This window comes from Onychomys torridus, chromosome 2, assembly GCF_903995425.1.
Source record: "Onychomys torridus chromosome 2, mOncTor1.1, whole genome shotgun sequence".
In the NCBI taxonomy this organism is placed as follows: domain Eukaryota; kingdom Metazoa; phylum Chordata; class Mammalia; order Rodentia; family Cricetidae; genus Onychomys; species Onychomys torridus.
In genome coordinates, this window is record NC_050444.1 from 108,279,226 (window position 1) to 108,567,583 (window position 288,358).

The window sequence follows — 288,358 nt, forward strand, 5'->3', positions numbered from 1 at the left end:
AACAACAAAGCGCATTTGTAGTGTATGAGTTTTCCAAGTCTATTACATCTGTAGAAGACTCAGGTCTGATCAGAAGACAGCCAACAAAATTGTCTCTCCAAAGCTCATGGGAAATTGGCATGAGTTTTCCTCATACAGGCTCTACTGATTCCTCTGATGGCAAAATAGATGTACAGTGTGACCTCTGTGAAATCTCAAACAAATTCAGCTAAGAAAGAAGACAGCAATTAAAATACCTCTGCTTTTTTTCCTAATACACACACACACACACACACACACACACGCACGCACGCACGCACGCACGCACGCACGCACGCACGCACGCACGCACGCGCACACACACACACACACACACCCTTAAGAGTCCCAGAATCTTAAAGAACTATCCTTGCAAAGAGACATTTATGTACATTTCCATCCATGAACTAATTGTTGATGGGTAAACAATCTTATGAAAATAGTTACAAATACACTTAACAAATGATACTAATTTGTGAGACTTTGTGCATATTCTGTGGGAAGCAAAGGAATTGGACCTTCATTCCTCTTCCCTGGTGAAATCCCCCTTTTTAGCTAACTGTACTTTTATCAGTATCAGAACATACTTCCTGCTAAGGTTTACCGTTTGCAAATTTTTTATAGGTACTGATTTAATGGCACTGACATTAAGGTTTCTATCCACTGGGTCATATAAAAGCCAACTGAAATAGGCTACAAAAGAAAAAGACTTGAATACAAGGAGTAGGGGCGGTAGAGAGAGGCCTGACAATGGGCTCCCCCACCCTGTACTGACAGGATAGCTTCTGCTGGCTCTAATGATTAGCTCAGCGTGCAGGAGGTCTGCTGAGAGTTTCCACTCGGCTTCCTCCTGATGGGAAAAGCTTAGGGAGAAGGAGATGCCAGCAGTCTATATTCTTTGATCTCAGACTCTGAACCAAGTATTACAATTTTAGTAGACACGAGAGAGAAACAAACCAATCCCCTACCTTGGTTCACTGAGTTTTTCCCATGATTGTCCCATCAATTTGGTTACCCTGATGGTAGTTGGGAATTTCTATGAAATAAATACAGAATCAAAGGAAATCAGCACTTTGAGGGAAGAGAGGGAAGGTGTGAGCTGATGACCAAGTGCTTTATTTTTTCTCTGTCTACTCTGAAGCAGGAAACACCTCAGCCCTAAGGGAGCCAGATAAGCATTTGAGGGAAAGCAAGGTGGATATCTCTAAAGAATAATGAGATAGAATTTCCAGACCCCATAAAGGGCAGCTCAACTCGAGTCCAGAGTTTTACCATAATGGCGTGCAGGTCTAGAGTGGCCAGATATGTCAAGTGAAACACAAATATAAAATTTAATGTGAAGGGAGCTGTAGCTCAGCAGTTGAGAGTGCTTGCTATTCTTGCAGACAAGCTGAGTTCAGTTCCCAGCACTCATATTAGGTGGCTTACAACTGCCTATAACTCTCACTCCAGAAAATTCAACACCCTCTTTGGTCTCTGCAATACCTGCACTCATGTGCACATACCCATACACGTGTGCGCGCATGCACACGTAATTAAAAATTAAGTGAATCTGCAAGCATACTAAAGTGAGGGACACATACACACACACACACACACACACACACACACACACACACACACACGTAATTAAAAATAAAGTAAATCTACAAACATACTAATGTGAGGGCTGGGGATGTAGGGCATTATATAGAGTGTTTGTTCAACTATGCCAAAGCCCTTGGTTTGATTCCTAGTTCCTATAAACTAAATATGGTGATAGATAAATGCCCATAATTCTAGCACTCAGGAGGTGGATGCAGAGGATCAAAAGTTCAAGGTTATAATCTATTACATCACAAGACTGAAGCCCGTCTAAGCTATAACACACACACACACACACACACACACACACACACACACACACAACACTCCTCCAAATTTGAGATATTTACAATAATATAATACTCACCCAGGTCACACAAGATACATCAGATAGCAAATACAGCTGACAGACCAGCAGTTTGTACCATCTGCTCAGAACATTAAGGCAAGAGTTTAGAGATCATTTCAGTATCCTAAGTATAAAATAGAAGTCCTTCTGAAGTTACTATGTGAATTGTGATGCTCTTTAACCTGGGGAGATTTTATGTGCATGTCCCTGTTAGCTTTAGGGGTAAGTATTTCATGTTTCCCCTCTTTCACTCAAAGAAATCTTTATTATGTTCAAGATTTCAGTTGTCATATGAGAGGAAAGAGAGATGAATTAATGATTGATATGATAGAATAATGGAGCTGCTTTTAAAAAAAATGCCTTTGGTTACAGAGAACATTTCTTGGACAATAGAAAAAGGCATATCCATGGTCCCAGCAATGTATTCACATAACATTTCACCATAGAGAAAAAAAAAATATAGAATGTTGCAGTACAGCCAAACTGGGTAAAGCATGTGTTCTCAAGGTGCTTAGGCTTCCTGTATCTGAGACTGCTTGCCTGTGCAGGACACATGGGCACCCAGTGCCACTGAGCAGTGCAGAGAGCTTGAAGCTGACTTAGCATCTGCGTTGCTGCCAGCACCGCGCCAACCTCCAGTCACTCAGCTACTTCTTCCCATCTTCCTCAGGATGATGGTGTAGCGTCTGTCAAATGCATGTGTGTTTCAAGAGCCACTTTGCACAGCATACTATATTGAGCAAGGGCTCAAGGAAGCCAGGAGCTCTTTCAGAACCAAGGGGAACTCAGTTAATACTTCTTTCCAACCCCCACATTAATGGTTAGACTTTATACATGAAAAAATAATTAGCAACTCTCTAAATCACTGATAAATTACATAATTTTTAGCAATGATAATATGTATTATTTTAAATTAGTGTTTATTAATTATACAAAAATACAAAGCTTCATTGTGGAGTTTTCATATATGCACATATTGTATTTTGAACATAACCATCTTCATCATCCTCATTAACCCTCCCTACTCACACATCTTTCTGGTCCACCTTCTATCTCAAAGTGGACTGGTGGATGGTATAATTTCTTTCAAACACTTTTTCATGATCTAAGTAAATACTTTCTGTTTCAATTAAAAATATGAAAAAAACTACATTGTTCAATGGTGGTGTTTTTTTCCCCTTCTTTGAAATGGTTTTGTGAGAATGGAAGTTGACTTTGATTTATATAGGCTGATGACTGCCAAAAAGTTGAATAAATTTTCCAATTCAAAAATAATAACTCCTGTGAAATGATAAAAATGTTCCAGATATACATTTGATGAATAAATTTGAACACTAGTTGAAGAATTACTGCCAACTTTTTCAAAGGTTGTTGAAAATGAGTCCCTGTGGCAATGAGACGAAAGAAAAGTAGCGCAATGGATTTCCAATTCAATCCACAAACCGAGTCCACAGCTGCTTACTTACAGTTGACCAAATATGGATTAATATTTTTGCTACTCACCCTTAAAAAGAGAGTGTACACTGTGTCTCTCTAAAAAAAATGGCTCTAGGTAACATTTATGAGAAGTAATAAAAAATAAACAACCATTAACTTATGAAGAACAATGTGTAGATGTCCTGCACAGCCTATAGCCAGTTTATTACCAGCTTTATTCCAGCCCTTTCAAATTAGTGTATTGAATCAGAGGCTGAATAAATCACAATGCATTACAAAAATTAATGTTTCTTTCTAGACTTAACTATCTGAGGAAAAACCAGGCCAATTAATTTCTGTGTAGAAGCACAGGTGGACAGAAACAAGACTACCATGCCTTTGACTTAAATAACGAACCAGCATTGCCAAATCAGTTTTCACTCTCCAGTATAGAAATGACAGGTCAACATTGCTCTCAAGTAATGAGTCCTGCCCTTAAATACATTCAGGAAACTGTTGAGTTCTATTCAAATGTACAGGTCCATGTAAACCTAATCTCATTGATCACAGTATTTGATGATGAAACTTACTCCTTATCCCAATTCTTGTTGTCCCATTCCTTAGACACTTTTTATATCCACAGCTCTTTTCTTCTGTGTGCACATGTGCAGGTACATAATCACACACTATATAGTGTTTTGGCCAATAACAAAGTATAAGCAGTAGCTGTTTGAGATGACAACAGAGCTAAAGAATTCCTATCATTATGTGACATCGCAGTCTTCTTTACATTATAGCCCAAGGAACTTCATGCCAATTTGTGATAATGCTGATGTAAACACACCTACTGTACCATCAGTCACAGAAGTGGGTCACTCAGTGGCAGAGTGCTTGCCCAATGTGTGCCAGGTCTGCTTTCAATCTATAATACCATACAGTGATATAGCACACTTAATTGTGTATGGTATATATTACCTAATAACAATAATAAATATATCCCATTACTGGTTACATGTTCACTATATAGTTTCTTTTATTTTAGTATGGACATCTACTTATTTTAAAAAGTTATGGGAAGGGCAATGGAGAGATAGCTCAGCAATTCAGAGTGCACACTGCACTTGCAGAGGTCCCAAGTTGGGTTCTTAGTATTCACATGGTTAACTCACAACTAGTTGTTACAGCAGCTCCAGGGTATCTGATACCTTCTTCTGGCTTCTGGTACACACACACACACACACACACACACACACACACACACACACTCACACACACACATCCAAATAATTTAAAAAATAAAAATAATTTTTTTGTGTGTATGCATGGTTTTTCAAGACAGGGTTTCTCTGTGTTGCTCTGACTGTCTTGGAACACTGTAGACCAGGCTGGCCAAGACCTCAGAGATCTACTTGCCTCTACCCCTGCTGGGATTAAAGGTGTGCACACCAATGCCTGGCAAATAAAATCTTTTTAAAAGTGCACTGTGAAACATTATACTGTGCTTCAACAGCAGTTGTCTTGTGTAACTTCTGTTCACTGTGTCCCTTCAATGCATTATTTTGCCTTGAGCTTAGTTTAATCTCATCTTGTTTTGCTTGTGATGGACCCTAAAGCATATACAATCCACTGGCCGCGTTACCCATGAGAGGTGTGTTGAACCACTGATGTGGGGACCAAATTTACAATGATTAAGACTATAGAGGTGGAGTTAATGACAGTATCGCTCAGCAATCAGGCATATCTGCTAGAGCTGTGATCCTGAAGGACAACGTAGTAGGAGCTGTTAAATGCAATAAGACTAATGGAGCCTTTAGAAGGGCTGTCCCTGATGTGGGAGATCTCTAATGACAAAGTGGTTTAAAGACCATGCACAGAAATCACCCTTCTCCTCACCAGGATCATGACTAACAGAAAAGCGGTTTTGAGAGAAAGGGCTGGACCTGACTATGGTGTTGAACTCACCATCACTTCTGATGGTTTCAACAACTCAAGCATCATTAGTTACTCCAGAGTGTGAGACTGAATGCTTAGTCTGTAACAGCTGGTATGAAGGCATCTGGAGAGGGGTTTGTTTGTTGGTTGGTTGGCTTTGCTTTTGCTTTTGAAACTTGAAACAATCTGAATGTGGTGGAAAATTATTTACCAGAGCAAGTCTTCCATACGGATAATACTGCACCGTTTGGTGAATGATGCTTGAAGGGAACTTTACCTGTAAGAACACAATGTCAATATCTAGTTTCAGGGCTGTCAAGGATAGAATAACTTGCTTTGAGGGCAAATATGGAGACTATAAACTGAAACAGGTTACAAAGACATGGCATAGTGAGTTCCTCAGAACCTCAAACAAATCATCAGTAAGCACACACTGTCCATGCAGTGATTCTGCTCTTCCAAACTACTAAGCCCACAAAATTGAGAAGTTTGGAAGATATCACACCTTTCAAGATTGTGTTTCTCTATATTTGTTTTTGTACACTATAACATTCACACAATGATCACATCACTTCATAATGCATTTCTCAAAATATATCTCCACTGCCAAATAGACTGTAGGATCCATGAGAGCAGAAATCTTTACTGGGTTTGATGATGTGCTGAAATATTTAGAACAGGACCCAGAATACAGTAGTCTTGCCTGCCTTCCTTCCTTCCTTCCTTCCTTCCTTCCTTCCTTCCTTCCTTCTTTCCTACCTTCCTTCCTTTTTTCTTGTTTTTTGAGACAAGGTTTCTTGGTGTAGTTCTGGCTGTCTTGGAAATCTCTCTACATATAGACCAGGCAGGCCTTGAACTCTCAGAGATCTGCCTGTCTCCAAGTTCCAAGTGTTGGAAATAGAGTCATGTGCCACCATATCCTACTCACAGTAGTTTTTTTAATAAACACTTGTTTGAATAAACTTATATGTAAAACAATAGTACGGTTTGAACTTTTTCTTTTCTTATTTCGGTAAATAATTTTTTCCTCTATTTAAAATATATAGTCACATTTACTTGTAATTTATAAGGTCATATCTTCCTCTACCAGGTGCTTTTCAAACAAGGAAGAAGGAAAGTAAAAGGTTGAAAATCATGAGGTCTATAGATAGAGGAGGAAAGGGTTCAGAGACATGTATCTCACACTCTCATCACTAGTGATCTCAGCAACAACTCTAGGTGTGTCCTTTAGAATGCCATGGTGCTGTCACAGACGTGCAAGCCTGGTCTCAAAGCCATGCCATCACAACAGCAATAGAAGGAACTGGCTTGTTATGGGTACCAGCCTCTCACCACAAAGAATTCACTTAGACAGCCACAATGTCATCTATCTTTATGGTCACCTCATTTTTCTCCTTAAAGGTAAAATATTAAAACACTTAATTGAACACTTTCAAGTATTAATATAATTCTAGTGTACAAAGTTCTCCTCCAGATGAATATCAAAGGGCTTCTTCTCTCTAGTTTGAAACCAATCGATCTATCAACTAATTTCCTAGTGTTCCTAAAAAGAAAAGAGAAGTAAAATCATACATAATAAACAAGTCCCTCTAATCTGAGCCTCATAATTTACCAGCTGCATGTCTTGGGGCATGTTTATATTTTAGGGTTCAATTTGCTTATCTTTCAGATTTAATGGTATGCACAAGTGCAAGGTGTAGATGTGCTGGATGCAAAGTCCCAATCTGGGATCCTAATAAACCTACTGAGGCAAAGATTTAAGCCTTATTTCCAGCTGTAAGAAATAAAATCCTGAGTAACATTTTTCTGTTACAATAATACATCCCCATCTTTGTGAACAGCATTCTTGGGCCTTACTGGGAACTAACTGGGACACCAGACAGTATAGGAAGACAGTAGGATTAAGGCCCCCTTACTCTGATCCAGGTTTGGGATGGAAGAGGAGAGATGGTTTTATTTGGGAGTTGGAAGAGTCAGCCTTCCTTCAGTGAGATTTTCTCAAGTAAGACTTCATGGTACCTTCACAGGGCGATCCAATTCCTGCAGTTTACAGCCATGACAAGTGTTTTCTGTGACTAACTTGCCTTCAAATGAACCACACTGACTTAAATAATAACTTGTCAATGACAACCAATACTGCCATGAACCAAAGACATTTCCCAGAATGTCCAAACTGTGTAAGGTCTCTGAGCCTCGTGTAAATCTCCATAAAGATGGTGCTGTGGTCTGAATGTAAAGTATTCCCATAGGCCTGTATATTTGAGCATGTGGTACTTCTGTTTCAGAAGGTTGGAGAACCTTTAGGATGCTGAAGGAAGCATCACTAAGGGGTGGGTCTTAGGTTTTCATAGCCAGGCCCCACTTCTTGCCTGCTTTCTGCTTCCTGCAGAAGGATGTGACAAAAGCAAGTCCTTGCTCCTGTCACCCATGAGTCACCTGCCACCATGTCTTCCTTTACCTCCTTGATGTGCTGCATGCCCTCAACCAAAGCCAAAATAAATCCTTCCTCCCTTAAATTGCTTCTTGTCAAGTATTTATCATGCCAACCAGGGAAGTTCACTAATAAGGACAGCACAGCATGTCCCTCTGCTGTGTCAAGGGAGGTCTTTGATTAAGATTTGAGCTGTGAATAGTGGGAGAGTGTAACATTATACCAAAACATTGTCAACTCATGCTCATCATTCCAATGGAGGATCTGCACTGACTCACTGGAGAACTTTTCTCCTTGGGTGTGGGAGATGGAAGTGCCCTCCTTTCTTTGAAGAAATCATGGTGTCTTCTGCTTTGTGTCTCACCCTCTAGGTCCTGGCAAAAACAACTTAGTGTCATTCTAAGTCATTATAGATAGCTTTGCTTTGTACTGAAAATTAACTTTAGAAAGGTAAGTCACCCATTTTCAGTCAACAATTTTCCCATAGGTAGAAATGGAGGGAATAGTTTTGTATGCTTCAATACTGAAAGTATGGGCTATAAACCATGTTTTGGTGTCTTTCATACACAAAAAAATATTTCAATAATGGCAGCTGCAGATGTCAAAAGTCAGTCTCCCAGATGACTACAGACGTATAAAAATTGTCCCCATCATTTTTACCATCACCATCATCCCACCATCATGGAAATGGAAAGACTTAGGCTGGGAAGATACCTCAGTGGATAAAGTGCTGGCTATGCCAAATACCCTAACAGTCGTGCTGGAACTCTCATCCAATAACTGATGGAAGTGGATACAGAGATCCTCCTCGGCCAGGCCCCAGGTGGAGCAGGAGTCCAATTGTGGAGAAAGAGGAGGGACTGTAAGAGCATGAATTGTTGAGACCAAGATTGGAAAAGCACAGGGACAAATAGCCAATCGAATGGAAGCACATGAATTATGAACCAAAGGCTGTGGAGCCCCCAGCTGGGTCAGGCCTTCTGGATAAGTGAGACAATTGAATAGCTTGAACCGTTAGGGAGGCACCCAGGCTGTGAGACCATGACCTGTCCTTAGTGCATGAGCTGGCTGTTTGGAACCTTGGGCTTACACAAGAACACTTTGCTTAGCCTGGAAGGAGGGCACTGTACCTGCCTATACTGAATCCACCAGGTTTAAATGAATCCCCAGGGGAGTCTTGGCCCTGGAGGAGATGGGAATGGAGGGGAGGGGGAACCCATGGCTGATGTGTAAAATTAAAACACAAATAATAATAAAAATAAATAAATAAAGAGTAATATCCACAAAAAAAAAAAGAGTTGATACACCAACATAGATGGGGAAAATCTCACAGGGCTCCACCCCAGATAAAGAGCTACAGGCAACTTTAACAACAGCTGAGAGAGGGGGAATTAGGCTTCCCTAGGTAGGAGTCTCCTGATGGTTTATCCAATACCAAGTGGTCAGCCTTAAAAACTTAAATGCAGCCATTACCGAACAGATTATCCATTCATATGCATATGTAATAACAATGACTAGAAGAGGAGGCTCCATGAATTTAGGAGGGAGTGCAGGAGTGGGTCATATGGGAGGAGTAGAAGGAGACAGAGAAGAAATTGATGTAATTATATTTTAATTAAATTTAAAAATTGAAAAAAAGTAGATGCTCCTTGCAATGTTGACCTCTGACTGCGCAGACATGGATACACACATATATGCATGCACAAGGCAGAAAAATGTGAAAATCTTAACCAAGAGTGCATTCCTGTGATGATCACCACAAGTACTTGTAAGCATCACCTCATCGAGTCATAACTGAAAACCACTGATGTATGGTACATTCCCAGGTAAAGAAACTCAATTTTATAGAAGTTTAATAAGCTGTTGAAGAAACAGTGAATGGCTGAGTGGTGACTCCAGAACCCAAGTTCTTTGCCTAAGGCATCCTTCCCCAGCATCCTTGCTATGATGTCTCTGGGCTCCTACTCCTATTAGGTCTATTACATTTGAATTATCTGTGAGTTCATTCTGTCCTTCAATCTTAATCATTTTGCTAATTATGTTGTGATTACTATCCTATACCAGTCCTGATCTTGGGAGGAAATCAGAAATCACATCAAATTCTTACAGGAGAGAAGTTGATATAAGAATGGAACCTTGGGCTTACACAGGGACACTTTGCTCAGCCTGGAAGGAGGGGACTGGACCTGCCTGTACTGAATCCACCAGTTTTAAATGAATCCCCAGGGGAGTCTTGGCCCTGGAGGAGATGGAAATGGAGGGGAGGGGCTGGGGGGAAGGTGGGGGCGGGGATGGGAGGGAGGGGGGACAGGGGAACCCATGGCTGATGTGTAAAATTAAAACACAAATACAATAAATAACAAAAAAAAGAAATTAAATAGGTGTTGTTGAATTGAGAAGTTACTAGAAAACACAGATAACACACGCACATACACACACACATACACACACACACACACACAACACACACACACACACAACACACACACACACACACACACACACACGAGAGAGAGAGAGAGAGAGAGAGAGAGAGAGAGAGAGAGAGAGAGAGAGAAGAAAATAACAGTAGCCTGTAGTGAACATAGAAAGACATTGTAGTAACTAGAATAAAGAAATATAGAGAAGGAACCAGATTTCTGAAGAGGAGATGTTGTCTAGGTGATGGTGATGTTCTGCAACAAGAAAAAAGGAGAGCAAAACTAACCAACAGATGGAGTTAGAACAGGAACAGAAAGAGACAAACACTTTGACATTCTAACAATCTTCCAGCTCTGCTCTAGTGCCTACAGAGGTGTAATCTCACTATGAAGCCAGCTCAGGAATTCCCAGCTCCAACCCAGAGTCCAGCAGAGACCTTGTCAGAAAGCTGGAGACAAATGTAAATGCTACCTGGCACTCATGGCATGTGGGCACAGTGGAAAATGGAGTGACAGAGCAGATTCAGCTCTCCATTGATCACCTGTCCCTGTGTCCTGCTGGGGGATGTCTTTCTGTATGTTGTGAATATATGTTGTTCCCATCGGGTAGTAAATAAGCTTCTTTGGCCTATGGCAAGGCAGCTTAGAGGCATGTGGGAAATCCAAAGAGAGAGACAGGAAGGAGAAAGGAGGAGTCTAGAGAGACGCCAACACCACCAGGAGAGGCAAGATGTGAAAGTAACGATAAGCTTTGGCCGCGTGGCAAATTATAGATAAACAGAAATGGGTTAAATTGTAACAGTTAGCGATCAAGAAGCTTGTCATAGGCCATACATTTGGAAATTAATATCAGCCTCTAAAGGATTATTTTATAAGCGGCCACAGGACCGTAGGGCCAGGCGTGAGAAACCTTCCAGCTACAGTGTCCAATGGGAAGTAGGACCCATTATAACACAAACTGAAAACAAAAACCATTCCCCTCTAATCTAGTCCCCTACTGAGTGGCTGTGTTGACACCTAGAGTGTGTAAATCTTGTCCAAAGAATTTGATCATACATCTCTTAACATTTAACCTTTAATTAACAGCAGTTTTGTTATCATGAAACACAAGTGTCCTAAACATCACCATACTCTGCAAAAGCCCCAGGACCATGAGAAGATTTCGGCTAGGGGAAGGGCACTCCCGGGTTATTTTCAGAAGAATGAGGAGTAACAGCAGCACGATGTCACACATATGACACGATTAAAAAATACATAACAGCTTCAGTAAACATACGTGGAAACCACCTTGAAGAACACCTGCCTTTGCTTGTGGAAGCAGATGAGAGATGAGCTGAAACCTTTGAGTCATTTATTATAAATCAGGAAAGATGGCCAGTCATCTGAAATTGGAGGGACAGCTGAAATACTATGTTCCCTTGTAAATTAATCAGATTAGAACTAGTTAATGATTTCAAAATATGGTTAAAAACTCATTATAGCCTCTTGCCAGGAAACATCACTACTTTTATGCACAAGAAAAATAACTCAGAAAAATAATGCATCTTGTTCCAATTTGTTTAAAAAAAAAAAAAAAAAAAAAGAGCCTCACTCCCTCCCTTGGGGCCAGCAATGTATCTTCTCATTTAAGGTACATCATTTGACAGTATGAGGTCAAAGCGGAACCTGAGGGCAGTTTTCTGCACAGCTTTACCAATGACCTTTTCCAGGTGAGTGTAAGTGCTCTGGGATGAGATGACTGTTGATCTCAATCTTGTTCAGGTCAGTGTTTAGGGCTAAGATGCTGAACAAAGGAATTCATGACTGTTCTGTGCTTTCTCATGAATGAACTCATAGGCCTGAGTCACAGTAATCCTCAAAAGATGCTTGATAACACTTGAAAGCCATAGAAACAAATGTCCCAACCTCTCCAGTCCAGAATAAAATATACCATAAAATTCAGGTTCATTTGTCTGTGACCTGCCACAGTGATCTTTCTAAAATGCAGAAGTTGATAATTTCATTCCTTCACTTATTATCCATATGGTTTCCTAGTTCCTGAAAGACAGTGTTAGACTCCTCAGAATGAAGGAGGGGCCCTGCTTACACATCCCATTGCACCTCCAGCTGAGCCCCTATTCAGTGCTGTGGTCAGGTGACCCATTAGTTTCTCATACATGTAGGCAAATGAGAATAGTGTAGAATTGTTCACTCTCATCCTTTACCTGAAATGCATGTGGCCTCTAAATTGCATCATTGGCTCACAAAGGTATTTCTAGGAGTAAGTTCCTTTTGATTCTTTCTATAGGCAGGATGAATCACTGCTTTAGGGGTCCACTGAACGAAAATGGCTCCCATAGGTTCATAGGGCATGGCATTATTAGGAGATATAGCCGGGTTGGAGTAGCTGTGGCCTTGCTGGAGGAAGTGTGTCACTAGGGGTGAGCTTTGAGGTTTCAAATGATCAAGCTAGGCCCAGTGTTGCTCTCTCTTCCTGCTGCCTGCTGATATAGATGTAGAATGTTCAACTCCTTCTCCAGCACCATTTCTGCCTGCACATTGCCATGCTTCCTAACACAGTGACAATGGAGTAAACCTCTGAAACTGTAAGCCAGCCCCAGTTAAATGTTTTCCTTATTAAGAGCTGCCATGATCATGGTGTCCCTTTACAGCAACAGAAACTAACTGAGACACCCATATTAACTACTACCACATCATGTAGCTAACTGGCTGTGCACAATTACATGAATGTAAACTCCTCCCCTGATTTTTTTCTAAGCCACAAGCAACCCGAGGGTACTGGACACACTGCCAAAATCTATTCAGCCTTGGCACTGAGCTCATGGCACAGTAAACTAAATGTGTCATGAATATGTAAGGAATAAATGACTGGAATATTAATCACAACAAGAAAAGAATACAGTAATATGGACCAATCTGCACCTCTTCTTTCTTCTATGTGAAATCTAAAGAAAATCTTGAGTTCCACTAACTGCATTTGCAGAGCAAAACCTACTGCTTGGTAAAGGCTACTTGACTACACACATATCAAATGATTTGTTAAGATGAAAATGGCCTAGTTTCACCAGGATGGAAGATTCTTGAGGACAGAAAATTCACAAATGCTTTGCCCCAAAGGCAATACTCACTTCAATATACACAGCGAGGAAGCAAACATTAGACTACAAGACATGCTCCCTCTGGTTGGATTATTAAGTGAAGCATCTGCATGCAAAACTATAAAGGAAGACTGCTGTGGATAATAAACACTTCCTTACATAACTAGAGGGCCGTAGGAATCTCTCCTATAAAGTGTAAGGTTGATGAAGTCTCTTAAAGAAATAACAGCCAGTTATCCTGCTCCACATGAGGCCAATTTAAACAGAGTATAAAAAGTGTGTAGCCACCAGATCTATGATGATACACAGACTGCTCATTGACTTGCTTGCCTGCAAGCATTCTGGATCCTTGTTCTTCCAGAGTACTCCTGAACTCATGGGTGGCTCATTCTCCCCAGGCAGAGGTGCCCCCAAGTGATTAAGTATGAAATGGTTTCAGTAGCAAGGTTTCCTAGGCATGCTTTTCTTGACAAACGCACACACTAAAACTACATCTGACAGAGCCCATTCCTGAGCCACTCCAAGACTGAGTATTTATCAGCATGAAATGAAGAGAAGGTAAATCTGCAAAATCATCTTCTGCAGCTCAGTGCCTAAAATGGAGACAGGAAAATTTAAACATGGGGTATCCTGTCCTCCTTGGGGAAAATGGCCTTGCTGACTCTCTAAATTTGTTCCTTCAGATGTCAGAGGAAGATTTTTCTGGTGTATTTCACAGTGGTTCAAAGTGCTAAAGCCCAGAATACCTTTCAATGAGCTGTTGCCTTATAGCATCATTTCCTACAAGTTTGTGATGGTTCACTTAGTCTCACTGATTAAAAATTCTCAAATCAGCAAGGTGGTAGTGGCACACACCTTTTCTGTGTGTGTGTGGTTTACTTTTTTCTTTTTTTCGAGACAGGGTTTCCCTGTAGCTTTTTTTGGAGGCTGTCCTGGAATTCGCTTTGTAGACCAGGCTGGCCTCGAACTCACAGAGATCCACCTGCCTCTGCCTCCAGAGTGCTGGGATTACAGGCGTGTGCTACCACTGCCCAGTGGCACATACCTTTAATCCTAGCATTTGGCAAAGGCAGGCAGATCTTTGTAAGTTCAAGGCCAGTCTGGTCTACAAAGTGAGTTCCAGGACAGCCAGGGCTACACAGAGAGACTCTGTCTCAAAAAGATAATAATAATAATAAATAAAATAAATAAATAAAATAAAAAACCAAACCAAAAATCCCTCTCAAATCACTTTCTACTCCTCTTCATCTGCTCCCTCACCAATCATATCATGTCTTCCCTTCAAATATTAGAAATTTCCTTGCTCTGGAATCAGAGCATATTGTAGATTTGGCCAGCCACTCTCCAGAAGTCACACCACATTTCTAGAGCATAGCCTTGTTCCCAGAAAGCAGTGTGCCAGTGACAGCTCTGGTCCACAGAACATAAGGGACTTGTGCTCCAGCTAGGACCAGCACATGGAAATCTCCCTGACAAAGCCCTCTTCTGTTTTTCCTTTTCTGCTATAGCCATTAAAGTTGGGCAGTTAAATGACAGCACTATATGATGGAAGAATCCTGGATCCTGCAATACAGTGACAAGCTGGAGTTCTTAGCCTTGAACAGAACGTCTATATCACCCCCTCCAAGGCTCAAGGAATACTGCAGAAAACATGTTCAAAGGAATATAAGAGCCATAGGTTTAGGAGGGGTGCAGTTAGTCTCTGGGCATGACAAGATCACTGTACCCATGAATCTGCTGCAGATGTGGTTACATGAACAATATGTGCACAAGGCTGGGCATTTCACCATTTCATCATGCATGGGTGATGGGGTTTATGAAGTCCTACCCTTCCCTGAGAGACAGTTATGGACAGTTAATGGATGCTGAAATGGGTGGTGTCACTTTCTTCCATGTTGTAGCCACTGATAAGTTGCTTGTGTTCCTCTAAGTAACCTCCAACTGATGCTCGTGTAAGCGAAGCAAATTATAGTGGGACAAACAAAACAAAGTAGAACAAACAAAAGAAGTCATCAAAGTAGGAGGAGCTGGATGCGAAGGGTTTCAGCAGAAAGTGGTGGGGGAGAGGGTAATGGATGGAAACTCAGAACATATATCCATGAAATTGACAAAGAATTATAAAAAGTACAAAAGGTTAAGAAAACCAAATATTTAAATTAAAAACAGATAAGGAAAATCCTTTATCATACTACAATATTTAAATACAGGAATTTGCTTTTTTTTTTATAATGCAAAAGCAAGAAGTCTAGAAATGTTGAAAGTCATAATTAAATCAGTCTCTATGTGTATGGTTGTAAGGTCTGTGGACTTCCCCTTGAACATATAAATCAAACTTAATACATGTATGATAACTACTTTTTAACAGGGATTACTGTTTCCTGTGTTTTTCTGCTGTAAATGTTCTGCAAGACAGGTATTACAATCATGCTTCCATTTAGGAATAAGAATGCCTGTGGCACAGTAAACATACAGGCTCTACCTTTCCCATGTGCCATTGTCATGGAAGAGTTTCCTCCTAGACTGACACTTCAATCCTGTAGGAAGCTACTTAACCAGGAAAGCAAACAACTCAAAACTGCTTCAGGAAGTGCCTGAAACTGAACAGATTCAGTAGTCCCCTTCCTTGTCAGAGTAAGCAATAAAAGCTGAGAGGCAAAGATGACAGACAAGATGAGCTGCAAATAAGACTCTTGGAGGAGAAATGCTGCAAAGACAACTGAGAGCCAGACGAGATGCCAGGAAGATGTTTAGACCAACTGAGGCACCTGGAAAGGACACTCTCCAACCTGTTGGTGCCTGCAGGCTGTTCCATGTGCTTTAGGTTCACAGCTTTGTGAGCTGTCACCCAAGCTGAGATGGGCTTTGGTGATGCGGCTGTCTTTGAGTTATTTCTGCTCCTGGAAGTAAATACTCACCTGTAAGTTTCTATAAGTAACCCCAGTAAAACTCACTAGTTTACCAAATTGGAATTTGGTGGTAATCGTACTTTGGTCTGTTATGGATTCCCTCTCTGGGATGAGTAGATGTGTGTTGCTGTGTTATGTCTCCAGGGAAAAGTTTTGTCATACTACCGCTATTCTGCCTTCCTTAGGGGAAATAAGCAGGTAGGTGAAGAGTGGTCTTACAATGACTCTTACTCTCCTATGTGAAACTCTGTATTTTACAACTAGGCAACTTCTTTTAGTTACCACTCACAGATTGTTCAATAACTAGTTCCAGGTTCCCTGGCGGGGCAGCTGCTCAACCAACCAACATGCTTTTCTTGTGCTCATGTCTATTTTCTCCATACTCCAAATCGTTTACCCCAGATGTCCCTCCAGAGGTGCCACTAATGCTACCTCTCCTCACCATCCTTTAAACATCACTTAGTCTAATCATCTATTACAGATCAGTGTCAGGCTTAGTTTTCTCAGCAAGAACTTTCCCCAAGAACATGGCCCAAAGAAGAAAGGGTTAAAATGAACCATCCTTTAAACTTGAATTTTCTTCATTTCTTCAAGAAAATTGAGTGACTATGTCTTTTATCTTGAGAGACATATTAGATTCCCACATAAATCTATCATAAATTTTAAAAGTTACTGATCTCTATATGAATGTCCTTATTATGAAGGACAGCTTTCCAGGATATCCATCAGCTGCTCTTTCTATTCAGTGCCATGTCTTTGACCAATGGTGCCTGACAAAGCATGTCCCAGCAGACACCATGAGAGCCAATTTGTAAAACTGGGTAACCAGAGAAGGAAAAGGTCTCCTGTCAGAGGCCACCAACTCCTAACCACCCCAAGAGGCCCCGCACAGGTATTTTTTGTGCTAACCTTGGCATAAAACATAACTTGCTGAGTTAAAATGAAGACAAAGACAAATTAGGCACTTCCAAGAAAGCACTGATTTTTTTCTATTGCTATGGCAACAGTACTCCATTTTAGAAGGGGTAGGCCTTAGAAATAAGCTATAAAATTTGTCAATGATGACTCCAAAAGGACTCTAAAGATAATCCTTTTAATATTTTCACTAGTAGCCACTTATCCAACAAAAGTGCCTGATAAGTGAGCAATTATATATGAGATGCTATGTGAACACTGTACACAAGGTCAAACTGAAACCACCTGAAGTCTTGACATTGACTAAATTTTGGCATAGTCACACCGTGGGAGAAACTGTTTACTCATTTCCCTGTTCACATGGAATGTTCAATGTGTGTCATTAAGCCAACACCAGACTACAAGACAGAACAGTTTCCTTATAAAAATTTTCTGAGAAAACTATCTGAGATACATCAAAATGTTAATATCAGCAATTATTTCTAGTGAAAGAAATTTTGAAGTGATTGGCAATGTTGCCCTGTGCTTTTTTAGTATTTTCTGTGTTTTTTTTTCATTATTTGTATAATGAAAAGAGAAAAATGCAAATGTGGCTGATTGTATTATTTATTCTAAAAATATCTGCTGTCTATTCCTAGGAGTCTCCTTTTATGGGAAGGATATTATTCTTGTCCTGATAGATACCAGGGTTAACCAAGAAACATGCTTTGATTGATAAAAAAACAAAATGTGCACAGAAGGGACATGTGTGACTCTCAACAAGAAGACTGAGAGCTAATGCTGTGCTTTTATAAATTCCCATTTTTCTTCCCTGAGAGGCATGTGCTAGGAGCTGCTTCTCTACCCTAGACATCAACAAGGAGATGACACAGAGCTCATCCTGGCTGACTACTTCTCTGCCTTTGTCTCTTTCAGACCCTGCTGACCTCCTCTCTACTCCAGGCTAGTTCATTGCATGTCTGCCTTTGGTAACCATGTACAATGACACTACGCTCAATCTTCATTCTAAATTTTGACAGATAATTGTGCATATATGTCTAGCATGTACATGATAATATGGGGTGTCATATGATGTTTCAATGTGCTAAACATACACTGTAGACATGAAGCAATAAATTTGTCACTTCACATATGGTTTTGTCTGTTGAAAACCTGCTCTTGGAACAGCAAAGATGGTTCATTGGTTAGGAGTGCATACTGCTTATCCAGAAGTCCAGAGTTCAGTTCCCAGCACTCATATTTAATGGCTTATAGTCATCTGTAACTCCATTTCCAGGAAGGATCCAATGCCTCCACCTCCTTGAGCAACTGCTCTCACATACACATACTCTCACATAGGCACACACATATACACAAAATTAAAAATCATTTTTAGAAAAATCTACTCTTCAGCACTTTTTTAAAATGGGCCCTTTATTTGAAACAACAACAACAACAACAAAAATAACCAAGAATTGAACCAGAATAGGTGAATGGCATAGCTATACTGTGGAATACTACTCAGCAACAAAAATAAAATAAAGAAAAAAGAAAAAAGGAAGACATTGATTTGAACCTAAACAAATCTTGAGACAAAAAACACAAAGCAAAACAAATACTCAAGTCTTGGCTATAGACTATATCATTCCATTTTACTTTATTAACATATTATGGCATCTGCATACAGGAGTACGGCTTGATCCCATACCCTCCACTACTCTATCTCGGTAAACTCCGGGTGTGCAGTGAGTTCTTGGTCACTAGTCACCAGTCAGTTCTCCCTGTGAAGCATTGCACGTGTCATCTTGCTTAAACACAACTCCCACCCATCACCACTGGTTCAAGACTTGCTCGTCCTTTAGTTTAGAATTTGGAGTGTTGCTTAATTCTTCAAGGTCATTATTCTCCAGCCAGACTGCCTCATTCATTCCATCTTCTGCATACCTTCCATCTTCCCAAGGGAGGTCATTCTAGTCATGAGATGAGGTGAATTAAGTGTTGACTCTGATAGACTGCAGGACAGGTAACGCTGCATTAAGACACAGATGACAAAGTGAAAAGACACGTTAATAAACTCCACATAGTCACGAACAATCCTTCCCATCTCTGAACACACAGGACCCATCTGGGCTGGCTTGAGGATCAGCTGAGACTAATAACTAGGTGGTAGAAACAGTGTTCTGAGACTTGCAAGAGCTTAAGTAGTCCAGGGAAATCTACAGGATAAAGGGTCACAGGTAGAGGGGCCTGGGGGGTTGGTGAGTGGCTCTTTGGGACTCATCTGCCATAGCTAATGGTTTGAGCTGCATTAGCCACTGGAGTAACCCCAGCTAGTAGTGCAGTTGGTTTACTTGTTGTTCTTTGGGGGGCCCGCCACCCAGCTCCCAAATAAAATAAATACATAAGATTTATTCTTACTTATGAATGCCTGACCTGAGCTTGGTTTATTTCTAGTCAGCTTTTCTTAAATTATTCTGTCTACCTTTTGCCTCTGGGCTTTTCTCTCTCTCTCTCTCTCTCTCTCTCTCTCTCTCTCTCTCTCTCTCTCTCTCTCTCTCTTCCTCCCTCCCTCCCTCCCTCCTCCCTCCCTCCCTCCCTCCCTCCCTCCCTCCCTCTCTTTTGGTTTTTGGTTTTTTTGAGACAGGGTTTCTCTGTGTAGCTTTGGTGCTTTTCCTGGAACTTGCTCTGTAGCCCAGGATGGCCTCAAACTCATGGAGATCTGCGTGCTTCGGCCTCCTGAGTGCTGGCATTAAAGGCATGCGCCACCTCCACCTGGCTACCTTTCCTCTCTTCTATATACCCCTCTTTCTTTCTTACTCCATAGCTGGCTGTGTGGCTCTGTGGCTGGCCCCTGGTGTCCTCCTCTCCTCCTTTTTTTCCTCTTTCTCCTCCTCATTCTTCTTCTTTATTTATTCTCTCTGCCTGGCAGACCCACCTATCCCTCTCTCCTGCCTCACTAGTGACCATTCAGCTTTCTATTAGACCAATCAGGTATTTTAGACAGGCAAAGTAACACAGCTTACAGAGCTAAACAAATGCAACATAAAAGAATGCCTCATTAAACAATTGTTCTACAGCACAAAGGGATGTAACACATCTTAAAATAATATTCCAAAGCAAGTAGCATGTGGGGCCGAACAATTGGGCAGATGAATCAAATCAACAAAGACTGAAAAGAGCAAACTGCATTTTTATGAAACAATTTGTTCCACAGCAACAGGTAAGAAACAACAGTGTTCTTACTACTGCCCTGAGTAGTTTAAACATTACCCTCTAGCTCTGTAGGGGAACCAGAGGGATAGGATTCCTGGCACAGCAGGGGCAATAGGGTATCCTTAGGTGACCAAGTAGGTAGTGAATTTAAGTCTTGGGAAAAGGGTGTAGAAGAGCAAGGCAAAAGATGGCAAATACCATTTGGTTAGCTGGTTATCCTCTGGGATGAAAGGACTAGAAAACTTAGAGGAAAATCCCTGTTGAAGATGTCAAAATTATTTCTGTGACTCTGTTCCTATGAGCTAATAAAAATTATGTGTCAGGTGGCATCAATCACTACAATATCTATTTCCACCCAACAATGCTTTGCACCAGACTCTGACTCAATCACGGAAGCACAAACTTGCATTTGAGCCCCATTTGGCATAGGGCATTAGCTGACCACCAAACTCAGATCCTGTACCTGGGCACAATGACAGTGCAGCGTCCTTTATACTCAGGTGTGCTAGTGTGGCTGACTTATAAACCTGGCCACTGCAAACCTCCATGGGCTATCCCTCTCACAGAAGTCTTGGCTAGCAATGGGAAATCCTCCAGTTCAGATCCTGGGTCTCTGTCTCATGCAGGAGAGACACCACTCGAAACAGAACATCCACTGTGGTGACTGAAACAGTACTGTACTTTTGAGACTCAGGCATTATCTTTCTCCTGAGATATGGCCAGTATATGTCGTCCAAATATATTGTAGTAACTTATCTGGCAGCATTAAGCATCTATATATGGAATTGTCCTTTGGTGCAAATTTATCAAAGAAGGGGTCTCCAAGATGCTTTGAAAAACCATAATCAAATAATAAAAGACTTTAACTGTTTTCCATATTCAAAATTTCAATATTCAGAAAGGGGCCTGTCCACTTTTATAGGCTAATTAAAACATCAAATATCTCTCCATCTTTGACTTAGATGTGTCACCTTAGCACAGAAATACTGACAAGGGCAAGATAAGCCAGAGCTTGGAGCTACAGTTATGGCAACATAAATATTAATTTTATATTAGTCAATGTCATCTTTTCTTGGATAAAATAATAGAAGACACAACTGCTAGTACTAAGATTTGGAACCATATACAAATGTACACAATTGTTTCAGGGATTGTTTTTCTTAAGAAATTGAGATAATCAGTCCCAAAGTCACCAAGATGCGAAAGAACATTACTTGATCAATTTGAAAGCACCAAGAATGAATCTAGACCACCTTATTAACCAGCTGGTGAAACCTTTATCTCCTTAGCTTCAAATGGGGGCCTCTCCACTCACTTGCAGTAGATCTGGAGCTTGAAGGTATTGGGCATCAGGAGGAGATAGCAGCTGGTCAAGCAGATCTCTGCCTGGTACCACCTGGAGACCTGCATTCATCCGTTAGGTCTCAGGTGGAGCCCCAACTCTGCATTTCTCACAGATGCTGACAGTAAACGGATCCTACTGAAAACAGAACTAAACGAGCAAAGAGAGAGCAGAGCAGAGGAGAGAAGAGGGCATGAGGTTGAACTTTATGAATTTTTAGGCACTTGCTTCCAGAAGAGTGGGCCCATCAAGTCTCAAGTGTACAGAGCAGTCCAGCAAGCTGGGCATTTCAGCAGCAGTCAATGCTCCAGACTTCAGTCTGAGGATAGCCCCAGACAGAATGCTCCTCTCCCCTCCTCTTCTGGAGAGCTTGGTCTGTTAGTACCGTCAGCAGAGGAAATGAGACCTCAGACTATAGATAAGGATCTACTTCCCAGTCCTCCTCCACAGTAACATCTAAACCAGCCATTACATAAACATATGAGCATCACAGTTCAGCAATACTGACACCCAGATCATCATAGAGGGTGGTGCCAAAGTGCTCGGTCCTCTGAGAGATACTGTCCTGACAGACTGTGAAAACAAATTAGCTAAGAGAAATAAAATCACCTAGTAACAATGGGCTTTCAGTTTAAGTGACTCGCTCTCCTCTCACTCTGTGGTGTGTGTGTGTGTGTGTGTGTGTGTGTGTGTGTGTGTGTGTGTGTGAGAGAGAGAGAGAGAGAGAGAGAGAGAGAGAGAGAGAGAGAGAGAGAGAGAGAGAGAGAGATTGATTCCTAGACAGCAACTCCCTATTGTATAATCCAAGCTGGCTTTATATTTGCAATACTTTTGTCTTAGTGTTGGAATTACAGGTGTGGGCCACTAGACCCAGCTACCTTTTAAGTTTCAATCAATCAGATAAAACATTTTGGGGGGCATCTTAGTATTTCAGGGATAAATACCATGTACAGAAAATATAAGCTCTCATACCATCCATTAAGTGTAAGTATCAAGTGTTTACGGTCCTAAATATGGCCCCAAGAGCACCATTCTCAAAAGGATGACAATTCTGAAGCATATTAGCATGGTTTGCTATCCATCCCTAAGTTCCTTCATGGAAATCTTCATGGGTATAAATTCAGAATACTAAATTTCAAAGAGAATGTGTACATTCTGGCCGGGCATTTAATAATCACCTTACACAAACATGATGAAACTTTTGTATGTTGAAATGTAAGATGACGGTATAAATGAAATGGTAATTATTCTCTTTGAAAAGAGAGCTGCTTCCTCCTAGGATCACATTCTTGCTTCTTTGACACATCTTCAAAATCTGCATTTCACAGCAGTTAGGGAAGAGCAGAATTTGGTTCTGATTTAATCGGATGAGAACTAATTCAGCTTCAGGCCAAAATGACACTCGGTGGGAGAGGTTGGGAGGATTTCACACTACATTTTAAAAACCACAAATCTTTTTCACTTTTTTCTTGAACTTTCTCTCTGCTCAATACTATTATTTGATTTCAATTCCCAATTCGCTCAAGGGAGAGGGAAACTACTGAATGTATGAGGATGTGAGACATCTGGAAGAGGCCTTTGATAACACCAGCGTCAGAGGAACTGCTTCTCAGCTATGGGCTTGGGCAGGTGACATCAGTTTTGAAGTGCAGATGGGGATACATGTCTTTTTGACCAAGAAAAGTCTTAAAATACCCCAAACATTTGGAAGTTCCTGAGCCATATTTATTAATACTATCTTCCACAAACTATGTTTTACAGAGTTTCTCGTAATAGGCATTAAGGGAGAAAAATCATTCTGGGTTTGACAAACTCCTTAGTCTAGAAAAATCTGCCACTTTAAAGTGATAATATGCACTGTTACCTTTAAAAAATATGCATGGGGCCAGTGAGATGCCCAGAGGGTAAAAGTGCTTGCCTTGTAAGTCGGATAACCTAAGTTCAAATCCACAAAGATGCGATTCCTGAAAGCTGGAGTCTGACAACATGGTGTCTGTGGTATGCAAGCACACACACACACACACACACACACACACACACACACACACACACACGCATGCGCACATTAATACATAAAGATTAAAACAACAACACATGCAGGAGAGAATGAGTGTTAAGTAGTCCATTAAGTCCTGAAAGTCACTGTTCAGGAATGACTTTAATTTCACTGAGAAATATCTCAGGTTCTTTCTACTAAACATGATAGGAAGTGGCTTACAGAGGACTCAGGAAGAGTGGATGCTAACAAGTGACGGAACTCCTTCCAAGTCAATGCTAATATGTACCAGGCTCTTTTTATACCTAATCAAATTCAGATCAAATCTTAACTGAGGAAGAAAACAGACTCCAAGCTTTAATGATGGCTCTGATTCTTCTATTTGTAGTTTGCTCTACAATAGAAATGATGTTCCAAGTCCACTGGACAAACGGTGTAAACAACTGCTCCACACTCTAGGGGGGAAGCTAATGCCACATGGGTAAAAGAGCCAATCAGCAATAGTCATCGTTTCTATGTGGCCAAGCATATGAGACGGTTTTACTCAGACTGTTCCAAGATTCTTATGCCTTAAAACACACACACACACACACACACACACACACACACACACACACACACACACACTTCTTTCTTTCATTGAAAATAGTGGTTTTTTTTTTTTTTTAATTTTCTCATCTTTACACCCTAACAAAGCTTCCTCTCCCTCCCTCCCTTCTTCCCAGGCCCCCTCCCTTCCACCTCCCATCCATTTCTCCTCCACTGTTTCTCTTCAGATACAGGTGATCATCCCATGGATCTCAGCCAGTAAGAGAGGCACATTTTTTTCTAATCACAAAATAAATAGAAATTAGTTTAAAAGGTAGTCTGATGTATTCCCCCCCCCCCCAGGAGAACTTTTATTATGTGAAAATACTTACAAGGTTGTTTCCATTTTTATTACCAGGTCAGAATTCAGAAACAGAAAGTCTAGGCCAGAAAGTCAAAGTCACACATCACACTGACCAAGTGCTAAACTGCCTTGGTTTCCTCTGCTCACGTTACTTGAGCTACTTCATGAGTAAAGAAGCATGGACTGGACAAGGAAGGACAAGGCTGCACCCCTACCGAGGAGGAGCTATTATGGGCTGACAGCTGCCAGAGGAGGGACAGCTCCCTTTCTCTGTGGGTGTTCCACTGGTAGGGCTGGGCATGCACCAGGTCCCACACTCATTCCCATGTGTACACAGAAACACTAGTGGACTCAGTGGTGGTGGTGGGGGGGTTGTTTTGTTTTGTGTTTTTTTGAGAAAGGGTCTCTCTGTGTAGCTTTGCCCCGTTCCTGGAACTCACTCTGTAGCTCAGGCTGGCCTTGAACTCAGAGATCCGCCACCTGCCTCTGCCTCCCAAGTGCTGGGATTAAAGGCGTGTGCCACCACCACCTGGCCTCTTTTTTAAAAAAAAGAGGACATGACAATGGGAGGGGACTTGGTATGCAGTGGGAAACAGCATGAAATTCTCCAAGAATACATATTTTGGAAATATAATAATAATAATTGAACATTCACTTTTAGTCAAGCATGGAGTATACCTGTAGTCTCAGGGTTGGGGAGGCAGATACAGGAGGATCTCCAGAGCTTGCTGACCAACTAGTCCACATCAATCAGCAAGCACTAGGTTCAAGGAGATAAACTGTTTCCAGAAATAAGGTGGAATTGATCCCAGCACTCAGCAGGCACAGGAAGGTAGATCTCTATGAGTTCAAGGCCATCCTGGTACACCTATACAGAGAGAGAGAGAGAGAGAGAGAGAGAGAGAGAGAGAGAGAGAGAGAGAGAGAGAGAGAGGTGCTGACCCTAATCTCTGGAGTTTGTAAATGTTACTTTGCTTGGTACAAAGAGATTTTTGTACATGTGATTAAGGATCTTGAAATGGAAAGATTATTTACAGTTATATAGTTATTCAGGTGTACCCTAAATGTAATCCTACAAAATGTGACGAAGAGGTAGAAAGATGTATGACTACAAACAGCAGGAAAGATGGCTTTTGGCCACAGAGTAAAAGACTAGAGAGATATGGTGATACTCCAAAGACAGATGAGAGCCTTGAGATATGAAAGAGACAGGAGGTGACTTCTCCCTTAGTAATTCCAGAGGGGAGGACAGCTCTGTGGACGCTTTGATTCTAGCACACTGACACTAATTTTAAACTCTGTCTTTCAGAACTAGGATGGCATAAATTTCATTTGCTTTTCAGTCACAAATGTGGTGGTGATTTATGAAGGCAAGGAAAATTCACCCAATCTTCTAAGTTATGAGAGTGGGTCTCATATGCCAGGCCACTGGCTACAGCCTCCAAATGCAACACCTCCAAGCTGCACAGCTGAAGAGTTAGATCTACATGGGGACTATGAGCATATGAAAATGATCTGGAATAAAATCCATTTAGTATTAGTTGCTAATTTTCTGAGATTGTTAGTTTATGTAAAACAATCACCTTTTTGGTCAGGTAATTATTTTAACATGCACCTGACATGATTATATACACACAGTTCTTATGTCAGTCAGATGTGGATATCAGAGGACATTTTAAGTAGGGCAGATGGGAGAAGGAGACAGATCACTTACTTTAGTTATTGATTACACACACACACTCTTAAAGAACAGAAGATACAATGTGGAAAACATCAGCAGCTGAGGAAAAAATTGCAGTACTTGTAAATCAAATCCATTCTACTTAACAGCTCCATTATCTCCTGGTAATACCAGATTTGAAAAGAGGTTATTGCTTTTAAAGGTTTAATTTAAATTTAGGCCTTTCAGAGGCATGCTTGGTGATTTATTATACTGACTTGAATTCTAATTCTCTTACTATGTGAAATTCCAAAAACCCATTCCCTTTAAACACAAGTAAGACTGAGACATATGCTACACATGTAGGGATACCTTAATTCTCTAAGAAGGCACACAATGTACACATCACATAATTGCATGAAGTGAGGGAATGTTGCTGTGACGTGGCAGTACAAACACGGGTACCATCAAGCACAGTATTGGGGACGGAGTAGTCTTCTGCAAAATCTGCCTTTGTAAAATGACAAAGTACGGATAGACTAACATGCCAAAATATAGAAAGAATCCTATGTAAGTACTATAATATAGCTTCTAAACAACTCACTTTCCACCAGGGATTTGCCCTTTCCACCACTGCTTTCTATAGCATCCTCTGCATGAAAGCAGCTTGGTATCTCAAGGGAAAGTAATGTGAACTCAAATCTGAATATAAATTAGTTCCACAGGAAGGCAACAGCGGAAAACTTAATAGATGATGCATAAACTAATGTATCTTCTTCACAGATGCAAAGCTGGACTCGAGGTCTTGAAGCATCATCTACAGTTAAGAGTTGAACATACAGCTAGGGCCACATGTGCAAGTATATTGATGCACACTGCTTCCCATAGGCCCATGACTCCCAAGGAAATACCCTTCCATATTTCTACCCGTCCAGGGCCAGCCTTAGAATCCTCATGCTACAAAAGGCCAGCGAGGCTACAGAATGGAAGGAGCCTGGAGGAATAAAAAGAAACTATTGACATGTATTTATTACAGCAGTTAACATGAGCTTTACTAACTCAGTGGTTCCACTTGACTCATCTACTTATGTTCATTCAATTCAAGCAACAATGCATTGGTACTCAACAAGATCCAGAAAAAAGGAAACAAGTGAAATCCTAGAAAGCTGTTCAGATCCAAGAAGCAAATCGAGTGACAAAGATTAAACAATAGACAGTCCTAAGTCCTATAGGTGAAAAGGGGAGTTCTGGAAGCTTCTATGCCAATAGTAATTCAAAGTACCACTTGGGAACATAACACCCAAGCTGATTACTAAGGCACAGGGACAGTAGAAGAGGTTCCAAACACACATTCCAAAAAAAATGTGTCCAAGGGGTTGGGGATTTGGCTCAGTGGTAGAGCACTTGCCTAGCAAGCACAAGGCCCTGGGATCGGTCCTCAGCTCCAGAGGAAAAGAAAAAAGAAAAAAGAAAAAAAGATTTCTTTGGGGCCGGGCAGTGGTGGCCCACGCCTTCAATCCCAGCACTCGGGAGGCAGAGGCAGAGGCAGGCGGATCTCTGAGTTCGAGGCCAGTCTGGTCTCCAAAGCAAGTTCCAGGAAAGGCGCAAAGCTACATAGAGAAACCCTGTCTTGAAAAACAAAACAAAACAAAACAAAAAGTGTGCAAAAGCTGCTGGACCCCAGGGACTGTGTGCCCCTTTGAGCTGCGGCTTTGTGTACAGGCAGGAAGGTGGCCACCACAGTCCTGCATGCTCAGCAGTGATCTTCACATTTGACTCACTGTCTGGTATTACTGGTGCTGCTTCCAAGGAGGCTGTGCTTCATCTTGAAGGTGAGGAGAGTCCCTGACAGTTTTGAAGTCACACACAGAATTGAACTATGAACTGGAAAAGCATCCCCACAGTAGAGGACAGGCTTTTGGCTTTCAGACTTTGGAGGAGGCAAGGAAGCCAAGGACTGAGCCATAGGTAGATTGACAAGCCACCTGAGTACTTGCATTACAAATCAAAGGGTCTATACCTGACCTTTAATCTACTTTTAACCTATACCTGGCCCAGTTACTGTCTTCCAAAAGGTACATCTACTGAGGCAAATCACTCCTTTAGAAATCTAACAGCTGTTTTACATTTTCTTTATTTGGATGATTATATATTTATAAGGGATTTCCCAGATCTTTCTAGTATCACACTAACAGAGAGGAGGGAGGGAGAGAGGAAGAACTAGAGGTGGTGGGAGGGGAGGGGCAGATGGAGAAAGGAGAGGGAAGAGGAAAAAGGAAAGAGGATAGAGAATAAATACATAGTAACATAACATCTCTTCAGAGCTCAGCTGTCAAGCAATCATACCCATGAGAGCCATCAAAAAGTAAAAAGGCCTCTGAGAAGCAGAGAGAGATGTCACAATGATGACAGTGAGACATGGTACATTTCCCATAGGGAAGAACCTCAAAATATTATTTCCGCAGTTCAAGTTGTATGGAAGCAAAATTACACAGAAAGGCAGCATATGAAACTTTTTTCAAAATTAGTAGACTTTTCCTTTTGGAGAATAAAAAGATTAAACCAAAATCTTGAGACTGGATAGAACGTGCAGAGCTCTCTCGGCAGCTGCCTGCACATACAGCCCTCCTCCTATTATTCTAACATCAATGTGATATATTCATTAGATTAATGGACAACATGAATACATTATTGTTAATCCTGGCAAAGCCCATGGTTTGCATTAGGAGTTAATCTGAGTTGTGCACACTGTGGGTTTTGACAAATACACAAGGCCAAGTGTTTGCCTTTATACCATCGCATGGAATGTCACAGCCCAAATCACCTCTCTCCCACTAGTTCATTCTCTATTCCTCTATTATTTTGGACAGCTGCTGATGAACACTGCTCTTTCTACTGTTTCCATAGTTGGCCTCTTCCAGAATGGTACATCAAATGCTCAGCCTTCAGACATGCTTCCTTCACTTAGAAATATGTCTTTAAGGTTCCCTGTGTCTTTTCGTGGCTAGATATCACATTTTTCCTGATCACTGAATAATACCCCATTGTATGTATTTACCGGTTTGTTTACCCATTCAACTGTTGAAGAGCATCTTGATTGCTTCCAATTTTTTTGCCAATTATGAATAAAGCTGTTATAAACATGAGCAGTTTTCCTGGGTGGATGTTTTAAGTTCTCAGCTCATTTGGGCAAATAACTAGAAGAGTGATTGCTGGACTTCACGGTTTGATAGTGTTTAGCATTGTAAAACCTGCCAATCTGTCTCCCAAAGTGCTCACACCACAGGAATTCCCACCAGTGAGATCCCTTTTCTCCTGCTCTATGTTCTCACTAGTATAGTGTGAGCAGGCCTTTAGCTTTCAGCCATTGGAACAGCTGTGAACCAGTGTCTCCTTTTTCAATTTCTGAATGACTGTGGATGTTTGACCATCTTTTCATATGCCCAATTTTCATGTGTACGTGTTCCTTGTGAAGTTAGCTTTTTAGCTTTCTTGTCTTCTTTTTAATCAACTAGTCTTCAAACTATTGAATTTAAAGTTTGTATTGTGCTTCATTCTCAGAACTGTAAAACTAGCTTTCACATTCAATATTCACATTTTAAGACATCAGACAACCGAGTAGACTCCAAACAAGGGTGTGCTGTCCAATTCCAGCTGCCGTGGTAAACACACTGTCCATGGAACACAGCTGGGCCATGTGTTCACATGTTCCCTGTGTCACCTTCAGCACTACAAAAGAGCTGAAGGGTTGCAATGGAGAACACAGTTTATAATGGCTTAAGCATTGGCCTGGTTCTTTACACAAGAGAATGTTTGCTGACCCTGACACAGACCATGGAGTCGGTCATCCAACGAATGCTTTTGTTGTGAGGAAAGCCATGCTTTAAAACACAATTCTATGGCCTTCGGTTCAAAGGCCCTATCTATTGGCTAACGTCCCTATATAAGAGGAGTGAGACACGAAGAGTTAATGACACCTGTTCAGAAGAGAGGCCTCTGTCGATTTGAGAAAGCACGAGTGCACTCTAGTCTGTCTATACTGACTATTTTATTCAGAGTAAATGCTAAACTCCATTTCTCTCTGTGTTAGGATTCACGTATATCCATTTTTGAACTTGTTAATTAAAAGATGGTTGGTTCTATGAACCAAATATATGTAAACTATAAATTTATTAGGGTTCATTTTCATTTGATTCAACAACTATAATGGTAAAGAATCATAAAATTATTAATTATTGAAAGGGTGTTTATCAGAAAAAATAGAAACCATCTAAATATCCAGTTCCTCAATAAAAGAGAATGACTTATACACACAATGAATGCCATGTTTTCATTAATGTGCCAAATTAGGTGTGTATGTATTTATACATATATTTACAGGGTAATATGTTAATAATATATACATGTCTTCACAGAGAAATATGATATGAAAAGCTAAACACAGAACTATAAACCTCAAAAATCTGTTTCTGTTTTAAAAATATATTTATGTGCACATAGAGGAATTGAGAACACTGAAAGAATGTAAAAATGTTAAAATGTATGCATTATAAAAAGGAGTATGTTTTTCCCTTTTGCTTTTCTCTACTTTTAAATTTTTGAACAGTGAACATGGGTTCCTTTTCATTATTGAAAAGAAGGAAATATTTAAAAGATTATAAAGTAGAAGTGGGACATAGGGGAAGCTTTAGGGATGCTGGTCATGCTGTGTTCTTGATGTTAGCATGACCACGGGAATGTCCAAAGCGTGAAAATTCATCGAGCTAGACTCAGTACACTTTTCTGGGACTATATATATTATACTTCAACAAAACTTTTAAAAAGAAGGATCATATGCTCAAAAGTAAAAAGAAGGCATTTAACCACATTCCTTGTAGAATTTCATTCAGATGGCATTTATCAACTACCTCCTGCAGATGAGACTACCTGCTAAGTATTAAAACACAGCATTAAAATGAAGACACTCAGAAGGCACTTCTGTGGAGCTTGGCAGAACACAAAGACAGCAAGTACAAAAGCACACAAATAAGAACTACATGAATGTAAGCTGCAGGATTTAATTACAAGACATAAATATGCTACTAAAATAGCTTAGGCAAAAGGACAACTCTGGCTCAGGAATTCCAAAGGGCTGAAGCATACTCTTAAGGGCAGTGCATAGAGATGAGTTTAGAACCTCAGAAAATGGCAGGTGACATCTGAAGACAGAGCCAGGGATGGGATGGTGTTTGACACTTTATAATGACTACAACAACCCCAGACAACAGTGAATAATTTGGTTCCCAAAGTCAATACATCTAAGGTTTATATTCCAGCCCTGCCTGTGTTACTAACAGAGTGGTCTGATGATTGACAGCTTTTAACAGCTCCTAAAAGTAGGTCAGAAGTTTAGAATGTTGAGCCACTCTTGTATATAAATCAGAGCTGCACAAGACCCAGGCACCTCTTACACACACAAGAGTATCGCCAGCAACCACAGTGAGGCAATGTCTCTGCCAGGCATGTTTCTCCTTCACGCCATCACTCCTTGTACTGAAGACTAGCTTCTGTCTTATGCAGGCAACCTGGCTACTATGGGTTCCTAAGGCTCATGTGTTTTCCTAGTCCCTGTACAGGAGAGACAAGGATTCTCCTCCTTGGATGATAGAAGGCCTCATAGCCACAAAGCAAATGGGAGTACCTCAAGAAAGTTACATGGATTTGGGAATCATGGAAGTCCACAGTGAAATTTTCAGCTGATTTCTGAAAACACTTAGCAAAGACAAACGAAAACATCTGCCAAACACTGGGTTCGACATAACTACCTTTGAGCTGGGAATGTGTTAAAGCAGAGTCCTCCTTTTGCCCTGCTGGAGCTTGTTTTGTACAGAGCAGAAGCACACACACACACACATGCAGATGACTCAACTGCAGGGCTCTCACAGGGGAGGGGAGGCAGGGATAGAGAGGTTGGAAAAGAAAGGACCATGTGTTAGAATGCCCAGGGCATAGGGTGTTGTTTGGGAAAGAATTCTCCAAATGAGGTGCAGATCTGAACTGAGACCTGAAGGATAAGCAGTCAGCAAAGTACCATGCAGTATGAACAGCAGTGAAAAGATGCTGCTAAGGAGGAGCAGAGCTTCCTGGGTTCCAGCATCAGAACAGCACTTCGGGGAAGAAGAGACTCAGACAGGGATCACAGAATGGGCTGGGCCACAGTAAAAGGAAGAAAGTGGACTGTACAGACTGAGGCAGAGATCGGTGACTGCTTATATAAAATTTAAGAATGACCTTCAGGCAGGAGACTGGAGTCACATGACCTAGGGGTTAGAGGTGGGAGTGGGCTCAGGACACTGGCCACCTCAGTTTGGACCTGGGACCCATTGTTCATTAGAAGAGTGATGTGCACACAGAGTTGCAAAGATTGTAATACAGGAGCTGATAATATCCAGTCTATTGACCATTTTGAGTTAACATTTTCTTTTTTTCACTTTCTTAAATGCTCACATGTTAAGGGGTTATGTGTTCTCTACCTGACCCTTGATTTTACCTCATTTTGTGAAACTTAAAACTATGAACCACGTAAGATGTGCAAGTTTCTCATAGAAGCACATGGCCCATACCCAGGTGCTCAAAGGTGAGCACCAACATTGCCATCTACCCTCACCAGGAACTTGAAGCTCTGTAGGAATCTCCACAAGAACGCTCCTAATTTATAGCTGCAACCTAGACAAGGAATTTTCTGGGAGCATATAGCTTAACCAATTCTGCAATCAAAACCAAGGACTCCATGCCTCCTAAGCCCAAGATCTCCTATTCTATCATGCAAACTCCACATAAGCACAACCTCTATTAACATGTTCTCCAAGTTAGCTGTTTGTCCCCTGCATATCTGACATGGAGAGAGGAGATGGAATTGAATGGTTCTGGATAATACTGCTTATTCTATGATCCAAACGGCAAGGAGTGGAGGAGGGTGAAGAGAAGAAGAGGTTTTATGAGGGTAATGCTTAAACCAATGGATTGTTCTTCTTTTTCTTTCTCATTTTCTAGTCTTCTACAACGAATATGTTATTTTTTTTTTCCAAACGGGGAAAATACTTATTTTGTATAAAGAAAGCAAGCAGAAATAATCAGCCTCGCCCAGAGTGTCTATGTACTTTTTAAAGCTGGTGCTATTTTGACAGCCAAAAAAGACACTTTGGAATACAGCATTACAAATTCAAGATCATGTCTATGAACTTGGCTTGAAAAAAAAAAAAAGCCCTCCATAAAAATACAACCTACCATCTGTACAATGTATTCAAAAATGATTAGCATAGTATGAAAAAATAATGCTGGAGCAGCAGATTTTCTTTTTCTTTATGGTTAAAGAACACTTCCTGCTCAGGATTCTTTTCAGATTTTCTAGGAAGCAAAAACCAATTGTGAAAGGAAACATTAGGTCAGGGAGATGGAAATAGTAGGTAAACAAAGGAACATCAAATGTTCTTCATTGGAGCTATGCTGCTACTCTAGAAAGCCCACTGAGGCTCGAGAGCCTGGCCCCGGAATGCTCTGTTCAGGCTCTACATATAAAATCTGGGTCCTCCTTACACCAGCTCAGCCATCCAATCTACCAGCCAGCCTTGTGGCACTGGACTCTTGCCTTCGGGACACTCAAGGTGAACCAACAGAGGTGGAGGTACATGAAGCTACGAAGACACAAGTGGGTGGCTGGGGGCAGTAGAGCTCCTAGCAGCTGTCCATGGCCTGGGAGAGGAGCCTTTTGTTTTGGATTCCACTTCCTTACCAAGTAGGACTCTGTCTTTCGAAAAGTCCTCAGTCTGCCTGGATCCTGGAGTAAATTTCTAACTGAAAAGTTGTTCTAGCTTTTTATGATCTAGATCATGAAATATTTGACACATTTGTGTAAACATAATCTAGCCACATAGATTCCAAGAAAATTATGACCCAATCAAAAACATTCAGGTGTTTCTCCCAATGGAAAAAACGTCCCAGGTGTCAAACTCATATTTACTGGAGAATATTTACCACACCCACTTGAACTATGTCTCAGGAGACTCCGAAATGCTCCTCTGCCTCTGTGAAGCAGGCTGGATTTGCTTTGTTCTTATCCCTGGCTAATGGGCTTCTGTCTGAACAAAAACTTGGCTATGCCAAGTATTTGAGAAAATGATCTCCAGACCTGCATGGAGAGCAAAAGCTTGATGCCTGACACAGAATGTTACCTGTGTGAAATTTTAGGGCCAAAAGAGCTGACTCAACCCAGGAGACAACCTCAGGAGAAGACAGGTTTAAAAACAATTAGGTCTGAGCTGTAGTCTGTATTCAGCACACACTTCCGCCCCCTCTTCTGCCAGCATGCTATTCCACTTGCTTGGAGCTAAAGCCACCCAGTCTATTTCCCCTTCAGTGCTGCCCCATTGGCCCCGACGATTAATTTGCCAAAACCACATCATGTGCAACTCAGATTAAGCCCCAATGCAAACCATGGACTTTGTCAGTATTAAGAGAAAACATGCAATAAATAAATTAATTAATTAAAAAAACCCAAGCAGAACAAATGGCTTTACTCATCTCTGATGTCACCTCCAAGATCTCACTGGTTTCAGAAGGTGCTTAGTTGGCTGTGAGGACAGGTTGAGGTTCCAAGGCTGGTGAATAAAATGCTCCTTTAATGCTAACTAACTTTAGTCCACAAATGGAAAGGAGAAAATTTATACTTCACAAGTGTTGCTGCCAATAGGGACTGAGATGTAGGTGACCTGGGCATTTCAACAGCAACACACTTTTCCAAAGACAGAAGCCAGTGGTCTATTCTGTAAAGGGGCAGACAATCAATATTTTAGGTTCTATGGGTCATGAGGCATTCTTTTTTAAATGTTCTTCTAACTATTGAAAAAAGAAGATGTTTTGTTTTATTCTCCCCTACCCCTACCACCTCACTCCCTGAGACAGGGTTTCTCTGTGTAGACCTAGCTGTCCTGGAACTCACTCTCTAGACCAGTCTGGGCTCAGACTCACACGGACCTGCCTGCCTGCCTGCCTCCTACTGCTGGGATTAAAGGTGCCCAGCACCAGTGCCTGGCCAAAAAAAAGAAATGCTGTTTAGATCATAAGCCACATGAACAAACAGGATAGAGTTTGTTGATTGCTGGCTGAGTCCACTGTCTGGTTTTGCATCCTATCACAGAGATGCAAAGAAAAAAGCCTTTCTATAAAGCTTGGTTCATACTTGATTTACCCTATCTTCTCCCAAGCCTACCCTAGCCCTCTAAAAGATCGCTCTAGTTCCCCTGATTCCATCTCCCCATCTCGGCTTCTGCTACCACTCCAACAGCTTCTGCCTCTTCTTTTACAACTCCATCCGCAAAGAGTAATTGCTTTTAATCTAGGGGTGTGTGTGTGTGTGTGTGTGTGTGTGTGTGTGTGTGTGTGCAGAGTAGAGGACAACTTGCAGGACACGGGTCTTTTATTCTACCATGTGGGTCTCAGAGATTGAACTCAAGTCATCAGACTTGATAGCAAGTGTGTTTATCTGCTAAACCATCTCACTGGGCCCCAAGAGCTACGAATTTTAAAATAGGTGGGATCAAGCTGCTTCTCACTTAAGCTCCTTCAAAGCCCTCAGCGAGACACTTAGAATAAACTCCAAATCCCTGACCACTGCAAGGCTCTATCTCTGCTGATTTCATGAGCTCTTCTCCTTTCCATTGCTCACCTATGACGATTTTATGTGGCAACTTCACTGGGCTACGAGAGATGCCCAGATTTCTAACCACAGGTTATTCTAGGTCCCTAGAAGCATCAAGGGATGCTTCTGGAGGAGATTAACAATTGAATGGGAGACTGAGTAAAAGAGTTCATCTCATAGTTAGGATTCCCAAGATAAATGGACCTATATTGTAGAGAAACATTTCTGTCTACAATGAGACTTATTCTAAGGAAATGCTCACATGATTACAGGCCGAGATACTCTGTGCTTTGCCCTCTGAAAGCCCAGAGATCCAGGAGGGCTGGTGGTGTTACAATATGACAGTGAAGTTCTGAGAACCTTTCAAGGATGGCGGTGTTTAAGGCACAATGCAATGCAAAAAGAGACTATTCCAGCTCAGGCAGGTAGGCAGAGGTATGGTAAGTGTGGAAATGTGCTATTCTCTTTTGTTCCAGGCATTGATGGGTCAGGTGATGCCCTTCCACACTGGAAGGGCAGTTTCCTTCCTTAGTCCATTATTTAAAATACCAACACAGACACACTTGGTGACAAAGCTGAATCAAGTATCTAAGTAGATGCACAGCCAGTGAAGTTGACACATACATCCCACCACTACACCCTCCCCCAGCATGCCTGTGTCTCATTCAGCTGGAGCGCTGTACAGAACATGAAAGCTCACCCTCTACTGAGTAGAAAGTCTTCCCTCTTACCTAACTCTTCTGAAGCAGGATATCAGGGTCTTACACCTGCCAGCCACTGTCTAAGAACACAGGAGATCCTCCTGTGCTTCTTAAGCATTTGGGTTCAGTTTGTACTACATGGTTGGTTCTCAAGACTGCTGACTCATCTTCAGTTTGGGGATGTGACCATCTTCCACAATGTATACATGGATCCTTTCAAGACATCTTTATGCACACACTCATAAACATTCACCTGACTGGTTACTTTTCTCAAGAGAATCTTGATTTGTAAAGCTGTGAACTGTCATACTTGTACAACCTGAAATCCTCTCTCCACATTTGGTATTTCCCTTTTCATGAGTTTATCTTCTCAACAATTAGCAGCTAGAATTTCTACTACCTCAGTATCCTTCTTTTAAAACTGGCCTCCTCTCATTCTCCACCAGGAACTCTCTGCCTTAGCCTTTTGGTTTTATCCCCTTTAAAGCATTGGTTAGATCTAGAATTACTTTGAGTATTTACTTATTTGTGCCTATTTCCCTCAACTAGAAGAAAAGCTTTGGTAGGCTACACACATGTGTAATGCCTGAGCTCAAGCCTAAGGCAGTGTCTTTTACTGCACATTTTGCTAGTCAGTGATGTAGGAGAGGTAGTATGGCCCTGCTTGCTTCTCTCCTTTCTTCCTCCCATTCACTTTACTACAAACTGATGTTTGCAGAAGTAAGATGGTGCCCATGAAGTTCTCTGGTCTCTTCATGTTGTTCTTGTTCCCTGGGTTCATTACTGAAGCTGGGACTTACTCTCACAAACAACATCTTCTTACTTAACTGTGTTCACATTGGTGATTTGGATTAACAGGTTAGGGGTTGCTCTCCAGTAAGGCTGCCACACAGCTGGGGGTAACTCTAGTTCCTAGGGGAATGATTCTGTGGTTAAGGGTTTGCCAGATTAATCTGATTATCTACTCTAATGACTCATTTATTCCGTGGTTTATCCTAGGTCAACAATCCCAAGTAACAATGGAGGCTCAGTGTTGGAGATACAGGAAATCAACTTTAACAAGAAGTGTCTTTACTTAGACTAGTGGAATCTGGGAGCTTACCGGCTTAATGTCCATTTCCCATATAAAAATGAATTTTTCATTATGACGGAAGTCTCTCTTTGTAAGAGTACACAGAGTGATGACTTCCTTTCTGTGCCGGTGAGGAGAGGCTCATACTTGCATACAGTACAGGAAGCGAAGTGAAAGTAGGGCAGGGTTCATTCACTGGTTTGGCCGGCTCAGTGTGGGAGGCTGCCTGGCTCCTCACTGTGCAGTTCCACTCTTGCTGAGCCTCTCCCCTGCTTCACAGACCGACCGCAATATGAGGAAGAACATCTTTAATTCAGGTAGAACAATCTGATCTTGGTGCAACTCGCTACAACTTAATTGAAGATAAAATAACCTGTCAGCACTAGTTACAAGAGTTTGCCTTCCTATACCTCAGAGTCCCCAAATGAGGCCAGGCACAGTTATCTGAAACCTGCCAGCAAATCGAGAAACCCAGTCCTGGGAACTCATCTGTGCCTGGAATGGCTCCATCTCGGGGAAAATCAGTTTCTAAAAGACCTTTGGGCTACATGTGGCTAGGCCAGGATTCTCTTAGTTCTTAATTGCATGGGCTATGACTGGTTATAGAATGTACTTTTCCACACAACCATTTCTCTTAAGCATGGAAGAAAAGTGCTTACACCTGTCCTACTGGGTGGTCCAATTCTGTCACCTCTCCCCTGTGGATTTGCTGTTATAAGGAGCTAACTTTTTTTTTGGGGGGGGGGACACAGTGTTTATTTTTATTCTGACGCAGCTTTCTGTTCACATAGGCAAGCAGCATAATCAGTGCTGAGGTCTCATGAAGATGTTGTGAAGATGGTCCTTGATTCAAGTCTACATCTGTGTACTTTCCCTTTTAATATATTGCTCTTCACAAAGTGGTACCTTGAGGTGTGACCTTTAAAATAGCAGCCTGGGTCAAACTGCAGCCATTAGTCTTTGGAACATCACACACCACTCTACAGGCTGTTTAATTTTTCAGCAATCAGACAGAAAGTTGGGGTGGTGTGTCTGTCATAAGGCAGTACAAAAAAAAAAAAAAACCAAAAAACCCAACCACAAGGGTTACGTTCTAAAGTGACCAATTGTTGGCTGGGGAAGTCAACAGTTTTCTTGATTTATTATGGATACATTCCATGGCCCTGAGCTTTTAGAAGGCAATGAGGCTCAGTATGTATCACAGTTTTGTTTTGTTTTTTTAATAAAGACTTCATCATTGGACTCAAAGTCCGTATTTGTGAGTTATCGCTAAAAGTCACAGAGGGAGGACAACAAGCATCCATCAGGCATTTCTTCACGCTTTGTTTCCATAACACATGGCAAGTGCTAGAACTCAGGAACCATCTTAAAGTGCCTGTAAACCTCAGACACAACTTTCTAACAAGGCAAAAAGTCTGGGTTGACTTTTTTATCTTCAGAACTTCTCTGAGCCTTCAACATTCTGATATGTATTGTGGATCTTTTGAAGCTTTTTCACTGAATCCTTTTTATCAAAAGGTGTTTAACATCTGGTAGGGCAAGCATTCCACAGAATGAACTCTTGGAACCACAGGAGGCGGCTTTCAAATTCCATCTTCCTAATACAAAGATATGTTTGCATAATGCAATGTAAAGCACATCATTATGTCACAGGGAAGATACAGGGCACTCAACATGCTCCCAGATGTTCTCTGGCATCATCACTCATGTTTCCTATCTGGCTGCTCTCTTGAGTAGCTCTGGTAAGGGTCTTTCCTCCAAAGCACAGAGTGATTTGTTGAAAGCATGAATGAATAAAAACTGAGGGGCTAGAGAGAAGTGTGACTGCCACATCTGTTAGCGGTGCATTTGGTAAGCCTTCCCTTGTCACTATATATATTCAGAAATAATGACAAAGAAATGTAGTTCCTCCAGGCAAATGAAATGGAGGTGCAAATTAGAATCACACCTCCAGTCTCATTTTGGTATCACTTCTTGTCTGGATAAACAACACTTACTCTCACTCTCCTTCTCATGGCAAGTAGCCACTGTTAACACTTGCATTAGGGATCAGTCACAACAAATTACAGTTAAGTTTCACAGGGCACTGCAGGAGGCAGCCAGCCCCAGGGGAGCAGCGAGTTAAGCTGGGCTGCATTACCAATTTTGAAATAACTAGCACTGGGCTGAAAGGGCCCCTGTGCCTCAGCCACATGAAGTGGTTAAAATTCTAATTCTCTAAGTGGTATCTTAATACTTCTGTGGATGGTAGTTTATTATTCTCTGTGGAGAGGAGCAGTGGGTAGCTGCTTGCAAAAGGGGTGATTTTAATCACCAATCATTTTCAAGAACACAAGAGATCAGTGGTACTCAATTGTGAAAGCTTTACTGTAATGAGAAACTGCCTGTGTGGATTAAAAACAAACAGATTTCACTTTGAAATAATTGTATTTGATGCTAACCTTCCAGGATGTGGAACATATCTATAGGCCATAATTGCCCCCTCCCAAAAAAGAATTCCACAGGGAAGATGAGAAAAAGGACTCAGGTCACCACGACTCAGGGATCAGCCCCATCTAATAGATGGGTTCTGTAACCTAGATTCTAGGACATTTATTGGTTGTTCACCTGGAGCAGAATCCACCTCTTTCAGGGAAATGTACAGGAGAAATTTAGGAGGAAGGCCTATGGAAAGTATGTAAATAATCTCTTTGTAAAAACAAAACAAAACAAAAAAAAACCCAAACAAACACAAAACAAAACAAAACCCCACAAATATACGAAACAGCCATTATAGATATGTGTGAGTGTAAGAAAGAAGTAGTGATAAGCTGTGTCTACACAAAACAATCACAGATGAACCCCCACTGCCTTCACAATTGCTGCTTTGCACGTGCATTCCTTTGGCAACACCTTGGGTGGCCCTGGAATTTCAAGATGGGGATGGAAGACCTGAGGCTCTCTATGATACAGAACCAGGTGACTCCTGAGATTTGCAGACAAGATGCAGTCTACAGTTTGAGGGGCGGGTAAGAAAGACACAATCATTTCTGATATGTCTGAATACTAAGTCAAACATAGGTGTGTCTTTGGTTCTCTTTTCCCACAAGGCGTCCTGTTAAACTTTACATATCTACTAGCTCTTACAAGAGGAGAAAATGTGTAAGAACCCATCATCTGAACACCTCTCCATTACATGCTATACACCATCCACTAGTGGAGTTGTCCTTTCTTACAAGCAATCACTATGTGAAGCTCACTATTTAGTATTCGTATGGCTCTTATTAGGTCTTACAGATCCATGTGCTATGTACCACATCAAGTTCTGGTCACATGTGCCTTATCTGACTAACCCCTCATGAAAAATCTGTAAGGTAGCTTTTATAATGCCAACTAGAAGGCTCAAGAACATTAAACTATGCTGTTGTGGGTATGGAAGCTAATTAGATGGCCAACCCAGCCTAGATTTCAGCCTGTTTGACTCCAACAAGTACATGTCCATTTTTACAGAGTAATTACTAGAGATAATGGAGGGAAAGAGACACAGACAAAGCCAGACCAAGTGCAAGTGAGTTTTCAGCTGAGGGCAGCCAGATGTACGAGCCACCTGCAGCAGTGCAGGCCCTCGAGCAGACTACATCTTAGTCCGGACGTTCATGGAGAAGATATTGGAAGTAAAATTCAGGATCAGCCAAAACCTACCTTTCCAAATTAAAATTCTAGTCCCTTCTCCAGGCTTATCAAAGTTTGATAGACAGGAAGGGCAAAACAAAGGGGGAATGGGGAGTAAAACACAAAGCACAGCTTACCGGAGGGTTGATGGAACTGCCAGCAGTCCAGGTGTTCTGAGACACAAGCATGTTAAAGGAAAATGGAGACCACAAAGGTGACCCAGTCAACCATACAAGAGAACTCCTTTGGGATTAAGAGTCTTCCCCGGCACTGCCAAGTTCCAACACTGTTGAGCTGGGCATTTTCTTGCACACATTTCCATCCTGTTTCCACAGGGAATTTCTCCTGTTTGCACTCAGTGTATTGCAGTCACTCAGTCGTCTTCCTCTCTTGAGTTCAAGTCCAGGTCACACTGGCAGCATTCCTCATCTGTAAACTTAGCCTTAGCCAGAACCTTCACTGATCTCCACCACTTGACCCCAGCCTCAGTTCTTGTTCTAGGTATATTATACCCTAAGTAAGTTCAGTTTGGTCCTTGTCCAAAATAGCTAAAGGGGCCTTGATAAGAAACTACTTGCTTACTGTCTTTCAGGGTCCCACAGCTTGACAACTGAGTAGCTTATATGGCAAAACCAAATCAGTAACCCTACCATCTCCATTCACTCCACACTCCACATCACTTGCAATTTTGAGAAGATTCCTAATTGAACAGACTTTTAGAAATGGATACCATTGTGGGCTGGAGAGATGGCTCAGAGGTTAAGAGCACTGGCTGCTCTTCTAGAGGACCCAGGTTCAATTACCAGAACCCACATGGCAGCTCACAATGGTCTTTGGCTCCAGTTCCAGGGGATCTGACACCCTCACACCAATGCACATAAAATAAAATTAAATAAATTACTTAAAGAAAAAAGAAATGGAACCCATCATTTTCTATTTACCTATGGCAACCATTCCACTGATTTTCTTGTCACCAATCTATCTTAACTTTCTTACAACCTATCCCCCAAGATTTCCCCAAATGATCAACTTTAGTCATATCCTCCCCTATTTTCAATTCTTCAAGCATCCTATGGTGGTGGCAGGGGGTCATCTTTTTAACATGCTGTTAGCTGACAGTCAATCTAGTTAATAATCTTTATTGGGTGGGTTGGTTGGAGAAAGACTTGCCTGTGTCTGTGAGGGGAAGATCCATTTTCCCTAGATAGAATAAGGAGGGTGGGGAGAAGAAAGCCTCCAACAGACATTCAGTCTTTTTGCTTCTTGGCCACCATAAATTAGTTGTCACACACCCCGTGCTATGATGGATCGAAACCTCAGAAACAGGAGTCAAAAACAAATCTTCTCTTCCTTCACTTGCTTATCTCAGGTATTTGTCACACTGATAGCAGTCTGACTGGCACAGTACACAAGGCCTTCCAGTGACAATCCGACTGACAGAGTAAAGGGCCCATCAGTGTCTGGTCCTTGTTCAGATCCAGTGAATCCTACCTTATACTATTCCAACCCTCCTCCCTACACTGTGGTTAAAATCAACTATTGGAACATTTCTGAACTTCCATATATTCTTCCTTCACTCCTGATGTCTGCAAATATTTTCAAAACCTTTCTAGGCCTTGCTTGCTGATGTGTCCTACTATGTCCCCTCCATCAGAGTCTCAATTTACTCTTTCTGCTAGGAGAGCTGGTCTCTCCCATCATGTCTAAGTTAGGAGATTCCTTTCATCCTCTACAGCACCCTGACAGACGAGCCCTCATCAGTTCATGTGGACAGTTCCTTCCTGATTGTCTTTCTTGTCATCCTAAGAGGCTAGTGAGGAACGTATTGAATCTTACAAAAGAATTTTCATGCCAAGGAATTATGAAAAGATGACTATTTTGTGTAAGCAGAAAACATCACTGCATTTACATAGCTGTAAATAAATTTACTAATTTTTATTTTATATATACATTTTTTCTTAACTCTGCAATTCTGAAGAAAACTATAGTAGAAAGAATCTTCAAATTCTGAAGTCTAAAGAAAAAAAAACCTATTCAAATAACATTTCTACTTTCTTCCTCTGTGCTTTGGATAGAGGTCCTGACTGCTGGTCCTTTGTAAGACTTCACACATCTGTCAATATGAAATATGGTATGTGAATAAATATAATACAGCCTGACAGTATCAGAGATAATTACTCCAATTACTATTTTTCATGAGACGTCTACATAATTCCCATTAATTATCAATTGCTGCCTGGAGGCTTAGAGGAGACTGGTTGGACAGAGGTAGGATGGAAAAGTCAGCATTCACCTGCACCCCTCCATAGTTCTCTATGCTTCCTTCATTCTTCTCTTAGCTGCCTGGCAGTAGTTTCTAGCAAGAACAAATTCTCTGGTGCATAAAGGCACTGTTGGCATTTGATGTGTCCAACTCTGAAATGTTTAAGTGGAGTAGTGATAATTGCTGAATCTTTTGACTCACTGACTCAAGGAAATGATGTAGAGATGTGAATTAACATTGTTTTTCAATCATATATATATGAAGAACAACAACAAAAAAAGGCATCTCTTCTCTTCCCATATTCCTGATGGGGAAGGGGCAAAAGTGGACTTAACAAAACATTGTCCAGTGAAAGCAGAACTGTCAGATAGGCACAGTTACTACCCACCCCTCATAGAGAATGGAAAGGGAGGAACTGAAACAAAATAATGTAGAGCATTTGACTAATAGTCACGTTCTAACTTGTAAACAATTTTTAATTCACTCACCGAGATAGTTAACCATCAGTCTGGAGATAAAGAATTTAAGCCCAACTGAGAAACAGGAAGCATTGGTACTGTCATAGTGTGTTTATTTTGGTGGCTTCACATCTGCATCTATTCCCTCTCAATGTATCCTTTCAGAGCCCAAATGGGGAAGAGAACAAAGGTACTGGGCCTAAATCCATCCCTGCGCCTGTGATATGATGAGCCACCCACAGCATCTCGGGAAGGAAGTTGTTAGTTTCACGCTGAACAACTAACTCCAACCCACATATGGGCAAAGCCTAGAAAGAGAGAACAGTCTATTCAGCACTATTAACTCCTTCTTCACTCAGCACACTCAGTGATGTCCCAAGACTGAGTTAGTCAAACCTGGTTTTAGGTATCACATCCAAATGGATGTGTTCCAATTGACATTCAAAGGTATCTGCTGGACATCACCTTGAGCTCTTCTCAATGTTACTTGGTGTTGATTTAAAAAAAAAAAAAATCAAATAAGCTGGCTGGAGAATAAACAGAGAGCACTGTGGTAAAGGAGGGCAACCACTCAGACAGAATCTAAAAATAAGGGATGGGATGGGGAGGCATCCAAGCAGGTAAAGATGCTTGCTTGCCACTAAATGTGATGATCTGAGTTTCATCCCTGAGATTCATGTGGTGGAAAGACACAACTGACTACAGAAAGTTGTCTTCTGACCTCCACACTTACCATGTACAGTTGCAAGCGCGTGCATATGTGCGTGTGCACACACACATACACACACACACACACACACACACACACACAATACATGTTTTTAAAAAATTAAGGGATTGCCGATGTGTCATTATATTGTATGAATAATAACTTTTAGATGAAAAAAATCTCACATGTACACTGAATACTTGTGGTCACAAGCATCTACAAACCATGGCCTGCAGACCAAATCCTGTTGATCATCATCATCATGTAAAATAAAGTTTTACTGGAATACAGCCAGATCACTTATTTATACATAATCAGAGAGATGTGTCTGTGTAACAGCAGAAGAGCTGAGTACTTGTGGCAGAAATCGTATTTCCACAAAGTCTAAAATACTATCTCCTTATAGAAAATACTTTATCTTTTGCTCTAGAGTAGCGGATCATGTGCTTTGTCCTATAAAACCAGGTCCTTAAAAAACAATGTGTGTGTAGTGTATGTGTGTATATATTCATGTATATGTTGGGGTGTGAGGAGGTTTTATATGCATGCACATTTGGATGATGCCTGGCATCATATTTTTTAGACAAGGACTTTCACTGGACCTGGATCTCACCAATTTCATTGGAGTGGCTGGCCAGAAACTGTCAATCATCACCCTCACCCCTTCTCCCTCCTTGTCAACACCACTGGGATTACAAGTGTACACCACCACAGGGCTCAGAAATTAGACCCTCACATTTGCATACCAAGTGATTTACCCACTGAAACGCCTTTGTAGCCCTCTCACACCCAGATTGTTTTGTCTTGATTATCCAATTCCTACCTGAAGACCCCAGTAATTTGAAATTTGGGGGTTGGTCCAAAGATAACCAAGTCATCTACTTAGAAGCACTATAGGAACATGTCCAGGTGCCAACCCCCCAAATCTGAACAGATGCCTATTTTTTCTTGTGCCCCTGAGACAGATGGTCCTCAGAGAGGGGGAGAAGAATGAGTCCACAAGAGAGAATTCTCTGTGCAGCACTAATTTTGGAAATGCGTCCCTGATCCATCTGGCCAATGAGGATTCCTCAGGAGTACCATTGCTTAACATTCAGGAAGGGAATCCTGGGACCCAGTGCCCAAACTTTGGGTATTTACTATGAAAACATCAATATAGCTTTCCACCTTGGTCATGGAGGCAGGAGCCTCACACAGTTATAAGGGCAGAAGATACTATAAGGATAAAGTCAGCCCCTCACTTGGGGACCCTGTTTCACAGAACTCCCCCAATTTCCTGACAGTGACTATTTCCCGGGGTGTAGGAAACAACCCTGATAGTCCTCCATGTATACAATAGGAGCAATCCCTTCCTGTCTGGCCTGCTGAACAGCAGTGTTCCTCCACTTGGGGCAGCAGGGCTCCTATCCTTAACTATCCTAGCTCATCTTTGGTATCCTGACCTTGTCATGCCAAAGGGGGTTTCTCCCTGAACAACAGACCATAAGTTTACAGCGTTAATTAGAACTCTGATCTGAGGTTTTCTTCTATTCCATTCCTAATACTTCACAGCATGGAATGTTGGCACATAAATAGGAAAGAGATAAAACTGAGATTATACATAGGGGGAAAGTTAGAGAACCAGAAGCAGACACATTAAGGGAAGCAACTGCTGACACATTCTTTTCATTCAGTCTCAAGCAATAGTCCTCTGAAGTCTGATGGACTTGGTGTGAAACCCACATTTTACTAGTGACTATGTGGGTAATCTCAGGAGTCTTTGTCTATAAAACTAAATAACCGAGCTCCTTATAGCATCTCTGTGGGGATAGGGTGAAAATGTGTATGTCATTTAACCATTTTTTATAGTGGTCTATGGTGACTCCTTAATGTGAACTTACTAATCAATACTGAGTAAAGTGTCTAAGAAAACAGTAACTGTTAGAAGCAGACAAAGGTGTGCTAGAGCAGACATCATAAGAAGTCTCTCTCTCAACTTTCTTTTGGAGACAAAGACAATTTTAGTGTAGAAAGATTACATTCTACATCTACTGTTCTTATCATTAGGGACACTAAAATTCCTATTTGGGGCATTAAACCTTGTATGGGGTCTGCTGTAAACAAAAGGAATAGCATCCAGAATCCAGGAACCAAGAGAGCTCACCCATCTGGATCTCAGGTCTTCAGGGGTCCTCTCTCGGCTCTGCTTTGTAGGCGTGACAGTTACCGAAGCCTCAAAGGGGGTGGTACTTCCAGGTCAAAGCTGGAATGGCTACCCACTACATCTCCCCCTTTTGTCTAAATAAGAAGGTTCTAACCTAATACAAGACTATATATAATAGGAATGATTATCAAATATTGTCTAAGAGGAATGAGGGATAATGACCTAGATAAAATGGAACTACAACCAACACGACAATATCAAACAAGAGACACACACTGAAATCCAGAGAAGTCTGGAGCACAGGTAAATGGTGTGTTACGAAGATCATTCCAAAAGGAGTCCTATCCTAAAGAACCTAAATCTAATACTTAATATGTTCTATCTAAGATTTAGCACAGCCTCTTCCAACTCCTACATCACCACCTCAGTTAACAGGAGGCCTCTGCAGATGATGCTGTATCACATCAATCCACTAGGAACCAGTTATACAACCACCATCAGTCAGTAGTTTGTAAACAGTCCCTGCTACAAAGAGTCAGTTGCTATAACATTAGGAACTCAGTATCATATAACTGAAGACTCACAACTAACAAATGCTATTTGCTTACATAATCTTGTTTCTGTATTTTCCTAAAATGGTAGTAATCTTCCATATAAGAATTCTAATCACACATAAGGCATAAGGACTTTATTCATTGCTTTCCTCACTGCCATGATGGGAGACTCAAAAGAAAGCAACTGTAGGGAGGAAAGACATCCCACCACAGCAGGGAAGGCATGGCCAAAGGAGGAGACTGCTTTCTCACATGAGGTGGATCAGGAAGTGGAAAGAGATGCAAGCTTCACTCAACTCAGCAGGGCCTCCTTCTTTCCCTCCTTTATTCAGATTGGGACCTCTGCCCAAGGACAGTGCCACCCATATTCAGGACATACCTTTTCCCTTTAGTTAAGAAATGCCCAAAGGTGTGCTTAATGATGTCTCGGGCATATCTTAAGTTGACAATCTAAACTAACAATCACAAGGACAATGAACAAACACACTATACAGTAAGAACCAGGCTGGGGACAAAAGGACAAAAGGCTTTATGAATGCAAACTAATACTTGGTTGTATTTTTCCTGGAAGCAAATGGGTGGCCAGGGCAGAATCCAGAAGCCAGCTGCAATCACTTCTCACTGCTGTTAATCTCATGAAGTTTACCTCTGGGGCCACTCCCCTGAAAGCAGAGCAAAACTGCCCTGCCTTCTTTGCCAGATGTTGCTTTTTCCAGGCTCCCTGGGTTTAGATTACACTGAGCTCACTTTCACCCATGTTGTGAGCTAATTACAAAGAATCCAGAAATGCAGAATCGAACTGGGAATACCGCAGGCTGCTTTAACAAACCCCGGCACCATCTGCTGAAATATCAAGATGCTTGTTTAAGAAGTTGCCTGTCAGAGGAAGCCGCAGCAGGGATGGTGGGGGAGTTCTCTTAATAATTACTTTTTACTTCTCTTCTCTGAAAAGGAACGGCAAGGCACTGAGCATGGTGAACAGTCCAGAGATGAAAGACTATCTCTGTTTACCTTCTCCTGGTTCTAGTGTTGGTAGGGGAGAACCCAAAGGGCTTTTGCCATCAAAGTAGGAAAGATAAGGTCAAAAGATTATGACATGCAGCTGGGTGCAGTGGCTCAGGCCCAAAATCTCCACACTTGGGAGGCCAAGGCAGAAAGATCACCTAATGTTGAAAGCTAGCCTGGGCTATATAGCTTGATTAAGATCAGCTTGAGGTTCTGTGTGAGATCAGAGTGAGACTGTGGCATGCACAGTGTTTTTGGTTCTTACCAACAGTCTTTCAGAAAATTCTTTTCTATTTATAATTAGTTGGTAACAGATAGTTAAAAAGTATACTACTTAGGGAAATTATCAGACACATGTGATCTTATCCTGGTATAACAACTCTCCAGTAACTAGAGACTTGTAGGTGTGGAACCCCTTTTGTAGACTGGATTCTTCACTCCCAAACAGGCATAGCTGTGGACAGCCTCAGGTTTGTAGATAATGACTAGTTCCCCAGCAAAGCTCCAAGCAAAAGAAAGCCTTACATCTTGCAATGAAAGTGTTTAATAGACTCCAACACAACCTCTAGTGGTCAGGAGCAAGCCAATGATAGTCATAGCACTACCATTTTATGTTACTCCTTCAGCAAAGACATGTATTCATTTTCTTCTTTGTGTGGTAAGAGAAACAACAGTAATAAGAGAAACAGCAGCAGCTAGCATCTTTTTTAATCTTTAAAAATATTTACGTATGTTGCTGTTTTGCTTGCATGCTAATCTATGAACCACATCTATACCTAGTGCCTGAGGAGACCAGAAGAGGGCACTGGATACTCTAGAACTTGAGTTAAGAGATGGTAGTGAGCATGTGGGTGCTGGGACTCAAACCCATGTCTTCTGGAAGAGCAGCCAGACTCAACTACTAACATCTTTTGAGTATGTACCCACCCAGTACCAGGAATTAGGCTAACAGTCTCATCAACACTTTGAAGTAGGTATCATTCTTATAGGAGAAAAAAAGTAGATGCCTACAGAAATTACTGACCTGAATCAAATAATACATAGGTTAGGCAAGATGAGTGGAGCAGAGATGGAATCCAAGATACTATACCCCAGGTCAACTGCCTTTGTGACCACAGAGTACAAATGGACTGACTCACCTTAGCCCAAATGAAGGAAGAAGTGTCCCCTTAAGGATGGGCATAATGGAGAAGATGGGAACTTATAAGAGCCCCCAAATCAAGCTTAATGGAGACAGCATATGGAGCTAAACAGAAAGACTCCAGGCACCATAGTCACAGTGAACTTCACTGCTACAGAGCTACCCTCTGCTTTGCTAACATGCTTCCCCTCTGCATAACTGGCTCACACAATTCACTGGATAACCTAGAGACTGAATGATACTAACTATAGCCAGACAGAAGAGTCTGGAGGCAAGGACTGACAAGCACAACTTTGGTAAGTAATGGGGGAGGCAGGCAAGCCTGGAGAGGGCTGTGTGGACAGTGAGCTTTAAGATGCTCATGGACCACAGAAGGCAATTCTGCATCCTTCTGGGATCCAGCCATGCATCCCTGGCATTTACAGATATTACTTATACCCCAAAGAACACATGACTACTTCCTAGGCTCAACAGTCTAACGTTCCCCTGGGTGAGCACACATGAAGAAGACCTTTAAGGCAGACTATTAACTTAGAAAAGGACTTCTTCCTTCACTCTGGGTTGATTTCAAAGTCATTTACCAGAATTCAAAGTTGCCTAGGTCCTGATTTCCATTTACCAGGAGGCTGGTCATTTTTCATCATTACATAGAGGGGTGGCTCTGAGCTTAGCCTGGCCATCTGTCGTCCCTCACAAGCCTGAGGGATTCACAGCAGGGCAGGAGAGTTTGCCAACTCTCTCCAGCAGGCTCTCAGGGCAGGGTTGACAAATCACTTCCCAAGACTGGGTAGAACAGACAGGAAGAACAGTCCCCCACAGAACCAGACAGAACCAGAAATTCAGGAACAACAGGTCACCACAAAAGCAATGTCACCCCCCAGAAAGAAAAGAACATGCCTGCAGCAATCAGGCCATGGAATTCACACCTGACTCAACCTTAAGATTCCAAAGGTCTCCAGAGCAAAAAGTCTAGAAACCCCTCAGTGGTGACTGAAATCTCCTGCTTCATGCAATCAAAAGTTAATGCTCCAAACGTGAAGCTGCAACATGAGCCAACAGATCTTTATAATGAGCACAACCTATCCATCCATCTCCTGGGAAGAATATTTAACTTTTGAACAGGCAGGGCATTAAAATATTTATAGCCTTAACAATATCATTAGAGTCCAACTATTCGTAGGTGGTCCTCAGTCACCACATAGCTTCCTGCTGTCCACTTCCAAACGATGAGTGGGTAACGAAGCAGAAGGAAAGTGAATGCTGTATTTGCTACCCTTTTCCATGGAACATGACGAAGTCCTGAAGTAAGCTAATTTACCTCCTTTCAGCTTCCTCCAAACACACTTTAGACAAACGGTTTGGTCAGGCATGAGAAAGCCCACTATGCTGCAAGGGAACAAGAGTCAACAGCAGCAGATGTGACCACCCTGTGCCCCGCCACTCACTAGCTTTGTCCATCTAGCAAGCCCTTCAACTTAAGCTTCAGCTTGCTCAGCTCCATCTCACCTAAAAGTAAGCTGTTAGTAACCTGAACTAGCTATTTCATGTGGCATTCATAGATTGCATTCTTTCATGGCCTCCCTTCCCCAGTGGCTTTTCTCTCTATAGCTCAAGTTTGCCTCAACTCACGATTTTCTCCTGCCTTAGTCTCCCAGGTGCTAGCTTTATAGGCATGTACCACTGTGCCCAGCCTTGGGATTTTCACATTGGGAATGGTTTGGGCTGCCTATGTTTATGTCTCAAATTTCAATCACAGTTCTGCAAATAAGTATTTGGAATTGACCCTCTTGTTTGCTAAGCTATAGAGAGTGAAATACTATACCTTGTTCTGTAGAAATACAGGGCTAAGATAAAAGAAGCCCTTTAGCAGCTGACCACACACCCAAGAACAAATAGACAATACAAACTGGACTCAACTGACTTTTTTAAAAACAAAGATAAAAAGTTGAGTGGACATGGGAGTGGGGGTAGATCTGAGAGGAGATGGGGAAAATATGGTCAAAATAAAATTATAAAAATTTCAAAGAATTAATACTTTTTTTTTTTTTTGAAAAGAAGATCCTCAGTGAAGAATTGGCTTTATTTCAGTCTGCAGGTCCTTCAAACTAGCATCTCTAGAATTATCTAGTGGCCTTTTGACAAAGATCTCATCCTATAGTATCTGCACATACATACACATTCATGTAGACACACACACACACACACACACACACACACACACACACACACACACCCCTCCCTACCTATGAACAACAACAACAAAAATCAAAGAATTCCTAGGACATGCTTTCTAGAAAATATTCTTATAACTTTAACTTGACTATTGTTCTCAAAAACACATTTATATAAACTGAAATATATTTATCTGGAATAAAAAATAAAAATAAAAAAACATACCCTTCATCTCCTAGCAAATACTTTGCATATCTATGAATGAGTTATTTTTATCTTAAGTTCCTAGCTGAAAATTAAAGGCAAAATGAACAGGTTATATATGCCAGCTTCTTCAAAGAGCAGTGGTTGTTAATACTGTGCCCACTACAAGTAGTGAAGAGATTTTTTTTCCCATTAAACATACCATGTATGCAATGCCAACCAACACAAAAGAGAAATAATGGTTTCAAAGTTATCAGGGAAAAGATTCTTGGCAAAGTAATAATAATAATAATAATAATAATAATAATAATAATAATAAAAAAATAATAATAATAATTTTCCTGTGTTACTGTTAAATTTTTGCAATACAAACAAAAATATATAGTTTCAACCCAAAGAGTTTTCATGTTGACAAGAACACATGTCAATCTCCATTAAACACCCACCCAGAATCCCACCCCCCCCCCCCCCCCCATAGCCTTACGAGGGGAAAGGAGCGAGGGTCCGGGAGCCTGTACTTCCTAACCATGTTGATCAGCAGACTTTTCAAGAGCCTCAAAGGTAGCTATGCTCTCAATGGGTGGACACACAAAAACGCCTAAAGGCAAAGCGGTAGGCAGCCAAGCCAGCTGCCAAGAACGGCTCTAAATCAACTTAAAAAGGGAAAGCAGGATGGCTGTGTCAGCTGCTGAGTTTTGGTCTGTGTTTGCTGTTCAATATTTGGCAGGGGATGGATGAGAAGTTATATGAGTTCCTTCTTCGAAGGAAGTGGAATGTTAGAAAAGCTGAGATGTGCATTTTTTTTTCTTTTTGATAGATGAAAAGGACAAAGACTCTGGTCAACCCATTAAAGTTTGCTGGAAACAGTTCAGACATGACTACTATTTATCTCCTTATAGATCAGCATTTCCTCTAGTGACTATAGACACTCTGCACCACCCTAGTCTTTTGCAAGCTTCCCAAGCTCTATACTTAACCCTTGGTGAAAAGAACTATATCTGGCCATTAAGGTCTTAACCTCACTGAACTCAACTGCCCAAACCATAGCTGGAATACCCTGGCTCTGGAGACCATCCAACCAATCCTACAAAAGGTCCAGAGGAAGAACAGCTCCCAGCGTGTGTGTGTCCCTCCTGAGCCCCAAAGCCAATCTCTGAGTTGAGGGGTTTTGGTTTTAACAAGGTCTAGGTCATCCCTTAAGCATATTCCAGCTTGAGAATCACTTACACTGTCCTTGAGTATTCCTCAAAATTTTGTGGAACACAGAATCACCTAAAAACCCAGGAAGTACAAATCACCATACACAGATGTGGAACTGTCAAAGTATGTACTTTTCAATAAGTTCTTATGTGGCTTAAAAGCTGCTGATCCACAGATAATACTTAGCGTAACAGCCGTAGAGAACAGAAAGCAGTGTTCTTTTATTCTGTGTACTATTATACTTCATTAGCGATTGGATTGGGGAACTAAGTTCACATGATATTGAAGCCCCTGTGGCAGTGTGGTAGGTATGTAATCAGAATGCTGCCTCAAATACTGTGTAGTTCATTGAAGAAAAAGCTTTAGCCCTGCACAGGTGTGCACTTCAATTTAGATAGTGAGCACTACTGGGAAATGTGTTTGAGTACTCCCAGATGTCATTTCACATGTTACTGCTCAGTTTCAAAAATCACAGCAGCCTGGTACCTGGAGGTCTGCAGTTCTAATCACACCGAAGTGATCACTTCCTCTCTGAGTTTCTTAGATACTAAGTGAAGGTGTTTATACTATACTAACAAGTCCACAGATATGTGTACTCCTACTGGACACCATGCATGTCCACAGGAAGCAGCAAGCCCAGCAGGAGTCACAAATGCACCTGATGTCAGGCCGATGTACATACAGAAAGCTACAAGATAACAGCTTATCTAGTCACCTAAAGAACAAAGACTTCTCAATAAAATAGAATTTAATCTGAGTTCTCTTAGCAAAGCCTGCAAGTTTCCTGACCTCCAAAGTACAAACATCATAAGACAAAAATGGAATTACCTAGGTTTTAGCTTCAAATTTAATTCCCTAGCCATAATTTAGTGACAAATATAACACTTATCAATCCTTGTACCTACCCTGAAACAATCTTTTCCAGTTTATTTAATAAGTTATAATATTTATAATCCACCAGAAATTGCTTTGCTGTTCTAAACTCCAAGTTTTTCTCTATGCAAAGTAGATATATTCATCTCTTTTAGAATTATAAAAATTAGCCCTGCCTAGTGACTTAGTTATGGTCAACTCAGCAGAAGAAAACTGTTATAGCTTCTAAGAGAGATTGGAGATCCCTGCCGCAATGTCCACTAATCTCTAAAGGGCATTCATCACCCTGACACTCCCCTACTCCTCCTCAGATCTCATTTTGTCAAGAAAAGGTGTATACCAGGCTATGAATTCTAAGCAGAGGCTAGTACTCTACAGTTGGAGTAATAGCAAAGCAGATGGATTCCTTGTGTCTCTCACACAGTGTTTTCACTAAACAGGAAAGAGCTGAGGAGTCTTTCATTTATAACTGCATTGTTCACTTGAGCACTGGGAGAAACAGTACCAAAGATATTCAACACCACATCTCAGTCCCAGTCTTACATCATCATAAATGCAATCATAAATGCACACAAGGTCCCCATCCTATGTGTGTGCGCACAGCGTGCACACATGCACACATACACACACAAACACACACATACCATAGAATAGGTTTATATGATGTGCAATAGATAATCCATTACAACTAACTCTTCATATCCCCAATTTTAGGTGGGAAGTGGAAAAGAAACAAGAAGAATATAGACAGATGTGTGTAAAATGCAGGAGGCATGTGGACTCACAGTTTCTCCTGGAACATATGTATTCCCTTTCCATATAGTTCCTAGAATTGCTATTTTATAATTTGTAATTGTTTTCAATCTTAATCCACCCCTAAAGCAAGCAAACAAAACTGAAATGTTGAATACAGAGCTACTATTTGGACATGGTGTTGAAATGTAATCCTTACTGTGAGGGAGTAAAAGTGGCAGAAACCAGTGAATGTGGTGCTCAGGGGTACCAGGCACATCTAAGTTCAGAACCCTCAGAAGGTGCCTAGCTAGGGTTAGTGGAAATCACTTAGAAAGCTTCATCGCAGGGGTCTTCTAAGAAGAGGGACAGATATCACACATACTTGCATATGCATTCCATCACTTAATGCCCTGAGCTACTTTGGGGCTCCATTAGAAACAGGGCAAATGCCAGATGTGGCTCCTTAATCTTGGATAAAAACTTTGAGATAAAATATTCCTCTTTTCTTTGTAACTTGTGCAAATCATAATATTATGCTATATCAACAGAAAATGGATCACTTCATAGGTATCTGATCAGATCTTATGATAGAGAAAATAAAGTTTAGGATGAGTCTGAAATTTGAGTAAATGCCAGCTCCCAGATTTCACTGTTTTATAAAAATTCAAACAATATCCTCTGGGTAATCATGACATACAAGTCCCTGTGAAAGAGAAAGAAACAGGAAGCTATCTAGAAGGGACCTTCCAGGATGGAAAGCTGAAACGTGAACAGGCATGCTCCTATGTTATGATTTGGACAGAAAATTATGTCACCCAGCTCATGTGTTAAATATTTGGTTCTCCAGTTGGTGGTGCTATGTATGTACATAGGGATCTTGGAAATTTTAGTACCTTGGGGTCCTTTTTTCCTGTGTAGACCAGGTACTGGATTACCTGTCACTTAGCACAGTGCCTAACCTACATCATGCTGTCGTATGCAAGCTTTCTCTGTGGTAAGTGGGGTAGGAGGAGGCAGAAGGGCTCCCTGGATCTGAAGGGAACACCAGAGGGTATGAACAACCTCAGCTTTCCTACACTCTTGTTGGCTGGTTCCAGACACTAACCCAGAGGGGCTCCATCATAGAGCTATCTGGAATTCACTGTAGAGCCAGAGGATCAGAACAAAGAAGAGGGGAGTCTAAAGAATCACAGTTAGTAATTTCTAACGTCAGTACCACATCAACCCAAGCAGAGAGCCATTGTGAATGTAGCCATGCCTTGTTTTGCCTTAGATGTGATTCAAGTGAGGGTCTATGCTCCATTTAGGGACACACACCGCAGTGATCTACAGCTCTGCTTTCTGCAAATTCAATACCTGTTAAGCCAGGCAGTGGTGGCGCATGCCTTTAATCCCAGCACTTGGGAGGTAGAGCCAGGCAGATCTCTGTGAGTTTGAGGCCAGCCTGGGCTACCAAATGAGTTCCAGGAAAGGTGCAAAGCTACACAGAGAAACTCTGTCTCAAAAAACCGAAAGAAAAAAAATTCAATACCTGTGATAGGCAAGTTACTAATAGACAAGAAAGGCAAGTGCAATGTATTTTGAGAGAGCCCATATTAATATAACCTTTTTTTCTTTTACCTTCCAAATTGTTGTTTTATTACTATTTGTTATTAATCTCTTCCTGTGTCTAATTGACAAATTAAACTGTCACAGTTATGTATATGTAAGAAAAAGATAGCTTTTAAAAAACTTTATAAAATGGTGTAGCAATAATAACATTTGATGGCAACTGTAGTTTGAATTTTGACCGTTTCCAGTGTAGCAATATGAAGTATGATACTGCCTCATACACTGCAGTGGCAGACAGTACCAACTCCAGTCAGTCACAATATCATGAGGGTGAGTAGCAGTACTACAGTGGGCCTTGCTGCTAAGCTGAGGCTTGGTAGGCCAGGCGTATTGAATGCATTTCAGTCTATGAAGTGCCCAACTTGCAATGAGGTTACCAGGATATAACCCGATTACAGGTAAGGAATGTCTTTACATTGAGAGTACTGTATTAGCTGTGGTTTCAGCCATTTACTCAGGTCCTTAGAAATTATCCAGTGATGAGAGGCGTTTATTAAATAGCTATCCAGTCTCTAAAACCTCAGTTCCACTATTCTAAACTCCATTCAGAAGTCTTTATAGCCCAGTTCCTCCCTGTTCATCAGTATCACTTGTCTGTCTTCATCCTGTAGGAAGAGGGGCAAGAAGAAGATGTTCTGGTGCCCTCTGGTTCAGATATCTGGCCCTTTCCCTCTATCCTTAGGCATGGTTCCCTCTTCTTTCTCATTTGCTTATCTGCATCTCTTCTGGGCCCTTGACTAATTTATTCAATGTTATCACCAATATTTCACTATTTCTCATATTTACTATTTCTCATTCTCACTAAATTTCTCCTTACTATTTCTCATCACACTAAATCTCAATATTTAAAATGACTATCTAATACTCATTCTTCAAGTCTAACATATTTTGATGCTGAAGCATATTTTTTAGTTTCCAAGAAATTTTTAGAGCCTGAAGAAACAAGAAATCCACCAAGGGGCTTGGTGGATAAAGTGCATGCCATATTAAGTACCCGTATAAAAGCTGCATGGGCAAGCTCTCAGATCAGCAAGAGACCCTGCCTCAGAAAACAAAGTGGAGAGTGACAGAGGAAATCATCCCCAATCAACCTCTGGGCTCCAGATGCATGCACACACACATGTATGTACACACTTGCAAACATGTATATACACACCCATGTGCATAAATACAGGCCACCCAATCCATAATTCATATCACTATACTTATTAATACTCAGGAGGAGCTGGGTGGTGGTGGTGCACACCTTTAATCCCAGCACTTGGGAGGTAGAGGCAGGTGGATCTCTGTGAGTTCGAGGCCAGTCTGGTCTATAAAGCGAGTTCCAGGACAGCTAGGACTGTTACACAGAGAAACGCTGTGTTGGAAAACAACAAAACAAAACTCAGAAGGGATAAGGGAAGAAAATACTACATATGATAGAACTTTTATGTGGGTAATTTTAAATATGAATACTGTAGGAGACTATGATATAATTTAAGTATAAGTCACCTAAAAAGAAACAATTTACTGGAAAGAAAACCTCATTAAAAAAAACAGATGAAACTTCCATTCACCAGTGTTCATACCTCCCCAATTATATGAAAGGTATTACTGGAAAGGGTGTGATTAAAGAACTACTCCACCTGACTCTGTAATGGACCCAAACTGGCTGATCAAAAGGATTGTCAATTGCCATTTGAAAGGCTATCTAAAAATACTTTCATTTAAGTGTCTAAAATCTTATAAAAATCTAATGACTTTGAATTGATTTAGGCTAGCTAAATTTAGGAAACAAGGTTTCAATATTCATCTAAGAATTCTCACTTGCAACACAATCAGCAAAACCTTTCAAAATTTTCCCAATACTATAACCCCACCAAAGGCAACCTACCTCGATTTTCTTCTATCTATACACTACTAAACTAATTTTGAACCTGAAAGCAGTTTGTACCAGCCTATAATATAAAGTTGAGTCCATCAAGACACTTAGTTAGCAGTAAGGTACACTGTATAAGCATATCAAATGGCAACAGTACAGAAAAAAAGCAGGCGCCTGGCCATCCATCAGCACTAAATTTGTCTACCCTTCAGTAAAGAGAGGGTTATAAAGAACCCTCCGCTTCCCAGGTGACCGTTAGAGCCAAAGGAGAATATGTACATTAAAAGCAGAGTGTGAATCCTAAAGCATTATGATTCGGAAGCAGGTAGCCATTCCTTCTTCCAAATGATATCCAAAGGCAAATATACAGACACTATAAAAATAGAAAACAATCCCTTCACTTGAGCTGCTGTTTCTAAAGTGTCAGGTATTAAACTGCAGCCAAGATTATATAGTAAGCTACTTGAAAAAAAAGACAAATTAGTGGGCACCAGACTGTATGAAAATTCTTCCCATGATTGCACATGCAGGCTATCCCCATGAAAGCCCTGACAAGTCAGGAAGTAAACGCAGAAGGAAACATTCCCTTAAAAGACAGCATAATGTTTTCATGGATCACACCCAGGTTTGCATGAAGAGGATGCAGACAGGACCGACCGAGACACACAGCAGCCCCAGCCATCTTGGCTTCCACACACCAGCAAGGTGTTGACGTGACTCTGATCAACACAGCTGATGATCCCATTGCACACTCAATTTGGCTCAGGATCACCCAATCGAATTTGCTAACACAGTCAACTCCAGAAGAATCGCCCATTAAAAACAATCCAAATACAGACTCTAAATGGGCATAAGGCCTTTGTGCTCTCCACTGGAGCTTATAGTATCTAACAGCTGCAACTGTGACTATTCTAGCTAATTGCTCTCAGCAACAAAAATAAACAATCGCTCCAGGAAGAAGATTGTGCCCGCCAAATATTAATGAATTTTTTAACAGTCGGAAATTTCAACTCTTGGTTTAGAAGTTTTGCCATTGGTAAGTCTCAAATCAAGCAACAAGAACAGAATTGAGGAGGTGTCCCCGCCCCCACAGTACATATCTTGTATTTCATCCTCCCCTCTACCCAGTCCAGCCCCCTCAAAATGAAAAAGGAATGTGCCTTGCATTTGGAGGAATTTAAGCAATCTGAGATATTTTAACTCAAGTATAACTTTTTAACATATGGGGGAAAAGAGTCACACTGATTGAAGCTATTTTTAACGTGCAGCTCTATCGTAAAAATAGACATTTACTCATAAGGATGCTTGAATAGAGAACAGGCCCAATCTACGTCTCATTGTTAAGAAAGAGGTGAAAAAAGGCTGCCATGCTTTCCACAGAGCCGCTGACTGTCCGCCTGTGATGTCATGGCAGGATCCAGGTGCACTCTAACGAGTGTCTTTTAAGCTCATCAATCCTTTGAAAACTGCTCTTCTCCATCAGCTACTTGTCTGAGCATATGCAATAAGGAGCCAGTATTTACCCAGACCCTTGCAAGAGGAAAGATCACTGCAATCAGAGACCTAGGGAAGGAGGAGGAAGAAATTACTCACCCATTGGTTTCCCAGATGACCTTTTCCTGGCCCCCATCAGGGAAGAAAGCATTTTCTTTTGCTAAGGAAATAAAGGATAGACATTGAACTTCCTGGTACTAGGATATCTATCCATTCTCTATAGCTTCAGTCTTTCTCTTCTCATCCAGGGCCCTGCCACACAGAACACTGCAATCAAACTGCCAACTGAACACTGAGGCAAGCATTTAGACATTGCCTCTCTAAGCTCTACTTAGGATAGAGAAGCCTAGCTTGGGGCTTTCAATTTGTCTTCAGCCCAGTCACACAAATCTAGGGCAATACACCAATGGGAAACCATGCAGCATTCTTGATTTTCATTACTTTCTGAAATAATGTAAGCAGCAATCAACACAATTAAAAAAACCCACACAACAGCTTTCATTAGATCTGCCTTAAACCAATCAACACGTATTATTTTATGTTTCCATATGCTAAAGCATATGGTTCTCAACCCATGGGTGATGACCCCTCTGGGGTTGAAGGACTCTTTCACAGGGATCACATATCAAGTATCCTTTATATCAGATATTTACATTATGATTCACAACAGTAGTAAAATTACAGTTATGAAGTAGCAATGAAAATAACGCTTGGGGTTCTTGGGGGTCACCACAACACAAAGAACTGTATTAAAGTGCCCCAGCATTAGAAAGTGTGAGAACCACTGTGCTAAAGAATGGCAATTTGAAAAGCAAAAACATTCAGCCAAAGGGAAAACAAAAAACAAAAATATGAACGTTTGAGAATGTACATGGAAAATATTATACACACAATCGCAACTTAAAAAAAGGGAGGCAAAATCTATTATGATTTTGAAGTCAAATGCATTAACTAAGTATGTACACACACTCACCTCTGTTCTACTTCTAGATGCCATATCTATATCAAGATGTCAAAACTGTGATTCTGCAAAAGCACATCAGCAGAAACCAATTCTGCTTCATGTTAGTGCCTCAACAATAATGAAGGGTAGGGTTACAGAAGCTAGAAGAGCTGGGGCCAAGGACCAAGTCTCGAGTGATCCCATATCTGTGAAATAAGATACTTAAAGGAGTTCACTCAAGTGTCTTCAGGCTCAGAACAAGAGGGAAAAACATAAATTAAATCTTCAGCCTAGAAACAGCCTATGAGTGGTGCAGAGTGGCCTCTTGATGTACATTTATTGAAAAAAAAAGTGGCAATTAAATATAAAGCATACATTTTGAAGGTTTCCCACCCTGTGCCACAGTATACAGCCGACTATGGACAGGGTATTGGTGTACTAAAATATGGTTCCCTTCTGGACAGTGGCCAACAGAATGAAAAAAAAATTAGGGAAACAACTTTAAAAACACACAACAAATAAAGCAAAAAGAAAAAACAAATTCCCTAAGGCTCAGGATAAACGTCTCAGAAAGTTTTCCATGTGTTTGTTTTTAGGAAAGAAAGGCTATTCTTTGCCTTACGATCTACTACTCAAGCCATATAATCTTAAAATAAACACAGAAACTGCAATGTACCTGAAGAGGCTTCCTATTTTTCATACAGTATCTGGGAATAAAAAGGGTATTTCTTGAGGAACAACTTGAAAAACAGAATGTTAACATTCAGTTCACTGTGTTGGGGGAAAACACAAAGCAACAATCATTCTTGAGGTGGAATTTTATTAAAGAATATTTATCACAGGAAAATTAATTTCTGGCTCAACTTCAAGACAACAGTTATGTATCATTTTTGATAGCAACTTGGATTTTTGCAATATGAACATCTGCATTATTCATTATTACAATCTATGCTTGTAAAACCTACCCTTTGAGAGCGCAGAGCATCTATAACATACATGTAAAGTGTGGGGTAATCTTCTGATACAGTACCCTCAGCACTTCCTGATATTCTGGCAACCAAAGCTCTCCATCTACTGGATGCCTAGGTGACCTTCTCACCATTTCTCATAGCTAGTAGCTACACCTTTACCAGCCCCCTGCAACACAAAATCTACACAGCTACTTTGCCTACCACATTTCATACTAAAGGGTAAGTTACTTGCAGGTAGCAGCTGGTGGCATCACAGTTTCCAGGAGGTCCCACAGATAGGCAAGATGCTTCTGAAACACACATTTAGCCATATAGAAAAGAATGAGAGGAAAACATCACAAAATTAAGTGGCAGGAATTGAATGTGGCTACTAACCATTGGTAGATCCAAGAGAGCTACAAGAGAAACAAAACTGCAAGACTCGGTAAGGGAAGGGCTTTGTAACTGACCTTTCACGTAGCTCCTTTTTGAGAGGGAAGGCATAATTACTGAATGAACACCTGAAAAGGTATAGGTGCTAAGAGAGAATCACACTGTCCAGTGAGAGATGCACAGTTGGATGGTAGATCAGCACAGCATTCTATGTCCAGGGAAATGTTGGTTGTGTTTAGTGCCTCTGCAGACACTGCAAATGCACATGTCATAAAGGAGGCGAAGCCTCAGTAGTGTGACTTCCATGTACTCTCCAAATTCATATAATCTACCACATCAGATACTGTCAAGGTCACAGTGGAAATGGACACGAGAAAAAAGGGGCCAAGTTTCAATGTTTAGGTACTTTTATTTTATCATTGCTTCAAATGTCAAAGTTTCAATATTTAAGGACTTCCTATTTCATCATGCTCTCAAATACCAGGCTAATCTGAAATTTAACTGGTCTATGAAAATAAATAGGTCCCTCAGTTTACAAATGAAGATATGAATGCTCCAAGAACATGACTTACCTGTTCATGTGGTTTTCTTCTTGAATTCTATCTCCCAGAACAGCTTTTGAATCCCATCTACTTTCAATGACCTGCTCAACAGCTACCACTTCTGTGTGGCCAAGTGTTCTTATCCTGGTATTCCTGAGGCCCATACACATTGAAAACTAAATGTCCTCTTTATTGTAACTATGGATTTTGTGCATGAAATTCTGCCCTTTCCTTTTATCATATATTTGTGATGTGTAGTCCTTCTGAACTACAAATGGCAACCTCCGGACAGCAGTGAGGTATGTCTTCTACTCATGTCAACACAAACATAAGCTTGTATTTATGTCTGGAATGTGGCTGGCTATAAGAGATTTTTTGAAAAACTAACACCCATGAGTGTTTCTTAAGGTCATATCAGTTTAATCCTAACCTACATCTTTGACTATTTAAACTAAATATAACATTAATATCAAATTTCAGGCCCAAGATTGTATTTTGTCCTACTTCAAAGTTGAATAAAAATAGCAAAACATCTTTTTAATATTCAGGCTATTTTATCATCACTAGTCTTCCCAAACTGTCACTCTATATGACACATTTATAGAAAAAACATCCACTCAAATTTCTCAGTCAACTCAACTATGAGGTTATGTAGTGGCTTATAACTTTCATTTTGCTTCACAAAGGACTTGAGCAACCGAAAGAGTTTGGGCTTCAGAAGGCTCACTGAATGAAAGGCATGTGCTGGCAACTGCAGAGATGGAGCACAGGATGGGTTCACAGGTTTGGAGCTCTGTGTTTGTATAAGCCACAGCACATTAGCTCAGTGACTGCGTCTGATGGCACTACAGTCCTGACCTGGCAGCTTACCTGTGCCCCCTTCTAGGTGATGGCTTCTTGAAAGAGAAGCACCTGCTCATCCTCAGTGCATAATGCACTCATTCATTCTTTCTCTCACCTGCTACTTATATGAAATGGAATTTGGAACAGGTAACTTCATCAACTTCCATCTGGCACCTACCAGCTGACTGAATTAGTGGGGTATGTTCTTTAATTTCCCACTCTGAAGGAGAATGAATCTGTGAATTTGAGGTAAAAAAAATGTTATATATATATATATATATATATATATATATATATATATATGACTCTTCATTATAATGACAGACTATAAATGGTCGTTATTCAAATTGCTATGGCTTTACCTGCATTTCTGTTTGTTTCTACTGTTCAGTGTTCTAATATGGTAACAGAGATTTGAGTATCAAAACCCGTGTCTGTCTTTTTTTCTTATTCTGCTTATGGATACTGTACTAGGAAATACATTAAGAAACCCGGGGATTACAATTTCTACACACTTAATGTTAAGACATTTGCATTTTTTGTTTTGTTTTTGTAGGTAACACTATGAAAGAGTAGCTGTAAATTTACACTAAAATTTTAATACCTTGTAAAGACTAGAATCTTGTAATTCATTTTTGTTTTTAAAGGGGAAGATTAAATTGCCAACATTTCTCTTTAAATCAGATTAATTTGAAATGATGTTAACAGTTATTGTCATTCACTGTAACTATGAATCGTACAATTTCAAGCATACATGGCAAAGGAATCTGAAGTGGAAAAGTAATTTCTCCACAAATATAAGAGTGCCTTCACAACCTTCCCTCTTACAGGTTTCTTTTTGCCCACTATCTGCTCAAATGTAAAGGAACTCCTGACATGCAAACCAATCAAAATACCGTTCAAGTGAGAGGAGGGAGGGCAGGAAGGGTGTCCAGACACAACACAAGTGGAAGGATGAAATCATGTGACACGAAGAGTGGAGAGTTCAGTTTCATTGTAAGCTGGAGGGAAAGGCTGTGCCTTGCCACTCACACCCTCTTGGCTACTAGAGGTTGTGAATTCAGAAGAAATACTTTTAACATGGCTTTTACCAAAAGTAAAATGCAAACAACCAATCAGTGCAATAAAAAAAGTCATTCAATATACTTAAAAAAAATTAATACTCAGTTTTCTGAAGTTTCAGGGAAGTAGAATTCTCGCAGAAAAGAATATCAAGAAGCCAGGCATACTGGTGTTCAACTTTAATCCCAACATTCAGGAGACTGACAGATCTCTGTGAGTTCCAGGCCAGCCAGGACTACATAGTGAGATCCTGTCTCAGACAGACAGACAGGAAGACAGGCAGCCAAAAGGAACAGCAAGAAACTTTTTTCCATCCATTCATCTGCTAGGGACATGTTGCAATGAAATGCATAAATGAATCATGGACAGAGCTGGCACACTTCACCATTTGCACATGTGTGCTGTACACATGTTAACCTAACAGAAGGTGAATTTTCTGTTTCAGAAAAACTCCCTTAATGAGATAGCAACTGTGCAACAAAAGTATCATACACCAACACCTATGCGGACTTCACTCTTCCGACAGAAGAGAATAAATTTGCCTTCCTCAAGTGCTCCTGAACTAGCTAAACTGTGAAACTCCTGCTATATAAGTAGTTGAAGGTTAAATTAGTGACACAGTAATAGCAACTGAGTCCTCAAATTTTACAACTGGCTGATGAAAGTACATGTGCCAGCAAGAGTCACCTAGGAATGCATCTGACACTAACTAACCAGAGTATCATTCAGTCACGTTTTTGCTTTTGCTTTTAGGGGTTTTGTTTGGTTGGTTTTTTTTGGTTGTTTTTTGTTTTTGTTTTTCCACATTCTCCCTTCAGTTAACTTGTCTTCTGGATTCTTTCAGGCAGCACAGCTTTCAGCTAGAGTTCTAAGAACATCCCTGTTTTATTTAAAGATATTATTTTACTAGACTGAGTAGAGGTGCCCCATAACCCCATGTTAAAAATACACCACAGTTCTTTCCCTTCAACTTTGTTTATTGATGTACCGAACATGAAAAAGCACAAAGAATTCAAACACAAAAGAAAACATGTACAGCCTCTTAAATACTCAACAGAATATATTTTCTATTCCAACAGATGTGAATTAAGTCATACTGTACAACTTCAAATAAATACCAGCCTTACATTTTATTAAGTGCTCTGATAAACACTGTAAAGTGAAGCACAATTTGCATGCCCTCTCATCAATGCCTTGGTTTGCTACAGTAGTACAGGAAAGAAGCGTGTAGCTGCTGTTTTCCCACAAGGGAAACCTTATTTTTTTTTTTTAAGTATATACATGTATTTTTTTTTTTTTTATTTTTTTAACGCAGGTTAACTCTGACAATCTAAATGCACCTAAGGATATGAGAAAGTGCTAAGCCAATTGAGTTCTGAATAGCATTGAGTGGGTCAGCATGAAAACTCGCTTACTCACTTTAGCACGCGCCTCACAGTATATGTACTGTACTATACTGAAAAATTTTATAACTACAATTTTAAATAATAAAAAATAAAACTCAAAGCAACTGCAAAGATAATGTACAACTATGTTATGCATAGCACATTGCCTGTTCTAAGGGGAAGCATATGAGCATCTCAGTTTATACAAAACGCAGGACGTAACTATATAGTTCTCAGTGCATCCTGATGAAGGCAACGGTTGCCTTCAGCTTTTTTGAAAATTTATTATAAGCTAGATGCTAATCAGAAAATATTTTGTATTTTTTAAAATTTCTTTCATACATGGTAAAGACTTATTTTATTATTTCCCCAAATAGTGGTTTAAGCATCATACAAAGTTAAATTTCAATAGCATACAGATATTTATGATTTTTGTATGAAAAATGTAAGGAAATTTGTTCAAAACCTATGGTTATACTCATTTTTCTTTTTTTTTTTTACCACAAACATATTTATAAACGAAAATGTAGCATCACCATAAACAGCTGAAGCTAGACTATCTACAGACAGAATTAGCAACGAATCTGATGCACTGTAAATTCAAGTCCTCAGGACAACAGAAGTGAATAAGCAAGACCTCAAGTAACAATGTTAATGCCATTTACAAAGGAAAAAACTGATACAAAACATTCAAAACCTGAACATCACTTGATATGTAAGGGAAAAAAAATAAAATTAGCTGAAAGGTTCATAAACACAAGGTCTTATTTACATCACACAAAGCTCAGGTGTTAGCCTTAAACGTAACTCTCAAAATACCTTCAAATATATCCAACTCAGATCGCCTTTGCTGACTTGCTGCAGTACAAATCATGTGCAACATCTTATTTTCCTTAAGACAAAACAATTCTTCAAACGATACTGCAAGTACATCACTAAACACCATGAGCTCTATCTGAAGGGATTTCTTTAGGAAGAACAGATTTTCCCCCATCTCTTGGTAATTTAAATTTCTTGCCTGCTCTTATATATTCTTTTGTAAATTTTTTTTATTTGTTTCAAAATCACAAATCAATGTGAGCCATCTATCACATAGCAACCAGGATGATCAGACACCCCACTGGTGATTACGAAAATGAAACCAGCAGTGTTCCCTCACTGACTCAATTCCTCTCATACAAAGATCTCAAAAGTATTTTTCTACGTCATAAATCTTTCTAAATTTTCCAACTGTTGCAAATTTCCTGGTAAATTTTAAAAGCTCACTAGGTGTCATATGAAGAGATTTCTCAAAGTATTCAAGTCAAAATATTTGTTCCAGGACCAGTAAAAAGTTTCTCCAAATTTTCTTTTTTATAAAAATAGATGCTTTTTTTAAACCCACATCAAAGAGGCTCTTATCTCTTTGGCAAGGTACTGCTTTACGAAAAGTTCTCCAGTATTCTTACAATAAGCGTTTATAATGTCACCCCCCCTGCCCCAGCCCAAATCAGAATTACAAAATAAATACTGTTTGTAACTTCATAAATAAAAATGTAAACTTCAAAATACTTTTCTGAGACATAACGGCAATGCTTTAAATGTAAACCAAACACAAAGCTAATTAGAGAACAAAAAGAAAAAAAAGAAAAAGAAAAGAAAAAGTAAGAAAAGAAAAGGAGGTGGGGAAAGACACAACCAACTGAAGAGTTACAACACAAAGCCTCAGTATTTACTCACAGGTTCAAGGCAGTTATGTAAAAAGAAAAGCAATGTCTTCCCTTAGCTGAAACACTTTAAAAGGTCCACCTTCTTCAAAGAAGGCAATAGAATGCAATGTGACAGGTAAAAACCCTGTACCTCTTGTCCATATTCAAACATAAAAGATATTTAAGAAGTTTTAATTCAAATACTAGCAATAAAAAATCTCACATAGTTCTTAGGATGCTAAGTAGTCATTTTATCCCCATCTCAACACTGACTTACAAAGACATTTACTAATGTATAAAGTTTCTCTTAACTTGCTTTTGTTGTATAGTTTTCATATAGAAATGGACTGAGGACAAGAGCTCATTAGGCTTTGTGCGTTTTGTTTGTCTTAAAGGAGACCTGCAGTACTCTGTCTCCTAGACGGTATCCATTGAGGCTAGCTATCGCCATGGCAGCCTCATCATAGTTTGTCATAGTCACAAATCCAAAACCTTTGCATTTATTGGTGTTAAAGTCACGGATAACTTTCACGTTGGTGACAGCTCCAAAAGGCCCAAACATTTGCCACAGGATACTTTCATCTGCATCAGGAGCCAGGTTGTACACAAATATGCACCAGCCTGTTCCAGGGTGCCCAGGAATATTAATTCCAGCCAGACTGGTCATCCCATCAATCGTCATTGGTGAAAACCTACTAAACAAAATAGGAAACAGACATACACACACACAAAAGGGACATAGATTGGTTATAGCAATGGGTTTAAGTTCCTTTCCCTTCTCCATTTCCCCAAATTTAGCAATTCCCCTCTCCCAACAGATGTACACAGCTACTTGATGTGTCAACCGAGGCTCTATTTGTGGCTTGCAGGGACAGACAAACAATTCAGGTATTGACAGGTTATGAAATGACCATTATCTGCTGCACTGAGTAACAATTTACACAATAGCAAAGAAATCTAAAAACTGCCTTCATGAGTTGAACAAGATGGGAAGGGGGGAAAAACCAACACATAACATAAACATGCTATAATGTCGCAATGCAATCTGAAACAAATAATGACTTTTTAAAAGACTAAGTGGCTTACAGTGGTATACAAATATTCCATGAGTCAAATGTGCTTCAAAAGCAGCTTTACAATAGGCTATACATGCAAAAGAAAACCCAACATAAATTTATGAGGGTGGAAATATTGCTCCCCAAATCAAAGAACTTAATCAATTGTGGGAAGGGATTATGAGTATCATGAACCTGTGTCATTACCTCTTCACTCCATAAGCCATATTGAGCAGATTGTCCAACCTGCAAAACATACATTTAGCAAACTTCAGTGTTTAATTTTCCCCCTTAAAGTTCATGAAAGCTAGGCTCATTACTGCCACCTTCCAAGGGGATAATTGTGCATAAAATATATGTGATGTCTCAAAACACTGGGTCTTTTACCATTCATGAGAGAATGGGTACCCACTGTGGTAGAACACTGGCTATCTCTACAGGACCAGTGCAGCAAAGAAAAAAAGCAGTGGTCATCTGAGGAAACAGTCAGAAACAAAATGTGAAGGCGCTAGAACAGTTAACAGGTGACTTCCCACCAGGCAAGTTCTAAGAGTGTCACTGGAGCTGATCAGCACTTTAATAAACTCCCACACTTCTATTTGCCACAATTCCATTGGTTCATGAGGATACTGAAGCACACCAAGATTAGCCAGCTAGCCTAAGTTCACAAGGCTAGTAACTTCAGACAAGTTTGATCTTTAAAAATCAAAGATGCAGAATTGTAAGTGCATTGAATTTTATGGACAAACATGGCTTTATAGAATCTGTGCCATCCTGCTTTATCATGTCAAGACTATCGAGAGTTCCTCTAGTTTCTAGATTTTACAAATAAATTACACATGAAGAGCAGGCATGTCTAATGCATAGCCATACAGCCACCCAACTGTGAGAATGCTCCCCACTCTCCAAAGACTACCCTAAGTCAGAGGGGAAGCTCAATTATGTTGTCTTTTAACACCTGTGAAAGGCTAAGTGGGGTGGGTAACAGCTTTTGATGTCCAACCCAAGCACACAGCAGAGCACATTAGAAAAGCAACTCTTCTCACTTTTATAAAAGCCAATGTATTCCTTCTGGTCTTTGAGATATGAAAGAATGTTGTCCTTGCACATCCTAATCTCAGTCTCCACTGGGCATTTGTGTATTTTGAAAAAAAAATGAAAAGGAAGAAGTGTTGCGTTGCTGTAATGCAAAGTGTAAGACAAGAGTGGCACGAGATCTTTCTTCATTTATTTGGGCCTGCCATGTGTCATGACCCTCTCAAATGTACCATTTAGCACAGACCACTAGTCTGGGCATTGCATGTTTTATCACATACCTGATGATTATGTATAAAAGTAAGGGTTACCAAAATTATCATCCACCACTTAATATAGGATGGAAACTACCCAGAAGGCAGACTGGGCAAGAATATTTGCACACAGAAAGCATAGAGCAGGTGTGAAGAGTACAGAATGCCAGAGGACTTTGTGTTCTGCAGAGTGAAGATGAGTAAAGATGTCATGCCTTTATATATATACAGATCTATTAAAAAAAAAAACAATAAAAACAACCAAGGTTACAAACACTAATCACAAAGCAATCTGATACAGAAAAGTTCATCAACTTCCTGGGATGATAGATATGAAATGCATTTGACAAATGGCACCTGTGGGACAGATGAACATATTGAAGTCCCTGTTCAACGCGACTAAAGGATGAAATCTAGAAGCTCCATTTTCCCTCTACCCACTTAGAAGACAGTAATCAAACTCCCAACATAGAATTTCCTTTAAATGTGTCTGTTTTTAAATAAGATGGAAACCAAACCTGCCATGGGAGTGAGTTACAATCACTGAGAGAAAGACATCTCAGTTCCCATCTCGATCTCATTCCACAATCTCTAGGACATCTAGGACTTTTGCAACTAGGCCTCTGCAGACCCTCAATGGGCCTCATAGCTGCCCAACCTGTGGAGTCTTATATGGTTCTCTGACCTTCATTCATTTCCCAATTTTAGGGGAAATTCAGTCCTAGAGTATTTGAACCTCAACACTAGCTCTTCTCCTCCATCAGCAGGGGTGTGAAATACTGCTCCTAAACAGCCCAGGCACAGCAGCTGGCTGACTACATACATGCAGCTGAAACCCATGTCCCTTGTTCTCACTGCCATACATCTGTATGTCCCATTTGAATCTAGAGAAGGCAGTGGGCACTTCATATGGACATCAAGCAGCCTTTGTGCAGCACATTATAAACTGTGCAGCTACAGGAGAAAATGTCATAGTACCCCTGGCATAGCTGTCATACCTTCATCCTATGTCCTACAGCTCAAGGACAACTTTCATACACGATCTCCTGAAAAGGAAGGTAGAGCCCAGTCTAGTGGCCTCTGCAGTAACTGGGGGACACATACAGACAAGGTGTTCCACCATAGGAGTAAATGCAAGGAGTCAATTGCATGTATATTTTGCTATTTAAAACCAGAATGTTCTTAAATTATATTTAACATATGGACTGCACCAACATCTGCACCTACTCTCCAGGGTATCAGATGCTTCCCAAGGAAGTCAGCCTTTCTGAGATGGTGACCAATGTCACTCCCACCCAATCATTAGCTGGGATATAATCCACTTTACAAATAACACATTATTTGGAAGACTAGATAGAAAAACATAGCTTCACTTAAGATATCCTTTAGTTAAAGAAAGATTCCCAAGAGAAGGGAAACTGGGTTAAAGATGACTCAGAGAAGAAAATTCATGGAGAAAAAAAAAAAAAAAAAAGAACCAGTTATTTCCTTTACTTCCTATAGAAACTGCATCAGATGGCTAGACACAAGTCAATTCAACATCTCTTACATGCAGTCATAAAATTCAAAGTGATAAATATCAACACTAGAAATCTCACTTAAAGCAAGATCTCATTTACTAAGATACTTAGGTAAATATATTAGTATAACAATTATCAGTACATTACTATATTTGGTAGAGAATATATTTCATCTTTAGTCTATCTTTGTATGTTTGATTAGAATTCAGAGTTTAAAGTTCACTGACTATAGATGCACAAGCCATGTGTACATACAAGTGCACAGCAAAGATATTTGGTAACATTTCCTATCACTAGCATAATGTAATTCAGATTTTACTAGGCAATATTTTTAATAGAATCTTCTATCAGCTAGAGCATTTTCATTTCAAAGCTGGGTATTTACAAATACAGCATAAAACTAAGATATCTGCCTAATTTTCAAGTTATTCAAGGTTGGGGATTTAGCTCAGTGGTAGAGCGCTTGTCTTGCAAGCACAAGGCCCTGGGTTCGATCCTCAGCTCAAAAAATAAAATAAAATAAAATAAAATAAAAATCAAGTTATTCAGCTGGTAGTTTAAGAAAAGACCATATTGAAAGGGGAATTTTAAAAAATCAACTAAAGTCAGATATAATATGTGAAAAAGACAGTAAGTAAGTAAAAGACAATTCTGGACACGGAAAGAATTATCAAACCTCTCCAAAGCATAAAGCAATAGTTGGCCTAAAGTTAACCAACACAAGCTCATCAATATGTTCCCTTATCCAATCACATGGCATCATGTATTCTAAGAATGAGGAATATAATTCGTGAGACTTGATGTATGTGTCTTTCAACATGAGATCAAGCTAATGCAACCAGCAACATGCCTGAAGCTCAACCCAACAGCTGATTCCAGGGGCTCTTCAAAAACGCAAAAAGACACACAGAAGAAGCCACTGCCCAGATCACAGTCAAGACAGTTAAATCTACCTCACAAGAATGAATGAGAAAACTTTGTATACAGTTTAATTTGGATACTCTGCACTAAGAATATTCTTAATGGACTGCATGCATTTAAATAAATAGCATGTCTTATTTTGAAAACTATAAACACATCAATGAGCCCATCAGATTATCAGTGTTCATGTTTAAATAATTCTGATTATCAATACAGATTGAGCCATAAACCTCATAAGTCCACTTTTAAAGTTAGTCCTTATTACATGGAATTTTACATTTGTATCTTCATGAGTACTAAAAGTCCTTTCACTGTTAATATAACTTGTATTCTCCAGTTTCTCTCAGCTGCTAAGGTACCAGGGTAACATCAAAATACACAATGAGTTTTCTAAAACTCATGCTGGGAAGTGGCAAACTCAAAGCAAAAGCACTGTAACAACTAGTACTATGAAGAAATAACTGTAAGGAATTAGACCTCCACTACAGAAAAGAGCAAGGTACCAACCAAATTTCAAGTCCTTAATTCAAGTGTCTCAAAAAGTCAAAGAAGATCAACTTTTAGTCAATAAAACAATGTGAGGAAATTTAAGTTTATGACAGCCAAATTAAAGAAACCTTTGAAAAACACTGGTCACACATCACAATACATTTGGATGGTAGAAATTAAGACTCTGCTTCTACCAATACATAGTCTAGATCAAACACATTCTCTAGTACACGGGTAGTTCATATTTTACCACTTAGAGGTGCTGGGGTAAGGATGAGCAGTGAGATGAGGGAGAGAGAAGGAATCTAAGGAAGGAAAAGTCTACCCTAATTCCTGATTGCTCTCCATTTGGCCCTCACTGGGTAACCTGGTGGTAGCTACTCCTTCAGGCCTGCCAATTGACGATGAACTTAGATCGATAAGTAGAGCACTGCACAATCCAGTCCATAACTCCTAGTGATCTTCCTGCCTCAGCCTCCAGAGTAGCTGGGACTCCAAGCTCAAACCCCCATTTCCTGTAATCGTGCTCCCTTACTATTACCAGGTTTTCCTTTCAACTAATGCCCCTTATTCCTTTCTTCTACAATGTCTTTCTATAAGGGCCAAAGAATCTGAAAAGTAATGACAATATATACTCTTAAAGGTTTTAAATTTAATCATGAGGACAACCTTGGAAAACTTTACCCCATCAAAAATAAAAGGCCTGGGGCACCTACAAAAGGACAGGAAGATTCAGTGAGGATGTTGTGGTGCCAGTGTCCTGCACATGCTGCCCACGTAAGTGCTAGCCAGTGATTAGGACTCTCAATGCTATCTATGGTCCTCTGGCCTGGTCTTAAGAGTCTAAGAGTGCTCCTCAGCAACCAAACAAAACTACAGCTTTCATTGAAAACATAAAAGAGCCTAGGGCAGTGCAGCTTTCTTCTAAAAGCAAACTAAAATGACGACTGGAAAACACTGCTAAGATGAATTGGATCTTAACTGTACTATATTTTAAAATACCAACAAGAGAATAGTCAAGAAAGATGACAGTGAGAGGGCATAATCTGGCACTGAAAAGGGGTGCTGTGAGATTTCTTTCTGCAGAAGGAAATAGTCAAATAGCCTTTCCTCTCCTTCAATTGTCAATACTTGTCACCAAGGTCAAAGGTGACACACATTTTGTTTTTCCCAATGCTTTTTCTCTCAAAATTACAGCAGCTGAACTCACTGAACCAGGAAGCTGGTCATCTTCGTCAACACAGCCCTTCCTAATGCTATCATTCTCCCAGAGAGAACGCTAATCTAGGTAGGTATTCAACCTGGCACTTACAGAGCATTCCTTTTCACACCTAACTAACATACTTAAGTGTTTTTAGAAGGAGATATTTTAAGTTGATTTTTTTCTTCTCTTTTCAACACTCCAATACACAAATGGGGAAAAATATATGTGACTGGGGCTAGAAAACATGCAAGGTAAGTCCTCTAGCATACAATGTTTGTGATTATGTGTTTTGATAATTAACTATTTTGTTTCATGAAGGAAAGAATTACATGTACTTATTATAAAACATTAGCTTAGGAGTTAGATACAATATGGCCATACCATACCATGTGACCAAATGGTATTTACAACATCCTGAGAAATAAAAACTGGGTGACTTGTTCATAAAAATCAGATGTCACTGTTTCTAACCGAACCTCAAGTCACTCCTTTTTTCACATGCAGAAGATATGCCCCAAATGACTCCTGGTCTGATTGTTTATTCAAGGACTAGCTAATTTGAGAACTTTGGGGTATTTATGCCCATCAGTAACTAGGTGCCTTCTTTGAGTTAATGAATCAGTGAATAACCACACAGAGGCAGAATCCAGACTGCCACTAATTTCTGTATGGCACAGCAAATGACTTTTAGATATTTAAAGAGCGGAAAATAAAGGAAGAAAATGAGAGAGAGAGAGAGAGAGAGAGAGAGAGAGAGAGAGAGAGAGAGAGAGAGAGGAGATAAGGAGAAAGGAAAGGAGGAAGCATAGGTGCAAAAAACATGACTCTGAAAATTTAATGAACCATTACCGCTAAAGTTTACCAATCTCTAAACTGTAACAAAAGGAGATAGCGGCCCACTTTTAGAAGCTTAGGGCATTCACATAGGTCACATATCTTAAACAATGTCTATATTATGAAACAAAGCAAACTGAAAGAGCTCAACTTAACAGCTCGAACACAAAAATTCTTCTCAAGAAAACAGTAACAAAAGGAAAACTGCCCATCAGACTTCACAGTCTGTAGGTCAGGTTTTCTCAGGCTGTGCTTTGGGCCCAGGCACCTGTGGCTACTGGGTATTCTGTGTGCTGCAGGATACTCAGCAGCATCCCTGGACTCTACCCACTAGATGTGAGTCACATTTCCACCCAAATTATGCCATCACAAATGAGTCTACACTTTGCCAAATGTCTCTTGGAGGCAAAATCACTCCTGGAGGAGAACTGCTCTTACAGTTAATTGCCCTCACCTTCAAAAGTTGCTATTTCCCCAAGTATGTTTTCTCTGTGCCCATTAAAGCAAAAGAAAGAAAGAAAACAACAATAATGACAAACTCAGAGCAGAGATCTTGTTGATACAATTACTTGACAGTAAACCTACACATCCTCCTCCATTTTAGTAGCTGGGCACGAGAACTGGACCAGACTTACCTAAAACGCTGTGCCTGCTGAGCTAGCGGTCCTGGGTACCTTCTGTTTGGAGACTGGTACAGCTGGGAAAGGATGGCCTGATTGGTTTTTTGGCTTGGATTATTAGCAAACTTTACAGTGATTGGCTCTGTGGCACCAGGAGGTTTCTGGCCATTTAGGCCTTTGATAGCTTCTTCTGCCTCAATCCGCTTGTCAAATCGAATAAACCCTACACCCCTTGATATGCCTAAGGTAGATTTAAGTAAAGATTTGGGAAAGAGGGAGCAGGAGAGGGAAGAAGAGAAGAAAGGATAAATTAATTTTTCCTTCTCATGAACATCTTTTCACCCACATATAACATTTGCCACAAAAATCACATCAGGAAGAAAATTTTACCTTAGCAGTTCAACTTAGAATCTCAGTTTTCCACCCTTTTTAAATGCACAAAATGACCTATACAATGTGAGTTCTCACTATCTATCACGTGCTTTTCAAGAAGCTAAGAAAGCACAAAGCACATAAACCCACACTTTCTTCCCCTGCATTCCCTCCTGCCTCCTGTGCTCTTTTAGTAGTTACACCAACTGTGTGCCCGAGTTCCACTTTTCACAGCATGCTATCAGACAGGCAGCCCCTTCCCTTGAAATGAGAACAAAATCAAGCATTTGCTAAAACACTCTAGAGCAGATAAGCTCAACTAAAATTCTAAGTAATACATTCATCTTAATCACATCACATAGCATATGAAGGTCTCTCAAGAAAACAAAATCTAGACAGGCGGTGGTGGCACACACCTTTAATTCTAGCACCTGGGAGGCAGAGGCAAGGCTGATCTCTGTTTGAGGCCAGCCTGGACTACAAAGCAAATTCCAGGACAGTCAAAGGCACACAGAGAAACTCTCTCTTAAAAAAAAAAAAAGAAAGAAAGAAAGAAAGAAAAAAGAAAGAAAGAAAGAAAGAAAAAGAAAAATGAAAAAAAAATCTGAAGAGGGTCTTTACGTTCTCTGAGCTCCCCTATGCTTCACTTTAGCTTTACGTAACAGAAGTAATGTTGCATGGAGTAAAAGGGAAAAAAGGACCTAGATTTTCCAAGTTAAATCAGGAGACCTGCACCTGGCACCTCCAGCATCCCTCTTAAGCATGGAAGGCCATTCTCTGACAACAATGGCAAAGCAGGGCATGAACAAAGCTTTTCCGGTTTACACGAAACAGCAGCGTGACTCTCAGCTCATCCCATTTAATTTTCACAGGCAGGTGAGCAGATAATCACAGCTAGTCAACACAAGGTAAGCAGCTGCACAGAAATGCCTTCTTGGCAACCAACCATATTCTCACAGTACCAGGTTTTGGACTAGTAGGTAGGAAAGTATAGATAATTCAAAATGGGCCAATAAAGAAAGGAAGGGCTACTGAGAAAACCTAGACCATCGTGACTTAGAGCAACCTGAAAAAGACAGAGTCTGTTTGCCTTACAACCAAGCCTGGACAAGGCTCAGAATTTCCTAAGGTAAATAAGGCATTTTCTCCATGTATGCTTCTTCTGCTATCCTCTGTCACTTCGCCCTTTTTATACAAACAACATGCATTGTACAGGGTAAGCTGGTGGCTGAGTGCCAGAACGTCTGAGTTTCATTTCTCTTCCCCTGCCCCCAACCCCATTTTAGGGAAAGTGTATGTTTTTCTTGATAGTTGTAAGGATGAAGAAGAAATAATTATAAATATATCCTTTCATTTATCCACTGGCTCCTATTAAGAACCAACATCTCAGCTAGCATATTTCCAGCTCTCATCAGGCTGAGGCAGGTGGTTTGCTACAAGTGTGAGATGCCAGCTTGGTCACAAGGTGAGATCTTGAATTTCAAAAACAGGAAAATGAAAAGAAGGAAAGAAAGAAAGGGTTTGAAAAAAAGAAAACACACATAGAAAAAAGAAGAAAATACTAAAATTTTGGCTGCTCCATTAGGAAAGTATAGATTAAAAAAATGGCATCCTCACAGATGGGGCTACTTAGAGTCAGTTTGTGTGTGTGTGTGTGTGTGTGTGTGTGTGTGTGTGTGTGTGTGTGCGCGCGCGCGCGCGTGTGCGTGCGCGTGTGCGTGTGTGGCGGGGCAGGGGGTTGCATATCCTCAGGATTGAGTACATTTGGTGGAGGACCCCAGAATTTCTAGTTCTAGCAAAGATCTAGCAGGCTGCTGATGCCAGAGGTATGGGCCACACTCAGGAAACAGTAAGTCCACTTGTCATGCTTCATACTCAGGAAGGGCCATCACAAAAGGAAGAGGCATATTTCCATGTCACAGATGAAGCCTACTTTCAATCCACCAATTTCTCATTAAGTACAAAATTCTCTTAAAAAAAAATGCCATGAACAAAAAGGTATTTCTGTTGTTCAGAATAAATCTTGTTTGTTATACTTGGATTTCTATTTTCCCCCTTAACAGTGTGTGTAATACACCAGTGTGACAGAGTGAATCAGGAGAAGGGACTGGCTACGGCAGCTAATGCCCTGTCTTGTGCACTCTCAGACTTTCTCATGGCAGCACAATCTATAGGCCATTCTCCCAGGCAAGTGTACACACTGTTGATTCTCTACCTAAAAGCCTATGAGCAGTACTTCCTGTGAAGCCAATTAACAACACAGAATGGAAAAGCAGACACTCTGGCCAAGTTTACAACAAATGGGTGATCTCTACTTGAAGATGAAAACTGTGGCCTGATCTTATTCTGGGGTTAATGTGCTCCATTCTTACAATAAAAACTCACACGTTATAATATATGCTATCACAAGATGGCTGGCATGGAAGTAAGGCATTCCAGGTGACTTTCCGCCCCCTCCTTTTCATATTTCTCTATATTTAAAACGTTTCGAAAAGGACAAGTATTGCTTTTATAGTAGGAAACTGTATTTGTACCTTGTTTTAAAAATCTGTAACCCAATCCATATTGCCAGCTTTCCATTAGCTAACAGTGTTGGCACAAGTGCTGCTTGTGTATAAATTTCTAATGAACATCTTAGTCTCATTTCATTTGGTCAAAAGTTGTGTTAGGCATAAAACAAATTGCTACCACTCCAAAGCTCATCCTCTTACGACTGCCTGCCTCTACGGTACAGCAGACCCTGGAAAACTGCCTCCATGGCAATTACCAGAGCGGAGTCAGCCTCATCCTTGCTCAGAGGACCAGCTGCATACTGCTGCAGTAAATTTTGCTTTTCACAAAAATAAGATTGTTTATAAGGAGGAGAGGGGCTTTTTCACACAGAGGCTTGAAAATGAAGATTACAGCATCTATAAATTTATTACAAGCCATGAAACAGGCTTCAAACCTGCACCTTCAGGGTGGAAATGACTCAAGCTCACTCACTCCACTCCACAATCTATTTCTGTCCATGCATATTTATGAACAATTCCAGTAGAAAATTGCATTTTCTGGCCCACATATACCTTTGATGTGTTCTAGAGGCACGACTGCTATGTGAGAAGACAGAATATTTCACAATCTGCCCGTCAGGGAGCATAAGACTGTCCAGAACCACTGCCCACTTACCAGTGACCTGGTCGACAAGAATTCGAGAAGTAATGATGCGGCCGTACTGCGAAAACAGCTGCTCCAGCTCCTTCTGGGTCATTGTTTTTGGAAGCCCACTAACATATAAGTTGGCATCTCTGATAGAAGCTGAACTTGGGCGAGCATAGGAAACCTGAAAAAAGGAATAAGGTTAAGCATACTGGTATGCTCACTCCTTTCATAAACCCAATGCCTACCTTGATAACTGCTCCATAAGGGGCAGAGAGCAAACACTGGCCTTAATGTAAGAAGGATGCTGTTTATTCATTGGGGGCAGGGCATTCCAGACAAAAAGGAAATGCTAGTTCTTTGTGTGAAGAGAAGATCTGCTCCAAGTGTATCTATGAGGTCTGGAACCAGACCAGGATCACACACAGCATGGCACACTCATGGAAGCAGGCTGTCCTCAGCAGGGCCAACAGGAAGCAAGAGATGTGCGAGCAATCATTCACAGTTAACATATTTTGAAGTCATCAGATACATTTTTATGACTTGTTTTCCAGTCTCTACCATCTCTGGATATGGTGTGATCCATTTAAAAATATGTAGTCTTTATTAATGAAGGCTTTCTTATAATTGATGGCAATGCCATTCACACATAAACTCCCAGAGATTTAAATACATTAAGGAGTCATAACCTTCTTTGTCCATTGTCTTGTCATCCACAAGTTTTCATATCCTTCAATTTCAGACCCCAAGTATTTTCACTGACTTTATCTAATGTCCTCTCAAAAAACCTTTTAAAATATATTTTAATTTTCATACAATAATATGATATTATTTCCCCTCCCCCAGTTCTTCCCATATCCTCCTTTCCACTCACCCAACTTCAGGCTCTTTATCTCAAAATAAAACAAACTAACAAAACCCACCATCCTAAAGCCAGAAGAGGCCATAAATATAAACAAGGAGTCCCTTTTGTGTTGGCCAACACTCCTGCCCTGGAGTGTGGTTGATATACCCAGTGTCACTCCATTGGATCTTCCCTCTCCCAGCACGTACCAACTACAAATAGCTTCTTGGTTAGGGATGGGACTTTGGGCTTATTTCCCTTTTTTCCGTGTTGGGATTTGTCTGGCTAGAATTTGTGAGGATCTTATGCATGCTGTCACAGTCTCTGTGATCTACGAGTTCTTACGTTTATCAGCCCTGTGGTGTTTCCTTCAAGTTGCCCATCTTCTCTGGCTCTTACAACTTTTCTGCCTCCCTTATACTTAGTCTTTAATGAAAGAATCCCATACTGTACAAGGTGGAAGACAAAAAGTCTGCATTAGTTTATAATCATCACTATTCAGGTCTTGCTCATTACTGGATCCTTAATGTTTAGAAATGACCAGAATGTGGTCAATGCAAAAATACTTGCTAATACCGCCTGATCATGTGAGTCCACAACACCACACCATAGCATTTGTGGCACAGTCCACCATCTCATCTAGATTATTGCCCAAACTGAACTCCATATCTGCTTTGCCCATCATACATCATACAAGCATTATTTAAGTGATTTACAATAATATTCCCTTTGGTTTGACTGTGATCTCTTCAGGAATGGCCAACTACACAGACTGAAATTTTGCAACATGACCTGTTTTCTACATCATTCAGAAAAATACCCAAACACTTCTAACTTTGGGATTGACTTGCTAGACTAACACAATATAATTATTTCTGCCTGATCATCTTATTACTTAGTAATAGCCACCTTTAATCAGGCTTATTACTCCAATATAGAATCTTTTATCAAGACTAGTATTTTAATAACTAAAGCATCAAACATTTTCTTTTTGGTTTATGCCTGCAGATCTCTCTTACTTTTAAAAGGAACTTTTTTTTTTTTTTTTTTTTTTTTTTTTTTTTTGAGACAGGGTTTCTCTGTAGCTTTTGGAGCCTGTCCTGAACTAGCTCTGTAGATCAGGCTGGCCTCGAACTCACAGAGATCTGCCTGCCTCTGCCTCCCGAGTGCTGGGATTACAGGTGTGTGCCACCACCGCCCTAAAAGGAACTTTCTAGGAAATCAAACTAAAGAAGAAAACAGGCCAGGTTTTATATTAATTTATGAAGTTCTTGGTATCTTTCACCCTTGTCCCAACAGAGCTTACATTTAATACCCCGATCCTTATTTAATCAGTTTGCTCATGAACAAGTGAAAACACAGATGCTGTTCCAAGGGCTCATTTGAAAGTCACATTACACTGTCCTGTCCTGCACAAAGAAATCTAGGACAGGAGCACAGAGAAAATATTCACATATGCTCTTTTCCCCCTGCACGTAGCTACTTAGTAATGAACACTCGTAAGCACAAAAGAAGAAAAAGAGGGAGGTTGGGGGAGAAAAACTTAAAGTAATCAAAATAATATAAGCAAAAGTTCAGACTTGGGACTTCTGTACCTATGATCCCACAGCCACTGAAGTATGCTTTAATCCAGTCATGTGAACACATGCCTACAACTCTTTTCTAGATTGATTTGCAATTATCTAAGGAAGCTACATAATCCAGCACTTGGTCCACTTCTAGAATGAGGATTGTATAGCTTTATTTCTGTAGTAGAGAGCAAGTCAGCCGTCACTGTGCTCTGGACCATGTGACTGAATTGCTCTCTTTGTGAAAGAGCCACTCGCCATGGGCTACAGGTCAAGCATAAGCATTTCTGCATTTTCAATGAGTGAGGAAGCAAAAGGAGAAGCAGCCAGGAGGCTCAAGCTTAGCAGAGGCAGGGAGTGTCACGTTGGTGAAAGGTGACAATTCTCCAATCAGTGAGCCTACTGAAAGCTAGGCTTAATTCATTACAAACCCTGTTAACTTGGGACAAACTCCTTAATCCTATTACATCACATAAACCACAGAATTTTACCTTTTTAAAAGTAGTTCTTAGGAATAAATAAGTACTTTTTAGTATGCGTGGCATTCTTAAGAGTCTAAAAATTGGAGTGGCTGTGTTAAAAATATTATTCACCTCTACGAGCATCTGACTATGTCAAGAAAGACCTACATGATTAAGTTTAGAGCAGCTGAGTCCATCACGGCTTTCCAGAGTCATTTACTTAAGCAGTGACATTCACTGCTTTGTACATTTCAGACTTGTGTGGGTGAGGTGTTTTAAGTTATCCTGAAATATATTTAGGATAAAGGGCTTATATTTAGTGATTATGTAAAAACTGCAATCATACTGGGGTCAGTTGCCCTCCCTCAATGTCCATGCTTGCTTGTTTGCTTGCTTTTGTCTTTGCTTGGTTTGGCTTTTGAGATAGGACTTCATTCTTTAGCCCAGGCTGGCCTGAAACTCACTATGTAGCCTAGGCTGGCCTCAGACATAAGTCAATCCTCCTGCCTCAGCCTTGTGGGTGCTTGGTTTGAGAGGTGTGAACATCCATAGCAGGCTTATATACACACTTAAATTCACATTATTTAATTCCAAATCATATATAAAAGGCTATAAGACAAATCTTAAAACAGCATTTCCCTATAACACGGTCAAAGAACTGGCTTCCATTACTATATACAGACTATAGATGATGGATTACACAAAAGCCCATGATGATAGCAAATAGTGATTAACAATAAAATCACATTCAGGCTTAGGTTTTTGCCAGATATAAAGCATGATCAAATAGTTTTCTTTCCATGCCTTCAACTACCTCTTGAGGCAGGCAGAACACACATAAAAAGAAGTTAAGGCTGGCAGAAGAGGTAAAGAGAAGACCAATCCCATGCCTGAGGTCATGTGCAGCTGCTGCTGAGTTGTGGATTCACCAAGTGATCTTGGCCCTGTACTTTTTTCTCCTGGTCCAGCTGTCTTTCCACAGCATCACACTATTGGAACTAGTTTGTCAGTTTACTTGTATGAGTTCAGAACTCTTAAGTAACTCGAGATTATTCCTTAAAACACCATGTATAAACTAAGCAAAGATAGCCGAAAAAATGTCACATGTTAATAAAAATGTTATTTTTATGTCACATGTATTAATGTATTTCAAAGTAGCTTTTCTTAAGAATAGTGGTTACCAGTTGAGATTAACAACAGAAACTGCACATCATGATTAAAATTCGTTTTAGTACACACTCTAATCCATATAAATAAAGAACACTATCCCCAAGAATTTCCAGAAGTGTAAGAAAAAGCACCTGTGCTGACCCTTCTCCCATAATGTACCAGGTTCCATGCTATGCCTGCAAGTTTCTCGGAATAAAAGCAGCCTCTTTCTTCTGCACTGTCAGGAATATCACTGTCAACAACATCCTGACTTCCAAGAAAAGAAAACAGTTCTTCAATCTCAAAGGATTATAAACACAAAGTACACTTCAGATCACAGTGGGAAGGAGCCCCTGTAGAAGGGTGAAGATGCTCATTGTGGGAACTTAAATCAGTTGTCAGTCCAAGCTCCCTAGTACGTATCTGCAGTGGCCACCACTCTGATTTTGCTGAGCCTCTGGAGCTATATGGATGCCTTGCATCAGCACTCACCTAGAGAACCACACTGGGGCTGGCTCGATCTTCCAAGTGGTAAATACACTTACGGGTCTTTAAATTCCCTCAGAGAAGACTAAGTGGGTTTTCTTTACATGATGAATTCTGTACTAGAAATACTTCAATACAATGAATCACTAGTATATGTCCTAGTGGGGGGCCAATAGAGTCTTCCTTCAGTAAATGTGAGCTGATCTCCAATCTACAGTCACTGGATTAATATATGGGTTTGTATTTTAAGTTTTCACTGCCATTTAAACAGGTGAATATTTAATGCTTAAGGAGCAAGGTTATGAAATGTCAAAACTACTAAGTGAAGGATCTAATTTAAGAGGCAGCCAGAGCGTCTGCAATTTAAATATTTAAAGATGATACAGGGAGTACAAAATCTGAACACCAATCTGCTTCCAAGATAGCAATTTAAAACTCAGGTTTATTCTGGAATTTCCCACAAGCCTACAAGTGATATAATAAACCAAGACAAGCAATACTGAGGCTACTTGAGGGAAGGAGGAGGGAGGGAGGAACAGTAGGCAGAGATCCTCTAGCCAATGGCTTCCCAAAAATGCTCTTCAAATGAGATTACACTGGACAAACAGGGGAAAAAAAAAAAAAAAACGAACTTACCAAGGTAATTAGGTCTCAAAAATGGACTACACTGAAACACACTACATTCTTTGTAATTAAAAACCCATTTCTTCATCATCAGCTAAAACTAATTACACATTAAACGTGCAAAATGAGTAACACATACACTGAGTGGGCTGTTGAAACATATTAATCAAAATATACAGATTTAAAGGGAACAAAAATATCTTACCAGGGTAAGAACTGGTACTTCATTAAACATGAAGCTTAAATATCTTAAAACATTACTGCATTCTACAGAGCCCCATCTGAAACAATTCTGTCCAGAAGCACTATTGGCCCATTTCAGATTCATCAACAGGAACATCAGACATAGTGATGTTAATACTGGCAGATTAAAGTGGTATGATCCATAAATGAACAAAGCAGTCCCCTTCTTTTTAAACTATGAACATCTGAAAAATCACCCACTGACAAGATCATCAATGAACAACTTTTATCCGTTGTCAACTACTGACCCAGAACTACAAACATTAAACTTGAAAACTAGATACTTGACACTTTAGAATATTTTTTTAAAAGCTTTATTCATTTTCTTCTAACTGAAAAGAGTAGGAAAGGTCATAATTATGCCCATTTATGCTCCAAGTTAATTGCTGTTCATATCATAAAGCAAGAGCTTGATTGGGACTATCTGCAAAAGTGACCATTATTAAATCTTGGTGTAGTAAGTGGAAGCAGAGGTACTATGACAGCATCATAGCTAAACAGTTGGCTGCTGTGTGTCTTCCTCCTGAGGGACTTAGAACACACAACAGAGGGATTCAGCCTCAGAACACAGTTCAGGCCACAGACTTTAAAATGTACCCAGAGGAAAGAGGTGTGCTTTGATCAGCCTCCAAATACAAAATGCTACCGGGGCACTTCTCAAAACACACCAAGCATACATATATCACAGTCCTACATTACATTTTCAGGAAGGGCATGCTTTCCCACAGGTGGCAAATGAGAGAGGCTGACAGTGCAGAATAAAGACTGGCTCCAGCAAATACGTTGGGGCTAAAAGAAAGAATCACTTCTAGCAAAAGGCTTATAAAGCCTTACACATTAGTGTAGTTATCCTTGATATTCCATGATACAAAAACTCAGAAAGCATTACCAGTAGAAAAAATACAAAATTTCAAGTTTTATTTAAAATATATTTGTTCAATGTTTTGACCAATAATGACTGCTTCAACTCAACTGAGTTCATAGATACCAGGGAATACTTTTGATGGTGTTATTCTCTGTTTAAAATGCCTGGAGTGCTTCCTATTGCTTTTAGAATAACCTAAAATTTCTTGGACCTTATGCCCAGGGCACTGAGTATTTTTTCTATATAAATTCAAATAACCTACAGTTTCCCTAGGCTTCCTGTTCCCCTGCTTCCAGTGTTAAATAAGAGCTGCTGCTCTAACTCACCTATATTTTGGTCATTTCTAGCTTCTTGCAGACATCATCTATTCTACTACTACATAAAAGCCAATGCTTGCCAGTCCCATCCACTGTTGTACCAGTACTGACTGAAACAGGACAAGACTTACTATTATCCTGTCTTATGAGTGACATGACTCCTTAAAATAAGATAATAACCATTATACTACTTTACATGCATTGGTATCGACACCACATCTATTGGGATGAGCATTATATGAGATGACCATGTACTAACTTGGAGAGTTTATAAAACCTTATTTAAAAGTTAAGACAAGCCACAAATCCGATATGGAGTGTCAAAAGTTCAAAGTGAGTGTTACCAACAGAAAGGACTAACAATTCTATTAAATGTGATTAATGAGAAGTTTTAGCTCTTAAATTAAGGATTTAAATCCCTGAAAGAAATTATCTTCAACAGAATAACAGTAGTGTGGGGGTGGGGCTTAATGTTGAAATAAAAAGAAATCAGAGACCATTTAATTCCATTTCTCTACACTTAGAAAACACAACTGTGACACCAAAAGGCAAGTAGCTTATCCAAAGACAGAGAAGCAGATGTTCCATCCAGGGGTGACTTCTATTCCTGCATTATACCATTTGTTGAAACATGGCCTCTGTACTCATAAATAACTGGTAAAATGCCAGTCAATAAGAGGATGAGCAGCCATTGGCAAGGAGACACCTGAAGAGATGCTCTAAAAAGTTATGGAACTTTTCTTTGATAAATTAATTATTCTCTTATGTACATATAGAAACTATGAAACATGGATGGCAAGAGGCTTCAGTGTGTAAAACACTTGCCATGCAAGACTGATGACCTAAGTGCAATCCCTGTAGTCCCCATAAAGGTGGAAAAGGAGAACCCACCCCACAGAGTTGTCCCCTGACCTCCATGTATGTGCACACAGTAGGGATAATAATAATACACTTTTAAAAATATGAGACACAAAGGAGTGACTTAATAGTACAAATACAGAATTTCTTCTACTATTAATGCCCAAGATAAATTTAGGTTATGTGTGAAAAAAAAAATTTTTGGAGGCAGGCCAGCAGAATAAAAAGAAAAACTAAGAATCTTGACATTACACCAATTTACAGCAATTGAAATACACCTATAATACAGGTTTCCCTATATTAAGTGCTTCTGCCTTTTGAAAATCATACAGCATTTAAAAGAAAGACACAACTGGTTGTTTACACTATGGAGGCTTCTCAAGGCCTCGTAGCAGTTTTAAATTTCATTAAGTAAAAGTCAAGGCAATTGACCTTAGCCAACATAAAGATGAAGGTAAAAGTAAGAATAACTGGTCATCAGACTCTGTTAAAAGATAAAAACTGAGAACACTGAATGACCAAACAAAAACAAAAGCATACTGATTGTAACGGTTGTGCCAAGCAAACTAGCAACTGCAGAATTGACAAATGCAGGACTAGAGAGATGGCTCAGAGGTTAAGAGTACTCGCTGCTCTTTCAGAGGATCAGATGCTCTTTCAGGGGATCTGGGCTCAATTCCCAGCACCCACATGGCAGCTCGCAATGGTCTGTAACTCCAGTTCCAGGAAATGCAGTATGCTTTCCTGGCCTCTGTGGGCAGCACATGTAAATGTTCAAGATATACATGTAGGTGAAGCAACCATACCCATAAAGTAAAAGATAAGATAAATAAACAAATGATTAAAAAAATAGAAAGAACTGGCAAATGTGCTTTCCTATTACATATGGTATAAACTCAGCCTCTGAACAAGCAGAGTTAAGTGGAACCAATTCCATCCAAGTATATATGGGCTGTGGTGAGGGGCATGCCTCTATCACCTCAGGTATGACAGACAGCTGGTATAGAATTCTGGCCCTTCACTGTTGTTTCTTCTTGGCTGTAGTAGGCAAATAGCTTAACGAGGACCTTTCAAGGTAGTAACAGCAAACAGCATGTATGTGACCAAGACAGTCCCAAGACATATCAGAACACAATGTCTTCCAAGTTCCTAATGAGTTTCTGCATGTGAAAAGTAAAAATGAAACCAAGTATTGCAATTCCCAATTGATATTAGCTTTCTGATAAGAAGACATAGTGAGGACAACTTGGCATATGATGTTTTAAGAGGACAATGGTTCAGACACTACATAAATAAGACTGTCAAAATCCACTGGAATTACTGAAGTCTGTGCTTCAATACTACATGCATTTTATAGGATATCAACAGATGGAAACCTAGTAACATGTAGGGAAGGAAACTGCCTTACCACAAGCAGAGGCAACATCCAGAATCATTTTTAGGGGGAGAGGGGATAAAGAGTATAGTGGGGAAAGGCAGGGAATCTTGTCATGTAGCCCAGGATAGCCTTATGCCTATAATTCTTGTGCCTCAGCTTCGCAGGTAATGGAATTACATGTGATGTGTGCATCACCACGAGTCATGCCAAATCTTTATGTGAGACAACAGAAGAGTCTGACTTGATATTCTATTTCCAACCAAACTATTACACATTAAATATCTCATCTTCTTAGTCCCTCCTGTATAGAGTTGTTAGCATCTACATCTAATGAAAAAAAGGTGCAAAATGAGAAACAAAGACTAACTTTAGAGGGCAATAGTCATAGAAATAATCAGTTTAACAGAGGAACATTCAACTCCAGATTAGGGCTCTGTGTATGTTTCTGTGCATAGGATGGGTTGGTTCCAATTCACTACACAACCAGCTGCCTAATGTTTCGATGTGATTTCCCCAACAGGATAACTCTACCATATGACATAGTTCATAGCATAAATATGCTATGACAATGTTCAAGAGATTTAAAGGGAGACCTTGGTATTTAGTACTGGGATTTCTGTGTGAGATGTCTTCAATGCTGCCAAGAATCAGCTGCCACAGAGCTTCCGCACAGGGAAATGACATTACTACTTGGAGGTTTTATAAGTTCTAAGCTCCTACAGGGCTAAAACTGATTCTTACCTATATGCCTATTTTACAGCCCAGCCACCAAGTAGACACTCTAGAATATGATGAGTGAATATACCTCAGGGACTTGTGAAGGAGCTACCTGTAAAGTACCTCTCCAGCATGATGATGAGAAGTTGTGATATTCAGAGACTGAACCAACAACCAGGGAGCCTGCATGGGACTGACCTAGGCCTTCTACATATATGTGACAGTTGCATAGCTTGGTCTACTTGTGGGACTCCTTACAATGAGAACAGGGACAGTTCCTACTGCTTGCTTTGGCTGGCTCTTAGGAACATATTCCTCATACTGGATTGCCTTGCCCAGCCTAAATACAAGGAAAGGTGCTTAGTCTTATCACACCTTAACATGCCATGCTTTACTGATACCCATGGGAGGCCTGCCCTTTTCTGAACAGAAACAGAGGAGTGGAGGGAAAGAGGCAAGTGGAGAGGGGAGGAATGGAAGGAGAGGAGAGAGGAGAAACTGTGGTCAGGATATAAAATATATATATAAAGTTGTGATTATTTGCTCAAAAATGCCCAATTGGCATTTATGCTTCCTGGGAAACAACACGGGTTAAACTAGCTTGTAGAAATCAAGATGTCCTCATCCACCTCATAGCAAGTCATTTTCCAGTAACGGCTTCTCAAGGGTTCTTTCAAGATTCTGAAACTGGAACAGAGGACATATCTAACTGCAATATATTTCCTAAAACATCCCAAGACATAATATATGTAGGAGTCCAGGAATACTAGTATGTCTCTAACACAATGTCACTAGGTTACAATGCTGGCTTGGGGAGGTAAACACTTGGGGCTTGCTTTAAGTTACCCCTGCTGTTTAAGAATAACATCATCTAGTGCTGGCTGATAATCTATACAAAAGCAAGAAGAGCTCAGCAAGCTAGCGTTGGCGGACTTGATATCCTAGAGCTTCACAATCTCTACTTCAGGTCTGAGAAGAAAAGAGGAAGCTATCAAAGAGTAATGGGCAACAGGCAGAGAGAGACTGAGAGGAAGGACCTACAGGGAAAATCTCACTTTGAAGGAAAAGTTCAACAATCTTCAGAAAAAGATAAATTTTTCAGACATCCACTATGGGACCATATCTCCAATGATGCCTGTAAGGACGTGACAGAGCTTTGTACCACCCATCCAACATTAGAGATGGCTTTTTTAAAGTACCCAGAAATGTTGTTTTTAGTTGTGTTTAAGTTATGAGGTTCTCCACTTTTGAGCATGTGAGCATGTCTCCTAACAGGGATCCCTAAAGGGCAAACCATTATTAGCAGGAGTCAAAGGTAATGTTGGTTAAATAAATAAGCCAAATAAGTGCTTCTATGACAGACTAAAACTGATAAATAATGGCAGAGGTTTGTGTCAGTGTAAGTGGAGAAGGGCAAAAGGCATGGAGATGGGAGTGAGCTCTGCATTCTGAAGGACAAGGAGCCTAGCCCAGACAGAATACAGATGCTGGAAACACTGAAATGGTGAGCTGGGTCAGATTCTAGGGCCTTTAAATATCAGTGTGCAGCTCACAAGAGCAAAAGAGAGAATGGCTGAAAGGTGGAAAAATCACCTGGCAGGAAAAGGCTAAGAAGATAAAGGGCATTTTCCCATCATGACCTGGACAAAAAGAATGGCTGACATGAGTGTGCCAGCCAAAGTCTAAGTTAATCCTACTCACAGTAAGTTTCCTTTTTTCTATAACTAGCAGACACACTTCTTCAGCACATTATTAGTTCAGATACTCAAGCCTTCTCTGACTTATTTACACATGCAATAACAAAGATAAACTGTTCCTGTCTCTTTGTGTTCAGGAAAAACTGTAGAAAAACTTTACCTTAATGTAGGTCTATAAACAGCTTAGTAACTCCCACAGGTCACCATGGACCTTCATAGAGCAAGCTGAGCCCATTTCTAAGAGTAAATGATGTCATCTTGATAATCCATTCTGCTGGTTCCTCTAATGATCAGGTCTTCACAAAAGGGGCTTAGATGTAAAATATACAGCTACATTTGGTAGTATTTCCCTGTGAATGTATTCTGTCAAAGGTGACTACTTGACAGAACACATACACTTCTGAAATCTTGAGATTTAAGTTTCTTGCAAAAGGGGCTTCATATCAAAGCTTCTGGGCCCCAGACATTTCTGTGTGATTCTTCTCCTTTCTTCACTGAATGAAACCATTCTTAAAGCAGTCACTACAGAGCCCTTTAGAAAGCCAAGGACACAACCATTTCCACTGCTCTCTGCATTCACTTAACTGTCCAAGTGACAGTCACACAAAGTGAGTGCTGTCTCCCCAAATAACTGTGTCAAGGTCAGACTGCCTCACCTTATTCTAAGTTGCTCCAACATTCAGCAAAGCTAACTGGAACATACTACACACTCAAAATGCATATAAAATTAATATTTAATTACTCAGGAGATATTTCCTACCTAAGACTGCACAACCATTATAATATAATCAATTATTTTTCAATTTAATTTTTAGAGTTTTACATTTGTTTATTCTTGTCCTTTGGGTGGTGGGTAGTACATGTGCGATAGGAAAGGTAACATTTAAAAGCTAGCAACTTGGACTAAAGATAGACATTGAAAGAGGTAGTTGGTACAGTGGTTATCTAGCATGCATGAGACCCTACTATGGATGCACAGACCTCTAGTACCACATATACTGGACATTGTGGAGCATTCCTGAAGTACCTTGGCTACACTGGGAATCTAAAGCTAGTCTGAGTTACACAAGACCCTGTTTCAGTGCTGATGATGGTAATGACAGAAACAATAATAATAACAACAACAATAATAATAAAGTTAGCAAACTTTACTACTCACTTAGAGACTTGTCTTTGTCTGGTGTCCCTTACAGTACTTAAAGCTTTAAGAGAATAGGATTCGGGTTAGGGATTTAGCTCAGTGGTAGAGCGCTTGCCTAGGAAGCACAAGGCCCTGGGTTCGATCTTCAGCTCAAAAAAAAAAATAGGACTTTTGAACATATTGTGATTTTTCTACCAAACATGGTAAGTGATCCCAATACTCATACATCCAAAAACAATTTCCTAACAAATTATTTTCCACACTAAAACACATGACAATATTTTTCCCAACAATTCCCCTTCAGATAGGTAATTTAAAATCTGCAACCCAGGACAGTGAGATGCCTCAATTGGTAAAGCACTTGGCATTAAACCCAAAGACCTGAGTTCAACCTCCAGAATGCATATAATGAACAGTGATAAACCAACTTCTACAAGTTCTCCTTGGAACACTATATGCATGCTGTAACATGTGCATGTCCCCTTCCCAACACACACACATTAATTGTTTTTAATTAAAAGGTATCTGCATATACAAAAATAATAAGTAATTTTTTTCAAATAAATATATCTTCAGCTCCTTCTCTTTTATTGTAAGCAAACCACACAATATCCAAGACAATGTTTGGGGATCTGAGGTAACTCAATTTATGAGTACATGTACACACACTTTCATGCAAACAGTTACAAAACTATTTTCTTTCCAGGTGGCCTGTCTATAGTAAGCCTCAATCCAACTGTGCAACCATTTAAAACAACAACAAGCAGATGAACAAATAGAAAACTCCCATCAGTTGCAGGAGACACTCTGGACGTGTCTACAATACTTAGCTTTTAAACAACACAGTGAAAATTTGAGTGAGAGAGACATTCATGTGCATGACAAGTTGGGGGGGGGATTTATATAAAATATTAAATGCTTCGAACAGAGCTAAAGGAATTTCCCAACATGTTTTTTGTAGATGTGATTGAAGTTATATGACTGTGAGAAATTTATTCAGTACCTATGGGGATAACGTGAAATATTATTGAGTGTTTGATGACTTAAGTCTACAAAGATAGCTCTCTCTCAACATGATCAGACATTGGAGAATAACCATGGGAAAGCTTTCTTTGAATGAACTGATTTGCAAGACTAATAGTCTCATTCAAAGATGAGATACTCCATTCTCCAAATGTCTATTAGACACCCGAGCTGTACATTCCCCCAAACTGCTTTAACAGAAAATAATTACTGTACTCCTAAAGCTTTTCCTGTGGCAGTTGTAAAGATTTTACAAGAGAGGTTTTATAGAATACATGACAACCTTCACAGGACAAAAGAAAGAGATGGCATCACAGCCATTTCTAGAACATCTCCAGAAACTTAAGAAGGGGGCAGTGAAAAGGGAGTCAGCCACCTTCGCCTTTGTTCTGAGACAAAGCGTCCTCTTCAGACCTGACTTCACCTTCAGAATCCCATCCTGTGGTATTTAATTACACAGAATGATCTGGCACCAGGCCCTCTCCTTGGGTCTCACTGATTGATAACATCAATAACACTCACTAGCTGTAATTAACCTTCCAAATAGTATCCTCTTTGCTGCTGGCCGATCAATGTGCTTTAATACTCAGAGAACAAAGTACAAAGGTGAGAGGTGGTTTTAGCCTTCACCTTCACAGTTCACTTGACTTTGTGGGCCAGGGTAGTTTGCAGACAATGCGTACTTCACAATTCCCTCAAGACACTGCTTAGGGAAGAAAACTATAAAAAAAAAAAAAATTCTTTGGTTGTGACAATTTCTTACAAGTCTTTGTTTTTGCAAATATGAGCAGGTTTTTGGGAAACCTATATACTGCTTTCATGTAGCTGTGGGGCAACATTCAGTTCACAGGTCAAAAGGTCCTAAATTAAGGTAGCTGACAGCAAACTGTTTCTTTAAAAACTATTTATAGTATGCTACAGCTCTTACGATAATGGAACAAATTGATATTTGGGAGGAGGCCCTAGGCAAAAAAGTAATTAAAAAAAAAAAAAAAATCAAGATACTAAGGAAAGGTGAAAAGAGAGGTGTCAGGGTGATATAAAATTAAAATGAATTACAAAATCACCTTTTATAACATGAACATCTGAATAGACCACCACTAAGAGCCATCTTAAATGCATGGGCTCTAAACAACCACAAAGGATACACAGGCAGCAAATGTTATTTTACTTGTGAAGTGTCTGATGATCTATAAATATCCTGAAAAAGAGCCATCAGTGTGTGTGTGTGTGTGTGTGTGTGTGTGTGTGTGTGTGTGTGTGAACATCTATCGTTTCTTCATTAAATCTACCATTTTATTCATTGAATGCATACTGCTCTGCCATGAAGATCACTTACTACAACACATAACAGAGATCTTGTTATTTGCATCCATGTTTATTTGGAAATAAGCATGAGTATATCTAAACATAAATTATAAAGGCTCATTAACCCAGGCTTCTTAGGTGAGATTACTGCCTAAGAACCACTTGTGGCAGCTGTTAGAGTAACATTCTCCTTGGCTCAGGTCTACCAGTCAGTCAGTTACCCTTGGTGGCTATAAATCTGTGTTTTATCAACCACTCCATCCTACTGATCCTGAGGAAGAACAGAAGTTCTGGCAACCCCTCATCAGAAAGATTTATAGTCCATAATGTTCAAATTCAGAGCCACCAGGTCCTACTTACTGTCCTCTAATGTTAGTGTCTGAATGAGATAATTCCCATGTTGCAACTTAGAAGCATTTATAGGAATATAAATTGCGAACAAATGCAAAATTGCAGAAGTAAAAGTAAGTTCATAAAATCCTAAGGATTTCCAGAATCTCAGACTGCCTGAACTTGGCTCTTCTGAGCAAGGAGCCCTGTCGCCTGGCCAGACCCTGGGAAACCGTGAAATCATAAAACTGCTGGTGTACTCAGCCTCACAAAGTGTGTGTGTGTGTGTGTGTGTGTGTGTGTGTGTGTGTGTGTAGGAGGGCACCTTTCTATGTCTCCATAAACTTTCTAGGAAAGAAAGGAGGGCTGTAAGAATAAAACAGGCAGGAGACATCAAATTTCTAAATACAGATTAAGTAAAACACAAACAACAACAACAACAACATGGAGACTACTATTTTTCTGAGTTATTGATTTCCAGGACCTAGTGTAGTTTTGTTTCTTTCCTGTCACTCACTTGAGAGCTCTTTGACACTCATTAGCCATCCCAGAGCCTAAGCAGGAAGGATTAAACTCCCTATTCCTGTGAGGGGAAGTAGCTTTACAAGAATGACCAAGAAAAAAAAAAGGGGGGGGCACACTAGCAAGATCTAAGATTTATTGTCTTAAGTCTTACAAATTAACTTGGGCTCCAATTTATCTTATAAGTGAAAGACAATAAGCATTTTGCCTCTCAGCTACTGTTCATTCACAAATCCAAACAAGTTCTATTTTTTAAGAGTCCCATGACATCACAGTGAAAATCAGGCATAGCAAAGAAGAAATGACAGGCTCCTTGAAGTTAGCACCTAACTCTGCCTGACTAGCTGCACAGAACAGTGCAAACAGATCAAGTACCAGCTCTCCTGGCTATACACAAAATCCCAACCCAATTGTGGCCATAAGCACAGAGCAGCCAGCAGCTAGCAAGGCCTTACAGAAACGTCTCTGCAGAGGCACACTTCTACAAGAGCATGGATGGTGGACCAAGGGGTCTAGTCAGGATGGCATCTTCTGGCCATGTGAATCAGATTCAGATTTTCCTCTCTTACTTTTAGCTTAAAAGCCAACCCAAACAGATCCACATACATAGGACTAATATTCCATTGCCCTAGGGAGTTGCTTCTTCTTTAGGTATTAGAAAGGCTCTGGTTGAATGATTCCAAGTTCCAGTCAAAACAACTGCCCCCCATCACCACCACCACTACCACCACCACAAAACAAACAAGTAAGCAAGCAAGCAAGCAGAAACAACTGCGATTCCCTAAACCCATGCCAGTGTTCAAGTATTACTCTCACGTCCTTCCCCTCACTTCCAAACACATGTACTCAAAAGGCTGTTAACCCTTTTACTCCAATGGATGTAGCTATAAAAGCTTTAAGTCCTTCAGGCTGCTTAGAAGAAAACTGCCAGCATTCTCTATGGCCAAGTGGAGCCATCTCCTGGGGCCATTATGTTCCTAGAGAGCATGCTTGGGCAACAAAATGACCCACCAACTTCTTCCTGAGGAAGATAGGTTCAGTTGATTGCTGAGACTTCTACCATTACCACACTCCATGGCCCACTGGGTGGCATGTGGACTGACAGCAAGAGAGCTGGGGATACTGCCACCATCGGGGACCTGCTCCCCACTCCACCTTCTCCGTGAGCTCAACTTCTACTCTAGCATCTAGAACACAATATCCAAAGAATATCTGCTCAAAGAATGGAAAATTACTGGGAATTCTCAAATGTCCACCTAACTCTCAGCTGGATATAAAAGGCTAGAGGGTGACAACCAGGTCTAGACCCTCTGGCTAAGTACCCACACCTGGACAAAGCTAGGTAAGAAAGAAATCATGCATAGGCTTTGATGAAGCAGTCTATGAAATGCATGAAGGAGATCTCAAATAACTCATTAATAAGGTAATCTGTTATTTTACCCTCAAGTAAGGACTATATAAAATATATTTAATATAGATGTAAGAATTTTACAATGAGGTATAACAAATAGCCTATTAAAAGCTGAAACATGGCGCTACACTACTGCATTCTATGATCATAATTAGGAAAGCACATACTAAGTCTATCCATATATTTTCAAAAGCAAAGAAGTCATTGCTCAGTTTACACTGTTGCTCCATTTCTGGAATGCACTATTTTCCCCACTTTTTGTCTTGTTTAGTTGGCTTTGGTGCTGGACAAAGATCTGAAGAAATAAAATAAACGACGTTTATTAGGCTAGAACTCATAGGTGGTCAGCAAATTTAAGACCTGTACTTCAAATGATTATTTCCAAGGTTTGAAATCTTTTCAAGGACAGGAAAAATAATGGTCTACAGGTAAGTTTTGAAATGAAGGAACATTGTATGATGTGATTCACAAATTCTACACTTTGACTATCACTAAAAATAATTTTCTAGCCAGAAAATTACTAGGTGGATTGAGATACTCAGTATATATGCAGTCTAAACACAAAACAAATGTTCTCTCAGAATGAACAAAGAAGTCCATTCCCATCACTGTTATGAACCAAACTCTGGCCTGTGTCCCTCATTTAGAGAAAAATGTCTCCTTTACACAGTACTCTTACCTTGCAGTATCTGTTGTCATTTCAGGCTCAATGTGTACATTGCACCCACAAATTCTATGTGGTTCCTCTAACATCTGCTGTCAAATTCCTATGCCCTACATTACGTGAACAGGTTTGTCCTAAACCTTCCAGAATTCTGCTGCTAGCCATTGTATCAGAGCACTTGCTAACTGGCAAGTCCTTAGCACAGCTTCCATGTCCCCCCTCCTCCTACTCTACAGTAAGATCAGATTATATAATATAGAGAGAATATTTCCCAATAGTCAGAATTTCATAGGATAACGTACAGTGATAAACGAAAGTCAACCACACCCCAATCATCTTGTAGCAAAAGGAGACTACACAAGCAAAGGGCTTCCTAACACAAGTTGCACTAAGTACACAAGTGGTGAAGGAAAATAAGTCAAAAGTGTCTCAAGCCTTCAGGAAGGAATGCTGATTTCTGTAGCTGAATTTCTAAGCAGTCTTATCAAATAAAAAGCATAGGAGCCAAATATAGGGGTGAAAGCCTTAGAGATCAGGGAAATAGTGAGAGCCACCAATCAATCTTACCTCACCAGCTCTGCAACTTCCAAAGTGCCACAACTTCCTGTCTACCCAGGCTTTTATTGCCTTGCTGTTCTGCCCTCTCACTGGCTCTTAGCCCAGCTACCACACTTCCTTGTCACTGCCTGTCTGTACAGATCTCCAGGTCTCTGTGGTTGGTACTGGCATTAAAGTCATGCGTCACCATGCTTGGCTCTGTTCCCCACAGTGGCCTTGAACACACAGAGAACCTATCTGCCTAGCGATCAGATTAAGGGCATGTGCTACCACTGCCTGACTTTTGTGTTTACTTAAAACGGCTTGCTATTTCCTCTGATCTCCAGGAAAACTTTTATTTATTAACATACAAATAAAATATCACCACATTTCCCCTTTTTTGTCTAATAAAAATTTTTTAAAAAATTAAAAAGTTCTAACTAATGTAAAAAACATATACAATAAGTACAATAACTATATACTACCAATTAATACATCAATAATGTCTAGTCCATTTGCATTTGACAAATTCACAGAAAATATTCCATTATCTATTCTATTTTAGTGAGTCCAAAATGTACCTAATTCACTTTCTATCCTAACTTGTATTACCAACAGAAAACTATCTTATGATGCTAACCAAATCATCCCACAGCAAAGCATTAGTGTTCCAAAAACTTGACTGGGAGGCAGAGGCATGAATATTCTGACCTCAAGGGGCTATAGAGAGACATATAAGTATAAATTAAATACTGGTATGAATTACTAACATAAGTTTATCAATTACAGGTTGAATATCTACTACCTAAAATGATTCAAACCTGGAGTGTTTGGGGGACTGGGGAGTAGCTCAGTGATAAGATAAGTATTGGTTACCCATGTATAAGGACTTAAGTTTGGAGCACCCAAAATCCACATAAAAAGCTGGATGGGCACAGAGCCCACCTGTAACTCCAGTACTCAAGAGACACATTAGCTAGCAATACTAACCAAACTGTTAAGCTCTGGGTTCAATGAGAGATCCTGACTCAGAAAATAAAGGGAAAAGTGGGTTGAAGATGACATCTCACGCCAACTTCAACTCTCTCTTCCTCTTCCCCTCCACCGCCCCCACACACAGTGGTTTGGATATCAGTTTTTTCCTGATTTTTTTAATGTTTCATATACAGTAAGGTATTTTGGGAATAAGGCCTATTCACATTTTATATACACTACATATCAACAACCTCAAGGACACAGGTTATTTCTAAGGATTTTGTGCATGGAATAGTGTCATGTTGTGGACTTATCAGGACAACAGTCTAAGGTCTCAAATTTTAGATCACTTTAGATTTCCCAGTTTGGAGAGGTCAAGCTCCAAGTCATTCACAGCTACACTTAGAAGTTAAACAACTGAAAGACTTGTCTAGGGTGACAGAGCCAGGTGAGCCAAGAAAAGATTTCAGAAACAGAGGCTTCTGGTTCCATGTGAAGATTCCAACTCATGGCTAAACAGGTGGGAAAATGAAATCTGACATTTTCTAATTTTTAATCAAGAAACAGTAAAAAGTATAAATCTTTAAGAAAAAAGAAGAAAAGCAATATAGGGGCTCAGAATAAAGGTTTATTAGATTACCTCAATCACTGCCAATATGAACACTTAAAGGAATAGCTATTATTAATATTTAATACTCTAATTTTTGTAATAGAATTTTCCATATGTACTTAAATAGTTTAGTTATTTTAATAAAGGTATTTTATATATCTAGATGGTAGTTAATAATTTTTAGGCAAAAGAAATTTTTAGTCTGTTATATGCTTTGAATAATTATGGGGAAGGAAAAGAATACAAGGAGGCACTTTTCCATGCTGGCCATACTTCCAGATTTCTCAGGGGGTAAGGACTGCTTTTCAGGAGTAGTACCTAACAATAAAAGATCATTTTCCAGTAACAGAGTTCACATTCTGAAAAATAAAGCTTCATATGCCCTGCTATTCCAGAGTACTATTCCAGAAGAAAGACGATGGGAAATATGCTGAATCAGGTGTTCATATCACTGTGCACAATCACCTTTCGTGAGTATATGCCAAGAGAATATTACAGGCATTTCAGAAACTAATTGCTTTACTTTGTAAAATAATCTTTTTTTTTTCTATTTATCAGTTGAAGTCTGATATGTTAATCTAGACAAAGGACAAATGTATTGGCTTTAAACTGTGTGTTTTATATACTATTCAGATCTTATCAGTATATATGGTCCCCTAAAAACAAATCAGGAAAGGGCATTATGACTGACAGTCAACAGGCACTGAGCTCCTGAGCAGTCCATAGATGGGATCTTGTGGACAATGGAGGGCTATTGATCAAAGACACTGTCTTGAACATAACTTTGTATACTGCCCTTAGAATATGTTGGGCCTCTACTGTCTGAGCTGTACAGAAACTATACTTTTTCCCTACCCACCTACCAACAGAAGACTTTAACATCTGGGGACAGTCATACTTTATTTGCTATGTCAATATAAGGAAAAATATGGGCAAGGTTTAGCCCAAAGTTCATGCTGCTGACAGATCCATCACTTGTTACTAGCAAGGGGTGTCATAAGCATATTTCCCAGAAGGCACAGAAAGACCCAGAAAAGTGATTAATCATATTGACGGTTAAGCATTACCACTGCTGCTCAAAATAAAGTGATAACATTCTCTCAGGACTTTCTGATTCTAAGATGCTCTTTCTGAAGGTGAAGACTAAACCATAAGCTACAAATGCTGACCACTTATCCAGCATATACAAGAAGACACCGATATTTTACTCCAGCTAATAGAATTAGCCACAAAGGTTGATCAAAGAAGGAGCTACGAGATAAACTGAACTATGTGTACAAAGCATTAACTATACAGAAAACCCACCTATTCAAAAACAGAAGCTTGCAGGGTGGTGGCAGCACACACCAGCACCTGGGAGGCAGAAGCAGGCAGATCTTTGGGTTTGAGGCCAGCCTGGTCTACAAAATGAGTGGGTTACACTGAGAAATTCTGTCTCAAAACAAAACAAACAAACAAACAAAAACAAAATAACACACAGAGCTCACTGAAAAGCAGATTACTGGATCTCACCAGGGAACACTAAGCTAATACATCCTAGTTCTGGAATGTGTGCATCTAAGTCATTCCTCACATGATTTCCACAAAACAATAACTTTTGATTCTCATGGGGCCTAAGGGACTTCCACTCACTGAAGAAATAGTGAATATATGTCATTTCACATACCAACTATTACATGGAGCCCTATTGGGCTGATACTATTAGGAAGCCCTGGGAGAACTTCTAAGCAAGCCATCTCTCACAGTACTTCAGTCACTGCTTCAATATTTTAAAGTCAGGCATTTACCAAAGCCATACTGATATGGTGGGCGGCTTGGAAAAGAGAACAGAAATTGAAATTCATGAAACCTAAATTTTATATGTAAGCATCTGTACAAAGTAGCTATTTTCCTCTAAAGAAAAACATGGTATACTAGCACATGTTTTGGTGGGGTATAAGAAAACATGTACTGGAGTCACTGTTTGCTTCAACTATGCAGCCTTGGCTAAGCTGTCTGAGCACCAAGGTCTCCACACTCTTGGGAGACAGAGAGTAGTCTGAAACTACACCTGGATCATGCTGATCACAAAATGTCTGTGGTTACTTGTGGGTGAAGAGCATGTAGCTTAAACAGAGGAGAACATGAGTTGGAACAATGCAAAGGCAGGGTTTCAGAGGTGCTCTGAGAAGTGAGAATGGGTAAAATCAGCCTGAGAGCCATCATCAGGAGGAACTGAAGCAAGGAAAAAGGAAATGGTGAAATAGCATTCCAGGGAATGGAAAAACTTAAGCGTGGCTTCCAGATCACACAGAAAATAGTGAAGGCAAGAAAAAACACACTTTGAGAGTTCGTGTTAAGAATGCAAAACCTATCTAATTGAAAAAAGAAAAAGAAAAAATAGAAATACAAATATAGGCAAAAATTGTGCACTCTACTTCTGGAAAATGGTCTGCTTTGCCTTTTGGAGAAATCTGGGCCAAATTGAGGATACCAGCTGTTATCTGATATTTTTTGCAAGAACCAAATGGGGGCAGGGTAAGAAGTAGCCTGCTGCCCATCATCCCTCTCAAATTTCAGAAAGTCACAAGTAGCATGTATCACAGTATAACAGCCACAAAGCATTGCTGTCCTTTCTTGTACAGTCAGCCCAAGCAGCTGAATCCTGAGGAGAGAAGGCAGGACCATGGGCAATATAGAAACAGCTGTCATCAATGGTTTCTGTAAAGGCCCCAGTACATTTACCTTACGATGACCTGCTTCCTCTGCATTTCTACCTTTTGCTGGATCTTACAGCACACAGTATGTATAGCAAAAGAAGTGACTCACTAAGAATGAAATAAGAGTGATTATTTCTGGAATGAGGAAAATGGTCATTTGCTCAGATGAGCCATCCCAATCATATTTCATTTTCCTTTTAACAACAACTTGGCACTAAGAGCAATTGATTTCCAGGATTGCTGGTCATTTAAGTTAAGGAAGAGGAAGCCTACAAAAATCCATAGGACACAGAATACATTAAACAGCCTAGAGACAGCCAGATAGTGGGCACCATTGTTAACGGCAGTGTATTATCTCTATTAAAGACTGAGCATTTGACATAAAGAAAGACTAAGCAGGCAAGTGTGAAGAGTTGGGGAAAAAAGCAATTCAGGTTAAAAAAAAAACTTTTTTGGATCAAAACCAACTTTTTGTCATCTTAAATTTCTCTAAGATTTTTCTTAGAATTTTGGTAACATAATGATCAGTTCCTTTTCTGATTCCAGGATGTATCTTCTCCCATTTTCTTTATTAGAAACACCCAGCATTATTGGACATCTTACATCTAAGTATATTTGGGGACCATCATACAGTTTCTTTTAGATAAAAAGCGCTGACAGGAATTTTTCCTATAGGCTAATAAATATAAAGAATGAGGTGTCAAAACGACCCAGGGCTAACAAATCACCTTATCTGACAATCCTAAGAGAAGTCACTTTAAGCACAAAGATGACACTGCACTTCAAGATACCTCCAAAGGAAGGAAAAAAAGCAAAAAAAAAGCAACACTCTTATAGATGAGTCTCTAAACAAAATGGACAGCACAGTCCTCCTTGAGTAACCTCCTCTCATACCTCTTAGGCTCTAGTTTGGGCTGGCTTCTCACATCACATGCAGAAAGTAGGTTTCAACTTGAGTCAATTGATAGAGATTACCTGGAACACTATTTTGAAATATATTTGGGAGCTACATCTGGATTCAGTGAGAAAGTGTACCATGATAGATATGGGATATCTACACTGGGCAGGAGGGAATAAATTGATGACAGAGGGCCAATGATTTGCTAGAGGCAATACTGCCCCTATTTGCTAAGGAAAAAGAAAATCTAAGCTGGAAACTGGATCAACTTCTTACCCAGATAATTCAAGTAAGGATTTCAAAATATAAAGCTGCAGAAAAGTATCCATAAAATACCACTGTACATCTTCAAAGAAAAAATGACCAGAGTGCCATGGAAGCTTTAGAGTTCATCTCCTCGGAAATCTGCTAGGACTGAGTCAAGCCAAAACACCACTAACTTGCTTAACCACTAATAGTTCTACATTTTAAACTTAAAAAAAAAAAAAAAAAGTAATACTTTATTAATCACAAAGATCTCATGAAATTTAAGTTTTGGTGTTTATAATAAAGGCTATACTAGATCACACTACAACTCAGTAGCCACAGTCACATTCTTATAGCAAGGGCAGAGGGGAGAGCCCTGACTGAGTCCTACTGGCTTGCAAAACCTCATGCATTTTCTAGCTTACAAAACAAGTCCAACAACTACTGTCTAGACAAGTTCAAGAATCCCTCGAGCAATAGGATAAGGATTCTCTCTATGAGAAGTACTTAATGTAGGGGGCTTCATACAGAATTTATCCAAGAGCACTGCTGCTGTCTGGCAATATTAAGAGTCTAGACTTAGAATACTTAGCCTCCTTTGCGGAATAAGCACAAAAATATTATGCTCCCAGAGAAGTGTTTATGCGGCCCAAATGAAAAATAACTACAAGTAACTCTAAGTAAACAAACAAACAAAAAATCCCTCCTTTTTCTACAAGTAGATTTAAGAAAAATGTAAACATACTTTTATTGTTTTGGTTTGAAGTCTCAATCCATTCAGAGTGTTGATAGCTTTCTCTGCATCCTTGGGGTCAATGTAGTTCACAAAGCCGTAACCCAAGCTCTGCCCTAAGGAGAGGGAAGAGGAAAAATATGTTAGTTCAGGCCACTGGCAGGAGCAGACTTTGGTTTGGGCATAGTCTCCTGTCATTCACATCCAAATAGGTTCTCAACAGAAAAGGAAACTCTGTTAATTCTTTCAGATAAAGATGTAGTCTTGTTTTTTTTTTTTTTTTTTTTTTTAAATCTCCTGTCTAGTATATTTGCAAATTTAAAAAGCAGAGCTGCTTAAGAAGCCACACAGACCCAGAGCATCCCATCATACACCATGTGCCTAATTCAAGGTGTGGCAGCAGTTGCCACAACTGGATGCATTTCTCTGCTGAGCTCCAGAAGGAACAGACAAAAACATGAACTTCCCCTTCTTTACCTATAAAACAGAAGATGGCAACAGCAACCAAGAACCTGCCATTGTTGTTTGAACCACACTGACAAATTTACAGCACTGTATAGCTACAGGTACTACAGACAGTAAAGAGGCGAAGACGGTGCTTACGTGTAGGAATGTGCCACATGACATTTTGGTCAGTGTGATGCATACACAAAGGTGCTCCCAGTAGAGTCAACAGAACTGAAACATTCCTGTCACAGAGTGCTATCATTACTATGGTGACCTCATAGCACAATTCAGAGTCATATGCTTGTGACAATGCTGATGTAAACAAATGTAATGAACTGGTCATATGAGAGCATAGCAATACAGTTTGTACAGTGATTACTTACTTGATAATGGCTATTATTGATTAATGTATTTTCTATTATGCATTTAACAATAAGCATTTAAAAGGTGTGCTATACAAAAATATGCCATGTTTCTGTATACAGTCTCCTCAAATTCATCTTTTGATTCTATCAAGGTTTATACTGGGTAACTGACCTGTCTCATCTAGGCTAGTATATGAGGACCACCTACAATGCTCATAAATGACAAAATGGACAAACAGCACATCTCAGAATGAGTTGTCATTAAACAATGTATGGCCACACTTAGTTTAGAAGAGTATTTCTTTGAATAAATGCAACAAAATTTCTCTAGGTATTATTCTAATCTAAAAAAGGATTTCAGTAAAACAAAAGGTTCTACACAGAGAACAGCAACCTTGATGACAAGAAAAGGGAGAGACTTAAGGAAACAACGAAGCACAAAAAGGGCTACACTAGAATACCTTCCAAACAGCTCTTGCTTGTTGCCATTGTGGTGTGTGCACCAGCTGGCCTCTCACCCCTCATTCAGTGGCACCCTATTAGAAAACAGGGAGGTACCGTGGAGGGGAAGTGAGGCTGCTCCCAGGGATCACATGTTCAGCTGAGGCGAAGTTTCCCGTTTGAGAAGAGACAGGTGACACAATGAATAAGTGCTCAGACAACTGACACTTCCTGGGAAGTACAAATGCTTGATTAAAAAACCCTGGCTCTCTGGCAGTTTCACAGGAAAGTGGGGGACTTGTTTTGTACCCCAACTGCTATATATTGGTATTAAAGACAACCCCTCTGGTTGCTCTAGTGTGTGACTTCTTTGCTAACGAACAGATAAACACAAAAGGCCAACCATAACCTAGTAAGCGTGAGAAGTTGTGATTTATTATGCTTTGGGGACTGTGAAGAGAATTTGAGAAAACAGGAGCTAACATTCCCTCTTACCAAGATGTGTTTTTCCTGTATGCAAAAACAACCACAAACAGAGAAGGGGCTTGTGGTATAAGGCAGTAGTGCAGAGCTTACCTAAGATGTGCAAGGCCCTGGGTTAGAAGATCAGTACCTCAGAAAACAAAGAATTAAAAGGGAGAGCCAAGAATGAAGTGGGCTCTTTGGTTTCCTTAGCACTATGTTCAGGTTCTTTTTTTTTTATATACATGCACCAGGCACATGTGTGCACACTTTGATGTAGGCAAAACACTCATACACAAAAAATAAATCTACAGAAAAAGGTCATATGTCAAACTACTGTAATTTCAAGCCTTCAGCTTTTTACCAATTTACGAAGCATTTCTCACGTCTACTGTATATGTGTAGAGTGCCCTCTTAAGAGAAGTGCTGCGACTCTCCTGTCATTGAGCAGGATTCAAGTTGGGAGACCACAAAAAGAATCTGCACAAGAGACCAGCTTATGATAGAGGGAATATGGGATTTGAAGACTGGCATGTGAGCTTCAATCTCCTCTCTACTATCTACCAATGTGTGGCTTTGAAGATGTTATTCAACCTTTCAGAGCCACTGCTTCCTACCTAAAAAGATAATTCCTATACAACTATAATGCTAAAACAATGATGACCATGATCCTCATTGTGGATGGAAGTAGACCTCCCAGTCAAAAGATAACAGAAGGAAGTAGAGCACACATACTATATACTAATGACTTTAAGCATATTCACTTAGGGTTATATCAGGAAGGTATTAAAATAGGATGGAAAAGAAGCAGACAAGCATATTGCATAGTTTTGTCACTCTACTACTCTATGATAAAATTAAATAGTAACTGCCATCAGAAGAAGAATGCAGCTCTCTTTTCTACAGGCAGTTTTTCTACCAACAACTTCTAATCATCTTATTGATTCAACCTCAGCTGCATGGCAGAATCAGCTCAGAGATCTTGGGGAGCCTGAACCCCACACTCCAAAATCCTGACTTGATCAGTTTGTTTTGAAGCACTGAAAACAGCTTTCCTAAAGTTTAGGGATTTTAAGGTACAGCCAGGCTGAGGACCACGTAATTTGCTTTTTATTTTTTAAGCTATTTATCTGTACGTGTGCACAACTTCAAGGATTCCAGTCTTCTCCTTCCACTGTATGTGTGTTCCAGGGATTGAACTCAGGTCACTGGGTTTGGCAGCAGCCATTTCACTTGCTGAGTCATCTTACTGACCAAAGAAAACAAGTGTTAAAGTGAGTCCTGAGGTACACAGAACATCTGGAAGCTATGAGGAGGGCCTTAGCATGTGAAATGTCTCCAAATAGAAGACACCATTTTACAGATGTATCTTAAAGAGATTTTATGATGGTGGTCTTCTATGCTGTCACATTACCCACTATTTCAAGAAGCAATTCACTGGCCTCCTGACATGGGTCTTGGGCAGCCATGTTTCTAGGCTCAAAGCTATACATGAAGAAGATTGGTCACTTGCTCTGGCTAACCTGTTCCTAGGCTGCCTCAAGTCCTGACTCCTAGCGTGCTATAGGCAATGGAAGGTTTGCAAAATGAAACCAGGAGAACATAAATGGTGCCAGTTATATTACCAAAGATATAAAGGTCTCGATCAGAGAGCACATTCTTTGAATCTGACCTGACACCCAATGAAATCTGGCCAGCTACAATGATGAACAAAATTCTCACTATTATTGACTAGACTTAAACACACATTCACCTCCAAATAATCTCTTCTCTTTGTAAAGAAGATTCTGATCTAGCACTATTGAAAGGAGTGCCATCTGCCAAGTAAAATGTGTTCAAGGTAAATGACGTTTCCTATTAATAATAAAACATGTAAGGGTTATCTGTGACTAAAAGGTACATTCTTAAGTCCACAGTTAGCACAGCAAACAAAATGTTAGGGTGCTAATACAAGAGACAATTCTTATCTGAGATGCTTCTCTTTTCAGCAGATAGTGATTAACACAGAAACCCATGACTGGTAAAGGTGTAGAGGACAAGGGACTACAGAATTCTCTGTCCTAAATGGGATATCTATAACATATCGTTCCCTCTTCCAAGGCTCAGAGATCATTATGGAAGAGAGGGAGCAAAGACTATAAGAGCCAGAGGCAGTGGGTAACTACAAGGAAACTGTTTTCCAAACACAGAGAGGCAGTTGCACATATGAAATTACAGTGCTTGTTAAAGTGCACAAGGCCTGTGCAAGTTCAAGTTAGACAAAATCCCAGCATGAAGAGGGGTGGTGGTAGCTGAAAAGCCACTGACAAATGATAGCTGCTAGAAGACAGGGAGCCAATTTTCTTCAAGAGTGTTGCCTTGCATGTCTCCCAAGCTCCAGGGGAAGGCCACACATCCAAGGACATGTGGGCAGCACAAACTGGACTTGATGAGCTTTAAAAAAAAAAAAGACACAGGGGTGGGTGGGTAGAGAAGTGAGAGGTGTATTTATGGGGAGTCTGGAGAGCAGAGTGAATATGATCAATACATAGTGTATGAAATTAAGAGTGATAGGAACTTTACAGATTTTCAGTATGGAGTGCATTCATTATCCAGGTGAGCAAATACTTATTGAGCCTAAGGTAAATAAAGGCATCACAGATATAGACAGTGACTCCCCACTCCTTTCAGCTATGTGATAATTTAACACTCAGGTATAGACTCACAGTTTTCACACAAAGGTAAGACTGGCATCCAAAGCTTGGCAATCAGCTTCTACAGCTTAAGAAGCAAGGGGTAAAGCAGTAAGGCTGGGCACGGCGTGTGATTCTTCCACTGAGCAACATAGGCTGTCTTCAGCATGTCTAAAGTAGAGCATCACCAGACATCTTCGGACGACTTGATACATATGTGTATTATTAATAATGGATCGGTTGCCTACTGTCTCATTTCTGTCGATTCTAGCAAATAACAATTTATTCTTTATGTCTATGCCTATGCTGTTTTTCAATTATCTTATTTATATTTCTGGTTACAAGTTCATATTTAAAAAAAAAAAAAAAAGCAATAGCAAACCAAACAGCAAGGAAAGAAAAGCTACTGAAAACCAGGACTTAGTCTTCCCATTCCTGACCCCTACTCCCCAGTTACCCTCCCCCCCAAGCAGGAGCTACAACGAATGGGTTGGAAGCCGAGCACCTTTGCCCGTATCATCCAACTGTCCCAAGGGACTCTGAAATTAGAGTGTGCACATGTTTATACCCAAACCCAGTATCACTTTTTGAAAACTTGCAGAGGTGCACATTTAAGTTCCAAGTATGATGAATTATAGAAGCCAACATAATTTTAAAAACAGTTTCTAAGAAAACAGAACTAACACCACTCATCCCCAGCTATCTTCTCATGCTTCCCTGTCCATCGTCTCTCAAGGGTTTAGGAACCACTAATCCATGTCTTGGACCTAAGAGTGTGGCAAGGACTCTAGAAATTCACTATGGAAACAACTTGGATAGATTGTTTCACAGCCTCTCTCTGGACAAATACTACACTCCAGATGTCTTTTTAGTTGCAATCTTTTTAATTGAGCATACACACCACAGAAAAGAATCCCTTCCTATTTAAAAAAAAAAAGTCTCTAAAATGCAACTGGTACAAGAGCAAGCTGCTAGAAACATGGTCAATGACCTGGAGCATGGAGCTGAACACTCCAGCAGGCCCTGGCAGGAACAGAGGACCACACCAAACAGGGTAGGGGTCAGAGGAAAAAGAGCTAAACAGGAAGAGAATCTGCTTAGTGTTAAAGTGGTACTGTGGGAGACACAGTAAATGCCAATTTATCCCATACTGTGTGTAATTCAATGTATCAGCCACTCCCTAGTCACCTACATTGCTTTTAACAGCATACTTTAATTAAAAACTTAATTGCATATTTTAATTAAAAATACACAATCTTCTGGACCCATTTCATTCAAAGGTCACTTCATTTACTTTTTTTTTTCTATTTAAAATTACTACCAGTGTTCAAAATATCAAATTACCCCCTTAGGTCTAAAACTAAAGGCAATGGACTACCATAATTCTTGATTAAAAACCTGGCACATTAATTTTATCCAACCAATATTAAATGAGACCTTTTTCAACAAGAATTTGTGGAGAAGGGTTATACTTAAGTATTTCTTACCTAAACTAAGTATCCATTCATTCACTATCAAAACCTACATTTTGCTAGGCCCTGGAGGATGCCAAGATAAGGTACAGCTCCTCCTCACATGCCTCCATTCTGAGAGGAGACAAATGAACAAGAATACAATACTAAGAAGAAACATCAAATGGAATGAGAGTAGGAAACAGAGCGAGGGGTGGCACTGGTGTTTAAATACGGCACGGTGGGTCTCATCCTGATGGTAATGTCCTAAACAAGACCAGTAGGAAGTGGGTTCTGGACCAGAGACCAAAATGTGTGAGATGACTTCTATCAACATGCTGCTCACTTGCACGGGTAAATTCACCTCTCTTCCTCAGTCGGGCATCCTTTGTTATTAATTTTCTGACTTGGTTTATTGCTTCTCCACTCTTCCTTATTAATCACCATCTTTCCTAGACTATGGAATCCAAGACAGGAGCCATCCTCCACTACGTTTATATAGGTGGAACTCCTAAAAATCAAATCATACCATGCCCTGTTTTCCTGGCTTCCTGCTGACTTCCAGCAGAGCTCTGCTTTTGCTGGTCCTACAGCACGCAGGTGCCAGTGCTGGAGCATACGTCCAGAACTGGATTACTCACACAAACCTTCAAGACTGTGACAGTATTTCTTGCTACCACATGCCTGGATCCTAATACATAGTGTCCATCACTCCCCTCCCTAGCAGTTCTACAGCAAGCCCCATATTATTTTACCGTGTGTGTGTGTGTGTGTGTGTGTGTGTGTGTACACTAGTCAATTTGGATGCACACTGGGCTAATTTGAATATAGGCAGATTGTTCCACTCTGGGACTGAGCAAAGCAGAGCAAGTTGATCTCAGTTCCTGACAAAGCCCCACCACATACTATTTAGTAAATAAATGTTCAGTGATCAAATGAGTGAACCAACCACAAACAGATAAATTAACTAAGTGCAGTATCTGTGTTCCAGGAGCTTATGTCTTAGGGTCGAGTTGCCCTTACTAACATACTCCCCTGCCCCTGTCTTGCACCAGATGGATTACAGAATATGGAGATGAGATGCTCAAATGTTACAATATTCTGTCTTCATAAGGGAATCATACGAGCTATTTTTTAAAATAGTTCATGTAAAATTCTCACATGAAAATTTTCTATAAATACCATTAAAATGAAATCTCAATTTAAAAAATAATGTTATATAGAGTAATTTGATAGATTTACATAAATCTGTTTCACAAATCTGTAAGTATGAATTATGGGATGTCAGCATATAATTTTGTTGAAAGTGCTTTTTCACTAATATAATTAAGTCTGCCGAGACTATTCATGAACAAGTCAAATAAAATGCAGAGTGAATTCTGTAAAAACCTGGTAGGTGAATCAACAATAAAAGGTGACTACACTGATTGATATGTATCTATTATTTCATTTAGAGCAGTAGTAATGTTTTATGAAATAACAGAATGAAAGCAGCATGGATCTTTTTTAAATTCTAGAGTTATCAGAAACAGGCTGCTGATGGTCCTCTGTCAAGCAAGACTCTTACAACCTTAAGTCTGACAATAAAACATTTGGGGCGAAAAAAGAAAAAGAAGAAACATTTGTGATCTCCAAACAGTGCCTGTGTAAAACTCAATACCTTAACTAGAAAGACTGGGAAAGCAAAACATAAGATCTGAAAAATTTGATCTCTAAAGGGGGGGTTTTCTTTTTAATGAAGACCTAGTTTTCTCGTTCTGCTACCCTTCTCCCAGTACACAAAGTTGTAAATGTGTTGTCTTTCCTCAGATGGACTTTCTGTTCCTGGGCACCCATCATGTGTGTCTGTTCAGACAGGCTGTGCACTACAACTCTGGCACCAGAATGGCACAATCCAGACTTTACCAGCTTTCTTAATATTTTACTGCATGGTGCCACACAGAAGGGGAAAGGGGAGAGAGAACCTTGAGAGCAGAAGGATGCAATCCTTCCTGGTCACATTTCTCTCCCAATGTCCAGTCCCTTCTTAGCTTGAATCTCCTCCAGATGCAGTTAGTCATTCCATTTGAACAACCCACTAGCTTGGGTCACACCAAACAGTTCCTCCTTGCTGCCCTCTAATGAGTAAGATCAAATGGAGAGGAGAGGCTGGCAGGATCCTGTTACTACAGTGCAAGCTAGCTATCAACATGAGGATGATTTTGACCAGCTTCCCAAAGGACATTACCATGGGTTAGCACCAGGATAGAAAACTCAACCTAGATGCTCACACAATACAGAAAACAGATGGGTCGCTCCAAAATTCATATTCTCCCCAAATGCTAATAAAGCTGGTCTGCAACTCAAAGGACCTAATACTTTAAATGGCTTTGGAACTTCAGATATATGGAGATAATAAGAAAAGAGTTAAATTACAACTTTTCTGCTGAAATCAAAGTTGTAAGGAGTGATTATTTGGTAAATATTACCTAAACAGTCTAAGTCTATGGGGAGCATCTAATGTCCTCTGCACCAGGGCATTTTCTCTGTGAGTTAATTTTAATGGCCATATCTGTCCTGATTATACAACTAGTAAAGCTCTATTTCCTACAGTTCCAGTACCAGTAATTATGAATTTGCTGGCAATGCAGTGTGACCTTGCTTAAGTTGGCGAAAGTGTGGGTTCTTAATACATCACCCTTGCAGACAGCATTAAGAACTCCCACACAATTCAATCTTAGGTTATCAAGAACAGAGAGAGCATATTAAATCCTCTAAATTTTCAAGTGCTGCACCAGGTACTAAGACTGTCTTGCATCCAATACAAGAAACATTGGGGCAATTTGGCATAATCTGAAGAAAGAAAATAAATGGATTCCTCCTACTCCTTATCTTCAGAAGAAACTCATGGAGCAGGTTCTCCAGTGTGGAAGAGAGTAAAATGATAGAGCACCTGGACAATAAGGGCAAAAGCCAGCACTTGTCTCTTACTAGTTTAGGTAGCTGCTCAGAAGGAGCCATCAGCAGCAAACCTACCTTCAAATGATGTGAGTAAAAGTCAAATGCTGGCAAGCAGCCAAAAATTCAGCCCCTATAGTTCAAAGTTAGGACATTAACAACTCTGAACCAGTGTCAGATCTACTCCTAGCTAAAGGTCTGGGTCTCCTGCAATTGTCCCTCCATTAGAATTAACATATGTGGACCTCCATTCACGCAGACACTTAAACGATCTCTACTTTGCCTTGTGCCTGCTTAAAAGCAATGGGGTTGTTCAAGTAAATATCATTTGCGATGAGGGCAGAGGAACCATATTCCTCAAAATGGTATTGTGGTAAAGTAGGAAAGCAGTTGACAACTGTGGTAGTAAAAAGGGCATCTGCTGTTGCCTGCACTACCAGCTGGTGTCAATCTTCACACGGGTGCGTGCACACACTCACACAAAGAAACTACAGAGCAGTCCACTGAGAAGCAAAGCAGCTTTCTTAATGTGGCTTCTACTCTCTGCAAGCCAGCATTTTCATTTAGTTATTACATACAAAAAAAAAAAAAATTAGAGCCCCAAAGCACTATATAGTTGAGCAGCCCTTTTGACACTGTGCCAGCCTTGCAATTTACTAGGAAGCCTGTTTTCTCCAAAGTGTCAAAGAGAAATATTTCATTATACAAACTATGGAAGAAACGTTAGATTATGTGGGTCTATAGGATAAAAGTTTCTTTTGGAGATAAATTTTCTTCTTGAAAACATACTATTTAAGAATATCTTCTACTTATTCCAAACACCCTAAGTTTTCTACTGTGGAAAGGTCAGTAAGTTTGAAGGGCAAAGTCCACTCCCAATAGTCCTACCTACCTAAAAGCAAAGGCAACCATACTGCCTAACACTGCTAGAGAGGAACTAATGGGCCTTACATTGCATAGATTCATCATATTTAATTCTATGAATACACATTTCTAGACATTTTACAGAGAGAAATGTGGAGGTTCAGAGGTGGTAATTAACTTTCTCAGAAGTAGCTAGTAAATGAGTCTGATTTCAGAGCCAGGGCTAGTCTTCCCAAATCCAGATTCTCCAAGTCCACTGCCATCAGCGGAACTTGGAGTCACTGGAAGCAGGGTCCGAACATCACAACGTTCTAACCAGAAAACTTATCTCCAATACACCTGCATTTGATTTTTGGTCCTTTGTTATATAATCATCTGACTGAAACTTCACAGTTCTTTCTTGATCCATCCAAAAGACCACATATAAAAGGGAGGGAGGGAAGCCCTGAAAGAAAAGGAACAGCATCCTACAGGTGCAGAAACCACTTATACCCTCAAAACAAATCCATCATTATAAAGCAGATAGATGAGAGGTATCTGCATTATCACAAGATACCTCTTAAATGAAGCTTGATTTACATACTCCTCTTCCAGAAGCTCAGAAAGCAATTCTTATGACTAAAGCCAAACATGCTTGTTACTGCCAAAACTGTCTCCCACACAAGACACATCTCTCCTCAGCAGACTGCTTAAAATGCTTTCATACTCAGAGTATGGTTTCCTAGCTGTAGGGAAGAAGGAGGGATCGATACTGCATGGTCTATAACCCCTAACATGCTTCAAAATGTAAGGCCCCATCACAGGTGGAAGAGAAGCAGGTACCAGAAATGAATAAGCATGATGGATCACGGGAGTTTCTTGCTTAACCAATAATTAACCTGGAAAGTTGAAGTCTAGTGTTTTAGGACAGATGCAATTCAGGGTTTTCATGCCAAAAAAATAAGGGGGAGGGGAATATACAGAGGAAGACGAGGAATTTATAGAGTTTAAAAGATCTAATCAGGACAAAAGTACACCACAAAGTCTTCAGAGGCAAAAGAACTGCCTCTCCCTGAGAACAGGGCCTGACCTAGGGGAGCTTTAACTCCACAACACAGGACTGACCAGTCACTGAGGCACACTGAGGAAGGACATCTGAGAAGTCTATCTACAGCAGTCATGGGGGAAACACTGATCTAAGATTCACAATCACTAAATTCTCACTCTTCTTCCACAGACTTCATGAGCTTCCCAGGCCTACATGAGACCTTCTCACTCATCTGGATGAACCACCAACCTCCTTTCACCCAGCATTCAACTTCTGGACCCAGAATCCTGTCCTGCAGCAACTCCCTCAAACCAAGGCCAGGCCAGGAATCCCAGTCTTTCCCAGGAGGAAACATCTTACATTTGAAAGAGAACAAGGAATCTGCTGACCTATGAGTGCATGGAGATTAACACTATCAAAGCTGTGCATCTCTCTCATGATGACCACCTCTCCAAAAGACAAAGATGGCTGCCCTGGGCAGATTTAAGTCTCCTTTATAGAGGTGTAAAAGTACATGAATGTGACTGCTAAGATGCTATTCTGAGTGGACAGAAAGTGGGAAGAAATTTACCACAAGACAATCGATTTTGATATTGCATACAGGAATCAGAAGATTATATTTAACCCAAGCCAGAGTTCATCACAGCTAACAAGGTTAATACCAAGTTAAGAAAGGTTAGAGAGGGAAAGAGGCAGGGTCACAGCAGAAGGAATAATGGGTAATATCATACAACCAAAAAGAAAAAAAATCTATAAAGTAAAAACCTCATTTCACATTAAAGTGACCTCTACAAAGTGGCATGTACCAAGCTCTACCTGGGGATAAGTGCCCACTTTAGTTTCTTTTATTTCAAAAAAGAGCAGAATTCTATTAGTGATATTTTTAGCAAAGATAGAGAACTAAGTTTCCCAAGGACTGTCATTGTCCTCACTCAACACAAAGATCTAGGCATAAATAACAAGATTTTCCTTCTTGTATGGAACATTTTGCTTAGTTTATATTTGATGAACAAAGACAGTTAACATTTTCAAGTGTTTTAAAAAACCTATTTTTCCTCCCTTAAATGTAAAATAGTCACACAAAAAGCACTGAATTTTATATCCCCGAGGAGGAGAAATGCCCCAACAGAAGGAAGCATTGTGCTTCATCAGTTAGGGAATAAATACTGAGTACAAGGAAACCCACTTAAACACTGCAGACACAACCTTTAGGACCTCAAGGAAGCAGTTTCTGAAGCAACAGAGGGGACAACCCCAGTGGGTCACAACTCATGGGGAAGGTGGCAGTCCTCACAATAGTGGGAAAGGCTGGGGCTCCCATGGGAAGCGTGGCTACAAGTACAGGCAACAAAGCCCCTTGACGGAAATAGATACACATTCTGTTTTTGCTAAGGGGCAGCTTCAGTTAGATCAAACCACTCAGACCCCAGTGCCTTATGCCCATCAATTAACAGATAGCTTCTAAAGAGAAATACAAGATGGTGCAGTTCCTGTGATAACTGTCCCATTCACATCACCTATGAGCATTTTCCCCCAAATCACCTCATTTAAAAGTTGGGAGGAGGCATTGTAAGCCTCAAAAGATTTAAAATTCACAGATACTGTAATAAAGGAACTAACACTCAGAAAAACACAGCTCATTAGGTCACAGAGCAGTGTAGCTCTGTCTGCAGCAGCATCAAAGTAAATCACCCTCACTGAACTGGAAAAGCAGAAATCTTGTCTTTTTGTCACATGGTGACAGTGAAATATTTAATCTCATGCCCAGAAATGTGTACTCAACCACTACTGGTAATTCCAGTCACATCTTCCCAATGAAACAAGAAAATTCTGAACAAAGGAGTAATCTTTCTTACTACCATGCTATCATTTCAAGTACACCCATGAATCTACAAAAGGGTATAAATTAAAAGAGGCTTATTCATGATCACCTACATTTTAAGCCATGTTAGAATGTGAGATATAGTACTTCTGTTCACCTGACACTAGAGAAGACCTATAGCTATGTTTTCATGAAATCAGATGAAATAATATTCAGACCATCTGATATAAGACATAATTTCTGTGCCAGCTATTTGGACCACAACACATGGCAACTCTGCAAAAATATCTCAAGACTACAACAAAGACAGGTGGTTTTTCTAGGGCTAGGAGCTTAAGGCTATCTGCTAAATAGCCTTATGAACTTAACCTAGAACGCTCAACACATCTCACCTATAGACAAAAGCTAAACCAAGAGGGTTCTTGAATGCTTGTGCCCATAATGTTCCCATCTACCTTACCCTCATCAAATTACTTTCTAAAAATACATTTAGCCCTATGTGCTAGAGTGAAGTTTGTTAAAGAACTTTCCACAGGTAGAGTGACTACTAAACATCAGATGTTCAATTACAAGTAAACTCAAAGAAACAAAGTTTTCAGTAAATGTTAACCTTTCAGCTCTTCCCTAACTCAACAGCCTTTGGTGTCAATCAACTTTCTGGTTTTGTTGCTGACAAGTCTTTGCTTACCACCTATGAAGTAGCAGGAAAGACTGTAAAATGATCTCTTTTATTTAGGGGTGACAGAATTATTTTGTGATGCTGCCAGATCTCTTATTAGTTGAGCACTATTCTCAAATACAATATAAACTGTGAAGTACTTATTCTAGGTACTTAGCTGATAACATTATTAAGGCATTTCATTTACCTTCTAGACTACTAAGTTTTTCTCAAGCAAGATACTTTCTAGCAAATAAAAATATGCATATATACTGACAAGGATCTGAACACAGAAACCCATTTAAATCTTATTAGGGTTCTTTATCTACACCCACACCCAAATTACATCCAAAGAAACACAAGGAAGGAGAACTTGTACTATGCTGAGAAGCTGTCTGACACATTTACAGTTATGACTTATTCATGTATTAAAATTTTCAGATACCATTCAAATTAGCTGAGATTAAAATAAAGATTCGTTTCAATAGCCATCAATGTTTTGTCTATTATTTATTTTGAGACAGTGTCTCACTATGTAGTCAAGGCTGGCCTTGAATTCAAAATCATCTCTCTGCTTCTTATGCTGAGATCACAGATGGGAGCTACCATGCCCAGCAATAGCATTTTTGTAAGGGAGATACTTTAACTATACAGAATATGACAAATTAAACCTATATTCAATTTAACTATTCTATGATGCTTAACAACTTGGATGTTATTTCTTCCACTCATCTTAACATGGATATTAACCCAGAATTTCTTCTCTTTCTTAGATATTCTTCAGAATTTTGGATGAACAGAAACGAAAGAACTAGAGGTAATCTCAGCCATCAAAATTTATCTGATTGCCCTAAGTTCAGTGTGAAATCTCAGCACCAGAACACAATCAATTTTCAGTCTTGATGGCTACCCCCAAACTCTTGACTTCCTCATCCCTATCAAAACTAACTTGTTCTGGCACTGTTACCAGAGAGAAGAAAGGGGAGGGGGCTGAAGAGGCCAGCTCAGCTGTTAACAAGAGTGCATTGTTCCTGAAGACAACCCAGGTCAGACAATCATGCTGTCTATGACTAAAGCTCCAGAGGATCCAGAATCCTCACTTGGCTTCCAAAGGCACTGTACTCAAAGCACTTGTCTACCCTCAGACGTGTGTGTGTGTGTGTGTGTGTGTGTGTGTGTGTGTGTGTGTGTTACACACACATATCATTTCAGAATTAAGTCCTTTTAAGAAGAACAAGATTAAACTGGGTGTGGAAGAACACATGTGCAATTCCAATACTGAGGATGGAACAAAAGAAGGAAGAGGATCCAAAGTTTACAGTCATTCTTGGCTGCAGTGTGAGTTCAAGGCCAGCCTCCAACAATGAAAACACAGAGGGGTAGGGGGTGTGGGCAACAAGTTTAAAAAAAAAAATAAATCAAACAACTAAGAACCCTACTCATTAAGTGACTAGGAGCTAAGACAGGCCCAGCATACCCCTGAGATACAGAATTACTCTGTATAACAGCCCTGGCTGTCCTGGAACTTGCTCTGTAGACCAGACTAGCCTTAAACTCATCAGAGATCCACTTCTCGGCCTCTTGAGTACACAAATTAAAGGTGTGTGGGAACTTTGTTTTTTAAACAAAGACTCTATCACATAATTAAGGCTTTCTACCAGATTCTTTGGTGTCCTCTTGCTCAGGCTTCCTGTGCCCCAACCCCCACTGTCTTTTCAGGTAAAGCCACCAGAACAGATATCTGATTCCTTTCAGCTTCTACAAATTACAAGTTAACAGCATAATATTGACTAATTTATTTTTAAACAATTATACTTAGGATTCTGCAATAGGGACTTACAAGGAATAAAGACTGCAAATAAAGTAAGACAAATCTTTTCCAGGAGAACTCAAGTCTGACTAAAAGAAGAGGACAATTGGGTGAACTGAGTTGAAGAAGACAATTACATCACCTGCAGAGAAATAAAACCACACCAGTGTCAGGAAGACAAGAATTTCAGGTTCCTCTCGCTTGTAGGTTCTAGATTTACACAGACACATAAACTTATATATGTGTATATGTTATGAACACAAACTCATCTAGGGGAACAAGGAACTAATGTGAGAAGGGAGTTGGGGGAAATGGGAGAGGTGAATATGGGTGGAATATGCCCAACTACACTATAAATAGTCATATAATTGTCTGTAAATGTCCCTATGAAACTCAGTGGCATGTACAATGAATAGGCCAATTGAAACTTTTTAAATGGATAACAATGACACATATCACTGAACCCAAAAGACACAGAAATGTAATACCTCTGAGTGTACACATGTCCCTATGTCCTGACCACAGAAAGGTTTTTATTAAATGAGGGGTAAACAGGCAAAAGGAATAAATGAAGGAATTGTGTTTTACTATCAGATAGGTAAACAGCTGCCATAAGCAACAGCAATTGTAAAACTTTGCTAAGCAAAAAAAAAAAAAAAAAAAAAAAAGTCCACCCCCTAAGTGAGCTGCAGATCTGCAGACACAAGAGCTGCTGGTCTACCCTGTCATTCCTCTGGTGATTTTCGCTCGTATTCAAGGACAAAAGGCATGATGAGGGTACAACCACACAGGGATGGGGGCATTCCATGAGGTAACCTGGGGGGAAGTGCTCTTCATTGTACCTCTTCTGCTCTGGCATTATTTTATCAGAATTTGGTTTCTTACCACACTGGCAAAAGGAAGCCAAGAGGAGGTGACTGAACACTTCATACTTGAGGAGTTCACGGGAGGGGAACACACTGAGTTAATATATCAAATACACAGGCCACGCAGTTAGAAATGTTACTCTCAAGGCAAGATGAAGTAAATAACCTTCTTTTAGCGTGAATTCAAAAGTAAACTCTGACAGAAAGAACTAAACACATGCATTACCCATTACACTACAGTGTAAATCAGGAGAAAAACAAATTGACTCCGGCTAATTAGCAAAAAGGAATTTACTGGAATAGACATAGGAGTGTTTAGAAGGAAGAGGAAGCAGTTATAAACCAGCTTCCAGTTAATGAGCAGTAAAGCCATCGTGTCAAGCCAGACAGATAGTGTCTCTCTCCACCACAATCCCCTCCTTCCACTGACTCTTCAAAGTCCAGCCAGGCCTGGGGGCTCTTGAGTGTAATCCCAGCATTCACTAGGCTTGGAGAGAATTGCTCAAGATTGAGCCTCAGGCCTGCTACAGAGTGAGATAATGTCTTTAAAAACAACTAAGTAAAAGGAGCTAGGTCCTGGGGCAAACTGCCTAAGTGACTCAGTCCTTTACTTGTCTAGCTTTCTGTAGCAGATTCAGGGGGGAAATACCCATTTTCTAGCCTCACACCCACTATACACAGAAAGAGCATTCACATACAGCATGGTCCTAATTAAAGAATGAGACAACTTTCTTTTGAACCCACAAAGGTCCTTATAAATCTTTCCACCTAAACCAAAAAGAATGCAACTATTAGGTGGTATAATCAACAAGTCATTAGCAAATAAGTCATAGCAAACTAGACTGTTGCTATGCTGCGTGGCTTAGGACAGCACACAGAATGCTCTGTATGCCCCTCCTTATATGACCATGGTCTGCTCTCTACCATACCCTAACCATGATCTTTCTTCTCTCTGGAATACATGGTCACATAACCCCATGAATGAGGAAGGCAACAGCACAGATGTTCCCAACCACAGCCAAACCTGCCCCATAGGCTAAAGAACGAAAGCTTACTGGAGTCAACAGCACCACTAATTAAGACAGATGATAGCCTCAGCAACAGGATGTCTTCCTCCTTGCTCAAGGTTAACATCTGCAAGGCCCTGGTTTCAATGCCCAACATGGGGGGAAATTAAAAACAAACAAACAAAAAAAAACCTTTCACCATGAAAAGCATTACTTTTTTATTATTCTTTTAAATTCATACATTGTGGGGAGTGGGTCTATTAAACTCCAACACATGTAATTGCTTGGAACTGTCAATAGCCAACTTCTGAATACAAGAGCAGTCACTGAGAGTGGAATGATATTCCGGCAGGAGCAGGTATACATTCGGCTGATGCCCAGTGGGAAGGCAGGAGGCATACAAGGTACAGACCCAAGATATAAGAGGAAGACTGCTCTACTTGGTGGTACACTTCAACATGATGCAAAAGACAGAAAACAGCCACTCATCACTTTTTCCTAAGGTCACATATATCAGCATCTGAAGAAGACACTAACTACAGGAACTGTCCCTGCTGTCTGGGGATTAGGGGAACAGCTCCACGCTGAGGGTTTGAAAGAGATTTCTTGAAGAGTTGATGGAAAAGGATTTGGAAAAGAGGGTAGCAAATGGGAACACCAAGTTACAGAATGAAATTCTCACTCTTGTCTGTCCCTTCCTACTGGGGAGTCTACAATACCTCACCTTGGCCTGCAACAACTTCAGAAGGGAGGACTCTCTGGACAACAGCCATCTGGCTCACGGCCAGCAAAGAACACAAGGTACCCTTCACCTGACGACCAGGTCCAGACATACAGGGTTCCTCACTCAGAGGACTAAAACCTCAACTGCATAAGGAAGCTAATCACAGATGACTCTGAATCTATTATTTTAAGGATTTATTTATTGGTATTTTGTGTGTATAGGTATTATGTCTGTGTATTACATGCCTGCCTAGTAGCCTTGGAGGCCAGAAGAGGGTGTAAGTTGCTCTGAAACTAGAGTAATTGACAGTTGGGCTGCCCCCATGTGGGTATCAGGAATCTAACCTGGGTCCTCTGGAAGAGCAGCTAGTGCTCTTAATTGTTGAGCCCAGCCTTCTAGCCCCTTTGTATAGACTTTTACCACCAGGTCTAGATTAGGATGCTCTAAAATGTGAAAGTAGGATTACTGAATGTTACCTTGTTTTTCTGTCAAAGCTTTTGGCTTCTCGTACTTAAAAAAAAAAGAAAAAGAAAAAGAAAAAGAAAAAGAAAAGAAAGAAATGAATATATATTGAAAAGTTACAAGTCAGTATTGTCAATTATTAATTTTCATCTTCTCTAACACTTATGAACTTACCCCTCAAAAATAAGAGCCTAGAAACACTAGTAATTTATAGGTTTAAAACAAACCTGGCCTAAAACCTTGAGATATTAACACGCTGAATCCCAATTCATCATGTTTGAAAAGGTGAGTACTACGTGAAACAACAGAGCAAAAGCATTCGGCATTGTGTTTACGGAGGGCTGCCTCAGCACTCAGGTCACACGGGAAAAGCAGCATTCCAAGGGATAAAACTGGGATGTCATTAGTAATCTTCCTTTACAAAAAAGGTGTCCACTGGTTTACCACCACAACCAGCCTCTTTGGACAAAGCAGACTAAGAGCAACTACCAGTCTTTGCAGCTGGGTTATGAAAATCTCTCAGACTAGCACCAAGGTCAGGAAGATTTCAGAGGACAGTATGTTGTAGACTCCAATGTTAATGTCCTCCTTAAGAGGACTTTAAAACAAGAGGAAATAAACCTTCCAGTGACCTTGAAGACCACACAGTAATTCTGGTTTACAGTTTACCTGAATCTATACCTCCCTTGAACTTTATCTTAAAAGGAAGATATGACTTCCTGAGTGTAAGAGTCCAAGGTCAAACAAGCTATGAGAGACCAAGGGCAAATGCACAGTAATAAATCTCTCAACCCTACACCAAGAAACATAAAATTTTAATTGAGCTGGAGGAGGGTGTAAATACAAAATTGGTAAGTCGTACACATGCTCCCTTTAAAATCAAAACACTATGTTGAAAACAGAATTCCAACAAAAAGTACAATGAGGAGAAAAGGACTCATTAAGAACTAAAAATAAACTCTAATTCACAACATGCATAAGGACTTAACAGAAAAGGCAAACAAGATGTAAAACTACATCTGCTAAGTTAACCATGCCCTCACAGAACTCGCCCTCATCCCCACAGACTGAAATCTGTAAAAATCTGTGAGTGAAGGAAGCAATGCTTTAAATGTTTTCAATGAATGTTTCAACAGAAAAGAAAACAAAGAGGCAGCATTTTTTTTTTTTCTTCTTCTAAGTCCTGTAATCTGCTAACACTGCAGAAATACTGGCCTTCTTTACATCCAAGCCACGGCTTTCTCCATACTTCTCTAAGTGAATGCCTTAGTTGACGAAATCAGAATTTTAGCAAGGGTATTGTGATTTACGTTAAAGGGATAGTCATCATAAGAAGAGGGCATCCATTAAAATGCAAGCAAGCACTCTCGAGACTTTTCAACCAACACCTTATGGCTATATTTAACAACCTGCTCAGGTTCCAGGTCAGTAATACCCCACACTTTGGGAGTCTAGCTGAGGGTACCTTCATGCTTTGAGTTAGATGGAGTCCCTCTAAACCACACACACACACACACACACGCACACACGCATGCACAGAGCAGCTCCCCACACACCAGAGATCTAGCTCTTCAAGGCTGGTGTATTAGCATCCATCAACTTTCTGGGCTCCTTTAACTTAGTTTTCCTACTTTGTCCCACACCTCCTAGTGATGATGGTCACATAGAGGCTAGAAAAGAAGCTTTGCATCCCTCCCAGATCATGGGAGACTAAGAACTCTCAGATAATAAATCCATTTGGAGATGTTTTCCCAAAACCAAATTAAATTTCAGATCAAACAATTCCATTAAGGCTATAAAACAAGCCAAATGGCCAGGCTATGTGGTGGTACTGTGTTCCCCAAAATATTGTGCACCCTAATAAACTAATAAACTTATCTGGGATCAGAGAACAGAACAGCCACTAGATATAGAGGCCAAAAAATAGTGGCACCCACATTTTAATCCTAGCATTCCAGAGGCAGAAGTCCGCCTGGATCTCTGTGAGTTCAAGGCCACACTGGAAACAGCGAGGCATGGTGACACATGCCTTTAATCCCAGGAAGTGATAGCAGCAAGCACAAAGGTATATAAGGCATGAGGACCAGGAACTAGCCTGGTTAAGCTTTTAGGCGTTTGAGCACCAGTTCAGCTGAGATTCATTCTAGATGAGGACTGAAAGGCTTCCAGTCTGAGGAAACAGGATCAGCTGAGGAATTGGCAAGGTGAGGTGGCTGTGGCTTGTTCTGCTTCTCTGATCATTCAGCATTCACCCCAATACCTGGCTCTGGGTTTGATTTTATTAATAAAACTTGTTAAGATTCATGCTACAAGGCTGGACTTCAACCCATATGTAAAAAATACAGTGTGGGGGGGGTGTACTCGAATGTGCATGTGCATGCATGCACAGGACCCAGGGGATGTCTGGTGTCCTTTGCATCACTTTCCACCTGTTTTCGATGGAGACAGGGTTGCTCACTGAACCTGGAGACTGCTGTTTTTTAGCTAGGCTGGATGGCCAGTGAACTCTTAAGATCCTAAGGTTACACCATTACAGTGGGGTCACAGGTGTCAACAGCCACACTCAGCTTCCTCACATAAGTGTTGAGGATCCAGACTGAACTCAGGTCCTCATATTTGCTCAGCTCATGCTATTACCATCTCCCTAGCCCCTAAGAATGGACTTTATATGATAAAACCTTCAAAACTAGTGTGAATAAAACTATCTTCTCTATCAAGAAGAGATATTTTGTAGTAATCACAAGTTAAATAACCCTAGTATATAGAAAGTTTTGGTAAATCCTCATCACACCCATTTAATATAGGGCTAGAGAATACATAAACACAGCCTAAAGTAAATAACTCTATCTTGCAAAATCTTTCCTTCAATGAGGTCTAAAGTACAAAATAGGAAAATTAACTGAAATTACAGTTATGGTAAGTTCTCAAATAAAACTGATATGAAGGTGGTACATTGCCTAAGAGAACACTATACAGCAATGGCCCCAATATGTCCCTTTAACTGAGAATTGTTTCTTCATAATACTGGGAAGGGTTACCAGTGCTCAAAGCCCTCAAAAGGTATCTGATTACAAAGATGGGTATGGTAGTGCACATCTGTATCCCCAGGACTCAGAAGCCAGAAGCCAAAGGATTAAGTGGTTGAGGCTGGCCTTGGCTACACAGTGAGTTCAAGACCAGTAAGTACTAGCTATACAGTTAGACCTTGCCTCAAAACTTAATTAAAATGTATGTGAGTGTGTGTGTGTCCAATAAAGAGAGCCCCTAATTGATATCAAATTTAACATTCTAAAACTTTAAGAAGAAGAAAAAAAAGGCAAGAAGTAAAAAATAAAAATTAAGTCACTGTGCACAGAACTAACAAGTCAAATGACATCCACAAACAAAATGCCAGGACATATTTGTTCAAGTTGACCTTTTCACAGGAGGGTTTCCACAACTGAATGCAGCAGCAGCAGCAGCAGCATGCTCAGGTGAAAGTCAATTAGCCTTAATAGAGCTCAGATGAAGCTGACAAGTACTGAAGCACAAGCCCAGCTCTGGTGGTCAAGTATTCCATCCAGGAATAGTCAAGGGCAAGAGCCCGATAGTACTCAAAACAGTCCCAGGCAATTCAGAATTTTAACAAAGTTTAAGAAAATAAAGGCTACTGCTAGGATGGTCAAATCTATAAAGGAGTGAATGAGAAACATCAAAAGCAGGCTGATTTCGTACCACATTATAAAGAAGAGATGGTAAGTATGGTTGTTTTAGATGAGAACCGTACCTCACAGACTCATGTATTTTAACACCTGGTCCCCAGTTGGTGGCACTGGAGAAGTTATTAACTCTTTGCACACATTGAGAATTTATAAACTTATCCCACTTTAGCTGTTTCTCTGATCCCACTTTAGCTGTTTCTCTGCTTCCTGCTTTCAGATGAGATGTGGTCAGCCAGCTTTACCATCCTTGCCAGCCATTATGGATTCTCCCTCTAGAATTATAAGCCAAAATAAACTCTTCCTCTGTAAATTACTTTTTGGTCATGGCAGTTTATCTTACTAATAGAAAAATAATTAATGTAGTAGGTAATTCAGCTTCCTATATGAGGGGAAAATCCAGCAAATATCACCCTAAAATAGTCCACTCTTACATAGGCACTATTTAAGCTGAAGATGGTTAAGAATCAACAAATACAAAAAGGGATCTCTTCCCCTCTCCTGTTCTGTCCAAAAGAGAAGCACAGGTTCTCCCCAGTTTCCGTGTGTCCCTTATCCTACACCAGCTAAAAGAATGCCCTGATAATTACAGATGGTAGACGTGAGTCAAGTTCACACAAACATACCTTGCTAAAACAACTCTTTCTTATTTTATTTCCCCCTGTAAATTTCCTAGACAGTGTCCTATAATTTATCATCTTTTGATGACCAAACTTTTCATTTTTAAGGTATGTTTTCATTCCTTTGTCTAAGTACTACTTCGAATTTCATTTATTTCCTGTACTCATACATTAAAACTAACAGATTAGAAGATTTTCCTTTCTGACAGTGGTATAATAGTATACCTAACTTCTTGTGCGTGCGTGTGTGTGTGTGTGTGTGTGTGTGTGTGTGTGTGTGTGTACCTAACTTCTTAAGTGTGTGTGTGCATGTGTGTGTATTTCAGTAATTTTGTATGAGATTTAATCAACACTAACACCAAAAACTGTTCTATAAAAATACCTAGTTCAGGGATGAAGAGAAGTTCAGCAGTTAACAATGCTTTTTGGTCTTGCAGAGGACCAGAGGTTCATTTTCCAGAATCCACATGAGGTGACTCATAACTACCTATAACTCCAGTCCCAAGGATCCAATGTCCTCTGGCTTCTGCAGGTACCTACATTCACATGGCTGTATATAAACTCATATAGGCATACATACACACACACACACACTCTCATATGTATAAATACAAATACATATGAATTAAAAGTCAGTATTTTAAAACTGGGCTGGAAAGAGTTCAATGGGCAAGAGTACTTGTTCTTCAAGATCCAGACTTGAGTTCAAATTCTCCAGCACCCATGTTTAAAACCCATTAAGTGACAGGCAGATTCTGAGAGATCCCTATTTAGCCCACCAAGGCTGATAGACAAGCTTCCCATTTAATGAGACCCAATCTTGAGGCAACAACATGGAGAACAATTTGGATGTCCTGCTCTGACCTTCATGTATATTCAAGAATGAAGGAGCATGTGAACATACACACACACACAAGCAGATGCACCATACCCCACCACCTCAAACACAGTTTAAGTACACAACAAAAATTAGTCTGGAATAAATTCATAAACCTTTTCCCAAATCTTTGGGACAAGTTTCTGTACTGTAATATCATACTTTGAGATGACTGATTAACCATAACCTTTAGAAAGGAAAAATGTACATGAAAAATAATAAGGTCTAATGATATACTAATAAAATCCACAAGTTTCTCTGGTATATTTTAATGGTTAGAGATGCTGCAAGCTTTCATCAAAGTTCCATAAATTTAGCCTCTAAAATCTCAAAATAAATTATGCAGGATAGATAGGTACCTACAAATTTCCTGGGAACACATGCAGCCTTGCCACTATCCTTATGATTAAATAACACAGAGGCTCAGAATGGATTTTTTTTTTTTTTTAAGTTACCACCCACCCACTGGTCACTCTGCTGTTGTCAACTACTTGTCTCAGATTTCTTCTTGATCACCTGATACTCTATAGGTTCTAAATAATAACTGATTTACAGAGCTGTATTTTCAAATTAACATTCATCTAAACAGCCTGTGTCTGCCATGACTGATTTCATTGTAGCAAACAAATGCTATTAAATTGAAGGTATCTATTAGAATAATAAAATACCATACCTAGTTCAATCCTGAGGAGTTAAGATTGAGTGTGTTTATTTTTAAAGGAGGAGGGGAGAATCCTGTTGTAAAATGTTTGAAAATCAGTGTTCTGGTAGAATAAATAAGAATGAAAAGACAGCTTTAAAGCTCTCAGGAAGTTATGAATTGGGCTTCACCCCCCCCCCCCACCACCACCACCCTGTAAAGGGGGGGAAACAACCTCTTAACATTCAAGGAGTTATGCCTAACAGTGGATGATCGACACCTGTAAGGTCTCTGGGATCCTGGAGTTTTTGTTTGAATCTAGTCTTTCCTAATACTTGGCTTCTTGACTTACACTTCCCTACCACTGTGTTCATCATAGGAGCACAGACATCATCACTGATCAAACTCCAAGAGGCAAGAACCTCAGACTAAACTCTCTGAGAAATGCTTAGATAATTTTGAGAACTTTCAAAGCATTTATGGGTATCACATACTTGTGATCCCCAGCACTTGGAAACTGAGGCAGGATGATGGCCAGTTCCATAACAGCCTGGGCTCCATTGCCAAAAACTCTCTCAAAGGAAAGGAACTGGAAAAGTACAGTGTTACCATGATGCCCACTGTGGCACTCTCTGTACTTGCTACTTGCTCTCTGAAAAATTTTTTTCCTTGGTTGTTTCAGTGACTTTATTAGAAGAACTTCAAGTGTAAATTTAAAATTGAAGTGTAAAGAGGGATGTCTGTTGGCAAATATTAAATTTATCCCATACTAAAATATTTTGGGCCTTCTGATTTTATCTTATTTTTATTTTATTATTATTTCAGGGAGGGGGGAGTTATAGACAGGAATTGTCTGTATAGATCTTGGCTGTCCTGAAACTCATTCTGTAGACGAGGCTGCTGTTAAACTCAAAGATGTGCATGCTTCTGCCTCCTGAGTGCTGGGATTAAAGGGGTGAGCACCACGCTCAGTTCCAGCTTGATGTTTTATCTGTTCTTTAAGAGTTTCAATGCAACACATTTTCGCCATCTTCACCCCACTATGTCTTCCCAGATCCACCCCCTGCCTCTTCTATCCACCCAACTTTGTACCCTTTGTTGTTATGTTTTTAACCCTTTAAGACCAGTATGTTTTGCCCGAAATATTCTTACATGTATGGTCTTCTACTGGAGTATAGTCGACTTACCAGAAGCTACACTCTTAGAGAAAACTGACCCTTATTTTCTCAGTAGCTAACAAGCACAAATCACTCCAGAGTTCGGGGTGGGATCGTGTGCCCAACTCTTTTCTCCACGTTGGATTAGTTCTAGCATGGGCTTGCACTGGTTTTGCGCACCACTATGAGTTCATCAGCTTACCTGATATCTTAATAGAAATTATACTATCCGGAAAATCTCCATGACTACAAGAACAATGAAGCAGAGGGACCTCAAGAATCAATTTCAACATCCGTGTGTCTGGGGTAAGTCACATGTTTCCATTACCACTGCTCACCACATTGAAGCCTAAGAGCGCACAGATATGAAGACTAAGAACTCAAATTTACCCCATTATGCTACATAACAACCCTGTAAAGAGCTTTTGAAAGAATAGGATGATTCAAGTCTTCCCAGGGATAAGATGTGGAAAATCCCCTCAGATGCTTTCTGTGGCAAATGTCTAATATGAAAGATGGATGAGTTATTTAATATTTTCACTTACCACTCCCAGTATCATAAAAAAAGAAATGTGATTTTTTTTTTTTTTACATACTATTCAAGCATCTTCATCTTATAATGGTAGGGTTGCCACCAAGCAATCGAACTAGAAATCACAGAAATTGATATTATAGCCTGCATGCCATTTATCATACTTTACTACTTATTTCAAGTAGCCTAAAAAAAAAAAATCCATAAGCAAAAAAATAGCTTTACTAGAAAAATTAAAGATAAATCCAATATAGGGGACAGAATTGTTTTCTACCTTTCCCAACTTTCAAAATCTCTCTATTAATTTGATATACTGCTAGTCCTCAGTTTGTAAATGAAACTTGAAAATGGACAAAAATGTAGCTCAGTGACAGAACCTTGCCAACAGTGTGCATGAAGACCTTGGTTCAATCCCCATTATGCACTACTCCCAACACACACAGACAAAGGACTGAAGGAAAATGTGATCCATTTGAGTTTGAGTTTTCAGCAGCCTCCTAGTACTATGGTGAACCCAGAAGCAACATAATTAGCTAAGGACAGGATTATAATTAGCTAAGGACAGGATTATTCAGTATGCATTGTAAGCAACGGGTTTCTTTTTAATCTGAGGGGAACAGATAAACTATTTGTGGCCTTCAATCTATAGCATCAGGGAACAGAACAGGGAGGCTCAATCACAGACACTGAATCCTGGCACTTAAAGATCTTTAAAAAATGAGTACCAAGGCCTCAATTACAGAGCTGCTCAAAGTATCATCTCAACTAGTCCTAAATGACCCCAGTATGATTGATACCCTCAATTTAAATTAACTAGAGGTGAAGCCAAGAACTAACTTGTCCATGGTCACATGACCAGTTAAGCAGTCCACCTCTGGCCCCCATCATTCACACCACTTTTAAGAAACATTTATTCATTTCAAATAGTTTGGCCAGGAGATGGTGCCACACATCTTTAATCCCAGCACTCTGGAGGCAGAGGTAGGTGGATCTCTCTGAATTCAAGGCCAGCCTGACAGCCTGGTCTACAGAGCATGTTCCAGGACAAGCCAGGACAAGCCAGGACAACACACAGAAACAGTCATGGAAAAAAAAAAAAAAAAAAAAAAACAACCAAACAAAAACTCAGTTGGTAAGTTTGTTTATAAACTGCATAAAGCAATAGATGCTCTACCAAATCTCACAACATGAAAGACCTACAAGGTGTATCTATACTTAATATCATATGGTTTTAGCATTTTAAAACAATTCTAGTAGGAAACATTAACATTCTGTCCCAAGAACATGCTTGTTAAATAGGTTTGAGTTTAAATAAGAATTTACTCAATTGTTTTAAAAAAGCATCTGAGATTTTTCAAATACCTAGTACTCAAATTCAGCCAAACGGGCCACCACTTAGGCCCAATTTCTTACCCTTTTCTCTTCCTCTTTACAATAAAAAGGATGCTCATGCTACATAGTCTTTCCTTGTCAAGGAATATAGCATAAAGTCCCTTTAGTCTCTAATTCTATCAGTGCAATTGTTTAGGTAGTGACAATGTATTAGCCAGTACTTTATCATACATGTTATAAGCATAAAGACCAAAGCAAAGAATAACGTAAGGTTTTTTTCCCCCTTCTTTCTAAAACAAAATATTCTCCTTATGGCTACTGTTGAAATGCTCAGTTATGCAAGGTCAGGGGTACTGAAAAAACAAAGGCTAACCTGAATGCTGCTATCACACACATGTTTTTACAAAAGCACTGTCCCAGAACATAGTCAGAGTCCAGTTAAAATACATACTGCTGTCTAGGCATGGTGGCTCACACTTGCAATCTCAGCACTTAGCACGCTAATATTAGACTACTACAAATTCAAAGTCAGCATGGACCACATTAAGGCCAACCTGTACTAGAGTGAGACCCTGTCTTTAAAAAAACAGCAAAAAAATAAAATAAAATAAAATAAAAAATACAGCCCCCAAAAGCATTTTATGGTTTAAAAGAAACCCTTAAAACTAGTTTCATATTGCTTATATCATAACAGAGAATCTAGGTATATAAAGCTTCAGCACTTAATGATTTATACATACAAAGTTATTTTCTCATACCCTGACCCATGGTTCTATACATTTTACCCATCTACATAAAATTGCATACCTGTTATTTTGTCTCTTACAAGCTTACAGGACTCTATCTCACCAATGCTCCCAAAAAGACTCTTCAGCTCCTCCTGTGTCATGTTCTGAGGAAGGTAGTTGACTATTAGGTTGGTCTTGCTGTCCTCCGTGTTTCCGGAGTCAACTGGTGAGGAGCAGTTGTTGTTTACAGTGGTTGGACCATTGGCTGTGTTATTGCAAGTTGGCCCATTAGACAGTTGTGTTTCCATGGCAGCAATTACCTGCTAAAAACAGAGAAAATAAGAAATGTCACAATTCATATTTCACAAGCTATTTGAGATTCCACCCAAGAGTTAAACACTTGTTACTAAACAAAGTCGTTTTGCTGAAATTACAATAAAGCTTCAACAAAAGTGCAGCACCTATGCTAACTGTATTTCATATTAAGCTATTCAATTTAGGTCTACAATTATACTTCTACATACATATTCCATACATGCACATGAGCACAATTTCAATCTTAAACATCTTCTAGACTCATATCCTGGGTCTAGACATATACCCTCAACTCACCTGCAGTGGTCCACAGAGGAAGCAATTTAATACCAAAGAGCACAGAACTGCATCCTGACTAAAAATAAAAATGCTTAACATGCTGCCAAAACAAACGGAAAAAAAAAAAAAAAATGACACATTAACTCTGAAGAGGATTCTTCAGTTCGTAAGAGTCAATTATCTAAGACTGACAGGCATCCATTAACAAAATCAAGGAGCAAAGGTACTTTCAAAAATAAAATTGTCAACATGTACTGTTTTGGTTACATACTGAAATGTTTTTTATTAACATTATTCTGTACCTCTATCATTGGTAAGAAATAAAAAAATAGATGTTATATGTTCAGGAGTGAAAGGGTAAATTATCTTGGGAGTAGAGCTATGAATATTCTGTCTACATTTGTAGACTATTCGGCCATTCTTGTCAATTTGGCAGCTGGTGACCACCAACAAGTAACTGATCTATAGCATCAAAACAGAATCCACAAACAATTCAGGATAATATTTTGCCTTGACTCTAATTTTAAGACCAAAAACACATATCAAGTTCACCAAAGCAACAATATAAATACACCAACTTCTCCACACAGGCCAGCCCAGGGCTGTTGAAAGTGCAATTAATAAGGTGTCCACAAACCAAACAGCAGATGAATAGCAGCATAGGGGGAAATTTCCTCACAAGTTCCAACTACTCTAAAAATCAGTTATTATACAATTTGAGATATGTCTCCTAAAACCAATGTGATGGTCTTTGAACAAAAGAGTCACAAACCACAACCCTCAAGTTTTCCAAAAGCATTTTCTAATAACTGTCCAACTTTGGACAGCCAAGACTATGGGGGAATTCAAAACTCAAAGCATCAATGAAAAGATTATACTCTGTCTCATCCAATACACCTCTCAGCTCCCCAAAGAACTGCTCAAACCTGACAACTCTGAATGAGAGCATGCTAGCTTTAGGAGGCTTTAACATAGGAAAGGCAAAGAATTTGATAAAAGGAAAAAAGCAAAGCAGAAGGGAAAGATGGCTGATTATTAAGGGAATAGGGAAAACGTCTTTTCAAATTCAAATTTTCTAAGAAAAATAAAAGGGTACGTCTACAGATATAAAATCTCTATTGCCAAGAGATGTTTACATAAGAAAGCAGTACCAGACAGACCGGTCAACTGACCAGCTCCAGACTGGTCAAGACTGGACAAGAATCAGTGCTGTGGGGATAAAAACAGACTCGAGCAGAGTAGTCAGGAAATAGTCAAATAAGTTGTAACCTCTCCATAGCTTCATTTCTTTTCCCAAGAAACAAATCCCCCCCCCCCCATCAAGTTTGAGACTACTTTTCTTGGGTAAGTATTCTCAGTGAATACTTAAAGAGTAATAAATAACTCTTTGGACTTATTTTGAAAAAAAATCAAAATATTTCAAGATATTATAGTTGACAACGTACTTGAAAATGAGAAGGGAGGCTTCAGATTTTGTTACTACAAGAGTGACTGTTCCAGTTTGTGGGTTAGTTGTGAATTACTATTTTCACAGCAAAATCCTCATAGGGCTACCTCTGCTCCACAACTATAAAAAAAAAAAAAAAATGACCTGCAAAAGGAGAGTGGCCAAGGCTTATTAAAATAAACTACCACTCAAAAGTAAGGGTATGTGCACAAAGTACAAGAACCCCAAATGTGAGATTCGGACTAGAGCTCATTGGGATGTCGTGTGAAGTATAAATGTTCATTGACTGAAATTAACAGGGTTTAATAAGGACAACAAACACTCTCACTTAATTGCACATTTATTTCCACGTTCAGGTGGCAAGAATGAGCTCCTAAGCCAACATTCAAGTGAACAGCTGCAGTAGGCTGTGTGCACTGAGAATCACAGCATCTCTCAGCTATAGGACCATCTGCTCTGAATAAAATGATACTAATGTGCTATATTTTCCAAATAATGCATATTCCATTGATAGGCTCAACACAACTGTTCACAGAATGCACAGTCTTCCAACAGTTACTGGGCAAATAATTTTCAGCCAGATTTACAATTTCAAAAATTTTTAGCATTAAGGTTGTAAATAACTTCAAAATGTAGTAACCAAAAAAATACATAGTAAACAGAATGTAAAGAATTATGGTAACTTAGTATTCAGACCATACCAAAACTTTTGTTTGTTTTTGTTTTTTCAAAAAAAACTTGTCACTCTTTTGAGTCTGCACTAAATCCTAATTTCAATTATTTCAGTTACATATAACAACAGCACGGTTCTGATCTACATATACTACCACGGTTAAAATTGCAATGTGCTTTGACATTCTTAATGATGGCCATACCATAGAAGGTAAGAATGATTAGTATGCCAAATTAAAGTTTCAAGTGTTTGGTATGGCCTCGGCACTTCTGCAACATGCTAAAAAAAAAGTAGCCTACAGAATTTAAGAAAAATCCCACAGACCCCGGTCCAAGGCTCTGCTGCCCACGAACCGCTTCTAAGCAGAGAAGCCACATCACACAGTCTGACTGCCATGTTAGTTTGGAGTTGCCGTCTGCAATATGGACACAAAAAGTACCATACGTTAGATTAAAGCAAGGTAATGCAACACGTCAGCTTGCACAGATTTACAGTGACTGTCTTCATACTCCCAGCACGGCCATGCAGTGGGGCTTAATTGAATTTGAGGCAATTCCAATCTAATCCTTCCAAATTTATTTCCACATGTAATTTTCTTGCATAAATGTAAGTATTTGTAATTAAAAACCTGATTTTAAACAATATTAACTAGTTATCTTGGCATCTATCTTTAAAAACTACTTTAAATTCCATTTCAAAAAAATGTTTTTAAATTAAATAAAATGAAAATACTACATGCAGTCCTCTCTTAGGGATGTGGGAGAAGGGAGGAAATGTGAGTAAAATTTTAGTGAGAAAAGCAGTCAAGCAATTCATAAGTGATTGCTTTGCACAAAAGCACTCTCTCCCCTAAATATTAAAGGGACATGAAGTGAAGCTGTATTTGCCCACACTGTTACATTATACTACACATGATCCTAATCCTGGGACTTCAAATTAAAAGAGAATCCAAGCCCCCTGTGGTTATTCTCCCACTACAGTGAAACTAGTCTCTACCAGCTTCACCAAAAGCAGTTTACATATACTAAGAGGTAATAAACCAGCATCTTTCAATTGAAAGAATTGGACCAATAAATACGATTTGGGGGGGGGGGTAATAATTGCATAGGACGTCAGCTTTGTCCCTGAAGGAAATCAAATGAACATTTTCATAATATGTAAATTTGTGAATCCAGCATGCTTTGAAATGAGTGCTGCCATGGGGCCACCAATAGCATTATTGAGCTGTTTATCCATTACTTCAATGTGCCTGAAAACTAAACAGAGCTGTGCTAGTGGCCCAAAGTTTACTTTTTAGCTATACATCCACGTTTAAAATGACCAATGTAGCAAGCAGAAAACTCAGGCTCAGAAACAATAATGAACAAAGGAAGACTGAAGGAAAAAAAAAAAAAAGGTCCCCTTACATTAGTAATTTCAAGTTTTCAACTTCAGAGTTGAAAGCCTGGTTGTACATGATCCACGTGGAATGCAAACATGGAGTGGACTCTGGCATCTATGAAAGGACTTAAAGACTCCTCGCTGGATGCATGAAAATGCTTTGCTGTTCTTCCTTTCTCCCACTGTAGCCAGAGAAGTCAGTCTGACCCTGTGTTCTTAATCTTACAGTTCATCTTACAGTTAACCTGAGAGAGTAAAGTGTTTTATAACCATGAAACGGTTTGACAAAAGCCCAGTGATGGAGTAGGGCAACCATACCCAACAGGTTAAACCAAGACAAGATGTATATCCAGGATAAATTCAGGAGTTAATACCCATAGATCCCTCCTTATCTAAAAATTATGGATAAAACCAGATTCAATGGCAACATCCCCTGTCTTCTATAGGGGACAACACTAATGGACTGATCTTCTGACACTCCTCCTTTGCAAGGCCCCAGGGATGCAAGCAGTCTCTACTGAACGACTAAGTCAGAAAGGCTGCTGATGGAAAATGATTCCACTGCACTTTTACGTTCCCAGCACCCAGACAGTCTCTCCGCTTGAGGCAGACACACACCTTTATGAGAAGTTATAAATAAGCTGCTCACATGGCCCTTACCTTTATGCTGGCCAACAATCCAGTTACTAAAAATGTAAAGCTACTTCCCCTTCACTTAAGGACAGGTGATTCTGCTCCACTCAATCTACCACAGACAACCCGGCTGTGCACTATTTATAGAATCCACTGGCTCTGAGGCTTGTTGGAAAGAAAAAAAAGCCACATTCCAGTGAAACGGAGCCATTAATTTTAAGGCTTAAAAAAATGTTTCATATATGTTCACCTCTTAACTTAGACATCAATTGTGCCAAATCAGACTGCTTTCCATCCTGTTATTCTCAGTGCAATAACTTATGAAAAGACAGTCTCATAGATTAATCTAGAATATTCTATACTTGCACTGAGCTACAAGAGATAATGGTGAAGAACAGTTTAATGGGAGCATTGATCTCATGGGGAAGGGAGAAAAGTCGCCTCTATCTTTTCATGGTTGTATAGTTTACCTACAACAGGCACTAGAACTTTCCACATTTGTTTAACCCTCCCCCTTTTTTTTAATTCTTTCAATTACATGCACTTTATGCTAACATTACAGTGTACTGAGATCAAAACTATTACTTTATTTCTCTAAGAATATGAGAAATTGGCCCACCAGTTTCTTGACCACATATGAAAACATGGAAAGTCTCCATTTTCTAATCTCCCTAGTTTAAAAACAGAACAACAAAAACACCTGAAAACTGAGGTAATCAGCTTTGCTATTTTAAAACCCCTTCCAGACAGCCACCATGTAGGACAGACTCTAGTCAAAAATACCTTAAAAATATCCTAAGAATTCTCACTGAGTTCACCTGGTGTTATGACCAAGCTAGGAAAAGGGATTCTAAAGCCTCAACACTACCCAATATAGAGACGAGAAGTGCACAGTCAGTCATAGCAGTAAGGCTGGTTCAGTCTGGCCTAACATCTCCCTCCACTGCTATGTTCACCATCCTGGGAATGGTGATTCCCAGGCTGGGAATTCGCTTCAGGGGTACAGCACTGATCTATCATGAGCTAAGTCCCAGGGTTTGGTAACGACCACATTAAAGGGGTTGGGGATTAAATAAAACTGATGTAAGCTCATACTTCCTCCGGAGAACCCAAGTTATTTACAGCCTCTCCAAAAGTCCTTCCTCATCCTAATTCACACTAACTTCTCCAGGAAGCTTTTCCTAAGCCATCAATAGCCATCTTCTGTCTGTCAAATCAAACACTAGATATTTAATACAGAAACTGAGCACTCCGCATTCTTTACTTTTAGCAACCTTGGACATCTGAGCCTTGTCCTTACTCATTGCTTTGCTCATGAATCTCCTCTAAGATAACCCCACTCCCTTTGAAGGATCCATACAAGGAAAGAACAAGAGCAATTTCAAAACTCAGGACTCGCACACTGTCCTGAATGCTTGCAAACTCAATAGCTTGTTTCTCTATCCCACTTAATGTATTTCACAATAAATGCAACAATGAAAGCATATTTTCCAATTTGGGTGCATTCTACCAGCCACTCCCACCCACTGAAATCCAAATTCCTGTTACATGGTTCAGCAAAGGAAATCATTTGTTTCTGAAGTGATCAGTGGTGTGATTTTGACCTCAAGAACCTGTCATTTCAACTTGCCATCTATAAAATACAAGTCAAAACAAAACCTGAAACATTGCACAGGTAAGTTCCATGCCTTTGTCCAGTACAGTTATAGAGATTCACTATAGTGAGATTTAGGGATCACTTAGCAAAATGGTCAAAAGCCAAGAGTAAATGCAAACAGAAAATAGATTTTTATGCAAACCCATTATTCTTAAGTCACAGGTCTTAAATGGTTTTAATTTGATATTGGCTAAGAATGTTAGACAAATACAGATGATGTCTCTAAAAAGAATCATGGCTAGAGGCAAGGACAAGCATCTCTCTCAGACTAAAACATCCAGTTTGGAAACAATGACCTTGGACTCCACACTCACTTGGGACTACAAGTTCAATTATCTCCAGGTGCACACCACCAGGGCAGAATCAGCTCATTGTCTTCCCTCTGCATATTAAGACTTCCTCTAAACACCAAGTTCAAGTTACAAGGTGAAAAGAAGGCACCTGTCTCTAATGTTTAAAAGATATAGCTAGGGGGCAGTGGAATCCTACCTAATCAAACACCCTCCTTTAGTGAACTCAGAGTAAAGAATTGGAGCACAAAGTAGGCAGTGACATGCATGATGAGAGCAGAATAAGTATCCTGAGGACAGATGGGGTCACCATGCCTGCAGTGAATGCTTTGTCATCCCCCACTGAAATCCTTACAATGACATGTTCATGATACATTGCTGTGTTTATTGAAGTAAACAAGAATATTCAACCAAGCTTTGAAATCAGAGATAACCCACGAGTCACAAGAATGAACAACAGTTAGTGTGTTCTCTACAAAGTTCTTTGTTTCATAGAGTCTGCAAGATCATCAAATTTCCATCAACTCTCTACCTTATACCACACTTTATCTCTTCAGCTCCATGAATTCCTCAACCTCAGACTCAGATACTTAGCCCTGAGCTTATCAAAAGACCAACATACCACAAGAAACTTTCCTTAGCAGCTAATACTGTCTTTTGGCCTTTACAGCATCTACATACAAACAAGTCTCTCTTGATATCAGTCTAGGTTTGGAGTTCCAGAGCTGGAAGGATTAAAGGCTCTGAGATTTGTGGATTAAGATGAGTACAGGGCCCCAAATCCTTCCTTTTGTTCTAAGCTTATTACAGTCAATCATGTTAGCCAATGGGAAAATAAAGATCCAATTAAAAAGATCTGCTCACCATTCCCATCCTGGTCATCCATTCAACAAACATCTTCATGCACCTCCTAGGATCTAAGGGAAGCTTTAGGTGCTTGAGGAACTGACTACAAGAAAGAAGTACCAGGGTGTACACACACACACACACACACACACACACACACACACACACACGGACACACGGACACACGGACACACGGACACACGGACACACGGACACGGACATATGTACAGCTAAGCAAGAAGAAACACATATAGGAAAGTGGTCTATTAGACAGAGAAAGTATGCGTTGAAATTAGTGAAAATGCAGAGCAGAGGAAGTGGACTAAAAATGTGGAAATAATGGTGGCAGTCTCAAGGAATAAACAGCAGGTCTCATTGAGAAGATAAGCTTTGAGCCAAGGTTTCAGAGAAGTGACCTGGCTGCTACATGGGGAGAATAAAAGTCTCTCTAAAATGTCCAACATCCCACTCTCTTCTCAGTCTGTGAATATGTCATGTTACACAGTGGAATTAAGTTTGCTAATCAACTGATCTTATAAACATTATATTGTCCTATATTATGCAGGTGGTTGCAGAGGATTAGCAATGATTCTTACAAGTCAAAGCAGGGAGTGGGAAAGTCACACTGTCCGGAAATCACAGCATCAGAAGGACCTCACAGCCAGACCCTGGTAAGTAGAACAGATGAGGAAACATTTTTCCCTAAAGCCTCCTGGGGGAACTTTCCCTTGGCTGTCTCAGATCTACTTTGAGTGGATTTCTGATTTACAGTGTTGTCCAGCAGTGACATGTGCTGTGTTCTGCTACTTGTTATGTTACAGCAATTTGGGATGTAACCGAAAATAACTGTTGTCTCCACTAGACTACCAAGAAAATATTCCAGGCAGGTCAAAGTTAGGCTGCTGTGCAGAACAGTAAGGAAAGAGATACACTAGAGTGAGAGACCAGTCAAAGAGGCGAAGAGGCCAGACTACATAGGACCTTGAAGGCCATCAGAAGAAAAGAAACCACAAGAAGGTTTCAAGTCAAAGAGTAGCATGAGGTTTCTGTGAAGTTAACTTTGTGGGAGAACAGGAGGGCACAGGAAGTCTGGAAGCAGTTAAGCCAGGCAAGGAGCTGCCACAATAACCCAGACATGTAAAAAAGGCAGTGACTCTGACCAAGGTGTTGTCAGGGGAAAACCATCAGATCCTGGATATGTTTAGGAGAAAGCATATAGCTCAAGGGCTACATACACTTCATTGCTTTGCTCCCCATGATGCTTTAATGCAGTGTAAGGCTTGTGTGTCCTAGGATAGTATCTCTGGTTTCAGTTTCTTTGAAGTCCTACAGAAATATTTGTAGCCTTGCAGTATTACTAAGAAAATAACATATACCTTGTTCAACCAGCTGATATTTCAGATACCTCCTTTATTTTGTTATAAACGGCCTGGGCTTAAACACTAACTATAGCATTTTTTTTCTAAGTCCTTTTAAATGACAGTGAAAAGTAAAATGTTACCCCAAGTGGCCAGATGGAGAGCTATGGCCCTTTCTAACAGTTGTGAGTTAAAAAGTGGTATTTCTGTCCATAAGCCTTTCTTGTCTTTTATATTCCCTTTAAGATTAAACATTTCTCCTGTTCTGGAGCTCAATTATGACAGAGCATTTCAGTGTCTCTATCTTACAGACGAACTATGTTTTTAGCCTACCTTATGAAAACACTCAACTACTGGGATTAATATGACGATTTCCAATCAGCCTTTCACAATGTGTTCTACCCTAAGGGAGTTCTCCTGATAGCTGTGATTTCTGTAGAAGAATGTGAAGTTAATCCAATTTCTGTGCTGATTACTATATGAACTGTCTTAATTTAGCAGTTCACATCTATCTGCCTGTATAAAACAACCCTGCTACAGAAATGAAAGGCAAAATTGACTTTATTTTCATTATACTTATGTTCCCTTTTAGGTTCTGCAGCCAAATAATGGCTTGGAAATTATCTAGGCCCACTAAGGTTAGGATGAAAGAATGAGGTAGGTAGCAATGATTCATCACCAGAAGTTAAAAGTTTAGTATATTCCATGCTGTAACCAAGACCCAGCTAACCTACGACTTAATTTCACTATTCCACAGTAGAGCAAATGGCCCTGTTGAAGAAGAGTGTGCTTTCACTTCAGGAAATGCCATTTTTAATTTTTAAACTTTAGGGAGAAACTGAGATGATTCTTGTTTTTGAATCTTGACTGATTAAAATGGACTCATAATACAAATCAACTGTTTTGGAATGGTAGTGCTTTAAAATCAGGTCTCACAAAGCAGCCCAGGATGCCTTCGAACTCATCCTGGTCCTTATGCTTAGCCACGAGGACTGGGGTTGCAGACGTCCACAACCATGCTGTATGGCTTTAGTTCAAAGTTTGAAATTAAATGGCTGTTGATTTTACGTTTCCTATAAAAGAATTGAATACTGAATTCTTACTTGAAGAATCCACTGTAAAGAATACTTGCAGAGAATAGCTTGATTTAATACCTGGTTTTTATGCTGGGCTTCCTGAGACTCTTTTCCTTCTCTTTAAGGTGCTTCTCTCTATATAGAAACCTTTCTCTGTTTATTAGTCTTGTATTCTTAGTCCCTAGCACATGATAAATGTTTTGGTGATTGTTTGAATTCAAGCAGTTAGAATGCAAAGCAATGTCCTCCCTGCTTCCTTGTCCATGGTGAGCCATATACCCTTGACTCTGAAAAGTGGATCAAACCATCTCACTTACTGATATTTACTTATGTAACACTTTTCTTTTAAATTGTGTAAAGTCCCAAAGGGCATATGCATTCAATTTAGACATAGAACTATGAATTACTTAGCAAGGTAAGTTGAGGCATCTTCAAAATCAAGATTCACACCAAGAAAGTTATTTATTTCCTTTGGTCTAGCTCTCTTGCTGACTCCCTAATGGCAGAATTCTTTAAAACCAACATCCCAGCTAGCAAAAAAAGGCTTAAGTACATTTGTGACTTGTTATGGTACTTAAACTCCCAGCTATTTACTACATTTCAAAAATTTGCATTCAATTAACATGGTATTTTTATTTGTAATTCCAATGGTGGACAGTACAGAAGGAGAACATCCCAAAGACATTTCTAGTTAATCTGCTGCCTAAGAATGTACACAAGAGTTAAAGCTCAAATGAGTGATGCTATGCACCATAAAACAGGAAGACACTTCTTATCCTCATACTTTACTGATCCCACCACTCACATGGGTCCAGATATCCTTCTTAATAGGCAAACGAGTCAAGGTGCTACAGTCAATGTCCCCTGCCCTCTCATAGAGCAATGATTCTCAACTTTCCTAATGCTGCACCCCTTGAATACAGTTCCTCATGTTGTGGTGACCCCCAACCATAAAGCAGTTTTCATTGTGCTACTTCATAAGTGTAATTTTGCTACTGTTATGAATTATAATGTAAATATCTGTATTTTCAAATGGTCTTTTGGGGGTCATGTCCCACAAGTGCCATAGTGAAAAGCTTCTCCACTCACTTATGTGGGCGTTTTACTTCCCACCTCATCTTCACATCAGTAGGTCTCTACAAGTTCACAGGGTTAAGTTAGAACCTGACAGTGGGGCAAATGTCTAAGTCTCTATGTACAGTATCACCTGTGTAATTACATAGAAATATAGTTCTAAAAGTTATTGAGAAAGGGATCTATCTTGTTACTGTAAGGAGTGAAAGAAGGTAGAGACGTAATCAAAGGTTCCTTGAACCTAAGAAAACTTTCCTGAGACTCAAGCCAGAAACACATTTAGCCCTCAAATCATCTGTATTCTGTGAACAGGTGGCGGGGGGGGGGGGGGGGGGGGGGGGGGGTTAAGGGACCAACTTCCTTTAAATGCTTTCGTTATGTACAAACATTAAGCAGATAATATGTCAAAGCACTTTACAAACTAAAGTGCTTAATGAGTATCAGACTGTTAGGATTATCATTAGACAAAAGGAAAAGGGAAATATTTCTTTCAAATGCTATTGTAGAAAATCTATCAGTCTTTCAGGTTAAGGGTTGGATAACCCCTCCCATACCTACCAACATCTAAATGGGCAAAAAGACAAGAATTTCTGAAGACTCTCATATGAAAAGGAACACTGTGGACAGAAAGTACTTTCCTAATCATGACTGTCATCTCTGTCAGTCCTGTCCTGGGCCTCTGAAGCAGATGCTATGTTAAACTACATTTAGCACAGTCACAAACGGTGACTAAGAAAGATGGGAATTTTTACTTAAATTGCTATAATTTTTAACCCCAGATCTCCAAACACTATATTTAAAAATATGGGATGCCAATAGCCCAAGCATTTCACATCTGAATTACAGACTTATCTATTTTAATTTACCTTACTTTTTAAACTATATGCACTTGGCTTCCATCCTTCCCACCTTGGTCTTTTCATCCTCAACTGCACAGCAGTCTCTTAGAACTTCAACCCTCAGAACTCACCACCCACTCTGCTTCTTTCACAAATGAGGGCTTCAAGGATGAGCCAACCATTTGCTCCCGCCACTGGCAAGTGGAGACCAACCAGGAACATACTCTAGAATAGACTGAATGTGCCCACCAGATGTGTCCACAGTCAGGGAACCGATCCAGATGTGCAAGGCCACTCAGTTCGTTTCATTATGTCTCTTCCATCATGGCTGTCAAACAACCTACATTTAAACATGATTTTTTTATAAGCCTGCATTAACTGTGGTTCTGAGATGTTTAATTAAAAGAAAAATAAGGCATTCTGAATTCTCCACAGGATTTGCATAATTTTGGTACAAAAAGAGGTTGTTAGAATTCAATGAATTTTGACTAAAACGAAAAAGTGGAAGAAAAAAGCTATCATTTATTGACTACTTAGTCTATGTCTGATAATTTGAAGATAGTTTCATTTCATCTTCATATGCATATATACACACATATATGATCTTTAATTTACAAATGACTGGGGAGGGGTGCATACTATAGAAGGAAGCTAGGCCTAGTGCTTGCTGGGAATGTGTTATACTGAGTGAGCCATATCCCCAGCACTATTCTTACTTTTTATTTTGAGACAGGGTCTATTTTAAGTTGCACCGGCTGCCCTTAAACTCATAGTATAGCTTAGGCAGCCCTTGAACCTATGATCCTCTAGCCTCAGTCTCCCAAAAAAACTAGGATTTGCAAGGCTGTACCACCAAGTCCAGCTATAAATGAGGATTGCAAGTGCACAGATACAAAGTAGAAAAATGAGATTTGAAACCAGGCTCAGGAGTCCATTGAAAGCTCCTAACTACTGTTTGCTTCCTCACTCATCCCATCTACAAGTCACCTTCCAATCCCCAACTACACAGAGCTGCCCAAATAGTCAGCATCCTACAAATGTGTCTTTGCAAGGCTTTTGCTGACTCCATGCTGCCTACAAACAACATCTCAACTCCCCAGCAAGGCACCCAACTAGACCTGCTCCCACCTACCTCTGCATCACATGCCCACTGCTCCCATGGTTGACAATAAAGTCTTGACAAATCCCCAGTCGTCCCACCCACTCCCAGTCTGCTTTCCACTGTCACTCAACCTCTCTTTTTCATCTGCAACATCCTCACTACCTTTCTTCTGACTAAAAGGAACATCAGTCTAAGAGGGGGACACACTTGCCTCCAGTAAGTATTCTGAGAAACACTGAACTAGGCCAGATAGTTATCATCCAGTGCCTCTAGACGCCCATGCCTCTATCATACACTTTACATGAATTTGTCTTCTTGTCATAAGTGTAAAAAGTCACACAAAGTAGATAAATGGCCATGAAGGCAAATCAAGGAAGCAAGTAAACACTCTCCTAGTTAACAATGTAGGCCTATATTCCTTGCCAAGAGGAAGATTTTCCATTGTAGCCTCATGTACCTGCATGAGTCAAAGTCATCTTTATAGGCATATCAGTATAAGCCCAAGCATCTAGTTGAACCACCATTAACAATAAACACCTAGCTGTAAGGTTTCACTAGAACAATGCAAGCCTCAGTGATCAGGGGCAAAGACAAGTATAGGTATGCCATATTGTCATCACATTACAGTTTAAAATAAGTGGACCTCAACAAAGATGCATAAATAAAACCAAAACCACATGTGAGGTGTATACCCCCATTCTTCCCCCAAGGTCTGCTTGTAAAAAAGACTAGAAAAGATACTTAAAAGTCAGAAAGCAATTTCCCTGACCCACTGGATATACCAGGCACTGTGCCAGATGGGAATAACAGGTGCACAAAACATGAACATTCCAAACCACCCCCCTTCCTGAGTAGCCTTGAACCCCAAGAAGTCAAAGGCATACAAGGAAACCTTCCAGAACTCCCAGCCATCCTGGCTGACCTATGCTAAATGTTTCACTAAGGAAAAGATAAAAGGGCAAAGTCAGCTGCTGCTATGGAAACTACTTCTAACTTAAACAACAGAGTTTAGACATGTATGTGAGCAAAAAGAAATGAGGTGTTTGCTTCCCAATGTTTAAAGTGCTAGAGAAGAACAAGAGAGTGCACAGTACAGTTAGCATTTAAACTAGATTTCTGTCTTATTTTCAAAGTTTGAAATTACAAAGAAACACTGAACATTTTCTGGTTCAGTTTCTGAGTAGTCATTCCCAGATACAATTTTATCTTATGGAAAGTGAAAGTTTCTTTAAAAGAATTCTGGCAGAACAGTAGATTGAATGGCAAACCACTTGGTAGTAAATAATCTTTCATAGTTGACAAGACTTTCAAAAGGACCCACTCCACACCAGGTGACACGCTAGTGTGGAGTGGTTATGGCTGTAATCTCTTCCAAACCAGCCTCGAAGGAAAGTTCCCGCCATCTCCTACTACTTTAATCTGGGATGGTTTGACAAAAAGGAGCCTAACCATTCTTCTGAAGAGAACTATTTCTCCAACTTCACCTCAGAATGCTCACTTTCTTTGTAAACACAGTGGAGACACACTCCTTTGAAAGACTTGATGTGGACTGACAAGCTCTAGTTAAAAATCAGTGTCAGGGGAGCCTATCATTTTTTTAAATCCATTACCCCACCTACACCTACAGGCTTGTTAAACCCATCTTTGTCAATCACATACACAGGACTCACTCTGAACATAAACACGGGGACTACGGTGCTGGAATTCAGCGGAAAGTGATTCTGCACTCACTACTTGGACCAGAATACCGAGGACAAAGGACCGTGGAGATGGCAGCAAGGATAGTAAATAAAGAGGGGTGACACTCAGAATTTCACCACCATCAGATGAAGAACAAGTTCCAGGCACCACTGTGCAAAACTCAGCAGTCTCTCTCCAGCACACTATCTTGTTCTACTGACAGTGACCCATATCTTCATTTGTTGGAATTAAGGAAAAGTAGCTTCCTACATTAAGCACTGAAATACCTCCCAGTGCTAGGAATGGGGTGAGTCATTGGCCAAAGGGGGTTCCATAGACCTGACCCTAAACATCACATGCTATTGCCAAGGGTACTGATTACCCTCCACCACCTGATGGAGGCCCTATTGATGAAGACAACATTTATGTCATTAAACATGGACAAACTGAGCTGGTGCCCACCCAGCAGACTGACTCCTACTGACTAGAACTCATTGTGCTACAAGTTACTGGGCACATTACTAGAGAAGGAAATAATTATCAATATCACCCAGCTATAAACCCTGCCATCTACAATAGCAACCTGCCTACAAAATATACAACCCAAAGAGTGACACAAATGTTAGGAGTAAAACTGCTTTCTTATTGGATTAAGGCCTACTCCAGGAGACGGAATCCATACTTGACCCTGCTCAGGAGGCCAAGGACCTGAGCCTAGACAGGTCATAGGCCCTAAGGGAAAATCTAGTACTATAGTCTACTAAAGCAGTGGTTCTCAACCTGTGGGCTGTGACTCCCTTTGGGGGGTTGAACGACCCTTCCACAGGGGGTCGACTAAGACCATCGGAAAACACAGGTATTTACATTATGACTCATAACAGTAGCATAATTACAGCTATGAAGTAGCAACAATAATAATTTTATGGTTGGGGGTCACAACAACGTGAAGAAACTGTAGAGTTTCTCAACTTGGAAAGTTGAGGACCACTGTGCTAAAGGACCATAGCAATGGATGAATCTTAGTGACATGCTGCTATACCTATAGATCAGTGTTATCACAACCCTCATGACAGAAGCTTTGTCTTACAGTAGACGGGAATTAACACAATGAGCAGTCAGTGAGAGACTTTGGAGCAATAAGCCCTAAATGTCTTCATCAAACCCCTCCTGTAGAAGCTTAGAGATTTACATGGAAGAGGAGGTGGAAAGAGAGCCACTGGTGATGGGCCACCCCAAGGAAACAATGTCTTCAAAACATAACAGGGCTGGTAATACACATGAATGCACAGAGACTGGCAGCACACACAAGACCTGCACAGGTTCAAACCAGGGAAAAAACCAATACAGCGATGGAGAGGTAGACACAAAGTTCCACCACTAACCAAGAAATAATTAGCAAGTGATATCTTCAGGGAAAGGGAAAATCAGTATTCTCTAAAGTGACACTGGGTTATCAACCAGACTTTAGGGCAAGACCCAAGCCCAGGTGCAGCTGTCCAACAAAAAAAAACCAAACTCCCTGTTTTTGTGTGCTTTTTGTTTTGTTTTGCCTTTTATCTTACTGGGTTTTTGTTGGATTTGGGGGTTGGGGTTTTGTTGTTGTTGTTAGTTTTAAGAAAGGGAAAAGAACATAAAGTTGAGTGGGTAGGGAGGTGGGCAGAGTCTGGGAGAAGTTGATGGAGAGGCAAGAATATGATCAAAGTATATGAAAAATTAATTTAAAAAATCACTAAAACAAAAATAATTAAAATACAAACCACTATATCCTATTTATCCATCAATGCATCTATACATTAGCTAAGTCCTGATAAACAACACCAACAAAAGCAACAGTGGAGAGTAGAAAGTTCAACACACATCTAATGGCACAGTAAACAAGACCCAAATATGGCCCTGAGAAGCATTAGAAAAGAGTGGGGCTTGAGCCAGGAGGTGGTGGCACACGCCTGTAATCCCAGCACTTGGGAGGCAGAGGTAGGTGGATCTCTGTGAGTTCAAGGCCAGCCTGGTCTACAGAGCTAGTCCAGGACAGGCTCCAAAGCTACAGAGAAACCCTGTCTCGAAAAACAAAAACAACCAACAGACAAAGTGTGGGGCTCACATAGGTGGATGGGTATCAACAATCTTAATATATTATAAAATAATGTATTATACCTTCAAATAAATGGCAGTTTAGCTGACCAGTCAGTGAAGCCAAAAATAAAAATAACCTCTTGCTGTGGGATATTCTGTATGTCAAATTTGTTGCTCTGATTGGTTAATAAATAAAACACTGGACAGTAGCCATGCAGGAAGTATAGGCAGGACAAGCGAAAAAGAAAATTCTGGGAAGTGGAAGGCTGAGGCTGAGAGATGCTGCCAGCCTCTGCCATGACAAGAGACATGTAAGGTACAGGTAAGCCATGAGCCATGTGGCAGCTTATAGATTAATAGAAATGGGTTAATTTAAGATATAAGAACTAGATAACAAAAAGCCTGCTGCGGCCATACAGTTTGTAAGCAATATAAGTCTCTGTGTGTTTACTTGGTTGGTTGGGTCTGAGCAGCTGTGGGACTGGCAGGTGACAGAGATTTGTCCTGACCGTGGGCCAGGCAATACCAGGAAAACTCTAGCTACAACCTCTTAAATAATTCATGCACAAAGTTTAAAAGGCACTGCAAAATCTGCAAGGACTGCAAAAGGAATATGAAAAAAAAAAAAAAAAGAAATCACAGGTAACCACCTATGACCATACACATGTATCCTGAGAAAAAGCCAAATGATAGATGGAAAGAAAGATGCAAAAAGACCCAATGCTCTCCAAGACCTGCAGGCCAGAGGCACAAGAAACCAGGGAGATTTAGCATGCAAACTTGTTGCTTCATCTTTTTATTCATCAGTCATTTACAACATTTAAAACTTTATCCATTGACATTTCAAATGATACTTTCTTTTTCAGATTTCTTACTTGTTTACTCACTGTATTTTGTGTGAGGGAACAAGTACACTGAAGTTGGTTCTCTCCTTCCAATCATTTGAGGTCCTGGAATCAAACAACTTAGGTCTTCAGGATTACCCACAAGTAGCCTTTACCTGCTGAGTCATCTCACTGGTCCCTCAACTTACTTTCTTCAAATGTACACATGCTTAAGAAAAGGAAAGTATATTGTATGTGTGCCCATGCACACACACCATCAGAGCACAACTTTCAGGAACAGCTACAAGCACCTTTACTCACTGAATTCTCTCACTGGCCTGGTGTCAGTCTCCCTGACCCCCTTCCCATTTCTAACAAGGAGAAGGAAGAGAGAAATTGGGACTAGGGGAGAATGGCAGTTTGAATAAGAATGCCCCCCCAGACCCATTTCAGTGCTTGGGCACTAGGGAGTGGAAGCTACTTGAGAGGTATTAGGAGGTATTGCCTTATTGGAGGAAGTGTGTCATTGCTTTTGGAGCCTGAGGAAGAACTCTCAGCTAAAACTTCAACACCATGTCTGCCTATGTGGCACCATGTTCCTCACCATGATGATAATGAACTCAACGTCTAAAACTGTAAGAAAGCCCCAGCTAAATGTTTTCTTTTAGAAGGGTTGCTATGGCCATAGTGTATCTTCACAGCAGTAGAACACTGACTAAGACAGGGATGGTCTGTAACAGGATGCACATTCCCACAGAGCTATTATCCATCATTACCCCTTATGAATGGGAGAGGTTCTCTCCAATTTTCCCGAGACTGCCATGTCACCCTGATTCCTGCTAAGGCTGGGTCCCCCAGTAGAATAATAACATTGCCTGAAGGCAAGCCATTCTAAAGTATGCATAGCTTTTCTATTACGCATGATGAACAGTTCCAGAAGACTAGAGAATTGGAAGTAAGGGTACCCCTAGCATAAAAGGCCTGTGAATAGCACAGAAATACATCAATAGTGAGGTAGGGAGAGAGAAAATTAATCCAAATACTTCAAACATATCCTGATCACCTAAACTGAGGATTTTTAATTTTTGATCTAATCATTTTCAAAATATTCCATGGAATAAGCAAAACATAAGCATCAATTCTGTATTACTAATATCCTAATATGACGGCAGCATGTTAAATGCACTTGAAAATAAGACCCCCTTCAGCATACTGATACTTCCCTGGATTCTAAGAGAAAGCTATATTGTCCACACAAATTAGGAACGTCTTTTCCCTTACAGGGAGCTATGGCAGTTTGAATGAGAATGGCCCCCACAGGCTCATATATTTGAATGCTAGTTCCACAGTTGGTGAATGGGTTAGGTAGGATTATGAGGCGCAGCATTGTTGAGTGTGTCACTGAGGATGGGCTTTGAAGTTTCAAAAGCCCATATGGTTCCCAGTCAGTCAGTAAGCTCTCTCTCTCTGTGTGTGTGTGTGTGTGTGTGTGTGTGTGTGTGTGTGTGTGTGTGTGTGTGTGATGCTTATGGATAAGATATAGGTGCTCAGCTACTGCCTAGCACCATGACTGCCTGTCTGTTGCCAGGCTAACTATCATGATCAAACTCACCCCCTGAAACTGTAAGCAAGCCCCCCAACTAAATGCTCTCTTTTATAAGTTGCCTTAGTCATGGCGAACTTCATATCAAAAGAAAAATAAGAGGGCAGCTAAGAAGAAAGTTAATTCAGAGCTAACAAAGTATTTTGATACTAGAAAAAGAGGGGCTCATGAAATGCTTTCACAAGCATGGAAGGTAGGAAGAGGAGAGAAGCCAACCCCCACTCATAGTCCCTCCCCAACAAACTGATAATCATCTCATTATACTAGAAGTCCACATTAAATAAACTTACAACTGGGTATTTTGGCTCATGGCTATAACCTCAGCATGAAGGAGGCTGACCTATCTGTGCTACACAGTATGACCCTGTCTCAAGTTCAAAGTTGCTCATAACATATCACAAATTATATTACAAGATGCAGAAGAGGGTACCTAATGATAAAGCAAAAGTGTAAAAAAGTTTAATCCACTTTTTTTTTTTTTTTTTTTTTTGGCTGCCTTTCATTTACCCAAATAGATTCCCATGAAAACCTGCTTCAAAATAGCAAAGGGGGCAAGCCACAGAACCAAGGTGATTCTGAGGCAAAGCCTTGCCTAAAGACTGTTTTACAGCAGGATGAATCTACAATATAGGAAGTGGATACATTTTTCTGTGCACCCAAAATCTGCTATTATCTCCTATACAAGTTTTCAAAGCACCAAAACAAGGCTGTCTCTAGATTCATATGGAAATAAATGAGTACAATTTCTTTCAAGTCCTGAGATAATAACTGTGTTATTTACCATTTTCTAGAAATAGAATTTTCTAGAAATAGGGATTTGAGCAAAGAAGAGAGGACACCACCATGCAATAGGTAATGATGGTCTCCAAGAATCTCTTAAACTTGTACAGTATTGAAAGTTTTTGTAATTCCAGGCAGAGACAAGAGGAAAGTATAGTTTTCACCACCTCTCATTACCTAAAAAGCCACAGCTAAAAATAAAAGTTGGAGAAACTCCAAAATTGAAGTTTTTATGGTACATGTTAAATTATTCTCTATCAACTACAAATCTTTAAAGCTGCACAATATTACTTTAAAACTATGGACTCCACCCCACCCTACCCCACCCCACCCCACCCCAAGAGTACATAGTAATTTTCCTTAAAGGAGAAAAAAAAAAGGCTTCTGCTTTCAATCCAGTCTACATGAGGAAAAGCAAGGCTCCACTCCTACAAAAGCACATACTTAATGGATACAGACCTTCTCTTCTTCCTAGGCCAATTACAAACTGAGAAAGGACCAACACTGGCATTAAATACTGGTAGGCTCCAATCATTTTACAGCTGTACACTAACCTGGCATGTGAGAGTCAAACACAGAGCTATAGACTATAATAGAGAATGTACTAAAAAGAACATGATGTGTTCAATAATCGCTTAAATACAGGCACACATGCATGGCTGTCTCTTGGCACAGGATTGCCATTAACATTCAAGATAAACTTCTAGTAAAAATGGACCTGGCTTTCCACAGAGGAATACCTCCAACTGGATAAAGTTTATCAATATTATGTACTTACATATCTCAGTACAATCACTTTCTCTTGCTGTTTTTGATCAGCTTAATGTGCCCATTTGTGTTAAATTCTACAATATGTACGTGTCTATCACACAGAGGGACAACTTTTGATTCACATTCATAGCTATGCTGTCCATGTAAAGATTCTTACTTTCTTCATTAAGCATCAAGGTTACACTGTGACAATCTAAAGCCAAAATAATCACATGTAACACAGGTCAGTCCCAAATAGAGCCACTATTTGCAGTATTTCAAATCTAAGAAGTAGATACTAGAGAGATGGCTCAATAATAGCTTACTGCTCTTTCAGTTCTAGCATCCACCTCAGGCTGCTAACTGGTCTCTTCAAGCACCTGTACTCACCTGCACATATCCACACATACACATAACTGAAAATTTAAATAAAAGTATTAAAAATAAGATTATAATTGCATCCATTTATAGTAAAACAAAAGCTTCAAGGCTGGAAGGTATGGCTCAATGGTAGAGACCATGTACTTAACACATGCACAGCTCTAGTTTCACTCACCGGCACCAAAAGTAAATAATAACAAAATATATTGAAGGTGTCAGTTCAGTTTTTCATCAGTTAAGAATTTCAGATGAACAGTGAGCTGGCTCAGCAGGCACTTGCTACAGACCCTGATAGCCTGCATTCAAACCCTGTCCCCTGAGGTAGGTCCAAGAACAAGTATAGCCAGTTCCAAATCTATTTCCTAGCGCTTTGGTGACCTCTGACAAATTTTAACCTGGGTAATTTCTCCCATCTATAAAGTATAGTTTTTTCATTCTTTCTTTCTAAAAAAATCATATTTTTAAAAGAAGTTAAGCAATGGATAAAAAGAACAATAAAATTGTCAGGCTGGGTGTGGCAGTATATGACTATAAGCCGTAGCCCTCTGAAGGCATGGCAGAAAAATGAAAATGTCAAGGCCAATCTAAACTACAAAGCAAGCCTAGGCTACATGGTTAGAACCTAAGGGGAAAAAAAGGAAGAAGAGAAGAGAAGAGAAGAGAAGAGAAGAGAAGAGAAGAGAAGAGAAGAGAGAAGAGAAAAGAGAAGTGAAGAGAAAGAAAAAAAGCCAGTTACTACACAAAATAAGATATTGTTAAGGTGTGTATATGACACCCATACATATGCATACACTCAAGTATATAAACTGTGCCTATAGACTAGGATGTATTTCCTTCACTTACTCAAAAGAACATTATTTACTTACTAGCAAGTAGACCATTTATCATCTATCAAATGCCATGTTCCCAGCACAAAATATTTAAGCCAGTATAGCACACACCATCAATTACTTGAAAAAAAAAAAACTCCTTTAATAGAAAAATATTCACACAGATAGCTATTTAGTAATAAAATGTTTAGATGTGGCTAACAGTGAGAGTCGGACAGCATCTTAAGAAGCATACCCTATAGATACTACGTAGGAATTCAGAACCACAGTACATAGTGGTCATTTTTCCTCATTTTAGCATTGTACTTAACGGGGGGGGGTCTCAGAAGGGTCAGCAAATTGTCATTAAGCTGTGATTAATACTACATGCTTGTTACTCTTAAAGTCACTCAGGAGATTAGGCCATTTTAGAGAGCTAAACCATCAATTAAGATTAATTCTGGAGATAAACTAGTTTGAACCATCCCACACTGAGAAAATCTTTGTACAGTTTGATGAAGCAATTCTGTCTGTATTTATTGATGACAAAGAAGCTATCTGCAAGGCTGTCTAACCACCAAGAGTTGGTAAACAAACCTGGGCACAATGAGAATGCACACTAAAGATGGAGATGCCAAGGTGTGGGTAATGATGGCAAGAGGTTGGGCACAATATCTACGGAGAAAAGCAGAAGGAAGTCTAATTGTCCTGATGCTTTTGAACATCAGGCTCTTTCCTCTTTTTCTCCCTCAACTGCTCACTGAACTCTCTCATGCCCTCTCTTATTTGAGAGCTCAGGTGAGTTCCCAGATAGCCCAAAATATTCATCTAGCCAAAGAAGGAAAGCACCTCTCGTGTAGGCAATCAACAAACTCAAGGCAGAAAACATGAAGCAATCATTCCATAGTTATAAAAGACAGCTGACCTTTGTTCTCTCAAGAGACAGACTGGTCCTTCTTCTAGTAGATTCTTTGGGCATAATTATTTTTACTTCAACTCTTAAACTACAGCCCCCTAGAACAGAAATAGCTGGTAAACATAAAAGGAAATGCTCAAAGTGCCAAGAATAAAAGGCAGCAAGATCTCCATTCACAACATGGGACTACTTAGAGTAACTCCAGGCATAACTATGGCTCCTAAGCTGAAGAAATACAGAGCAAATTGATAACCATTCTCAGCAGCTACACGGCACCCATACTTCAACCTGGAAACAATGAGGTTCATACTGAAATGAGGCATCACAGCCTCTGGGAGCTGGAGCTTCCAAATGGGCGTTAGTCACAGAAAAATTAGTTGTGCTTCAAATATCAAGACATTTGAAGGACTTAGACACCTGCATTTGCTCTAATAAGCAAATCTCATAAGACACAGGGTGACATGCTGTGTACTCAAGCTGACTCAGACAAGGAGTCCCTAATTTACTTTCTACCAAAGAACAGAACACATAAATACAACCACAACTCAGGACACAAGCAGGAGTGTGAAGAGTGATGATGTTGGGGTGACATGGGGAAGTCCATGATCATATTCCAACTGCACAGGTAGGTGCAAGCACTGAAGGCTGTGTGCTATCCAATGTTCAAACATGGTGGAGTGCACATGGACTCAACCATTTCATAAATGCCTACCATGTTCTAAACACTGGGCTGTGCAAACATAAAGACAGGCATGCAGGGAATGTAGTAGGAGGTACAGGTGTTAAACAAGTCAAAGGTCAATTTCTGTCTCCGGTACATAAGAAAATCAGGATACTACAGAAATAAAGACTGATAAGAAAAAAATCCTCTCTAGAGAAGCGGCATGTAAACTGAGACCTAAAAATGAGAAAAATCTTAGGTATGCTTGGTCTTTGGGGACACAGCATGGGTGTCACCATGGGAAGGGGCGAGATGAACCATGAGCCCTGAGCAATCTGTTCTGAGACTGGCCACATGAAGTGTGTTAGTTCTATAGATAGAGCTGTTACGACTACACAAAGTTAAGCTAGGAAGCCTGACTGCCATCCATGTCCAGCCATTCCTCTGCTCAAATGAAGGGAACGAAGCCTAGTGGTTGGCTCAGTGTCACTTAAGTAGGTGTAGGCAGAGGATGGTCCTAGCCAGTCACATCCATTACATCCAACTGTCAATTAGCTTTTTATCAGATAATTCACTTGAAAAGCTGCAGTTCAGGAAATAGGTAAAGAATAAGGAACACTTAATATCTTCCAGTTAAATAAGCAGATTAGATGCCAAGCATTTCACTAGACTGTACAGAGAAACAACCTCCACTGTCGACATAAAATGAGAAATGTAACTTTTCCACAAAATAAAATACATTCAATTTCTCTTCTGACATTGCACACATCCTTTTGGATGTTTCAACAATCTAGGAAATCATGGTGAAAATACAGTGTGTCAAATTATTTTAAATGCTTTTCCTTGGAGAAACAGAGTTGGCAAACACCCTCCAATGCCACTAAGGACAGACACTTACACTTCTTACTGTACCTGCCCAAGAAACAGAAGCATAGAACAATTGATACCAAGGGCTGGGAATGAAGAAAGCCGCCAATGAGGTTTGCAAATGCACTGTACCTAAAATCAAAACACTGAAAACAGGAAGATAGGAATATACTTCCATCCAATTGAACAACCGCAAAATAAGAAGGTCCATGCAAAGAACAAAGTATGCTATGAATTTTTCATGAATTCTGTCCTAGGGGACCAAAAAACAGACTTAGGGTCTTTCAATTACAATTGCCCTTAAAAATCAAATATTATCAAGATCAAACATTAATTTTTAATGGCAATTTTCCCAAACACTGCATTGTATTTTGCAGGAATAGTCAAAACGAGAGAAACTTCGTGAAGCCACTGTCACTCACCCCCAGGGCTTCTCCCTCAACTCTTACCCCCAGGTACTAATCATGTATAACACAGAGCACTAGAACTATTCTGCCAATGACAAGCATCTGAGGCCTGGCCCGACCTGTAAATATGCATTTCTGAAGCACTGACCATCTTCCGCCTGAGCAGTATAATGGGTCAACACCTGAAAAGGCCACAGAGAAGCAAACAGTCCTAGAGTTTATGCAGCTCTCAGAACGGGTGAGAAAACGGGGCCCACTCCATGAGGAGTAAGAATTCCAGACTTTAGTGTGCCCTTGATGGTCACAGATAAGGTCACCCAAGATGTTGATTGATCTAGTGGAAGCCCAACTGGCTGGTCCACACTGATGCTGCACTCTATTTTTGACACCTACTATCGAGCTTGGTGTACTTGAGATTTCTAAACCTTTCCAAGGACATCAGAAACTGTGTCTGTACCTGAGCATTTATCTCTGTTACCGAAGAAAAGTCACCTTCCAAAAGAACGCAGTCAAAGCCCATATCACATGTACTTTGAGAAAGGAAAAGTAGTTTAACAACAAAATTGTATTATACATCAAGAAAGTCAAGGGGACTATAAGAAAATTAAAATCTTGATACCTCGTTCTATCAAAATGATATAATCAGTCAAGACCTAACTTACACTGAGAGAAGCAATATAGCTCAGACTACTCCCTGCAAAAACCTCAGGTGAATGCTGATTTCTTATAAGACAGGAATGATTTGTAAATGCACATGGACTAAGGATGATGATGACAACCCAAAGATGATTACTGGACTATCAGAAGAATAACAATGGAAATTTTGAGAGACAAGTCTCTTTTACTGTAAAAAAACACACTTCTATAAAAATCCACTTTCTAAAAATCAAAAAAACAGCTGTTTCAACTGGTGTGGATCTGGCCTTTATTTATGACTGAAGACACAATGTATCACACACAAAGTGACCCTTCAGCCATCAGAAGTAGGGAGGAAAAGAATTAGCCTGCAAAATAAGCATAGGACTGGATGCTTACTTACTAAGACAAAAAACAAAACAAAACAAAAACCTAAGATATTAAATATTAGAAGGGTGTGTAAGAGACAAATGTGCAGAGTTTTTATAATAACAGACACACAGTGGGTAAAGAGAGAAAGAGGAGGAAGAAAAAGACAGTGAGGAAGAGGAGGGGGGAAGAAGAGCACAGGTATGTGTTTTAGAAATCTAAGCCACTGAGATTCCAAAATGACACCCACATAATCCCTTTTCCCTTTCTATTCAAAGACATTTTGATGTTGTTTCTCTTACTCACTTTCTTTTTCTAGTAGATTTTAAGAGATAAATGCATGCTTTTACTTCAGTATACAATGGACTAAAACACCACTAAGGCCCTTGGATCTGTGAATAAATTTTAATGGGAAAGACAAGTATTCAAACATAGGGAAAGGATGATAAATGGGCAATGTCAACACATGGGCATTTGGAAATGGAGACAGTATTGGATGGAGCAAGGCTCTTAGTGGCTTAATCCAGGATATGTCAGGCAGTGTGCTAAACCCCTTTAGGAAGCATTAACCTCATAGGATACTAACAACTGAATGAGATGAGTTGTTTTAAACCTGCTTTTCAAATGAAGAAATGGGCTTACAAAAGATTATCTTGCCCGGAATTGCAAAAGATTGCTCATTCAGGCCAATCAGACTCCAAGTTGTATGTTCACTGTGCTTGTTATTATAAGCAAAACAGTTATAATAACCAGAGCCTATTTTATCCCAGAAAAAAATAAGTAAGAATCTCTCCCAAAGGAGTAGACACCGTTACATGCATTCGACTGGATTCTAACATGCAGCCAAGGATGAGAGCCCCTGGGAAAAGCCTTCACAGGTCAAGTGGACCAAAGAGTCAAACCATGGACTTTGGAGGGCATCTGGCTCTGAGGAGGAAGCAAGACTGCAAGAACATCACTGAGCATGAGTGTGGCGGCACATGCCTGGAGCTCCAGCATTCAACTCCTCACAGGAATACATGTATGATACCAGCATGGGCACCATACAGCAAGACCCTGTCTCAAATACAGAAACAAGCTCAACCAAAAAAACTCAGAAAAGGAGGTGCCACAACAGAATAGAGAGCAAAGGCAACCCACGTCTGCCTACAAAGCTTGACTCAAAGCACTAATTAGGGGCGATGAGATGGTTCAGTGGGTAGAACACTTGCCGTGCAAGTCTAATGAGTTTGGTCCCAGAACTGATTCTGTAAAGGCTGTCCTCTGACCTCCACATATATCACGTGGTACACATGCAAGTGTGCACACACAAAACTAAAATCTTTTTAAAAAAAAAAATTTTAAAGGAGTGATTAAAAAGGCAGAAAAAGTAGAATGGAATCATTCCATTGAGAGCAGAGTGCTAGCAAACCTAGTATGTACAAAGAGCATAAACTGCTCTTTAACTGATGTTGACAAGTAGTATATAATTTCTAGGGGAAAAGGAAAAACTAACAGTTGACTCCCCTAAAGCCAGCAGGTGGTAATACAAAGCAATGAGAGGGTAGAAGCCATGCAGGCCTTGAGGATCAATCAAATGCAGGACAGTGGTCACAACCATGGCTCATTTGGGTGGTGGCCCTGTCATTTTATTTAGTAACCAGAAGGGAAAAAAATGAAATAATCCACATAAAATGGACCAAGAGCTTCTATATTCTAACAGAGCACAGTATAAGAAAATAGCGCCCAAATTTTATTCAGCTTGCAGTTCAAGCCTAAGAAGTCCTAGTGGTTCCGTGGGCTCAGCAACTGTAGCATACCCTGCTTCCTACTGGTTTCTTGGTGTAGCAGCTTTAGTTCAGTGTCAGGGGCAAAACGCAGCCATATGAAATAGAAAAGGTTCCTAAATGGTCAGTTAGAACCTACTCTACCACAAGCAAAACCATCATCTCATAAACGCTTTCTCAGTTTACTAATTTATGTAGTGACATATTATCTACAGGACTATCATCAACTCTTATATTCTGATTTTATTAAACATTCTCAGCTGAACTGTTGGATTGGAGTATTTACAAAACCAACAACTTAAAACCTGAAACCTGTCAAGTAAAAAAAAAAAAAAAAAAAAAAACACAAACTTGGTCATCTGCAAAGTTCCTATTTAATTTTAATTTTCATGTGCCTTGTTTTGTCTTAAGGTGATTTCTCCATGCTCAATGGGTAATTCTTTAGCTGCATTATCCACACTTGCGATCCACACTTAAATAGCAAGAAAGTGCATCCTAGACATTTTATTATATAGTCTACAAGCTATTGCTCTAGTCACTAAAGTGGAGACCTGAGTCAGCGCTAAGGCTCCTCCCGCCCTTCCCTTCCAAAGTAAACATTCTTAAGGGAAGGAAGTTATATAGCTATAAAAAATAATTCCTTGGATCATTCAAGACTTTGTAAAATATCGCAAATTTTTTTAAGGTATGTAAACATTTGAAGTTTTTTTTTCTTATCTATCTATCTATCTATCTATTTTGCTTTTTGGAAGGGGGTCTTTGCTACAGAGCCCTGGCTGTCTTTGAACTTGGAACTATGTAAACCAGGTAAGCCTTGAACTCACAGAAATCTATCTCTTCTACTGGAATTAAAAGCATACACCACCATGCCTGGCTGAAGTCCTTCCCTTAACCTACTCCTGGGTGCACAGATGCTGCACTCTGAGGTCAATGGTACAACATTCCTACAGCATATGCCAGAAATAGTTCTAATGCCAGAAAACATAGTTTTCTAAAGGGAATGTTTCTAACACCGGGATAAGCCATTAAAAGACACAAAATGGCAGCTGTAGTTCATAGTTTTTAAAAGCCTTTCTGTAAAGGAGATACTTTTCTCTGACAACATTCTGTGGCTAGAGAAGTGCTCTAAATGATGTGCTAGATCCAGTTCCTGCTTACTTGTTTTGTCCTGGAAACAAAATAGATCTAACGGGGATAATGAATACCAGTCAGAGATCACAGAGGACTCTTTAAATAAGCTTTTGTGGCCAAAAAGGGTAAGTAAGAGAGACGGACACAAAAATATCCAGAAACACAAGCTTGGATGAAAGGACAGGGGGTATTTTTGCCAAGCCATTTGAATCATTCTCAGGGACCCACACACCCCTATATGCCTAGCAGGTAAAACAAGAATACTTCTGCACTTCAGAATGGATTTTTCTGCTTAGGATTAATTAAAGGCACATCAGCTGCTCTGGGAATTCACTTTGAAGCAAAAGGAGGTCACACTAAAACCTGACTAAAAGAGCTAGAAGAAAATACATTATCTCACCTCACAACCAACCTATGGACTTGTTTCTTTAAAAAGCAAAAAAAGTAAAGAAAAAAAAAAGCTTCCAGATCCATTGCTGTCCCTCAGAAGAAGAAAGGATGTTCCGTGATTACCTTAACCATTAACTAGGTTAGGACCAATAACCATAAACTAACTAGATAAGAGAAGTGGATGGGAGTCGAGGTATGGTTTGATGTTTTAAATGGGAGTGTTTTAGATACAAGGATCTCACTGCCTGCTTTCTCTTCAGTTTGAAAACCAGAGGCCGATTAAAGGAGCCATGTTTTCAGATACATGATCTGGGTAAGTACACTGAGCAGAATAACACAGAACACCCTACCCTGTGTCAGCATTTCCAACATAAACACTGCAGGTTCTACGCCCAGCACCTTAGCAAGGCAGACATCTGAAGATGCTCTGTAACACTGCTGAGACCCTCTTTAACACCTGTGGCAAAGTATGGTGCCTTTTAATGCTTTGTTTTGTTTAAGTGGCTTTTAAAGTGTAAGCACAATGACTTTCAAAGTAGTTTCTAACAAGAGGTCACACTATAAAACTGAAGAAGTTAGAGAAGAAATCAATTTTGTATCAACTGCCAAAACCCAATTTTAAATGGCAGAGTTGGTCAGAAGCTGTTTTACACATGGAAAACAAACACAAAACAACAAAAACTCACCTGCATGTTAGAAACACCTAAGTGGTGGGAGTATGGGGGTGGAAAGCCCTGAGCAATTGTGAACAAACAAAAGCATTTCCCTTTGAGACAGAAAGAAAGATAGAAGACCAGAAACACAGGCGAAACAGACTCATTTCTCTTCGTTTCTATAAGAATTCAAATATCTGTATTTGGACATTACAAAATTCCGACGTGGAAGCCTTAGGCTCCAAGGTGACTATATATGTGCAGACATTTTAAAAAGAAGAGGGCAATTAAGTAAGGTCACACAAAACAGGAGACCCCAGATGCTGTTTTGTGTGCATGCGCGCGTGGACGTGCACGTGCACGTATGTGTACACACACACACACACACACACACACACACACACACACACACACACGAACAAAACAATGAGAAGACAGCCCAGCCACTACTCACTACCAGTGCCCCAGCACTTGATTTCGGACTTTTACAAACTGTACTTTTATGGTTTAGCCAACCTAACCATTGTTATTCTATTACAGAAGCCCACCTGACCAATAGAACCCACACACAAATTCTCTCAGTCGCCTTTTGTTTTCCACTGACTCCAGGCTAGGAAAACACTACTCAGCTAGACCCTAGCCACCTGCCCTTTACCCACTCTTCCTCACAACGTATACGTACTGACTACCTTTCAATGTCTCTCCAAATGCCCCACGTTACCACTACTTAAAACTACTAAAAGTACACCTGTAAGTATACATTCAAGTGCTTTTTAAAAAATTTTTAAGATTTTTTTTTAACATGTATGTTTGTGTACATGCATGTGTACCACATGAAGGCCTGGCACCTGTACAGGCCTGAAGAGGTCACTGGATCAGCTGAAATTTGAGTTATAGATGATTGAGCCCCCATGTGGGTGCTGAGAACCAAACCTGGATCATCTGGAAGAGTAGTGAACAGCTGAACCATCTTTCCAGCCACATGGGGCTTTTTATATTCTAACTTACCTACCCTAGTATTTTTCTCCCCAATTTCTCATGCAAAAACCCTAAGCAGGTCAAAATGGCCCATAACCATCCTATCTTATATCGCCTGCATTTTCTTCTTCCCTTGCTTTTAGTCTCCTTGGCATAAGATTTAGAAGGACAGCTCTGCTTATTTTCTTTATATGTGGTGGATGGAAGTGTAGTAGGAATCTTAAAGAGCTTTGTTAATAAAACTCAAACCCGAGGCCAGTTATTGGGGTGAATGCTGGAAGATCAGAGAAGCAGAACAAGCCACAGCTATCTCATCTTGCTAGTTCCTCAGGTGATCCTGTTTCCTCAGGCTGGAAGCTTCTGAGTCCTCCTCCACATGAATCTCAGCTGAACTGTGTTGCTCCAAAGCTTAAACTAACTACATGCTTTTTTCTCTTTAGTTCCTGGTCCTCACTCTTATATACCTTTTTCTTTCTGCCCCCACTCCCTGGGACTAAAGGCGTGGGTCACCATGCTTAGCTGCTTCTAAAGTGGCCTTGAACTCAGAGATCTGGCTAGCTCTGCCTCCCAAGTGCTGGGATTAAAGGTGTGTACCACCACCGCCCAACTTCTGTTATGGTTTACTCTTCCCATTTTCTAGCCACCATTTCTGGCTCTGTTCTAGTGGCTGTCTGTTCTCTGACCCCAGATATGTTTATTTCGGGGAACACACAATATTTTGGGGAACACAATACCCACCACATGGAAGAGAGGAGTTCCGGGGAGGGTTAAGCTACAAGAAGGGGTCATGGTGAGCTCTTCCCAAGCGTTTTGCACACTGGTGAATTTATTCAAATAAAGCTTTGGCTCCAACCAAATCATACTGCCAGTTGCTCACAGATGAGCAGAAACAGGGCACTACCTAGTAAAAAAAGAACTTATACAATATCTTAAGAATTATAAAATTATAAATTTCATAGCACACTCATGAGTTCTGAGAGGATGGAAGAGAAAAACCATGAGGGTTTGGCTGACTTTTGAAAGAGACCACATGCTATACCTTATACCTTAGAGCAAATATCAACTTAAGACAGCACAGAAAACTTTAACTTCGTGTTTCACAGAAAACTGGGGAGATGAGACCTTAATTAAATGCAAGGGATTTCACAGGCTTTTGCAATCCCCTAAGCACATCACAAATTCTGCACAGGGTCTGGAGGCCATGAGAGGAACCCACAGCTTTGCTCTGCTTTCTTTTCAAACCTATCACCTCAATCCCAGCAATAAAACTTCCCACTGACAGCCTCTGATTTTCCCAATTTCCAACTATCCCTTCCTCATCAGTGCCACAAAGAACATGACAACAAACCTCTCCAGCCCTCTTTTTATGAAATTGTAACTGAGCTTCATAACCTACAATGGGTTCCTACTGTCTGCCATCACATGTTAGCAAGACACAGTAAGACACAATGATAACCTACACTGGACCCTATGTATTTGACATCACGTGGTAGCGAGACACAGTAAGACAACATGGCTTCCAGCAAGCAACACCTGGCTCTCAGTTTTATATGCTGACTAAACAGCCTCAGCCCCACTCTCTGGATTTTGCTTCATACTTTTATAAGTGCTTTCTCCAGTTGACATCGTTTCCCTACTAGTTCCTATGTAGCTGGAGACCTTCTCTCCAGCCCCCCCCCCAAGCCCTGTTAGTCTGACAGCCCACAAGGTCTCCAGCTACATTCCTATGCATACGTATGCCCACCATTCAAACAAACTTGGCAAGTCCTCCAAGAGCTCTTTCCATGCACTGTGGCAATTAGACACCTGTAAGACCCTGCCAATGACTTCACTTCTGTGATAATTTCTAGGCAGAGACACAACCTGGTGTGGAAGGTTGAATTCTAAAAGAGCCTTAGGTCTTCTATCCCTCTGACCAAAATAAAAATGTACTCTCATCAGTATCACCTAGAGGTAGCCCAAGTCCACGGATAATAGCTAAAAGCATTCAGGTTGTCCAATGCATGTATCTCATCTATTGTAGGTATGACACGACAGAGAATGGTGGCTAGCAGATCTACATCAGGGCCCAGAATCTGGCACAAACCAATAGTATAACATTCAGAGACTTCAGTGACTATTTCCTAGAACATTAAGTGCCCAGAGGGCTGGGCCACCAGCTTCTCATCAAGAGGGGAAAGAACCACCCACTTCTATGACAGATTGATTGCTAAACACATGTACAGCAGGCCTTGCAGGAGAAAAGGCAAGCTGTCCTGCCAGAGTTCTTAAAAGCTTGAGGACCGTGATCTTTAAGCAGTAAAAAAGATGCATTCTAAATGCACACTAGATAGCCCTTTTCTCAAACTTAAGGCTAAATAATGTGCTTTCAGTTTTAAAATTTCCTAGAATTCTAAAATATCAGCCATCTTTAAATAAGAACATTAGTCATAAAAGAGTAATTACTAAAATTACAAAAAGCGTGTATGAGCAAAGCCTACTGTTCAAGAAAATAATTTTTAAGTCAATGCAGTTAAACACAATGTAATCTTGTCAGAGTCAATACAACCACCTACTACTACTCACTCCCTAAAGTCTAAGAAACAGCCCCTGACCAATGGAATACAAACAAGCTAAAGGAGGCTTTAACCTTCTCATCAATGACAAGCAGAGAACAGTGCTGTATTTGGTTAGTATACATAGCTTAAAAAACAAAAAACAAAAAAATAAATAAACTAAAAAGCTACAAAGATTAACACTTTTCTTAACCAAATCTCCCTGTCTTACACAGAAATACACACACAACTATCAAATTGCCAATTGCCAGAGTAAAATTGGTATTTTAGATTGTAAAACATTTCTAAGCAATATGTTGAAAGTCAACAATGAAAAACACTACCCCTATGGTCATCATCAACTTGTATTAAGTGGGTCATTTCTTTGTCTATATTTTGTATAGATGTTTTCTAAGAGCACAGATCCTAACAGCTGTTTGAAGAACTGGAAATAAAACCTGCAGAGTCATTGCTTATCAAATAAATGACCTTAAAAAGATAAAGAGTCTTGTAAGACAGTACAGCTTGCAGCCAAGATGAAATGAAGTTTTTGGCATTAAACAAAATTTAAAATCTCTAGATTCCTCCTAATGAAGACTATCTCCTAGTTCATTACAAATCTGAGACAAAAACAAGGCATTTAATGGCAATGTGCTTTCTCCCGGAAAGCTGGTTTATTGCTATTTAGTGTTTCCAAGAAAGTATTTCCAAGAGTTAAGTGATCATTTCAATATCGACTCCTCTTCACAGCCTGCTCTGTGGTGTTACCACCTCCTTACAAACTGGGGAAACACCAAAAGGGATGCATAAATGACTTCCTTCATCTCAATATTTCCCCCCACCAGACTTTGGAGTATCATACAAAAGCAAAGTACTCATTTAGTTCTTGGATTCTCTACTGTGCCTCATTTTAAAGGGCACAAAAATTGGAAAAGTGAATCAACTCAGCTCTCTAAGGATAGACCCAAAAGCCAAACAGTAAGTGACAAATGCCCTACATCCAACTCTTAAACATGAGGGTTACAATGTCGATTGACGCCATCACATAACTACAGTTCTACTCCTGGACTCCGGGCTCTCACTAGCTTATTTCAGTTCCTGTTATTTACAAACGTGGATGCTTATTACATATAAAAGCTCTTAGTTCCAATAAGCTCTGGGTAACTTGCTATCTCCATTTGAAAAGCCTCTTCCTCACAATTACCATCCATTTGAAGAGTGATTTGACCCACACTCCATCCTTTGAGACATTACATAAAAGGACTCTCACCTACTCAAAAATCAATCTTTTCAATTAGATGAAAACTTAATGAAAGCTGAGATCATCTTGATGAAAGCAAAGTACTGCGAAAAGGCAAAAGCGGTTTCACAATCTAACAGTAAACCCACAAAGTTGCCAGATTACAATTGTGTTGCTTAGTCACTGTGGTTCAAAGATGTGTGGACTACCACAGGAGGGCAGTGACCAGCCTTACAGGAAGCCCCAACACTGACAATAGCAAATAAGTACTAACAGAATTGGTTACCTGCAAAAAGCTATTTATCATAGCACATAACAAAAAGTACTATTCCAAACATGCAGTGGAGATTCTAGCACACTTGCCTATGCCTTTAGTATACAGTACATAACGGACCGATCCAGCACCCATGATCATGTGATTCAAGAAGAATGAATTTTGGCTTACTTATCTAACATTCACTTTAACAGTAATTGATTCCTGGCCAATGGTATGAAGTCATTTGAGAGGTAGTCGGTGACAATAATTGTGAACAGGGACAAAAATCTACAAAGCTGGTCGATGTCGGGTCCAACTCACAAGTATGACATGGTAGCCAATTTAGCCAAGTGGAAGCGGGCTGAATTGATGCCACCTTTATCCTTCAATATTCTGATATGTATAACAGCTACCATCTACCCAGGCAAGTCCTGAGCAGTTACCAATAGGAACAAAAGGACTAAGGATATTGAACAAAAATGAACCAGAATCCAGAATGGAATCCACTTTTCACTTAATGTCCAAAAGTAAACTAAAATCCTTTTGTTAAAGAAATAAATCATGTTTTCCAAAAATAGCAACAAGAAAGTATTACTAAAAGAACTATTTTCTGCCAGCCGGTGGTGGCCCACACCACATGCCTATAATCCCAGCATTCTGAAGGCGGAGGCAGGAGGATCTCGAGTTTGAGGCTAGCTTGGTCTACAAACTGAGTTCTAGGAAAGCCAGAGCTGTTACAGGGAAACCCTGTCTTGCAAAAACAAAAATAACTGTTTTCTAAAACTTCTTAGATAATAAACCATAATCAGCCCTTAAATATATGCATGCTCACTAGGAGCAGTATAAATAAATACAACCACAAACAGCAGTGTCATCTATTATAAAACACATGCATCACACACTTATATGATTCTCAAATACTACTGGGAATTTAAAGTATTTAAAATGGTGGGGGTGGGGCTGGAAAGATGGCTTAGCTGTTTTAACAGTTCTGGTCTTCCAGAGGACCGGAGCTTGGTTCCCAACACCCACACAGGTGGCTCACAACCACCTATGACTCCAGTTCCAGGGAATCCAATGCCCTCTTCTGGCCTCCACCAGTACCCAAACTCATGTACACAGACTCACACAAAGACTAATCATAATTTTAAAAATTAAAATATTCTAAATGAAAACAGGGTACTGGAGTGAGGAGAGCTTGATAATGACATATTAAGAGGTAGAAACTGAGAGAATACAAAAAAATCACAATTTGGGGCTATCATAACAAAATACTAGACGGATCACAAAGCATGAGGTAAAAACTGACTGGCTTACTAAAGGGAAAATTATTTAGCTAGTTCATAAAATAAAATACTGTATCTAACAAAAACTGGGGAACTGTGAATGCCTGAAAATGCTTGAAATTGCTCTGCAAGCAACAGGGAGGCGCTGAAACCTTCAGGCAAAGGTGAGCAGACTGTGCCTCCTTTAATTACTGCAAGGTTGCATTTGTCTTAGGAAATAACTCATAAATCTAGTGCCCAAAGCTACAAAAGCACAATAGCACTAATTAATCCACAATTAAACTACAGTACTGGGACACAGAATTCTAGACAAGTTTCAAGCTGGTCCACCAGAACTAGACAGAGCTCATGCGTTCTGGCCTAGCTTCATCATGATTGCACCTCTGGACCGGTGACTAGGCTCCCATGTAGGTTTTTCACCTGTACATAGGAAAATGTCTGTGAGGATGTGAGTACATGCAGGCAGGTTGCTTAGGATGAAAATATTAGGACGGACTTTGTCTCCATTCTCAAATTCTCCAGGCACAAAGAAAAAGCCTTCCAATGATGCTGGTACACGTGCGTTCACCACAGAGCGGTGACGTCAAGTGAATGATATCGGAGTATCTTGAACAAGATGAATTCTGCTGGTTCAGAGGGCTTTACATGGAAGTCCTGTGTAGGAAGGAAGGTGGAAGAGCCGCATTTTCCTGTTTCCTTCCTTCCAAAACCACAAGCTGAAAGCTACACACCTAGATGAGCACTCTTCTATTCAGCCTGGCCCATTTTTCCTCCCTCGATGGCTTAAAATGGTTCCCAGGCACACATATAATTAAAATTCATTATCTTAAAATGCTGCTTTAGGAAACCCAGCAATCAAATCTAATATCACCCGTTTTTATAGATAGATATAATTACAACCTAATAGGCGTCATTTAATCAAGATTTAACAATTAGATTCTTAATCCAAAACTTGATCATTTTCTTCCTTATCAGTGCACAGAATTTTCTCCCAGGTGGTGGTCATATAAAGTGAAGAGCAGAAAAAACTAATAAATCCTTATCGTAATAGCCTTCCTAAAGTGCTAATTATTACCCAATTATGACAGGTATAACCTGAGCATGCAGAGCCTAACAAAACCTAATGTGATCTTATTCACAGCACTTTTTTTTTTTTTTTTAATACTATTCAACCTGGGTCTCCAAACAACTATCCATCACAGAAAAAAAAAAGGCATGGAGGGAGGGATCTCCCACAGACACCTTCCAAACAAGAAAGTAAGAAGTACATATCAACACCTCAGGCTCTATTATCAAAGTCAGATCTTTAAGCTGGAAATGCAGCCCTGAGAGTTATCTTCTTTCCCATATGATTCCAAAGAGAAAAGCACCCTCAGAAGTGAGTACTCTCCCAAGACACTGGGGGTCAAAACCACAACTTAGAATCCAAGCATCCTGTACACATTGATTTGGCAAGCAGCCCCACCCATGGGTGAGGAGAAATTGAACAATTTTCACGGCCTATATTTTCAAGCCTGATTACCATGTCTCCCCTCTCACATCTAATTACAATATCTATCCCCACTTGCAGCTAAATAAGATTAATTCTTAGTCACTGATCCTTAATAGTAAGGCCTGCTACTCCCAGCAGCCAACACTCTTCTTTGAAAGAAATGCAACTCACTAATTAGTGCATCTTCTTTGAGAGCCTTTAAATTGCCTTACCACACCCAAGTTCCTTCCGGCCAGACCAAGATTCTTTAGAGGCATAATACACCAAACAAGACATACACAGCTGGGGGTGGAGGAACTATTAACAATTAGAAAGCCCTGAAACATCTCTTACCATTAAAAGGAGAAAAGTTAAACCTTGTTATTTTTCTCAATCTGTTTTTCCTTCCCAGAAAATCAGGAGAAGTCTCCTAGCAAGTGGAAACTAAGCCCTTGCTTTTAAGACATAATTGTCCAGGGCTCTGTGGATGCAGAAGCAGGCCTTGTTTTACATATGCAAAGTTCAAAGAATTCTATTATATAAATTCAGTTCATGAAGTTAATGATGTCTCCTGATATAACTAATCCCATTTAAGAACTGTATGGTCACTCTTCTAAAACATTCCAATTCAGGAATGAGGAAATGTAGCACCACTGCCTCGGAGCTTTCTTAAAAAGCAAAGGTTCTCAACCTTCCTAATGCTGCAACCCTTAATATAGTTCCTCCTATTGTGGTGACCCTCAACCATGAAATTGTTTTCCTTTTTTTTTTTTTTTTTTTTTTCGAGACAGGGTTTTGGTTTCTCAGTGGTGTTTTGGTGCCTGTCCTGGATCTCAATTTGTAGACCAGGCTGGCCTCCAACTCACAGAGATCCACTTGGCTCTGCCTCCCAAGTGCTAGGATTAAAGGCATGCGCCACCACCGCATGGCGCTTGTTTCCATTCCTATTTCATAACTATAATTTTGCTACTGCAATGGATCATAATGTAAATATCTGATATGCAAGATATCTGATATGCGACTCCTGTGAAAGAGTCATTTGATCCCCAAAGGGGTCAGGACCTGCAGGTTGAGAACTGCTGCTACACAGCATATTAATCTTCCAGGTAGTATCCTCAATAAAGCGTCAGGCTTGGCAAGGCTGAGAACAGAGGAAGAATCCAACCATCAAGTTCTGAAACACAAGAGTCTCCCATCCCTTATGCTCAACTTAATCCAATGCTAAGTCGGTCTTATAGACAGATTACTGGCCCACGTAGGGGCCAAAGAGTACCCCCTCATACCAAGATGGCAGAGCCCTAAGCAGCTGGCACAGCAAGTGGCACCATAATTCAATGCCCAGTGGTTGTCTTTGGGGGCTCCTTCCACTCCAGCCCCCATCTTTCTTCTCTAAGGATAACTTCAAGTGGGCTACCACACAACTAGCTTTTCTTTTTTCTTTTTTTTCCCCCCGAGGGGTATAAGGGGCAGATGGCAATGGTGTTCATACATAAGGTCTCACAATATAGCCCAAACTTGACTTTCAAATTCAAAATCTTCCTGCCTGTATCACCAGAGTACAAGGATTATAGAAAGTGTGACACCATGCTCAAGCCCACAAGTCTCTGTTTTCCTTTATTACCATTAAAAGGAACAATTTAAAAAGCTCTTCAAAGGACATGGATCATTCATTGTTGCCAACTTTTGGCTTATATATCAGAGGCAACAACTACTTCACAATCATTGATCTCAATGAAGGAATCATCCTCAGCAATAAAATTCGAAAAAGTTGGAAAAGTCAAATTTCATACAAACATTTAAAACTAAATCTACTTCGGGGGAGAATACAAGGTTTGAAATTTTTATTCAAATACTGACTTTCCATCTGTCTTTATTCAATAAAAACACCTTGTAAATCTGCTCAGCTGTTCTCAGGATCACTTATTAAACAGAAGCCATGGAGAAGCAGCACTGACCCCTCTCCCCATTCCCCCCAAGAGTCCTTCCTTTGGGCTTTTCATAGCAAGAGCACACTGAGTAACAATGGCCCTCACAGCCGGACCCCATAGAGAAAGAACCACAAGTCCATCCTAAACTCTGGGAACTTAAAGCAGGCCTCTCCTCCTTCTCCACCCTTCCTTCTCTTCATTTCCAGCTGTAAGACAAAGTCAACATCTCTCCAGACTTCCTTTCTCAAAACAGCTCTTTGCCTTTAAAAACGCTACCCAGGCACAGCTTAAGTGTGAAACAAATATAAGATTCCAGAAATGGGTGCTAGGAAGATAGCTCAGTCAAAAAAAAAAAAAAAAAGTGTTTGCAACACAAACATGGAGACCTGAGTTCAATCCCCAGCACCCCCAGTGAAAAAAGCTGGCAGTAGTGGCACACACTTGTAATACCAGCTCTGGTGATGGGGAGAAAGGAGGACCCAGAGAGCCAGGCTCCGGTAAAGTACCTTGTGTCAAAAGACAAGATGGACCACTCCTGAGGAACCACAGCTAAGGCTGACCTCAGGCTTCCACATATATATGCATACACATGCACAAAAACAAAAGAAACGCAAAATAGAGCCAAGGAAGATGACTCAGTGGGTAAAGGCATTTGCCCTTCAAGTCTGGAGATCTGAGTTCAATCCCCAGAACCCATATGTGGGTGGGTAGGTGAGAAGGGGAGAGACAGAGAATGTGTGAGAGAGAACTGACTCCACAAAGTTGTCCTAAACACACACAAACACACACACAACAGCACTACTGGAAATAGTCTCAAATTTAATATTTTAAAACATTAACAACTCAGTGATGCCTGGTTTCTTTTAAATGGGGCAGAAGTTTTCAATTTAAAGACTTCATTTTCACAGATATAAGGGAAAATAAAAGTGGGAATGTTTGGTATCTTGAATTTTATATTTTGAATAAAGTTGTAAAGCCATTCAATCAATAGGTATTAAGAAACTATCTGAATATAAAAATGTGTCTTTGCCTTCACAGTTCTGAAAGTGGTAAATTACTTATAATCTATAATTCTGGGCCATCAGTAATACTCCCTACCACCCACTTGCCCAGCAAAGGTATCCTCACTAAGATTCCTCAGTTTTAAATAGAAATCAACATCATTAGGAGTTCTGGATGCTACTGTTATTGATATTTCTTGATCTGGTTCCAGCACATAAAGAGGTTAATACTAAACACAATGTTTAAACTGTTAGCCAAATCAAATTCAGAAAATGTCTAAACCTGTACATTTTTGACAATTGAAAGAAATTAATTCTATTAGAATATTAAAAGTTGAGACATAGACAGAAAAACAATGAATGGGCATCCCTGGCTACCACCCCTCTCTGCTTTAAGAGAAAGAGATTTTGGGGGGCATTTTCTTCTCCCAGCAACCAGGAGTCAGCATCTGTCTGAGAACAGGGTTCTGATGACTGACACTTCACTCCCCTCCTCCTTTCCCACCTAATCCCATGACTAATGGGGGTGAGTGGGGAGGTTCCACAGTGAGGCTTTTTTTTTTCAAAGTGCAGGCATGCTCCACAACTGACAAAGGAGATCGAGATTCTATATACACCCACAGTACCATTTAGTCAATTTCTATTTAAGAAAGAAAATAGGACAATGAAACCAATATAGGGAAAAAAAAAAGAAAGAAAGAAAGAAAAATGCTTAGGTGAACTACTCCAAGGTGCAATTTTAGCTTATGTGACCTTCCAACATGCTCTTTGTATGTGTAAGCCAATGTGTGGGCATGTGTATATTTATAGAAAGAAAGTGTTGAGAGTGCTATAAAAAAACGTGCATAAATCACAGAACATTCACACTTTAAGATGAGCCCACAGCCTCAATTTTTAGGTAAGGAAAGCAATACCTAAGACTTGGACCAATGTAAAACCTGCCAGTGGCAGAACCAAATCACAGTGTTCTCACCTCCAACTATTTCAATTCCATGCTTACACACACACACACCCCAGCCCCTGCTGGAGATCCACACAGAGCCTTGAGTGAGCCCAACAAGCATCCTACCCTGAGCTCCGTCTCCAACCCATGCCATAGTCTTAAATTTCCTCCTTGGAGAGATGATTCGTATCTTTACCATCCTAATTCCAAGTTTCCTTTAAGTCTCAGGTGAGCTTGGCCTTACTTTTTCCAAGAAACCATTAGTCTAACCCAACAATGCTCAGAATGCAGTCCAGGCGCCCCTCCTTGTGATTTCTGAGTCTATAGTTTTTAGGGGTGAGGGACTGCTAGTAGTGGTGCATTTTGAGAGACAGTCTCCACCTCCACAGAGATCCCCCCACCCCCACCCCCGCTGCCTCTTCCCAGGTGTGGGTACTAAACCGTTACACTACTAAGCCCAGCCACGCCTTCCTGTGTCATTTTAAATAGATCCAGGAACCAGATATAAAGTCTTTTTCTCTGATAAATGTGAACCAGAGCTTCCCAAAGGTTCCAGATATATGACCTTTGCTTCTGCACTCAGTCTGCTGCCATATGAGGATAAAGTTGAATTCTAATAAGGCTAGAGTTAAATGGGTTTAAAAAATGCAAAACTGTGCTATCCTTATCACTTTTGTCTTAGGAAATAAAAATATGTATAGCTCCCTCATTTTTAAAAAATTGTTAATACCTACTGAGCTTATTTTTTCTTAAGTATTTTAAACTTTTTCTTAATTACTACTATAGTAATTATTGGCCAATATAACCTGCATAAACAGAAGGCCCCTGATTGTTCTACATAAATTAAGTATATCCTGTGTGTAACACAAATTTCAAATTTGTTCTTATTAATAAAAACAAACCCAGAGCCAGATACTGGGGTGAACACTGAAAGATCAGAGAGACAGAACAAGCTACAGCCAACCTCACTTCACCAACTTCTCAGCTGATCCTGTTTCCTCAGACTGAAAGCCTCTGAGTCCTCATCGAATGGATCTCAGCTGAAATGCTGCTAAAAGCCTAAAAGCTTAACAAGGCCTCTAGTTCCTAGTCCTCATGCCTTCTACACCTTTCTGCTTTCTGCCATCATTTCCTGGAATTAAAGGTGTGGGTCACCATGCCTGGCTGTTTCCAGTGTGGCTTTGAATTCACAAAGATTCAGACGGATCTCTGCCTCAAAAATGCTAGGATTAAAGGCATGCCATCATTTCTGGCCTCTATGTCTATCTAGTGGCTGTTCTGTTCTCTGACCCCAGATAAGTTTATTAGGGTGCACACTATATTAGGGGACACAATATAACCACACCTGTGGTTTGTGAGTCTTTGCCTAATTTGTTGCCAAATACTTTCTAGGGAATTCCTTTAACAAACATAAACATTAGACTGCTAACTGCTGCTTTCCTGAGCAACTAATAAGCGAAACAAGCAAAAATAAAAACTAAAAACCAACCCAACTACCTCATCTTCTTTGAACAAGAAAAGGAAAAGACATCACAAATGTTTTCATGTTGCACACAGTTACAGGAAATGCTGGGATGTCGTACAGGTCTCTTCTACATGCAACGTCCAAGAAGCACCTCTCCGTGTTCATCTGGTGGATCCCACACTCACACTCAGTCATCTTCCGCTGCTTCTTCATGCAGAAGCTTCCAGTACATTTCCTTTTCGTCTGCTTTCCTCACCCAGCCACCCTACAGAACTCTCTCCAGTGTGGGTCTCTTAAACAAGAAATCCGTGTGGATTACAAGGCCTTCTAGAAAAAACACATATAAGAATCAAAAGTGTGTGGTGGTGCACATCTGTAATCTCAGAACTTCTGAGACAGAAGCAGGAGGATCTCTGTGAGTCTGAAGCCAGTCTGATCTGCATAGTGAGTTCCAGGTCAGCCGGACTGCACAGTGACATCCTGACTCAAAAAAAAAAAAAAAAAAAAGAGGTGGGAAGCGGGACAGGAGATGGCTCAGCAATTAAAAGCACTGGCTGCTCTTCATGAAGAACCAGGTTTGAGTCTTAGCACCTACAGGGTAGCTCACAGCAGCTGTAACTTCAGGTCAAGGGGAATCTCACGCCCTCTACTGGCCTGCTTGGATACTACATCCATGTTGTGCACAGACACATTTAAGGCAAACATACACATAAGGCTAAAAATAAAATCCTCCCAAAAGATATTTTTTAAGAATCAAATGTTCAAGTATGCCAAAGGTGAATCATGCCCAATCTTCTGCTTTTACAACAAAACAAAACTCCATTCACATGAAGCCTTCCAGAAGCACCACTCCCATCTACCTGGTCTCAAGAGCCTTTTCCCAATTTCCCAAAGCCCCACCCATAATCACTCCCGGTGGGCTAGATTCAATTCAGAAACATCCACATTCTATTTCTTCTGCACTTCCAAAACATGGCACTGAGCACTAATCAAGTCTAAACACAGGGAAAAAAAAAAAAAAAAAAAAAAAATCAACCATCTACTGAATGCCCTGAATAATACAAGGAAAATCACCTTTTGAAGTAATTAACAATTCCATTTTACCCATTAAGGAATATATTTATCTGATACAAAAAAAAACCCAATTACAAAATTAAAGATTTAACTCTATAACTCTTCTAACCTGTATCTGAGATATGAGTCTTATGAACAATTTGAACATATCAAAGCAAGTATAAGCATATGTGAGGAGAAAAAAAAACTTGAATATGCAGACATTGATCTTCCTCAAGGCTGCACCCTCTCCTCTGCTTTTTACAATATTACCTCAGAATACAACAAAGGCAAACCCTAATTAACTCAACTCTAAAACTGTTTTGCTACCTCAAACAATTCTCATAATAAAAATATCTTATACAAGAGAGTAAAAATATACAAGTAAGCTAAGCTATCGTTGTTTTGGGCAGTAATGGTGCTTTTTGTTGTTTGTTTTGTTTGGGATTTGTGTTTGTTGTCTGTTTTTTTGAGACAGGATCTCACTTTCTAGCCCAGGCTCACTGGACAGGTCTGGAACTAATGGAGATCCACCAGCCTCAGCCTGGAAGTGGTGAGACTGAAGGCGCCACACCCAGCTTGGTGCATTTTTAAATTATAGGTATTGCTACCAAAAAGTTTAAAATTTATCAATACACAATCCCTCTCGAACATCAACTCACATTTTGAAAAAATGAAATCATTTCGGAAGACCAAGGAAAGGGAGCTCTAGATAAGTAAAGGCAAATCAGCCAATAGCTACATCCCTGAAATCATCTTGGCTAGTCCTAAGACACCAGGCAACATGAGATACTCAGCATGTGAATGTGTAAGGTGGTCAGCCCTGTGGGTGTCAGCCCTTCTAACTGTGACATTCTCCCATTTCCTTGAACTTGCTGAAGTAAGACATGCACTTTAAGTACGAAGACAGAAGATGAGTATTCTCTTTGCTTCCAAGGCCAGGTATAAACAAATGCTAAGAAAGTTGAACTGCTGCATTGTGGAGTCAAGACTCTGAGAAAAACGATAAAATCTCCACTTGGAATTTTAATATGCAAGTCAAACTGAGACGGGTGATGACCACATCACCGGTTAAAAAAAATCAGAAAATTGTTTTATTAATTAAAAAAAAAAGTTTCACGGGCATTCAGAGGCTTCCTGGTTTAAGGCAAACTATGTATGAATAGAAGAAATATAGTTAAATGGCTACAAGCAAGGGCCAAAACACCCTAGCGGCTACTAATTAATAGAAAGTCACAAACATCTCTTTCAAGTTTACAGTTTGTGAGAGTGGATGTTAACAGGAGATATGATTTGCTAAGCTAAATAAAAGCCTTCATTAACGAGAAGTGACAAGATCACAACCCTGCTGCTGATAAACTGCCAACATACCAGAGGTATTCGAGAAAGGGCTGTCCATGGAACAGATTACAGCTCTAAAATGAATTGCTTTAGAACACACTGTTCTATGACAGAGCAGTCCTACAACACACCAGATGGAGCTGCTGCTCTGTACCCAGTGTGTGCACACATGTGTGTACCTAAGTGTACGCCACAAGAGAGCCTAGCCCACCACCTCAGCCCTTGACTGCTCTACTTCCACACAGGCTAGGTGCTGTTCAGAAAGCAGCCCTTCTTCCGACAGCCTGAGAAGTTCACAGAGCTATTAAATGATTGGCCTAGGGGTCATCCCTGGAGCCTGCTCCGTATTCCTGCCAAACACAGCCTCTTCAGTCCAACCCTGAAGCAGTCAATACTTTTTTAATATAGCATGCTTTGAAGCTGTATAAGCCAGTCATAGATTCATGTAAAAGGCAAAGTTTCAAAGTGCTCACAGAAATCATCACATGAGCTCTTCCCCTGTGTGGTTCAAGGTAAATTTTTAAAACTCACTGGCTAGGAAACTACAAATGGAGAGAGTAAAGCTTTAATTATTCCCAGGGATGGATGGGACGAACAATGCTGTTAACACGGAAGTCATTTTAAAATATTAACCTACACAGAAACTAGCATTTAATTATTATCATATGGTAATAGATGGTATTCCTTTAAAATACAGAAGTGCTCAGTAGTTTAAATATCAAGGACTTTATTAACTGCAATTAATCATGTATGTATAGCATAATGTCAGCTTTACAAGAAACAGAATAACAAGGCTGAATATGCCAGCTTTAAAAATTACATGACATATTTACCTTTATTTATGTAACTTTACAGCTTTATTTATTTATTTAAGAAACAAAAACTGGGGCAGGAGGTAGCTCAGCTGTTAGGAGCCCTGGCTGCTCTCCCAGAGGACCTGAGTTCAATTCACAGCACCCATATGGTAGCTCATAGTAGTCTAACTCCAGTTCCAGATCTACCCTCTTCTGGACTCTGCAGTCACTGCATACTGGAAAGACAGACAGACAGACAGACATGCAGGCAAAACACCCATAGACATAAGATAAAGCTACTAAACAGTATTTCTTAATTAGAGTAGGTTCTATGTCCAAGAAACGAGACTGAGCAAGGCCCAATGTTACACAACCAGAATCCTACCTATTTCAGGGGCTGAGGCCAGAAGCTCAAACTCTAAGTACAAGGTCAGTCTGGGATACCCGGCCTGAACAACAGAGAAAAGTTAACAGCAAAGAGATGGTGATGTGGTTCAGAGGTGGAGCACTTGTCTACTGGTCTAGCATGAGCAAAGCCACAGGTTCAATCCTCGGTATCAACAGGAGAATTAAATAGGTATAAGGCAGAACTAATGGTAAAACTTTCAATATAGGTGAAGCAGCTACGCAGGATCTGAGAAGTGTCCTAAAAATTCAAAGCAACTTAGTCATTAAAAACAATCCATATACCCATGGCAACTAAAGCCTGATATCCCAAAATACTCCTTTTCCTCACCTACTCCCTATTCCCATCTCTGCCACTCAGGCCACAAACAGCACAAATTGTTTTCCTTCTTTAAAAATTCCAGGAGAGTATAGTTCGTTTGTACAATTTCAGCAGCTTCTTTCTGCACACTTAAGGAAAACAAGCCTAGAATGGAAAAGCTATGATGAAATAAGATCCAACTATGAGAATGTCATATCCATCAGAGGAGCATAAACTAAAGAAATCGAAAGTTTTTATCGCCTTCCCCAAAAAACAGGTAATATTTAAAACAAAAGAAATTGATTTTAACTTCTGCAGGAAACTAAAAGCATTTCAGGTAAATATAATGCTATAATAAGCAGACCAGAAAAACCACTGTAAGATACCACATTATACATTTACTGTACTGCTTCCTCCTAATCTCTAGGGATAAAGTCAGGTGGAGATTTACTTCCTGGATCTCCTTTCTTCCTTGTCATTTCTGAACGATCAGAAAATCTCTTACAAGCATACATAACCCTTTAAGATTCACGAAGTGGACAAACATCAATTTAGTCATTTTAAGTCAAATATGTGGTTGGGGCTATAACTGAGTGTTAAAGAATGTCCTTAATATGTATGAACCCTGGATTCAATATCCAACACACACACACACACACACACACACACACACACACACACACACACACACACACACACACGAGGTGTGGGGGGCGGGGAGACAGAGAGAGAGAAAGAGAGTCTTACAAGATTCCTACAAACAAAACTGCCTGGGCCTCTCCACTACAAGAATGGTTTTAGCCGGGCGGTGGTGGCGCACGCCTGTAATCCCAGCACTCAGGAGGCAGAGGCAGGTGGATCTCTGTGAGTTCGAGGCCAGCCTGGTCTACAAAGCTAGTCCAGGAAAGGCTCCAAAGCTACAGAGAGAAACCCTGTCTCAAAAACCCAGAAAAAAAAAAAAGAATGGTTTGAAAAACAATTACAATTTAATACAGTAAGTCCTTTTAAAGTTAAACGAATGCAGGGAGGGACACAGTATTTTATTTTTTTATTAATGAAAACAGATTTTTTTTTCATACAATATACTGTAATTACAGTTTCCTCTCCTCCACCCATCCTGGATCCTCTCTGCTTCCCCATGCACCCAAATCCACCCTTTCTTCCTCTCTCATTAGCATACAAACAGAAATATAATAATAATAAACATATAAACAAATATAATAATAATAATAACAATAAAATAGAAAATAAAACAAAAGCCAGAATAGGGCAAAATAAAACAGGGGGAAAAAAGGTCGCCAAAGTACAAGAAATACATACAGATGCTGAGACACACATTCACTAACAGAAAACATATAAAAAACAAAATAAAAAACTATAATATATAAGCAAAAGATTTGCAAAGAGGGGGGAAAAAAGCCCAGACAAAGCATTGTGAGACAAAAAACTCCAAAAATACTGCTGAATTCCGTTTGTGTTGGCCACAGGAAGAGGAGGCAGAAAGCTTGTCAGTGAGAATGAAGACACCAAGGAAACACCGCCTTTTAAACACAGAGGGGCTGAAGCACAGTGACCTCACAGACTATGGCAGCATGCACAGGAGCACACTATTGTAAAGAAATAAAGTGGCCGTAAAAAGTTTTTCCATAAATCAACATCAATGGCAAAATAAAATTTTGGATTATTTGGTAAGTCCTTTAAGCTAAGCAAAATTAGCAACAGCCAGACTTCCATTCGTATTGCCTGTATCAACACCCTGGACAAGCAATCATTAAAAAGCACGGATGGTGGTGGCGCATGCCTTTTATCCCAGCACTCAGGAGGTGGAGACAGGAGGAGCTCTGTGAGTTTGAGGCCAGCCTGGTCTACAGAGTGAGTACCAGGACAGCCAAGGCTTCACAGAGAAACCCTGTCTCAGAAAGAAAAGAAAAAAGGAGCACTAGTGGAGCCCCATGTGATGGAGACACAGGATTTACCCCAGTCTTCTAGAAGAGGCCGGCCAAGTTGGTCTACAAAGGAAGTTCTAAGGCAGCCAGGGCTACATGTGAGATCCTACCTCAAGGGGTGGGGGTGGGGGGAGGGAAGCACTTACTTTACTTCAAAATCCGACACAGCTTATCTTCAAAGTCATGAGTGAAGGGAATAAATGATACAGGAACACAGATCTGCCTGCTAGGTTTGGCATTCACTGTATAGTTACTGGAGCAAAAGCTGCCTAATTATGCTGTCTTTAAAGGAATGATGAAAATTCTGTATCAGCTGTTAGAGATGTCAAGGTCTACAGTGGATACACAAATATGGTGTTAAAGATCAGGCCTAGGCTTCAAAGTTCACCAATTTACCAAGAAAATAAAAATTTTTTGTCAATCCTGATACCCTACTACACAGAAATTTTTCAGCTAAAAGCCTGACTTTGTGTGCAGCCGGAAGACAGTAGCTATCAGGGAAGAAAAAAAATCAACAAATGAATGACCTTCCCTGAGCCCAACAGGCTCTTCTCATTCACAGCACAAATCATAATTATAAATAAATTATAGACATTTTTACATAGATGTCCTTTGCAATAAATCCTGAGTTCTATCTCAGCATAGACCTCCTCAGTACTAAAGATAATAAACAGCACACTGCATAAATACAGGTGGTTCACTACACAGATTAACTTTGCATAGAAAACAAAAGACAAAAGACCTGCCACATACAATCTAGCAATGTAATCATTTTTAAACTAATGCAAAGCAAAACAAAATTAGAATAAAAAGAATTAGTGGATAATCAATCAAAAAGAAAGCAAAAAAAAAAAAAGTCTGAAAAGTCAAGAAGCTACAAGAAAAGCATAGAATTTAAAACCTACAAAAATAGAGCCCTAAAGGAAATGTTTAAATTTATTTTTATGGGGGTATGCATAAACAAACTCATGTACGTAGGCTCTAGCAATTGAACTCAGGCCATCAGACTTAATGACAAATACCTTTACCAGCTGAGCCATCCTGCCAGCCCAAAGAAAAGTGGGTTGTTTTTTTTTTTTTTAAGTTCTGCCTACAATAAAAAGTTTCAAAAGCTACCAGTAAAATCTTTATTTGCCCAAAAGGCATAGTGAACATTTTCAAATGTTCACAAGCTATATAATAAAGTGTCAGGCAGACTCCTTTCTTTAAACCAATAGCAAATACTAAGCAAGTGAAACACACAGAATGGCTAGCTGCTGTGGCTTGGATGAGAGGCCCAAGGTGGCTATGCAGTGAAGGCTTGCTTCTTCAGGAAGTGCAGCTCAGAGGTGGACACTTAGATGTGAGGCAGTAGGAAACCTGTAGGCACAGGTGGCATGCCTCTCTTCTTTCTGTTGGCTTCGCGGTCCTCTTTCAATATCTTGATCACTTTATTATAGTGACAGAAAGCGGGCAAATATATCAGCCAAAATAAAATGGAATTCCTTAGAGATAAACACTCCCTTAAGAATGGCAACTAGGTATAGTTACCCAGCCTTTAATCTCAGCAGTCAGGAGGTTCTCTGTGAGTTCCAGGCCATCCTGACTGATCCACAATAAATGAGTTCCAGGGCAGCCAAGGGCCATATAGAGAGACTCTGTCTCAAAAACAAAACAAATCAAAACAAAAACATGAGAAGAAAGATATTTTTCTTAATAAAACCTGTGGTAGTCGCTGCTAATTAATTAACACACACACACACACACACACACACACACACACACACACACACACACCACGGAGAGCAAGAAAGTAAAGCTGCCATGTCCTATCAAATAATAGAAGGAAATCCCACCCATCTTTAAATTCTCAACAACTGTTTTAACTTCTGCTTCATCTTGTACTGTTCTAAGATACAGCTGAGCAGCGGGGAGCATCCTGAGAACAGGACCCCACCTGCTGGCTCTGCTCCACTGTGCCTTCATGCACCGCCTGGTGGGCCAATTGGATGTCAGAGGCACCCTGTTGAATCTAATGACCTTATTTACTTAGGTTATCTATACTAGTTCCACATAGCACACACAGATAACAGGTATATTCTAGAAGGTATATATTCTAATAAAATAACAAGTATATTCTAATAAAATATACACAGAGCTGGAAAACCAAAAAACATGTCAACATGCATCTACTTCAGCTTCTCAATTCTAAACATGAACTAAAAGCTTCACAGCTTCAGGGGATATAAAATTACATTAATGGACATTTTTGGGATTCAAAAATGATGTAAAACTATAGCATTAAAGTAATAGTTCTGTTAAAATTCTCCTATAGGGAATCAAATTCTGATACAAATGCAATTGAAACATCCTTAATACTCAAAAACTGTATCATCTTTGTATCTATATTATTCTTAACTTGGAGTTTACACAAATTTGGCAAATGTATCCTGAACGTCTATGGTAAACATACAAAGGGGAGAAAACAGATTATGTTGAATCTGTATTCTTCCCCATTCACCAATGTGTCTGCCCATGAAGTGGAAGAAAGGCAGAGGTGACCTTGATACTGCCTGGAAAGAGGAGAATCAAGGAGTCTCTTACCTCAGGGATGTTTTTCTTGGTTCATGTCTGGACATCCGATATCTTACTGAATATCCAACCTGACTTTTTTTTCTCTTTCTTGAACTCAAAACACTGATATTTGTAAAAGCCCACCAGATTTAGAACGTATTTGTTTCACAAAAGTAGCAAGATCAAAAGATCAGGCCCCATAGAATTTGTACTCCAAGGAGCAGGGGTTATATGAATGTGCTCTCATTGGGAATACAACATACAGTATCTCAATCTTCTTTCTTGATCTTAACAGCATCCAAAAATAAGTCTGCAGATGATGTCTTCATTCCCTCAGAGAAAACAAGCCATGTCCTTACTTCATACAGTTCCAAAAAGTAGATCTGCAAGTCAAGATTGCCAGCTGGCACCAGGCAGAGAGCAGCCTGTAAAGGAATCGCTTCCAGCAGTCACCTAGCCTCAGACCTACCAGAATCCTGGGCAGAATCCTGGTCCTAGGGAACAGGTTGTGGTCATTCAATGTTGAAGTGCTGCAGAGACCACAGTGCCCCTTCACAAGCACAGAAGCTTGGCACAGCCGGCCCCAACACTGAAGGAGCAAGCCATTAGGATGAAGATGAGATACAGCTGCTACTGGGTGACCCATTTATCACCAACACAGCAGAAGTGAATAATCTCCAAGCTTTAAAGCTGCCTGTGGATGACTCTAGCCTCGGGCACCAGAGCCAGCAGGACTTGCCAGGGGACTTCACTGGGGCACCAAGAGGAAAAGCACAGCACTTAGGAGTCGGTCAGAGCCTTCCTTCCTTTCCTGCTCCTGCACTGATCTCTTAGAGCCTCACACTTCTCACTTGTAAGGTGACAGACAGCCTGGGGTGCAGTCACAAAGCTCTGCACCATGTCAGCACTGCTTGGAAGCAAACATTCCCTCATCTCCAGACTCCAACACTTTCAATGGCTTACTACCTTTTAATTGCTGGTTGCAGACTGTTCTGTGTTCCCTTTTTGAAAAAAAAAAAATCTCGAAGAGATAATTTTGTTTATCTTGTTACTGTGCTGGTGACTGAACCAGGGACCTTCTATATGCTAGCCACAGGCACTGCTGCTGAGCTATGCCAGGTGCTCCTAAGAGTCATCAAGGATGCACGGATAGTCATCTGCTGCCCATCTCTCAACTCACTGACAATTTGGCCAAGTCTTCTCTACTCTCTAAGAGGCAGGCCGTAAAGCAGTTCTATATGGCAAAAAACAAAACATGTATCTTTGCTGTTTCCAGACCCTAAAAACTATGTTGGTTGTGAAGTTGAATGCCCCTCTTACTGTCCACAGAACAGTGTTGCTAAGTCAGCCAAACTCAGGCAGGGGTGTCAGAAAACAAGAAGCAGGAATACAAAGTATTCCTTCAAAAGCCAGCTCCAACTGAGGGAATAAAACCTTCCCAGCAAACCAAGAAGTGACCAACGTATGAGCTGTTCAACCAGCTTTCAGGATGAAATATGCATATATAAATGTTATTACTACAGAAAGTCCACATGCAGACTAGAAGACACCAAGAAACGGCAGGAGAAGGCCACAGGCAGCTGTCCTGAGGACACTGAGGCATGCGGAAGATATAAGGATGTGAATCCCTCCTCCAGAAAATGTGTGAGCATTGAACCTATTGTTTGTCTCTTGACCTTGAAGCTAAAGGCCCTAAAAAAAGAACCGAAGAAACAACCAGGATAAGAGTTTTGGAAAAACAACTGTGGGCCAGTGAGATGGCTCAGCAAGCAGAGGAGCCAGCCACCTAATGATGCAAGCCTGGAGATCTGAACTCCATCTGGAAACCCATGTAAAAGTGGAATGGAGAGAACAGACTCCAGAATTGTCCTCTGACTTCCACAAATGCTTTGTTATACACATACACACATACATACAGACATACACACACACACACACACACACACACACACACACACACACACACACACACATACACACACACACACACACACACACACACACACACACACACAATTGCTGAGATGAGGGAGTTAGTTTTACTTAGAAAGAAAAAAGAAAAATAAGCTTATTTACCAAAGGAAGCTGTGGTACATAATATTACTCAGAGACTAAACCTGGAGAAAGATTGGGCTTTGGACCCGTTCTTCTGAGCCAAGAGCAGAATCAGGCGTTCTCAGCATCTCACTGCAGCCACAACTTAAAATGTGGCAGGTCTTGCATAAATATTTTTCACCTACAACAGGGTACTTGGCAAATCAGCAAACAGTCACACATACCACAAGAAAAGAATCAAAAGGCACAAAAACATGGAAAAGGAAGAAGAAAGGGGGCCCAAAATCAGTAAATACATAAACTAAACTGACTGGAAAAAGCCACACTTCCATCTCCAGAGAAGTGTGCAAGAATCTGACCTGTTTACTGATACCCAGAACACAAAAATAAATCCCTTCTCCCAATTCCTCAAACATTCAGTTTCTACTCTAAAGTCCAGGGGCCTGGAGTAATGCTTGTGGGGTTTAATATTAATTAGCAATTTCTGTCCATTCTCCTTAAGCAGCTGGTTAAGGAACACTGTATAAGTTTCTGCAAAGTGCTGGGTATCTATGCACTTGGTAATGTGATGGCACAAAGTATTACTCAACCTTCCTGGCTTCTGAGTATTCTGCAAATATGAAAACAAAGACACAAACTTCAGATCCCTTTATAAAGATACAGAGTGCAAGTTAACTACCAATTCCAGTTCATTAACTGCAAGTAGATTGAACCCCAACCTTCCTTTGGAGAGATAAAACACCCTCTGTGGTTTTGGTTTTGGTTTGGGGGAGGTGGTGTTAAACCTATTCTCAATTCTCCACCAGCACATACTGGCCAAGACGCCCTGCAGGCAACTCAACTATACACTGTAGAGAAGATCAAATACAAGCAATATTTTCATCTCTGGAATCAGGTCATCATGGACTATGGTTAATTAAGACTTAAATCCCTCTCAAAAGTAAGTTCAGAGTGTGCATATGCTAAATGAAAAATAAATAGTTAATGCAAAAGTCATTTTTAAAGTAAAGATAAACTTTTGTTCACACTCAAAATAACATCAAAAAATTAGCTGAGCCATGTAGGCTGTGCCAATTTTTAAAACTGCCAGCATTAAGCTCCCATTATTCTGAAGAGTTTTTCTAAGATGTTCAACACAGGGACACATTCTGATTCATCGTTATAACTGGCCTAGCTCAAGTGGCTGCCAGGAGAGCAGGGCTTTGTGGGCATTGTTCATCCTCAGGAGCTGCATTAATGCTGGCTTGATAAAATAGGTCTTCATATCTGTTTGCCAGACTGAACAAAAAGTTAACTAGAAATATAAGTGCTTAAAGTCACCGAAAGGAAGGCTCTACACTGACATTTTCTACCTACTTAGCATTCATCTGCATTCATCTCACTAGACATTAACACACAGCAAAGTTGCTCTCTGCTATTCAAGTCGTGCTATTATGTTCAGGAGTAGATTAATAATATCCACCTTCTTTATTGTAAAATAAAATTACAGCATTGGTCCAAACATGACATATGGTGCCTCTTCCTACTTCTGCTGCACATCAGCTTGCTCTACTGCACACATGCAAGAGAGCACACTAAAGGTGCCCTGCTGTTTCTAAAGAGGGGGAGAAAGGGCTGGTAGCTTTAAAGAATAAGGGGAGGAAGGCAGAGAAACACATATAAACCGCACACCTGGTAGCCTGTCCAATCAGCTCTTTTTGAAGCCATCTGAGAGGAGAATGTCTTTTCTAAGCTGACACCATCAGCAATGAGACTAGCAGGAGGCCAGGAGCCTCTTTTAAATGGCTCCTAACATCCTATTCGTTTGCCCAACACCGGGGATCTTTTGCTGACCCCAAAATATCTCTAAAAATATAGAGGCAAGCATCGGGCAGGAGGGTTCCAGGTTCTAAAAGCACTGGAGGGAAGTGGAAACGGTGAGAAAGCAGCACACATGCTACAAGAGAAGCTGCTTTTCAACCAAAAGTTAGCAAGGGAGACCAAAACAGGGCTTCTCTAACTGAAGGAAGAGATGGGATCTAAATTTGTAATGAATCTAACAGAATTCAAAGATTATTTTCAAACATATACACAAGAGAGTAATTCAAAAAAACAAAAGCTTTAAGTGAGTCAACTTCCTAAACCCTATGGCTCTGAGAGCTGGAATGTCCGTTACAAAGGGCCAGTAGTGACTTCAGCTGACAGCTGTGGACCCTGCTACTGGGTCCCTTCAAGTTTTCATGAGGCAATAAGCATGGCAATGGATCCAAACTCAAATAATAATAACGATGATGACAATAATGATGATGATGGTGATGATGACTCGCAACTTTTAAAATTATAGTTCATGGCCTAGGGATGCAACTCAGCTGGTAGAGTGTCTATCTAGCATATATATCTCCTGGAACTGGATCCTCAGCACCATATAAACTACAACCCCAGCATTTCAGAAATGAAGGCAGGAGGACCAAGATGTTCAAGGTCATCCTTGACTACCCAGAAAGTTTGAAATCTGCCTGGGATACATGAGACCTTATTTAAAAAAAAAAAAAAAAAGCCGGGCGGTGGTGGCGCATGCCTTTAATCCCAGCACTTGGGAGGCAGAGCCAGGTGGATCTTTGTGAGTTCAAGGCCAGCCTGGTCTACAGAGTGAGATCCAGGAAAGGCACAAAGCTACACAGAGAAACCCTGTCTCGAAAAACCAAAAAAAAAAAAAAAAAAAAATTGTGGGGTGGTGGTGTTACAGGCCTTTAGTCCCAGCACTCAGAGGCAGGAGTGGTTCTCTGAGACCAAGGCCAACCTGGTTTACAGAACAGAAGTTCTAGGATAACCAGGGCTACACAGAGAAATCTTGTCTCAAAAACCAAAAATAAAAATACAAAAAAAAAAAAAAAAAAAGGCAAAATTAAACAGCTGCAGGTCATACCTGCCTGAGAGCCGCAGTGTGGAACAAGCAGACATACACATACATTTCTCTTTCTTGCAGCAAAGATTCATTTAGTCACAGAAGATACTCTGCAATGACTGAAATGTAAGAACACCCATCAGAGATGAAGAAAAAGTACAAGCAGGAAAAGACAATAAAGGAACAAATAATAAGTGTCATCTGATGCTGGCTGAGATTAAGAAGTTCAAAGGAAAATTAGTACAAGGCACAAAAGCATAAATAAGGGACAGGTGCCAGAGCACAGGGGTCAGAGGAGAGAGAAAGGGTGTGGCTGGTTCAGGTTCATTTCACACTTTGGAAGGGATGGTAGGAGATCAAAAATCCTAAGGACCTGGCATTGAGGCCTAAAAGAACACCCAGGATCTAAGCCAAAAAACAAAAAGACCAGAAGTCAGTAAGGGGCACCTAGGGAGGAAAGCAGGGTTCAGTAAACACATATGGAATGTACCTTATATGGATGACAAAATGTGTTCATCCCATAACGGATTGCGTATGCTACACATTCTAGTCTGCTCTACTATACGAGTAGGTGACCCTCCCATACCATGTCACCAGGGGCCCTAACAGTAAAGCAGCCAGTGAAACAGAAAAGTCACACTTTCTATTTTGAAAAGCAGTTTGAAGGAAACAAGACAAAGCGTGATCAGTTCCAGGAATATTTTCCCTATCTTCCCAATTTGCTGAATTTATTTTCAAATGCAGTGTGATTTATTTGCCTTGAGAAATACCTCTTCTATTTCTGATAGACACAAATGATGCCCGAAGAATAAAAAAAGGAAAAGAAAGAGAGAGAGAGAGAGAGAAAGAGAGAGAAAGAAAGAGAAAAATGTCCTAAGCATCCTTTAAAAACGGAGCTAGTGAGCAATTTCCAGTAACTTACTTGGCAGAGCACCCATCAATGGCTTGTCACTTGGGTGGGGCAAGGAAGCAAAAAAAAAAAAAAACATAGCAAATGTACACCATAAACTCCACTTTGTGATATAGGAAACAGATCCCCAGTAAGAAAGTCAAATTCAAACCAGGAAAGAAATTAACTGATTATTTAATAAAAAGTGCTCAAGTTTAACAATTTGGTTTCTCACTGAAAGATGGGAAATTTAAATTTGCAAATTTAAATTCCTGGAATATTAGCTGGCTAAATGTTCATCTCATCTAAAATATTTCATCTTTTAGGAGTATTTATATTTTCAAGAAAAATACATTTTAAACTTTCCTTCCATGCTCATCAGCAATTTATATTATGTTCCATACTGAAATATTCAAGGCATAAATAAACTGCTGGAGCTTTTGATTTTTCTTGTCTCCCATGGGGGCGGCGGGGGCGGGGGGGACGACAACAACAGTGGTGTGTTATAGAGCTATGGATGTAGTGAGTGTTACAAGTACTAAGGACATAGGGGAAACCTCTGTTTGATCCCAAGTTCCAAAGACAGAGACTCTGGATCATTTAGAGAAGGTTCATAAGCCCCGGGTGGTGGTGGAGCACGCTTTTAGTCCCAGTTCTCGGGAGGCAAAGGCAGGCAGCTCTGTGAGTTCAAGGCCAGCCTGGTCTATAGAGCAAGTTCCAGTACAGCCAAGACAGTGAAACCATGTCTCCAAAAACCAAAAAAGAAAGAAAAAAGAATGTTCATAAACTACACAATGACAGCCCAAAGTATGTAAAACTATCCTAGAGTGATCACCTACTACTACTTTTATAATTCAGTAAATACTGTCCAAAAACCTGTACTTCAATGTCAACATGCTCATTTTTACTTGGTCCTTGATGAGGAAAGTGAGGTTGGGCGAGGAGGGGGGTGGGGTGTTAAAGGAACCAGGATAAGCGACTAAGCTTAAATCGGGCACTGGAAACATCTGCACTCAAGCCTGGTATTTTCCACCTGGCTCTGCTAAATTAAGAATCTGAGCCTAAGTGACAAAACCTACTGAAGCAAAGCAACTCAGCAGAAAGCTGGCAGCATTGTGCCAAGAAGGCCTTGCATGTGTGATTGATATTTACTTACAAAAACAGGACGAGCCCTAAAACAAACATGAGGTAGCAGCCAGGCTTGGGGCCATTCTTGGAAGAAAGCTACAGGCCGGCGGGCGACTCGACTACAGACAAACTCTCAGCCCTGTCAGAGTACTGCAACTCCAGTTCCTAAAATCCTTTCTTCCAAAGTTTCATAATCGAATTTCAATAACCTTTGCTCTAGAAGGCAAGAAAGTAAAAATGCTATGGAATTTTCTGTATGTGTGCATTTCTCTAATAAGACAGGCCAGACCTACAAGTTTCAATCAAATATTCCCAGATACTCAGATCCTAAATATTAATACCACGGCATTTGTTTTGTTTTGTCTTGTTTTGTTTGTTTTATCAGTCGGGTTTCTCTGTGTAGTCCTGGCTGTCCTGGAACTAACACTACCTGCCTCTGCCTCCTGAGTGCTGAGATTAAAGGTATGCGCATTTTATAGGCTCCACAATAAGGAGATATGGAAAAGCAAAACATTACAGAGCAGCTCTAAATAAAATCAGTCAAGAAAATGTCTAATTAACTTTAACGGGACTTTGACCATGGTTCAGATAAAGTGAATAAAATACCATTCTGGATAAAACAGATTACCTGCCTGATGCTTACAGAAATATAAGAGTGGTGATATTCCATTAATACAGTTTTTAAAGCTGTTAAAATAATGAACACCCCATAGCAACAAAACTATGGAGAAAACGAACAGTTAACTAGAATATAAATTTCCTTTTTTTTTAATGACTTCCTTCTTCACAATTAAAGAATAATATTTAAAAAAAAAAAAAAAAAAAAAAAAAACATAAAGAAGGCAGGTGGTGTCGGCGGCACACGCCATTAATCCTAGCACTTGGGAGGCAGAGACAGGTGGGTGTAGTGAGTTAGTTCTAGGCCAGCATGGTCTAGAGCAAGTTCCAGGATAGCCAGGGCCCTGTCTCAAAAAAACAGATTATCTTTACAAATGCCAACGTCCAGAAACTTAGAATGCATATTGGGGGTAGGTTGAAAATACACCTATGATAGTGTTGCCACACAAGAATTGCCTTTGGTTTTGTCTTACAGGCTCAGAGGACGGGTTAAAGACACAAGGAAATTTCCCTTGAAATTACAATTTTTCCTCGTAACCTTACAACAGTGAAACTTACAAAGTCCATGACAAAGCTAAATATCAGATCCGTTAAATTTTTTACTAAAAAAATTTCCCTAAACACTAGTTAAGACTTGGGATTTTACCATATACAACTTCTACTACTGAGTCGGAAAGTTGTCATTTAAACCTGCATGAAAACATTTTTTCATACTCATAAAACGTTTTTTAAGCGTATACACGTCCCCATTTCTGCTTCAATTTATATTGCTTAAAATCTAGAACTAATAATCAACTAGCCAGCTAGCATCTCGAAGCAAGTTAAATACACAATTATCGCATATTAGAATATGCAATAGCAGGTTTGTCATTAAACCACATGTGGGTTTCAGTGAGTCCCATAAGTAAATGACACTGGTCCAAACAAGTGACCATTCAATTTATTTAGTGTCCTCCAGAGCAGGGTGTGGCATCCCAGTAAGTACACAGAGCCTGCATACAGTTATTTATCATCAACAGAATGACCACACAAATAAGAAAGTACCTAACCAGGCTAAGCTAATCTGTAGGTCACAACACAAAATAAAAAGAGTGCTTTTGTTCAAAAAAAAATCTTAATTTCAAAATGTCTAAGGCAAGGGGCGGGGAGCCGGGTAGTTATAAAACTGTTCAGATCTCAGAGTGCTTAAGGCAGCCCTGACTCTAAAAAAGTACTATGCTAAATTAAAAACAAAACTGCCAGAAATGTGGGATATGGTCTGTCCAGCTGAAGATCCAGGTAGACTGCTGGCATGTTTTTTCCCCCTGAAGGACAGTTATAACATTTAGGCCCAAGGTAACCCTACCTACACAGAGGTACCACACCCCAGTCAATGGTAACACAATTGCCTTTGGTTTTGTCTTACAGGCTCAGAGGAAGGGTTAAAGACACAAGGAATTTTACCAAAGAGCCAGATAAGCCTAATCAGGCTAGCAGCTCTCCACTTTCCCCTTCTTCCAAATAAATATCATGGGCAATAAAGGTGCTAATAAGAATGTGACAACATGGTCGACTTAATACAATCTCAAAGGAGAGCCAAAGAACTGACACCACCCGGCAGACGAGCAATTAAAAATGACCAGTGTATTTCAGAGTATATGGTCCTTCAGGGGCAGGGACTGAGGACAAGTCACCATGTGGTGCTGGTGCTCTTATATCATGCACATAATACCAGAAAAATGTCACTAGTTTAAAAAATTTTTTTCAAGTCAAGAGAAACATGTGATTGTAACTTAGCAGTCAGAGTATTCTGGATGGCTCTGCTGTGTCCTTTAAGAGAACTTGGGACTTGCTTCTAGAAGAGAAAATGGGAAAGAAAAAAATTTATTATATATATTTATGTTAACAAGAGACGTACCAATAGCTGAGGGTAGTTTCTAGGGCTCGGACCAAACCATCTGCCCACACAGAACATAGATTCCGGCAAGGACTAGGATGGAAGAATTGTGGCTTGTGGCACAGGTCTCCCTTAACCTACCCTATGAGGCTAGGCGTCAGGTCTTAATTAAAATCACAAAAACCAGAACTAAACTTTGTGGAGAGAAACTAACTAAAAACCAATTCAGACTTCCAACGACTGACCCATCTTAGGCCTAGGTAGGTCAAACAGGAGCCACTGTGAACAGGTGGGCTAGCGCACTGAGCAGTACTGGGTATTTATTGTACACAAGTCATGTAAGCAGCTTAATTCCCAACACCATGCACTAACTACCCTGTGGAGGAAACACTTGAGAACTGGCGGGGAACTAGAGGCTAAATACTCAAGCTTCCCTCTCTGAGGCAGAAACAAACAAAAATTCCCTCAAACCTTGTTAAGTGACAACGCCGTCACTCAAATAGGCAACAAGGAGCCAGTTTTAATAACAGAAGACACACACACACACACACACACACACACACACACACACACACACACGAAAGGGATTGGTGGGGTGAAAGGAATGTGTTTCGTTATGGATTTTTCTAGCCCCTACCAATAACAGCTGGAAAAGAAATAGAGGAATACTCAGAGCCATCCAGCAAATGGTCTCCATTTGCATACCCAAAGCGCCAGATAAGAAAGAAGGTGGAGAGCCAGGAGAGCTTTACACCTGTTTGCCAAAATGGAGACTCCAGGTCAGCTTGTACCAAAAAATCACCACCTAGCACAAATATGAAACTCGAGGAATCTGGACAAACGGTTCTAGGCACGGCTGCGTTCTAACGCAACTAAGCAATATTTCAAACAGGAGGGTTTCAATGAGGAGAATGGGGAAAACACCCAAAACTGGCAATCAAGTCAATGACTTTTTGCTTTAAGTTTTGACACTGGGCTGCGTTTTTGTGAAGACAGAATTATTCAGGGTAAGATGGAAAGAAAAACTGTTTTTAAGGCTCTTTTGTCCTTTCGGAAGGTACTATATCTCGGCAGTGCTAAGCACCGTTCTTTGGGGGAAGGAATTAAAAGAAAGCACATAACTGGTCGCAATTCCTCCCTTTTCCACAATTCCAGAAAATGTAAAGAGAAGACAGAAGATGGAAATTTTCATTATAAAGATGGAATATTAAATATGCATACAATTGTAAATGACGGTTTGGACAGGTGAAACTCCAGGCTCAGCTCACACCTAGAGGCATGGTTGTTTGCGCTCTGGCCCTGTACTAACTGGTGGGCTTCTCCGTGGAATGACCGCTGGTCACGGTCACTGCCGCACCTGCTGGTAAACTCAGTTAGGTTGGTCCGCCTGGCTCCTTCAGTCTTCCCCCGAGTGCGCTCACTAGTCTTGCACCAAGGCCTCGGAGATTTTAGCCGGCACACGTCTGGAGCAAATGCGGGAATCACGGGGAGCCACCTACACCGGGTAAGCTAGCTCAACCCGAAGCCTGCGGAGCAGAGCATCCGCGCGCTTCGCGCCAGTAGCGCGCAGCCCGGGGATGCGGTCGCCGGCTGCCACCTCGCGCGACTGCGCCTAACACGCAAAAGGGATCGCCACCGCTCCCGCCCCGAGTGCCCACGGCCTCACGCTACCCCGGCGCACCGCGTGGCCTCTCCAAGTCTCCAGACGCCGTCCCAGGTGGGCACCACCGTCCCAAACACCGACACCGCCGCCGCCGCCGCCGCGCTCCTGCACGCCGCGCTCCCGCACGAAGAGCAGCTGCCTGTCCTCCCTCCCACAAGGCGGCCGCAGGCGCCACAGGAAGCCGGCGCTGGGGCGGGAAGCCCCCTCCCCCACACTCCCTCCAATGCACTCACCTGCGTCTGGGCGCAGTTTCCCCGGTGGCGCTACACGCCGTGGTGCAGGGTACGTCCACGCCCGTGCGCGCCGCTGGCGCCACCAGCCCCGGCTCTGCTCCCAGGCCCACTCTGCTCCCGCCGCCCCACCGCCGACCCGCGCCCACGGGAGGGGCGGCGCCGGGCGCCCGGTCCCCTGCAGGAACTTCGAGGGGCGCTCCCTCCGCCGTCGCCGGTGGCGTTGTCGCCCCGACCAAGCACAGAGCGCTTGGGGCGGAGGCGAGCCGGACGCTGCCTAGCGCTGCGGCGGGCGGCCACCGAGTCCCGGGCCCGGGAGTCTGGGCTGGAGCCAGCGGAGGAGCGGCCGTCCCCGCCCCCACCCACGCCCCCCACACTTGCCTGCTGCGGCTCGGCTGCAGCTCCCACGGCTCGCGCCGCCGGCCGTCAGCACGGCTCGCAGGAGTCACGCCGGCGGCGGCGGGAAGGCGGACTGGAACCCGGCGGAACCCCGCCCTACCGGCCGGCTGCTGCCTCAGTGACGCTGGGGCGCCGCGGTCCCGCCGTTTGTAGCAGGGCGGGGAGGCGGGGCTTGCCTGGCAGCGCGCCAGGAGGCGGGGCTGAGGCGAGCTCGCCACGCCGCCCGCCGGCCCGCGTGTGCCCAGCTCCGCCACCCTCGGGGGCAGAGGCTCCCACCAGGCGTCCTCCGTTGGGCTTCCCGGCGCCGCCTGAGCAAGTTTGCAGACACACGGAGAGGTGCGGAGCAGTGACCCAGGAGACCCCGGCTTGTGCAGGGGTCACTTTGGACATAGGTACGGGCGCCGAGTGTAGTAGGTCTAGATGCACACAGAGAATACGTGTTTTTCAAGAATTTTTAAGAGGCTCTCCCCCCCACACACACACCTCGTCCAAAGCCCAAAGGTCCTGTCCCTCGACGGAAAACTAAAAGCTTAGCCCCCGGTGCGCTTTCCCACCTCCCTAGACAGAGCCTGAGGTCTAAATAAGCCCGGAGTACCTGTGCGGGGTGCTATACTCTGCTTAAGATGTGAAGTAGGAAATCCTACACTCGACCACGCTTGCACCTGCCGTGAACCAACCACATCCTCCCAGTACCCCCGCGCCAGCCAGGAAAAGGCCCAACTCCGAGGGGGCGTCCGAATGCTGACTATCCCCAGCCCGCTCCCTCACCCGCCTCAACCCCCCCTTACCCCGAAAAACCTGTGTCTGCCCTGGACCCAGACCCAAGACTGGGAGACAGAGCCGCGCACGTTTTTTACACCTGCCTGGCGGCTTAATTACCAGAGCACCTGTCGTACTGGGATTTTTTTTTTTCTATTATTGAAAAGGTTTCAGTTTTAACCCTCCCCTCTAGAAAACTACATTTAAAAACATCACCTGTCATACCTACCTGAAATTGCGGGAGGCAGGAGGAAAGAACTGAACAGTGGGCGATCGAGTCGCCGCAAGAACGTGACGGAGGTTACAGCTTCAAGGACATGATGCGGGTTTGATGCAGCAAGGTTCGCTAAGGGCGCCCAGCGCTCCCCGCCCCCATGCGACGGGCGGGGAGGGAGGACTCCTCTAACCTAGGGCTGGGGTGGGGGAGGCAAATCTACTCTCTAAAGGGAAGTGAAATCAGGCATGGTAAATTAGAGAACACAATCATGGTCAAAACGGAGACAGGCCATCCTCAATTTGGGAGATCCAGGTTGGGGACATCAGAAATAGCTAATTGATTCAAATCAGGATTTCTGTGTCACCCCAAATCAGAGTTAGAATTAAATGACCTTAACTGACTTTGTGCGGGTTCCTGGGGAAACCGCTCAAATCGCCTGTACCTCTTTGACCTCCCTCTAAACAGTTAATTACAATATTCCTGTCCCAGGCATACATTATTGCTAAGAATGCCAGTCTTGAAATGTTGGGGAGAAATGGGCCTACCCAATTTGCTAATCTAGACCTGAAACCCTTCCAATGCCCTTCACTCTACTTTCTGAAGATGTCTGCCTGAAGTTAGGGGACCTCTCTCAACAGATACTTTCCAAGTCTACTAAACCACTTCTGTCTACAATCTTCGTTCTCCTGGAGAACGCCAAACCCGGTTAGCTTTATAAAGGGAATGCCCAAGCCCTTGGTTAGAGGATGGAAGGGGAGACTCAAGGGTCTGCTAAGACAGGTTCAGAGAACGGCAGTGATAACAAGCAGAAACAGCTTTTTAATTACTCTCTTAAATGATGACTTTGAAACATTCAACATTTTTCTTTTTTCATGGACTTGTTTGTTCAATTTTGGCAAATCTCTCAGATGTCCCATTTAAGAAGCCATTTTACAAGGATTATTTTCCGGGCACAAACATCCATAACCCTCCTTTCCCCACGAAACACCCTTTTTCTGACCTTTAGGAAGTGATTATCATTTAGGAAGATAATCTATTGGGTTACTACTGTCTAGGTTGTACTCCCCTAACGCCCTTCATTTTAAGCCTACCTTTTTAGGTTGCAGTTAATAGTAGGCCCAGAAAATAAAACATATGTACCCCCCACCCCCACTTCCCTGGCAATAGCTATAATAAACAGGGTGTGGAGAAAGGTTGAAGGTTGAGAGTCTTAGCCAAATGGAATGTTTGTACATGGGTGGGGGAAGGGGCAGAACCTGTGCATTTCAGGGAAGTACAGGACATCCATCCCCGTCCAGTGGTGTTAAGAGTAAACACTAAATGGCTGATTATTTTTCTCACCCTCGACACAATAAAGCCAGACCTGAAGCTATAATTAGGAGAGAAAATAACCAATCTCGAGGTCAGTTTTGATAACGGGTACTTGAAAATAGAAAATGGGGACCGTATCCACCCTCCAATCTGCCACAGTTGTACAGCTTTCCTATTAATTCTTTATAGACGTGAAATAGGTGGGTACGTAGCAACGTGCTGGGCATAAATTAAGCAACAATGGCCAGGAGAAGTCCTGTCTGCCACGGAGCTCCAGGGTGGGCACTGCCACCTTGCCATCCCTAGCCCCCACGCCCTTGGAAGAGACGAGTCGGGGTGGGGGGGTGGCAGAGTGCTGGCTTTTCGAACCAGCATGTGGGTGGGGTAGGGAGCAGCAAGAGATGAAACACCCGGGCCAGCTTTGTACCTTGCCCCCATACTTTGCGTCTTGAGCACCACTCAGCGCTCGCACGCACACACTCACCCACACCCCCTCGTGCCAATAATTTAAACTTCTCCGAGGCAAAGCCAGCACCTCGGTCCGCCACCACCTCCCCCGCCCTCCCCGCCCGGCGAGCATCCTCCCCCTTTCCCACGTCTACCGGGATTCGCTCTTTCGCAGTAGAAAGCCGACTGGTTTCCCCTGCACCCGGAGAAACCACAAAAGTTAAAATGAAGCGTGTGCCTGTCTGCCCAGCGTCTGGTCCCCAACCATCTTTCTCCCGGCGTCAGTTTTAACAATAGCTACTCGAGGAAGGAGAGCTGTGAGGAGGGGCTGAGGGCTATGCAGCCGACTCAGCTCCCAGGGTAGCTGCGATGCCTTGCGGCTGCCAGAGGGTCCCCCTCTCCCGGAAGGCGGGCTCCGCTGCGTAGGACCAAGGACAGGGCTTGGAATCCACTGCCCAGAGCCCAGCACCGCGAGGCTCCCAAGCAGCCGCCACTTCTCACACACAGCTCCAAGGATCTTATTTACGCTTTTCTGAACAAAGGGAATCTCATATCCGGCACAGGCTCAAAGATTCGGCCCCAAATTGGCAATCTTCTTTAAAATCTGAATTACGATCATTGGAATCCGTGAATCAGAGACCTCGTATCTGGCAAAGATGAGTTTTGACAGCTTCTAACCACCTTAGCCCCTGCCCAGCCCCAGCCCTCAGGCTGTATGTACTTTTTTCAGTCAACTACAACTCGTTGCCTGGTGCAGCATCTAAATTCCATCTGGAAATCCCATCTCCCCAGCACATGCTATCTGGTTAATGCAATTAAGCTGAGGGTGTTTTTCCCCTGGTCTAACCTGCAAGCAAGTCCAGGCTTCTGATTTCCCCAGTCCTCTGATTCCTTAGAGAAAGTAGAGGCATGCATACCCCCCCCCAACATTCAAGTTATCCCTCTCTTCCCACGAAATGAACTTCCAACCTCAACCCCGAAGCTCACTCAGCATCTAGCTTCCCATTGTAGCCCTTCTGTATCCTGACCACATTTACCACTTAAGTTTCTGCCAGTGACATTTGCGAAAATTCAGTACGTTAAGCATGCGTCCACTATCTTTTAGTCTGGCCTCTAGAAATAAAAAAAGAAGAAATAAAGAAAGAAAAAGAAAAAGAAGAAAAGAAAAGAAAGAAAAGAAAAAAAACAGTCGCTTTGAAATGAGGCAAACATGTGCAATTAACTTCACATTCTGTATTCCGCTCACTTACAGGTTTTCTGGGTTTGCCAGCGCATCGCTGCAACTAATGATTAAAGAAACCAAACCGAAACTTACCTTTCTCCCTTAAGGTTTTTGTGTATGTGTGTTTTTAAAGTAACGGTGCAGTTCTCCCAATAAGGATGAGCAAGAAGCTGCTGGATAGTTCTCTTAAGACAGCACGAAACCTAAACTGTGCTCGGCTTAAAAGAAGCAAATAAAAAGAAATGTTTTCGACCCCAAAGTCCAATGCTAAAAGAAATTGTGAAAAAAATATGAAAGGGGAAGGGGAAACTTAAAAAAGAGAGTTTAAAAAGACGGAGAGACTACCCTCCTATTGCCGTTCAACTAAACAAAAAGGGGCAAGAAAAACAAACCAAGGAACAAAGAAAAGAGACGAAAGAACGTTTTTTCAAAAAGACGATGTCTTTCTCCTTGTTGCTTTTTAGTAGGTCGCTACAGGAGTAAGCTGCTGCATCTCTAAGTGAGAACAGAAATAAGGGGGGAGGACGTCTTAAAAGGGAGGTGGACTGGACCACAGATTTATAGCACCGTATCACCAACCCCTTCTCTGCCTCCGCACTGCCGTGTGTGCAGCTGCTCTGCCAGAGTCCTATCCCGGGCAGCACGCGCGGAAGTATACGCCGAGTCGTGCCACAACGCAACTTGCTCATCGCCCCAGGTTCCTGATTGGGCCCGACGCTTCCATTGAGGCCGCCCAGGCGGAGCTCTGCCAGACGATTGGCTAGAGACCTGTGTCACTCTCGAGAACTCAATGGAGTCCCGTTTCAAGGTAAGTTGTGCGGAGAGGTACACACTTAACACTGGCGGCGAAGGGAAATGCAAGAAGCAAAAAGAGATGGGCGAAAGCAACGTGGGAGGGTGGAACTGTACTATGAGAGTTTGCGATATGGCACCATCTATTTTCCTCTTAAGTCTTTCTGCTTCCGAAAGATTCGTTTTATTTGCCCCCACGGCTGCATCTTTGGCATATTTCTTTATAATAGTAAACTGTCCGGTATGTATGAGTCATTGAGAGCTCCTCTCTTTGATCTGAGAAGGATGAACGTAACACCCATTACTTGTCCGCATGCCTTTTTCCGTTTGTGTTCCAGTAATCTGTAAATCTGTATTAGATGTTAGGTTAGGTAGCTGTGTGTATTTCTCTGTTTTAATATGTGCACATCTCTCTCTCTCTCTCTCTCTCTCTCTCTTCCCCCCTCTCCTTCTCCCTCTCTCCCTCCCTCCCTCCCTCCTTTAGAATAAGAATGAATTTTTTTTTAATGGTTTCAATTAAAGCTGTATAGTTTGAACTGGCTTTCAATTCATGTCAGAATAGGGAAGGGGTAGCATAAACATCCTGTACAGAAAAACAGGTACTGAGTGGAGATAAAGTCCTTCACTTGAAGGTAAAAAGAGCAGTTGTATACAAACTAGAACAAGCCACTCCTCTGCATTTGCTGGCAATACAGTTCTTGGACCACACATGGGTTGCTGACAGTGAAGACAGTTTATCAGGGTTGTTTTGAGTATGCAAAAGTTTGACCAGTAGACCAAGTGCTGTTTGTGTCTTTGCTTTATGGATTAAGAATCCTTTATTCCAACACCACATTTTATTAATATTCAGAAGGCTGAAATACAGGTTTATTCATATGTATTTCTTCCCTTAAGTGAAAGTGGGGTTACTCGCTTGCCTCGAGTTATAAGGAGAAACAATAGCCACCTAACTTAGTTTGTTTCCAGATGGAATTTTTCAGCTTTGACAGATAGCCTCAACTTCCTAGAGAGAACATACATTTCTTGCATAATCTATCTTCTCTCAAAAATTATGTTACCTGTTTTATTTGCTGCTAGTGCTGTCTTTGATAGTGTAAAAGAAGGGCAGCATTGGTGAGAATTAAAGATTGCAGGAGGGTGGGAGGTTAGAAGGGAAAGAGAAAGGTGGTCTGAGAGCAAATGACTTGGAAGTGGAAAGTGAATCAGTGTTCCTTGAGAGTGTCCTTGAGTTTGATAAATGATTAATGGCAGAGAACTGAGGACCTGTTTATCTCCCATTTAACCGGTGTAACAGTGTCTAGGTTATATTACTTTGCATAACAATAACTGGCATTGCGAAAAGGGGCCTGAATCCTATATGTATAATTACCATTTATAATTGTCATTTGGTAGTTCCCACCCCCTGCTTTTTATATAACAATAGCTCCTTGGAGCTTAATTTCAACTTAAAACTATTATCTAGTCTCAAGCAAAACTACAGGCAAATTTAAGAAAACAAAAAACAGTAGCTTGAGGAAATGAAACCAAGAGGCTAAATATAAGAAAGACTGCATCCCTATTTACAATAGAAGTCTGAATAACAGGAGCCTGGGTCTCCTGCCATATACCTTCAATGCCTCCTCTCATCTACCAGTTCAGTGCAAGCAAAGAAATATCATTTAGGCAAAAGTATACTACTGTTTGATTTATCCAGAACTGTATATGAAATGAACTATATTTTTCCTTATGACCATGCTCACACTTTGATACTGCATTATTTGTGTATGTTCATATAATTGTAGCACTTTGAAGAAAATTCTTTCCTTTGTAAATATGTAAATTCCTTTTTATAGGTAGAAACTAGCAAAGATATTACATAGAAAATAGTAAAACTGTTCATTCAAACACAAAAATACTAAATTCTGTGGATTCAATACATATGCTTTTTCTCTGGTTGGCAAAGGAGGAAATATATTCAAACTATAGTTATATTCAACATGTTGTCTATTCTCTGTAGACAACACAGACTTGGATTACTCAGGAAGTTGAAAATATCTTAAAACAGTAATTTACTCCTTAAATATGACAGTTGTTAAATTTTAAAACTTTTAAATAAACAACATTTTCTAACTTTTAAAAATAAAACTAAATGGCAGCTGCTTTAATACAAGTGATATCCGATGTAGACTTTACTTTGAAATTCACGTCATACCCTAAAACATTACAGTCACTGTACTTCTAGCAATTAATGAAGACTATATGCAAGCATCCTATCTAAATTAAGCACAAAGTGTAATCAATCCCTCTTGATTCACAGTGAAGAAAAAGAATTATCCTTAGTGCCTGAACTTCCATTAGATGAACAGATTTTTCAAGATCTTCAAATTCTGATTAAGTCATGCTAGCTCTGACACTCTCTCCAAAGACTCAGCACTGTTTTGACTTGAGGCAGAAAGGAGAGAGTTTGGGGAGCTGCTAGAGGCATGGAGAAAAGTTGGATGTTGCTAAAATTGCAAAGTAATGCCTTTTGGGGCTGAAAATTAAAGAATTCAATTGGCTATTTTACTGAAGTTTTCTCAGAAAATAATATGCCCCTCACAGGAATACTTACAGCTGTTGTGGACAATGTTGTTTAAGATAAATAACTTCTGTATACAAGCCCTTCTACAGGAGGAGAAAGGGTGACTTGAGTATAATCAAAGGCTCTGCAAACTCTTTGTAACTTTTTAAAACAGTAAGTAAATAAAAAGGTTTGACTATGTATATTAATTACCATTTGCCTTGTCTTGGAAATTATAAATAGTTTACCCTCTCAAATGAACTAAAATACTGCTTTTTTGATTGTTGAGCTTTGGAGAGGTTTTATGTTCATAATGGAAAAAATGCTATTTAAATCCTTCATAAGAAATATTGTTATTATATAACCTGCCCGCTACCTTTTTTACCTTTCTTTCTTAAAGGAGTATTTCAGCTTTTTTTTTTTTTTCATTGTTTGGAAAACAGGAAAAGTTGTGGAAATATTGGACACTACTCTGAGTTTAGGTCCTGAGAGCCCACAGGAGAATGAGGCAGGAAATAGCACCATGGACAGAGACTAGCTTAGCGGCCAGGGTGAAGTTTGCAGAGCAAGATTGGTATAGTATTTTCTGTTCCTCTCCTTGAGACTCGGTAAGAGCACTTTGGGGAAACCTTTTATTCTATGGATTCGAGGCAGAGACTGCCCACCGTAGGAACAGGTTTTTTCGGAATTAGGCTCGATTTTGTTAGGATTCGGTCATGGTAACAAACCCAAGAGTTAGAGCCTGAATGTGTGGCATCTTCCTCCATTATGCCCACCCCCCAATCCCTGACCTGGAGGAGCATGCCTTTCATCATGGTGTCCTTGCAAATAAATGCAAATCTCGGTGATCTCTGAAAAGTCTGGCAAGCCTACTCCAGAGTTTCTCATTCTGAAAATGTCCAGTGGGAATGGCAGCATGAGCTCATCCTTGACTCCCCTAGTCCTTTTCTGGGGTGTTTTTACTCCCGGGAAAAGAGGGAATGTCTTTCACCCTTTAAGGTGAGTACCTCAGGACTGTTTTGCAAAGGACCCTTTATATTGCAAATGCTCTAGCAGTGACAGTGTCTAGTAAGACATACTGCAAGATCACGAACAGCCTTTTCTTGTCTCTAAACTCCTCTTCCAGGGGAAGGGCTACAACACAAAATATACTCTCGAGGGGAATTCCTCCGGTTCCTGTTCCTGTGAAATATATATATATATATTCATACTAGTTTCCAGTAAATCTTGGGAGATGACCCTACATTGTGACCCCGCTTGTCTCCCTCTTCTCCTGGGAAAATTTTTGCATGAGTCAAGTTCTTGTTTAAGCCCTTCTTTGCCTGCCGATTTCAGAAAAAGATCTGTCGCACCTGCCCCACTGTGTTTTAGCCTGTGATCAAATATCATTTACGAAACGCTCCCACGAATATCTTCAAATTTTCTTGCGTCAGTTACTCAGGAGGAACTTTTAGGAGGATAACTCGTATCTCTGTTAGCGTAAAGAGGAGCTTCCAGGCAATCAGGCAAGGGTTAAAAAAGAAAAAAGAAAAAACTGGAGGTGATACAGGGCAAATCAGAGCCTCGTGTCCGTTTCTTTCAGGGATGCTAACAGCCTTCTCTAAGCTTCCTCCTGCAGCCGATACAGCTCATGCAAAATTAATACAAGTAATTAAAAATAGCAGTTTCCAAAGTTAAAGGAAACCATCTGTCTCAGATGGTAGCAATCAGTCTTTTCGCCCGCCCCTTTACCCGGACCTGGGAAGAAACGGTTTCTCTGCTTCCGATGCTCAGAGGCTCTTTCTTATATTGAAGATTTATGTTTCCACTTGTGTGTGATCCACGTCTAATTTGAAATAATAAAGCCGGGCTGACCAACCAGTCAATCACAGCCATCAACTGCGCCGGGCGAGCGCCCTGCCCCCAGCTCCCTGAGGTCTCCAACTCTTTTCCTCTCCCTCCAGGCTCTCCCTTCCCATTCCCTCCTTTTTCCATCCCTCCTCTTCTCTCTCATACACACTCACATTTTTGCCCCACGTGTGTTCAGATCAACCCTTGCCCTACAGTGCAAGCGACAGCACCGGGGCACGGTGACAAAGGCGGGATTTGTATCTGAAGACTGAGGCCCGGGGAGACCGCGGCTAGTGAAACAGCTGTCTTATCAGCCCGCTGCAGAGATGGAGATGGCTGGAGAGGTCCTCAACAGATAATCGCTTGAATAGGTTTGCAAAGCGCCAAACTTCACGCTTGATAAGCCCAGCCCAATGTAGAGGGCAGCCTGGATCCTGCTCCATTCTGTTTCATCTGGGCTGTGAATTAAGAAATTGAAATTCAGGTGGCAGAGGCAGTCGGCTGCTGATAGACTCTGAAAGCAAACTGACATTAAAATGCTTTCAGCAGGCAGAGAGGGGGCGCCTGCAGTGGGACTTAGTGTTTTGTTTTGTTGTTTATATGGTATAGGGGGCAGTGGAAGGGAAAAGTCCAACAGGTTTTAAATTTATCGGGGAAAGGGATGCCAGGGATGCCATGTGAGTAGTGGGAAAGGGACTCTGTTCAGGCATAAAGTTGGTGAGACAGAGCTTAAGTAACAAATGAATCCAACCTGATATGAAAGGGCACTCTAGCTCAGAGCAGAGGGCAGAGGGCAGAGGAACTGGCTTCCAAATAGGCTCCAAAATCTTCCTTCCTCTGTAAGAAAAACACATAAACCCAGATACAAGACTTCCCAAAGCCAGGCGATAACCTGGCCTTTGGTCTCTAAGTGAAGTGGCCTCCTTCCTGCTCCCTGAAAGGGCCTACCTTTTAGAGTAGCTTGAGAAACCATCAACCACTGTAAAGAATCCACTTAGTTGTCTGTAGAAATGACAGTTGTATTTCAGCTCCTCCCCTTACACAGCTCATTACAATAGTATAATTGAGGAAACTCGTTCAAGGTATGTGTTGTAACAGATTCAGATTTTCACACAGCAGGTTGTATTTCTACACTCCTCTGCTTTCTTGTTACCCTCGCCATTTAATATGCATAAGGACCAACATATAACCCCTGATGTATTGTCTTGATTCTCTAACAGCCTGGCACTGGACTTTATGCTCTGTTTAAGTGGCTTAACTGTAAGTCGACCAGGGTATCCAGTTATGATGTGTACAAGAGGGTATATTTTCCACAATATTCATACTCTGTCATAGACACATCATAAAAAGTACCTTCAAGCAACAACACATAGCTGATCCAGATTCAGAAAATCAGTCTGCTTGTATTTTGTGTAATTCTCAAATTGAGATCAATGCTAGAGTGCACATGAGTAAAAACATAAAGCATGTTTTAATCACTTTGAAGTGAGGAAAAACAGGTAAATTTGTTAGAAAAAGCAATAGGAAAAAAAACCTTAAGATTCTATCACATTTTGATAATTATTAAACGCTTTTTCCCATATGAAAAAGAGTTCTTTTAAAATTTGAAATGATCTGATTGCTCACCATTAGTGATAAACAAATAAATACAGTATCAGACATGAGATTTCAAAGACATTGCTGTTGAACGACTATATGAAAATCCTTTATATCATGTAACACAGAGAACAGATGGTTAGGTTTTTCTTTTTTTTAAAAAAAACCAAGTGTGTGCATGAATGATTAAAGGATTAATATCACTATGAGGTTAAATATAATCATTGAGTATCCTATAGTGAGACAGAAATCTGTAGTTATATAAATAATTCTTTTTGGCATTATTTTTTTCTATAATGTTATAGAAGTTTAAATAATGGCAACTGTATAAGCATGTTAAGGAAAATTCTTTTTATAAATTCCTGCATTTCCATACTATAGTATTATCTTCAATATCCATATGAACAAGATATTTACCTACATATCACAAAAAGACAATTTTGAATTATCAGGTTCAATGAGCAATTAAGGTATGGGTTCTATTTTTGTTTCTCTTAAGCAAATTGAAAATATATACATATAAATATATTTACATATATACATATAAACAATGGTTTAAACCGTTGTTTATTAATATAGGTAGAACTTCTTAAAGATACAAATTTATATCAAAGCTAAAAGATGCATTCCAAATTTGTGAGGTGAAAGACATTTCATGAATTTAAATTATTATAACATTTCAAAACTAAAAGATAACCTTGATTTTTTTCATTGAATAGAGAACTGTTTGGGTGTTGAAATTAATATGAAAGCCACTCCTATCTCCATTTCGCCACTAATTAATAATATATACATGTGTGGGTATTGTTTATGAAGGACTAAGCAGTTCATTATCAGTGGTGAAAACTAGCAAAATAGTCAAGATTATAAAATGTATTTTTTAAGGATTTTCTAGAATCAGTTATCTGCAGGAAACAAAAAATGATGAATGGTTAAGGTAGAGAGTCTTTCTGTGACCCCAGACACAGAACTGCTGGAAGATTTTAAAATACCCAAAAGTTGTAATACTTTTGTTTGTAACTGATTATGAATCTGTTACCAAAAATATCAGACAGAGCTATTACAGCTTGCCGGTTATAGCATGTATCCTCATGCCAACTAAGTGACAGTCCATCTAGTCCCTAAATATTTACCCCTCCTCTTTGACAAAAGGCTCCTTTCAGTTTGATTCAGGCATCTTTAAGTGTCCATCATGTCCCAGAATAACAAAACAGGGTTACAGACTCTAAGTGTTTAATGGAAATCAGATTAATCTTTTTAGAAAACCCTAGTAAAAGAGAAAAATTAAGAAATCTAAATAGCTCAGTAAATGTGTTATATAAAGCATATTCACAGTATGCCTGCCTCTGCTGTTACTGCTGTTTAGTCTTCTGAATGTGTGTGCACTGTAACTTTTTTATTACCTGACTGTCGACATTTTCTCCTTGAAATAGGTATCATAATAGCACCCTTTTTGGAGCTATCATTTTGCAAACTGTTAAGAGCTTGAGCCATGGCTTCAGCACACATCCACTTGTTCCTGACTCTGCCTGATAGAATCTTGCTTCGACTTAACACCTTTAAGCCTTGGTTTCCTGATCTATTAAGCATTGATAGTGATGATCAATTTAATATCACTATGAGGTTAAATATAGTCATGAGCATCAAAAAATCAAAATTCCTGCATAAGAAGAAGTGGTCAAAACATAGTAACTACAATCATGGGCACTTTTATTTTCATAAAGCCAGAATTAGAATTCCTGCCTTGCATATGGCTCTTAAATATTTTTCATTTGCTCTCATTAATATCCTACCTGATACTATGATAAATATATTCTCATATTTCTAATTGTAACCAAGTTTTACAGTCCCCAGAAGGCATAAAAACATTCTGTCTGCCCTGTTATGTGACTCCAATATATTTCCCAATACAATTTCATGATTCCCCCATAAAAAGTTGTGGGTCTTCAAAAAGGAACTGAGTCTGAGATCCCATTTGACTGATATAATAATAAAAACACCTTAGATTTTTATAGTACCTTTTATCACAAAAAGCTCAATGCACTTTTACATATTTATCATGGTAACCCCTGGAGGTGAGAGGGATATAAATTATGTCTCATTTTCAGGAGCACAGCAGAGGGATGAGGAATTTAGGTAACATTTCTAAGGTTAATAGAAACAGAGAGCAGGTTTCCCGAATGCTGATGTTCCTACAACCTGTTCCCTCTTTGGCATTAATTATGGCTATTGTTACTTTAGTTATGCTCAAATGTTAGTGTTTGCTATTCAGTATAGCTTATAATTCAGTTAATTACTTGATGGAATCACAGTTAATCAAATATAGAACACTGAAGTTTAACCAAATTAAGATATTTTGATTTAATGTTGAAACACTTGATTATTCAATTACACACACACACACACACACACACACACACACACACACACACACACACAATCTATGCTCATTTCCTATTATTTGCTAATTCCAAAACATGATTTGAAAAGTTACTATTTATGGCATGAAAAGAAATTGGTTCCAGTGTCCTTATCCTAGCCTGTCTCTAGGCTTATTCTCCCTTTCCACGTGTATTTTTATATGCCATTATATTTTTCCCATTTACATGGACTAATAGGAATTTCTAGTTTAGTATACAATGTCTTAGGTTGCCGGTGTTTGAAAAAAAAACTATCAAAGTGGAGAATTAATATCCAGTTGACATCATAAAACAGACTATTAGAAGAACAATAAAACTGGCTTACAGTTTATAGCATTGCAGTTTTCTCCAGGATTACTTTGCTATGAATTGATAAAGATATAGCTACAGATGTGGCTTTTAAGCCATTAATTAAAAGGAAACAAAATTTTGCAGCCTGATAAAAAGAATGAATGTACAGTTTTCGAGATCTTACTTCATTGTATGTCACAGTGGAAAGCAGATGCAACATTTTTTCATTTTAACCTTCAGTAGGTATCTGATCTCTCATAATTTGATAGGACTGACCCACTCAAGATCAAGCCTAGTCATGTGACTACCAGATTTCCTGAGGAAGTGTAATTCGAACAAGGAAGAAATGTACATGCATATACACAGTGAGCTAGAACTCTTGCTTCCTGCTCTTTCACACCAATTCCTCTTAACTATTAATGTTGCTATGATTAAATTTTTTTGAAAATCTACTTTTTTTGATCGAGCAACATTTTGAAGCCAAGGATACTGTTGTAATAGAAGTAAAATCTCATTTCCTTGTTCACTGTCATCCTGGCATTAGAAATTAGAGGCTATGATTGCTTAAGATATCAGATATTATACACAAAAGTTGGAAATTATAACATAGATGAATGAGGTACAGACTGTTTAAGCTGTTTGAGTAACAAATAGACATTTCCTTGAATTATTTTGACATAATTTACTGTGAGATTTTTTTTTTCTCTTGCTGGTATTTATGGATTCCTTGTGCAGACAATAAAAAGAAAAGCCTTTCTTTTATGTCAACGCTCATTATTTAACTCATAGAACACTGGTGTTTTCTGGAATACTAATATTTCCTAGATGCAAAATGAATACTAAAAGAGGCGAGCCTCTGTTTTAATCATATCAAAAGGATTCATGAAAGTTTGTGTCTCTTTATAAGGTCTGTATAAAGAAGGCAATAGTAATACATATTGCAGTGCTCAGCTTCAATCGGAAGGCTCTTTATACAAATCTACTCTGTGTGTGCAAAGGATGGGATGGGGAGTGTTCTTCAGGACAAATAGACGTTTCAGAGCTAAGAATCACAGCACTGTGGTGAAGAGCAGGCTACCAGCTACAGTGGATGCAGTGGGCTGGAAGGTCTGTACAGCTGTAAGGTTGGTTTAGTATGCTTGCTTAAGTTATCAGGCTGGCCTTGAAAACCAACTAAGGGACATACAGATATAAAAGTACCAGGACAAATTACATATCATTGACTAATGTAAATTTGGGAACTGCTGAGCAGTACGGGTCTGGAAAACACAGGAATGAGACCTACAATATAGACTGAATTTTGTCTCTATTCAAAACTTCTTCAGATGAAGTGGAAAGACCAGCGAATAACAGGGAGCAAGAAGAGACTGGCAGACATTGAAGAGAGGTGCTTGACACTAATAAGAATGAAAATATTCTGATGGTCAAAATATGTCTACTTAGAACTGGGAAAGTGACAGGATTCTGAACAAAGAATATGTTTGCAACAGGGAGCCAAAGGCGGTTGTTTGAAAGAGAAATGGAGCCAGGGCCTGTGAGGCTGATAACCTCCTTCGCTTTGGATGTCCCTAAAACACTTTTGTGCCTATGGAGGGCATTAAAAACCCTGCTATAAAGACACAGATTGTGCTGTTCACCAAAAATTCCTTGACTTAGAGACAGGAGACATGAGTCCTAGCACTGCTTTTCCCACTAACTGGCTGCTTCCCTTCAGCAAGTCCTTTCATTTAAACCTCATGACTCCCACTCGAACTTAGTAATAATGAGAAGGATAGCATTAAGCTATGAACTAGGCAGCTTTCTAATTCGGGAATCATCACAGAACTCTTAAGTTAAACAGTTTGCCCAAGATATACAAGTAGAAACTGACAGTCTCTAGAATCTAAGTCCTTCCCCACTGTTTGGTACAACACCCCAACTGTACCTTTTAGATACAAAATCCAACATCTCTAAAGATAGCACAAATTACAGGTGATGTAACACTTGAATAAGAACAAATTATAAGGAATAGATAATTAACATGAACAGACAAAACTTTCATATCAAAAGTAATTATATTCATATGTCTTATATGATAATTTGTCTATAGATGAGAAACAAAATTGATAATTGCTTTTTTAAAGTGATTCAGAGAAAATATTAGAATTTTTGAAACGAGAAGCTGCCCTAGGATATTCTCAACCTTAGGTAAATTGTTTAAGAATTTGAAGATTGTGATTTAGTTTTTGTGTATTTTGAGGAATTTTCTCCCTAATTGTATAGTTTATAGCTATAAAGCCATTGACAGGATGGTATATACTTACTATTTAAATATATATGAGGATTTTCCTGAAGTTATTAAATTTTATACAGAGGATGTTCACTGAAACATTAAACAGAAGCTAATTTGAGCAAAAAGGTACTAGATTTACAGTTAATTCCTTTACTACATTTTCTGCATTATTGCCTTTGTGAAAATTCTAAACAGTCATTATCTTTTCCAGAGGAGACAGACAGCTTGGGGTTTCGACAGGAAGAAACTAAAAGTATCCAGCTCAGGCTTCTGCCCTTCCAGCCACCAGGTGGGGGCAGCTGCTATATATGGAGTGGTAAGGTCCAGTACTGTCCTTTAGGACTTGGATTTGGAGACGGGTCAGACCTGCATCCCCGAGCTTTATAAGCAAATACCATTTACCGACAAAATCAAATATTTAAAATTAATGAGAAACAAATATGACAGAGCAATATAACCATAATATAAGAAAGTGTCCTCCCAGTTTCTTAAGACTACAGCACATATAATTATCCTGCCCAGTTAGAATTTACTGATACTAACCGGAAAAAGAAAATTGGCTGTTTCCCTCACTTACTACCTATCTAAATTATAACCAAGGGAAATGTCTTTCCTCGTTAATTAATCATTTCTTTTATCCATTATGTCCTTCCCTACCACAGGTAAAGAATTTTCATAAAACAAACCTTTGCCACCTAGAAAAAAAAATCCTTAAAATGACTTGCTTATATTTCTGTGGCACGTAAGTAAGTGAGAACCATAATCCAGTAAGTAATTATAATGAGATTGAACAAAAACTGGCTTGCTGACAGGTACCATTTAGTGAATTGCTATTTCAATGCCCTAAACAGTCACCCAAGTTAATTCAATTTTCATATTGTTTAGTTTTTTGCCTTCAAAATCACTCTTCAGAGAATGGCTCACAGTCTATCTCTGTGGGATGATGCAGTTCTTTGATGGCAGTCTCTGCCTTCCCTCTTCTTCCGTTGCACTATTTGGAAGCATTCTAAAACTATGGCAGGGTTCTGAACACAAGCAACATGCAGGTGCTATGGATCTTAAAGGAATTTTGACTAAATCTGTAGCATTGTTAAGACTGGGGGAAAGATACCGAGAAACAATTCCTAATGAGAGAAGCATTTCTGTAATATGATCTACTTTAAAGTGCCCAGTCACTATCCTTTAAGCTTTATGAACTACATCTGTATTAGTTTTTAGATCTGGATTCTATTTTTAAAACCCTGCTTGTCAGCGCAGAGGACAGCGAGTGCCACAGCCTTCACTCATGCTCTTGTTGGACTCAAAGCGCGGTCTTGAATCATTTTAAACCAAACAGGACTGCAGCAATCAATTCTTATCCAACTTATTGGGCATGAGTTAAAGCCAATTAAAAAACCATTTTCAGTGCAATTCAAGGGGAAAAAATGTATAAACTCATGAAAAACAAATTTCGGTCCTAGACATGAGTCATCACTATTTAAAATACTGCTGTCATCCCTTCATCAGAAAGAAAACGTTGTGCAGTCCACTCTGGAAACTGCATCTACCAGAAACGATTTTAGATAATTGTTAATATTTTCATGAGGAGCTGACCTGGAAGAAAGCTCATGCGCTTCCAGCCTTGCGTCCTATCTGAGTGAAGTCTGCAGTGAAATTACAGAAGTTTCTTGAATTTGTGAATTAAGAGCTAAGAAGTGACCTTTATACAGAGAAAGCAAAACATTTTACTTATAATTGTAAAGTACCCTTTACCTACTAGACCGTGTCGCCTTTCATAGGAATATAGTGGCTTTCTTTCAAGGCTATAAAATGAGACAATCCTTATCCAATCTGGATACTCTTGGGATAATCAAAACAGCAAAATTGAAGCTCCTGGGTGGGAAATTGTAGCTATAAACCAGAGCCATACATTTTCCATCTGTATATTAAAAAGGCTTTTGAAGTTCAGGGTTGTGGAAGTTGAGTGTTCAAAAAGACCTGAATTCTGGTCCTGCATTTTCCCAAGTATGAGTTTAGGCAAGTCATTTGGACGTTCTAAGCCTCAGTTTTGTTGTTAGTAAAATAGGTACTGAAAATAAGAGCCACTATTTTACACATGCAGTGAGCATGGAAATGTAAAAAGTCCTTGTTCCCTAGCCAGGTGTGGTGGCACACACCTTTAATCCCAGGATTTGGGAAGCAGAGCCAGGCCAATCTCTCAGTTGGAGGCCAGACTGGTCTATAGAGTGAGCAAGTTCCAGGACAGCCAGAGAAACCGAGTCTCAAAATTAAAAAAAAAAAAAAAGAAAGAAAGAAAGAAAAAAGTCTTAGGAGAGTACCTGGCACGGCACCACCCAAGTCTGTGCTTCTGTGCCTCTTTCTACCTGAGGATGGGCTTTTCTTGTTCCTGGTCTTGCCTCTAGGAAATTGCACTTGGCAATTGTGAGGTGAGTTCTAAGCACAGGTGTTTATTTAAAAAACAAAAACTCCATGGAGGATTTGGATAAAACATTAGTTTAGAGCAAAAACACAGAATTTTATAAATCAGTACAGATGTCATGTTCTTGGTCCCTTATTGTGGCATTTGTAAACTGTTGCTTGAACTATTTTGGCTCTGTTCTCTCCATGATGCTATTACTGATGCTGAAGGATATTTAAGTTGGTATATATTAGAATTTTATTTATATCACCTGGATATATGGAATAAGCACCATTTCCTGCCAGTAAAATGAAAGAACAGATATGAGAAATGACCCTGGGAAGTTACAGAATCAATCCTGGCCAAGACATATTTTAGTGTCAGCCATGTTTGTAGCTTTACTTTTATTTAATAAATACAAGCAGATGAGTCAACACTACCAAATTATTTTTTCAGGCTCTTATTTTTCTGTCCAAGTTAGTTTATTTAGTTCATTTTTAACTGTTCTACTTCAAGATATGTTCTTCTCAGTGTTAGAGGTAAAGGTGCCACACAGTTAAGAAAAGCAACCACTAAAGAAATGTATAAAGGCACATACTCACATGTACACACACAAGGTATGCTGGCCTGACATGAATATCCTACAGGTTACTTGTGATTCACAGTGACTGCCTATTAACCACAACAAGACTATCCTTAACACTTTTTCATTAATGGAGAAATGAATTTATTAGATTAACAACTTGTCTGTCATCTTGGAAGGAAGGGAGATATTTTTCTAGTAGACTTTGGACTTTAACAATGTTAATAAAGGGGATAAACAAATCCTAAGGAGAAGAAAGGATACTCAGGTTCCAGAAGTAAGGAGAGAAGCTGAAGAGGAGATGAGAAAACCTCCTATTTTTGTCAGGGCTCATCTGGGTACAGCTGGAACATTCTCAGACTCAAGCCTTTTAAAGCAGAGTGATACATATCTTGGCATACCCAGGCATAGGAATTCAGGAAAATTCCAGGGTGGTTACACTATCAAACAGTTTTTAATTCAGAATTTCTAGAGAGCAGGCCATTGATATACTATCCCTGGATTTAAGGATGCAAATTGCATAGATTACCTAGGAGCTCACTGTGAAAATACTTATTCCCTGAGGGCAATCTACCTTCAGGCTTTAGAAATGACTCTGCAGTCTAGATATAATTCAGCATCGTGCATTGACAAGCTGTTGTAGATCAAGGAGATGCTGACTAAGTTGTAGATGAGAGGCGTAGCTAGGCCCATATTCCAGTTCTTATATATAAAGTGAAAGTGTTTCCACGTTACCAGCAGCGAGTTGTTTTCTCCCATATGGAAGCCTGAACAGGGGTAGACTCTGACACTCTGTTGTCCCTGGGTTAGAGTTCAGGACACCATCTATACCACTGGTGAGCAGCCAGTCAAATGTATGGTCAGAAGCACTGTCCAATGCCACCCGACTCCTAGCCACCCTAGGACTGCAGAGCAGATAAATCATAGCCACAGTGTCTTCTTCCCTCCTGAAGTAACCACCCTCCCTGAATGACAGCCTGTACTGGCCTAGTCAGATCTGGAAGCTCATTATAAGGATTCCTTGCAAGATCTTTGAGGCCAGGCTCAGGACTTGGCAGCCTCTTAGAAATTGCCAAATTCATTTTTTTTTTTTTTTTTGCACATTCTATAGGATTATTTTCTTCCTATTTAAAATGCATTTTAGGTCTTTCTCCCTGGGTAGTAAATAGATAACTCCATTTTGAACACAGTGGAAGAAGAGCAAGTGAGGAGGAGTTCAGAAGAGCTGTCACTGCAGTACTCTTTAATGTATCCACTAGAGGACTCCTCGGGCTCTCTGTGGCCTCTGGCACTGGATGCTTAACTACCTCTTGAGTTGAGCCACTGGCTACATATCAGTGATAGAAGGAAAACATTCCCCCTACTTTTAACACCTCCTGCTAGTTCAATAAAACGATGTTTAAATAACTGAACTGGCTTCAATGAACTGTACTTGCCATTTTTTCCTGCTTCTTAGCTAGATAAAATGGAGATAATTGTGAAGTGGATGAGCAGGTTTAATGAAAGCCAGTTTCTTTTGGTACACTCCTGAGGCAGCAATCATCATCTGTTTGGCTTTTGAAGAGCAACAATTATAATCACTTAAACCCCCAAGGGGAACAAAAATAGAATTTACATTAGCATATAAAATATACAGCTGGATTGGGCAAGCCTACAAAATTCTGGGGAAATCATTCTAATCTGAATGCTATTCAAGCTCATAAGTAAAATGAGTTCAAGAGTATTTTACATACTTCCTTCCTATAAAATAATACATATAACAATGTTGAGAGGAGTTTCCTAAAAATGAACACAGGGAAATAAATAAAAAGAAAATGGTTGCCAGGAGAGAATCCCAGAAGGAAGGGCTACACTGTGGTATGGGAGTATCAGAAGAGCAACTGTGTGATGCTATGCATACAAAGTCTTAGTCTGAAAGGTTTTCACAGTAAAGCTGCATACTGCAAGCTTCAGAAATAAACAAGATGGTTTGAACTTGACCAACAGTGAAAATTAATCACAAATAAGGAAACTTTCACATTAGCCATGCTTCCTTCCTCTCAGGCAGATATGCAACAATACAAAGAAACTGAAATCACCTTAAAACATTTTGAGATCAATGGCTCTCAGATAACCTCTTTATTACATCCCCTTCCTCACCATATCCAGTTCAGCACTTACATTATTTAATTACCTTTGCTTGTGAGAACCTTGTACAGTTTGCAAGATCTCTCTCTCTCTCTCTTTTTTTTTTTTTTAAGTATAGAAGAATAAAAATGGAGCTTGTGCCGGATCCATTATGCCACCAGCAACAAAACACTAACATAATCAATATATTAAAGGCTTTTCTGGCTGTGCACATTTGTCAAAGGCAGTGTGTCTGAGGAATTACACTAATGAATCTTGGAACAGTCAGCATCCTATGCAGGAAGCTCACTCTCTCTCATCATAAGTGCATATCTATGTAAAAACAAGAGAAATATATACTTCCATCTTTCTGCATGTCATTTGAAAACTCATTATTCTATTTTTTTTAATGGAAAGAAAGCACAAAGTCCATATACAAAACCAATAAGCTAGAGTAATGCCCAGTCTAGGCATCCCGGTGGACCCACCCTCTCTCTCCCTAAGGGAACTTTGTACATACTTCTGACACTGTTGGTCTCATTACATTTAAACATTAAGAGACATATCTACCTCAGATATGGGATATACAATACTTGGCAACATCATTCTGTTTTCCAGCAGGGAATTCCCATGGACGCTCTAGAATTACACTTAACTAGACAATACACAGTGATATTTGTAGAGTGAAGTCTTTCGTCCATCTCTATTATCAGATGCAGTGGCCTCAAATGTGGCCTTGACAGTAACAATCAAACCTATCTTGAGTGCAGTCAGTGTCACAAAATCAGATTCAATGCTGATAGATTAAGCCCTGAGAAATTAGAAATGCAAGCCTAAATTTCTACAGCATTCATAGCTCTCATTATCTTTATAAAGGATAATGGTAATTTTTAAGATCGTATTAAATATTTATAATATTAATCAGCTCTTTAAACTACTTTTCTGGAAACATTCAAAAAGTTGGGTTCTTTCTTGTTAATAGAAGTGATCTCCAGTCTTATTAACTTTATAATCTCTATTTTAAGGAATTTGGACCATTGCCATTGCCTTCTCAAGCTTTCCCAAAGTCTGTCAAGGGTAGTGGCATCTATTTGCATTATATTGTGAGTGCCTGGAAAAACTTTAATGTTCTCAGATGTACTAAAAGTCCGCAACATGTAAGTCCTCTAACACAATGTAAATGGTTTCATATTCAGAGACTCTATAGGGATAACTGGAGAGCTAGAAGATCTCAGGACCAAGATAGAACTTTAAGGGACTTTTGACTTTTTTCTCCCTACTTCAAAGATACTTAATATTTTTCCCACTAATGTTTTAAAGACATTATAAATTTGTATGAAGTTGTAAAATGTAGTAATGGAGAGGTTAAAAAAAAGTAGTCCCCATACACTTACACTAAAATAGTCCAAGTCTTTAGTTAATAGTAATTATATTAAATAGTCTTATTATTTAATAAAATTCATTTTCATAGTATCTATTATCCCTTAAGTTTAAAGCTGACAAAAAAGCTTTAACATCTTAATTTTCCTCTTTTGCTACACATTGCTATAATGACAGCCTTTTATATCTACAGCTATATTTATTATTTATATGGTTATATTTTGCATTTTGATGAATTTGAGTGGAAAGAAAAATCTGTCTAGACAGTGTTTTTATTTTAGTACATAATAATATAAATTTCCAAATTATGGCTATGATAGAAAAGTCATGAAAACATTCTAACATTAAAAAGAGGCTAAACTTCATTGAGATTTTTTTTTAATATGTGCAAACAGTCAATTTAATTTCTTGGGGGTAAAATTTGACCAGTTTTTTCAGATTCGTGCTCCAGGGTCAAAATGTAAAAAGACTGACTTTTAAATGTTATTCACATTCAAGTCTCACAAGTCTCCCCTCTATGATATGCTTCCTTAAAGTTCAAAATTATGACTTGAAAAACATCTAATGGTATTTTCATGGAAATAGTTTAAATGTGGTAAATCTAGATGATTCTATTTTAAAAGACTTGGAAATTTAAAAGATGGACTTGTCATTTTTTAAAGAAAGTTTTTGCACTTAACAAGATCATTAATATAAACTCTGTATGTATGTGTATAATTTTAAACATTTTTGGTTTTTTTTTTAGACACAGTATCACTATGTCATCCAGATTGGCCTTGAACCTATGATCCTTCTGCCTCTATTCTCAAAATGGTTGGGATTACATGTAGGTGCCAGTATACCCAGATTCAACTGCTTTAAAAACTTATTTCCTTGTGTATTTATTATTGTGTGTGTGTGTGTACACAGGATGTAGGGTACACCTGTGGAGGTTAATAGACAACTGTGGAGTCTGGTTTCTTCTCCTTGCACCTTTACATGAGTTCCAGGGATCAAACTGCTTTCACTGCAAGCACCTTTACTAGATGAGACATTTTGCTGACCCTCTCATGGTTTGTTCTGTTTTTCATGTTTGTGTTTTGTTTTGTCTCGTTTTCGTTTAAGACAAGGTTTTGCCACGTAGCCTTGGCTGTCCTGGAATTTGCTCTATAGAACAGGCTGGTCTTCAAGTCATAGAGCTCCACCTGCCTCTGCCTCCTGGGTGCTGGGATTAAAGTTGTGCACCACCACTGCCTGGCTATGCTTTATTTTTATTTTTTTAATATACACCCTACACAAGTAACACAAGTTTAAAAGGAGTAAATATTTACACAAACAAGCCAGGATCTCATCTATTACATAAAGTCACCAGACTTATTCTGGATGCCTTCCCTCCTCTTCAAGTAAAAGTCAAGTACTGAGCAGCTTCCTGCTAGCTGTAATGATATCCTTAAACATAGTTCCATATGGGCACTAAATATATTTCCATATAGGCAGTATGAAAATTAGGGAAACTTGCCTGAATTATTTTGATAAAAGCTAAATACCCCTCACTTTCACCAATCTAACCATATAAACAACAAACCCAGGCAGATGGAATATATATGGACCAAAGACTAATTTTAAAAGAGCACTTAAAATGTAAAGGCTGTTCTCTCAGTGTCTATTAGAGACTCTCCCATCATGGAGGGCCCTTGTGTGTTGGGAGGGGGGAGATTGAGGCAGGGTCATACACTGTAGCTCAGGCTGGCTTGAACTCAATGTACTTCTCTGACTTCAGCTGCCTAAATGCTTAGGGCTGTAAAAGCCATCAGGTCTGGCTAACAATCTATCACCCCTTTATGTTTAAAAAAGGAATCCTAGAATAGGGTTCCATTTAAACTTTTAACTTTTTGTGTAACTTTCAGCTTTTAGGTTTCTTTTGGTTCACCAGATGAGGACAATGTATAACATGGAGCTCCCTGACTCACTGAGAGTTAAGGCAGACACCCCCAATGTCAAGGTAGATGCTAATGTAGAAAGTATGCCACAGAAAAGATAATCATTAATCTACTACTGATAAAAATCACATAGGATTTTATTACTTTAGAAAATACTATTAAAATCTGATTTTCAGGTCTTTTAAAATAAAATTTAAATCCTGTTTAAGTTGCTAGCAAAACAAAACATCCTACATTTTTAGTTTTAGGTTCCAATTTAAGGAAAATTGGGTTTTCAGTTATATTTTCCTTTTATTTAAGTAGGAATTGTGGAAATTTATTTTAAAATACTTTACCATTATAATTGAGTTATTGTTTTCCCTTTTGTCAGTTTGTTTGTTTGGAGAACAGGACAAAAAATACAACAAATTCTCCATAATTAATACCCCTGAGAAGAAATAACCAATCAAATAACCAATCCAGGTTACCGAATCTAAAACCAACTGGAAGATGTAGTTGGAAATATTTTAAAGTTTTTTTTTTTTATTTCTGAAAAAAAAGTTCTTGTTATGCAAACACATAAATTATCAGGTAGTCAGAATTTATGGAGATTGTGTGGGTTTTATTTATGACTTTTAGGTCTAGTAGACTATTTCATATTTTTCCTGTTATTTGATTCACAATTTGTTTCCTGTTGGACCTAAGTTTATAGTGTGACAGATTTTGATTCAAACCTTCTCTTGTGTTTTATGACCTATCTGACCCTAAATACTCAAGTTCTAGGCCACATAAACCTACTACTCAGTGTTTTGAACATTAACTGAGATCATATATACAAATCACTCACCCATATGACTGGATCCTGACTACTAAACTGATAATGTTAATTAGTAAATTCTCAGCTACTTTAGATTACATAGTTGATATATGATACATATTGAATTTAATGCTAACAATAAATAAATATTGCTTTTGTACCTTAAAAAATGTTAATGTTGGAGTCCAAGAGATGGCTCAGTGGATAAAGGTGCATGCAGTGAAACCTGACTGCATGAGTTCTATTCCCAGAGCCCACATAGTGGAAGGAGAGAACTGACTCCTGAAAGCTGTCCTTCCACATCCACATGTGCACCATATCATTCTCCTATGTGCTCATATACACAGATGCACACACCAATAAATAAATGTTTAAAAACATTAGTGTTGTTGGAGAAATAGCGAAGTGGTGGAACTCTTGCCCAGCATGCATGAGTTCTTAGGTTTACTCCCCAGCACTGGGACAATGACAACATCACTTCAGTGAGTCCTACCTGACTTTCTTGCTCCTAGGTACATTCCATATATTGTACAAGAACTCAGATCGTCGATGTATTTGACATACCAAGAGATAATCACCCCCATCTCTAATTATGTACGTCTTACTTACTTCTTAGTATGTGAATAATTGCTCAAAATAACCATATTCTAGGAAACAATGACTATATGTCAGACTTAAAAACATTTAAGAATTTTCTTTCTGGGACTAAAGAGGTGGCTCAGAAGTGATGAGCACTTGTGGCTCTTGCACAGGACTGGGGTTCAGTTCCCAGCAACAACATGATGATTCAAAACCATCCATAACTACATTTCCAGGAGATCCAACACCCTCTTACGACCTCTGTGGGCACCAGTCACAAATGTGGACTACACACATGTATGCAGGGAAAACATTCACATTCATAAAATAAACAAATCTAAAAAAGAAAAAAAAAAAAGGATTTTCTGCTTATGAGCATGATAGTTTAAAATGTATTTTGATAGACTAAGGTTGAGGGACATTATCAGAATATGGTCTCTATGTACCTGCTATGCTAAGAATGCCTAAGAAAAGCATTTATATTTTATGTCTAAAATATTTATTTAATTATTTTTATTTTATTTTAGAAAAAAATAAGTTATACTATTACATTCTGCTATGAAGAAATTTCCATGTTTACTTAGCAGCCTAAACATTGGCAGGGAATTGCAGAATTATTGAGGATAAATATCAGAAATGATTTGTTCCCCAACTTTTTGAACTAATACTTTTTTTGAGTGTCTTCAACTGAAACAGTATTTTCAATGTGTAGGTGGGAAACTACAGTAAAATCAGCTGTAGGCTGATTTGAGATGCAATATGGTTAAAAGAACTCTTAATTAAGGATATTTTTCTAAATTAAAGTGTCAAACTAATCTATTTTTATTATGTACAGGAGACATATTTAATTACAATTATCTATACAGAGGAAAATAATATTCTTACTTTAATATTGTGTATATACATACATTCAATACACTTATTTAAAATCCCCAGATGATGCTAATATAATTTGAGATTAATCACATAGTTAAATACCCAAGGAAATGGAGTATTAAGGGCCAAAACAAATTCGTCTGTAGAATAATGCTAGTTGGCTGTTTATAGTCTAAGAGTATTGCTGTCTATCTGTCTCTAAGAACACTGCTAGCTGTCTGTCTCTTAAGAACACTGCTAGCTGGCTATGGCCCAGCACCAGCTGCACAGAAAAGCAAGCTTCCCTCTTGAGGTCCTGCTACTCCAAACATTTTTTTTTTTTTTTTATAATACTGAACTTTAAACTTCTAAGACTTTCCCCCCACATATTTTACAGAACTGATTTTTTTTATTTATTTTTTATTTTTTTATTTTATTTTATTTATTTTTTGTGAGTTTGTAAGCTCTAACTGAAAACAGTAGCTTGGAAAGCTGAGTATGGAGCTCTTTCCTGTGAAAGTTACTGGGAAATTACAGGAACTTTGTGTAGAATTTAACAAAAAGTTATTTGTTAAAATAGTAATTAAAGACATGTGTACAAAGTATTCATCTGTACCATAAAACACTCTTAAGGTATTTCTTCAAGTTTCTAGGTTCACAGAGAGTTTATAATTACTGGAAAAAAATCAATTTAGAATACATCTTGAGAATCATAGGAATGCAATCACATCAACACACATAGAAATTAAAGTTTAGAGGCTCAACAAAACAAGAACTAATTCCTTTCAAGGGGCATTTTTTGTTTCTATCACATCATTCAGATTTGAAAACTCAGATGGCCTTCCTTTATCAGTGTGTAGGTCTATTACAATATAGGGCATCTCAGTCATTTCTATGACAAGAGCCCTAATTCAGTCAAAAAGCAATTGGCTCCACAAAATAATAATAATAATAATAATAATAATAATAATAATAATAATAACAATGGATCAAGACTACTGAGCACTAATACTTCGTTCCCATATGAGAAGATCTGGCCAGAATTTAGAATTCTACGGAGCAGAAGTTGAGTCCTTCACTCAACTTAGAATTGTTAACTTGGCCATATTGGATAACTGTTCTCAAAAAACGAATGATAAGGAGATGAAACTGAGGAATATACTTCCACTTTAAAATAAACAAAAGCGACACAGAGAGGCTGTGGAAAGGGTCTGTCCATTTTCCCATTAAAGGGGGTGGGACGGAAGGTGTAAGCAAGGCCTTCCTCAGCCTTTCAAGTCCACAACTTTCCATAGGCATGATTTGGTTCTCAATTCAGTATCTAAAATTCCACTAAGAATGATGGCCTCTAATGTTGCTACCTGAGGAAGAACAGAGGAACAGGGGGTGGTGGGGGGGGGGGGAGGGGCGACTGAGGTAGCCTCAGGGGCTGAGCGAGACCCTATTGTTCTTTTTCTGTTAGGGAAGGCCCTGAGAACTCTGAAGTTCAGGAAGTCGGAGCTTCAGGGTTCTTCTGAGAACAGACAACATCCTAGTTCCAGGGGGACCCCCATCCCCTACTGACTGTCAACTCTCACCCACTTTAAATGCATCAAGTCCGTTTCCAACCCAATACTATCAAATAAAGCACAATACTTGTCTGTTGACCAGTTCCAGGAGAGAGAAAGAAAAAAAAAACAAATAAACAAATCAGAATAGTGGGTTTTGTTTGTCCGTTTAATCACCCCCTCTTCCCAGCCCCCAACCCTTTGTGTGTGAATCCTTTTACACCACCCACAGACAGAGCATACCAGAAGAATGATAATTTTTGGTTTAAAAGTTCACTTACCACAGCAACCTCATATTGCTTTGTCATGTTTTTTGCACTTAATTTTTCAAAACTGCTTTTGCTGGGCGCAGAACTGGGAAGGCAGGACTAAGGTGATCTCTAGTAATCACAACAACAACAAAAAAAGAAAGAGCATTCACCAATCAGAATTACATTTAAATGCACAATCAAAGCCCTGAGCAAGAGGCAGGGTTCAGACCACACCAGTGGGGAGGAGGAGGGGGTGGGAAAACCAAGCTAACAAAAGGTAAGAGGAAGAGTTGAGAGGTTGGAGAGGAAATTGATCCTAGCCGCCTTTTGACCGAGGACTGGCTTCAAACCGCCAGCACCACCCCCGCCCCTAGCACCCCCTCGATTACCCGAGCGACCGCTCTCGCCTCCAGCCAGTTCAAGTGCACAACAGGAAAGCCCCATCTAAGTTCACCAACCCTGCTACGGTCTTCCAAAGCCTGGCGGGTTCCTTCAGGAAAACACTTCCAGAGTCATCCATCCACTTGAGGTTTGGGGGCTTAGCGGCTGCTGAAGCCCAGGCTGCTTGTGGCAGCTGCTAGAATCCTTGTAGTCTTGCTCTGGTCTCGACCGCGCTGCACAATAGCCCCGGCTGGGTGCACCTCATTAAGCCAGCCTGAGAGCCCCAGGAACAGGGCAAGCAGTGAGACAGCGAGGCCCCTTTGTAATGACTGTGATAGATGCAACCGAAGGGTGGGGTCTGGGTGGGTCAAAACTGTTAATGACAGTATGTATCATTCTGTCTGTCCTGGAGATAGAAGCCCCTGCGCTCGCTCTCGCTCTCTCTCTCCACACACACACACACACACACACACACACACACACACACACACACACATACACACACACACACACTCACACACACACTACTCCCTCTTAATCCAACTCCCGATAAGGCATTCTCTGCAGTCAGCGTTCAGTTCAAAGAAGTAGGGAAACCATTGAGTCATTTTCAGCGCAACGCATAATGAAGAGCGAACCGATCCAAACACTACTAAGGAGATCCCAAAACTGAAAGGAGGGGGGGGGGCGAGGGGCTGAGGGGTGGGGGGCTGCTAGGGGAAACGCCAGGAGTTAGTGAGCCAATCTTTGCACCTGTCCTCGCAGCGCACGGCTGACTCCGCGCGCCTCCGGGAGACGCCGGCCGGAGCTGGCTGCGCGCGGCGGAACTCAGGCACCCCGGCCCCCTGGAGGCGAGCCGGTGCACAGAAGCTGCTCCTGCACGTCTGCTCCCCAACCGCCGATCCCCCTGGGGGCGCCCACGCCGGCTGCGCGGGAGTGCGTCCAGGGGCGCTGCCCCAGCCCGCAGGTGTGCTTCGGACACTCTTGCCAGGTGCAGACGCGCCGCGGGCCAGTCTGGAGCCTCCCATCTGCCCCCGCCACGCGGTAAACATCCCCAGCAGCTGGTATTTCTTCTCTTCCTTCTTGCAGTTTTGTTAATGGTCCCAAAGACCCAGTTCGCAGACCCAGGTTGTCACTTACTGGAAAGTCATACCGAGACTTTGATTTTCCTTGTGTGAACAGACAGACTTCTGTTTTACACTCAACTTTCCATTTCTAACTTACAGTGAAGGCGCATGCTCTTGATGAGGCGTCAAAGCACCTTCCAAGCACCTTGAGCACCTTCTGCAGAACCGCATAGAGAGAGAATCTATTCCCGGTTATTAGCGTTTAGGGAGCCGCCACTTCTCTGAGCAAAAGACTTCCTTGTTTTTATCACCGATGCCTTAACAGCCAAGAGAAAGGCAAGAAGCTGAGAGAAAACAGCATGTATGGCTAATGAAGAGGCTCCCCTTTTCTTTATGTCAGCTATTTATTAATCACTTAAATTTTGTGCACATGGGTTTTTCGGTCGGCTCTAAACCACGGGAAAATCATTGAAAATTCTACACCACTCTTTAAAAAGCCCCTGATCCACGCAGAAAGAGACATAATAGCAGTTAAACGCTTTCAACATAAACTTAAAAACAAACAAACTTTGTTTGAAACAAACTCCCTATGTAGTTTAGGTGAGTCTTAGACTCAATCTGTACTCCAGGCTGGCCTCAAATTTGTAATTCTCCTGTCTCTGCCTCTTGATTACAAATGCATACCACCCACCACTCCAGCTATGAAACCACCTTTAAAACAACGGAAAGAAGAAATCTTGTCAAACTTCCAGGAAAGGTGGGTAATAACTGCATGTAGTTCCCTTAGGTCCTATCTCTGTAAGACCATAAAGTCTTCCTTTTTAAAATCATCCATTCTTTCATTCATTGGCAAGGGCTCACATGGCTCAGGTTGGCTCAAACTCACCTGAATCTTCTGCCTCTCAAATTCTGGAATTACAGGCATGCATCCAATTCTAACATCCAGCCCCTCCTCCTCTTGGATACCAATTGCTTTCACTTTTTTTTTTCCTTCCAGTCATTTGCTTTCAAACTAATGCCAGACTTTGGAATTTCCAATAATTAAATATAGTGACAGGAACATAGAAGTGGTGGGCTGGGGAGGGACAAGAAGATCGTGATAATTATTGAGAAATAAAAACAAATTGCCCAATTAATTTATTGATTAACAGTAACACAAACTTAATAAAGCTTGCCTAGAAGAAATCCTTAGAGATATACCTTAGTGAATAAGAATTATATGGAATTAGTAAAGTAATTATATTTATGTAAATTGCTCTTTTCTCTATCTTAAAGGCATGTTCTCATGGAGCCCAAGCTGGTCTTGAACCCCAGATCTTCTTGCCTCAACCTTCCAAGTGCTTAGACTTCAGGTTTGTGCCACCTGAATTGCCAATTAAAAAAAAAAAGAAGATTGATTTAATTTGTAGTGTGTGTGTGTGTGTGTGTGTGTGTGTGTGTGTGTGCGCGCGCGCGTGGACTTACAGGTGGTTGTGAGTGCCCCCACCCCCAACCATGAATGCCCTGAAACAGAACCAGGGACCTCTACAAAAAGAGCTAGCCCTCTTAACTTCCAAGCCATCTTTCTACCCCTAACTTGCTCCTCTTAAGAGCATATGCAAATTCTTGTTTTCATACATTTCCTCTTGCATTGTTGTAGTGTTTATTTGCATCTATTTATAAAATAGTTGAGAGTGAACCTGGGAAATGGATGTATGTTACTACTTGCAAGCATAAGAACAGCAGTGGAGGGGGATTACAGGAGCCAGAGGGGTCAAGGACACCACCAGAACACTGCCTACAGGATCAACTAAGCAGGGCTCATAGGGCATCACAGAGACTGACCCCACAGACTGGGTCTGAGCTAGGTCCACATAGGTCACGGGTGTGTAGTTGGTGTTCTTGTGGGACTCCTAACAGTGGGAGTGGAGGTGTCTCTGACTTTTTGTTGCCTGCTCTTGGGACCTTTTTCTTCCTACTGGGTTGCCTCATCCAGTCTTGATATGAGGGTTTGTGCCTAGTCTTATTGTAACTTGTTATAGAATGTTCAGTTGATATCTCTGGGAGGCCTGCTCTTTTTTTTTTTTTTTCCTCCTGGAAATGGAGGAGTTGTGGCTCTGGGGGAGAAGGGGAGGGAGACTGGGGTGTGTGTGTGTATGAAGGAAGGGGAAAAGCGGTAGGGATCAATATGTGAGAGAAGAATAAAAGAAAAAAAAATAATCAAAAAGGTTTGTTATTAGCAAAGGTCTCCATTTCCTTGAAACCTACTTAGGAAAGATACTAAATATGTTTTCTTGGACCATAGTCTCCTGAAGGAAAAACTACAAGGACACTTTTGGAACATTTACCATCAACTGACTGGGCAACTGGTTTTTGTTGTTCATTCTGCAATTGACTTTTCAAGAGTGTTGAAGACCTCCTGGAAAATGCTATCTTTGTTAAAGTTCATTTGTTTGATCTCCCTTCCTAACTCTGAAAGTCTAGAATCTTGGTGATTAAGAGAGAGAAAAGAGCTGGTGTGGTGGTGCATGCCTTTAATCTCAGCACTTTAATCTCAGACTTGGGCAGGCAGACCTCTGTGAGTTTGAGGCCAGCCTGGTCTACATGGTGAGTTCCAGGACGGACCGCCAGGGCTACATAGAGAAACCTTGTCTCAAAAAACCAAGAGGAGGAGAGGGAGACAGAGAGAGACTATAAAAGCAAGGATCACAAATGACTGGGAGAACGGTTTGTTTGTTTGTTTGTTTTGATATTTTGACTAGTAGACTATAAAAATGAACAATGAATTTAGAACTTTTATCAAATAATTTTAAATGTGGTTTTCAAAAAAAGAAACCCCACTGGATCTACATACTAAATGTGTTAACTTTGTGAAATTTCAGGTCACACCTGGGAGAAGTTAACACAGTTGGAGAGTATTAAGGTTTTTGAACTCACTCCACAGAGGGTGAGCATAATGTGAATGTAACTGTACTTTATTTGCAAGAATTATACATCTGAATGTAAACTGAAATTTTTCCAGGCAGTAAAAGTGATATCAAGCCTGAGGAAAAACCAGATACATTAAAACAGATAATAATAATTAAAAAAAAAAATGCTACAATCCTGTGAAGTTGTTTATCCTAGCAAAAGATGGGGCTTATTCTATAATATCTATATGGTGGTATTACAACAACTTTGAAAAGAAGCTATTTAATACCTGAACAAGGCCATGTGCCTTATTTTCTGTTTTTACTAACATGAATAGTGCGATTTATTTAAGACTCTTCTCTATCTATGGCAGGGAAAAACAGAAGGCAAACTAGTTTCCTTGGCATACATCAAGGGCTACATCATGATCAATAAAAGCAAGTCAAGTCTGGAACATAAATAGGCTAGGTATTAAGTGAGTAATTCACTGTCTATAAATCTCTCACCAATAGGGGAATGTTGGGAGTCTTGAGAGAGCTTTGGTGACTAATGGAATGGAGTGGTTAATCCCAAGCGACCTTGTTTGTCTCCAAGTAAGGACAGGATCAGTGTGTAAGGATGTAAAGACAGGCCTGCTTGCTGCCTCTGGGGAGCTCAAAGCTCAGCCCTGGAGAAAGCACTTGTTTGCATGCTGTTATGTTTATCTACCCACGTTAGCACTGTTTCTTGAGTCCTATAGAAACCGATGCCAGTGCTTGTGAGCTGGGTTCCTTGAGCAATTTTCTTAACCACTCTAGATTACACTTGCCACTTTAATAAAATTAAAAGAACAAAGACCAACTCCCACAGTTGTGATGATTTAACGATGTGAAGTGTGAAAACACACTGCCTAGTAAAACGTCAGCCCATTGAGACAGACATTATAATTTGGCTAACTCAACATGAATTCCCAGCTTCCTCCTTCTTCCTCTTAACTCTCATTCAGAGACTGGAAAATTGAATATTTAATTTCCCAGTTTTCTTTGCAGCTTGTAATGGCTGTTTAGCATAGTCTGACACTTCAAATACATATTTGCTGGGGGTCATCTGGAAATACTTTTGCCTTCCTTCTGAAAGAACAAACATAATGGCCACTGTATCCTATCCGTTTGCCCCACTGCCATCTTCCTTGCCTGGATTAATATGTGATGTCTGGAGGTGGAGCAGCTATCTTGCAACCAAGAAGGACTTGTGTAAAAGGAAATCCAGTTGGGTGGTGATGGAACACGCCTTTAATCCCAGCACTTGGGAGGCAGAGGCAGGTGGATCTCTGTGAGTTCTAGGCCAGCCTGGTCTACAGAGTGAGTTCCAGGACAGCCAGAACTGTTACAAAGAGAAAACCTGTCTCCAAAACCCAAAAAATAAACAAATGGAAATCCAATCTCTATAAGATGGTCAAGAAAGAGATGAACTGTCTGGGTGTCTGGCATCTATGTGGGCATAGAGTGTCTGGACTGCCTGTCCTTAGACTTTTTGTTATATATAACAAGAAAAAAAAAAGGTACTTCTTTTTACTCTATTTAGCTGCATATTCTGTAGCTTGAAACTTAAACAGACATGTCTGCTGCTGTTGCAGGTTCTCTGCTTGTAAATGCAATCTGCCTGGGTTATTTGTGTGATCTGGAATGTCAGCCATTTTAGAAAATTCTGGGTGAGAGACTCTGAAAGCCCACCTGTGGCCAGGTGACTAGTGGGGGTTTGATGATCTGCTGAAATGACTGGATTGGATAGTAAACTTACATGGACCAAGTTTTCTAAAATTTAACCAAAATGTAAATCCAAGCACCTTTCCTCTTTCTTTTTCTTTCCTCTGTAACCCAGGCTGGCCTTGAACTTTTGATCTTCATACCCAGGCCTCCAGAATGTTAGGAGTGTAGGTATGGACCACCATGCTTAGCTTTTCTTTTATTCTCAAGTGAGCAGACTGAGTGCAGAGGAGTATTCACTTTGAAGTGGAATATTAAAAAGATTTACTATGAAAGACTGCCAGTGCTTACCCTAGTGCCAAACAAATGTTAATATTCTCTTTAAGAATTAGTTTTTCAGCTGGGTGGCTGCGGCAGCACACGCCTTTAATCCCAGCATTCTGGAGGTAGAGCCAGATGGATCTCTGTGAGTTCAAGGCCAGCCTGGTCTACCAAGTGAGATCCAGGAAAGGCACAAAGCTACACAGAGAAACCCTGTGTGTGGGGGGGGGGGTGGGGGGGATTATAGTTTTTTGCGACAGGGTTCAAAAAACCAAATAAACAAACAAACAAACAAACAAATAAATAAATAAATAAAAGAATTATGTTCAGAACCTGAATTTTAGTGAATGTTCACAAATATGTCTTTAAGCTTAGATTTGATACAGCAAAATGTCCAAAGTTGACCTGAATCTAATCTAGTGAGCTGTGAGCAATTACACACACACACACACACACACACACACACACACACACACACAAATAGATGAGATAGATTATTTTTCATTTGTTTTGCTAAAATAAAGCAGTTACATGAGTACCCAGAATGATCAGATGCAGAGCAGATCTGAAGATGTGCTGTAGCAACAGTGATGTCACTCAGGTGAGCACATCTTCCCACAGTTTCTACTTGGATGGCCCCACATTCCTTCACGTGTGTTAGCCAAACATGGCATTCATGCAGCTACTTTCCACTACAGCTGCTTTGAAGAAACCAGATGTTCCATTTCCACCTTTCCCTTGCCATTCTGTCTTAATGTTCTTAGTCTGTAACACACCGAGTGTTTAATTGGTCAAAGACATTTTTGTAGTGTTGTTACTTTATACCAGGTGATTATAGTAGTAAGGCAGAATAGTGTCAAAAATAAGGAAGTAAACATTTGAATCAAACAGGATTTTATTTGAGCGCCAGCTTACTACTAACTAGCTGAATGATTTGAATAGTTATTTAATCACTTAAGTCTTATTAGGATTTTATTTGAAGCTTGGAAATGAATGCTTAAAAGTGGCACTAAGTTTTGTTTGTTTGTTTGTTTGGTTGGTTGGTTGGTTTTTACTTATATTTTACATAATTTGTGTGCATGGTGGATGACAACTCCTGGTAGTAATATATGCATTCTAGTTTGATTCCTTTCCTTTCCTTTTCCTTCCCTTCCCCTCCCCCCCCTTCCCTTCTTTTCCCTTCCCTTCCCTCTCCTTTCCTCTCCTCTCCCTCTCCTCTCTCTTCCCCTCCCCTCCCCTCCCCTCCCCTTCCCTCTCCTCTCCCCTCCCCTTCCCTCTCCTCTCCCCTCCCATCCCCTCCCATCCCCTCTCCTCTCCTCTCCTCTCTCCTCTCTCTTCCCCTTCCCTTCCCTTCCCTCTCTCCCCTCCCCTCCCTTCCCCCTCCCCTCCCCTCTCCTCTCCTTTCCTTTCCACTTCTTCCGTGTTTATCTAATGCATTCTTTCTTGTGTTCTCATGGATGAAACTGTTTTACTCCTCCCCTGTGTATAGTATGCCTTTAAAAATTGTCTTCCATTTTGGCTTAGATGTCAGGAATGTCTTAACTTACTATATTCATCAGAGTTCTCTAAAGGAACAGAATTGACAACCAATATGTACATATAATATATATGATATATAATACATAAGTAAATACAAACACATACACACTATATCCATTACTGTCTAGCTAGTTCCACAGTAGCTGTCTCTGGATGACTCTGGTCACTGTTTGGTCCACGAGGCTGAATGTCTCAGCTGGTCTTCAGTTCTACAACACTGGAAATCCCAAGAAGCAGGTTCTAATACCAGCAAAGACATGCCTCAGCAACAGGATAGATGAACTTATTAGCAAGAGTGAAGGCAAGCAGGCAAAAAGCAAAAGCTTCCTTCTTCCATGTCCTTTTAGGTGGGTTGCCACCAGGTGTGGCCCAGATTTAGAGTGAGTCATCTCACTTCAGCTGATCCAATCAAGGACACTGGTGAGACCAGCTGCTTTGGTTTTTGTTGATTCCAGGTATAGTCAAGTTGATAATCAAGATGATCCCTCACACTTGTGTTTGTCTTCAGACATTCTTATTTCTCCATCCATTTTAATTGATAACTGCTGGGTAGAGTGATTTTGGTTGATTGTTACTTGCTTGCAGGGTTTGCAATCTATGATTCCAAATTTCTGGGCTTTCGGGGTGCTAATGCCAGAGCTAATGTTATTCTGATGATTCTGCCTCTGTATATTCATTAGTCAAGATTCTCTAGACTAACAGAACCACTAAGACAGTATAGTAGCTCATATTAGTTAGCATTTTTTTCTTGCAGCTTGTATTACTATTTCTGTGCTTCATATATGTGATTCTTTAATTTTTATTTTATATGCATGAGTTTTTCTTTTTAAAAATTCATTTAACTTTATTTTTATGTGCATTGGTGTGAAGGCTTTTCTCTGTGTGTTTGTATGTATGTGTACTATGTGTGTGCCTGGTGCCCTCAGAGGCCGGAAGTGGGTACCAGATCCCCTGGAACTAGAGTTACAGATGACTGTAAACCACCACACTTGGAGTTGAATCTGAGTCATTTGCAAAAGCAGCCAGGAGCTCTTAACCACTGAGCCATCTCTTCAGTTCTTTACATTTTTGACCTATTTTTTTAAGATTTTATTTTTATGTTATGTGTATAGATGTATGTCTGTGTATCAGTATACCATGTACATAAGTGCCCATGGAGACTAGAAGAGAGGCAGAGATTCTGGAACTGGAATTGAGAGTTTGCTAGCATTATGTAGGTGCTGGGAACTGAACTCCTAGCCCCTGGGAAATCGCAAGTGATCTTAATTTCATATGGAGCCACCTCCTTCCTCAGCCCCTATTTTTGATATCTTGACAATGATACATTATGGAGAGGTTCTTCCCTGGCCAGATCTATTTAGGGTACTAAATATTTTCTGTGCTTCTACATCTATTTCTTTCTGTCGCTGGGAAATTCTGCCATTCTGTAGACTTTTATAATTTTATTGAAAAGATGATTTAAGGCATTTGATTTTATCTTAGCTCTTTCAAACTCAAGTGCATTCAACTACTGAGCCATCTCTCTAGTCCTGCTGCCAAAACATGGTTCATTTTTTTTTTCTAGCATGTCAATTTCACTACTGACTTTTCCCCTTATGCTTTATTTTTTTTCTCTGATTTACTATCTCTTTCTCCCACTTTGGTTATTTTCTTGTCTAGGTCCTGAATTTACTGATTTATTTGAGTCTTCTTTTTGATGCTTTTTTATTATTCAATTTTTAAAATTTATTTTACATACCAATCACAGTTTCCCCTCCCTCCTCTCTTCCTGTTCTTCCCTACCACCCCCATCCACTCCTCAGAAAGGGTAAGGCCTCCCGTGGGAGTCAACAAGTATGGCATATCAAGGACTAAGCTCCACACACCCCTACCCCCCCCCCCCCCCCCCCCCCGCATCAAGGCTGAGCAAGGCATCCCACCATAAGGAAGAGATTCCAAAAACCCAGCTCATGTGCCAGGAACAGATCCTGGTCAGACTGCTAGGGGCCCCACAAGCAGACCAAGTTACACAACTGTCACCCACATGCAGAGGGCCTAGGTCAGTCCCATGCAGGCTCCCTAGCTATTGGTCTAGAGTCTGTGAGCTCCCATGAGCTTGGTTCAGTTGTCTCTGTAGATTTCCCCATCATGATCTTGACACCCCCCCCCCAGCTCATATAATCCCTCTTCCCTTTCTTCAACTGGATTCCCAGAGCTTAGCCCAGTGCTTGGCTGTGGAAACATAAGAACTCTGAAACAATCTTCTGTCCCTCTAATCCTTTATTTATCTTGGTTTTCTTGTGATGAGACATTTAGAGCTTATGGTGATGTCACAGTGGAATGCTGTCTCATTTGTGTGTGTGTGTTTCTTAGATATATCTCGTGCATCTGTTGAAGTGTTATGTGTCTTCTTGCTTGTAATTTCCCCCCTTTCTCACTTTATTTTGCACATTTTATCTCATGTCAGCCTTTCTGGTAGGTTGTCTTCATTTGGATGTATATTCAGGAGAAGAGCTGGTGCTGTAATAACTATGATAATTTGTCAGCATTCCCAGTGTTAGCTGAAAAAGTAGATACTTGCACACTTCACTTGCATCCTCTACAAGTTTGATACACAGAGGAACGTACCAATTTCCATCACAAACTTCCTGTGATCCATATGCCTAAGAGCGGGTCAGGGATTGTGGTGGGAATTTCTTTAACAGACTTCTGCGGCTATGTTCACAGTTGGTTCTGCTTGGGATCAGTATGATGTACCATTTTCCACACTCTGTTCAGTTCTTCCTGGGGTCCTTTGCTCCATGGGGCAAAGGCAGGGGGTGAGAGAAGATGAGCATTTCAGAATTTTCAACTTCAGGATTCCTGCATTCCTTCTCCAGAGCTGTGTCCCTGAGCTGAGCTGTTTTTCTCTAAAGGTGCATGTTAGAGTCAACTTCTACAGTGCTCTTCCCGTGGTTTCACTGCTTGCTTCTCCAGGCAGTGGTATGGCAGGGAGGTAGTGGGCACTGGACATCTCTCATTTCAGATTCTGTACCCAATTTTTAGCACATGTCTGTTGCTAGAGTTTTCCTGGTCCTACCTGGCCCACGGTCAGGACAAATCTCTCTCACCTGCCAGTCCCACCGCTGCTCAGACCCAACCAAGTAAACACACAGAGATTTATATTACTTATAAACTGTATGGCAGTGGCAGGCTTCTTGCTAACTGTTCTTATATCTTAAATTAACCCATTTCTATTAATCTATAAGTTGCCACATGGCTTGTGGCTTACCGATATCTTAACATCTGTTTCTCAACATGGAGGCTGGCAGCATCTCTCTGTCTCAGCCTTCCTCCTCCCAGAATTCTCCTCTCTCTTTGTCCCGCCTATACTGTCTGCCTGGCTACTGGCCAATCAGCACTTTATTTATTAAGCAATCAGAGCAACAAATTCACAGCATAGAGAACATCCCACCGCACATGCCTGTGCTTTTTGGTCTCTTTTACTTTCTGGCTGGTGAGTTCTGTCTCGGATGTTTGGTTTCCTGCAGTGTGAACTGTCTCTCTGTGGTTCTTGCCATGCTGAGTGCTCAGAATTCTTTCTATGTAAGTCTTTTCAACATGGTAGATGGAAGAATTCCCCCTGGTGGTATTTGTGGGCAGGAGATAGCATGTAACAGCCACCTAAGGTTTTTTTTTTTGTTTTTTTGTTTTCAAACCACACCTTCAAGACAAATCCTGTCCACAAAGGTTTCAGACAAGAACATGTGCTAGAGGAAAACATTGTTGCTTTATGGCTGGGAGCATCTTGTCCAGTCTCCTTGTGAAGGTGTTAAAAACACCAAAACTAAAACAGTAGTGGAACTGGGCATGTAGTGAATGGCTTGTAATCTCAGCACTTTAGAAGCTAAAGCAGGAGGATTACAAATGTGAAGCCAGCTTGGGCTACATAATTGAGACTCTGTATCAAAACAACAAATGAAGAACAACTTAAATCCACCAGCAATGAAGGCTAAGAAATGTATCTGTAATGTAGTAATGCTGCCTCAAACGTTGATCTGCTTAAGTTTCTTCTCACCCAGGAAACTCTACAGAATAAAGCTCAGGGGAATTACATTTGACAGCAGTAAGCATAAAATGATGAGTCCAGGTCCTGCTCATATTACTAGGTCTCAGTTTTTGGTGGGCCCATTCAACTCTGTATTATTTACATGAACACCATCTCTGGGAAAGAGGCATCTGTGGATTAATTTAGCATCAAATTAAGCTAATTTTTTTTTTTTACTTTAGTCATATTTTGCTAGCAGATAGTCTCCTTGCTAGGTACCTTTTCTTTGCTAATTAGATCATTTTACAACTAGTTGGTATGCCCATGCGTGGCCCTTATTCATCTCCCGTCCTAGCGCTTGAAACTTGCCATTCAGCTTTCCTGATATTAAGCAGCCATGCATCTGCCTGGAGAATTCCTTTTTCTTTTTTTTTTTCTTTCTTTCTTGTAGCATTTCCTTGCTGTGACTGCTAATCCTGATTGTCAGCTTGATTGGAATGAGAAATGCCAAGGAAATTAGTAGAGCACACACCTCTCGGTGTGTCTTTGAGTGCATTTCCATAAAGAATTAGATCAGAAGTAGGGATGACTTATCTTGATTTTCAACTTGAATCCATCTGGAATCAACTAAAACCCAAGCAGCTGGGTACAGATGGGAAAGTTTGTCTTGACTGGCTCATTTAAGGTGAGAAGACCCACCTTAAATTTGGGTCACGTCTTTTGGTGACAACCCATTGAAAAAGACATGGAAGAAGGAAGTTTTTGCTTTTGGCCTGGTTGTCTTCACTCTCACCGGCAAGTTCATCCACCCTGTTGCTGAGGAGTCCCTTCACTGGCATTTGAACCTACTTCTTTGGGATTCCAATGCACATGGAAGGCTGGGACTTCTCTGCGACTCCAGCATCAGACTGTGACTGCTGAGACATCCAGTTTTTTAAACTGAACAACTACTGAATCTTTAGCCTTTCCATCAGGAGACAGCCATTGTTGGACTACTCAGACCATGCCCTGTGAAACGTTTGAGTAAACCCCCTTTTCATATATATTCTGTTACTTTTGGTATGCTGTGAAGAGACACTAAGAAGAAAGACACTTACTGAAGAAAGAGTTTATTGGGAACTTGTTTACAGTGTCAGGGGTGTAATTCATGACCATCATGGTGGGAAGCATGACAGTAGGCATGTATGGTGCTGGAGCAGTAGCTGAAAGCTTATCTTAGGGTTTCTATTGCTCTTAAGAGACACCATGACCACAGCAATTTGTATAAAGGAAAGCATTTCATTGGGGTTTAGTCCATTGTCATTATGGTGAGAAACCTGGCAGCATGCAGGAAGACATGGTGCTGGAGAAGGAGCTGAAAGTTCTACATCTTGATCTGCATGCAGCAGGGAGTGAGCTGTCATACTAGTCATGGCTTGAGCACAGGAGACTTCAAAGCCTGCCTCCACAGGGACACACTTCCTCTAACAGGCCACACCTTCTAACAGTGCCACTCCCTATGGACCAAGCATTAAGACACATGAGTCTATGGGGGCCAAACCTATTCAAACCACCACAAAGCTTATATGTTGAGACAACTATAAGACACATAGAGAGAACCAACTGAAATGTCACAGGCTTTTGAAACCTGAAAATCCACCCCCCAGTGACACACCTCCTCCAATCAGGCCACAATTCCTAAGCCTTCCCAGATTATGTCAACCGGGGACCAAGCATTCAAACATATGAGCCTATGGTGCCCTGGCTCATCCAAACCACCACACTCTCAACAGGGATAAAATCCTGCTAGTATCTTTAGGTTATGTGTCCTTTTTCATCTTCTAGAAATGAGCACCTTAGGTGGTGCCCATTTCCTTATTCAAAGCTGGAAGCAAAGGCCTGAGTCTCTTTCATTGCATCACTGTGACACTGATTTTTTTAGCCTCCCTTCTCTACTCACATGACCCTTATAATAACATTAACACCACCCAGAAAATCTGCAGTGATCTTTGTATCATAAGGTCATCTCATCAACAACTTTAATTCCACCTGAAACTCAAATTACTCTTACTAATGTAATATATCTACAAAAGTTAGAGATTATGATGTGGGCATTGCTGAGGGGGCATTACTTTGTTTCCCACATCTGAATATCAAGAAAACTGATTATTATGCTAAGTGAGTATGTATAAAAGTATTTATTATCCATGATTCTTAAAACAAAATGCCCATGAAAATGTGCCTGTTTTTGTGCCTTTAGGAAATCTCTATATTGTGCTAAATGTTGTGAGGAACTGTGGGGAGAATTGCTATGCAATCACCTATCTGAGCATGTAATTTTAAAAGTGTATGTAGTTCAGTAGCCTGTGTTCTATAGGTATTGCCTTTTACCTACAGGCATCAGCATACATCCATGTATAGGAAAAGCATTTGTAATGCTAGTCTGCCTATCACCTCCAAAAGAAGTAGAGACCAACTCAAATGCAATGGGTGTGGGACTGAGCAGAAGAAAGAGAACAAAAGATGGTTTTTAAGAACGTTAAAGCAATTCTCTCCTTTTTAAAATAATGTAATAATTCTCCGTCTTAAACCTCCATTATTTTCTCTGGCTCCAACCCTAGATCCCATCTATGTTGTTGATTTAGCAGCCAAGTGAGTAATTTAAATGCTGGGATTTATTCTGCATGCTAAATTCTGTTTACAGAATCAAAGGATTTTCAAATGGAGGTGCTTGTCTGAAGTTTGTAGATGAGATCTATACAAATGCAGAGAAAAAAAAACTTAAGTCTGAGATATAATTAAATTACAACACTGTGCTTATTAGGCTCAAAATCAGTTTGTTGAATAACTTAAATGTCTCTCTGTTTTTATCTTTCCTGTTCATTTTTAAACAAAAAATTACTTTATTGATCTTCTAAATATAACACTTGCTCATTATGATGATTTCAAGTAAAGTAAAAAAGAGGTTATAAAAATGCAGAAAAGTAAAGCATTTACAAAAAATAACCCAAAACATTTTTAACCATTATTAATACATTATACATGGTATTTTTATAAGTAAGTATGGAAGTACAAAGAAGAGAAATAAAGCTGACATGAATTGGAATGGTTTGCTAAACTTCAAATAAATGCATTCAGAACAGGTATATCATTTCATAATTGACTAATCTACAATTAAGAGCTAAGAAAAAATTATTAAAATAGTAAGATATTGAGATCATAATTTTAGTCTTGAAATCTTTTGATATGTTCCACCAGTAACATCCCCACCACAATAAAGACCTTAGCCTGTTCCTTGTCCTTTCTTCCACCTCTTTCTTATATTTAGTGGTATTTCTATATCACCAACATATACGTTATAGTTATTAAGGAGACTTAAAATTAATTTAATTATTCACCCAAGAGCTTTTACACATTCTTCCCACTGGACTTCTTGACGAACAGGCAGTACGTGTCTGCTAGTTTGTGTTTGGTTTGGTTTGACTGCAGTGAAGGAGGGATGCAAGGGCGGGTGGTTTTCAGGCTTCTTTTGAGTGTGAAGACGTCTGCCTGTACCACTCAGTCATAAACCTGGTGTGCACTGAGACTTTGCACACCTTTTGAGGTTATAATATGGGATTTTATTTCCTTGTCTTTAATATTTTTTTCAGATGTTTTCCAGTGTCTTCTACTACTTCATGCTACTGAGCACGAAGGCCCACTAAGGACTGATCTCAGGGTTGGGTGTTTGCAGTCAAATGACCTTGAACTGCACACTCCCTTTCAATATGAAGATTAAATTTATGTTTCAATCAGGGAAAGTTTCTTTATTTAAAAGGAATTTCTTTGAACACATTGCTATGTTCCTCTGGGTTTTCTACCTAAAGACACTGCTATGCTGCGTAGAATTTTTCCATTCTCCAGTTCTGAGTTTCTTCTTTTTTCTAAATCTGTTCTTGCTCTGGTTATCTCAGGGGGTTCTTGCATTTGAAGTTTATTATTAGTTCTTTAATGATATTCTGCCAGCCCTCTAGTTCCTTCACTCCATAATCCTTCTTTTATCCATTTTCAGCTTTTTAACTCATCTTTGAATTTTTGTTTTATTCCTCTTAAATTACTTTAAATGGTGAAACACTTGTAAAGAATTAATTCACTTTCTCATATTATGCTTTTCCAAAGTTTGGGCCAAAGTTGTTTTATTTTAAATTTTGCAGTGTGTGTGTGTGTGTGTGTGTGTGTGTGTGTGTGTGTGTGTGGTGTTCACAAGCATATGCATGTGAGTTCGGAGTTCAGGTGCCCTCAGAGGCAAGAAGGCGGCACTGGATCCCTTAAAGCTGGAATGACAGGTGGTTATGAGCTGTCTGACATGGGTGATGGGATAATGCTTTTTCCTTGCCATTACCCTTCAGAACATAGGACTCTGACATCATTTTGCAACTTTCATTAAAAGTCTTCTGTCAGGATTAAAGGAACCTACTCAGGCAGTATAGGAATGTACAGCTCATTTTTACTGAGGACACTTTGGAAATTAAGTTGATGAGCTCCCAGTACAGGCCTCACTTTTCTCAAAGAGTAAAGACTGTAGGCCAGTTTCCCTGTGTCACCTTCTCCTAATGACCTTTGTCACCCCTGACCATTCAGGAGAAAGAAATGGTGGAGTTGTCATCTTTTAATACTTACCTTTATGTATGGAATAGATCATAGGGGACCGAAGTATTTGGTGGGACATTCTCTTTTGGGCATCCCTGTGTTTGTAGGTGAGATTAGAATATAAATCAATAGACTGAGTAAAGAGGATTGCTCTTCTCCATGTGATTGGTCATTATCCAGCCTGCTGAAGATTTGAATAAGGCTAAAGGTGGAGGGGAGAAGACTCACTCTCTATCTGATTATTGGGACTGAACACTGGTCTTATCCTGCATTTGACTGAGTTCATTGACCTTCTGTTTACCTTTTAGCTCACATTGAATTATGTCACTAGTTTCTTTTGAGCTATTGCCTGCAGATGGCATGTCATAGTACTTCTCAGCCTCCATGATTGCTTAAGTTAATTTCTCATAATTGATTATATATGAGGGAGAGAAGGGGTGGAGAAACTCAACCGATACCATGGAGGGAATTCATTAACACTTCATTCTAGTGCTCCTCCTCCTCTTCTTCCTCCTCCTCTTCTTCTTCTTCTTTTTTTTTTTTTTTTGTCTTTTGTTTATTTTTGAGGCAGGTTTTCACTATTTAACTGCCCTGAAACTCTGTAGACCAGGCTTGCCTTGAACTCACCCGCTCTACCTCCCAAGTGCTGGGATTAAAGGCGTGCGCCACCACTGCACAGCAAGTACCCTTCTCTTAACTCTCAGTGCTACCAATGATGGGGTGGCTTCTCCAGTGGATAATGATGCCTATGATGTGGTTGCAAATCTTCCTGATATGGGTAGGTATTAGTTGGTGGCCATTTTGCTTTAATCTTGAGTTATAGTTCCAACTTTTATTTATAAATATAATCTTTACGTACCATGCATATTTGAATGTAATGAGTTTTCCTTGAAGTTCCCCTTTCAGAACATAGGAAGGCTAAAAAAGACCCCTTTAGGGAACACCAAAGATGTAATTTGGGTACTGGTGGGTTAGACAGAGAATTAAGATTGGTACATTCATCTTATTTCTGGATTTCTCTATCTCTTCTTTTTTTCTCCCTGGTGTGTGCCTGTGAGTGTTAAATACTGCTCCCTATCTTAGGGTTTTTTTTTTCTGCTTTTTGTTTGTTTGTTTTGTTTTTTTTTTTTCAAGATAGGGTTTCTGCGTGGAGTTTTGGTGCCCATCCTGGATCTCCCTCTGCAGACCAGGCTGGCCTCAAACTCACAGATATCCGCTTGGCTCTGTCCCCCAAGTGCTGGGATTAAAGGCATGTGCCACCGCTGCCTGGCTTCTCCATCTTAGTTTTTGAGGCAGAGTCTGTTGTGTGACAAAACGTTTCCTTAGGAGATGCAACACACACATCTACTCATTCCAGATAGGGAACTCTTGACAAACCAAAGTTTGGACAACACCAAAGTCCAAATTGGTAAACCATGATGTTTTTTTGAGGGGTGGGGGTGAGGGTTTACTTACAGCAATATTGGTGAGGGGTTACTTAAAGGAGCAGAAATGACTCAAAGACAGCTGCATCACCAAAGCTCATCCCAGTATTAGTGACAGCTCGTGAAATCTGGGAACCTGGACCATATTGTGCAAACTGCAGAGAGTTCAACAGATTAGAGTGTCCTTCCCAGGGGCCCCAGTTGGTCTAAATATCTTCCAGGCAGCTTGGCTAGTTTCTGCTTCTTCCAGGCAGCAGCTCTCAAGAGTCTTCTGTACACTTTCTCTGGAATTCTTTGCTGTTCATTGTTTTATTACTCTTTATTCTTTTTGGTGGACCGCCACCCAGCTCCCAAATAAATACAGAGGCATTTTCTTATGAATGCCCAGCCTTAGCTTACCTTGTTTCTTGCCAGCTTTTCTTAACTTAAATTATCTTGTCTACCTTTTGCCTCTAGGCTTTTACCTTTCTCTATTTCTGCATATCTTTTCTTTCCTTCTTATTCCATATCTGGCTGGATGGCTAGCTCCTTCTTTTCTTGCTCCTTCCTCTCTCTTGCTTCTAGATCTTGCTGTTTATTCTCTCTACCTGCCAGCTCCACCTATCCTTTCTCCTGCCTCACTATTGGCTGTTTAGCTCTTTATTAGACCATCAGGTGTTTAGACATTCAAAGTAACACAGCTTCATAGAGTTAAACAAATGCAACATAAACAAATGCAATCCATCTTTGTACCATTAATCAAATATTCCACAGCATAAACAAATGTAACACATCTTAAAATAATACTCGACAACAATTCTTCTTTGTAGTTCAGCTTCCTTTTGTCTGAGAAGGACTCTTAGCTTTTGCTGTTTACTCTGGAGGGAGTAGCTAGTGAATCTGGTCAGTTTCAGGAACTTCCTAAAGCTGTTTTGAGTTGTTTACCTTCGTGCTTAAAGAGCTTCCCTTCACAATGTAATGTTTCAATCTAGGAGAAAATGGTTACACAATAGCATCTCAAGCTGAACCTAAAGTTGATCAGTTAAACTGGCTAGCCAATGAACTCTGGGGACTGTCCTATCTCAGCCTCCCTAGCATTATAATTATAGACACATACTGCCACATCTTGCCTTTTTTATCTGGGATCTGACAAAGGGAACTCAGATCCTGATACTCAAGGCTTCTATGCTCTTTAAATAGCTTTTTTATAATCTACTTTCTCCCACATGTGTTGGGGGGGTGTCCTTTTTCATTAGATTGTCTTTACATGTAGAGATAAACTCAATTTTATTTATTTATTTACTTAAAATTATATTATTTTGTGTGTATGTGTACATGTGTGCCATGGCATGTATATGGAGGTCAAAGGTTAAGTTGTAAGAAACCATTCTCTCCTTCCATCATGTGGGTCTCAAAAGATTTAATTCAGGCCAAGCAGTATTGGCACATGCCTTTAATCCAGCACTCAGGAAGCAGAGACAGGCAGATCTCTCTGAGTTCAAGGCCAACCTGGTCTACAAAGTAAGTTCCAGGATAGCCAGTGCTACACAGTGAAATCCTGTCTTGCAAAACCAAAAACCAACCAAATAAACAAAAAATTCAGGTCCTTAGGCTTGGTGCAAAGATACTTTGTCCGCTGAGCCATTATTTATTTTTTGATTGGTCAACGCACAGTAGAATTACAAGAGATATCAATGTGTCTGTTTATCATCCTTACATTCTCTTGGGAAATGGTTTCTGGTTTTGTGTATGTATGTATGTGTACGTGTCTGTGTGTGTGTGTGTGTGTGTGTGTGTGTGTGTGTGTGTGTGTGAGAGAGAGAGAGAGAGAGAGAGAGAAAGGGACCACTTTTTTTCTGAGCTGGGGACTGAGAAATCTATTGTTTTGGGCAAACTCTACCACTGAGGTACACTTTCAGCTCACTTTCTAGTTTTAATATAAATGTATCAACTCTATATATACAGTTTTAGAATTTTTAAAATACTTACTATGCTTGAATGTAATTCCATATAAGTACATACTCAACATTTTAAAATTGTGCCTAGTATTTCATTTCATATTAATACATAACTCTGACTCATGAGATGTAATTAAAAATACCATCTATTTCCCTCCCCATCTGTCCCTTTTACAATTTACTTATTGTTATGTTGTTCTTCTCCCCCTAGGTGGAATCTAGGGACTGCCTCTTTGACTATTCTAGGCCCTTTGAGGGAAAAAATGAGTCAATAGTCACTTTGTCATCAAACAGACCCAGTTCAGAAACCAGAATTCCCATGCTACGGATTGTTCAGAATTCGGACAATAACCTCTCAAGGTGGACTTGACACACAGTCTTGTCTTCTCTCCCACTAATGGGGAGATCTTTTGAGGGGAATGAAAACATTCTGGTGTGACACCCCTCTTCCCTGGCAGCTGCTCCCCTGCCACCACATGCACTGCCTCATGTTTACTAATTTTGAAGCCTGCCAGTGTCATAGTTGGTAAGGATGAAGAAAAACAAGACATTGGTGCTAGTGTCCCCATGCCTACCTCACTCCACCCTTTTGATATGTGGTCTCACTGTATAGCTCAGGCTGGCCTGAAAAGTGTGGTCTTCCTGCCTCAGCCTCCTGAGTACTGAAATTATGAGTGTGTACCACCATATCCAGATTGGACTTATCCCTTTTGGGAGTCATACCTTTCTGCACTGTAAAGCTGTTATGTTTAAAGTGGACTCCCCCTAGTGGGTTTCTTAGAGAAACCTTTCAGGGTCCCATAAACATAACCACCATCTAGGTTTTCTGTCAGCAGGCTCCTGCCTTTCTGCTTTATTGCCCCTTATATCTCCCCAGCAGTCAGTTGTAGAGAGAGGCTCAGTGGTGAGTGCCTTCATCCTTTGCCAGTTGCTTTTAACCCTCTTAGACCAAATGAGAGATATACTTGGGTCTTTCTATTCTGTTTGCACTGTTCCGGCGATTCAGATCTTTTGTCTGACGATCTGCAGAATGCTGGTGTCTCTCTCAACACAGAAGAATTTTTTTTAGTTTCATCATTTATGTATTCCCTCCTTTTCTACTCTCCAGACTTAGTAGCATCCGGAGTGTGGTTGCATTGCAGAAAAGAGTTCAGACTCTCTCAGGGTTCCAGCGAAAACTCCTTTGTGCCCTGATGAGCAGCACTGACACCCCAGGGAGAAGGAAAATGTGCACATCTATACACACTTACAAAAACACAAACAAAACACAAACCAATTTCCTATATTTCGAACTAAAGTCAAAACTTCCCAACACAGATCTATATCAAGTAACTATACACAAAGGTGCACTGTCAATCTCCTCACATGATTTTGTCAATCCACATAAATGCACTGTAGGAAAGACACATATTCACCATGCTTTGTCCATGCTATGCAGTTTGCCCAAGACTCATGTACTGAGAGCAGGTTGCCAGCCGACAGGCTTTTGGGAAAGTGGCCAGAACATGGGGACTCTAAGTACATCGATGCTCAGATCTGTCTACTGGTTCCTAATTTGATGGCATTACTGGGCAGTGGGGGTAAACAGCATGCAGGGACTAGTTGTAGAAAGTGGGTCACTGAGGTGTGACTGACTCTGAAGCTCTCGAGTTGTCCCCAGCCTCTTACTCCTTTCTGTCTCTCTCCAACTGTCATGAGGCAAGAAATTCACTTATATCCATCCCATCCTCTGACATGATGAAAGCACAACCTAAACAATTCTTTCCTCCCAACATGTTTTTATCAGGTGTTTGGGCACAGTGACAAGTGTACCATGTTGCCCTGAAAACTATTTTTCTATCGTTCAATGAGGTAGGTAAAATTCAAAATTCAAGCAAAAGCTAGACTGCTTTTATTTAAGCTTTTGCTATTTTCTTCAACATAGATTACTTTTTACAATACTTTTTAATATTTTTTCATTAAACTATTATTTATCTTGATTACTATATTTGGGATACCTTCTTAAAGTTTTACAATTACTTCTTTACTGGGGGATATAATTCAGACATCATAGAACTCTCCTGTTAAAAGCGTACAATTAAATGGCTTTTAATACAGTTTGAGAATTTTCAATCATAGAATTTTTTTTAAAGTTTATCTACCTACCTACCTACTTATTTAATTTATTTATTTATTTATTTTTGAGCTGAGGATCAAACCCAGGGCCTTGTGCTTGCTAGGCAAGCACTCTACCACTGAGCTAAACCCCCAACCCCAAAATTTTTGTTGTTGTTGTTTTGTTTGTTTATTTGTTTGTTTGCTTTTTTTGGTTTTTGGAGACAGAGTTTCTCTGTAGTTTTGGAGCCTTTTCTGGATCTCGCTCTGTAGACCAGGCTGGCCTCAACCTCACAGAGATCCACCTGGCTCTGCCTCCCGAGTGCTGGGATTAAAGGCGTGCGCCACCACTGCCTGGCTCCCTACTTACCTTTTTATCTATCATCATCATCTATTTATCAATCATCTATCTATCTACATACCATCATCTATCATATATTTGTGTGGGCATGCCACAACATGTGTGTAAAGGTCAGAGGACAACTCAGGGAGGTCCGTTCTCTCCTTTCACCATGTTGATCACAAGGATGAAACTTATGTCTTTAGCCACTGAGCTATTCCACCAGCCCTGAAGGATATGTTCCCTTCTTTTTCTTTAAATTTCGTCATTTATTTATTTGCTTATATGTTTGTGCACAAGTATGCTATAGTATGTTTGTGTAGCTCAGAGGACACCATGAAGGAATCTATGTTTTCCTTCCAGTGTTTGGGTTCTGAGAATCAAACCCAGGTCATCAAAACTAGACATGCCTACCTCCTGAGCCATCTTGATGGCTCAACATTCAGAATTTTAGAACATTTAAATAACCCCATAAAAAAATACATTAGCAGGGGAGGAGAGATGAGTTAGTGGTTAAGAGCACTTGCTGGTCTTCCAGAAGGCCAAAGTTTGACCACCAACAACCACATGGCTGCTCACAGTTCTAGAAGATAGAACTGTAGTTCTGATTCTAGGAGATCTGAGCCTCTCTCTGGCCTCCATGAGCATTGCACTGCATGAATATGGTGCACAGACATACATGCAGACAAAACATTCATTCATACATGTAAAAATAGAAATAAATAAGTCTCAAAACCCTACATAAGTAAATGCTCCTCCCCTTCCAGTGCCCTAGGCCTGCATATGCATTCAATAATTACTTTTCAGTTGCCATTGACATACTCAATAAAAATGAGGACAGATATCCACATAAAAATGTGGTGATATTTTATTTGTGTTCTAACAAATAAAACTTATCTAGGGATCAGAGGACAGAGCCGGCCACTATATTAGACATAGGGACCAGGCAGTGATGGCACACACATACCTTTGATCTTGTTGCTAGGGAGGCAGAGATACATCTGGATCTCTGTGAGTACAAAGCCACACCAGAAACAGAGTCAGGCAGTGGTGGCACACACCTTTAATCCCAGGACCTGAGATTTCACATCTTGCTTGGGAAAGACACAAGCCTTTAATCCCAGGAAGTAATGGCAGGAAGCAGAAAGGTATATAAGGTGGGAGGAAACAGGAACTAATGCTCTTAAGGCATGAGGACCAGGAACTAGAGGCTTTTAAGCAGTTTAGCTGAGATCCATTAGGGTAAGGACTCAGAGGCTTTCAGTCTGAGGAAACAATATCAGCTGAGGAGTTGGCGAGGTGAGGTTGGCTACGGCTTGTTCTGTTTCTCTGATCTTTCAGAAATTACCCAATATCTGACTCTGAATTTTTTTATTAATAAGAATTTAGCAATTCATCTTACACAAAAATGCCCATGTGAATGTACAGGACAATTATATTCCTAGCCATCAAACATGGCAATGTTACATTTCTTCTGTACCTGCTTCTTTTTTAGGCTCAGAAGAGGTGCATCCTTCAAGCCCCCTTCACACCAGTGAAACATGTCTCTCCAAGGAAACTGCTTTGTAAAACCCTGCTTCTTTCCCAGTGCTCAGCTATTTCTATGGCCTCGATATAGCTGAGACATCCATTTATCCTCAGACTGTTTTTGAGTAGACAAAGAAAGAGTCTAGGCTTGCATTTTGCTACACAGATTCTAGAAATAAGCTAGGTGACCCACTTATAAATCAATAAACTAGTTAGTAGTTAAGTTAGTTAAACTTTCTGAGTGTTAGCTTTTTTTTCTGTAAAATTGAGATAATAGCATTAGTTGTCATTTAATTCACTTTTAGGTTATATTTTTTTGTTTATTGACATTTTTATCCTTTGAAAATTCCATGTAATTATACAATGGGTATTAATCTTATCCATATACTATTACCTCCCCCAACTCCCTCTGCTGGTCCATCCTCTCTCCCAGCTTCTTGTCTTCCATTTTATTTTTTTGTTATTAATGCCACCACCTCCAGTCCAATTAGTGCTGCCTATATGTACATGGGAGTGTGCCTATCCAATGGGAGATGAGCAACCTACCAGGGGCCACATCTTGAGAGTGACTCTTCTTTCCTCAATCTCTGTCAACTGCCAGTAGCTCCTCCAAGGGGTGAGGTCTTAGGAGCCCCCACCCTTGAATGCTGGAATTTTGACTGGCTTGATCATGTACAGGTAACTACAATTGCTAGGAGTTAATGTCAGTAACAACCATGCCATGTTCAAAGACTGAGCATATCATAGCTCTCCCCTCTGCTGGTTCTTTTTTTAAATTATTATTATGAAGAATTTTTTTATTCATTTTGCATACCAATTACAAATCCCCCTTTTCCCTCTTCCTGCCCCTTCAGCCTCCCCCCCTCCCAACTCACCCCCATTCCCTTCTGTAAGAAGGTAAGGCCTCCCATGGGGAGTCAGCAGAGCCTGGTACATTCAATTGAGTCAGGTCCAAGCTCCTCCCCTTGCCTCAAGGCTCTGCAAGGTGTCCTACCATAGGTAGTGGGCTCCAAAATGCCAGCTCATGTACCAGGGATGGATCCTGATCCTATTGCCAGGGGGTCCCTTAAGCAGATCAAGCTACACAACTGTCTTGTTTATATAGAGAACCTAGTCCAGGACCATGGAGGCTCCACATGTGTTCGCCTAAATTTATGAGTGCCCACTAGATTGGTTTGGTTGTCTCTGTAGGTTTCCCCATCATGATTTTTGATGCCCCTTGCTCATAGAATCTCTCTTCTCTCTCTTCAACTGGACTCCTGGAGCTTGGCCTGGTATTTGGCTGTGGATCTCTGTATCTGCTTCCATCAGTTACTGGAGAAAGGCTCTATGATGCCAGTTATTAGCAGCATTATTCTTAATAGCCAGAACCTAGAAACAACCTAGAAGCCCCTCAAGTGAAGAATGGATAAAGGAAATGTGGTGTATATACACAATGGAGTACTACTCTGCAGTAAAAAAACAAAACAAAACAAAACAAAACAAAACAAAAACAAAACAAACAAAAAAAACAATGACATTATGAAATTTGCAGGCAAATGCATGGAACTAGAAAATATCCTGAGTGAGGTACCCCAGACTCAGAAGGACAAACATGGTATGTACTCATTCATAAGTGGATACTAGATGTAAAGCAAAGGATAAAAAGACTACAACCCACAGAACCAGAGAAGCTAGCTAACAAGGAGAACCCTAGGAGGGACACATGGATGGCCCTGGGAAGGGGAATTAGAAGAGATCTCCATGAGTAATCTGGGGATGGAGGTGCAATGGAGGGTAGGGGATGGGGGATGAGAACTTAAGGGAATGGGATGGTCAAGCTGGAACAAGGATGGAGTAGGAGAGCAATGAAAGAGATACCAGGATAGAAGGAGACATCAAGGGAATAGGGAGAAACTGAGTGCTAGGGAAGTTCCCGGGAATCCACAAGGATGACCTCTGCCAATCACAGTTACTTATACAACACTTGGACAGGTTCGGAGTCTGTGCATTAGCTGCTACCCACTGCAGAGAGAAAGTATCCTGACCACAATCCTGAGCATTATGAATTCTCCTTCCTAGGTCCTCAACTTCCCCAGGGGAAAGTTTTGTAAAGTTAAATTAATCTATTCTGACAAAGTGTCTAGAATAGAAGTTTTAAATACTCCAAAAAGCTAAATGTTTTAGTGATTGCTTTTATTTTTATTTTTGTTGTAAATAAAAAAATCTCATAAATAATATTTTCCATCTTAACTATGAGTATACAGTTTCTGGTATCACATGTATTTCTTTTGTTATACAAAATTCTAGAGTTTCTCTGCATTGTATAAATGAAATTCTAGATTCATTAAACAACTCCCCATTGCTCCCTTCCCTGGCTTCTTATAACCACCACTCTACTTGTTATTTCTACTAAAGCTTTGGGACTGACTGGAAAGGAGAAATAGGAACTGAAGAAATAACAGAAATATGGGCAGGAAAGCTGAGGTTAAGTGAGCTATGCCCTCTGATGAGCCATGTGCTCTGGTGGAGATGCACCTGTATCCCAGAAACTCAGTGTGTTTATTACATACAAATGTGTATTATATACAGCTGAACAAGCAGGTGGGTTAGCTAATTTCAGTAGGGGCTCTCTGCAAGGGGTCAGTCTCCTATTTCAGTCACCTGGGAGGAGGAAGCTATGGTTGGTACACACATCACTGTTATCATCTGTACTTGGACTGGAGTAAGGCCTCACTATTCTGAATATTTAGCCTTAAGGTATTGGAGTACTATGTCCACAATACACATTCACTCAAGACTTCATCCACTCACCACACTTTTTATTTTGAGACATTTATTATCTACCCTCTTACCCAATTCTAAGTGTAGAAAACAGTATTAAGAGCAGCCACCATGCTACAAATCTGATATCCACGACTCATTCATCTTGCATATCTGAAACTACTTATCCTTTGCCCCTTTGTGTTTCTGTATTAATTTTAAGATTGTTTTCTTATCTCTGGAAAATGTTATTGGAAATTTGATAGGATCACATTTTGTCTGTAGAACGCTTTGGACACTGCACATTTTAACAATATTAATTCTTCCAATGGATGAGCAAAAGCTATCTCTCCAGACACCCACATCTTCTTTTAATTTTCTTCTTCAATGCTTTACAATTTTCACTGTCTACATCTTTTGCCTTTTTGCTCTAGTTTATCCCTGTGTGTTTTGTATTTTGCTATTATAACAAAGTTTATTTAGTTATTTCCTGATAGTTCACTGTTAGCCCATAGGAATGTTACTAATTTTTATATTCCATGATTGTGTATGCTGAGCCCTTAGTGAATTCACTTATTAGCTCTAATACTTTTTGTTGTAGTTTAGGCTCTCTCGTTTTCTGCAGATATTACTTTGCTCTCTTCGGAGATAGATTTACCTCTTTCTTTTCACTATGGTGCATTTGGTTTTTTAGTTTCTCTGGCTAAGATTTCCACTACTGTGGTGAGTAGAGTTAAGAGAAGAGACAGCTTTGTGTTTATTGTGTGTTTTTACTGTTATTCAAAATAGATTCTTCTCTCCTACAATACATCCCAAACACAGTTTCCCCTCCTTCCACTCCTTCCAGCTCCCAGCACCTCCACTCTCCCTCAGACCCATTTCCTTCCCTAAACTCCTCTTGGATATCTGCTGCTGCCCCTAGTCATGGGGCTTCTTAGGCTATCATTCAGCAGGGCCTATTCCTTCAAGCACTCCAGCAGGTCATAGATGGGATAGATGTTAGGTGTGGGCCAACCCAAGGTCCAGGATGTGGATCTGGATGGTAAGTGAGCTGGTCAGTCCAGGCTACTAGGACCACTCACCTCAGGCAAGGGGAGGAGCCAGCTCTCCTAGGCCCATGCCATTAGGGCCAGTTCTCCTACATCCATGGTGATTGGTGGGGCCATCTCTTCTGGTATAGGGAGCCAGCTCTCCCATTAGGGGCAGGACCAGGTCTCCTGCTGCAGTGCCCAGTGAGGGGCAGGGCCAGCTATTCCAGGGCCAGTGAAGGGCAGAGCCAGCTCAGTATGGATCCCAGGTTTCAATACCCATGGTTTCCATGACACCCCCTCAGCAACACAGACCTCATCAGCAGGGGACCACAGACCCAGACCTCAGCAACAGCACAGGCCCAGACTATGCTATGGCCCCACGTAGCAGTGCAGATTACTCAGATCGGTATGGCCCCAGTGGCGAAACAGCCCTTGGCCACAGGTTGCAGCCTAGACTATGGGCATCCGTGTGGCCTTTCGTGGCAACATGGGCCATGGACATGAACACAGCCCCCAGCTGTGATAGGACCACGGACCCAGACATGGTCCTGGGCAGCAGCCCTGGCCAGATGTCACCCTACAGACCACCCACCTCAGCCTGTTCCTCACTGCCTTCATTTCTTCAGTTCTGCCTCTCTCTGCAGCACGTGGACCACCTTGCTTCTCTTTCTCTCTCATTTCTCCACTATATATTTGCTCATCATAACGGCGACTTGGCCTGTGGATATCTTCAGCTAGCCCAGACTGTGAGGACCCAGGCTGGCCCATGGTGGCCTGTGGGAGTTTAATTTATTTTGTCAGGGAACTATTATTGATTTTTTTCCCTTCTTTGCTGTCTGCCATATTACTTCTGATTTAATTTTTTTATTCTTAGTGCAAGATTTTTGGATTTAGTTTCTTCTTCTTTGATTATAACATTAGGTCTACAGCCTATGAATGTGATGTTAGGTTTTGTTGTTGTTGTTTTTGGTTTCTGATGAGAGGTTTTCTGTGTGTAACAACCTGGCTGTCCTAGAACTCACTTTGTAGACCAGGCTGGCCTCAAACTCATAGAGATCCACCTGCTTCTGCCTCCTGAGTGCAGGGATTTAAACGCATGCACCACCACCCCGGACAACATGAAGTTATTTATCAGGGGGTATTTCACCTTTTTAAATGTTTCTGAAAACATTTTAGACTCGTAACAGTGTTTATATGACTTTGTTTGAGAGATCTGAATTAGCATTGTGTAGCACCAGTCTTGAGAGTTCTAAGTGTGTCCATTGAAAACATTTAATTAAACACGCATTTCATATTGTAGGTAGATTAGTGCAATTTAGGAAACAGTTGTATTTTATGTATATAATGTAATTATATTTAAAGAATCTCTTGTAACTTGGATTATTCATTGATAAACTCTCATATTATGTTTCATCAAAATTTAAGCGGATCAAATAGGTCAAACTGTTTTTTAATTTTACATTAGCTTCAGAGAGTCACATAAATTTTTTTATTTTTATTTTCACCAAACTTTTGTTTAGATTTATTTATTTTATGTGTCTGAGTGCTTTGCCCACCTGTATGTTTATATACCCCAAGTGTGCTGGGTACCAGTGAACATCAGAAGAGAGTGTCAGATCCCTAGGAACTGTTGTCATCATGTGGGTGCTGGAAACAAACCTGGGTCTTCTGCAATTGTCTCTCAAGTCTCTCATACATTTTTGATGGTTTTTAGTATTTCTGTCTTGTATAAGCAAGAGTAATTAGAAGTGTTAATAAAATTTAAATATTAATATATTTTCTAAGACAAATCTCTCAGTTAAGCTATCTGTTCTACTAGTACTATACATTTTTGTTTAAAATGTACAATAAAATGAAAAAAGTGTGGAATCAGATGTAGAGAGAACTATTGAAAGATGTGGTCACTTCCAGGTTTATATATTTTATATATTTTATATATAAATTATAATATATACATATATATAATGTAATGAAATATGTTCTTTGCTTATCTTCTGTGCAGTGAAGGCCTCCCATTATTTCAAATGAACAGAGATCAGAAAGTCAGTTCTGCCTTGCATTCAAATGGTGCTTCATCTCTGTAGTAGTATTTAAGTTCTGCTAGGTAAGTGTGAAGTGTATTTCAAAGCAGTTGCTCACCATCTTCATAGCTGAAGAATTCTCAGAAGCACACATTTTGAAATTAGGGACATCAAGATAGTTCAGCAGATAAGGACAGTTGGTGGCAAGGCTGGTGTTTTAGTTGGGTTTCTATTGCTATGAAGACATGCCACAACTACAGCAACTCTTATAAACAAAACATTTAAACAGCGCTGGCTTACAGTTTCAGAGGTTTACTCCATTCACTTCAAAACCTGCCCCCACTGACACACTTCCTCCCACGAGGCCATATGTCCTAAGAGTGCCATTCCCTGTGAGCCTATGTGGGGCAGTTTGTTTAGTCCACCACAGCTGGTGATCTGAGTTTGACCCCCAGGAGTAACATGGTAGGAGAGAACCAGCTGCTACAGTTGTCCTCGGACTTCCATACTCATTCTACAGCATGTGAATATCTCCTTTATACTCTCTCTCTCTCTCTCTCTCTCTCTTTCTCTTCCTCACACATACACAAATAAATAAGAAATAAATAAAGATTTAAAAAATTAAATGATATATCAACTAAGTTGCTTTTGAGAGAGTCTCAGACATCACTACTATTAGCTGATTTATTTTGATGTGACAAAACAAGCAATATGGTATTAATTAATGTATCATTGAACCACAAAATGAATCTACAAACTAAATTGCTTTCTATTAAATATAGATGCAATTGAATTATTATTTAAAAGTTCTGGACAAAGGGTTAATTTTCCTTTTACTTGTTTTCATAAGGCAAGATAAATTTGTACTCTGATAAACTGTACCATGATTTCATACGAATCTACACTTAATGCAAATATGGTTTATGTAAAATTGAACATTTTATAGGGAAACTGGTTGTGAAGTATTTAATGAGAAATATGTACTTTGCAGCTTCTAGTTAAACCTCTAAAGAGTGCATACATCACAAGAGACACTTCTTGAGATAGCTACAGAGGTGAAATACTTTATAAAGCTCCCATTTACAATTATCCATTGGAAATAGACTTGTGTCTACGTCCATTCTCTTTCCTACAACTGCATCAGAGCCACAGTTAAGGAGTTAAAGGAAGATAAAAAATTTATAAGGACAAAAGGAAGGAGAGAGACAATGCCTTGTTTATTGATGTAATTGTTATTCTGACCAATTTTTGTTTTGAATTTTAACTACCTAACTCAGTGAGACTGTGAGTTACATACAAATTTCTGAGGAACTTAGGCAATCAGAACTGCCTCCCTACCAGGAAATGGATGAAGCTTCTCTATGGTATTTCTCTTTTTTGTTCAGTACTGTGGCTTGAATGTGCTTTGTTCCCTAAAACAGTCCAAGTGCAAGGATGGTCAGTTCCCAGTGTGGTGATGTTGTGCCTTTCAGAGGTGAGGCTTGGTAGCAGGCAGTTAGGTCGTGAGAGCTTGAATCTCGTTAATGGATTAGTGCTTGTTAGAGGGGATGCTCTGTGTGTCTACCCCTCTGCATGCTGCTGCTTCCTTGTCTGCTTCTCTTCCCTGCCACGCCACAGCTATCGGATGCTCACTGAGATGCCAGGCACCTCGCATGCTGTTTGGGTATTCCAGTGACAAAACCTGTAGCCACATAATTCTTTTTAGAAACAAAGTAGGTTCAGATTTATTGTTACAAAAACATACAGCAGTCTGAGACAATGAGCAATTAACCAACCATGGTTCACTTACAGTAACCATGCTGAGGTTACGGCAGCATGTGATGGGTGTGTGTGCTATAGAGAGTGGATTCTGAGGTGGGTTACTGAAGCAGAAAGGGGCCAGATGATTCCTGTAGATTTTTACCCCATAAATGTGTCTCAGATTCAGATATTGTGTATTATATAGGTGTGTGTGTATTTATATATAATTTTTAAAGTATGAACCATTTTAAAATAATTGATAGTAGTTAAGAAGTTGAATTTAACCACAGTTTTGAGTACTCCTAAATTTTGTGTCGTTCATTTAAAAATAGTGTTATTGATGCTTTGAGAATTTCATACAACATATCTTGATCAACTCCCAACTCCTACCCCTCAACTTCTCCCAGATGCAAGCACCCCCCTGCCCTTACCACTGCCACTACATAAACACAAGCATGTCCTTGTTCTGATCCTTTGGCTCTTACAATCTTTCAAGCTCTTCCTAGGTTTTCCAGAAGCCTTAGGTGTAGGGGATGTGTTTTAAAGCGAATCAGGCTCTCCATGGTTAGCTGATCTCTGCATTTTGCTCAGTTGTGCCTTCCTGTAATGGTCTCTATCTGCTGCAAAAGAAAATGTCTCCTATGGGGGTAAAAGATGCACTTATTTGTGGATATAAAAATGAGAATTTAGAATGCAGTTAGGAATTACACTGCTTTAGTTTTAGTGCCTACTGCTATTGTTTATGTCTATGATGCCTCACAATTGGATGATTGTTTCACATATAAAAAAATTAGACTACTTACAAATAGCTTGCACATATACTTAAATTGTGATGGAGTCAGTTAATTACAAAACTTTTGTTGCATCAGCAAAGGCTGAGGCTTTAGAGGAAAGTAGAATGTGGTGGTATTGTGTTCCCCCAAATATTGTACACCCTAATAAATTTATCTGGGGTCAGAGAACAGACAGCTACTAGACACAGAGCCAAAAATGGTGGCTAGAAAATGGGTCAGAGCAAGCCATAGCAGAAGCTGGGCGGTGGTAGTGCATGCCTTTAATCCAGGCACTTGGAAGGCAGAGCTAGGCCAGATCTCTGTGTATTCAAGGATACAGCCAGCGTGGAGTATCCTTTAATCCCAGAAAATGAGCCTTTAATCCCAGGGAGTGACAGCAGAAAGAGAAAGATATATAAGGTTTGAAGACCAGAAACTAGCAGCATTTGGCTGGTTACGCATTCAGGCTTTTGAGCAGCAGTTCAGCTGAGAGCCATTGGGATGAGGACACAGAAGCTTGCAGTATGAGAAAACAGATCAGCTGAGGAACTGGCAAGGTGAGGTAGCTGTGCTTGTTCTACTTCTCTGACCTTCCAGCAATCACCCCAATAACTGGCCTCAGGTTTATTAACAAGACTCTTTAAGATTCCTGCTACAGTAGATAGAAGGCATGAGAAAAACCAAGCTTTTTAAAGGCTAGAAAGATGGCTAGTGTCATTTTCTGTCTACTACCAAACTTAGTTTGACTCTCCAGTTTACCACATTTAGGCTATGTAACTATTGCATATTACATGTGCTTTTTTTGAGTTTCTGTTTTTATACCTGCAAAGTGGGGAACAAGAAATTTATTTGTACAGGCCTGATAGGTAAAGGCACTTGCCACCGAGCTTGATAACCTGAGTTTGATCCTTGGAACCAAAATGTGGAAGGAAAGAACCAATTCTTGCCAGCTGTCCCCTGAGCTGCACAACACAGGCAAAGCATAGCATGCACGAAAACTCCCCCTCCCCAAAATAAATAAAAGTAAAAAAGTTAAATTATAGTCCAATTTTTATATTTAGTGAAATTAAGCATTTAAAAATTTTAGTACATTGCCTTGTGTGCGGCTGATAAACCCTAGCTATTGATGGCAGAGTCATGCTAATATTTTAGAATTTTCCTTCTATGCACAACAGGCATAATTTAGGATAAGTCATGTGACTCTTTAGTGAAGCTCAAGGGAGCTAAGAACATTCTCAGTACATTTTTCCCTCAGAAGACTTTCTATGGAAGTCTGTAGAAAGATGTGGATAACAATTCCTGACTCCCCTGAAGAATGCTAAGGAAACTTCACATGTAAAATCATAATTGCTATTTTGACTTTTTCTGAGACAAGAGGCAGCATCTGTGCTGGGAAGCCTTGCTTCTGTATCCATTTGGTTACATAAATAGCTATTGTTAGGTGACATCACTGTGTAGGGGTTCAGCTGGCATAACAAGACGCTGAAAGTGTTTTAAATGTCTGAGCCTGGTATTCCTCTGTGACTAAATGTATTGTTTACTAATGACATTAAGTGTAGGGTAGCTCATTTAAAAAATTGGTCTATTGTACAGTATGAGCCTGATTTAAAATAAGACCATGTATTTTATTTAATCCGAAAATTAATGTTCCCGAAGCAAATGCAAACCCATTTTTGTGGTTACCATGTAATTCTAATAAAAATATCTGGCAAAAATGATCAGCAATTACTCACTGTTAAGCCTATTTTACTTGCATTGAATGGAGTGGGATTTTTTAAAATTTTAATTTAAGGAATATATAATAGTAGAAAAATCATAATGTTCACAGAGAGTAATGGTTTATTAACTACAATGCATATGCTGGTGACTAGGTGTGAAATCCTTTTGAGCTTTAACATTAAAAAAAAGCAACAAGCAGAGTTAGTTTGCTTGAGAAGAAACTGACTTAGTTGTAACTGGCTGCCATAAATTATTTTTTTTTCAAGTTAGGCACAAAAGGTAGGAATAATCTAACAAATGGTTTCAAGATGAAGAAAAAAAAATCAATCAATGCTTAGAGCTGTTAACTTTCAGCTTTCCTCAGAAATCGTTTTCTGATTATATATAACACGAAAAGCATATTCATAGAAATAAAACAAAGAGCAGGGAAAATAATTTCTTTCTTCGTGTGTCATGATAATACCTTTTTACACTCCTAAGCTTAACTAATAACACCCAGAAAGAGCACTCTTCCGAGTGGGCATAAAAGTGGCCTAATTTGATAGACAATAGGTCTGGCATGCATATCCAGGAGTTTCTTCTTGGCAAACTTCTGAGAGTTCATGTTAACGGTACGAAATATATACAGCCTTGTTCCTTCCAAGCTAAATTTTTCTTTCCCTCCTCAATTAATTAATGATATTTTGTCCAACTCTGCATCTAAATTTAAAACTTGGGTTGCTGACAGTTGTAGGTGGATGGCCCTGATGAGAGTCGCTTTCTCTTGTACTTCTTCTTTATGTAGACCCTTTCAGGGTTAGTCTTTAGAAGGCACAGGATAGACATTAGAATCACAAAGGCACAGCAATTTATTCAGGTGTTGGAGAAGATACCCATCTGTGACAATTAATCTTGATTGTCAGCTTGATTGGATTGAGAGATGCCTAAGGGATTAGTATAATACACTTCTGAGCAAGCCTAGATTGGTGTTTCCAGAGAGGATTAATTGAGGGGGAAGGTAGACTCACCATGAATGTGGGTAGCCACATCCAAAGTGCAGGAAACCTTGCTGCAATCAAAAGGGAGAGGAGGAAGCTTGCAGACTGAAGTATGCTTCTTCTCACTGTTCCCTGGCTATCATGAGGCACACAGTCTTGTCACCAGTGTTTTGACTCAACTCAGACCCCAAATTACGGAGCCAGCTGGCCGAGGACAGAATTCTCCAAAACTGTGAGCCAAAATAAGGGCTTCTTCCTTTAGTTTATTTCTCTTACAGAGACTAAAAGTGTAATACAGCATCTTTGACACAGTGTTGGCAGTTGTCTCACTTTCTTCAGATACATGAATGAGAAAACACTGGAATCCAATGTGATCATGTAGGTGTTAGCCTGGTCATCTCTAATGTCATCAATTTAATTTTATAATAAACTGTTATATGCAGGGCATGGTGACACAGCCTTTAATCTCAGCACTTTGGAAGCAGTGTCTAGTGTGTCTCTGTGAGTTCAAGGCCACTCTGGTTTATATTGTGGGTTCCAGGTAAGCCAGAGTGAGACTCTGTTTTTAAAGAAAAAGAAAGGAAGTAGAAAACAAACAAACAAACAAAAAGTAATAAACATTTTTGTGTATAGAAGATGGGGCAGAAGCTTGCTTATTTTTAGGATTCAGTGTAATACATACCTATAATAAGTAAATGTATGCCTTTATATTCATCTTAAATTATAATATAATCTTAAATTATTCTTTTTTTTTCCAAGACAGGGTCTTGCTACGTAGTTAAGTAGTCCAGGATATCCTTGAACTCGAGGCAAAAAATATATAGTTTTACATATATATAGTTCTAGCACATAAATAAAAACCTGATTATATACAAATGATTATATTAATCATATATATTAATATAGAATGATTATATATTAAACTTGAGCAATTAATAATGAAAACATTTGAGAGGATGTCTGAACAAATAGATCCTGCATTTGATTTCATTGTTTTGTGCGTGTAGTACCAATTCCAAACCTGCATGATGGAAGGAAAGAAGTGATTCCAGAAAGCTGTATTCTGACCACCACACCCAGGCCAGAGGACACGCAAATGTGTGCACACACATATACACTTAAAAAAAAAATAAATAATAAATAGGTGTAAAAAACAAACAATATTTGTCACAGAAACGTTTTTGGAAACTTTTAATAATTTTAACCCAAATTATATTTAATCTGTCATACTCCTGTGCTTATAAGTGGTATAATTAATAGAATGGCGTTGAAACTATCAAGCCCTTCCTTCTTCTTTCCTCCCCTCCTCCATTTCCTTCTTTCTGGTGTGAACTTCAGCTTCTTGTACATACTAGGCAAGTGCTCTGTCACTGAGCTACACCCATATTTCTACTTTTCCTGAAAAATTTTTATTCATTTTCATAAAATCTTCTAAAGTAAAGAGAACAATATTATTACTTACCTTGCCTCCTGTGTGTGGATCATGTTTATTATATAACCTAAATAATTTCTGCTTATAACAAAAGAATAAGATAGATGATACTAATAGTGATTAGCGATAATGATTTGTTACAATGAAAAGATAGAGGCTCAAGAAGCTAACTTTTTGTCACTTATAGAATAATCACTCAGAGGTTTAATATTATTTACAATCTGTATGGTCTATGGCAGGCCTCCTGCTAGCTAGTGCTTATATCTTAAATTAACCCACTTCCATTCATCTATGTTTTGTCACTTGTTCTGTAGCTCGCCAGTCTGCTGGCGTGCTGTTCCTTGGGCAGCAGGCTGGCATCTCTCCCCAGACTCCACCTTTCTCTTTCCTGTCTCTCTTTTTGGATTTCCCACATGCCTCAAAGCTCTCTTGCCATAGGCCAAAGCAGCTTATTTATTAACCAATGGGAACAACATATATTCACAGCATACAGAAAGATATCCCCAGCATTATTTCTTCCTCTTCCTCCTCCTCCTCCTTTCTTCTTCTTCTTCTTCTTCTTCTTCTTCTTCTTCTTCTTCTTCTTCTTCTTCTTCTTCTTCTCCTCCTCCTCCTCCTCCTCCTCCTCCTCCTCCTCCTCCTCCTCTTCTTCTTCTTCTTCTTCTTCTTCTTCTTCTTCTCCTTTTTTTTTTTTGTTCGTTTGTTTGAGACAAGGTCTTGCTATGTAGCTCAGGCTGGCTTCTAACTTTTTATCTTCCTTCCTCAGCCTCTCTAGTGCTGGAATTACAGGTATGAGCCACCACACCTAGTGATCCAGTCTCTTCTCCTTATTTTAAATTTTTTGTTCATTTTACATACCAACTAAGGATTCCCCCCAATCTTTTCTTACTAAAGATTAGAATTACTAATAATATGTAGGTTAATTACTTTCTATGAAGTAAATAAAATATTATTCTAAACTTTATAAAACTGAGTGTATTTGTGTGCATGAGGATGACTATATCAGTTTGTGAGGAGCTAAGGGACAAAAAGGAGTGGAGGTGAGAATTATCTTGGGAAAGTAGAGGGAGTAATATGGGATCAAGTGGAGGGACTTTCAAACAAACATTGTCAAGTATGCAGGAGTTTTGAGGTCACTATTTCCCATTGTTCAAACTTTTAAAGTACAGGCTGGCAGATATTTGGCCAGGTTATCCTGTAAGAGGGTTGTGTCACTTATAAAGAACAAATGGATTTGATATCAAAGCCACTGATGAAGAGATGATTCTAGAAATCTATGATTTTAAAGGGTAAGGAGCTGGGTGGAGGTGCTTGGAAGGCAGTTATGAAATAGATGACATTCAAAGGCAAGAGATTTTGATTTTTCTACTTGTGTAGCTAAATGAGTTGTTTCAAGTACATGGTAGTAGCAATCCTTTGGTTTGTTTTGTAAGATGAAAGTTTGATTCTCTTCTCTATCATCAACAGTTATTCCATTGTAATTTTGCTCCAAGTTCCTGTCTTTCATCAGAAGCTCTGTGTTTGCTATGCTTGCATTCTGATACTATACTCCATATAAGGCATTCAAACTGGTGGGCCTATCATTTAGTAAGAGGAAAAGAATGCAGCCCTCTCCTGCCCCCATACACAACAGCACTTTGGAAAAGTGGGTTCAGAGAACAAACTGTTCACTTAGCATCGCAGTTACTTTGTTCTGTTTCTCTGTGATATGCTCCAATTTCATTAACAGAAACAAATGAAAGAAAACACAGGGATAGGAAGTGGGTACAAGCCATATCCTGAATTGGCTTTCAATGGTCATTTGTTCCGATTCCATTTGTATGCTCAGAGATAGCTATTCTCAAATTAAATTTGCTTGGCAAATCTAGACTATCATTTCCCTTTGTTTTATGATGCTTCTCTTCATTCTGCCGGGTGACATAGTTCAGGTTTAGCTGGTCATTCTGTCACTTCAGTGAGTGAAGCTTGTCCTTTTAGAGATTGTGTTGTGTTTAGGAATGCATATTCTCTTTAGCTGCATGCTGAGTGTGTCACTTGCTTCCTTTTCTCCTCCTCAGTTGTCATGGTGTGACCTGGATGAACACCAGCCTCACCTGGAATGATGGTGCAAATGCAGATTTCTTTGCAAACATAGAGACCGAGCAAGGCAGTGATCTGCATTTTAAACACATTTCCTAAATGATTTAATTGAATTTAGCATTTCAAAACCACATTCTGAACCTTTTCTGTTTTGTCATGCTTGAATTTCCAGCCTGCCAACAGATTTCAAATTTCAAACTTGTTAGCACCTACTATGCAGTAAGGATATTTGTTAATTAGCCAATCTCAACCCCTTCCCCCAAACCTGACTGTAAATGTCCCCTTGAATGGCCACATGATTCCCATTTTCAGCTCACATTCTTAGTCTTTTCACAGTTCCCTGCCTTAGTTAGGTATATGTCTTCAAGGGAGCTAACTCTGCCCAGAATCATATATTACTGGTTGCCTCTCCTCAACTGGCCTTGAATAAAACAGTGAATTCCTGCCTTTCTACCATCTCATTCTTATTCCTAATTACAGTTGCTTCTGTATGTCTTATGTCTTGGTTTTGATTTCCACCAAACAGGTTGAGCATATCAAAGATATTCAGATAGAGTGCAACATGATTTGCATCCTTCCCCAATTGCAACCAATGCAAATTTCCTGGGATCTAATTTGTTTGAAGAGACACATATCATTTTGAAGCAGGATAGACAGACAGGGGGAATCTTGGGGATGTGAGAAAGAGAAAGCAGCAGCTCAGTCCCCCAGAATCCAGTCAAAGTCTTAAAAAAGCCTTTCTCCCTTCCCAGGGGTAAAGGGGTCATTTCCTGGTAGTCTCACCAGAAACCCCACTTACAGGGAAAGGACATGCTCTAAACTCCTTGTGAAATCCTAGTGGCTTCTAGTTTTATTTTTATCAGATTATAATTTCATCCAGAACCACCTCAGAGAGAGAGAGAGAGAGAGAGAAACAGAGAGAGACAGAGACACAGAGACACAGAGACACAGAAAGAGACAGAGATGGAGAAAAGGTTTTCTGGCAACCTTTGAGGTGCAAACTGGTGTTTGCCTCTTGGCTCAGTTGGTTAGTGAGATCATTTGGTGGCTGAGATGTAACCTAAGAGTAGTCTAAATGATACATATGGCTAATGCTAAGCCAATTACTTGATTTCTTTCCCTTGAGGAGCCTATATTCATACTCCAGGACTTCTTTCTTCTACTCTGCCTCAGAAAGCACACACCCCATAGGGTCTTATTGTCTTCTGAGAGTCTCTCTCTTAACCCTTATGCTTATGCCTATACTAAAACACCTTTAACAAAAATCTTCAGGCTGGAGAGATGACTCAACAGTTAAGAGCACCTGTTGATCTTGGAGAGGCTTTAACCGTCCATAATTGCAATTCTAGCAGATTTGATGGGCTTTCCTAACTCCTACAGATATCAGAATGTGGAATGAATGTACATGAAAGTAAATACTTGAACACACTACTCCAGCCAGGAAAGGAAGTAGGCTAACTGCAGATTTTCACTTCTCCCTCAAGTCCTTCAAATTCAATGCCCCAGTGCCATCTCTAGTTCTGTAGCAGGCTGTCTATGGCGACCTCCTTTTCATCTTTGTCCCTGTTTCCAGTGGATCATACAGATCTTCCTTCCAAATGTCCTCCCCCATCCAACCATTGCTTTGTCTCAGCTACCACCCACATCAGGCATTCCCTAGGAACTCTGGCCAGCTAAGCAGATAGGCTGGCTACAGATCTTTACCTCTCTCTCCTCCAAGTCCAATCCCCTAGTCTTATACCCAGCTCTGTAGCAGGTCACCTGCTGCAGCCTCTTCTTACTCTCTGACTCCATTCCCAGGGCACTAAGCAGATCCTGGTGGAACACCCTACTTTCCTCCCTCCTATGGATACCCACAGTCTACCCACAGCTCCTCTCTATTCCTAAGTGTCAGCTCCCAATACCTAGAAACACATTTTACCTGGAAAATCCAGTGGCCACACCAATCAAGATTCTGGACAAATTCCCTACCAGCTAACACACAGCCACCTCACTCTTCTAAGAACCAGAGAATATAACCAAGGAACAAAACACACACCCAACAAAGACAAGACCAGACATCAGCACCTAGAATTATAATCTTCTGAAACCCAGATGCCTAGATACCAGTGTAAAAATACAATCAATGACAGCCAGGACAATATGTCTCCACTATAGCACAGTAAGCCCCGAGTCTTAAAACATAGCTGAGGTACAAGACAAAATTGCCTTTATAAATACAATAGAGGTCCTTAAAGAGGAAATGAATAAATCCCTAAAAAATACATGAAAAAGATCTATGAAAAAACAAATAGTGAACAAGATGAAAAGAGAGAAGAGAAAAGAAAGTTTAAGACCCCAAAGTGAAAACAAAATCAATAAAGAAAACTCAAACTAAGTAAAATCTGGAAACAAACAACTTAGGAACTGGAACCAGAACCTCAGAGGTAAGCCTCACCAACAGAACACAAAAATAGATGACAGAATCCAAGGTACTGAAGACATGATAGAATAAATGGATACCTTGATCAAAGAAAAGGTTAAATCTAAAAGAAAAAAAATCCTGGCATAAACATCCAGAAAAATCTATCTTTTCTTTTCTTTTGAGACAAAGTTTCTTTGCATAGCCCTGGTTGTCTGGAAACTCACTGTTTAGAACAGGCTGGTCTCAAACTCACAGAGATCTGCCTACCTCTGTTTCCCAAGTGCCAGGACTACCATGCCAGGTTAATAGGCTAAAATATATTCAAAAAATCATAGAAAAAAGCTTTCTTAACCTAAAGAAGAAATGCCTATCAAGGTATAAGAGGCATACAAAATGCCAAATAAACTGGATCAGAAAAGACAGTGCCCTGGGCACATAATAATCAAAAGACCAAACATACCACAACAAAGAAAATATTAAAAGCTGCAAGGGAAAGAGAGCAAGTAACATATAAAAGCAGACCTATTAGAATAACAGCTGACTTCTCAATGGTGATTCTAAAAGCCAGAAGGCCTGAACAAATGTTCTACAGACTCCAAGAGACCATAGATGTCAGCATATTATACTGTGCAAAAATTTCAATCACAATAGATGAAGAAAATAAGACATTCCATGATAAAACCAAATTTAATCAATATTTGCCTACAAATCCAGTCCTACTGAAGGTGCTAGAAGAAAACCTCTGACTTAAAGAGGTTAAACATACTCAAGAAAACAAGAAAACACAAGGAATAAATAATCCCATACCAGCAAATTGAAAGAGGGGGAAACACACACACACACACACACACACACACACACACACACACACACACACGATTCTTTATAGAAAAGAAAATGTAGGCATTTCTAATGACTTCTACTTCCATTCATTTTTCTGAATCAATAAGATTGACAAAACGTTTTCCAAATTAACTAAAATGTGAAGGGAGAATATCCAAATTAACAAAGTCAGAAATGTAAAGGGAGACATAACAACAGATACCAGAGAAATCCAGAGAATCATAAAGACATATTTTAAAAACTCATACTCCACCAAATTGGAAAATCTAAAAGAAATGAACAATTCTCTCAACAGGTACCACTTACAAAACTTAAATCAAGATCAGATAAGCAATTTAAATAGCTATATAACCACAATGAAATAGAAGCAGTAATTAATATCTACCAGCTAAAAAAATCCCAGGGATAGAGGGCTTTAACACAGAATTATACCAGACTTTCAAAGAAGAGTTAATGCCTACACTCCTCAAATTATTAAACAAAACACAAACAGAAGGAACATCATCCAACTTGTTTTATGAGGCCACAATCACTCTGATACCTAAACCACATAAAGAACCAATTAAAGAAAATTACAGACCAATTTCCCTTATGAACATAGATGCAAAAATACTCAATAAAATACTTGCAAACTGAATCCAAGAACACATCAAAAAGATAATCCATGATGATCAAGTAAGCTTCATCCCAGAGATGCAGGGATGTTGTAACATATGTAAATAAATAAATGTAATCTTCCATATAAACAAACTGAAAGACAACCACATGATCCTCTCATTAGATGTAGAAAAGTCCTCTGATAAAATCCAACACCCTTTCATGATAAGAAGTCCTGGAGAGATTAGGGGTACATGGGGACATATCTAAACATAAAAAAAGTCAGTGTACAGCAAGCCCATAGCCAGCATTAAAATAAATGGAGAAAAACCTCAAAGCAATTCCAATAAACTCAGGAACAAGATGAGGTTGCCCATTCTCTCCAAAGATGAGGTTGCCCACTCTTTTCATACCTATTCAATATAGTCCCTGAAGTCTTAGTTGAGCAATAAGACAAGGAGATCAAGGGGATACAAATTTTTATTTCTGAGACAGGGTTTCTCTGTGTAGTCTTGGCTGTCCTGGAACTTACTCTGTAAATGAGGCTGGCCTCAAACTCAGAGATCCACCTATCTCTGCCTCTTAAGTGCTGGGATTAAAGGTGTGTGCCACCACTGCCTGGCTAGGGATATAAATTGAAAGGAAGAAGTCAAAGTATTTGTAATTGCAGATGACATGATAGTATACACAGACGACCCTAAAAATTTCACTGGGCAACTCCTGCATCTGATAAACACATTTATCAAAGAAGCTGGTTACAAAATCGACTCACAAAAATCAGTAACCCTCCTTTTTACAAATGACAAACAGAATGTTGCTGAACGTTCTGTTTGTCATTTGTATACAGGAGGTTATTGTGAAGGGTGTTGCTTCTCTGAACGAAATCAGAGAAGCAACACCCTTCACAATAACCTGAAATAATATGAAATATCTTGGAGTAACTCTAGCCAAGCAAATGAAAGAGTTGTATGATAAAACCTTTAAGTCACTGAAGACAGAAATTGAAGAGGATATCAGAAGTCAGAAAGATCTCCCATATTCTGGGATCAGAGTGATTAATCAAGTGAAAATTACCATCCTACCAAAAGCCCCATCAAAATTCCAGCACAATTCTTCACAGATCTTGAAAGGACAATTTTCAACTTCATATGAAAACACACACACACACACACACACACACACACACACACACACACATACACACACACACAGAGCCAGAATGGTTAAAACAATCCCAAATGATAACAGAACTGCTGGAGCTATCACCAAAACTGATTTCAGGTTGTACTACAGAGCTATAGTAATAAAAACTTCATGATATTGGCACAGAAATAGACACGTTGATCACTGGACTTGATTGAAGACATAGACATAAATCACACTTCTACAGACACCTGATTTTTGATAAGAAGCCAGAAATACATACTGGAAAAATGACAGCAAGTGGTGCTGATCAAACTGGAAGGCTGAATGTAGAAGAATCCAAAGAGATCCATACTTACCCTATACAAAACTCAACTCTGAATGGATCAAAGACATATTACTAGATATACTGAACCTGATAGAGAAGGATGCAAGAAATAGTTTTGAATTCATTGGTTCAGAAAGAAAAGACATTCTGATCAGAACACAGCACAGGCACTAAGATCAACAATTAATAAATAGGACCTCTTGAAATTGAAAAGCTTCAGTAAGCCAAAGTATTTCATCATTTGGACAAAGTGTCAGCCTACAGAGTGGGAGAAGATTTTAACCAACTACACAATCTGATAATGGTTAACATCTAAAATATATAAAGAACTTTAAAAAGATATTAAATAAACAATTAAGTAACCCAATTAAAAATGGAGTACAGATCCAAAGAAAGAATTCTGGATAAAGGAAACTCAAATATCTAAGAAACACTTAAAGAAATGTTCAACATCCTTAGCTAGCAGGGAAATGCAAATCAAACCTGCTTTGTGATTTCATCTTACCCACATCAGAATGACGAAGGCCAGTATGACAAGTGACAGCTCATGCTGGTGAGGATGCAGTGGAGTAAGTGAGCACTCCTCATTGCTTATGGAAGTGCAAACTTATATACCCGTTATGGAAATCAGTGCTGTAGTTCCTCAGGAGGATGGGCATCAATCTACCTGAAGGTCTAGCTATATCACTCCTAGCATATACCCAAAAGGTGCTTCATCTTCTCATAGAGACATTTCCTCAACTATGTTCATTGTTACTCTATTTTTAATAGTCAGAAATTGAAAACAACCTAGATGGCCCTCAACAGAAGAATGGATATAAAAATGTTACACAGTTATATAATAGAGTGTATACCTAAGCCATTAAAAAATGAAATCATGAAATTCTCAAGTAATTGGATTCAACTAGAAAAAAGTCATCCTAGTGAGGAATCCTAGACCCATAAAAACAAATATACTATATATTCACTTATATGTGGGCATTAGCTGTTAAGTCGATGATAACCAAACTACAATTGATAGAACCACAAAATTTAGGTGTAATGTAAAAGATTGTGGGAATAGATTGATCTCATTAGGAGAGGTAAATACAATTTATAGTTATGGATGGATGTGATAGTAGAATGGGAGGATCAAGTTAAGAGGGAGAATGTAGCTAGAAGTTTTCTCTAGTCCTGCCCAGGCCCTGCAGTCAAGACGAATCTCTCCCATCCGTATCCTGCAGCTACTTGGTCCCAAATAAATGCAGAGAGTTATATTATTGTCAAACTATATGGCCTAAGGGCTCAGGCTTCTTGCTGGCTAGCTCTTACATCTTAAATTAACCCATTTTTATAAATCTATACTTTGCCACATGGCTTGTGGCTTTTGGGTACTTTTACACCTTGCTTCTCCTGGTGGTGGCTAGCAGCATCTTCTTCACTCTGTTTTCTCCTCCTATTCCCTCTTGGATTTCCCTGCCTGGCTCCTTCCTGCCCTGCCACAGGCCAAACAACTTTATTTATCAACCAATCAGAGCAACACATATTCACAGCACACAGGAAGACATCCCACAGCACTTCTCCTTTTCTAGCTAATCAAAAAGGAGGTTTAACTTTAACATAGTAAAATTACATAATGCAAAACAGTTATCAAACAAGAATTACTGTTATAATATTTAGTCTATTTGTATTTGGCAAAATAAAAGAAAATATTCTATCTATCCTATATTTGTGAGTCTAAAGTTTCCTGTCTAATTTATCTTTTATCATAACCAAGGAAAACTATAACTATTTAGTCTTCAACTACATCAAAGAATCCAGAAGGATTACTTAAGTAAACAGAAAATGCATTGTAAGCAACTTCCACAATTCTGGAAATGACAGAGACAGCTGGCTGCCTGTTTAGTTATCCAAAGTTCCTCTGTAACGTTGGGGCATGCATCTTCAGCCTATAGGTCTAGAGATTTTTAGTTACTTCTACCTGTTTCCTATAGAATATTTGGTAGTCTCCTCTGTGAAGCAGGAACCTGAAGAACCATCTCATCTTGCAAAGTTCATTGGTCACCTTCCTATGGGTCCTGCATGTCCACCTAATACAACATATTACTGTGCAGTTGATGCAAGGGTGCTTTTTTGCCTAGTGGCTAACTTTTGCCACAAAGAAACCAAACTCCATAATGAGTTTCTTCAGTGCCCATTATCTTCTCTAAAGTAGATCAGTGCTGCCAGGAGCAGACGTGTTTCAATGTCCAGAAAGTCAAAGTTCTTAAAACATTTTAAATGCCATATTCTGTAGATCTTTGAAGTGTTTGAAGATTACCTACCTAACTGAAATATATCTATGTATATCTAGAAAACTTAACTAATATGACTACAAGTTTGATTGTCATATATGATTAACTATTAATCTGTATTTTTAACAATACATTACAATTTTAAATGAGTTGTATAAACATAATATCTTAAACAAGAGTAGAAATATACATACAGTATAACAAAATTAACTTTAAAATTGTAACAAACTAAAATCTATAGCAATGTAAAACATTTTAAATAAGTTGTTGCTCTTTAAAACTAGATTCAATAATCTACCACTTTATCCTATCACATCTATATCCCATTCTCCCTTTTTGTTTAGAAAGATATTGACTATGACCAATAACAATTTGTAACCAATCTCTAAAAAAAGACAAATATCCATAATCTAGTTTTTGGGAATGTGGCTGTAGTTTCTCATACTACTTCCTGCTATTTGTGGGCACTGACAATTGTTATGGGGAACCTGAGAAAATTCAAGATAATGGTCAAGTCCTGAGAAGACCAGCTATAACCTTTGTTGATAGGTACCATCTATTAAAGTTCAGGAGGTCTGGCTTGATTAAATCTGCTCCATCTTAACCTGGAACAAATCTATAGCTTTTTGCTTCCTGTAGAAACAAAAGCAGAGCCTCCTTTCCAAAACAGCATATCCTTAGATCCAAATTTTCAAGTCAAGATACCTTTAAAATACATATATTGGTTTACCTTAGCAACCTTTATAATCAAATGTCTCTTTCCAGTTAAAAATCCCAAAGACAATATAATCCAGACTCTGTGTATGATTTCCATCTTTATGTGGCTTATTTTTTATATTACTTTAACTGTCTCTTTATAAAGATTTTATTCTTTAAAACTAATTTTTTATATAACTGTCTATCCTCCTTTTCCTTTCTCTTCTAGGCCTACATACATTTTTACACATACATATTAAAAATACAGTTTTATTCCATCTGAATGTCTTTTGTGAATCTATAATCCTTCTCTGACCAGGACAGATTTTAAACTGTTAAACTGTATGGCTAGGTCCAGCAGCCTTGGTTGCTGACTCTGCCCACCTCAGCTTTTCAACATGGTGGAGATAATTCATCTCCAGCCAACTCTGGGAGCCATGCTCTCTGCTGACTCTGGTAGGCAATGGGTCTATATTTCCATCTAGCAGCATGTAGCCCAGAAATCTCTCTCTCTCTCTCTCTCTCTCTCTCTCTCTCTCTCTCTCTCTCTCTTTCATACTAGCAAAGGCTAAATCCACCAAGCAGTACACTGCTCAGCTTGGAGACGCTACTGCACACTGCAATGGGAATCCGCCATATTGCAGGTCAAGCCCATATGCCATGAACCTGCCATACTGTAGCTCAAGCCTGCAGGTGGAGGCCAGCCTGAGAGACACATTAGGAAGCTGTTTTTAGCTCTGTTTTAGAATATTCTTTTTTTTTTATTATGTTTTCTCAGGTTTTAGGTGGAAACTTTTGCTACCACGTTGGGCAGCCAAATGTAGCCAGAAGTTTTCTCTGGTCCTGCCTGGGTCCTGCAGTTGGGAAGAATCTCTTCCACCCACATCCTGTAGCTGCTTGTTCCTAACTAAACACAAAGAGTCTTAAATTATTGTCAAACTATATGGCCTAAGGGCTCAGGCTTCTTGCTAGCTAGCTCTTACATCTTAACCCATTTTTATAAACCTATACTTTGCCACAAGGCTTGTGGCTTATCGGTACCTTTACATCTTGCTTCTCCTGACAGTGGCTAGCAGCATCTGCTTCACTCTCTTTTCTACTCTCACTCTCTCTTGGATTTCCTACCTGCCTCTAAGCTGCTTTGCTATAGGCCAACAGCTTTATTTATAAACCAATCAGAGCAACACATTCACAGCATACAGAAAGACATCCCACAGCAAGAGAGGGGAAAGGGGGATGAGGAATGGAATGTGGGCAGAGGCAGCTAACATTAAAGGCCATTTCAGGGGTAGTATGAAAAACTAATATGGTAGAAGTTTCCTAAAATATATACATATATGAAGGCGATCCAAATATCACCCATTATAGGGGAGACAGAGCTCCAACTGGCCATCTCTTGTCACCAAATGAAGCTTCCAATACCCAGACTGGGTCACATTTAATTAAATTGTTGGCCAAAAGGAACCCATGGAATTCCCAAACAACCTATATTGTTGCCAAGACTATAGGTTGCTCTCCACAAACTGACAACAAGGCCCCATTGTTGAAGACAACATCTATACAACTCATTGAACACAGAGAAGTCAAGCTCATGCCTATCTAGAGCCTCCACCCCTATGTGCTAGTGTTTTTAGTATAGGAAGGAACCCTGAATGCTACCAAAGGGGAAAGGTAAACACCAACTCAACCACAAACCCTTTGATCTACAATGTCATCCTTCCTGCAAGATATGCTAGGGCAAGGGTAGCACAAAGCTTGTAGGAGTAACCAATTAATATCTGATTTGACTTAAGGGCCACTCCATTAGATGGAACCAATACCTAACACTGCTTGGGTGACCAACAACCTGAGACTAGATAGCCCAGAGACTTAGGGTAAAACCAAATATTATTGTTATTAAGCAGAAAAAAAAGTAATGCTATAAGACTCCTAATGATATTCTGCTATACTCGTAGATCCATGCCTTGTTTAGCCAGCATCAGATAAGCTTCCTCCTGCAGCAGATGGGAACAAATACAGAGACTCATAGCCAGACATTATGCAAAGAATGAGAGGCCTTGGAATACTCAGCCCTAAAAAGGATTAAATTCTTCTCATCAGGGTTCTGGGAACTCTGCAGAAAAGGAGGCAGAAAGAATGTAAGAGGCAGAGGCGATGGAGGACACCAAGAAAACAAGGTCCTCTATACCAATATGACCAAAGCACATGAAATCATAGAGTCTGAGGCAGCATACACTGGTCTGTACATATCCTCTATTTATACTATGGCTTCCAGTTAAGTATTTTTATCGCTGGTTGTAGGAATGAGTGAGTGTGTTTCTTGTACCCTCTCTTGGGCTCTATTCCTTCTATTTATTTGTTTTGTCCAACTCTCATATGTTGATTGTTGGTTTATATTATATTATATTATATTATGTTATATTATATTATGTTATATTATGTTATATTGCATTCCTTAAGAAGCCTGTTTGTTTTCCAGTGAGAAGAAGAAAAGTAGTGGATCTTGATGGGAGGGGAGGTAGGAAGGAACTGGGAGGAACAGAAGGAGAGGAAACTATAATCAGGATATATTATGCATCTTAGTTAGGGTTTGTATTGCTGTGAAGAGATACCATGACCACAGCAACTCCTGTGAAGGAAAATATTTAACTGAGGTGGCAGCTTACAGTTCAGAGGTTCATTCCATTCTCTTTCTCATCATGGCAGGGAGCATGGCAGCATGCAGGCAGACATGGTGCTGGCTACATTTTGGTATGCAGGCAACAGGAAGTGGTCTTAGACACTGGGCAGTATCTTGAGCATGTATCCTTGAGACCTCAAAGTCGGCCTCCACAGTGACACACTTCCTCCAACAAGGTGATACCTACTGTAACAAGCCACACCTCCTAATAGTGCCACTCCCTTTGGGGGCCATGTTCTTTCAAACCACAACATTATGTGAAGAAAAAAAGTGTATATTCAATAAAAGGAAAAACTATCTTAGGTCATTTATATGTACATTTATACATATAATTGAATTTGTATAGTTAGGTTTTTATAACACCTACTAATTATGCTGATTAGTTTTATTGTCAACTTAACACAACCTAGAGTCACTTGGAAAGAGTCAATCTCAGCTAAATCACCTAGATTAGGTTGGCCTTGTCTGTGAGGAATGGTCTTGGTTGCTGACCTATGTTGGGAGGGTACAGCCCATTGTGAGTTGTTTTCTCTCTAGGAAGGTGATCTTGAGCTGTTCCTCCAAGATAACTGTTCCTCCAGGTTCTTACCTTGAGTTCTTGCCCCAGCTTTCCTCAGTGATAAGACTTTGATCTTGAAGTGTAAACTGAAATAAACCCTTCCTCTAACATACAGAAAATACTCATGGACATAAAATAAAATCTAAAGAAAAAAAAGAAAAAACAAAATACCCAACTCTACTTCATAAACTGGCTAATGATGAAAAAATTTCCAGTGTAAAATCAATGAACCCTGGCTTGGCCTGAGTTGAGGTCCTTAAAAGCTTAGGGGGGAACTATTTAGGTCATTGAGGTGGTAATTTAGCTCTGTGGCTCTCTCCCCTCACTGATGACAATTTTAGATCCTTTCTACACTCCTTTTTTTTCCCTCTCTGTCTTGCTCTATTTTCCCAGGCAGACCATCTTGATTTGAGTGATAACTTGAGTTATCAGGATAAACACATGATCAAGTAATATTTGATCAAGTAATATTTTCCACACTTTGTTTTATGCCAGATTTTTATTTCAGACTCAAAAAAAAAAAGTGTAATGAGATGACAAGAGATTTTTTTTTTATCACTTTATTAATAGGACTCAGAATTCCTTTCATGGTGAGAAAAGTTTTGGGTAAAATTAATTTGAAATTATAGTGGAAAGCAGGATGCTATGGTTGTTCAACATCTAGGTCCTACATTCAGATTGCATTAGTTCAAATATCAGCTACATCATTAGCTGTGTGACCATAGAAAAGTTATTAGACCTTTTCATTTGCTCATTTATAGATAGGATGATAATGTGATTTGTTAATAAAAGGATGTTTAAGTACTGTGGTAATATCTATAAAACAGTACAGTGTCTGAAAAGGGAAATAAGCTATTGTTATTTTTGTTATCAGAATAGGAAAAGTTGCTCTTCCCAAGACAAAGAGGAAGCAGGGCTCCTAGGTGATGGAGAAAACTTGGAAACAATATTATTGTAGAAGACCGACAGAAAGACATTTAAACATAGCCCAGAATCAATAGACTGTGAAGATTTAAGACTGTTTCCAAACTCTTCCTCCAAAGTCTATAACTCACGACTGCTTGATGCTAATGCACACATTCTCCCCCAGCCTCTCAGAATGCACTTCAGAGAGAGCGTTGATTTCATATCCAGGTTCAGGTTGTATATCATGAACATTGTATACATGGAACAGCAGTAACAAAGATGGCAGGGGGTCCTTGTGAATATGTGACCCTCAGCAATTAGTTCTCATTTTTGATAGTCTTACATTTTGGAACACAGATCAAGCTAGATTTTCTCAGTTCAAGAGGATGAGCACTCCAGAGGATACTCTGATTACTAAGTAATATTTTCTTATTGTAAAACAGTAGATCATGATACCTATGGTGTTTGATATTGCTAATTTTTTTTGGTGTGATAAAAATCAGTGAGCACTAACACTGTAGTAGTAACTATTACTATAATAGCCACTAGAACGTAATTTCAAGCATCCCTTCCATGTCTGGATCCAGGATGAGAATCAACTGTAAATTCCCAAACTATACTTTCTGAAATAGTGATCTCTCTGAAGAGGGGTCACTTAAGAACTCCTCAAACTTTCCCAGACACTCAAATCTTTCATTCCTCTACCGATCCCCAGTTCTTTGTTATGTAAATGGTGTGACTATTGTAGTTAGGGCCTCCCTCTTCCTTACCTCTCTCAGTCCTCTCCTTTGTACACTTTTGCATCACAAAAGAATAGTTCCAGCAAAGCAGGGCTTCTCATCTGAGAATGTGAGGGAAAGACTCTAAGTGGGCAATGACAAAGTTAATTTTAGTAATAACGTCAAGAAGAGAAAAACATACACCGTTATGTTCCCAGGGCTGAAGACTTACTTCAGGGGTAGAGATCTTGCCTAGCATGTTCAAGGCCCTGGGTTTATTGAAACAAAATACTGACTCTTTTTTCCCTTGTCATACTCACAAAATATTTTTTACAGCAACCACTTGGGATGCAATCATCACTGTGCTTTAGGTTTTTCAAGGGGCTGACCATCACCTCCATTAGTCCTGACCTAACAATTGAGATCACATCTTCTATTGCTATTCTTGGAAGGCTTGGATGTGATCACAAAGATTTATCCCCAGCATGTTTGCATGTCTCATTCATGATGCCACTCATGTCAAGACATTTCCATGTGGCCAGTGCTTTTTTTTTTTTTTTTAATAAAAAATATTTGAACAGTGTTCTTAAATTGTATAGTAATTTCATTTTTTTAAAAAAAACTGCATCAATTTTATAAATTTTAGGTTAATTTATGTTTCAATTTTATGTAAATTGTCAGATATTTGGGCATGAAGTTGATGATGATGATGTACTTATGTAGCTTTGGCACCTTCATTGCCTCTAATCATTTTCTTCTTGATAATCGTATTGTCTACAAGTTCAATGTCATTATCTTTTCATTCTGGAATAGACCAGAAGTCCCTTTCTTTCATATGTCTTTCGGCAAAATGTCTATGGGTCTCTACTTGAGAATGCTATGGTAGATTGAAGGTGAATGCAAATCCTTTGATATTCTTTCTGCAGTGTGTGGGGGTCTAGATTCCCTTGTCTGTAATCTGGGACAATATCTATAATAAATAGGACAGTGCCAAAGAAGCAGTGGCTGGTTCTGGGCTTTGGTTTTAAAAGGAGCCACAGTACTCCCTCACCTACTTGGTCCTCTCCGATACTATGGAGAAAAATCTGACTCTGGCCAGTGACACCTTGCAAGGAATCTCTGAGGCGACAGGGGCTAGAGAAAATCCATGTCAATTCCAAAATGCAGCCCCACCCATCATGGTACAAGGGAAGTAACTGATATCACTCAAGCCTATGGACCAGTCTCACATTTTCTCACCATCCCTGAATAACACTTTGTGGTGTTATGTGGAGAAGAAATGGTGGGCTGGGGGGGATGTTGGTGGGAGGGAGAGGGGGGAGGACAGGGGAATTCACGGCTGATATGTAAAATTAAATTAAATTATAAAATAAAAAAAAAAAAAAGAAAGAAAAAGAAAACGAAATGGCTAGCCAAGCCCTGCTTGGAATGTTTGTTTACTCTCAGAGTTGTGCTATATGATCCAATGGTACAGATTTAGGCACTAAAGTTTTAAGAGTGTATTTCATAGTCATATCAACAACAAAGGAAGGACGGCTTGCTTCACGCTCGATTTAGTTCTCATTGCTCTTCTGCGTGCTCTCTGAACATGTGCTCTGCTTATGGGAAAAGGTTTTGCTGAACTTTCCTGGATCTTAGTGGGATGCTGGCTTGAGTATTAATAATACAAAGGATTGGCCTTTGTGAAGTAATGGATACATATAAATTTACTGGTTAGAGAAGACATGTATTGATTGATATAATCTTTCTATGAAAAATCACGGAGGTAGAAAATAAATGAGATGTGTTTATGGGCTTTGAAATAATAACAAATACATATATTGATCTCTGCCCCCAATTTCTAGCCCAGGGCTCTTAAACTCTCTCTAATATCCTAAGCAACAGGGGTGCTAGGAATCTCTTTGTTCTAGTGAGACAACTAGCAGCAGGCCTCTAAATAACTTCAGGAGAGGAGTTGGTTACATGGAGGAGCCAACTGTAGGATTAGATACAGCTCTAACTTGTAGGTAGGAGAGAGAATTTCTAAGTTAAGTTAATCACCAGGAGCTAACAGTACAATCAGTCTTGCCTCCCCAAAGGGAGGCTGTGGATGGCTTCCATGTATTTAAACACAGGGGATTCTTAAAAGGTGGTTTACTGGGAAAATGCACAGCAGTTTCCTGCCTCTTCTCCCATCGTTTGTTCCATGCTTCTCTCCTATCTGGATGCTCACCTGTATCCTTTTTTTTTTTTTTCCAGAGCTGAGGACTGAACCCAGGCCTTGCACTTGCTAGGTAAGCGCTCTACCACTGAGCTAAATCCCCAACCTGGTTGTGGTGGCGGCAGCGCACGCTGGTAGGATTTGTTGAAGGAGGGGGAGGCAGGAGGATCACCTGTATCCTTTATAATAAATTGATAGATGAAAATATTTCTCCTAGTTCTGTGAGGGACCCTAGTAAATGAATGCATTCTCAGTTGGGGGCCCTGTGATAAGAAGTTGATAAGAAGTGTAGGCAAAATGATCCAGGGCTTGTGATTGGTATTTGAAGTAGGGACCATTTGTGACACTGAGCTCCCAACCTATAAGATCTGACATATTCATTTGGTGGTCTCTGAGTAATGACCTTGTACAGTTAAATGGGAAGGTAAAAGTGAGCTCACATTTGTGCTAGGTGTTGTAAGAGGAACTATTGTTACTATTTTTACTTACATCCTCAGAGGGGTAATATCCCAGTTTTTTGAACAGAGATTTTTTTTTTTTTTTGAAATGAAGTTCTGGGGAAGGAGATTAAAATTCCATATAAAGGCCATATTCTTAATATAGCATTTTTTCAAGTGTTGCATGGAACACTAAAATATGAAGTATCAAAAATGATAAAAACAAAACAAAAGTGAGAAATGAAGAATTTCTGAAAAACACTAAAATGTCAACTTAATACATATTTATTGAATCAATGAAATGCTGTGTTAAAGTTTAATGGTTTTATTTACTTATGGACTTGGATTTTCCTTCCAAGGGACATTGTAAATATCTAGGAGACATCATGCAGGAAATATTTAGCAATGTGTCCTGTGCATTGTTCATTTTAAGGACCTATTTATGTCCTACAAAACTGACATTGGTAAATGGTGCCTTAAATTTAAATGGGTCCTACACAATTATTAAATTCTGGTTCTAGAAACAGCCAAGATTACAGTATTAGAGTAATTATTCTGCATGTAACAATTACAAACTATAGATCAAATTAGAAATCCACGTATATTTAAGAATACAGCATTTAATTAAAAGAGGAAACAAAAATAGTAGTGATAACAAAACTCAAAAGAAACTTGATTATTAAACAATTATATTTATGTTGGCCTGTTCTTCAAAGACAATCTAGTCTGTGCAGTGTGGTGTAACAAGAATGTGAGTAAAATCTCTAGAGAGATTGCCTTAGAGCATCAGAGATGAGAGATGAGGCTATCACGGTAGTTTGAAACTACAAGGGCTAGCGAAGGACACCAAGAAAACAGGGCCTTCTAAATCAACCTGAGCAAAGCTCCTAAGAATTCACAGAGACAGGCTGCATGCACACAACCTGCATGGCTCTGTACCAGGTCCTCTGTGAATGTATTATGGCTTCCAAAGTTTAGTGTTTTTATGGGATTCTTGAGTGGGTGGACAAGTGGGTCTCTAATTCTTGTGCTTTCTCTTAGGCTCTTTTCTTTCTGTTGGTTTGTTCTGTCCAACTTTGATGTGATAGTTATTGTTGTATCTTACTATATTTTATTTAGTTATATTTTAATATTATCTCTTAGAAGCCTGTTCTTTTCTAGTGAGAGACAGAAAGGGAGTGAGTCTGGATGGGAGGGGATGTGGGGAGGAATAGAGGGAGAAGAAAGTATAATCAGGATGTATTATGTGAGAAAAGAAGTTTATGTTGTCAGTGACAGTTGCTCTTTTAAAAAGAGGTGTAACTAATTTGAAAGTAAAAGATAGGAAAATATATATTACATAAATAAAAGTATGTGATAACTATGATATCCCGTAATAGCTAATATCATTATCAGGTAAAAGATTGTAAAACTAAATTATCAGAGATAAGCATATATATTTCAGCCAGAAGACATAGCAATCATAAATATGTATACTTCTAATAATAGAGAGTCAAATGAAGCCAAATAGAAGCAAGGGGAAAAATAGATAAATGCACAACCAAAGATAAAGATTTCAATGCTACTGTCAGAAACTAATAGAACAAGTCAACACAAAGTTAATGAGGACATGATCCACAAAACAACCAATAGAGCTAATAAACAAATGAAGCAGGTAAAAGTTCAGCATATAATCCATTATATTTCTGCATTTAGCACAAGTGATTTAGAAAAAGGAAAGACAATTCTGTTTATGAAAGTATCAGTAAACACAGAATACTTAGAATCATTTAAATGAAATATGTGTAGGATTTCTATGCTGACAACTTAGAAATCATTAATAAGGGAAGTAAAGAAGTCATAAATAATATATTATAATGGGCTTGATAGTGTTAGAATGAAATTTCTATAGAAGTTAACCATAGGTTGAATGCTGTCTCAGAATCCCAAGAGCTGTTTTGGGGACATTGACAAGTTGATTCTAAAATTCATATAAAGATGGTAAATACTTAGAATGGCTAAAACAGTGGGATCAGACCATCTCTCAGGCCTTAATCAGAGAAGCTTCCCTTGCAGCATATGGCAACTGACACCCTTGTAGTGGTTTGAATGAGAAAGGCCCCGATATGTTCATAACCTTCCTGTTCTTTCTGCCTCATGCTTGTGGATCAGATGTAACCTCTCATATATGCCTCCAGCATCATGCCTTCCTGCTGCCATACTCCCCACAATGATGGTCATGGACTCACCCTCTGAAACTATAAGCTCCCATTAAATGCTTTTCCTTATATGTTGTGGTAGTTAAATGAGAATGGCCCTCATATTGAATGTTTAGCCACCAGGGAATCAAACCGTTTGCGAAAGATTAGGAGGTGCAGCCTTGTTGGAGAAAGTGTGTCACTGAACATGGGCTTTGAGGTTTCAAAAGCTCATTCCAGGTCCGGTGTCTTTCTCTCTGCCTGCTGCCTGCAGATCTGGATGTAAAACTCCCAGCTACTGCTCCAGCGACTGGCCTGTCTGCTTCCTGTCATGATGATTATAGACTAATTCTCTAAAACTGCGAGTAAGCCTCCAATTAAATGTTTTCTTTTATAAGAGTTGCCTTGGTTTTGGTGTCTCTTCACAGTGATAGAAAAGTAATTAAGACAAGCCCCACTTTTTAAAAATCATAATTTCTTTATTGATTATTTGGGAATTTCACATCATGCACCCTAATTCCATTCACCTCCCAGTTCCCTCTTATCCTTCCCTCACCCCTGTAGCACCCCCAAAAGAAAATTAAAAACCAAGACAAACCAAAGCAAGCAAACAAATAAAAACAAGAACAAAACCAAACCAAAAAACCCCTCTTCGATTCTCCATCTCTCCCACCTCTCCTACACCTCTTCATTTGTCCTGGTAGCATTGGTGTGTCACACAGACCCTTTTGTCCGATCAGCATTACTAGCAAATGTTCATTGCAATGAGTCACTGGTCTAGTTCAAGGCTTCTGGTTTCTGGTACACCATCATCACTGGATCCTCACTGAAAGTCCTCTGGGATAGCCTGTGGTGGCCACAATCAACGCGATCCTGTAGATATCTTTCCACAGGACCAGTCCCTTCTCAAGCTCCAGCAGGTCCTAGGTGGTGTAGATGTTGTTAGGGTGAAACCCCAAAAGATGCTAGAGTGCTCAGTACCCCAAATCATGTCTCACTGGAAGGCACACAGATCTTTGTAGTAGAGGGATGGAAAAATTGTAGTAAGATCAAGAGGTGACGGCTAACTTCAAGGAAACTATTTTCCAGACACAAGCCAGAGGACTCAGTGTTTGTGATAGCATGCACAAGATCTGCATAAATTCCATCCAGAACCCCTCCCCCAAGGGGTGTAGAAATGTAGATATGTAATCTAAACCCTAGCCGAGGAGCTACTAGCATTTGATGCCTTCTGGAAGAAGGGGAGTCAAGCACCAATGCCAAGGCTAACTTGACAACACAAACTGGACTTGATTGGGAAAGAAGAAAGAAGGAAAAAAGCAGCTGTCTCAAAGTTGGTGGGAAAAGATGGCAGGATTGAGGGAGTATTAAGGGGGGGGGAGTTGAGGGGGTAAATGCACTCAAAACACACTGTATAAAATTCTTCAGGAATTAACAAAAAAATGTATAAAAAAGGAAAACAATGGTGAGATTGAAAGAATGATAAACAGCGCTGGTTACCACGTGAAAAGGTCACGGGGCAGGACTACCTAGTAGCAGAGAGCTTTATTAGGAGGAAGAGGGGTGAGGGGAGAAGAACCAGGTCTGGGGGGAGACAGAACAGAACAGAGAGAGAGGGTGGGGTCTGAGTCATTGCACTTTTAGGCGCAGGTGGGCCTACAGAGCCACGCCAAGCATGCACAGATTGCGTGACCACGCCCCGCCTACGTGATCACCAGTGCACACTGACGATGTAAGACGCAAGACCCCTTGTCTAGCTCCTGAACTGCACATGTGCGGTCATGCAGCTGGAGCGGGGCAGAATCCTAACAGAGATATTCACCCCATTTGATTTAGTGACTTATTTTCAAGCTGTTGTGATCATACCAATATGAAACCAGTGCAGTGGTAGACTTTCAGAGAAACACAGTAGAAGGTCCAAGAATGGATCCACAGATGTGAAACTGATTTGCAATAAATGCTTGCTCAGCGTTCAATTCTCGACAGAAGGAGGGGTAGGGAAAGTCTTTTTCTTAAAGGGGCACATAGTAAATAATTCTGAATTGCCACCTATCCTGCCTCTGCTGATCCTACTTGGCTCGGCGTTTGTAGCAGCTATAAACATGGAAATGAATTACTGTGGATGCATTATGGTACGATTTATTTACAAAAACAGATGGTGGGCTATGCTGATCCCTCCTATCGAAACATAAGGAAAGCAAATACAATGGATAGATGAAATTAAATACAGAACAACTTGGCTTATGAAGCTTGTTAATATAAAGCAAATGCACTGAAGCATGAGTGATGTGTGATGCATATAAAAGAGGAGGAAGAACTGACTGTGTGTAACTGATTGATAGAAAAAGTAAAAGGCAACAGAGACCTGGCATCTTTGTAGCCATTACAGACACAAGCCCTGTAACTACTGTAATATTAAACATTTAGTTCCCTTTATTTTTGTTAGTTTGAGTTATGTACTTACTCTAATACCCAGGGGTTGTGGAACTCACTCTGTAGCCCAGGGTAGCCTTGAATTCACATCAGTCCTCCTGCCTCTACTTCCCAAGTGCTGAGATTACAGCCATGAGCCACCATGCCCAGCCATCATGAGGATGTAAATAGGCTGCTCACTGATGACACCTAGTATAGCCTCAGTGCTTTTATCCAAGAAGCACAGTTAGTTAAGACACTGCTTTTTAGACTGACTGTCCAAATATGGCTGTGGAAGTCCTTCCTCGACCGGGCAAGTGGGAATCAGTTTCTCCATCCCAGCAGGGAATTGTGTGTTGGGGGGGGGGAGGAATCCAGCAGTGTGGGACTATCATTCTGCCTGAGTCTACATACTGGATATGTTAGTATGCTCAACTCATCCCATGTCTGTCTTTCTCTTTGTGTTATGCTTTAATTTGATCTGTGCACCTTCCATTTCCTCTGACCTGGAAGGAGGCCTTGCTAGTTGTATGTCTGGCGGCTCTTATTGTGTCAAGGTGTCCTTGACATGGGAGAAGGAGAAGCTTTTCCAATGAATGCAATGAACAAATCCCTAGGACAAACAAACAAACAAACAAAAACCCAACAACTTGATTTACACCCAAATTTACAATGTACTTCAAATCAACCTCAGATGGATCACAGAGTGTAAAAAGTACATTTCAAAGCTTCTAGAAAAGAACATAGGCTCATATCTTTATGAACTCAAAGAAGGGTAAGATTTATTTTTTGGTTGGGAGTCATGCAGCCTAGTCTCCAACCCATATGACTACCAGTCCAATGGGTTTTCTCAGAGCAAAGCACCTGGGAAACAGACTCTCATTTGGCAAGGACCAGTAGTCCACAGGACGGCACAGGAATTTGCAAAATTGGTGAAGCTTGCAGACTTGTTTCTCTCTCATTATACTGGTGATTCTTTGGGTGGTTTTTACTTTTACTTTGTCAGTCACACATACAATAGCTATAGTTTTCCCTGGAAATTCTGCTCTTTCTCTAATATTTTTCCCTAAGCTTCAGCAGGGGACTGACTAATGCTTCTAGAATCTCTTTTTCTTTTCTCTCTCTCTCTCTTTTTAAAATAATTTAATTTAATTTTACATATCAGCCATGGGTTCCCCTGTCCTCCCACCTCCCGCCCCTGCCCCCACCTTCCACCCAGTCCCTCCCCTCCATTCCCATCTCCTCCAGGGCAAAGACACTCCTGGGGATTCAGCTCAACCTGGTAGATTCAGTCCAGGCAGGTCCAGTCCCCTCCTTCCAGGCTGAGCAAAGTGTCCCTGTGTAAGCTCCAGGTTCCAAACAGCCAGCTCATGCACTAAGGACAGGTCGGGGTCCCACTGCCTGGGTGCCTCCCAAACAGTTCATGCTATTCAATTGTCTCACTTATCCAGAGGGCCTGATCCAGTTGGGAGCTCCTCAGCTTTTGGTTCATAGTTCATGTGTTTCCATTAGTTTGTCTATTTGTCCCTGTGCTTTTTCCAATCTTGGTCTCAACTCTCATTTTCATTTCTCAATTCTTGTTCATACAATCCCTCTGCTTTCTCGCCAGTTGGACTCCTGGAGCTCCACCTGGGGCCTGGCTGAGGATCTCTGCATCCACTTCCATCAGTTATTGGATGAGAGTTCTAGCACGACCAGTTAGGGTGTTTGGCCATCTGATCATCAGACTAGGTCAGTTTGGACTTTCTGTCAACCATTGCCAGTAGTCTACAGTAGAGGTATCTTTGTGGATTTCTGGGGATCTCTCTGACACATTGCTTCTTCCTATTCTCATGTGGTCTTTATTTATCATTGTCTGTTATTCCTTGTTATCCCTCTCTGTTCTTAATCCAGCTGGGATCTCCTGCTCCCCTAAGCTCTCTGTCCTTCGAACCTTGACCTTCCGTACCGCCAGTCACATCCAGGTTGTTCATGTAGATCTCATCCATTTCTCTGTCATTGGGTGATCCCTGGGTCTTTCTTAGGATTCTGTTTTTTAGGTAGCCTCGCTGGAGTTATGAGTAGCAGTCTAGTCATCTTTGTTTTACATCTAGTATCCTTCTATAAGTGAGTACATTCCATATTTGTCTTTCTGAGTCTGGGTTACCTCACTCAGGATGATTTTTTCTAGATCCATCCATTTGCCTGCAAACCTCATGATCATTGGTTTTTTTTTTTTCTGCTGAGTAGTACTCCATTGTGTATATGTACCACATTTTTTTTTTTTTTATCCATTTTTCAGTTGAAGGGCATCTAGGTTGTTTCCAGGTTCTGGCTATTACAAACAATGCTGATATGAACATAGCTGAGCAAATGCCCTTGTGGTATGATTGAGCATTCCTTGGGTATATGCCCAAGAGTGCTACAGCTGGGTCTTGGGGGAGATGGATTCCCAATTTTCTAAGAAAGTGCCATTTTGATTTCCAAAGTGGCTGTACAAACTTGCATTCCCACCAGCGGTGGAGAAGAGTTCTCCTTGCTCCACATCCTCTCCATCATAAGCTGTCTTTTATGTTTTTGATCTTAGCCATTCTGACAGGTGTAAGGTGGTATCTCAGAGTCATTTTGATTTGCATTTCCCTGATGATTAGGGATGTTGAGCAATTCCTTAAATGTCTTTCAGCCATTTGAACTTCGTCTGTGGAGAATTCTCTGTTTAGTTCTATATCCCATTTCTCAATTGGACTGTTGGGCATTTTGATGTCTAATTTCTTGAGTTCTTTATATATTCTGGATATGAACCCTCTGTCAGATGTGAGGTTGGTGAAGATCTTTTCCCATTCTGTAGGCTGTCATTTGTCTTGTTGACCATGTCCTTTGATCTACAAAAGCTTCTCAGTTTCAAGAGATCCCATTGATTGATTGTTTCTCTTAGTATCTGTGCTACTGGTGTTATATTTAGGAAGTGATATCCTATGCCAGTGCACTCAAAACTACTTACTACTTTCTTTTCTATCAGGTTCAGAGTAACTGGATTTATGTTGAGGTCTTTGATCCATTTGGACTTAAGTTTTGTACATGGTGACAGATATGGATCTATTTGCAGCCTTCTACACATTGACATCCAGTTATGCCAGCACCATTTGTTGAAGATGCTTTCTTTTTTTTTCCCATTGTACAGTTTTGGCTTCTTTGTCAAAAATTATATGTTTGTAGTTGTGCGGATTATTGTCAGAGTCTTCAATTCGATTCCATTGGCCCACATGTTGGTTTTTATGCCAGAACCAAGCTGTTTGTATTACTGTAGCTCTGTAGTAGAGCTTGAAGTCAGGGATTGTGATGCGTCCAGAGGTTTTGGCTATCCTGGCTTTTTCGTTTTTCCATATGAAGTTGAGTATTATTCTTTCCAGGTCTGTGAAGAATTGTGTTGGTATTTTGATGGGGATTGCATTGAATCTGTAGATTGCTTTTGGTAAGATCACCATTTTTACTATGTTAATCCTGCCTATCCATGAGCATGGGAGATCCTTCCATTTTCTGACATCTTCAATTTCTTTTTTCAAGGACTTAAAGTTCTTTTCATATAGGTTCTTCACATGTTTAGTTAGAGTTACCCCAAGATATTTTATATCATTTGTGTCTATTGTAAAGGGTGATGTATCACTGATTTCTTTCTCAGCCTGTTTTTCTATTGTATATAGGAGGGCTACTGATTTTTTGAGTTGATCTTCTATCCTGCTATGTTGCTGAAGGTGTTTATAAGCTGCATCAGTTCCTTGGTTGAGTTTTTGGGGTCACTCATGTATACTATCATGTCATCTGCAAATAGGGAAAGCTTGACTTCTTCCTTTCCAATTTGTATCCCCTTAATCTCCTTATGTTGTGCTATAGCCTTGGCTAGAACTTCAAGTACTATATTGAATAAGTATGGGGAGAGTGGACAGTCTTGCCTTGTTCCTGATTTTAGTGGTATTGCTTTGAGTTTCTCTCCATTTAATTTGATGTTGGCTGTTGGCTTGCTGTAAATTGCATTTATTATGTTTAGGTATATTCCCTGTATTCCTGATCACTCCAAGACCTTTATCATGAAGGGGTGTTAGATTTTGTCAAATGCCTTTTCTGCATCTAGTGAGATGATCATGTGTTTTTTTTTCCTTTGAGTTCGTTTATATGGTGTATTATATTGACCGACTTTCGTATGTTGAACCACCCTTGCATTCCTGGGGTGAAGCCTACTTGATCAGCTCTCAATTTGATAATTTCCTGGCATCTATTCTTCCTGGGAGACTTTGCTTCTTCTTGTTCTAGAGCTTCCAGGTGTGCTGTTAAGTCACTAGTGTGAGATTTCTCCAACTTCTTTATGTGGACATTTAGTGCTATGAATTTCCCTCTTAGCACTGCTTTCATAGTGTCCCATAAGTTTGGGTATGTGGTGTATTCATTTTGGTTGATCTCTAGGAAGTCTTTAATTTCTTTCTTTATTTCTTCCTTAACCCATTGGTGATTTTGTTGAGCATTATCCAGTTTCCATGAGATTGTAGGTTTTCTGTAGTTTTTGTTGTTGTTGAAATCTAACTTTAAGCCATGGTGGTCTGATAGAACGCAGGAGGTTATTCCAATTGTTTTGTATCTGTTGAGATTTGCTTTGTGGCCAAGTATGAGGTTGATTTTAGAGAAGGTTCCATGGGTTGCTGAGAAGAAGGTATATTCGTTTTTGTTCAGGTGGAATGTTCTGTAGATACCGATTAAGTCTTTTTGAGTCATAACATCAGTTAAGTCCTTTATTTCTCTGTTAAGATTCAATTTGGCAGATCTGTCCAGTGGTGAAAGTGGGGTGTTGAAGTCTCCCACTATTAATGTGTGGGGTTTTATATGTGATTTAAACTTTAGTAATGTTTCTTTTACATATGTGGGTGCCCTTGTCTTTGTGGTATAAATGTTCAGAATTGAAACTTCATCTTGGTGGATCTTTCCTGTGATGAGTATGTAATGTCCTTCATCATCTCTTTTGATTACTTTTAGTTTGAAGTCTATTTTGCTGGATATTAGGATGGCTACATGATCTTGCTTCTTAAGACCATTTGATTGGAAAGTCTTTTCCCAGCCTTTTATTCTTAGGGAGTTTCTATCTTTGAATTTGAGGTGTGTTTCTTGTATGCAGCAGAAAGATGGGTTCTGCGTTTGTATACATTCTGTTAGCCTGTTTCTTTTTATAGGTGAATTAAGTTCATTGATATTAAGGGATATTAATGACCAGTGATTGTTCATTCCTGTTATTTTTTGGTGGTAGTGTGTGTACTTCTCTTCTATGGGGTTTTTGCTGTGGTGTTATCCATTGCCTGTGTTTTCTAGGGTGTATCTGACTTCCTTAGGTTGGAATTTTCCTTCTAGTGATTTCTGTAGGGTTGGGTTTGTGGATAAGTATTGTTTAAATCTGGCTTTTCTTGGAATGTCTTGTTCACTCCATCTATGATGATTGATAGTTTTGCTGGGTATACTAGTCTAGGCTGGCATCCATGGTCTCTTAGCGTCTGCATTACATCTGTCCAGGTCCTTCTGGCTTTCAAAGTCTCCATTGAGAAATCAGGTGTTATTCTGATGGGTTTGCCTTTATAAGTCACTTGGCCTTTTTCCATTGCTCCTCTTAATATTCTTTCTTTATTCTGTACGTTTAGTTGTTTAATTATTATGTGGGGAGGGGACTTTTTTGGGGGGTCTAGTCTGTTTGGTGTTCTATAGGCTTCTTGTATCTTCATAGGCATTTCCTACTTTAAGTTGGGGATATTTTCTTCTATGATCTTGTTAAATATATTTTCTGTGCCTTTGAGTTGGCATTCTTCTCCTTCCTATATCCCTATTATTTGTAGGTTTGGTCTTTTCACGGTGTCCCAGATTTCTTGGACATTTTGGGTCATGACTTTGTTGGCTTTAGCGTTTTCTTTGACTGATGAATCTATTTCTTCTACAATATCTTCAACACCAGAGATCCTCTCTTCCATCTCTTGCATTCTGTTTGTTATACTTGCACCTGAAGTTCCTGTTTGTTTACTCAGATTTTCTATTTCCAGCATTCCTTCTGGTTATGTCTTCTTCACTTTTTCTATTTCCCCTTTCAGGTCTTGGACTACTTCCCTCATCTGTTTCATTGCTTTTTTATGATTTTCTTTCAGGGACTTATTGTTTTCTTCTGCTTTATTTGTCCCTTCCTCTATTTTTTTAATAGCATTCTTCCCATCTTTTGTTTGTGTGTTCCTCCACTTCATTTTTGATTTCTTCTATATAAAGCTCTAGTCTCTTCATGATGTTATTCATAAGGTTGTTTTTTTCTGTTTCTTCCATTTTGTGATGTTCAGGTCTAGCTGTTGGAGAAGGGCTAGGTTCTGGTGATGCTGTATAGCTCTTTATTTCATTGTATGTACTTCTGCCTTGATGTCTGCCCATCTCCTTTTGGATTCATTCTTGGTCTTATCAGCGCACTTGGTCCAGACAGAGCTGACAGATTCAGGAAGCCTCTCTCTGGTCCAGATGGAAACTCTCTTGTCCAGATGGGAGTTCTGGGGTGGATGGGAGCTGGGTGCTGGTCTCTAAATCCCAGGAAGTGGGTGGAGACTCAGGCACATGGGTGTGGGGGCAGGGTGTGGAGATTGCAGGGTCTGCCTGCAGTCTTAGAAAATGGGAACCTTCCTGTGGGGGCCTACTGGATGGCCAATAACTGGGGCCAAGTTGGGCAGGTCTTCCCTGGGGTGGCTGGTGCCCAGGGGTGGGACCTATGGGCAGGCCTCTCTGGGTGTGACCCCAGGCACTCACCTCTGGTACAGATGGGAATTCGGGGGCAAGATGGAAGCTGGTCGCTGTTTTTTCTGCTTCTAGAATCTCTTACCTGGAATTACTGACTACAACTCCTAATCCTAGGGACTTTTCTGACTCAATTGAGACAGTTTCTGTACAAATGAGAAAACAACACTTGGAACATTAACCACATCTCACAGTTCTGGAAAGGAGAGTAAGGCATGCATACACAGAATAGGGAAAAAGCCTCAGGAATTTACATAGTGCCAACTGTTGAGAGCAAGTTCCCTGAACACCAAGTATAGAATCATTGGTAGGATCTGGTATGCTCCAAGAAGAAAAACTACAATATAAAATGTGAGATGGATAGGTACATCTGTCCGTCTGTACCATACATAGGAGTTTATATGGTGAAAGAAGTATGGTATAATGAGATGGGAAAAGAGTATTTTGTCAAAGTCTGCATTTTACAAAGAGATTAAGACATGGGACTCTCTTGTAGAAAAGGGAACTGTATAACAGCATTTCTTGCAGACATGAAAGAATTTTTTAGGTTTGAATATTGTATCCATGTCTATTTAACTTTGCAATCACAAGTAGCTGCCAGCCAATGTAAGTGCTATGAGAGCAGGATGTATCTGGCTCGAGATTTAGTTAAGCCTGCAAAAATGCTGAACTCTATGTCTAAAATAAAGTTATGCAAGGAGGTGAGAAGATGTATTTGTAGAAGTATAAAGGTGAACAATGGAGGCTTTCATAATGATCATGATGTATTCCTTAAGTTGTGTATATTTCTTAAAGTAAAAAAAGATAGAAGTCAATAATATAGCTGTTCATATAACCCTGGTTAAAAAAATCTCTGTTTCAGTGAGCTATTCATGGCCACTTGAGTGCAAGCCACTTGGTGGTCAGATGTTTTCCTGTACCAAGCCCCCTTCCCCACCTCAGGTCCTGAACCCAAGCTGAGGCTGGACCCTTGAAATTATTAAAAATTAAAGAAGATTATATTTACTTATGTGTATGTGTGCCTATGTGAGCTATGTGAGT

The 288,358-nt window shown here is 40.0% G+C and overlaps 1 protein-coding gene across 23 annotated transcripts; it reads right to left on the reverse strand.

Annotated features, from left to right (window-relative positions):
* Positions 1–65,291: 65,291 nt before the first annotated feature.
* On the reverse strand, positions 65,292–221,966 carry Elavl2 (ELAV like RNA binding protein 2). 23 transcript variants are annotated; one of them, XM_036178820.1, is made up of 8 exons: positions 221,868–221,966; positions 133,864–133,954; positions 130,905–131,148; positions 103,239–103,342; positions 78,953–79,106; positions 75,428–75,653; positions 68,743–68,781; positions 65,292–68,172 (listed from the first exon to the last, which is right to left on the reverse strand). In XM_036178820.1, the coding sequence occupies exons 2-8, from the start codon at positions 133,933–133,935 to the stop codon at positions 67,845–67,847; spliced, it is 1,167 nt and encodes a 388-aa protein (XP_036034713.1). In that variant the 5' UTR covers positions 133,936–133,954; positions 221,868–221,966; the 3' UTR covers positions 65,292–67,844. The 23 variants fall into 23 exon arrangements, with proteins under 23 accessions (XP_036034713.1, XP_036034711.1, XP_036034712.1 ...); XM_036178818.1 differs by lacking the exon at positions 221,868–221,966 and adding an exon at positions 197,777–198,339; XM_036178819.1 differs by lacking the exon at positions 221,868–221,966 and adding an exon at positions 193,710–193,888.
* Positions 221,967–288,358: the final 66,392 nt, after the last annotated feature.

Coding starts and splice junctions, on each gene's coding strand:
- Elavl2 (XM_036178808.1), bottom strand. CDS start 133,916: ATGTGGCTTCTCTGCTTAGAAGCGGTTCGTGGGCAGCAGAGCCTTGGA. Junction 131,149..133,838: donor TGGGATTTTTCTTAAATTCT/GTAGGCTACTTT, acceptor CTCTGTTTTTAG/CAGGTAATTGCTGCCATGGA. Junction 103,343..130,904: donor TGTAAGAGACAAAATAACAG/GTATGCAATTTT, acceptor CCCTCTCCTTAG/GGCAGAGCTTGGGTTACGGC.